Source organism: Cervus elaphus, chromosome 12 (assembly GCF_910594005.1).
Source record: "Cervus elaphus chromosome 12, mCerEla1.1, whole genome shotgun sequence".
Taxonomy (NCBI): domain Eukaryota; kingdom Metazoa; phylum Chordata; class Mammalia; order Artiodactyla; family Cervidae; genus Cervus; species Cervus elaphus.
This window is the reverse complement of record NC_057826.1, coordinates 846,386-1,110,000: the sequence shown is the minus strand read 5'-3', so window position 1 is coordinate 1,110,000 and position 263,615 is coordinate 846,386. Positions and strand designations below refer to the sequence as shown.

At 44.6% G+C, this 263,615-nt stretch overlaps 1 protein-coding gene, 1 long non-coding RNA gene and 1 other non-coding gene across 5 annotated transcripts; 2 read left to right on the top strand and 1 right to left on the bottom strand.

Moving 5' to 3' along the window:
- Positions 1–20,152: 20,152 nt before the first annotated feature.
- RPS6KA5 (ribosomal protein S6 kinase A5) lies at positions 20,153–206,810 on the bottom strand. 3 transcript variants are annotated; one of them, XM_043919775.1, is made up of 17 exons: positions 206,511–206,810; positions 146,942–147,013; positions 128,236–128,454; positions 102,496–102,611; positions 99,584–99,691; positions 67,982–68,065; positions 65,638–65,741; positions 50,540–50,690; positions 46,446–46,607; positions 40,462–40,587; positions 39,948–40,081; positions 39,200–39,293; positions 35,572–35,742; positions 31,936–32,127; positions 25,930–26,089; positions 24,234–24,397; positions 20,153–21,953 (listed from the first exon to the last, which is right to left on the bottom strand). In XM_043919775.1, exons 1-17 carry the CDS (start codon positions 206,584–206,586, stop codon positions 21,714–21,716), a joined length of 2,373 nt encoding a protein of 790 aa, XP_043775710.1. In that variant the 5' UTR covers positions 206,587–206,810; the 3' UTR covers positions 20,153–21,713. The 3 variants fall into 3 exon arrangements, with proteins under 3 accessions (XP_043775710.1, XP_043775711.1, XP_043775712.1); XM_043919776.1 differs by lacking the exons at positions 146,942–147,013; positions 206,511–206,810 and adding an exon at positions 134,424–134,542; XM_043919777.1 differs by lacking the exons at positions 99,584–99,691; positions 102,496–102,611; positions 128,236–128,454; positions 146,942–147,013; positions 206,511–206,810 and adding an exon at positions 85,788–85,806.
- Positions 88,483–88,589, top strand: LOC122705930. Its single transcript, XR_006344201.1, has one exon. It is a non-coding gene; the product is annotated as a U6 spliceosomal RNA (small nuclear RNA).
- Positions 206,811–244,253: 37,443 nt separating the features above from the next.
- Positions 244,254–247,533, top strand: LOC122705330. Its single transcript, XR_006344080.1, has 3 exons — positions 244,254–244,391; positions 244,658–245,063; positions 247,131–247,533. It is a non-coding gene; the product is annotated as an uncharacterized LOC122705330 (long non-coding RNA).
- Positions 247,534–263,615: the final 16,082 nt, after the last annotated feature.

The window sequence follows — 263,615 nt, the reverse complement described above, 5'->3', positions numbered from 1 at the left end:
ACACAGAGACTCACACATAGACACAGACACACAGACACACACAGACACACAGACACACACAGACACACACACACAGACAGACACACAGACAGACACACACACACACACACACTCACAGACACACACACACAGACACACATAGACACAGACACACACACAGACACACAGACACAGACACACACACACACAGACACTCACAGACACACTCACAGACACACACACAGACACACACAGACACACACACATATACACAGACACACTCACAGACACACACACACAGAAACACACACACACAGACACACAGGCACACACACACAGACAGACACACACACACAGAATGTGAAGCGCAGTCTAGTTGTGAGAGTGTGGCTGGATTTGAGAACTGATCAAAGCGGGAAGTGTGCTAAGACCGACCCTCACCATGTGATCCTGTTCACACGTGTGCGCGTGTGCTCAGTCGTGTCTGGCTCTTTGCGACCCCGTGGACTGTAGTCTGCCAGGCTCCTCTGTCCATGAAATTCTCCCGGCAAGAATACTGGAGTGGGTTGCCATTTCCTTGTCCTGGAGGCCTTCCTGACACACGGAATCCTGTTTATACTATCCCGTATCATATAAAGCTATTTTCATTACCCCTCCCGCAGTGGAAGCCTTCACCACTCTCTGCTCTCTAGGAATTCTTTGTGATAAAAGGAAACTGCTTCCATTTGGTGAGGGGGGTTTCAGTGCCCAGATAAAGGGAGCAGAAGGAGATAGGAAGGCGAACAGGGCTCAGAGCAGGAGGGTGGGCTGCGATTTATTTCCAAAAAATAGAAAAGGATTAAGTTATGGAAAGAGCCGTGCCCCCAAGTCGGGAACACTGATGAGAACCTTCCTTCTCTATGACTCTTTATTATTTTTTCTGCGTCCAGTTTAAAACAAAACCTTAGGAAAAAGTTTCTGCAGTTTTCAGCTTGATGCAAATTATAAACAAATACTGTACTGGACACAGCCCAGTTTCAGGGAATCCAAAAGTCAACTGTAAACAAATGAAGCTTTACTCTTGGGCCTAATAAGAACCCAGGCTTCTAAGCCGAGGACACCTTTGTTTCACCTGTAAATTTTGGTTTTAGCTGGTTGAGCTCCAGAGCGGAAGGTCCTAGAAAAGCCTCCAGGGCCTTGTCCCGAGCCGAGCCCTCCCAGGAGGCTGGCGGGAAGGGAGAGCGTGCTGCCTGCTTTGCCCGCGGCTTTTAAAGGAGCTTCCTGTGTGCCGTGTTCATTCGGTGTAAAGGAAAGCGTGTCTCACCCAAGGTAAGGGCAAAGACACCCCTCCAAGATGCTGGGCATCACCCAGGAGACAGAAGGCAGATGCTGGGAGAGCGCGCGCTCAGCGGGGAGACGGAGCAGCGAGGTCAGGCCGAGAGCAGGAGCTCCACGTGCAGCTGGAGGGGCCTTTCCTGCTGCTGGGACGGCCGCACGGACACAGCGGCTCAAGGTAACACACGCTTAATTTTCGCTGGTTCTTTTTAAAGACAGATTTATTGAGATACAATTCACAGATCATACAATTCACCCAGTGAAGGCATACAACTCAGGCTTTCAGTATATTCACAGGTATGGACAACCATCACCACAGCCAATTACAGAACATTTTCATCGACTCAAAAAGAAGCCCTGTGCCCTTTTCTCTCAGCCCCTTACATCCCTAAACCCGCTCGCCCAAGGCGAGCGTGAACCTAGCTTCTGTCTGGGGTCGGGGACGCGGTGGGCCTCTTTGGAGAGAGGCCCCACTCTGGGGCTCAGCGGGGTGCGGTGGGCGGGGGCGCCGGCCCCCGAGCCCCTGCAGCAGGGAACTCAGCCCAGGCGGCCGGCAAGACCAGGCAAGACCAGGCCTGAAGCTCTCGGTGCCCCAGGACCACGGCGGAGCACCCACCCCCAAGGAGGGGGCGGAAGGAGGAACAGGCCCCGGCTCACATCTGCACGGGCCCAGAACGCGGCCTCAGCAATGGGGAGCTGGCGCGGGTGGAGAAAGGCTGCCTCCCTGCTTTTCCTGGGAAGACAGCCTCCAGAGCCGGGAGAGAGGAGCCCTATGCTCCGGGCGGCCGCGCTCTGGAGGGGGCCTCCACCCTGCTGAGTGGGAGTCCTGAAGTCCAAAGTCAGTCTCGTTGGTCTAAGTCAGTGTCATCAAAGCTGGCTCTTCTTGGAGACTCTGGGGAGAATCCATTTCCTTGTCCTTCTGGGGACCACCCATGTCCTTAGGCCCATGGGCCCTTTCCCCAACTTCAGAGCCAGCAGCATAGCCTCTTCTCTGCTCTCTGACCTCCTGCCTCTCCCATGGGGACCCATGTGATGACATCAGGCCCACCTGGATCATCCAGGTTGCTCTCCATTTTGAGACCTGGAAGCTTCCTTTTGCCGCATAAGGCACCATATTCTGAAAGTGAAAGTCGCTCAGTCATGTCTGACTCTCTGTGACCCCAGGGACTGTAGCCCGCCAGGCTCCTCTGTCCATGGGATTCTCCAGGCAAGAATACTGGGTGGGTAACTGTTCCCTTCTCCAGGGGAATCTTCCAAAATCAGGGATCAAACTCAGGTCTCCAGCGTTGCAGGCAGAGTCTTTACCATCTGAGCCCCCAGGGAAGCCCTATTCTGAGACCGGCCGTGGCAGGTCCTATAGCAGGGTGAGCAGCGGGAGGAGGACGAAGCGGGCTCCGCTCAGAAGCTGCTCTGGCATCCTGGGCCCAGCGTGGCTGCTGCGCTGACCAGTGGGGGCAGCCCCTTGCTCTGTGGGACTCCCCGGGGACACCTTTCCCGAGCACTCGCTTTCCACCCCGGTGGGGGCCCACCCGACCTGGACTCTCTCAGTGGAGACTGGCCCTGGTAACAGTGACTGCCACTCATGGACCTCCTGCAGGGCCTCAGCTGTGGTTTGAATCTGTATGACGACCCTTTGAGGAGATGGTTTTGTTCTCATTTTAAAGATGAAGAAACTAAGGCTTGAGGATGTAACTCATCCAACATCACTCAGTGAAAGGGGAGATTTAAAAGTATGTCCACCAATTCTTTAGTACTTCCTTTCAAAAGGGGAGTCTAATCCTCCTCCCCTTAAGAGCGGCTGCACTTGGCCGCAGGCTTCTAGGGAATGTGATGTGTGACATCCGACACCAAGACCCCAAAGCAGTCACGACTCCCTCCCTGCTTTCTCATCGGCACTGGGCTTAGGGAAGCCAGTGGGCACAGTGTGGGGACACTCGAGGGGCCCTGATGAGAGCCCAAGCGGGCCATCCTGGGAAAGACCAGCCAGCCCAGCTTAATTAACGATCAGAGGATGGCAGCCCAGACACCATCCTCCAGCCCGAAGGAGGGGCTCTGCTGTGAGTCACCCAGCTGAGCTGCTGAATTCCTGACCCATAGGGAGTGGGAAAGGATCAACGGTGGTTGTTTTTAGGCCACTGGGTTTTGGGGTTATTTGTTATGCAGCCACGCTAGCTGACACAGCAGCTGAACTTAACGCTCATTCCATCATATGCTGCTGCCTAGATAGTCTAGATAAGGAACTACTGGTATTTCTTTGGAAGACTATGAGAAGCTGGCCTTGAGGGGTGGCAGGCGGGTGCGTTTCAGAGGATAAGGGGGAGGGGTCGGGGCCGAGGGAGCAGGGAGGAGATGCGCAGAAGGGTGGGCCGGAGGGGCCAAGGAGGCAGGGACCCGCCGCCAATGGCTGTGGTAAGGAAGCCCCAGGCGTCCTCTCCCCGAGATCTATCAGGGGCTGGTCTCTCCTGGAGTCTCTGGGTCCTGACGGGTTCTTTCAAGAAGGGCAATGAACGGGTAACTAGCGGATCAGACCTGTAGAGAGCTCCGTGCAGCGGCAGCGCCCTCCGCCGTCAAGGGCGCCACGCGGCGCAGCGAAGCGCTCCAGGACGAGAACCTTACCTGCACACCTCTGCGAGCGGCAGGTTCACCCGAGCCCCTCCCCCGAGGCCTGAATTACTGTTAGCTACTGCGGCTTACTTTAACAGTCCCAGTTCTCAACACACTATATATAAACCACGCGCTCTGCCCCAAACCGCCCCACACATCCAAACCCGGTATCCGGTGTTCACACACTCACAGGTTTGTTTTTTGCTTAAAGTTGAACAAATACATCTTTACACACACACAAGTTGACAGAAAGTAAGCCCTCACTGCTCTGTTAAGAATAAAACCCACACATAAAAACGTCCAGGCCAAACCCCCAAGGCAAGACGATGCCGTATTTCCACCCCATGCTCACTTTTGGACTCCTGTGTGTCTTCTAGCGACAACTCATTCAGACCCACCTGAACAAAGGGGAGATGAACTTACAGACCAGGAGGGTTAAAAAGCACATGCCTCTTATACAAGTTTTAAAGACAAGCAGTATGGGATTCTGAGAATCCTCAGTAAATGGCTCTTAGTATACAAATTCTTAACTCCTTATATTTTACCTTTAATCAATGGCAATACCAGTTATCACTGTTATAAAGCATTCAAATAACATTCATGACTATGAATATTTATAGCAACAAAAGAAACATGTAATGCTTAGTTCTTCTAATAATCCTAGAAGAGGGCAAGTTCATTATAAATTAATACTTGAAGATTCTAGCCCAGCTATAATTAATTTTTAAAAATCCTACCATGAAGTATTATAAATATGGGATTCAGGAAAACAGCTATAGAAAAGCTTCTATGTACTTAATGTGGGAGACATCCAACCACTTCCTTTGGGGAGGACTAATACTAGATTAATACTAATAAAAACATTGGAAAATGGCATAAAGGCAGATATAAGAGAGAAATTGATTCTTGATCTGAGGATAATTTTATTTCTTGCATTGTCAGAATGTCTTACATTCTTCTAGAGTCTTAGGAAAAAAATCATGCAAATATAATTGTAATTGCATGCCAGTTAAGTAACTCTGTCAAAGGTTTGCCCCGGAAGGGCTTTTTCCAAGAGCTTAAAAACCCATTCTAATTGCCACCCAAATTGAGGTTTACAACCCAAAGAAGAAATTATCTAGTCCCAAAGCAAACCCTATTTATAGATTTCACATAAAAGGACTTTCTGCTGCTTTCTAGCGTAAAATAGGAACTTTCAATATTGGAAAATTGGGATGAGGGTGAGAGAGAGAGAAAAAAAGAGACAGATATGCAGGTAAAGAGCCTCATTAAGGCAAGCAGACCATGACAAACATCAAGCAAAGAAAAATGCAAGCAGACATCTGCAAATAGAGCAGCTCCCCTCTTCGATGATAAATGAGTCGCTGGTCCCAGCTGGAGAGGCTTCGGGCTGCCTGGGGCCTGAACGTAACAGCTGCTCCTCTGCGTTCAGGGGACGGTGACTCAGCCGCTGCTTATCAGGCAGCGAACAGAGCCTGCGACAACGAGTTGCAAAGACACCTTCAGAAACAACCCTTTTGAAATTGCAAACAAAGTTTTGACCAGGGATGAACATGCCCTGTATGTCTGAAAAGAGAAGTTTTTTTGAAGGAGGTCATTAACTACAGGTCTTTTATTTTAGAAGCATACCCACTCTGGCTGGCGAGTCTTCTGCCTGCAAGGCCACCTTAGGCTGCTGCATAGCTGATGTGACCTGACGACAAACAGTTGTTTAAGAGTGTCTAAAAGAGGTAACTTGGTGGCTACCCACTCTTAAGCTCTGCAGAGGGTTTGGAGCCCAAGGCTGGCGAGGTGGTGACCTGGATGCCAGCAAGAACAAGCACAGCTTCCTTTAGAGAGGTGGGAGAAAGCAGAAGGGACTCCGTGGGGAGAGAGAGAAGGAGGGCGTGAAAGGAGAGAGAGGAACAGAGAAGTGAAACCAAACGAAAAGATACGATTAAAGTGATTTACTTTATTGATGCATTTTTGGGCCAGAGAGCAAAACCAAAGTACTATCATTTCCCAAAGATGGAACAAACGGGAGGATTTAAATATCAAAGCTAGATATGCCCTAAACCTGACCCGCTAAAGCAAAACGGACACGCCGTTTCAGGCTGTCCTGCACTGGAATGCCACGGCCCTGCCGCGCCTCTCCCGTGCAAGGAGACACGGCTCCGGGCGCTGGGACACCGCTACCCTGAGGGCCGCTCAGCTCCCTCCCAGGCACTGCCCTGAAAGGACCTTTTAAAATAAGAGGTGCTTATCAACTCAACTGCCACAGGAAGACAAGGATGGAAGTCAAGGTTTTAGCCCATTTAAGAACCAGACGTCCCTTCCCTCCGTGCTCACTATAAACGCCAAGTGTAAGAAGATACAAATAAAAAGGGAAGAACATATGGTCCAACTATTAAGAAAATGGAGAAAACCACCCAATCAACGATGAAAACCAGGTCAAAAACAATGGGGGAAACCATGGTGAAAACAAAAATGAAACAAAACCCAGAAAATGATGCCAACCCGGGCCTTTTAAGTAAGGATGGTGTCCAATACAGAACTGTAAATGCTTGCATTGCACTGTAACACATGAGTAGCTCCAAAGTCAGGAAATTCTTGAACAAAAGGGGAACGTCGAAGCAGGGAGGAGGCAGCACACCCCTCCTGCCCTAAACCATTTTCAGGAAGAGGCTGCCTCAGCATGCATCAGTGAGGTCACCAGGAAGGAGCTTGGCTTCCAGCAGGAAATTGCACTGGATGAGCGCCAAGGTCCCTAGATTCTAAGGTTCTGGGATATGCTAAAAATACTGCTATGATGATGGTTTGACCTGATCTACTGTGCAGGCCTATGAAATAACCAAGCCAACTCAAATAGCAAGGCAGTCTACAAATTAGCTGGGTGTAGTTTTATGTTCTAAACCCACACTCGGATCTATAGCATACACTCGAAATTTCCCCCCAATACTATTTGATGACATTAAGTATTAAAAATCTACATAATTAAAAAAACTCTCTATTATCAAGTTCCACTTCAAAATGCTGATATTCGCTATACAGAATCAAGTAAAGACACAACTAAATTGTTATGTAACAAAGTCATCATTATTAAACAACAGCTACATCTATATTCTGTCCATCTCTGGGATCAATGCACCTTAGAGATTTTTTCCTCTACTTTAGTTGATCTTTCGCTGTGCTGCTGAGGTAGGGCAGGACAAGTAGTTATTCTTATTTTACAGAAGAAGGAGGCAGAGAGGCTGAGAGTCTGGCCGTCTGGAAATCCAGTACCAAACTGCCTTCCCACCCGTATTTTGCAAAATCACCAGCAATACTCATGGAGAGTCACACATAATACATTTTGCTCTTCAGTTAAAGCCAACGGTTCAGGAAAGAGAGAAGGAATAAGGTGAGCTCTTTCCTGGTAACCCTGTTTCCCTTTAAAGGACAAATGTGCTTTTCTTAAGATGCTGACAAGTGTAATTATTAAAAACTGAACACTGACAAGCAAAGCTGGGGCCCTGACTAAGCTACACATGAATGACGGGCGTTATGCTTAATTACTCACAGCTTCCTGAGACGACGGTTCTCCCGAGAGGCTCAGTGTACAACCGTCAACTTTGCATCCAACTTCAACACAGTGTTCCCAATCGCCTCAGAGCTCGTTTGAACAAAAAGAGCTAATTTAATAACAGGTTGGTCAATATTAAGAAATTATTATTATTTGGCAAGAGTCCTAGAATATAGAAACATAGTATTATACCCAAGCAATTCATCTACAAAAAATGAAAAAAAAAAAAAAATGAATGAAAATTTCATCTACAATGGTTCCTTAAATCTATGGCTCATAAGCAAACCATTAATTTCCAATGTCTAAATACCTTAAAAGGAATAAATGTTTATGTATTACTGCCATCATATGAAATCTGCCCAAATAAGATTTGAAAATGCTCAATGTAAAGTGCTAAGTTTAATGAAAAACTATGTATTTGCAAGTTGTTAGAATGGTTGGTGATGGAGCAATGATAATTTAGAGTTGCATATGAGAGGCATATGTGAAGCTTTTATTTTTTCCATATTAAAAATATTTCTTTAAATACAAGTAAATTCCAGCCAGCTTCTTATCAGAAAGGAACATTATTAAGTTTGCAAAACAGTGACAATGAAAAGAATCCCAGAATATTAGCAAAAACTGCCAAATGCGCTTGTCTTTCTATACATAAGATGTATTCATTGTGAAAAAAAAAGAATTCACTATGATGCTCTGCTTAATTTGCCTACCTCCCAACATAGGCTTTGAAAAACTCCTCTAAACGCCACAACTTTATAAGGGACATGTAAAATTTCATGATATTTCTGCTGCAGAAACTCCTTAGGTTATCACCTCACCCACAGGAAACCCCCCAAACCAACCAACCAAACAAAAGAAATTCAAACACCCAAAATTCAGTGGAAAGAGTTGACTAATCAAACTAAAATTTCGCATGAAGGCACAAACAATGAAGTAGCAAAAAAAAAAAAAAAAAAAAAAAATAACATTTATAAAGTCTAGATAAAAATCAACCAAATAAACAAAATGCATTCTTTATTTTACCTAATCTTCAAAAAAAAATACCTACCTCTGGGTGTTTTAAACACCGAAGTTTAGGACTCTGAAGGTGTACTAAGTCCAAATTCTAGCCATCTTTAAAGCTATGTTAAAATAATCCTGGAACTCGAGAATGTTATTACCTGTTATAGTTCTATTAGTTCTTTTTTTAATATTTATTTTTATTTATTTATTTGGCTGTATCGGGTCTTGGTTGTAGCGTGCAGGCTGTTTATTTGCAGGGCATGGACTTAATCACCCCACGTGGGATCTTAGTTCCCCAACCAGGGCTCAAACCCATGTCCTCTGCATCACAAGGCAGACTCTTAAACCACTGGACCACAATGGAAGTCCATATGTTAGTTCTGTAGGAAACCAAGCTGGTGTTACTAGTCTTAACTATCGTAGACTTATCCTTCATTTACTACAGATATCTCATACTCTACTGTTGATATGATCATTCATATCAGAGAACACTTCAGCATAGGTTAGGGTCACAGCAGAGCAGAGAGTCCATTTAAGGAATAAGTCTTATTAATTAGGTGTTACAAGCCCCAAATATATTTCACTGAACTATTAAGTAACTAGGGACAAGTGAATTGTTAAGTAACTAGACAACAGAATAGTATTTTTCCCCTCCAGACTAAGGTATCTATTTAGACTATTAATACAGACTAATTTTAAGTAATTATAATGCAAGTATGAAGATTTGACATTATAATTTGTAATTTAATGATCCCTAAGTATGCTACCAGATTTAAAACAACACCCTTTACTGTAGCCACCATGATCTGCTAATGTTTGAAAAACCCAACATAAACGCACTACAGAAACTAACTTAACGACTATGGAAGGTTATGCCGTCCACGGGGTCGCGAGAGTTGGACACGACTGAGCAACTGAACTGAACTGAACTGAATGAAGATTATACATTAAGGAGAATGGTCACAAATAGTTACCTTTTTAGCTTTCATACATACATGTGGCTCACATGAGTCAATTTAAACACTAATTAGAGTTTTGAAAGACTTGAGTTTTTCACTGTATGTATTTACCATCAGAAACACTTTCCTGAATTGTTAGGTGAGTAGTAGGGTTTTCCTGACATTAGAAAGCCAATAGGAGTCTCAAAAGCAAGGGTACCAAAAATTTTAAAGAATCTGGACTACCTTGTCAACGGACTTTACTCAAATATCTAAAAGACAGAATCACTCAGTAAAATAAGTGTACTTATTGCAAATAATTAATTTTTATCTTCCCAGCCCATTTTTGTTTTACAACATATATACAATTAGATTAAGGATACAACAAAATACTTATATTATACATGCTACGTTATAGGTGTGCTTTATTCTAATATATTAAAAAATATTTTAAGAAAAACATTTTAATAGTACTATTTAAAAATACTTTCAAAACATTCACCACTCAAAGTTTATAAAAACTACTGATTTTATTGTGCTGCAATATATATTCTTCCCATGAAGATTATATGTAAAACAATTTGTGGTTTGAAACACCTTCATTTGCATTTGCTATAAAAGCATTTTGACACATTTAAAGTCAAATTAATTTTCTTCAAAATAGTTCATATCTTTGCTCAGACAAAAGAACAGTCTCTTGTACTATCTCAATTGGTGATTTAAAAGGTTCACTCTCATGTTGATAAAATCTTTGCATTTTCTGAGTATAAATAAATTATTAAGGTTAAATATACTTTAAATATATACAGTGGAGTTGAGACAGTATAACCTCTGACCACAGTAGACCTTCGAACAACAGGGGGTTTAAGGGTGCCAACGCTCAATGCAGACAAAAACCTGCGTGTAACTGCTGGCCGGCCCTCCTTCATACGAAGATCTCTTGTATCCTGATTTAAGCAACTGGTACAGTGCAGTACGGTAATGTGTGAAAGTGAAGTGAAAGTCACTCAGTCGTGTCCGACTCTTTGCGACCCCATCCAGGCCAGAACACTGGAGTGGGTAGCCGTTCCCTCCTCCAGGGGATCTTCCCAACCCAGTGATCGAACCCAGGTCTCCTGCATTGCTGGCAGATTCTTTACCAGCTGAGCCACAAGGGAAGCCCAAGAATACTGGAGTGAGGGTTTACTATTGGAAAAAACCCACACATTAGTGAACCCGTGCAGTTCAAACCAGTGTTATCCAAGGGTCAACTGTACTTTCAGTAAAAAGGCACAGTCATGAGGAGCATAATTTTCTGGTGCTTCAACTGAATTGTGTTTGAGGAAAAAAATAACTGCTCCAAATGACTTCAAGAAAATACTTGGCTGCACAAATGAATCTGCTTCTGAGAGAAAGCTAACATAGGTAGATTAGATATTTGAGAAAAGCATTCACCAAAGACAAATGTATGTACAACACGGGGCTGGTGGTCCCCTTATGATAACGAGGCCAAAAGTGAGGGAGTCACCCTCCGAGCAGATAAAAGTACAGGAGGGAGAAGCTGTGTGAGCCGGCAAAACGCAGGGCAGATAAAAGTACAGGAGGGAGAAGCTGTGTGAGCCGGCAAAACGCAGGGCAGATAAAAGTACAGGAGGGAGAAGCTGTGTGAGCTGGCAAAACGCAGGGCGCGTCAGTGTCCATCCAACACCACCCAGCGCTGGGAACACAGGGAAGGAGGTGCCCGCTGTGAGGCTGGGTTTTTGAGGTTTTTGGCAGGAAGCATGTTCATTTTGAACCCAAGAAATTAAGCCTCTGTAAGAGGCTTTCCAAACATAGTATCAATTGTGTTTCAAATAGAGTTGCTACTGAAATAAGGAGGCCTGAAGGGAATTCTCTGGACAGCAGGTGACAGAGCTGCTCCCTCAGAATAACTACTTCCTCTCCAGCCGGCAGTTCTTTTAGGTGTATGTGATTTTGAAAAAATTAAGATAACATTCATAGAACATAAAATTCACCATTTAAACACATTATTGACTGAGGGATTTCTGCAGAAACCAATGCCTGTGGTCATCATACATCTCCGGTCAATAATGTGCTAAGCGGACAATCCGGGGGTCTTCAGTACAGTCACAATGGTGTGCAACCATTCAGTTCAGTTCAGTTCAGTCATGTCTGACTCTTTGCGACCCCACGAACCGCAGCACGCCAGGCCTCCCTGTCCATCACCAACTCCTGGAGTCCACCCAAACTCATGTCCATTGAGTCGGTGACGCCATCCAACCATCTCATCCTCTGTCACCCCCTTCTCCTCCTGCCCTCAATCCCTCCCAGCATCAGGGTCTTTTCCAATGAGTCAGCTCTTCACATGAGGTGGCCAAAGTATTGGAGTTTCAGCTTCAGCACCAGTCCTTCCAATGAACACCCAGGACTGATCTCCTTGCAGTCCAAGGGACTCTCAAGAGTCATCTTCAACACCACAGTTTAAAAGCATCAATTCTTCGGTGCTCAGCTTTCTTCACAATCCAACTCTCACATCCATACATGACCACTGGAAAAACCATAGCCTTGACTAGACGGACCTTTGCTGGCAAAGTAATGTCTCTGCTTTTTAATATGTTGTCTAGGTTGGTCATAACTTTCCTTCCAAGGAGTAAGCGTCTTTTAATTTCATGGCTGCAATCACCATCTGCAGTGATTTTGGGGCCCCCCAAAATAAAGTCTGACACTGTTTCCACTGTTTCCCCATCTATTTGACATGACCACTATCTAATTCCAAAATGTTTTCACCATCCCCAGACCTTATCACCCATTCGCAAGCAGTCACTCCCCATTTCCTGCCCCACCATCCCCTGGAAACCACTGATCTACTTCTGTTTCTATGGATATGCCTATTTGGAACATGTCATATAATTGGAATTATACAATATGTGACCTTTAGTGTCTGGCTTCTACTTTTTTAAAAACCTTTTTATTTTATAATGGGGTACTGGGGCTTCCCAGGTGGCGCTAGTGGTAAAGAACCCGCCTGCCAGTGTGGGAGACATAAGAGACGAGGGTTCGATCCCTGGGTCAGGAAGATCCCCTGGAGGAGGGCATGGCCACCCACTGCAGTCTTCTTGCCTGGAGAGTCCCATGGACAGAGGAGTCTGGTGGGCGACAGTCCACGGGGTCGGAAACAGTTGGACACGACTGAAGTGACTAACACACACAGCGGATTAACAGTGCTGTGGTTTCAGGTGAACAGCAAAGGGGCTCGGGCTTCCGCTCCTTTTAGCTGGTGGTTCTTAGACCATTCTAAAAGGGCTGTAATTCCAAGGACACTCAGCCAAGGTGCTGAAGATTCTTGGTCTGTCCCGAGTGCACTTTAGTTTCTAGAGCTTCTCTGTGTGATGATGGTCTAGTTCTTCCACTGCCTCTGATCACATGAAAATGGACTGTAGTTGGAGGTACAAAGGGTCATCTCTGGAATGTGTCTTTGGGATAGAAAATAATCCATTAGATAAAATTTCTGAAGTGGGAGAGAATAGCAAAGGACAGAGAAGTAAACTTTTTTATGTGACCATTACCTCCTAACAGTGCTGTGTGCCCAGCGACATTTAAGCTGTTCGGGAAGACTGGGAACACCACGCCGTCCTTCAGTCTCTCGGAGAATGTAGCGAGCACGCTGCGGCCTGTGAAAACAAGCGAGGCACGACAGGCTGTTCTTTATCAGACTCACGGGGACACTCAGGAAGACTCAGTCTGAAGTTAAATTTGTTCTCCATAAGTCAGTTCCTGGAGCTTCAGCTCAAACTGTCATATAATTATGTTTCAAATTGAGTTTTTTACATGTTTATCTTGTCTGTCTGATGTGAAAACTCACAGGTAGAGAATTAAGCATGATGTCTTAGCTTCGCAGAGGCGGAACAAACACTGGTGTATTGCGTGTGCACCGTGAACTGCATTAATCTCGGCAGGACTTTTCAAAGGGCTAAAAACATGTGTATAAAATAGGAAGGTGCTGTCACCCAAAAGGTCTTAGTCTATCTTTCTCTCACCTGCGTGTAAGCAAAGTCTGTAATTAGTACAAGCAGGACACAGAAGCCATTAAGTAGCCTTTATTTAAAACAAGAGGCAGAGATCTTATCTAATTTACTCTAATATTACCTGTTTCTAAAATAGTACCTGGCCTGAAGGAGGAGTTCAAAAAATGTCTAGTGCATGAAGGAAAAAACGAACACATGTGAGCCTGTGACGACAGAGTTCTCTCTGCCAGGAGCCACTGTGGGAAAGCGGCAACAGCGACTTGATCTCTGCTTTGGCCACAGTGGAGTAGCTAGTGACTGGGACTAACTCTCCCAGTGAAAACAGCTATGAAAGCTTGATAAAACACATAAAATCTGCTTACGGACATCAAGGAGCAAACCAGTGCCGGCAGACCCTGAGGCGCTGTGGTCCCTAAAAGAAGGAAAGCACACGGGGGTGAGCTCCAATTCGTCCTGCCTTCTCTGGAGAAACTGAGAATTCACAAAGGCAGCAACGCCAAGCAGAGAGCAGCCCGCCTGCCCGTGCAGGGGGCGCAGGTCTGACCCCGGCGGGGAACGGTCCCCTGGAGGAGGGCCACCCACCCTAGTATCTCGTCATGGATATATGCAACATACCTTCTGTAAATAATAGATATGGTGGTATATATGCATGAAAAGACACAAAAAAATCTGCAGAATTATACAGTGAATTTAGTAAGGCTGCTGAATGCAAAGACAATACAAAAATTAATTTTATTTCTATATGCTAACAAAAAAGAATTAGATAATAAAATATAAACATCAAAATCTAGAAATTAAAAAAAAACTAGAAATAAATCTAACTTCTACATGTAAATCTTAAAACATTGCTGAGACAAATTCAAGACTAAGTAAGTAGAAGGATATGCCATGTTTATGGATTGTCAAACTCGAAATTGAGAAGATATAAATTCTCCTGAAATTGATCTATATTTTTAATGCAGTACCAATTAAACCCTAATGTATATCTACAAGGTCCCTTAGGGAAACTGAGAAGCTGTTACTAAAATGTGTATGAAAATTCAAAGGGTCAAGAATAGCTAAGACTATCTGGAAGAAGATCAAAGGTATCAGAATTCTTACGTGATCATTTATGAAGACTTAAAAATTCCAACTGCAATGCACCGAGCTTTTCAATATATAGGGCTGGGTCAAGTGAATACTCTTACAGAAATAAATGAACTTTGGCTATTACCTCACACCACATACAAATACCAGCACTAGGTTAACTGTACGCCTAATGTGAGTGATAAAACAAGCTTTTTAAAAAATTTAAAAATATTTTCATAAGATTGGTGTAATGCTTTATTAAAGAGGACACAAAAATCATTAACCATAAAAGAAAAGATTGGTATATTGGGCCTCATAAAAATTAGTGTTTTCTGATCATCAAAGGTCACCATTTGGAAAGTGGAAAAACAAACCAAAGACAAGATATTTATAATAATATATCAGACCAAAATGTCATTATCATTAAAATATGAAGAACCCCAGCAAATCACTAGGAAAAAGACAGACAACCCAATAAATATGAACAAGTAACTTGAACAGGCACTTAACAGGAGAAAATTTCCAAATGGCTAATAAAGATATTAAAAGGTATTCCATGACACTACATTAAAAGACTTTAAAAATATGATCACTACTTATGTAGAGTTAGCACTCTGTTTTGACCAATCTTTTTGGCCACAGAATGTCAGGGGTCTGAGCAAAAGGCAATACAAAAAGTCTGGAAGCACGGAGGTAGGGGACCAGAGGAAAACGTTATCAACGGGCCCCCTAAAGGAAAACAGCCACCTTACAAAGCCTGTATATAACATGTTAAATAAGTTTATCCACACAGTAGACAAAATTATTAAAAGGTTTTATCCATATGGTCATTGAAACGTCGAGAGCACTGCTGTCCTCTCCACGTTCATACCAAACGTCCGTGTCTCAGAGCTGTGCGGCTGCTCACTTCCTCACGTAGCATCATCATTCCCTTACTCCTTTACAATTTCCATCCCCAAATTTACTTCTCTGCCCCAATCAAGTCTTTATGTCTTTGATCTTAATTATAACCTATAAATGTTAGTCAAAACATATTAAGAAATAGTGAGTGAAACACCAGTGTTCAGTTCAGTTCAGTTGCTCAGTCGTGTCCGACTCTTTGCGACCCCAGGGACTGCAGCACGCCAGGCCTCCCTGTCCATCACCAACTCCCAGAGCTTGCTCAGACTGATGTCCATCCAGTCGGTGGTGCCATCCAAACATCTCATCCTCTGCCGTCCCCTTCACCTTCCTGACTTCAGTCTTTCCCAGCATCAGGGTCTTTTCCAATGAGTCAGTTCTTCACATCAGGTGGCCAAAGTATCGGAGCTTCAGCTTTAGCACCAGTCCTTCTAATGAATATTCAGGACTGATTTCCTTTAGGATGGACTGGCTTGATCTCCGTGCAGTCCAAGGGACTCTCAAGAGTTTTCTCCAACACCACAGTTCAAAAGCATCAATTCTTCAGGGCTCATGTTTCTTTATGGTCCAACTCTCACATCCGTACATGACCACTGGAAAAACCACAGCTTTGACTAGATGGACCTTTGTCGTCAAAGTAATGTCTCTACTCCTTAATATGCTGTCTAGGTTGGTCACAGCTTTTCTTCCAAGGAGCAAGGGTCTTTTAATTTCATGGCTGCAGTGACTTTGGAGCCTGAGAACATAAACGCCAGTGCAGGGGCACACTGATGCACGTCCACAGTCATGGAACTGGAGAACAGAACAGTGTGGGAGAAGCACCAGCGCTGCAGGGCGTGGAGACAGTCCGGCCGCAGCGGATGCGGGCGGCATCCTGTGAGCTGTGGCTTGGTAATACTTTCACTCTAAGGTGTCCACACAGAACTGACGAAGAAAAGTGTTCTTCATCTTTTTCTTCCATCTACTTTCTAGGGAGAAAAATTCTTATCTTTATGTAAAGTTGTGGAAGAATCCACATAGTTACATAGATTACTGCAGCTGAGAATATTCTCAGCAAGTGTTCAGTTCCACACCTAAGGACGCATTACCATTTTAGGCAGAAGTGTACAAGTTATAAATTAAAATGCCAGCCTTTAAAAAATTCTTTTATGTATGAGTAAATGTGGTTTCCTCTTCTTTTTTAAAGTTCATGCAGTAAAGTTTTTAAGGGTATTTTTCAAAATTTTAGTACTAAACCCTTAACTTCATATGTGACGTAGCACCTTTATATCCCCTTCTTATCCATCAGAAGTATGAGAATTGTTACGCATTTAATCTTTCCTTTTACCAATATTTGGGGCTTCCATTGTATCTCAGCTGGTAAAGAATCCGCCTGTAATGCAGGAGACCCCAGTTCGATTCCTGGGTCGGGAAGATCCACTGGAGAAGGGATAGACTACCCACTCCAGTATTCTCGGGCTTCCCTTGTGGCTCAGCTGGGAAAGAAGCCACCTGCAATGCGGATTCAATCCCTGGGTTGGGGAGATACCTTGGAGACGGGAAGACCTACCCACTCCAGTATCCTGGCCTGGAGAATTCCAAGGACTGTATATCCATGGGGTCGCAAAGAGTCGGATACGACTGAGCGACTTTCACTTTCACAGTATTTATAATCTGAGCTAACAGGGTAGCACTATAGGACCTAAAATAAACTGTCATGGATAATGAACTGTCTACCACGGCAGTGGGTCTTCAATGGGGATTATCATCACACATCCATTCCAACCCAGCAGCGCGCATTTACACGATCAGCCTCTTACAAAGTTAAAAATAAAACCGCAGTTAAGAATGCCAAGTTCCTCAACCATACTGAATTTTAAAACAAACAAAACATGAGCAACAACGATTTTCCAAAGTATCTACAAGCAGAAACGCCAGGAAATAAACCTGTAGCATTCTGTGCATACAACTTAAATTTCCTTTTCTGAGTCACGACATTTTGGAGGGTTATTCATTTTATTCTTCTTTTTCTACACAGGAGGACTTCAAAACCTAAAAGATCAAAACTGTTCTTGTTTGTAGGGAAAGGAACAAGAATGAAAATGGAATTTTAATTTTTTAAGTGAAGAGACAAATTTTATAAAACTGTCTAAATTAACAATGTCATGCAACGTTAAAGGCTAATGGAAGCCACATAATGCTAGGAATTATCCCAGCTTCCTGTGTTCTCGGGAAAAAATGCTGCATTAAATACCACCTGACCGACCTGAAGTATTCAACTCCTGACGACAGCCTACGCACTGTTCTATTAATAAGCAGACAACATCACACAATGTCCTTCTACCCATTCTGGCAGAAATACACCAGGAAAATTAAGCCTGATGAATAAATACCAAGATTCCTGTCTTTTAATTCAAGTCTCCTTCTAGATACAAAATAGCAAGGTTTTCACCACGTGCTCAGAAGGAATAATGGAAAGGAAATGGCTGACAGTGAGCAGTACCTACTTTGCACTAATAGAAGAAGCCAAGACAGACAGACTGGGGAACCGCTTCAACTTTGGTCTAATAGGAGGTAAATGTAAAATACAGACACCTGCTTAATTCACACATCCATGAACTAAAAAGGGGACAAATGCCTTGGGGAATGAAAGCATCAATTACCTAATTACAGAACAGGGAGCTGGCACACACAGACAGGGGCTCAGAAGAAACATCTTGAAAGCTCAAAGGCAAGAAAGGAGACTAAGCAAGTGTTCTTAAGATGAAAATGTTGCCTCCTTGAAAATACACTTTTCCCCCATATAAAAAAAATTTAAATAACTACCCTTTAGGAAAACATTCTCTCTAAGAAATATCACAATTTGGAGTTACTTAACATGATAGCAAATAAAACCTTTATGTCGCCGAAGCAGCTATTTTCTTTGGACAGATCATACTTAAAAACTTTGATGTATCTGCTATTTTATGACTACTTTTACTTTCTTTGAGTTTGACAATAACTTGAATTTAAATTCTGAATTTCATTAAAGCCTGCTACAAACATTTTCATGTCAGATAAAGGTATCAAATAAAGGTTGACTCTTGCATGGTGTAAATAAATTAAAGGCCAGAAATTGGGATGTTCTAGGGTAAGATACTTGAGGGTCCAAAACTCAAACAATTTAGAGATATTTCACTATATTACAGTAATTCATCTATAATTATACTGCTGTGGTGTAAGCAGCATATCTGAATTTAACTTATTTACTTAGACCTTAATATTAAAAGTGTGATCACACAATCACCAAACTGTGTTCCTATTACTGGTCATTAGGAGAACACACAAATATAAGGTCTCACACACATATGAGGTCAGTAATGTGGAAATTTTCACCATTTTGGTGCCCTGTTCTTATCAAATATGACAGTAACAGGTGTTTGGAATGAGGGTAAGGTAAGTAAGTAGACAATAAATTGTATACTTGTATAAAGTATTTGAGAACATACTTGAAAAAACTGAGATACAAAATGAATTCTCTTATTAAAAAAAAGTCACAGCTACCCTAGTAGGTTTTTTTTTTTTTTTTTTAAAATAACCTGCTTATACAAAGCCATCTACACAGTTAAGTTCTCAGCATATCACAGTTATTTAAGAAATCAGTAGTAGTACAAAAAAGGAAATAGAAGGCAGTCTTTCATGGGTAAGTGAATCTGCAATTTCAAGACAGACCCGAATATTGAAATTAACTCTGGAGACTTGATTTTCTGTTCCAGCGGTTCAATGGTTTATTATTTTATAAAGGGTTGGAAGAATTAATGAATTTTAAAACAGCTAATTTAACTCATTCAGCACAGGATCTGGCACAACAGTTAGAAGAGACTGGCTTTTCAACATGTCTTTCCTCTACCGCTTCCTTTTCTTATTCCCACCTCTCAGTTAGGCATGGACAGTTACAGAATACATGAGTCAGCACGTGTAATGACATGAAAACCACACACTGGCCAGGAAGGAGGAGGGGAAGGGGTGACTTGGTTCTATCTCCAAAACTATCACACAGAGAATTTAATTCATATCTGTTCGTCTTAAACCTACTTGTATTCTTCTCCTAATACCAAAGATGAGTCCTTTCGCTTAACGTTTTCATGTGAAGTATTTTTTAGGTTTTTTGTGGCTACATGAAAGCTTCGTGGATTTTAAAGGGCACTCAGCGACACCGCAGGTGGGTTTACACAGAGCGTGAGGGTGGACGTTCCCCGTGGGCCCCGCTCCGAGCTCCCCTCAAGGCCATTGTGAAGGAAGCCCAGCAGTTGATAAACCAGCTTTCTCTTTCCTTCCTCGTGTTCTGCCCGCCGTTTCACCATTTCATTTTGTCAAGTCCTCCAGAAGTGGCAAAGGTAATAAATGTACATGAAACTCATGAATTTCCAATACTCACAATGTATCACTTATGCCATCAATCATTAGGGTATACCAACTATCTTTCTGGATCATTGTCCCTTTGCAACAAATAGTTAACACTTTATTAGTATTTTCTCCTAGAATGCACAGTTTTAAAAATGTTTGGAGCTAACTCACACATTTCTAGATATAGTCGACCTTACTATAGATATAAATGGACATTTTCTTGGTTGTTTTAACTCTGCCTGATGGAATCGCAGTCTGTGAATTAGCCTCAGAGTTCGGTAATAATGTACCTCAGATTTCCCACCATTACTAAGAAGGACCAAAAGCTAGAAGCACAAAATTCTCACTAACTCGAGAATTGTGCAGCCATTTGGGCCACTGAAAAGTATAAAAGTTATGTCCGATAATCATTGTGAACAAAAATGTGGACAGGATAATACATTTTGAAAATAGTTTAATATTTGCCATTTTTGTTGCTTGTGCTATTAATATATACATTGGTTCAGTAATAAATATGCTACTATTACATAGAGTGCACTATTTTTAGTATTCATAACTGGTTGAAATTAATGCTGCTATTATCTCAAGAAAGGAATAAATAAATATCATGCCCAATTCCAAACTAATGCTCAAGAGGTTATTGTTAACAAAACTGACAAAATAAACATATTGGGCATTACCTTTTTAAACATGATTCCTGTAAACATAGCAAAAAATCACTTTTCTCAGTCCTGACATTTCGTGTGATGGCTTAAAAAAAAATACAACACACAAATCCTACCACTTCTTCTTTTGCATAGGGAATGAATCAATCGCATTTTAAAAAGCAGCGATCATTCAGTAAAATGTCCTCAGCACACAGCACTTGTTTTCCGTTATGAACTCGGAACTTTTGAGCAATACAAGTGCTCTGCATAAAATATGCTTTCTGGATTTAAAATTGAACAGAAATACTTCCAAACAAGTCATAGATACGGTTCTAAAGTATTATGTACATAATCTGACCACAGGAGGAGCGCCTCGCTGCGGACGGCACAGTGTTCAAATGAGCACAGTGTTCAGGAGGATTCCCACTCAGGTCTCCTCACGGCGGCGCCGCGGCGGCTGACGCTTCCGCCACACACCACAGCCCCTTCCACACTGCACCCTGAGCAGAAGGGACGGGAGGGCAAACCTAAAGTAGATAATGGGGGGAAAGGCAAAAATACAGTACATATGCTTTAAAGAGTGCACTTTATAAAACAGCTTGCTTTATTCATATTTTTTATAAAGTGCAATATTACTTAAAACAGAGACATGTACCTTAATATTTCGCAGTAACCATGAAAACAAATTGCCAGGAAAGAGCAGTGCAAAATTAAAAACATACGTAGCTTAGCATGCATCTCAGCGAGGTCCCCAATACAAAGCATGGGACCTCCTTATGCCTTTCTTTTTACTTTTTAGAAAAAGATTAATAATAGTAGGGTATCGTCATAGGTAACCATAAAATAAAAATAAGTTAAAATCCTCTCTCAAGAAAAAAGTTTACACCACACATAAAATTCATGACAGAATCTTTTGGAAAACAGTTAGACCTTTTTTTTTTTTTTCTGATCAATCACTGTTCAAAGGATGCATATCTCTTAAAAACCCACAATGCCCACAAGGCGAAGCACAGGTATCATCACAGTCCTAGGAACTCTTGCTGGCGGACCTCTGAGGACCCTGTGACTTACTGTCAGCGGCTCAAACCTCACCGGCCCCACTCAGACGGACAGACGTCTCTGCCCTCTCAGGACAGTCCTGCGGGCGTCATCCCGGTCACTAACCGCATGCCGTGCGCTCCACTCACAGTCCCGTTCTCCGCCGGTGCTTCTGGACGAGGATAACCAACGGGGTTTTCCTGGGAAAATTCCCTACGGGGCGGATGCCAGCGGGCCCAACGGGGTGTGCTTCTCAGAGCACAGGCCTGGCCCCCGGGCGCGCCGCGGGGCTGCAGGGACGCTGCCCAGGCGCTCAGTCGGAGAACTGGAAGAGGCTCTCGGGCGCGCCGCCCTCGGCGGGGTGGCCGGGCTGCAGCGCCCTGGTGGGCGTGCTCTTGCCCTGCGAGTGGGAGGACGAGGAGTGCGAGCTCTCGCTGGAGCTGCTGCGCGTCTCCGTGCTGGTGCTGGTCTTCTTCATCCTCCGCCTCTTGGCCAGAGGGGCCTTATCCACGTTCTGGAGGCAGAACCCCTCTCTCTTGTATTTGTTGAAGGCCTAGGGAAGAACAGCAAGATCAAACCAGTCCATCCTGAGGGAAATCAACCCTGAACACCCACTGGAGGGACTGATGCTGAAGCTTTGGCCACCTGATGCCAAGAGCCGACTCCCTGGAAAAGACCCTGATGCTGGGAAAGACCGAAGGCGGGAGGAGAAGGGGACGACAGAGGATGAGATGGTTTCATGGCATCACTGACTCAGTGGACGTGCTGCTGCTAAGTCGCATCAGTCATGTCCGACTCTGTGTGACCCCACAGACGGCAGCCCACCAGGCTCCCCCGGTCCCTGGGATTCCCCAGGCAAGAACATTGGAGTGGGTTGCCACTTCCTTCTCCACAATGGACATGAGTTTGAGCAAACTCTGGAAGACAGTGGAGGACAGGGAGGCCTGGCGTGGTGCAGTTCATATGGTCGCAAAGAGGTAGACACGACTGAGAGACTGAATAACAAGGGAAGAAAAAAATAAGGAGGAACCGCCACGCAAGTGAAAGGACTGAAGTCTTCCTCGCAGTTATGACTTACAGACAATGCGTGGTTGGCAACCACAGCTCCAGCTTGTCCTAGGAAAGTGAAAGTCAAAGCGCTCAGTTGTGTGCGGCTCTTTGCAACCCCATGGACTATACAGCCCATGGGATTCTCCAGGCCAGAATACTGGAGTGGGTAGCCTTTCCCTTCTCCAGGGGATCTTCCCCACCCAGGGATCAAACCAGGTCTCCCGCATTGTGAGCAGATTCCTTACTGAGTATGAGGTGAGCCAGCAGGGAAGCCCTAGGAACCACTTTATCTAAACCTTAAACTGCTGCATCTAAAACTCCAGGAGGGTACAAAAGTCGATGGGGAGGGTTTCTGAGGGCCCTCCCGAAACCCACCAGCGAGGCTGTCCCGGAGTCCCAATTCTAATCAATCTTTTGAAGAGGGGAGTGCTACCTCTCAATTAAAGGAACCACTGACTGACTAGAAATTCCTGGAGAATGTCAGCAATCTCACTCCCTTCCACCCATTACTCTGACTCATCCTGAGCTTTAAGATTCCAACCACAAAGTCCCAGCACAGAGCCCCTGACTTCCACGCCCACATCAGTACAGTCAGTGCAGTCCTGGACACGATAACATGCAGAGATGAGCTCCAGACCTCAGCCTGGCTTCCTCCTCACAGCAGCTCCTCACACTTTTCTCAGATTCAGGCGTAGGCATTGCTGAGGTGACAACCTTGCCTCACATGCCACTGAGAAGATCTGGATCATCTGCAAACCCTGCCGTTAATCTCTTCACGCCTCACCAGATCCCAGTTCATTAGTTTTTTAATCCATTTCTGCAGCCAAGAGGAAATGCTATCCTGTCTCCTTCCTCAAGATAATCCTCTCAGAAGTAATGTTATTTCTCTCTAACTCCTCTGCTCCTTAGACAATTATCTTAATGTACTTGCATCTGTTTGACACGAGTGTGCCAGAATCTACGTTTATTGCTATGTAGTCTCAGCCTTTCAAGAACACAATATTTACTTAATACCAATTAATTAACTTCTTATCCCTCAGTTTCTAGAACAATAAAATTATGCACAAAATGACTGTTGAAGGGATGGACTTTCACAGGGGCCTTAACTTCCAGTGCTTATTTATGGTTTCTACAGACAGTGATTTGGCTTATTTGAGAGAGAACAGAAGTGCTAGTACAGACTTCTGGTTGCCAAGAGGGAAGGACAGCTGGGTAGGGATGGACTGGAGGTTTGGTTTCAGAAGCAAACCATTATATGTATAGAATTCAATAAACAGCAAGCGCCTACGTACAGCACAGGAAGCTATGTTCAGTATCCTGTGATAAACCATGATAGAACAGAAGGTAAAAACGAATATACAGCAGTGTTTATACATATGTGTAACTGAACCAAGTCTGCTGCACGGCAGAAATTAATACAACATTGTAAAACCAACTAAACTTCAACAAAAGAACATTTTTGAAAAAGTTCTAATAATATGCATATTGCTTTCCTTAGTGACTGAAAAACTTCAACTATTCAAATATCAGACAACTGCCTCATCTCAAATGTCAAATAAATATTGTGTGGGTTTGCGGTGACTCTGGTCCCCATGCACTTTCTGTTCAGAAATGTGTTTATGTCATGAAGGGATTTATAAAAGCATATCTAAAATTAAAAGAACCCATTTTAAAAACTGTCCGCCCAAGAGTGTGCCTCTGAGGTTACAGAGTAAGGACATCAGTCCCTTCTCCAACCGCCCAGGAGAGCAGAGCCCCCGGGAGCGCAGAGCCGGAGCCTTACGTGGAAGGTGGCTTTCACACACGTGTGCACCGCGGCTCCTGAAGAGCCCAGAATGTCTGGAGTCATCAGAGGATTTGAGGACAGCTGACTGCCGTCTTGAAGCCATTCATTGTATCTCAAGTCAGGCATTTTAAGCCTTTTGTTTGGATCGACTGTGAGGAGTCCTGTGGGAATAAATAAGATATTTTTATTTCATGAGCTGTTATTTCAAACATAGTTTAAAATCAACCTCAGAGATCTCAATTATGTTCACAAGACATGGTGGTTTCTATACAGCGTCAACCTCCTACAAGGACAGTTACCTCCATTCTCATCTACACTGAGATCCCTGGTGAGCGCTGGCTGCTCACAGTGATGCCCACAGCAGCCTGTCTTCAGGAGGCTGCAGGCTAGCAGGGCTTTCCAATCCGGGGAAATAACCACGTGAAACAAGGACTCCCACCAGGGGCCAGGCAAACCCCCTCCAAACAGAGCGCTGAGGTCTACTTGACGCACAGACAAACACCTTCCGCAGGTTAGGGAACGTGCAGATGGAGGCTCCGGGAGGAGCTATGTGTGAGGTCGTATCCCATCCGAGGACACGTGCGCAGCAGACTCTGGGGAAGGGCTCACCCCTGGGGGGTGGGCACCCTGGGGGCTTCCAGGAGATGAGTCCTGAGGGATGAGCAGGGTCGATGACAAAGTGAGCCCCAGGATTAGGACGAGCACGAGTAAGGGTGAACAGAGCGTGAAAACTCAGCACATCTGAAGAATTCAGGTGTTCCACAGTGTCAGTCCATCCTAAAGGAAATCAACCCTGAGTGTTCACTGGAAGGACTGATGCTGAAGCTGAAGCTCCACTACTCTGGCCACCTGATTCGAAGAAATGACTCACTGGAAAAGACCCTGATGCTGGGAGGGATTGGGGGCAGGAGGAGAAGGGGACGACAGAGGATGAGATGGCTGGATGGCATGACCAACTCAATGGACATGAGTTTGAGTAAACTCCGGGAGTTGGTGATGGACAGGGAGGCCTGGCGTGCTGCCGTCCATGGGGTCGCAAAGAGTTGGACACAACTGAGCGACTGAACAACAGCTGTTGGCGTGAGGGTGACAGCAAACAGAGGGAGGCAGAACCAGGCCGTGATGGCTCCACTAGGGAGTCTGACCTAAAGCTCACTGGCATTCTCTGAAGAACTTTTAACAGAAAAAAGGTATGACTGCATCTGGATATTAGGAAGGTCCCTGAGCCGATGGACGACAGACACATAAAGCCAGAGCAAGTAGGTAAGTTGAAAGCATGTTGTGGATGTTAGGAGACAGCTGTGACCAGACCTCAGATGAGAGCCCTGAGAATGGGGTGGGGGGGCAGCTGGCAGCGATGCTGAACCCCAGCGCCCAGGGCCTGGCTGCGAGGAAGGTGGTGGGGGTCGAGGGTCTTGGCCATGAAAACAAGAGGGAGAGGAGGACGCATGTGCCTGGGGGAAAGGAGAGGAAAGAGGAAGCAGTTCCCTTTGAAGGTGTGAGACTGCGGCTGTGAATGTGGACGAGGTTGCTGACGGAGGGTGTCCTCATACGAAGCTGAGGCTGAACAGAATAGCCTGAATCCTTAAACACACAGGGATTCTTCAATAATTCACAAACAAATATATGTATCACGGGTATGGTTCCACTTCAATCGCTATACATCATATAAACTTTTTCATTAGATTCTTACCTTGGATCAAATCTTTAGCCTCTTGGGATACATTCTTCCAGGCTTCTCCTTCAAAGGAGAAATCTCCCTTTTTAATTTTCTTCATGATTTCCACTGCACTGGTGCATGTCAGACTTTTATCATGAGACTGAAATGGAACTTGCCCTGACAACATTGTATACTATCAAGAAAAAAAGAGCAAAACAGAATGTCTGCCAAAATCACCATCAAAGCCACTCTGGTCATTTCATTACTAACTTCATCAGCATAATTTCCCAAATATTACAATTAGCATTAGTAAGTTTAAAAGATTACATGACTTTGATCACTGAAACAACCAATACATTTCAGACTTGTAGATAAAAAGAAATGGCTTACTATGATATCAAGATTTAAAACCATTTTTATAGCTATATTCAGGACAAGAAGAATAAAAAAGGGATAATCTAATCATTTCAAAGGACAACATTAACAGCGGAATGTGCATATACCAGAGGAACTGCGGGCCCCGGCTAAAACGGCCGAGGAGGGGTCAGGGGACACAGAAGAGAACGGATTCTGAAGATGCTGAACTAGGGTGGGCCGATGGGACAAGAGACCTGATGGAGAAATTATTGCCACGGAAACACTCATCTGAGACTCAAGACTCAACACCCTGGCAAGGATGCCTGGAGCCAGTGAGAGCAGTCAGCTGAAACGCTTCCTGAAGCTCGGACAAAGCTGTGAGCTGGGATGAGCAGACGCCCTGACTCATAAAGCCAGTGCTGTAAGCTGTGCCGTGCACACGGCACGCTCAGAGTTGACCTGCGGAGGCCAGAGGCGCTGCAAGGCAATGCACGGACGCACGCCACCCCTCTCTGGTACACCAAGGCCTCTTCCCTAACTCACACCCACGACCTCACTGAGGAGGGATCCCAGTGATCAGCTGATGAAAGAAGACAGGAAACTGGGCCTACTTGTCGGACAGACTGGCATTCTTTCTCTGGGGCAGTGCCAAGCACATGGAACGCTCGGTGACGATGCCAGCTCAGGGTGGGGCTGGAGTTCTGTCCTTGAGGACTGTGCTGAATCATCGGCGATCCGTCGGTGCTGGGTCCCCCATACCTAGGTTCTGTGGGTGCAGGGCTCACAGAATTCACGTTTCCTGTCCCTGCAGCATTACAGTCTGCTATTAAGAGGTCTCTGTTCTGCGAGTGCACCTGCTCAGCTCCACTTGGTGACAGTAGGTGGCAACTCACGGTGCACCCTCTGTTCGCCTCTTCCCTGCCTCCCTCCTGCCTCCCTGGCATTCTGGTTCTTAGTGAAAGTGAAAGTCGCTCAGTCGTGTCTGACTCTTTGTGACCCCATGGACTATCCATGGGATTCTCCAGGCCAGAATACTGGAGTGGGTAGCCTTTCCCTTCTCCAGGGGATCTTCCCAACCCAGGGATCAAACCCAGGTCTCCCACATCGCTGGCGGGTTCTTCATCAGCTGAGCCTCCAGGTCTGGTCCTTAGAAACATGACAAAACGTAAGCTTTTACTTCAGGTTCTGCTTTCCAGGGGAACCCAGACTAAAATAGCTTCTCTTGTTGATAAACATTTGACTTATTTCCAATCTGCGGCACCCTGAAGCCTGCGGCTCTGTATCTCTGTGCACATCTCTTCTGGTCCACAGAAACAGGCATTTCTGTTGGCTACATCCCTGAGATGGAGACTGCTGGGTCACTTGGTCTGTGTGCTCAGCAGATACTGCCAAACGATTCTCAAAAAATCTGCTCCCCTTCTTAATCTTACCCCACTTCCTAACACATACATGGATGACTAAACATAAAGAAGTATCCTTTATAGTAGAGTTTTCTTGCTCTGCTGTGTAAATAATTCAACAAGCTGTTGGGTGGAAAGATGAATTCACCATCTTTGGAAGAGCTAGAATTAGACAACTTTAGGCTCCTCTCAACTCCAAGATCTTAGAATTTAGTTGATTATCCAGGAATCAACTTCTGTTAAGAATAATTCTCTGTCTGCAAACTGTTGGCAAAGGTTGTGATAAGAAATTATCTATATACATAAAGATACATATGTGTGTGTGTGTATGTATAAACACACAAGAGGGAATTGGGGAGAAAGCAAAAGTAAATGTGGTAACATGCTAAATGTTCACTGTGTTGTTCTCCCAAATTTTCTCTAGGTCTGAAATTTTCAAAATACAATTTTGAGAAGAAAGTGGAAAAATACGAAATCCTGAATAAAGTGAAAAAATATGAAATCCCGAATAAAACACTTGGAAGAAATATGTTTTAACCGTTATTATATTCCATCCCATGGGTATGCTATATATACCTATGGAATAGCATATAATCCTATGCTACATTTTCTAAACACTGTCTGTTAAGCTTTGAATTATTGTGTGCCTTAAAAATTCATGTGCTGAAAAGTCACACTATCCCCAACGTGGCTGAATTGAGGACAGGACCTTTACGGAGGTGAAGGTGATGGGGACGCAGGACCTTCATCCACGAGGGTGTCCTTGCAGAGACCAGGGAGTTGGCTTCCTCTCTCTCCAAGCTCACGCGAGGAGAGGCCACGTGAGGCCCCCATGAACAGGTGGCTGTCTGCAACCAGCGGGGAGAGCCCTCACCAGATACCAGCCTGCTGGCTCCCTGGAACTGGACCTTCCAGCCTCCAGAACTGTGAAATAAATCTCTGCTGTTCAAGTTGCCCCATCTGCACTATTTCATTACGGCGGCCCTGAGCAGACTAAGACACCGTGTAAGCTCTATTTTAATCAGAGTCCTGAATGCTTCCAATGAACTGCTCATCCATGAGGTAGACTGAGTTGTAACCAAAGCCACATGTGTGACATGATGCATCTTTCTCAAGTATTTGCTTTACCCAGTGACGATAACGTAAGTTATCTTCATATTAAAGTATCCATATTCGTGTTCATCACATGCAACATGGCAAAGGGTCACAGACTTTTAAGGCAAACAACTCCAAATAAATTTTGTGCCTACTATGGGATAGCTCAAATCTAGATCCTCTGGAGAGAAGCACTCACTTATATGGAAAAGTTTACAAGGTATTCTTTTTTTTCCATGGACAGTTTAATGCAGGTGCTAACTTAGCTTTTCTTATGTAAGTAGTGGAGTGGCCAAAAACTTTGTTTGGGTTTTCCATGGGCTGTAACAGAACTTGAATGAAATTTTTGGCCAACCCAGTATTTCATTTTGTATCTCTAAAAGGCAAGGATTTTTAAAATCCCACAACCACAACCTATGATTGCACTGAAAAACAATTAGCAGTAATGCCTTTGTATCATCCAATATCCAGTCAATAATCAAATTCCCTCAATTGTGTTATACACACTGTATAATAATATAATCACATTTGTATGACAGTTTGAATTTAACAAATAGAATTAAAATTAGAATTTGTTTGAAGTAAAATGAATTCAAGTAAAATGCAAACATCGTTTCTTAAGTGTCTTTTAATCTACAGGTTCCCAGTCTACTTTTTCTTATAACTTATTTGCTAGAGTAACCAGGTTGTTTATCCTGCAGAATTCCAGCAGTCTGGACATTGTGATTATAAACTGGTGGTATCGTTTAATCTGATGTTTCCTGCTCCTGTTTAAGAGTTGACAATTACATCTAGAGAGAAGCCTGGCTTTTCTCCACGCCATTATATGAGGTTATTTCCATAGATAAGGCATTTGGAGGCTCTAAAATACCTGTCTGCATGTCTAAGAGTGTCTTTTAAAACCTTAAAAAGCATGATAATTACATTTGGCTTGTATTTAAGTAAAGGCTCTTTTACAAGGGGGTAGTCTTGTATTATTGCTAAAAAAGAAAGGCTCTTTTTTATTTAGATGAATTTTTTTAGGAGAGTGCTACTGTAATCAGCTTAAGTCGAACAAAACTCAAATCCACAGACGTTAGCTGTTTAAATCATACTCATAAATATGTAGTTTAATTTGCAAATTATAAATGATGACTTAAAACTGCTGAAATAAAAACCTATAGCTTAAAAATAAAAGAACCATCTTGCAAGGACAACTGGCTGCCACTGGGGGAAGACAAACTGACATCCAAATAAACCCAGATGGAGGGATGAGCACAGAAAGGGAAATTAGGAGGGCTGCGGGGGGAGCGCCAATCTGACATCAAAGCCAGATACCACAAAGGAAAAGGCTGACGCATCTCGCGTGAAGTCTCTTCAGTCGTGTCCAACTCTGTGACCCTATGGATTGTAGCCGGCTAGGCTCCTCTGTCCACGGGATCCTCCTGGCAGGAACACTGGAGAGGGTTGCCATGCCCTCTTCCCCATGGGATCTTCCCCACCCAGGGATCAAACCCGTGTCTCTTGTGTCTTCTGCACTGGCAGGCAGGTTCTTTACCACTAGTGCCACCTGGGAAGCCCAACATATTTGAATTTTGCTTTTAGAGGGGTTTAAATAGATATGTTTTTTTCATTTTTAAAATTTTTTACATAAAATTTTTTAAATTTCTCCATTAAAACATAGAAATTAAAAAATCTTCTCTATTTAAACCTCTCTAAAAACAAAATTAAAACCTCATATAACTGTGAACAAAGTTTTCAAAGAAATGACAAACCAGAGAAAACATTTCCAACATTAATGTCTGACAAAGGATTAAAATCCTTAATAGAGCTTTAAGTTTCAATGTGAAAAATTTCCCCATGGGACAGTAGGCAGAGCTCATCAACAGCAAATTCATAAAAGAGAAAATTAAAATGTTCAAATACATGAAAAGATGCACACACTAAACACTCATCAAAGAAAATGCATGCAACTTATAATAACCACAGGAAGTAATTTAGATTGAAATTGATAGTATCCCATGTATTCACATACAGCTGATGAGAACATGATCTGGAAACCTTCTAGAAGGAAATACAGCCATATATGTCAAAATAAGGATGTATATACCCTTCTCCTAGGAGTCTAGTCTAAGGAAATAGATCAATGCAAGTATATATATCAAAAATATTCATTTGTGTGGCTTATAATTAGTGAGAGGCTAGAAAATGCTAACTGCTCATTAGTAAAGAAATGTCAAACTCTGGAGACCCAAACTACATATCACATAATCTCATTTGTTAAAAAAGCCTAAATATATATACAAACATACAGAAAAACGTGTAGAAAGATATGCAGCATACACAATATGGGGGAGGGCTGGGCAGAGGGGAAGAGCTTATACAACATCATCTCTATATGATGAGGTTACGTGTGGTTTCACCTTGCTCCTTGTATCTTTCTCTATGTCTGAAAACTTCTCCCTATGATTAAGCACTACAAATTGTATGCAGAAAAAATAAAGCTATTTTGAGGAAAAAAAAAAACATGCTGAGATTTTTCTAGCTCATGTTGTTTCTGATCATGGCTGCCAAGGAGGTTTTGTGAAAAGCATGCTTACCATGATTACTATAAGTTATTATGAATATTTTAAATTTTATTTATTAATTTGTTAATTTATCCTAAGTGATATTCCTCAACTGCTTTTTGGGCTGAAAATCTCAGAGAATATACTTTTAAATATTTTTCCATTAATGAGTCACTTTGCTAGTTCCATATTATATCTAATATGCATAGCTTATGAAAATAGACTATTGCTTCTTTAAAAATACATATATATAACTGTACTTCACACAAAACACAGTTGCCTTAAATATTCTAAATAAACCAAAATAAAAATTCCTACATTTTCTCCAATATAAATTTTAAGAAAGGGAAATAGTCTTCAGTCAGGCCTTTTACTGTTTGTGCAGAAAAGAAATCAATTTGCCAATTTTTTTTAATGAATTTAAGAAAAACCTAGAGGGGTGGGATGGGGGTGTGAGAGGATAGGGTGATGTATGTACACATGTAACTTATTCACCTCATTGTATAGCAGAAACTAGCATGACATTGTAAAGCAATTATATCCCAGTGGGGGAAAAAAAAAAGACAGACAGACAGCAAAAGGAGAGATGCAGGGGACACAGAGAACCGAAAGGGTTGATGGCGTGGCCGATACGAACTCACCAAAATGACGCCCAAGCTCCAGAGGTCACAGGACTCATCATAGCCGTTGTGATTCAAGAGCTCTGGGGCAGCGTAGTGAAGAGTGAAACACGGCGTCTTCAGAGGCTGATTATCAGGTGGCTTCAAGCGTGCAAACCCAAAATCAATGACTTTAATTTCCAAATTGTCATTTTCATCAGTAAACAATAAATTCTGCAAGATAAGAAGTTTCTCATTAAAGTGTCAGGGGCCTTGGAGAGGCATTTTGCAACATTATCTATTAATATTTACATTGGACTCAGACACAGAGATCTGACTCCGTGGGTTGGGAGTGGGATCCCAGCATCCGCTGTTCTCTGCCTTAGCTTTCTGGACCACCTCGAGTTTACAAGGTCACGAGGGACACTCCCAATGGCGTCATGCCCCTTCTTCGTCTTTTGCTTGTGGTCTGTCTTCTACTTCTTCCACCAACCTCCCTCCCACCTGGCTCTCAGGCATCTAATCCTCCTTTAGAGATGTCACCAAACTGAAGCTGAAAACTATTGTATTTCCTTCTAGCATTTACTGTTCTTTTCTGGCATTTATCAGCTCTGCATTATTAGCTCAATGTCTTCACCCACATTAGACCATAATTCCATGAGGCCAACAACTGTGTCTATCTTACTCATGACTTTGTCATGTAGCAGGTGGTTTGGTAAATATTTGTCTGCTGAATGAAGTCAAATAAAATAGTTATATAATATCTAGCAAAACAGTTAACAATATTTAGTAAAACCTATTAAAGAATACATTGTGGAGCCATGCATTTCAGAAATATTTTTTCCAAAACAGTTAATACTTGAACATTTTTTGATGCTTATGGAGATTATCCCTCTATTATTCAGAAAATGTATTTTCCAAGCCTTCTCAATCACTAAGGTTTTACTGATTACTTCTGTTTTGTTTTTTTTATCTACACCATGCAGCATGCAAGATCTTAGTTCCTCAACCAGGGATCGAACCCATGCTCCCTGCACTGGGAGTTTCCCTCTTAACCACTGGACTGCCAGAAAGTCAGTGGACTGCCAGAGAAGTCCCTGATTACTTTTGTATTTACCACTTGTTTAAACAATCTAACTATACTGGTGTGCAAATCATCATTTTTATTAGTACATCAAGCTAGTACCCACAGTAAGTGAATCTGATAATATTGTCTTTAGCCATCCTAACAAAATCTAGTATGAGCATTAAATTATTGCCCCAGCTCTGCAACATCATTTGCTTTTTAATATTATTCAAAGTGAAAAAAAAAATATCATAGAAGGCTTCATTGATACAAAGAAGAAAAATCTTCTAGGCCCCCTTTCAAAAGTTAAAAATGAAGTGGGAGGAAAGAAACAAAAAAAATTAGCTGAAAGGTTTTCTTAAATTTTCTATCATACTAAATGCTTAATCCTGAATTTTTGATGGAACTTAAATGCGAATATAATTCAATGGAAGGCCTGGCCACCGCTGCAGTCACACTGGCGTTCAGGCAGGAGAACCTGGAGAGCGCCCAGCAGGTGGCCCCCGGCTCTCCTGCAGCAGAAGGTGCTGGGCTGCGGCACAGAGCAGCGGGTGAGGTGCCCGGCCTGTCCCCACAGCCCGCGAGTCTCTGGCAAGGACTTCAGAGTCTCCTATACCAAGACTGGCTAAGGACTCCCTTGTTCACAGATCTTGAAACGGAGGAGACGTGGCATTCCCCTCTTCACTCCTCTCCCACTTCTCAAAGTGGAGCTGGGCGTACATGGTCAGGAGTGGCAGGAAGTCACCACTCAAACCACTTAAGTCCTTGTCTCAAGCTGTGCCAGGAACTAATTCGATAAAATTTCTCAATCTTTCAAGAATATGGGGATCAGTTTGAAACATACAAAGCAGCCTACTAAGAATGTCAGCCAGCTTCTAAATTTACTTGATTCTCACCACCTAGAAGTTATCTTGCCTGTGTAGAATATGAATACCACATAAATAGCTACCAAAAGAGACATAAACAGATCTTAAAATGCTATCAATGTGAAAGGCATTAAACTTTTGGCTTGAAAATAATATAATCAGCCACTTAAAAGTCAACGTGAAAGCCATTTTATTATGACAATGTTAGTACAAAGGTACATTTTCATGTCTCCAAATCACGTGTTGGTTTAGGACTATCAGAGTAGCAGGATGTCCTATATAATGAGACGGTGCTACTTTTTAAATGCCTACTTGAGACAAAATCTTTTTAACAGATAAGAACAAAGCTATGTGAGTGTTTTTTTAATCAGTAAAATCGGAAGGCGAATTTAAGTTCTGTTGGAGAGGACAGTTGCGTCGTTTGAGGCTCATGAGGGGACAGATGGCCAGTTATCAAAGAATAAAACATGTGAAAATGAATTCTAGACAGTCATGGAACAGATCTTTTCAATTAAAAAAATTACATGCTTGTTCCTTGTCTATCAAAAAAAGCATTTAAGTGGTATGTGTTCACATTTAAAAATAGACAGTTAATCTCCAATGTACGGAGTGCCATATTTCCAGTGGGCGTTGTGTGGGAGAGTGAGAACTGGGATGCAGGAAGCAAAGGGGCAGCGAGCAGAGCTGCCAGCTCATAAAACACAACTCGCTTTTGATTAATCACGAGTAATAGGAATAACAATAATGGAAAGTACACAGAAGTTTAAATACTTTAGGAATCAGTCAGTTATATCCAAAGACAGAGAATTCCATTTCCAAAACATCCTCTTCCTACCAGTTACCTAAGGTACTTAACCAAGAGGCGTAAATGGTGCTTTTTGAGAGAGATTGTTTCATAGTCTAACACAAAAATAAACACCAAATTATTATTTTAAATATACTTGAAAATTCATTACAGTCTCAGAGCAATTAAAACTGAAATTCTATTTTAGAGAGTAAGTATATATAATTTTGCCTATGGTAAAGGATGATTCACTGTTTTCCTTTCATAAAGGAGTGGGTTTTGTTTTTCAACTTGCATTATTGTTTTGATGATTTTCTAAAAGGGAGGAATTTTCACATTTCTGATACTAAAAAGGGACTATTCTAGAGTTAGAACCTTCTTTCTTAACCTTTTGAAAGAAAAAATATATGGAAAGCCGCTACTTCCGCACTGCTACACAGTTCTATAAATTCTGCAGCAGGTGAGCAAAGAAAAGCACATGTAAAGATCACATAACTAATTACACCAAGACAACGCTTAAATATCCAAAACAGGATTATATACGTCCCTATTAATGAGCTCATCAATTTGATTATGAAAGTGAAAGATAAGCTTTCAAAATGAAACCATTTAAAAAAAAAACTCTCTAAAATGGTATACATATAGGAGGGATATTATTTTCTGCTACAAAAATTTCCATTGCTATTTTTAGTCCACAACTGTTGCATAAAGTATTTCTTCCATAAAAGGCTCTCACACTTACAAATATAACCTCGAGATGATCAGCTGGCAAAAAAAAGAAAAGACAGATTTATTTTAGACTGAAATAGAATAGGAAAAAAATCCAAGAAACATGGTATTTGCAAGTATCTATTTAGAAAAAATCCCTGAAAATAACCCCCCCCCCCCCCCCGCAAAAAAAGCCCACACATGTCTAGGGGATATTTAATAATGATGCTAGATTGCATTATATGATTTTATACCTCGGGTTTCAGATCTCTGTGTACCACTCCGACGTCATGCATGTGGCTAACAGCTGAAACCAGCTTCCGCATGATGTAGCTGGCTTCCGTCTCACTAAAATGCTTCTTTCTCTTAATGCGTTCAAACAGCTCTCCCCCGTTCAGAAGTTCCATCACTAGAAATGTGTGAAGCTAGAAAAGAAAGAACAATGTGGAGGGCCTTATTGAAGAGGAGGAGAGGCTGATCAACGCACAAAACATTTACTGACTATGAATTGTAACTGATAAATTTAAATAGTCTCTTGTTAAAATAATCAACGGTGATCCTTGCATTTTAGAGGAAAGAGTTGAAGGATAATGTGTCTTTTTTAGAGTTCTATTTCGGTAATGGAAAATTTCAAGCACTGCAGTGAAATCCTTATGTCTTCTTTCCTCCACGAATTCTTTCAGCTGAATTGCATTCCAAATCTCTCTATCGAGTTTACATATGTTTCTTTTTAAAGTGTGACCTCGTACTGATAATAATGTGAAATTGGCTGCTTTAAATAATATAGAAGATTACTGATGGAACACGCTGCCCACGAGAGGCCTCACACACACATTTAATGGCAAATTTACTTTTAAAAAAAGGCATTATTGGATGATGTCACTTTAAATCTTCTCTTAGGGCTCCACAGATTAGTTTCAGGGTTCCTGTTAATTCTCACGGCAAACACCCATAACTCACTATGGGCTTTTTAAAGACAAAATTGCTTTTGATCCCAAAGGCATTATCTTAATTAAACAGTATCAAAAGTTACATACTTATTATATTTTGCATATATTTCCATAAAGAAAATAACATAGGAGCTATTGAAAAGCAAAGGAATTTTACCCGCTCTCCAATGAACACAAATGGTTTAAAAAAGTTATCAATAATCAGATTCAAATGCTATGCCTTATCACACCAATGTCACTCAACAAACAAAACAAAGCATGCTTCCTTTTGAATTAGCAAAGTCCAGAAAAACTGCATCATAAAAAAGATGGCTATAAATACATTATCCTGCACACAATGGGCATATTCTAGAAGGTGAATAACCCTTTTTTTCTTTTTTTTATTTTTAAAGAGAATTGCTCCCAGGCTACTAGAGACTATGCTAACTTGAATTTCTACATCAGCCAAATTAGGTCAAAGCTAAAGGTCTGCTACAAGTGTATGCCAGCAAGCTTTCAACAAATGAGAGGCAACACCTAGAGTGATTTAAGAGATAGGCTTTAGAGTCAAGCCTGCATCTGAACGCCATTTCTGCAACTTACTTATGACCCAGTGGATGTTACTTTACCTCCATGAACTTTAGTGCCCTTACCAATAAAAATGTAGATAATGGGGGAAAATGTGTATATGGTAGCTTGAATAATAGCCCTTTGAAGATGTCTACATCCTAACCCCCAGAACTGAGGGGTACTACCTTGTATGATGAGGGGATTTCTCAGATGTGATTAAGGATCTTGAGATGAAAAGCAGACTGTGTTGGATGTGGCATGATGTAGGCAACTGTGTCACCATTATGGGGGGAAAAAACAACCCAAGTAATCAACAACCGTATATGAGAACAACAGCGTATCTCTACTGGTGCATCCAGGATTCCGTCATGAGAAGGTGCTCTGGCCGTGCAGGGTCTCCGTGTGGGTGTGGGGGCCTCCCTCGCTGCAGCACGCGGGCTCAGCTGCTCTGAGCAGGTGGGATCTCAGTGCCCCAGCCAGAGACCAAGCCTCGTCCCCCACACTGGAAGATGGGGTCTCAACCACTGTACACCAGGGGAGTTCCCCATGAGATGGTGTCTATTCGAGTAACTCTTGAACATAACAGCAGCAGATGATAAAGTTAATTTGTCACATAAATACAATATTAGGGGTGTAATTGCCGAGATCTGATGGTGGCCCGAAGGTCACGGATCCAAAGTCTTGTGGGGGGAGGAGTAGCTCAGAGCACAGGTGCAACCACGGAGGGGCATCCGTGGTTGTTGCTGTGTGCCTAAGGTCATCCACCAAGCTCTTGATGGATGTGCAAATCGTCTTCCACAGGAAGCCATGCCGTCTCCTCCTAAGCAGCCCCAGGGGACAGGGACTCACCTCCTGCACTGCGGTTGGGGACCCCGAAGAGGCAGAGGCTGTGAAGGAGCAGGGAGACCAGTCCCCCCAATCCTTGATTCAGAGGTCTTCCTTTTCTGATATAAGCACCAAGGAGCAAGCGGACAATGTCATTTTTGGGGTGTTCACTCACCTGATATGAAAACCAGACAGTGCATCTGCCTTCCCTAAGGCAGGAGGACACAGTGATCAAAAGCCTGCTTTGAAGCTGGACTGTGTAGGTTCAGATCCCAGAAGGACCACTCAGAGATGGGGAGACCCAATTACTTCATTTCTGTGAGTTTTGCTTTTCCCACTTCACAGAGTCATGGTAAGGACTGAGTAAGACGATGCATGTAGAATGAGAGCTGCGATGCCTGGACCACGTTAGGTACACGCTAAGGAACAGCAGCGATCGCAGTCTCGCTCCTCCTCCGCCGCGGGTCTCCCTGCCGGGTCCTGCGAGCCCCCGGCGCTCCGGGGAGTTCAGTGCGGCAGAGAGCTGGGCCGCAGCTTCCCTACCACGTGCACGTCAGGGCAGCACGTTGGAGGGAGCCCAAACCGGAGACCAGCTCTCCGGCGGGATTTTCACTGACTTGCTATGTGACTGTGGTTGGATAAGTCTCATGATTCTTTTTTTTTCCCCACTGTGGGAAAACACTCATGGCCCTTCTGAACCTGTTTCTTCACTGGTAAAGCCGGGGCCAACCACACCCAGGCCTGGGTTCGGCTCTGCTGCCTCGCATGTTGTCTTCTGTGCAAATGTGCCTCCCCGCCCAGTCGGGAGGAGAGATGACTGGCGGAGAGATGTCTGCAGAGGACGAGGCATGGACCTGGCCCAAGAGCATCCCTCCCGTGTCCACAGTGACATGCGCTGAGTGAGGGTCCTGACGGAAAGCGGGACTGGCGAGGGGGCAGCGCGGGGGAGTGTGAGCCCCTGGAATGAGAAGAGGGAAGGGAGCCTCTTTGCTCTTCTGCTTCCTATTTGCTCTTTACCTTGCACTAAGGAGGCTTCCCTGGTGGCTGAGCGGTAAAGAATCACCTGCCGATGCAGGAGACCCGGGTTCGACCCCTGGGTCAGGAAGATCCCCTGGAGAAGGGCATGGCAACCCACTCCAGTGTTCGCGCCTGGAGAATGCCATGGACAGAGAGGCTACGGTCCACGGGGTCACAAAAGAGTCAGACACAACTTAGCAACTAAATAAAAAGGAGAGCAATGAGGCTTCAGGCTGAGTTCCACTCTCAAAGTCACAGCGTCAGGCTGAAGGCGAAGGGAACAGCTGAGAGGCGCGGCGGCCGGACCGCAGTGAGCGCAGCCCTCCCACACCCTCCGCCCAGGCCCTGCACGACCTCGACAGAGCGAGAGAAGCCGGGGGGCGGCGCTGATGGGTGCGTGAGAGTTTGCGGGTTTTCACCTCTGGAATGGCTGCGTCACGCCCCATATCCCTGACTCTGCGCCAGAAGCAACGACAACACTGCTGAAAAGTAGAACCTTGCATATGAATTAGTATGTACAGTAAAAAAAAAAGCCGAATACCTGATCATGAAAAACTTCATGTAATTTCACAATATTGGGGTGTCCTTCGCAGAGTCTCAGAGCTGTTACCTCTTTCTGAGTGCTGGCTTCCATCCTGAAAGATGAAGCAGTCAGTGTCTACACTCCTCTTCATCAGGCTGTTGGAAGTACAGCCCCAGCCCTAATTTTGTTTTCGCTTACAGCATATTCAGAATGTGAGTGTCAAAGTATCAGAAGGAGGCTTTCATAAAGCAGTGAGTCATACACCCACCAGAGCAAGTACAGCATTATTCTTGAGAAAAATGATTATTTCCGAGTCAGGAAAGTGCTTAATCATATGAAGAAATGGATGCCCTATGTGCTCGACAATTTGGTAATAAGAATAAACCATCATGGAGGTAACAGTCAGTTACCAAAACAACTAGTTCTCAAAGCTACCTGTGGACTGCTAAATATTAATAATTTCAGACAAAATATTTCAAATAGAACACCTAATAGGAATGGCAACAGCTGCTGAACTCACTAAGCAAGTCTGTTTAAATAACACTGCCACAAGAAAGTCTTCTCGTAATAACCTCAAAAGCGTATCACACTATGATTTATGTCTAAAGTGGATTACTGTCTCAGAGCTAGAAGTATAATGGATCAACTGATGAGCTGAATGGCTAAAACCTTGGTTAAAAACCTTACAACATACTGTTACTTTCCTTTTCAATAAAGATCTTAGAGAACCCATCCACTAGAACGAATATATGAGAAAAGGGCGTACCTTTTGCTGATTATTTTGACTGCGAATGCTTGGTTACTTTTTTTGTGAACACACTTTCGGCAGATTGAAAAACTTCCTTCTCCCAGTGGTGTGTCCTTCAGATCTAGGTCATAGTGTTGGTAGAATGGAGACTCCTGATAAGAAACCAGCACCATTTAACAAGAAAATGTCAGGCACACACAGGGACAGATAGAATTGCTGAGTAACAGAACATTATGAACGTTCATAAGCAGGACTGGAACACATTTATAATCTTTAAAAATTCATCATTAGCTCACTTCTAACATTTCTATCACTTATGTAAATGCACCATTTTCTACTGCTGTAAAAAAGGCGCTCCTTCAAATGGACGCTGGGAATTTTCTAGGGCAAATATCGCTATTTCCATTTATTCCCTTTTTAAAATTAGGTTTGAGTCAAATGGAAAGTCTACTACATTTGCAGGACTTGAGAAACACGACTAGCGCGGGCCTTTAAACCGCGAACAGGTCACTTAACCACCGCGCGGTTGTACCTTCAGCATCGCGCTCCTTGCAACGTGCGTCTCTCCGGGGCGGTCAACTCCCATGTGAAACTGAAGGGGGTCCATGACAGCTGCATTACGCTTGAAGAGGATGGAAGGGGCAACAAAGGAATAGCCCTTAAGAAAAAAGAAAAGTAAACAAAGTAAGTAACCATTTTCTCTCCTCTGACTCGATGCTTTCACTGCCGAGGCTGTGGGTTCTGTCCCTGGCTGAGGAACTAAGATCCCACATGCCACGTGGCATGGCCAAAAAAAAAAAAAAAGAATGAAAAATATTCAGATTTGTGTTAGGACAAATCTAGTTTTAACTTTATTTGCAATCCAAAACCCAAGGTCATTTCAAATCAATAGGATGATGCTTCTCAGAAGGCGGTAATGCCATCTTCTGGTAGAACTCACCGACTCGCCGATTCAGAATGAAAGGCAGAGAAACACTTCTTCCCTACAGCTACATTTCTTTTGCACTGCTGATAAAAATTTGCTTATAAACACAACTAACTTCTCAAAAAAGGTATAGTTAAGGAACTAAAATGTGATTGAAATGCTACTGGTTTTCAAACTAGCAAAATAGCAAGTTTCATTCCAGTTAGCTTCTAAGTCAGCAATTGGCTCCTCTGTCCATGGGATTCTCCAGGCAAGAATACTGGAGTGGGTTGCCATTCCTTCTGCAGGGGACCCTCCTGACCCAGGGATCAAACCCAGATCTCCTGTATCTCCTGGACTGCAGGTGGATCCTTTACCTGCTGAGCCACCGGGGAAGCAATTTGAAATTGAAAAGCAATAAAATCAAACAGCAGAATGATGTGCCGAACCAAAAATGGTACAGCTCTTCTATGACTTACACTGGGGTTCTGTCCTGATAAATTCACCATAAATTGAAAATATTACAAGTTGAAAATGCATTTGACACACCTAACCTGCCTAACATCATAGCTTAGGCTGGCCTACTTTAACCGTGCTCAGAACACTCACATAAACTAGTTGGGTAAAATCATCTAACACAAAGTCTGCTTTACAGGAAGTGTTGACTGTCTCATGTCAGTTACTGACGGCCGCGCTGAGTGTGAAACGCAACGCTGTGTGTCCAGAGCAACTGCACGGGCTGCTCACAGTCACGGTGTCTCTGGACGCTGGCTGCACGGGCTGCTCACAGTCACGGTGTCTCTGGACGCTGGCTGCACTGCCTGCTCACAGTCACCGTGTCTCTGGACGCTGGCTGCATGGGCTGCTCACAGTCACGGTGTCTCTGGACGCTGACTGCACTGCCTGCTCAGTCACGGTGTCTCTGGACGCTGACTGCACTGCCTGCTCAGTCACGGTGTCTCTGGACGCTGACTGCACTGCCTGCTCACAGTCACGGTGTCTCTGGACGCTGACTGCACTGCCTGCTCACAGTCACGGTGTCTCTGGACGCTGGCTGCACTGCCTGCTCACAGTCACGGTGTCTCTGGACGCTGACTGCACTGCCTGCTCAGTCACGGTGTCTCTGGACGCTGACTGCACTGCCTGCTCAGTCACGGTGTCTCTGGACGCTGGCTGCATGGGCTGCTCACAGTCACAGTGTCTCTGGATGCTGACTGCACTGCCTGCTCAGTCACGGTGTCTCTGGACGCTGACTGCACTGCCTGCTCACAGTCACGGTGTCTCTGGACGCTGGCTGCACTGCCTGCTCAGTCACGGTGTCTCTGGACGCTGACTGCACTGCCTGCTCAGTCATGGTGTCTCTGGATGCTGGCTGCACTGCCTGCTCACAGTCACGGTGTCTCTGGACGCTGGCTGCAGTGCCTGCTCACAGTCACGGTGTCTCTGGACGCTGGCTGCATGGGCTGTGTCTCTGGACGCTGACTGCACAGGCTGCTCACAGTCACGGTGTCTCTGGACGCTGGCTGCATGGGCTGCTCACAGTCACGGTGTCTCTGGACGCTGGCTGCACTGCCTGCTCACAGTCACGGTGTCTCTGGACGCTGGCTGCACAGGCTGCTCACAGTCACGGTGTCTCTGGACGCTGACTGCACTGCCTGCTCACAGTCACGGTGTCTCTGGACGCTGACTGCACTGCCTGCTCACAGTCACGGTGTCTCTGGACGCTGACTGCACTGCCTGCGCACAGTCACGGTGTCTCTGGACGCTGACTGCACTGCCTGCTCACAGTCACGGTGTCTCTGGACGCTGACTGCACTGCCTGCTCAGTCACGGTGTCTCTGGACGCTGACTGCACTGCCTGCTCACAGTCACGGTGTCTCTGGACGCTGACTGCACTGCCTGCTCAGTCACGGTGTCTCTGGACGCTGACTGCACTGCCTGCTCAGTCACGGTGTCTCTGGACGCTGGCTGCACGGCCTGCTCACAGTCACGGTGTCTCTGGACGCTGACTGCACTGCCTGCTCACAGTCACGGTGTCTCTGGACGCTGACTGCACTGCCTGCTCACAGTCACGGTGTCTCTGGACGCTGACTGCACTGCCTGCTCACAGTCACGGTGTCTCTGGACGCTGGCTGCATGGGCTGCTCACAGTCACAGTGTCTCTGGATGCTGACTGCACTGCCTGCTCAGTCACGGTGTCTCTGGACGCTGACTGCACTGCCTGCTCAGTCACGGTGTCTCTGGACGCTGACTGCACTGCCTGCTCACAGTCACGGTGTCTCTGGACGCTGGCTGCATGGGCTGCTCACAGTCACGGTGTCTCTGGACGCTGGCTGCACTGCCTGCTCACAGTCACGGTGTCTCTGGACGCTGACTGCACTGCCTGCTCACAGTCACAGTGTCTCTGGACGCTGACTGCACTGCCTGCTCACAGTCACGGTGTCTCTGGACGCTGACTGCACTGCCTGCTCACAGTCACGGTGTCTCTGGACGCTGACTGCACTGCCTGCTCACAGTCACGGTGTCTCTGGACGCTGACTGCACTGCCTGCTCAGTCACGGTGTCTCTGGACGCTGACTGCACTGCCTGCTCACAGTCACGGTGTCTCTGGACGCTGACTGCACTGCCTGCTCAGTCACGGTGTCTCTGGACGCTGACTGCACTGCCTGCTCAGTCATGGTGTCTCTGGACGCTGGCTGCACGGCCTGCTCACAGTCACGGTGTCTCTGGACGCTGGCTGCACAGGCTGCTCACAGTCACGGTGTCTCTGGACGCTGACTGCACTGCCTGCTCACAGTCACGGTGTCTCTGGACGCTGACTGCACTGCCTGCTCACAGTCACGGTGTCTCTGGACACTGACTGCACTGCCTGCTCAGTCACGGTGTCTCTGGACGCTGGCTGCATGGGCTGCTCACAGTCACAGTGTCTCTGGATGCTGACTGCACTGCCTGCTCAGTCACGGTGTCTCTGGACGCTGACTGCACTGCCTGCTCAGTCACGGTGTCTCTGGACGCTGACTGCACTGCCTGCTCAGTCACGGTGTCTCTGGACGCTGACTGCACTGCCTGCTCAGTCACGGTGTCTCTGGACGCTGACTGCACTGCCTGCTCACAGTCACGGTGTCTCTGGACGCTGGCTGCACTGCCTGCTCAGTCACGGTGTCTCTGGACGCTGACTGCACTGCCTGCTCAGTCACGGTGTCTCTGGATGCTGACTGCACTGCCTGCTCAGTCACGGTGTCTCTGGACGCTGACTGCACTGCCTGCTCAGTCACGGTGTCTCTGGACGCTGGCTGCATGGGCTGCTCACAGTCACGGTGTCTCTGGACGCTGACTGCACTGCCTGCTCACAGTCACGGTGTCTCTGGACACTGACTGCACTGCCTGCTCACAGTCACGGTGTCTCTGGACGCTGGCTGCATGGGCTGCTCACAGTCACAGTGTCTCTGGATGCTGACTGCACTGCCTGCTCAGTCACGGTGTCTCTGGACGCTGACTGCACTGCCTGCTCAGTCACGGTGTCTCTGGACGCTGACTGCACTGCCTGCTCAGTCACGGTGTCTCTGGACGCTGACTGCACTGCCTGCTCAGTCACGGTGTCTCTGGACGCTGACTGCACTGCCTGCTCACAGTCACGGTGTCTCTGGACACTGACTGCACTGCCTGCTCAGTCACGGTGTCTCTGGACGCTGACTGCACTGCCTGCTCACAGTCACGGTGTCTCTGGACGCTGACTGCACTGCCTGCTCACAGTCACGGTGTCTCTGGACGCTGACTGCACTGCCTGCTCAGTCACGGTGTCTCTGGACGCTGACTGCACTGCCTGCTCACAGTCACGGTGTCTCTGGATGCTGGCTGCATGGTCTGCTCACAGTCATGGTGTCTCTGGACGCTGACTGCACTGCCTGCTCACAGTCACCGTGTCTCTGGACGCTGGCTGCACAGGCTGCTCACAGTCACGGTGTCTCTGGACGCTGGCTGCACTGCCTGCTCAGTCACGGTGTCTCTGGACGCTGACTGCACTGCCTGCTCAGTCACGGTGTCTCTGGACGCTGACTGCACGGTCTGCTCACAGTCACGGTGTCTCTGGACGCTGGCTGCACTGCCTGCTCACAGTCACGGTGTCTCTGGACGCTGACTGCACGGGCTGCTCACAGTCACGGTGTCTCTGGACGCTGACTGCACTGCCTGCTCACAGTCACGGTGTCTCTGGACGCTGACTGCACTGCCTGCTCACAGTCACCGTGTCTCTGGACGCTGGCTGCACAGGCTGCTCACAGTCACGGTGTCTCTGGACGCTGACTGCACTGCCTGCTCAGTCACGGTGTCTCTGGACGCTGACTGCACTGCCTGCTCACAGTCACGGTGTCTCTGGACGCTGACTGCACTGCCTGCTCACAGTCACGGTGTCTCTGGACGCTGACTGCACTGCCTGCTCAGTCACGGTGTCTCTGGACGCTGACTGCACTGCCTGCTCACAGTCACTGTGTCTCTGGACGCTGACTGCACTGCCTGCTCACAGTCACGCTGTCTCTGGACGCTGGCTGCATGGGCTGCTCACAGTCACGGTGTCTCTGGACGCTGACTGCACTGCCTGCTCACAGTCACGGTGTCTCTGGACGCTGGCTGCATGGGCTGCTCACAGTCACGGTGTCTCTGGACGCTGACTGCACTGCCTGCTCACAGTCACGGTGTCTCTGGATGCTGGCTGCACGGGCTGGTCACCACAGGACCATGGGGCTGCCTGGGAACAGGGGCTCACGGCAGCCCCCATTACTGAGAATGGATCCTACTTCGCACCCTCATTCCAGGAAACAGCAAACTTCAAAGTGTAGTTTGTATCAAACGTGGATCACTTTTGTACCACCATAAAGTCAAAAAACCCTAAGCTGAACCACTGTAAACTGGGGACCATCTGTACAATGATGGATGATAATTAGCTCAAGCGAGAACACTCAAGAAACATTTCTCCCATCTGCACTGTGCCCAGCCAAGGGCAAGCCTGTGTCCAGAGACAGGTAATATTGGGATGCTTCTGGGAATCAAAGAAATGAAGCTACAATGTCATTAATAGTAGGAATATTTTATCTGAAGTCTGAGAAAAGATACTTTCCTAAGTATAAAATCCTTTCTAAATCTTTTTTAAGAGTTGGGAAATAGTTCAGATTATTCACAGAAGATAAAAAATCAGACAACACTGTTTATACAATATTAAGAATACTGTGTTTAAATAGAGGTAAAGTACTGCACTTTCTACAAAAGAGCCTGAACAGAAATAAAACTTCAGGTGTTAGGTCTAACAGTTATTCACATAAAAAATAAACACATAGAGATTTCCTCAGGGGTCCAGTGCAGGGGGTGTAGAAACTAAGATCACACGTGCTGTGCAGTGCAGCCAGAAGTAATTAAATATATAAAGAGAACTCAAAAAATAAAACACATAAATAATGTCTGCTATTTAACAAACTACAAGCTTCAGTTAACGATTTGTCATATCTCTGTATGTAATCATTTTAAAGAGATTAGAGAGTCCTATTTTTCAAGATGTCAAAAAGATTTCATATGAGAAAATTAATCTTTTCTTTGAAAGCACGGGTGCCCTTCGCAATTACCTGGAACAGCCTCTCGGAGCTCTGGGGCAGAGCTGCGGGAGAGTAGGTGGGGTCCATTTCTGTGAATTCTTCTGCAAAGTTACTCACATCTAATTCATCTCGGATGACTGGCTTGAAGGGTGCGGGCACTTTTTTGGCAGCTAAATCATCCCAGTTTATTTTCTAAAACAGAAAGAAAATTGGTACAAGGTAGAAATCAACAAAGTTGAAATACATTTTTGAAAAATAACAAAGGTAGGTAATTTTCATGGAGCAAGAGAGAGAAAAGCACATATTTCCAACCAACAATTAAAAACAATTTCTTCTTTACAAACAGGAGCATGTTTTGGGGGGGGCATTTCATACGTGTGATAAGTTTGTGGAAATTATTATATTATCGTTATAAAACATTTGGATGTCTCAAGGCTGACTGACTCAGATGTGGCACTGACTAGCTCAGCTGTTTTTTGACCGCAGTTCACAGCTCCAGCCGACGCCGGGACTGAAAGGTGGGACCGCTGTCCATCCCACTGCCATGGGGTCTCATCCTGGCCACTAGGGGGCACCAGGACACCCCAGTTCACCCTGGGGATATCAAGAATTACTCTGTCATGTGCCCCGAGAAAGGCATTTAAGCCAAACCTAGATTGTAATAAAGGGCTTTAAAATGGATGTGACTATTAACTCTAAAGGAACAGCCCTATTTTCAAGAGGCAGTGCTAACTAGCTTTCCTCCTGGCCATCTAGACAGATTAGAAAATAAACTCTAATTCATGTCTGTAAGTCTAAACCATACTGTGACCGTAGGAAATTGTGTAACCATTCTTTTCTCATTCAACTGTATTTAAGGGTTTCAACACTGCCTATTCTCTCCCCCATGGGATAATCCAGGCCTCCTTCACACCCATGCACTTCACTAACTGATAAACTGCACTCTTATATGATTCAAATTCAACCCTCTGTTCTTTTTTGTGGTTGTTCTCCTTCTGTCACTTAAAAAAATCTCTGATAATACTTATTGAACTGAATCCCAGTTTTATATATATATACACACACACACACATATAGTATCAATGTATTCCATATTAAAAATATATAATATCAATATATTTCTCCTATAATCCAAGATGTCATCCTTGATAGTAAGATACATCCTTACTTTACGTACCATTAAGAAAGAAAAAGCATGACCAATTAGAATAGCAAAATTCTGCCCATTGTAAGCTGCATACTGATTTCGGAGACGGTAGAGCATGAAACTTGCAGTTTGTTGATGACATTCAGTAAGTATAATCAACATAAAATGTTTTTATTGTGCCCTCTTGTGGAGGCGATGGAGGTACAATCACTAAATTACAGATCTTCAAACTTTTCAGCAGGAACAGGTTTTAAAGATCATTCAGCTCATCCTCTTTATTTGACCCAGATGGAAACTGACTTTTCAGCAGGAACAGGTTTTAAAGGTCTTTCAGCTCATCCTCTTTATTTGACCCAGATGGAGACTGAAGCCTGGGAATCAGACGACCCTTTCACTGAAACGTCCGCGAGTGGCAGGGCCAGTCTCTTGACTTTCTTGTTTGTGTTCCTTCCTCTGCAGCTGTACTGTTTTCCATCACGAGCTATGATCTGTGCTTGGCTACTGTACATGTATTAAGAGGAACTTCTCGAGTAAAGGGGTAGTTTAAAGACATCTGTTGTTAGCAGGAGAGCATTTAATATGTAGAAAGTTGAATGCTATTACAACCCTCTCCACCTCCACTCCATCTGGGCCTTTGCAAGTAGAATTTTGGTCTTTCCTGAAGTGTTCCTGTCATTTACAAAGTCAAGGCAATTGAATAACCTAAAATTAATATTCTAAGCTACAGAAAATTGCTTGAATATGAAAGCTCTATTGCAATATTCCTAAGTACAGGGAACCCTGGAGAAAAAGATTTTCAGGAAAACATGATTTGGGCCATTTTGCCTGAGTCGTCGTTCAGTGGCTCAGTTGTGTCTGACTCTTCGCGACCCGAGGGACAGCAGCTCACCAGGCCTCCCTGTCCTTCACGACCTCCTGGAGTTTGCTCAAATTCAGGTCCATCGAGTCGGTGATGCCATCCAACCATCTCATCCTCTGTCGTCCCCTTCTCCTGCCTTCAATCTTTCCCAGCATCAGGGTCTTTTCCAATGAGTCAGTTCTTCGCATCAGGTGGCCAAAGTACAGGAGCTTCAGTATCAGTCCTTCCAATGAATATTCAGGGTTTATTTCCTTTAGGATGGACTGGTTGGATCTCTTTGCTGTCCAAGGGACTCTCAAAAGTCTTCTCCAACACCACAGTTCAGAGGCACCAATTCTGCAGCACTCAGCCTTCTTTATGGTCCAACTCTCACATCCATACATGACCACTGGAAAAACTATAGCTTTGACTAGACAGACCTTTGCTGGCAAAGTGATATCTCTGCTTCTTAATATGCTGTTTAGGTTGGTCATAGCTTTTCTTCCAAGGAGCAAGCATCTTTTAATTTCATGGCTGCAGTCACCGTCTGCAGTGATTTTGGAGCCCAAGAAAATACTGTTTCCATTTTTTCCCCATTTTTTGCCATGAAGTGATGGGACTGGATGCCATGATCTTAGTTTTTTGAATGCTGAGTTTTAAGCCAGTTTTTTCACTCTCCTCTTTCACCTTCATCTTTAGTTCCTCTTTGCTTTCTGCCATAAGGTTGTATCATCTGCATATCTGAGGTTATTGATATTCCGCCCGGCAATCTCGATTCCAGCTTGAGCTTTACCCAGCCCAGCACTTTGCATGATGTACTCTGCATAGAAGTTAAATAAGCAGGGTGACAATATACAGTCTTGACATACTCCTTTCGCAATTTTGAACTGGTCTATTGTTCTATGTCTGGTTCTAACTGTGCTTCTTGACCTGCATACACATTTCTTAGGAGACAGGTAAAGTGGTCTGGTATTTCCATCTCTCTAAGAATTTTCCAGTTTGTTGTTAATTTTTGAGCCAAACTCCTGAACAAGATATCTGAAATAGTTTGTTCAAATGTTAACCTTTTAATCTAAGAAATGTACATACTGAGAATTTTATTCTAAATGTATTTCTCACTATGCTACCGAACCTCTATAAGAAGTACAGTAATACTTTTTAAAACAGCTAAGACTGAAATGTATCCTTTTTTGAGCATTTAAGAACAAAGAGATAATTCTTATTCTCAATTACTATTTGTTTTTCTCTATTAAGCATGAAAGCTTACTCTATAGTAGTTTTTTCTTTGTTTTGGCATGATATTTTCATTCATTTTTGTGATAATGTGAAAAGCTCAGTTTGCAAAATAAAACTCTGATGGTCCCTCTGGACATAAACATTTAGGTCATGTTTCTTGATACTATGAAATTATTTAAAAGTCATAAGCTCAGAGTTTTAGAAATCAAGGTCATTATATTTCAGGTTGAGTATTTAGATGGAAATAACTAGCCAACCCAGTCTATTTTTCCCCAGTTACTGAAAACTATGGTTGTTTTTTTTTTTTACTACACTGAGCAAATTAGGGTGAGCAGACATGTTGGTGCTCTGTAGAATGAATGGTCTCATTAGGCTTTTGCAGAATAAGAAAAGCATCATCTCAAGTACAATGAAAATTAATGAATAATTCTTCACATATTATAGATATTCAACTGAGAAGGAGGCCGATTTTGAATTGTCTAAGATTTCTCCTGGGAAAGAGGAGATGAAATCACTATCTAAAAAGCATAACACAGTGGCAGTAACAGCTCATGAACTGAGACTAAAAAATCCAGTAAAAGTCTCCTCAGTCTATATGCCTAAACTTCCAAATCACACATGGAATCCAATACTTAGAGACTCTAACCAATTAATATGTAGAAAACCAATTGTTATTAGGATCCTCCCCATTCTCACTTCATTTAAAGAGAAAAAGACTTTTTAGGTCCTTACAAGTAGAATTCTAATCCTTCTTAAAGGGTTCTATCATTTTAAAAAGGGATAACACACATGGAAGCAGAGAGAAAACGACGCTGAAACACCCATGTTCACTCATTTCACCAAGAACGCCAAGTACTCTGAAAACAGCAGGGCACAGAAAACCATCTGCTCAGCGTGTTTCACCTGAAAGAAGGGATGTTCTTTGATTTCATCTGCGTCGCGTGGACCGCAGCCCAGTCTCTTCTTGGGATCTTTCATCAGGAGACGCTGGATCAGGTCTCTGGCTACAGCACTCATTTCCTGGGGATACGGAGGCTCGCTCTTTAATATTCTCCTGTAGGCAGATAAAACAACCAGAGGGTGAAGTTATAGTGACCATATTCTTTGCAGAAACAATTATGGTGCAACACACTCTGAAATTTAACTATATGTGAAAAATGGAGATAAAAATATTTAAATTGAGATACTATGAAATAAAATTTCTGAAACTTAAAGAAGCAGAAACAAAAAGGACTGGATTATTTTCCAGTATGTCAATCCTAATGGGAAGTGTTAGTCACTCAGTCATGTCCAACTCTTTGTGACCCCATGGACTGCAGCCCACCAGGCTCCTCTGTCCATGGAGTTCTTCAGGCAAGAAGACTGGAGTGGGTAGCCAATCTGTTCTCCAGGGGATCTTCCCAACCCAGGGACCGAATCTGGGTCTCCTGCACTATAGGCAGATTCTTTACCATCTGAATTGGGTTAGATCTCCTATCTATGGACTAGACTCTATGATGAAAGCTTTCACAATGGAAGCAACTTTAATAAATTTCAGAGAAGAGAAAATCAGCACTCAGGTTTGCGAGGAGAAGCGAAACCCCAACCACCCCCGCCTCGCTTCCCCTGCCCCGCATGTCAGCGAACAGAAGGTGCCAGCAGGACGCGGAGGGCGGGAGCCCCAGACAGGGAGCAAAGCCAGCCGGACGAGGCTTGACTCTGAAAAGGGGCATCAGAGCCGGGGGTTCTTCACGGACCGGAGCATCCTCCTCGTTACTGGCAACAACGGAACAGACCGGGGAGCCCTGGAAGGCGAGAGCCGCTCCAGGAAGGAGCGGGCTCTGCTGTTACCGACGGTACGGCCATGTAAAAAAATTAACATAGTCAGGTTTCTTGATGAAATATTTTAAATTCTTCTAAGGTCACGGAAGAAACCAATCCAATCCTAATGTACCTCTGTCCCTCTTAAGAGCTGGAGCAACAGTTAAATGAGGAAAATATAATGGAAGTGGTTGCTGGAAATTAGGAAGCTTAACATAGTACATGTGGAGATAAACAGTTTCTTAATTATTTGGGTTGGAAAAAGATCCCTGTTGTGCATCTGAAGAGTAACAATGTTTTGGAACAAAAAGAGACAGTTACAGTGCGATAGGAGCAGGAATTCTAGAGCCCTTCTGGATCAGGTTCAAGCACTGGCTGCGTGACCTTGGAGCAGTTCATCAGCGTCCTCCTACCAGAGCTTCCACAACTGCTTTCCCAACAGCAGGACCTGCCTAAAACGGGCATCACTCTGACATGAGTGCGGACCTGGTGCGTGGTGCCTGGCACAGCCCCGGAACGGAGCAAGCGCCAGGCAGACGCGAGCTCCTCCCTGCCCCCTCCCTCCCCTAAGGAACCCCCGAGAAACAGACGGCCTGCAGCAAGCAGCAGTGAGCTTGGGGAGTGACGGGGAGACGGTCACGGGTGACGAGGCATCCCAGCAGCACTGTTCATTTCAAAGCTCATTCTGCATCTAACACTCCATCCTGGGAACCTAGAACACTGCTGAAAGAACAAGCAGAACGCAGCAGAGGGATTCCCTGGGGGTCCAGTGGTTAAGGGTCCTCTCCCAACGCAGGGGTGCAGGTCTCATCTCTGGTCGGGGAAGCAAGATCCCACGTGCTGCGGAGCAACGACCCAGCCCGCTGGCCGCAACAAAGAGAGCCTGCAAGCTGCCACCGAGCTCCTTTCCCTTCTGATTCTTTCCTGCTCTCCCATGGCCCCCCGTCTGTCAGGGCTGCAGCATGAGAGAGGGTCCTCTCTAAGGACATACAGCGTGGGCACCCCGTCCCTCAGGGAAGACAAACCTAGCCTGCCCGTTTCTCCACCCTTCTCCTTTCTGCAGCCACAAGTTTCTTGTGTGAAAGGACGAGGCTCCAGATTCCCTGCTGCTGAGTGAACCAGGTGTAGCAGAAGCACCTTGGTGACTCCTTCTGAGGGTCCTGACTCTGCACCAGTACTTCTTGTACCAAAGTCACCCACGTTTACGGGAAGTCTGCTCCATACCAGGCGCTGGGGGAAGGAATGGTCAGTCTTGTTGACCGTGCTGGGTTCACAGGGAAAGAGGGTTGGTGAGAGGGGAGTGAGCCCTGAAAACAGGCACGGCCCCAGTGAGATGCCCAGTCTGGAAGGAGGAGCAGGAGACGCATGCACACTTCAGGGCCGCCGTCTGGACACACAAACAGTACCGTGTACACGCGAGACGGGCGGGGAGGGGCCCCACGCAGGGGAGGAGAGGGCTAGATGTGGGTGAGAAGGGCATCAGATCAGGAGGAGACGGAGTAGAAATCTGCAGGAATCCCTGCTGGAGACAGAGCTGATGAGGGAGCAGGCAGAACAAACAGCGATCGCTCCAAACCCTCCCTTTTCCCGAGTGAGGACAGCAGGTCCGGAAGCAGCAGGAGCAGACCCGCCCCACGAGAAGCGGGACAGGCGGCGGCCTCCCTGGAGACCATGGGAGGACCACTGCTGGAAGCGCAGTGGGACAGGCTCCCCAGCAAGGCGGGGACGCCGTGAGGTCCAGGAGAGGGTCAGAAATGGGTGCGGGGAGGGCAGGAGACGGCAGGCTCAACCCTCCTGTGGGAGGATGACCTCGGATTTACCTTCCTCTGACCCAGTCTCCTTGGAACGCTCGGGTCAAGATGGACGTGAAGCATCCGGTGTGCGGTTACATCAGGTGTGAAGTTACCCCTGAGACGGGAACTGCGCCCCGGGTGAGGGCACGCGGTCCTGGGGCGTCTCAACTGGTTAATAACCCAGGACTGTTTTCCCTTGCTTCTAAATGAATCTTAGAGCCCTCTGGAAAATCAGAACTGGCTCTGAATCAGCACAGCACCTCAAAACGCTTCACATGTCGTGTACTGCCATTTCATCCATGCGACAATCCTGTCAAAAGGTTACTATCCCTGGTTTTCAAATGAAGAAAGAATATACCTATGAATTAAAATTTCAATCAGATATTTTAGAATCTGGATAATATTAATATTTATTTGCAAGAATAAGTGATAACACAGCTAAGAAAATTTTGAAAAATAGTGCGAGAATTTGCCTAACTACATGTTAAAATGTATTATGAAACTGTGAAAGTGAAATGGTGGTAAAATAAATTAACAGTTATATCGAGTGAACAGAAGACACCATTTGAAAAACAGGCATATACAAAAAGTTACAGTTTTTTTTTTCTTACACTGTTTTTTAAAAACGACCAAACAACATAGGAAAGGCCAGCATGATTTAACACATGTCCCAGGGAACCAGCTCTTAGGGAAGGAGACGAACAAGGACCTCACCTTGTACCCTGACCCAGATAAACTCCGAACGGAGTGAGGAATTGCATGTAAACACCAAACGAAGTAACATTAAAATCTATAATAACATATAAATGAATATAAAAGTTGTTTTGATTCCTGTATGTTTAAGTTTCTGAAAACCCCTATGGTAAAAGAAATCCGCAACCAATTAGCTGAAGAATTAACAGAGTAAAGGGTGAGGACATCAAGATTAAAATCAAACCTGTGATGGAGGAAGAGGTGGGTAGATATGTCATAAGCAAGGATGGTAAAATATTCATGGTAGAATCATGGCCGTGAGTGTGTGGGTGTCCACCGTAGCAAATATTTGAAACTCCCCATAATAGAATATGGTGGAAGCAGTAAAACCATGAAGCTTACATATGTGTTTGTGTGTTCACTAAGACATGACAACAGAGAACTCCCCCAGTTAAGTTTTCAGTGACCTTATGCTCAGCCCATCACCCCATCACCCACATCCATAAGACTGCTCCTTTCCCCACACTCTTTAACTTTCCTCATGGAATTTACAGACTATCACGTTTATCTCTTAGTTATCTCTCCTCAATAACATGTAAGTTCAATGGGAGTATGCACTGTCTTTTTTCTTTTTTAAAAAAGCAGTCTTGTTCACTGCTTTATTTCGTGGAGCCAAGAACACTGCTTTGGCCCACAGCAAGTCCTCCACAAATGTTTACTGCATCAATAGATGTCTAATTGTTCTCCATTTACTAAACCAGGATCTTTCTTTCTCAGTCTCAATCAATGTGCATGTGCATAGTCATGTCCGACTCTTTGCGACCCCGTGGACTGTAGCCCACCAGGCTCCTCTGTCCATGGGATTTCCCAGGCAAGAATACTGGAGTGGGTTGCCATTTCCTCTTCCAGGGGAATCTTCCCAAACCAGGATCAAACCTGATTCTTTACCACTTGAGCCATGCTTGCAGGTAACTTTTTCACTTTTTTGCAGAAGGCAAAAGATGGCTTGATTATTTCTATTTGCTGTCTGTAAGTTCACAGTCTTCCCCACTTCATCCTTGACTCTCTCTTTCTGGTTCCCCAGTGGTCCCAAAATGACAGAATCACTTATGTGCCTACCTGAGTTAGAAAGACTTTCCGCTACACTTCACTTACTCTGAATTTTTGTTCAACATGAGCAGACAGTAAAGCATATGATGGAGTATCTACTCAATGGTATGATACATAGCCAGTACAAAATCATGTTTATGAAGAGCCTGTTGTTAGAGAATGCTTATAAACTTACACAAAAACTGCAAAATGGGAGTCATACTTCTGGTATGAGCACATTATTCAGGTGAAGAAGATGAACAGGAAATATTTTAGCCGTGTTCATCTCTGGGTATTCTTATCACTGTTTTCTCTTTATGCATGCTTTAAACTGCAGTCAACACTCCTTTTAAATTAGGAATAATAAAATGAACTTCATTTACAAAACCACAGGCTCACAGACAGCCGTCCACAGGCCGGCGAGGACTCCGCGGAGCCTTCGGGCCCTGGCTTGTCCCCTCGTCCATGCTCCGGGCCATCCTGTGGCTCTATCAGAAGGGCGTCCCTGGCGCTCCCAAACCCAAGGCCCTGTACCCCCTGGATTCCTACAGCACTCATCTTACCACTCGTCCATCAGTCAACACCCTCTCTCATGAACTGTCATCTAATTATTCCCTATCTTCCCCAATAACATGCAAGTTTTCTTAGGGCAAGAGCTTTGTCCTTCTATCTCTTTTCCTCTCAGGAGTTAAAAATCACTCGCTGAACACTCTAGAGATGACTGAAATCAATCCCGCTGCTGTCTACAGGCCAGCCCTTCCAAATCCTTTACCTGTAATAAGCATCTGCCTCACCAGGAAAGAACACAGCCTCGTGGAACCAAGTGTTACCCTGGAGAGAGCACAAAGCCACTTCTGGTCACTCCGCACTCAGCCCCAGTTCACCTCCCTGCAGCTCCTCATTTGTAGGACAGCACATGCTGAGATCTAACTTTCAGGGTTGTAAGGATTCAAAGACATGACTCGGGTGACTGGGCACAGAGGCTGGCATCGGGGGCCCTCAGTCTGCTACTCCCCAGGAGCACACCTTTACTGAGCCCGGAGCTGGCTGCCCGGGGGGACGGTCCCACACCATCACTTCCTTCTGCCTGTTCCAAAGTTCTTTCTTGACCCACCTACCCTGTATCTCCTGAGACCACGTCTGCTGGATAATTAAGAATAATGATGTGCAGGATTTCCCTGGTGATCTCAATGCAGGGGCCCGGGTTCTGTCCCTGGTCAGGGAACTAGACTGCACATGCCGCAACTAAGAGTCCACATGCCACAGCTGAAAAGAAAAAAAGATCCCACCGGCTGCAACCACAGACCCCGTATTCCACGATAAAGACCGAAGACCCACGTGCAGCAACCAAGACTCAGTGCAGCCAAATAAATAAATGAACAAGTATTAAAAAAAAAAAAAAGAATAACAAGATGAGATTCTTGGGCTGGTACCCTTGCCCAGGCTCCAACACTCACTGGAAGGACAAAAAATTTTTTATCTAAACCAGGGATCCTCAAACTTTTTTGTAAAAGGCACATGGTGGGAAGACTCCCAAGATCCCCAACGATCACTGTCCATGTATTCACAGCCTTCTGTGGGCTGGACCTAGTGACTTTATTATAACCACAAATATACAGTAACGATGAGAAGATGCTGCATTCATAATCAGGTAACAGAACATTCCACCTTCCCACCCTCCCAGCAGACTCTCTCTGTTGCCTTCTCAGGCCGCATGCTTCGCTGACAACGCTGCCATGCTGCAGGGGCCCCCACCACAAGGAACTGAGGCTCGCAGTCCTACAACCCAGAGGAACTGAATCCGGCAACCACCACCAGCACTTGGAAGCAGACCCTTTCCCGGGTGAGCCCTGAGATACTGAGAGCCCAGCCAACACTCTGACTTCAGGACTCAGCTAAGTTGTGCCCAGATCCCTGATCCACAGAAACCCTGAGGTTATAAACGTTTGCTGTCTTAAGCCCCTAAGTTTTGAGGTCATTTGTTACTGAGCAATGGATAATAGATAAGTAATAACAAGGCCAGACAGCACATTCTTCAGGCTCCGGAAGCTGCATGGCTTCTGGGGCAACTACTCAGTGCTGCTCCAGCAAAAAGGCAGCCAGACAGGACACGTAAATGGACGCCCATGCCGTGTTCTAATAAACCTTTATTGATGGAGACCAAACTCAGACTTCACATCATTTTCACATGTCACAAAATATTGTTCACCTTTTCATTTTTTCTTAGTTCACAGGTCACACAAAAGCAGGGAGCTGAATGGATTTGACCTGCAGGCTATAGTTTGCCAACCCCTGACCTAAACAACACAGCTAGAGTCTGTTTAAACTATGATTTTGATAACTCTTAGACATGAATTTATATAACAATATGCTTATAACAGCACAATGAAACATGAATAAAACATACTTTACTGACAGATAATAAAATACCACATAAACATCTCGTGGCATATATTTTGTAAATGTCCAAGTCAGAGAAAGTGAGATAGAATCAACCCTGCCGGAGATGGCGGAAGAGCTGCCAGCAGAACCTCTCCGTCCTGACACCCAGGTGAGAGGCAAGCCTCGTTAGCCTGGTTTACGCAGCTCCAGGCAAGTGAGAGGCTCCTTCTTGGAGGGGAGGCAGAAAAGCTGCCAAGAGACTGGTGGCTGAGGGGATACCCGTGGGGCAACAACTCACACCCTGAAAGAGGAAGCTCTATGCAGAGGCAGTGAAAGTTGGTGGGAAACATACTCGTAAGAAAAGCACACGCTACATATGTGAAATAAAAATAAGAAACGACTCACAGAAAAGCTAAGGAGCACTCATTCAGATCTGGATGCTGAAAACTTAATGTTTATTCAAAACAGCACCAAAGGACGAAGAATCTAGAAGTGATTTCACATAAACAGCTAAGAGAACGACAAGACCTACCCTTGATGAAACTACTGTCCAGTGCCCAACGCCAGGCCTGGAAGAGACAACAGAATGACTTTGTTCTTTAGTGGACGGGGCCTAGGACTAGGATTTACGTGCAGAGGTTAGAGGAAGCTAATTTCGACTTCTTTTTAAGGGGGGCGGAATTCTACCTGTTAAAGTTCAAACATGAAACTATCCTACACAACAGTGCTATCTGTTCACTGACGGCTCAAAGAGCCGGAGAAGAGACGGCCATCTGGGCGACCGGTGAAGGGGTTCTGACACCAAGGAGAAAGTTCTCCTCTCATTCTAAATCCTTATAGTTTGAAATCTGATAACCAGAAAAACACATTTGTCCTGACTTCAGGCTACCTGTAGATAACAACAGGCAAATAGATAATGTGGATAATACATTATTTTGAAGCATCTCAAATAAAAACTAAAGGAAGTATGCAGCATTCGGGGAAGAGTGCAATAGTTAAGAAGTGGAGGAATTCAACAATCAGAAAAAGCACTGGCTAATTAGGACATCCCGGGACAAGATAATGATACATTTATCTGAATGGTGCATATTTTGTAAAGAACAGACTATTTATGAAAGATTTTACACCAGGAAAGACAATCAGAGTGATTATCTTGGGAGGAAAAAGTAATGTAAGATGATTCAGCTATTGCACTGTTTGTAAATGTATCGTAATGAAACAAAACAAACCCCCATGAATCACAGGTTAACATCAAACTTTAAATAAAATTATTAATAAGACAGTGAATAATTAATGGATTAAAGGGAAGGAATCCTATTTAAATTCTTGAGAAATCTACTCTAGTTTTAAGATTTTAGATAATCTGATTCAGACCCTTTCTCTTGCTAAAATCAGAATGCCAATTAACTGATCTAACGGCAATAAAAACAATTTAAATTTGAACATAATCTGGTTCAGAATACTCCTGCTATCGAGACCAGCAACATACTGTCTCTCTAGAGGCAGAGCTGTGGTGGAAAGGAAAACTGTGAAAGAAGACTGATTGTGTATGTGGAATCAAAAAGAGGCAATCAGTCAGAGCAGCCACTATTGAATGTTGTCAGGTTAGGCGCACCCTTTCATTGGTCACCACGACAGGCATGACCTTGCACGGGACCCAAATTCTCAAGGCTGCGGTCCAGGTTTCCTATACTTCGGAGGCATTTTCAAACTGTCCAAAAGCACATTTAAAATAAGCAAAGTCATGTTGAGAATTTTAATAATAGGCACGATTTAAATTTGATTTTAACAAGAAATATTTCTCATCACTTAGTTCTGATATTAAATAAGCCAGAACAGTGAGAAATCATTTACTTCTTAATCTATCCTGTAAAAGGCACATTCTAAAAAATTTAGCAGTTTTGTTGAAGTAAAATTGAGGTACAATAAACAACATATAAAGTGGACAATTTGATAAATGCTGTCTCTCTCTCTCTCTCTCTCACACACACACAGCTGTGAACCCACGCGCACCGTCCAGAGCAGGGCTGTCCCCATCACCTCCGAGGTTCCGGTGTCCCTGTCACCGTTCCTGCCCGCCCCCCAGTCCAGCCCCTCCATCAATTCCCACACTTGAGCCAGTTTACACCGCACAGCCTCTTGAATGGGGGGGGGGGATCCCCGTGAGGAAGGACCCTGAGAGCTGACTGTGCATCTTCCTCCCAGCCCTCCCCAGAGCGACCTCCAGCCTTTGAGCAGAGTAACCACCACACCCAGGGAAAAGGGAACGTCGGACCTTCGGGGGCCTCTGGCCTCTGGTTCTGAATCGACACGAATTCCAGGAGACCCATTGGCCAGAGAGGGGCTTGAGGAGGCCCGGTTCTAGCGCAGGTTCGTCTCCACTGGGGATGCAGCTGTCCCTGACCCCGCCCTGGGATTCCCGCCCCAGGACCTGACGTGTAGTTGGGACAGACACTCGGCAGCTGGCGGGAGCCCCCCCGACCTGAAGAGTAAGTGCGGCTCAGGCGGGAAGGGCCAAGCGGAGGCCATGGGAACCGCCTCCGCCAGGGAAACCGTGAGTCAGAGAGTCAAAAGGCAGTGCGGGATCTCGGGGCGTCTCTGAGGCTCGCGCCACCAGCGAGGACGAGAAAGCGGCAGGAGCGCAGTTTCCCACCGCAGCGCCCTTGGGCTCGCCTGCCCGGCCGGAGCAGAAGACAGCAGATCATTATAGATTTAACCAGGTGGGGGCTCCAGGTGCAGCTGCTGGACCAGACGTGGTTTCAATGCTTGAGTAAATGAATACAAGCTCTGGTTTTTCTCCACCCTGTCCATCACTCCCACCATAAGGAGTTCCTCTCAGTCAGCAAAGCCAGCCATGTACCCTCACTGTCCTACCTCCAGAGTTATCCATTCTCCAACCCTATGCACAATTCAGTTCACAAAGCTCTTGATCGCCTTTCTTCCACAGACAACCACACTGGCCCATTACCTTGGTGGCTTTAGGCTGACTGGACCTGGTGAGCAAGAAGTAGCGATGACTCAACTTACTGGTGAGACCCCGTGTGTCCCAGGGTGGGGACGGATCTGACTGAAATCCAGGGGCCTCTACCCTGGTGGGTTTCTAGCAGTACAGTGGTGCAGGGTACCTCGAGACATCTCTCCCAAGGTAAAGGGTATGTTGCTGCAGCTGGCCTCTCCCACCACCAAAATAGGAGGCACGATGCCCAGTGGGCCTTAGGACGTGGGAGGCGACATAGTCATCACTGAGTGTGTTACTCCGGCCAATTTACCAAGCGACTTGAAAAGCTGCTGTTGAGTGGAGTCCAGAACAGAAGATGGGCCCAGGCCACTGGGAAGCTGCTCTCTCACTTGGCTCCTCTGACTCAGCAGACCCAGGGGCGCTGGAAGTGGCAGACACTTCCAAGTGTTTGGAGCCTTTGGCAGCCCTGAGTGGTGAACTAGAGCACTCAGGATTTTGGAGCAAATCTCTGCCATCTTCTGAGGATAACTATTCCCCTTTTGAGAAAGAGCTCTTGGTCTGCTACTTGGCCTGAACATTTAACTTTGGGCCCCCAAGTTACACGCCACCCAAGATGCCCATTTATCTGGTCCATCAAACTGTGGAGTTGGGAGTGCACAGCAATACTCCACCATCAAATGGAAACAGCAAACACAAGACTGGGCTGAGCAGGCGCTGAAGATACCATATGCTAAGTGAAGAAGTGGCCTAAATGCTCATGGTCCCCTCGCCTGCTACGCTGCCTTCTCTCCACCAGCCTGCATTTATGGATGGCCACACCGGGAGACCCTACCGTGGCTGAAAGAGGGACAGAAGACTCAGGCTTGGTTCACAACAGCTCTGCACGATGTGCAAAGGTGAGCGCAAACCCTCCTGGCGGGCAGAACGCTGAGCAGTGCGCCTAGTCGTTCACTGCACTTGGAAGGACAAAAGGCCAGACATGTAATTTTATATTCATAAATGGGTTGTGGCCAACGGTTTGGCTGGTCAGGGACTTGGAAGGAGTATGAGTGGAAAGTGGGTGACAAGGAAATCTACTTGACAAAGGTATCTGGGGAAAAGCTTTGTTGACAGACCTGTCTGGGCAAAACTGTGAAGGTTCTTGTGTCCTGTGTGAGTGCTCACTGCAGGATGACCCGAGCAGAGCGGAGTTTTAACAGTCAAATGGGAGGGCTGGTCTGTCAGCCTCTCTCCAGCAAACCCTGTCATCAGCCAGTGGGCTCGTGGGCAAGGTAGCCACGGAGGCAGGGCTGGAGCTGCGGTACAGACTCAGTGGCAGGATTTCCACTCACCAAGGCTCATCTGGCTTCAGGACACTGTGTGGAGACCAACACAGAGTACCTTATGCGGCACCAACTCCCAGGGTGATCAGCCAGCTTCTGGGGCAGGTTGATTACACCGGATTGTCGTCATCGTAGAGGGGACAGATTTTCACTGTAACTAGAGTAGACACTATGGATGTGGACTGCTTTTCCTACAAGCAATATTTCTGCCAAAACTGCAATTCGCAGGCTTAAAAAAATTCCCTATGCACCATCATGGTATCTGCACAGCAGTTTCTGATCCAGGAACTCGCTTCATAGCAAAAGAAGTACAGCAAGAGACCACGCTCTTGGGATTCACTGGCCTTAACCATGTTCTCCACCCTTCTGAGGCAGCTGGCTTGATAATCATGGTGGAATGATCATTTGAAGATTCAGTTACCACACAAGCTAGGGTGGCAAGTTTCTCCAGAAGGCTAAAACCCTCAGAATCTACATCCAGCATACGGTGCTGTTTCTCTCATAGCCAGGATTCACGAGTCCAGAAATCAAGCAGTAGATATGGGAGTGGGACCACTTACTCTTACTTGTAGTGATTCACTAGCAAAATGTTTGCTTTCTATTCCCGTAACTTTATGTTCTGCTGGCATAAAGGTCTTAGTTCCAGGGGAAGTAATGCTTCCTCCAAGAGATTTAACAGTGACTCCACTGACCTGGAAATTAAGACGGCCACCGAGCCACTTCCTCATGCCTCTGAAGCAACAGGCAGCAGGAGCTGTGATAGCGGCAGAGATGAACGGTCCTTACTACCATGGGACGCTGGACTACTGTTCCACAAGGGAGGCAAGGAAGAGCATGCCTGGGATACAGGAGACACATTAGGGTGTCTGTTACTACCACCACACCCTGTGATGGTCACCTGAAAACAACAACTCAATGTAGGCAGGACTACTAATGGCCCAGACTCTGTGGGAATGAGGGCTGGGGTCACCCCACAATCTGAGGTACCTGCTGAAGGCAAAGTGGGTGCTGGAAGAAGGCAGTTACAGATACAAACTAAGACCCCAGGTTACACAGACTCTACAGACTGGTGACATAGACTCCGTTTCTACATAACCAGTTACAGAAATGAGGACTTGACTGACAGGAGTATTTCTTCCCTGTTTTGTTATGAACATGTGTGTGTATAAATAGATGTTTGTTTTTTCCCTGCCTTATTCTTTATATATATGATAAGATGCACTGACTTCATACCATGGTATTTAAGTATTTTAAATTTATACTATAGTATTTAAGTTATGGGATTTCAAAGGGAAGAGCGCACATCACTATACCACTCAAGGACTTTACGACCTCTTCTGGGGAAGGGGTTAATAGGTTGGCGGTAGAGCCGTATTATGTTAGGTGGACTTACAATCTTGTTATTATCTTTATTTGGAGATCAAGTATAGTTTAAGGAGATGCAAGTGGCGGTCAAGGTGATGGGGATGGGCTTGTGATGGTTAACTTCAAGTGTCACTTGACTGGGTCACTGGTGGAAAGTAAACATTATTTCTGGGTGTGTCTGAGAAGGTATTTCTTGATGAGACTGGTATTTGAATCCCCTTCCCAATGTGGTGGCACCAGCCAATTCCATAGGCGCCTGAACAGAAAGAAAAGCAGAGAAGAGAGGGTCTGGCCCCTTCCAGCCTGCCTGCTCAACCTGGGACACCGGTCCTCTGCGATTCACACCACTGGCTCCTCTCGTTCTAAGGCCATCGGGCTTGGACTAGACTTGCTGCAGCTCCCACAGAGTTCCAGCTTTCAGAGGCAGGTTCTGGGCCTCTCAGCTGACATAACCGGAGTTAGCTGAGCTAACTCCTTATGATAAATCTCCTTTTATTTATGTCTATGTATATCTCATTGGTCCTCTTTCCCTGGAGAGCCCTAAAATGGTCAGTCACGTTATTTTTAGTCATTCCAGGGAGCATACAGAGCTATCTCACTGTGGTTGGATTTGCATTTCCCTAAAGACTAATGATGCTGGTCACTTTTGTATGTGCTCATCTGCCACTCATATTATCTTCTTTGGTGAACTGTTCAAATCTTTTGCCCTTTTAAAAAAAATTGAAGGTTTTTTTCCCTTGAGTTTTGAGAGCTCTTTACATAATATGCATACCAGTTCTTTATCAATAGACATAATTTATAATTTTATCACAATCTGTGGTTTGTCTTTCCACCCTCTTGAAAGTTTCTTTTGAAGAGCAGAAGGTCTTAATTTTGATAAAATCTAATTTATCCATGTTTGCTTTTACAGATTGCACATTTTGTGCCTTTGCCTAATCCCAGGCCACAAAGATTTTTCCTTCAGAAATTTTTGTAATTTGGGGATTTTTAGGCCTGTGATTCATTTAAAAGTTTTCTATAGCAAGAAGTATTTATTGGAGTTCATTTTTTCCCCCATACAATAGCCAAAGGTTCCAGCATCATTTGTTGAAAACCTATCTTTTCTTCACCAAACTGACACTGAACTTTGTAAAAGAAAAAAAATCAGTTACCTAAACTCCTGTGGTTCTATTTCTGGACTCTCTATTCTACTTCATCAGTGATTTGTCTACTTGATACAAACACCACAGTGTCTTAGTTGCTGTAGCTTGTAAGTCTTCAAATCAAATGTGGTCTACTTTTTCAAAGGTGATTTGGCCCTTATAGGTCCTATGCATTTAGACCCAAGTTGTCAATTTCAACTGGAAAAAAAAAGCCAGCTGGGATTCTAATTGTGTTGAATCTGTTAGATCAATTTGGAGAGAAATAACATCTTAAGTAAGTAAATTGAGTAGTTTCCTCCTACATGTACTTATCAGCGCTTAACTAACCCTTGAAGGATTCCTTCCACAGAGCTCCGGGCTGCTCCTTCTGCAGCCGTCCCCCTCCAGCCCTCCGCTCTGCGGACTCCAGCCTCGTTGGCCTTGCTGAGTCGTCACTTCCGCCTTGCTGAGTCGTCACTTCCGCCTTGCTGAGTCGTCATTTCCGTCTCAGCTCCACGGCGCTTCCCACCCTGAACTGCATCCTCTCTTGAGGCCTAAGCCTGGCAGTCACAGGGGCTTACCTCCTTTACTTCCCGTCAGTGTTCACTGGGCTTCACTGCTGGGATGTTCAAAGTCTTCAATACTGTTGTTTCATCTCTTTTTGCCCATTTAAAAAACTGTTTCAGGAAGGGAAGTAACTCCAGTCCCTGTTAGTCCATCTTGGCAATAGGTGTAAGTCTCAATGTTTAATGTCAAATCTGCTCTCAAAGTTACAAAATTCAAGTAAAAACTGGACAAAAACATAACGAGTAATCACTATACAGCTTTATCATGCTTCGTTTATTTGTTCATTAACTCATTTCATTCCGAAAACGTTTACTGAATTCTGCATGGTGAGCCCTGTGCCGGCCTCCAAGCGCACCATGGTGAGGACCAAAGCCAGACTCGCCCCGGCTCTCAGAGCTCACAATTCAGTGGGAGAGACACACTCGTCAAATAATACAAACAAAAATGCAGCGCTGCACTTGTGCTAACCGCTCTGAAGGAAAGGAGCAGAATAAGGCTATGATAACCTAGAAGAGGGTGATTTCATGGTATTTGTTTCTACTGAGCTTATATCCATGATCTGAAAAATAACTACTGTTTCTTTATGTTGAAGTCACAAAGAAATTACATGATGTGTACACTGGGGTAAAAGTACCCAGCAAATAAACGCTAGGTTAAAACAACATGGTAAATGCTTTGGAGCACACAAAGTTACAACACTATGAGAAGTAAGATCTGACTGGGCATGTAAAGTATAAAGAGATATAAAGGTTATAAAGCTAAATCCTATGGAAACATAATTGGAAATGTACTGCTTACCCCATTTTTGTCTGCTTCATTAAAAAATTATTTTTTCTATCAGCCAAATTGCAGAAATTTGATCAGGTCCTTTGAGAAAACAACACATTTATTTTATTTTGTCAGGTCTTACCTAGATATCTCAGCTTGGGAGTTCTTCTCGCCATCAACAGTGAACGGAGATGCTCCAGTTAGCAATTCATACATTAGAACACCTAAACTCCACCAGTCAACTGCCTATAAAACAACAGACATTTCATTTTCTAGAATATTAACTAATTATATCTTATAAAAAAAGAAAAATGAACAAAATAAAGCTATATAAAGTGATTCCGTTATATATATGTGTGTGTGTATATATATACACACATTCTTTTTAAGATTCTTTTCCATCACCGTCTGTCACAGGGTATTGAATGCAGTTTCCTCTGCTGTGCAGTAGGACCTTGTTGTTATCCAGTCTATATGTGACAGTTTGCATCTGCTAACCCCAAGCTCCCAATCTATCCTCTCTGTCTCCCTCAAAAATTTTCTTAAAAGTGAAATTTAAAAATTTTAAGTTAGCAAAATCTTTACACTTATGATAATAGGGCAAAAAAGTATTAATCAGCATATTTGTTGATTATTCAGTTCCAATAAATATGAAATTTCTTCAAGTCAAAGAATGAAAATGAAAAATAACCCATCAAAAGGAGTTACTTTTTCATAATCACCTTAATCAATTCCTCTTAGGGGACCCATCACATAAATCTAACAGTCTTTAGTTTGTGGGAGGAATGGAAAGGCTGAAAATAATATAAGATGTGGTCTGCTTTAGAAAACAATTTATAAAACCAGTTAACTGACAGCATAGCAAATTATATATTTAATTTACATATAGCAATTTATATTTACTAAATTTAAAGAATTTTGATATATTGAAAATTAGTTCTTTGACAATTAGGCAAATCAAGTTCAATAACTGCTGAATATATGAGCTGACACCAATGAGAAATTAACTGAAGCTAAAATTTTAAACTCTCTGCTTCAAATTCCAGGGCCAAGGTTTCAGAGAGATGATGTAAAGTTGGTGAACCCAGAGTTATTTTAAAGAAAATATGTAACAATAACATAGAAACCAAATCAGTAATTCAGTTCTCTTATTTAGACAAGCAGTTTTACTGTCATTTGAGTCAGGATCCATAGTACACTGGATATGAACCACACTCGTAAACTGATACAGATCTATCATCAGATTCCGAGCCATGGACTAAAGCCAATACCACACAAACTTAAAGAACCCCTACGGGCTCTTAAATACATGACTGGTCATTAGCAAGGTGACACTGATTCTCCACCCTTAAGATATTCCCACCGTATATGTGAGATTTTGAAAGGGGATGAGGAAGACGGGGAGGTGAGTAAAAAAAACGGAGTTCTTTATTTCAAGAATGTTATTAATAAAGTAAAAGTGTTAAGAAGGAACTGAATAAACCTAACAAATCTGAACCCTTTAATCCAGTGTTTTGTGCTGATTCGTCTCCAACTCTTTGTGACCCTTTGGACTGCAGCCCATCAGGCTCCTCTGTCCATGAGACTTTTCAGGCAAAATGCTGGAGTGGGTTGCCATTACAGGAAGAAAAAATATCTGACCTAGATTTTAAAACTACTTAGTTTTAAAATGCCTCATCCACAGTTTTCACTCTGCACATACAAAGGGAAGCGAGGAGGGTAAAAAAAAAAGACTGAGCTTTTTCTTGGAGGGCTTAGGAAAACAAACCTAGACTATCCTGAATGCAGAGCTTCATGGACTGTCCGGGTGCTCATGACCCCTCCGCACTGCACTGAGGCTCAGCTGTGTCTTAAAAGGCCGGATCACATGCAACCAAAGTGATTTTTGTTTTAAGCAGGGTTACAACCGATGCTTTGCTCAAGACAAGACACTTAATGGAAATAAAAGAAAAATTATTATTTCAAGAATTAGTCGATTTTGTGGTTTCCTGTAACAAGAGTTTTACTCTCTAAAACAAAAAATTATCCTCAACAAAACTTGGAAAAAAGGGGAAATCTAGAATGTCTTAAACTTTCCATTATATTTTTCCTCCAAAATACTAGATATCATAATATGCTTGTGTATGCAAAGGAAAGGGAAAAAAAAAAAAGGACCACCACCAGAAGAGCCTAAGTTACTAAGTAGGATTCTTTTTGTATGTGTGTGTGTAGCAGAGTTTTACTGAAGTATAACAAGGACAGAGAAAGCCTCTGACACAGACATCAGAAGGGAGAGCGCCCCCAGCACTAGCCTTGTCAAGGTCTTATGTACTTGTTATCTTAAGACTATATTGTGGGCGTGGGTCTGGTAAGAGCTTTCTATTGTCAGTCCTAATCTTGTCAGCTGAAGATGTCTGCTGTGGGGTGGGTCTGGTAAAGTATGCTAAGTGGGCTCTTATTACACATTTTATGGAGACACATCAGGAAGCGTCAAAAACAGAGCATACCTTGTCATGTCCCGAGTCTCCCCCTCTGACAATATCCGGTGCCATGTATTCAATGGTTCCACAAAAGGAATATGCTCTTTCAGCCTTAAAACAATCAAACAAACAAAAAGAGATTTAGTTTTAAGCTAGTATGAAAATTGACAAAAAGAGTTAACACTACATGGCAATGTCAAACGTGCCACAGCAGCAAAGTAGTGGCAGAATCTACCTGACAGACTCTTCTCACCAGGACAAACCAGGGTATACACACCTATATACTACGTTGGCCAGAAACCTCATTCAGGTTTTTGGGTTACTCTTTACAGAAAAATCCAAACAAACGTTTTGGCCACCCCAACAGTATGGGGTCAATGGGTAAACCTTTTCAACCCTGAAACCCTACTATCACTCATTAATCCATCCACCCATGAAGCCATTCATTCACTCTTCTTTTCTGTACGTGTATATATTCCAATCACTGAGTTTTTACAACTGTTCTTGTAAGAAGACAAATAGCCCTAGAAGGGAACAGTATGGACGTAGCTATATGCTCAGATGCTGTCGTGTCCGACTCTTTGCGACCCCATGGACTACAGCCCGCCAGGCCCCTCTGTTCATGGGATTTTCCAGTCAAGGATACTGGAATGGGTTGCCATTTCCTCCTCCAGGGGATCTTCCTGACCCAGGGATTGAACACACGTATCTTACATCTCCTACATTGGAATGCCGATTCTTTACCACTAACACCAAAACTTTTAGGGTGAATGACTTTATTTCCAGATCAGCAAGACTAGAAAAACACTGGGAACCTTAAGGCAAAAGGAAGATGAAATGCTAAGAAGGGAAAAAGGGAACCCGAAGATGAAAAAGAGTGTAAAGAAGTTTTCTGATCTTATCATCATGTTTAAGTCTGGCACTGCCAATGGTGAGTTTAGTGTTGATGAGCAGAAATGTCCTAAAAGAATACTGTCTCTTAAAGACAAATTGTTTCTCTTTTGCAGTATTTTAAAAAGGGCTAATTTATAATATATCAACTTGAAAATAAATTTTAAAAAATCAAGTAATTAAAAAAAATGACCAACTGCATCATCTCAGTGTAATAAAGGAGAAAAATATCTGAATTCGTATGCAGAAATATTAAGTAGGGGAAAAATAATTCTTCTTTAATAATATACATTCATATGGCTACATCTGAAATTTTAAAGGCACTTCAGTTCAGTTCAGTTCAGTCGCTCAGTCATGTCCGACTCTTTTACCACCCCAGGTAAGGACTGCAGCAGGCCAGGCCTCCCTGTCCATCACCAACTCCCAGAGTTTACTCAAACTCATGTCGATTGAGTCGGTGATGCCATCCAATCATCTCATCCTCTGTCATCCCCTTCTCCTCCCACCTTCAATCTTTCCCAGCATCAGGGTCTTTTCTAATGAGTCGGCTCTCCACATCAGGTGGCCAAAGTATTGGAGTTTCAGCTTCAGCATCAGTCCTTCCAATGAATATTCAGGACTGATTTCCTTTAGGATGGACTGGTTGGATCTCCTTGCAGTCCAAGGGACTCTCAAGAGTCTTCTCCAACACCTCAGTTCAAAAGCATCAATTCTTCGGCACTCAGCTTTCTTTATGGTCCAACTCTCACATCCATACATGACCACTGGAAAAACCATAGCTTTCACTAGACAGACCTTTGTTGGCAAAATAATGTCTCTGCTTTTTAAAATGCTGTCTAGGTTGGTCAAAACTTTCCTGCCAAGGAGCAAGCGTCTTTTAATTTCATGGCTGCAGTCACCATCTACAGTGATTTTGAAGCCCAGAAAATAAAGTCTGTCACTGTTTCCCCATCTATTTGCCATGAAGTGATGGGACCAGATGCCATGATCTTAGTTTTCTGAACGTTGAGTTTTAAGCCAACTTTTGCACTCTCCTCTTTCACTTTCATCAAGAAGCTCTTTAGTTCTTCACTTTTTGCCATAAGGGTGGTGTCATCTGCATACCTGAGGTTATTGATATTTCTCCCGGCAATTTTGATTCCAGCTTGTGCTTCATCCAGCCCAGCGTTTCTCATGATGCACTCTGCATGTAAGTTAAATAAGCAGGGTGACAATATACAGCCTTGGTGTACTCCTTCTCTGATTTGGAACCAGTCTGTTGTTCCTCGTCCAGTTGTAACTGTTGCTTCCTGGGTTGCACTTGGGTGTCATTAAAATACATTACAAAACTATTTTAGAGACAGTTTTTCAATTTACACTCTATTTTTCTACCACCAATAATTCTTCTTACTTACCAATTTTAAATGTAAAGAACACTATGCTAGTAATGTTATAGAAGTGGCTCTTGTTGTTTAGTTGCTTACTCATGTCCAACTCTTTGCAAGCCCATGGATTGTAGCCCATCAGGCTTCTCTAACCATGGGATTTCCCAGACAAGAATACGAGTGGGTTGCCATTTACTTCTCCTGGAGATTTTCCTGACCCAGGGGTTGAAACTGCATCTCCTGCATTGCAGGCAGACTGTTTACTACTGAGCCATCTGGGAAGCTCCATTATAGAAGGGACAGAAATTCCCAATTTTATTGGCTGAACATTAAGAATCAGTCCTTCCAATGAATATTCAGGACTGATTTTCTTTAGGATGGACTGATTGGATCTCCTTGCTGTCCAAGGGACTCTCAAGAGTCTTCTCCAACACCACAGTTCAAAATTATCAATTCTTCGGTGCTCAGCTTTCTTTATAGTCCAACTCTCACATCTGTACATGACTACTGGGAAAACCATAGCTTTAACTATATGGACCTTTGTCAGCAAAGTGACGTCTTTACTTTTTAATATGCTTTCTAGATTTGTCATAGCTTTCCTTCCAAGAAGCAAGCATCTTCTAATTTCATGACTGCAATCACTATCTGCAGTGATGTAGGAGCCCAAGAAGCAAAAATCTGTCACTACTTCCACTATCTCCCCTTCTGTTTGCCATGAGGTGATGGGACCAGATGCTATGATCTTAGTTTTTTGAATGTTGAGTTTTAAGTTGGGCTTTTCACGCTCCTCTTTCACCCTCATCAAGAAGCTCTTTAGTTCCTTTCCACTTCTGGCCATTAGAGTGGTATCATTCATAGATATGAGGTTGTTGATATTCATATAATATATATAAATGTATATTTATACAATAATATATTATTAAATAGGTAATATATTATTATGCAATAGCCCTTTCTGGAATATTAAGCAAAAATCATTATATAGCTGACAAAAATAAACAAGTAAAAATTACTAAGTCACAGCATTTATCATTTAATCTCATCTCTCGTTTTGCAAATTCCAGTAAATTGTTTAATTAATTATTTTTTGAATTGAAGTTAGCTGATTTGCAGTGTCTCAGGCGTATGGCAAAGTGACTCATACATATATGGCTTCTCTGGTGGCTCCCTGGCAAAGAATCCGCCTGCCAATGCAGGCACTGTGGGTTCAATCCTTGGGTTGGGCAGATCCCCTGGACAAGGAAATGGCAACCCATTCCAGTATTCTTGCCTGGGAAATCCCATGGACAGAGGAGCTTGTGAGCTACAGTCCATGGGGTCGCAAGAGCTGGACACAGCTTAGTGACTAGATAACAAAAACGATCATGTTGTAAACCATTCTGGAACTATGTATATCTTAAGTATGCGACAATGTTTACATTTTACAACTTGAAAGTCATAAAAATCTGCACTCTTCTACAAAATTCTAGATATTCATCAGTTTCACATAAAATGAGTGTGAGACCTGGACCTTATGATCACTGTGGGAAAGATCTGATAGTCGCCACCACTTCCCATGTCTGTTTTTTTCTTCTTTACCTGGCAGTGAGAACTATGCAATAATGCAGCTCAGCTCCCCACTGTCCTGACGTACAGGAACCTCAGAACCACACTAAACACCCAAAGGTATTTCTTCTACCTTCTTCATTAGATTTGTGAGCTCTCTTTAAATTCACTTTAAAAAAAAAAAATAAATAAATTCACTTTAGCTATTTTTGAAGTTGGGGGAGGAGGTAGGTAGTGTCTACACTAATAAATAATTAAGAGATAATTACTTATTTTATAAAAATTCTCAGAGAAAAATTAAGCTTAAGTGATGAGAACTTCCAGTCCCTGAGGAATAACAGTAAACAAAGATAAAATATTTCTTAAGTCTCTCCATTACTTTGAAACATCGCCGTTTCAGCCCTTGCAATTCTGTATCTGCTTTCTCTTTCTCTGTTCCAAATGGAAGCCTTACTCCCTCCAGGTTCAAACTTCTCATGTGTCAGTCTCAATTTCCTAAGACTTTATCTTTCATTGTAAAAAAATAAAAAGCCCCAATTTTAAGTTTAGAATTTGTGTTTATCTGCCTAGGAAGATGCTTACTATCCAGAGTGTATGCTGCATGCCTTTCAAATAACTGTTCCCAGAAATTAAACTGATGAAGTATGACAGGAGAAGATGTCTGGTAGGGGCAAAAAAGATTTCAAGGTAATATGTTGTGAGCTATTTTACAAAAAGGCTAGGATAGTATAGCTAAACTGTATTAAGATTATTATTTGTTTATTTAAAAATTAACATTTTTCTCACAGAGACAGGCAATCAGCCTATCTAGCATTTAAGTTCATAGTATTTTATAAGCAACAATAGTTATGAAAGCTACTGCAGGGTTAAGATTGTGAAGGAGAATTTAACTGATGTGCAAATAGTAAGCAGTGTGTGCACCACCCTGGCACATAGCACGAACCGTTGTTGGGTTCAAGTAACAGCTGATCAAGGAGGCTTCATTATGCTGTAGAGAAGGGTCAGATGACACTGGCAAAGGACTGGTTTCTTTCTAAGGAAGAATCCAATAGGAACTCAACTGCCAGGTTCTCAGGTATTTCTCAGTAAACACTAGATGAAATCCTGCCTAGTCTTTATTTGCCAATGTTTCATCTTGATCTTATCTGCTTATAATAGATAAACTTGTGAGTTAAATATACAGTTACCAGAATAAATCTTATTCCCCATCCTCTGTTTCTTTCCATCTGAATTTCAATACATCTCTTCACAACGAGTATCTAGAAATGTTGCACTTCTAAGAAGAAACATGGCATTGCTAACCGTCCAAGTCTCTGCTCACAAGACAGACAGGGCAAGCCCCGGTGCCAGCCACGGAGAGGGTGAGAAGCAAGGGCCGCGCCGGAGGCAGCAGCAGCAGCACAGGGAGGCAGGGGAGCGGTGTCAGACCTCCACAAGCAGCAGCCTGAATTTCAGGACTTCAGAACAGAAGAGGAGGCCCTCAGCTCAGATAAGCTGGACTGGAATTACCACTCCTGTGTAAACCTTGGAGTCTAAGAAAGCTGAATCCTCAGTGAAGGCAAAGTCTAGAAAAAATAAATTCATCCAGAAGCACAGGTTTGTTTCTATCTGAGCCTTAGGTTTAAAAACAAACAAATAAGTGTTCTTCTGCTGAAATCCTGAGGCATGTGTTTCTTATAGATTTGGGGCCCAAATTGATTCTTTCCCCCTAGAACGGGATATAGATTCAAGGGATTAGATGTGACAGACTGCCTGAAGAACTATGGACGGAGGTTCGTGACACTGTACAGGAGGCAGGAATCAAGACCATCCCCAAGAAAAAGAAATGCAAAAAGGCAAAGTGGTTGCCTGAGCAGGCCTTACAAATAGCTGTGAAAAGAAGAGAGGAGAAAAACAAAGATACATCCATTTGAATGCAGAGTTCCAAACAATAGCAAGGAAAGACAAGAAAGCCTTCCTCTGTGACCAGTGCAAAGAAATAGAGGGAAACAATAGAATGGGGAAGACTAGAGATCTCTTCAAGACAATCAGAGATACCAGGGAACATTTCATGCAAAAATGGGCTCAATAAAGGACAGAAACAGTATGGACTTAACAGAAGCAGAAGATACTAAAAAGAGGTAGCAAGAATACACAGAAGAACTATACAAAAAAGATCTTCATGATCCAGATAACCACAATGGTGTGATCACTCACCTAGAGCCAGACATTCTGGAATGCGAAGTCAAGTGAGCCTTAGGAAGCATCACTATGAACAAAGCTAATGGAGGTGATGGAATTCCAGTTGAGCTATTTCAAATCCTAAAAGATGATGCTGTGAAAGTGCTGCACTCAATATGCCAGCAAATTTGAAAAACTCAGCAGTGGCCACAGGACTGGAAAAGGTTCGTTTTCATTCCAATCCCAGAGAAAGGCAATCCCAAACAATGTTCAAACTACCGCAAAATTGCACTCATTCACACGCTAGCAAAGTAATGCTCAAAATTCTCCAAGCCAGGTTTCAATAGTACGTGAACCGAGAACTTCTAGATCTTCAAGCTGGATTTAGAAATACAGAAGAACCAGAGATCAAATTGCCAACATCTGTTGGATCATTGAAAAAGCAAGAAGAGTTCCAAAAAAACATCTACTTCTGCTCAATTGCTTATGCCAAAGCCTTTGACTGTGTGGATCACAACAAACTGTGGAAAACTCTTAAAGAGATGGGAATACCAGACCACCTGACCTGCCTCCTGTATGCAGGTCAGGAAGCAACAATTAGAATTGGACATGCACCAACAGACTGGTTCCAAATAGGAAAAGGAGTACGTCAAGGCTGTATATTGTCACCCTGCTTACTTAACTTATATGCAGAGTACATCATGAGAAACACTGGGCTGGAGGAAGCAAAGCTGTAATCAAGATTGCCGGGAGAAATATCAATAACCTCAGATATGCATATGACACCACTCTTAAGGCAGAAAGCGAAAAACTAAAGAGCCTCTTGAAAGTGAAAGAGGAGAGTGAAAAAGTTAGCTTAAAACTCAGTATTCAGAAAACTAAGATAATGACATCTGGTCCCATCACTCTATGGCAAATAGATGGGGAAACAGTGGAAACAGGGAGACTTTATTTATTTGGGCTCCAAAATCACTGCAGATGGTGATTGCAGCCATGAAATTAAAAGACCCTTGCTCCTTGGAAGAAAAGTTATGACCAACCCAGATAGCATATTAAAAAGCAGAGACATTACTTTGCCAATAAAGGTCCATCTAGTCAAAGCCATGGTTTTTCCAGTAGTCATGTATGGATGTGAGAGTTGGACCATAAAGAATGCTGAGTGCCGAAGAATTGATGCTTTTGAACTGAGGTGTTGGAGAAGACTCTTGAGAGTCCCTTGGACTGCAAGGAGATCCAACCAGTCCATCCTAAAGGAAATCAGTCCCAAATATTCATTGAAAGGACTGATGCTGAAGCTGAAACTCCAATACTTTGGCCACCTGATGTGGAGAGCCGACTCATTAGAAAAGACCCTGATGCTGGGAAAGATTGAAGGTGGGAGGAGAAGGGGATGACAGAGGATGAGATGACTGGATGGCATCACCGACTCAATGGACATGAGTTTAAGTAAACTCTGGGAGTTGGTGATGGATGGGGAGGCCTGGTGTGCTGCAGTCCATGGGGTCGCAAAGAGTTGGACACGACTGAGCAACTGAACTGAACTAAGAATGGAAAAGTGAGGAAATCTGGTCCTGTGTGATGATGCTCTGGATCACACGACAGAACCAGAGGAATCCCCACAACTTAGCTGGCTCGGGAGTCACACAAATAAAGCCCTGGAACATCTCAAAATTAGTGAATTACTATATTGTGTAAACAAAACAGAAGGATTACTTGAACCACTAGAATAATAATCTAGAAAACACCAGTAATGTTGTAAAAGATGAAAGACATAAGGAAAGGAAAATATTCATTAAAAAATACAGTAGCATAGAAAAAACTAGAAACATATGGAAAACTAATACAGTAGAACTGCATAATTGAAAAAAAGAACAAAAACAGATTAAACAGAGTAGACAAAATGAAAGAGAATCTGTAAAGTACACACATATTTGAGAAAATTATCCTGAATGTTGCAAGAGTCTCAAGCAGACTAAATAAAAATATATACATGGGTGGCAAATTTCTATTTCTTGAGTGGTGGTTATAAGAGGGTTTGCCTTATAATAATAATAATTCACTAAGCTATACTTTTGGTTTTTTTGGTATGTATTTTATTTTACAATAAAAAGATACCAAAAACAAAAACCTAGTCTATTCTTAGGTATGTTTACATCCAGCTAAATTATCACTCAATATGCAGGGCAAAATAAAGGCATTTTAAGACAAAGACAGAGTTCATTATTTAGTCATGCTTGTTAGAAAGACCTTTAAGGATGGGCTTCAGAAATAAACTGAACTCACAAGAAAATAGTAAAACGTAAAAAGCAACAGTGAGCAGAAACAATGGGTAAAAATGTGAGAGAATCTCAACAAGTTCTGAATTTATAGAATGAAACTAATAATCATACAACAGTAATTGTTAACCTAGGGAGATACCCGCACAGGGAAACGTAACAGGAGAGACTGGAGTGATGACACCAGGTAAGACGGCGTGGGTGCTGAAGCTGCAGCGTCTAGTGCTCTCGCAGTGCTGTGACCATCACAGACACCGTGGCTCGTTTCAGACTCTGTGAAGTCGGCACACAAGCGCTCCGCTTTCCCGTGCCTCAGAGGCACTGGGCTCCTTACAGACTGAAATCTGTGCTGCCCTGGGCCGAGCCAGGCCACTGGCCTCGTGTTTCCAACAGCAACTGGCTCACTTCTCGTCTCTGCGTCACAGTTTGGTAATTCTTGCGATACTTCCAACTTTTTCATTATTATTACGTTTCTTATGCTAATCTGTGATCAGCGATCTTTGATGTTACTATTGTAATTGTTTTGGGGTGCCAAGAACTGGGCCCATATAAAACAGCAACTTAATCCATCTGACACGAGCTGGCTGTTCCCCCATTGCTCACCTTTATCTCAGACGCCTCATTCCCTGAGACAGAACAATAATGAAATTAGGCCAGTTAGTAATTGTGCAGTGTCCTCTAAGGGTTCAAGTGAAAGGAAAAGTCATGAGGCTCTCACTTTAAATCAAAAGCTAGAAATAATTAAGCTCAGCGAGCAAGGCATGTCAAAAGCCAAGAAGGTCAAAAGATAGGCCTCTTGCATGAAATAGTTAGCCAAGTTGTGAATGCAAAGGAGAAGTTCTTGAAGGAAATTAAGACTGCTGCTCCAGGGAACACACAAATGATAAGAAAATGAGATAGTCTTATTGATGATACAGAGAAAGGTTCAGAGGTCGGGAGAGACAAGACCAGTTACACAGAACACTCTCTCAAGCCAAAGTCTAATCCAGAGCCAAGCCCTAGCTCTCCTCAATTCTACGACGCCCTGAGAGAGGCGAGGAAGCTGCAGGAGAAAAGTGGGGCTAGCAAAGGCTGGCTCAGGGGGTTTAAGGAAAGAAGCTGTAACAGCAAGTGCTTATGCAAAAGTTGCAGCAGGTTATCCAGAAGATCTAGCTAAGATAATTAATGAAGGTGTCTACAAAAACAACAGCTTTTCAATATAGACATAACAGTCTTTTTTTGGGAAGAAGATGTGACTAAACTGCTGCAATTTTATAGTATTTTAACAGATGGTGAGTTGTTTCTTACAGACAAGCAAAGAAAGTTGTTTCTTGAAAGCTACTCCTGGTGAAGATCTGTGAATATTGTTGAAATAACAATAAAGGATTTAGAATGCTACATAAACAGTTTATAAAGCAGCAGCAGGATTTGAGAGGTATTCAGTTTTGAAAGTAGTTTTATTCTGGGTAAAACGCTACTAAACAGTATTGCATACTACAAAGAAATCATCTGTGAAAGGAAGGGTCAACTGATACGACCAACTTCACTGCTATCTTGTTAAGGAACTCAGTGAGCCCAGCCCCAGCAACCACCACGCCGATCAGTGAGCAGCATCAACACCGAGGCAACATCCCCTACTAGCGACGAGATTACTATTCACTGGAGGCGTAGGCAGTGGTTGGCGTTTTCAACAATAAAGTATTTTTAAGTAAAGATAGGTACTTTTTTTAGACATAATGGTATTTATAGCACCCTTACTAGACTGCAGTTTAATGTAGACACAACCTTCATGTGCACTAGGAAACCAAAACGTTCATGTGGTTGACTTTGTTGTGGTAGTCTGGAATGAACCCAAGATATCTCCAAGGCACTCCTGTGTAAGTTAAAAATTTCTGGGTAATAACCACTCAAAGAATAGATATAAAATATATATAACTCTTAGACCACAGGAAAAATGAAATAAAGAAATCTAAATCATTTAAATAGAAGACAGGAAAGAAGGGGGAAAAGTAAAGAGAAGTTATGACAGAAATACACAGCAAGAAGAGAGAAGTAAAACTGTATCAGCGCTCATAATATGCAGATTTAAGTCACCATTTAACAGACAGAAACTCTGGATCAAAACCAAAATTCAGTTACATATTATTTTAAAAAGACACACTTGAAACATAATGACAAAATATTGAAAGTAAAGAGATGGAAAAAGATATACCGGACCAGCACTAACCAATAGAAAGCTGGAGTATCCTTATCGATAGCAGCAAAATTAACTTCAAGGCTAAAAAAATTATTAAAATTAGGCAGAGTCACTACAAAATAATGGGCTTCCCTGGTGGCACTAGGGGTAAAGAACATGCCTATCAATGCAGGAGACAAAAGAGATGTGGGTTTGATGCCTGGGTCAGGAAGCTTCCCTGGAGAAGGGAATGGCAACCCACTCCAGGATTCCTGCCTGGAGAATCCCATGGACAGAGGAGCCTGGCGGGGTACAGTCCATGGGGTCACAAAGAGTCGGACACAACTGAAGTGACTTAGCACACATGCATGTACTACATAATAATAAAAGGAATATTTCACTAGGAAATAACACTAGTCCAAGACTAATATACTCTACTCAAAAATTTTTGAAGTGACTTAAATTACATAAAATGAAAATGGTGAGAGTTCCAAGAAGAAATGGACAAATTTGCAATCATGTTGGGCACTTTAATCTATCTCTTTTATAGGTGACTGATCAAGCCAGAAAATAACTGGTGAAGCTATGGAAAATAAGCATGATGTTCATAGAAATAGGTAAAATCTGACATCTAACACTTAAGAGAATGACTACGTAGTCTTTACAGGTATATGAGGTAAATTTACAGAAATTAACCAAATGATAGGTCACAAAACAAATCTCAAAAACCACAGAAATAAAGCCATGTATGTTTTCTTGTCCTAACAGAAAGCAATAAAACTAAAACTCATTTACAAAAAGAAAACTCAAAAATCCTATACACATGAAAACTTAAGAATCCATTTCTAAATAATTCATGGCCCAAGGAAAAAAACCACAATGAATAGTAAAAATGCTATCTGTTGTAACTTACAAGATACATCTAAAGCTGTTCTTCAAAATTCCATTTTACTTCCCTAAAATGGGGAAGGAAATAGCCACCCAAGTCCAAGAAACCCAGAGAGTCCCAAACAGGATAAACCCAAGGTGAAACACCCCAAGACACATTAATCAAATTAACGAAGATCAAACACAAAGAACAAATATTAAAAACAGCAAGGGAAAAACAACAAATAACACACAAGGGAATTCCCATAAGGATAACAGCTGATCTGTTAACAGAAACTCTTCAGGCCAGAAGGGGATGGCAGGACATACTTAAAGTGATGAAGGAGAAAAACCTACAGCCCAGATTACTGTACCCAGCAAGGATCTCATTCAGATAGGAAGGAGAAATCAAAAGCTTTACAGACAAGCAAAAGCTGAGAGAATTCAGCACCACCAAACCAGCTCTCCAACAAATGCTAAAGGATCTTCTCTAGACCAGAAACACAGAAAAGGTTTATAAACTCAAACCCAAAACAACAAAGTAAATGGCAACAGGATCATACTTATCAGGAATTACCTTAAACGTAAATGGGTTGAATGCCCCAACCAACAGACAAAAACTGGCTGAATGGATACAAAAAAAAAGACCCCTATATATGCTGTCTACAAGAGACCCACCTCAAAACAAGGGACACATACAGACTGAAAGTGAAGGGCTGGAAAAAGATATTTCACACAAATGGAGACCAAAAGAAAGCAGGAGTAGCAATACTCTTATCAGATAAAATAGACTTTAAAACAAAGGCTGTGAGAAGAGACAAAGATGGACACTACATAATGATCAAAGGATCAATCCAAGAGGAAAATATTACAATTATAAATATATATGCACCCAACACAGGAGCACCGCAATATGTAAGACAAATGCTAAGAAGTATGAAAGGGGAAATTAACAGTAACACAGTAATAGTGGGAGACTTTAATACCCCACTCACACCTATGGATAGATCAACTAAGCAGAAAATTAGCAAGGAAACACAAACTTTAAATGATACAATGGACCAGTCAGATGTAATTGATATCTATAAGACATTTCACCCTAAAACAATGAAATTCACCTTTTCCTCAAGTGTGCATGGAACCTTCTCCAGGATAGATCACATCCTGGGCCATAAATCTAGCCTTGGTAAACTCAAAAAAACTGAAATAATTCCAAGCATCTTTTCTGGTCACAAGATTATGATCGGTAAGATTAGATGTCAACTACAGGAAAAAACTATTAAAAATATAAACATATGAAGGCTAAACAGCATGCTTCTGAATAACCAACAAATCACAGAAGAAATCAAACAAGAAATCAAAATTTGCATAGAAACGAATGAAAATGAAAACATAACAACCCAAAACCAATGGGATTCAGTAAAAGCAGTGCTAAGGGGAAGATTCATATCAATACAAGCTTACCTCAAGAAACGAGAAAAGTCAAATAAATCACCTAACTCTACACCTAAAGCAACTAAAAAAGGAAAAAATGAAGAACCCCAGTGTTAGTAGAAGGAAAGAAATCATAAAAATTAGGGCACAAATAAATGAAAAAGAAACAAAGGAGACCATAGCAAAAATCAACAAAGCTAAAAGCTGGTTTGTTGAGAAGATAAATAAAATTGACAAACCGTTAGCCAGACTCATCAAGAAAAAAAGGGACAAGAATCAAATCAACAAAATTAAAAATGAAAATGGAGAAATCACAACAGAGAACATAGAAATACAAAGGATCATAAGAGACTATTATCAGCAACTATATGCCAATAAAATGGACAACTTGGAAGAAAAATGGACAAATTCTTAGAAAAGTATAACTTTCCAAAACTGAACCAGGAAGAAACAGAAAATATTAACAGATCCATAACAAGCACAGAAATTGAAACTGTAATCAGAAATCTTCCAACAAACAAAAGCCCAGGACCAGACAGCGTCACAGATGAATTCTCCCCAAAATTTAAAGAGCTAACACCTATCCTACTCAAATTCTTCCAGAAAATTGCAGAAGAAGGTAAACTGCCAAACTCATTCTATGAGGCCACCATCACCCTAATTCCAAAACCAGACAAAGATGCCACAAAAAAAGAAAACTACAGGCCAATATCACTGATGAACATAGATGCAAAAATCCTTAACAAAGTTCTAGCAAACAGAATCCAACAACGTATTAAAAAGATCACACATCATGACCAAGTGGGCTTTATCCCAGGAATGCAAGGATTCTTTAATATCCGCAAATCAATCAATGTGATACACCACATTAACAAATTGAAAGATAAAAATCATATGGTTACCTCAATAGATGCAAAGAAGCCTTTGACAAAAATTCAACATCCGTTTATGATTCCTCCAGAAAGCAGGAATAGAAGGAATATATGTCAACATAATAAGTTATATATGATAAACCCACAGCAAACATTATCCTCAATGGTGAAAAATTGAAAGCATTTCCCTTAAAGTCAGGAGCAAGACAAGGGTGCCCACTCTCACCACTACTATTCAACATAGTTTTGGAAGTTTTAGCCACAGCAATCGGAGAAGAAAAAGAAAGAAAATGAATCCAGATCGGAAAAGAAGAAGTAAAACTCTGTTTGCAGATGACATGATCCTCTGCACAGAAAACCCTAAAGACTCCACCAGAAAATTACTAAAGCTAATCAATGAATACAGTAAAGTTGCAGGACATAAAATTAACACACAGAAATTCCTTGCATTCTTATACACTAACAATGAGAAAACAGAAAGAGAAATTAAGGAAACAATTCCATTTACATTGCAACGAAAAGAAGAAAATACTTAGGAATATATCTACCTAAAGAAACAAAAGACCTATATATAGAAAACTATAAAACACTGATGAAGGAAATCAAAGATGACACAAATAGATGGAGAAATATACCATGTTCATAGACTGGAAGAGTCAATATAGTGAAAATGAGTATACTACCCAAAGCAATCTATAGATTCAATGCAATCCCTATCAAGCTACCAATGAATTCTTCAGAGAACTAGAACAAATAATTTCACAATTTGTATGGAAATACAAAAAACCTCAAATAGCCAAAGCAATCTTGAGAAAGAAGAATGGAACTGGAGGAATCAACCTGCCTGACTTCAGTTTCTACTACAAAGCCACAGTCATCAAGACAGTATGGTACTGGCACAAAGACAGAAATATAGATCAATGGAACAGAATAGAAAGCCCAGAGATGAATCCACACACCTATGGACACCTTATCTTCGACAAAGGAGGCAAGAACATACAATGAAGAAAAGACAATCTCTTTAACAATGGTGCTGGGAAAACTGCTCAACCACCTGTAAAAGAATGAAACTAGAACACTTTCTAACACCATACACAAAAATAAACTCAAAATGGATTAAAGATCTAAACTTAAGACCAGAAACTATGAAACTCCTACAGGAAAATATAGGCAAAACACTGACATATATCACAGCAGGATCCTCTATGACCCACCTCCCAGAGTAATGGAAATAAAACCAAAAGAAAAGACACCTTCAGAATGGAAGAAAATAACAGCAAATGAAGCAACTGACAAAGAATTAATCTCAAAAATATACAAGCAACTTCTGCAGCTCAATTCCAGAAAAATAAATGACCCAATCAAAAAATGGACCAAAGAACTAAACAGACATTTCTCCAAAGAAGACATACAGATGGCTAACAAACACATGAAAAGATGCTCAACATCACTCATTATCAGAGAAATGCAAATCAAAACCACAATGAGGTACCATTACATGCCAGTCAGGATGGCTGCTATCCAAAAGTCTACAAGCAATAAATGCTGGAGAGGGTGTGGAGAAAAAGGTGGTTCCCACTGTTGGTGGGAACGCAAACTAGCACAGCCGCTATGGAGAACAGTGTGGCGATTCCTTAAAAAAACTGGAAATATAATTGCCATATGACCCAGCAATCCCACTGCTGGGCATACACACCAAGGAAACCAGAATTGAAAGAGACACATGTACCCCAATGTTCATCGCAGCACTGTTTACAATATCCAGGACATGGAAGCAACCTAGATGATCATCGGCAGACGAATGGACAAGAAAGCTGTGGTACATATACACAATGGAATATTACTCAGCTATTAAAAAGAATGCATTTGTACTAACACATATATATGGAATTTAGAAAGATGGTAACAATAACCCTATACGCAAAACAGAAAAAGAGACACAGAAATACAGAACAGACTTTTGAACTCTGTGGGAGAATGTGAGGGTGGGATATTTCAAAAGAACAGCATGTATACTATCTATGGTGAAACAGATCACCAGCCCAGGTGGGATGCATGAGACAAGTGCTCGGGCCTGGTTCACTGGGAAGACCCAGAGGAATCGGGTGGAAAGGGAGGTGGGTGGGGGGATCAGGATGGGGAATATGTGTAAATCTATGGCTGATTCATATCAATGTATGACAAAACCCACTGAAATGTTGTGAAGTAATTAGCCTCCAACTAAAAAAAAAAAAAAAAAAAAGAATGCATTTGAATCAGTTCTAATGAGGTGGATGAAACTGGAGCCTATTATACAGACTGAAGTAAGCCAGAAAGTAAAACACCAATACAGTATACTAACACATACATATGGAATTTAGAAAGATGGTAACGATGACCCTATATGCGAGACAGCAAAAGAGATACAGATGTAAAGAACAGTCTTTTGGACTCTGTGGGAGAAGGCGAGGGTGGGATGATTTGAGAGGGTAGCGTTGAACGTGTATATTATCATACGTGAAATGGATCTCTGGTCCAGGTTCAATGCATGAGACAGGGTGCTCAAGGCTGGTGCACTGGGATGACCCAGAGGGATCGGATCAGGGGGAGGTGGCGGGGGGGGGGGGGCGGTTCTGGATGGGGAATACATGTGCGCCTGTGGCTGATTCATGTGCGCCTGTGGCTGATTCATGTTGATGTTTGTCAAAAACCACTACAATATTGTAAAGTAATCAGCCTCCAATTAAACTAAATTAATTTAAAAAAATAGAAAATCTAATACCTGTAGAAACTTATTATAAAATCAGAAAATATTATTGAAAGAAAAATAATGAAATAAATGGGAAAAGACAAATATTTATGCAAATTCATATTGGAAGATCTGATAGCCAAAGATCACAGTTTTCTTCAAATTAATTTATAAGTTTAATTCACATGGAGGAACAAAAGACCAAGAATGGAGAAGACCGTGGTGAGGGAGGAGGGAAGTCAGGAAAAAGAAACAGAGAAACACAGGATAAGCGTAAGAGAAAAAAGATCTCACCGTCCCAGATTAAAGATGGACCATAAAGCTATGGTCCTTCAGGTTTTTTGGTTTTGACTCAGGGAGAGGCAAGCAGACAAATGGAATTTTAATCAGCCTAGAAACAGACTCACAAGCATGCACAGGATTTTGGCATATGACAAAAAGTTGCATTTCAAATCAGTAGGAAAGGGATTAACTGACTATTAAATGAATAGTTTAGTCAACTGGGTTATCTATCTAAAAAGAGATAAAAATAAGATTCCCACCTCACAAATATATATAAATTAATACCTAATAAATTATATATTTCAATTTGCTAATTTTTAAAAGAAAACAAAAGACAATATCTTAGTGCACTGAGACAGGAATAGGTTTCATTTTAAAAGATTTAAAGAAATCAGCAGCCTAATTTTAAACCTAAAGGAACTAGAAAAAGAACAAACTGAACCAAAAGTTAGCAGAAGGAAAAAATAGTAACAACGATTGAAGCAAAATAAATGAAACAGAAGAACAACAAAAAATTAACAGAACTTATTTAGAGTTGGTTTTCTGAAAAGATCAACAAAACTGACAAACTCAGAAATGAGAGAAGATTCAGCTAAAGTCAGAAATTAAAGAGAAGGCCTCATAAGAAACTAAATCATACACCAACAAATTGAATAATTTAGAATGGATAAATTCCTAGAAACATACAATCTATCAGGACTGAATTATGAAGAAATAGAAAATCTGAACAGACCCATAATCAGTAAGGACACTGAATAAAAAATCTCCCAACAAAGAAAAGCCCAGCCACCCACCAGATGGCCTAACTGGGCAATTCTTACAAAACCTTTAGAAGAGTATTCCTCCTCACACTTTCCCTAAAAAAACTGAAAAGAACACTTTCAAACTAATTTTATGAGATAAGCATTACCTTGATGCCGAAGCCAGAGAAAGATACTATCAAATAAAAGAAAATTATAGTCCAATATTTCTGATGGAAACTGATATCAACTCAACAAAATGCCAGCAAACTGAATTCAGCAGCACGTAAAAAGGATTATACACCACTATCAAGTAAGATCTTAGAATGCAAGAGTGGTTCAAGATTCAAAAATCAATCCATGTAAGACACCACATTAACAGAAGGAAGGACAAAATACACATGATCATCTCAACTGATACAGAAAAAGTATTTGACAAAATTCAATAACCTTTCATGATTAAACACAAACAAACAAAAAAACCCCACTAACAACAAGCTAGGAATAGAAGGAAGCTACCTCGACAAAACAAAGCCACGTAAGAAGAGCCCACAGCAAACATCACGCTCAACGGTGCAAACCCGAACGCCTTCCCCTCGAATCAGAAACAAGGCAAGGCTGCTTTCTCTCAGCACTTCTATTCAACAAAGCACCGAAAGTCTGACCCAGAGCAGTCAGTAAGAAAAAGAAATAAAAGACACCTAAACTGGAAAGGAAGAAGCAGAACTGTATCTGCTTCCGGATAATATGATCTTATATGGAAAAAACCCTAAAGACTGCACACACAAAAACCCCATTAGAATAAGAGAAGCCAGCAATGTTACAGTGTACCAAACCAACATACAAAAATCAGTAATGTTTCTATGTACTAATAATGAAATTTTCCAAAAGGAAATTGGGGAGGGGGGGAAATCTCATTAAAATGAGCATCTAAAATAATAAAATACTTAGAAACTAACTTAACCAAGGGGTCAAATGACTTGGATCATTAAAGTTACAAAATATTATGAAAGAAATGTAAAAAGACACAAATAAATGGAAAGGCACTTCATGCTGACAGACTGGAAGACAATATTGTTAAAATATCCACAGTACCCAGATTATAGAGTCAACATAATACCCATCAAAATCCCAATAACATTTTTGAAGAAACAGAAAAGAAAATCTTAAAATTCATATGGAATCTCGAAGGACCCTTAATAGCCAAAACAATCTTGAAAAAGAAGGAACAAAGTTGGAGGTCTCACACTTCTTGATTTCAAAACACATTACAAAACTCCAGCAATCAAAACATTTTTGACTTAAATAAAGACAAACATACAGACCAATGGAACAGAAGAGAGAGCCCAGAAATAAATCTTTAGGCACATGGTCAAATGATCTTTGCAAGGATGCCTATGGGAAAAGGACAGTCTCTTCAACAAATGATGCTGGGCAAACTGGGTGTTCATAAACACAGAAAAATGAAGTTGGATCCTCCCTCAATCCAGATGCAAAAACTAACTCAAAATGAATTCAAGATCAAAATGTAAAACCTAAAATTATAAAGCTCCCAGAAGGAAACAGAGGCAAGGCCTCATGATGCTGGATGTGGCAGTGGTTTCCTGGATCTGACACCAAAAGCACAAGCAGCAAAGGCAAAAACAGACAAACGGGTTTTGTAAAACAGAAAACCTCCTTGCATCAAAGGAAACAAGCAAAGCAAAAAAGACAACCTACAGAATAGGAGAAAAAGTTTGCAAATCATGTATCTGACAGGGTGTTACTATCCAGAATATATAAAGAACTCCTATAACTCAACAACAAAAAGTAAATAAATCTGATTAAAAAGTAGGCAAAGGACTTCAATGGACATTCATTCAATGATGATATACAAATGGCTAAGAGCATATGTAAAGATGCTCAACATCACTAATCATTACAGAAATGCAAATTAAATCTACAATGAGATATCTCTTCATATTCATGAGGAGGGCCAGGATCAGAAAGCAGAAATAACAAGTATAGGTGAGAACCCTTGTGCTCTGCGGATAGGAATGCAAAATGGTGCAGCTACAACGGAAAACAGTATGCAGGTTCCTCAAAAAACTGAAAATAGAATTGTTGCAAGATCCAGCAACTGCACTTCTGGGCATATATGCAGAAGAACTGAAAGCATGATCTCAGTGAGATATCTGTACACCATGTACACTGCAGTTATTCACAACAGCCAGTAAGTGGAAGCGACTTGTGTCCATCAGAGGATGAAAGGATAAACATATGGTACATACACAGAATGACATTTTCTTCAGTCTTAACAAGGAAGGAAATTCTGTCACACGCCACAACATGGATGAACACTAAGGACATTACCCTAACTGAAATAAGTTAGTCCCAAAAGATAAATACCCTGTGGTCCCACTTTTATCAGGCGTCTAAAACAGTCAAACTCATGGAAAGAGAAAGACAAACGGTGGCTGTCGGGAGCTAGGAGGAGGGGAAAACGGGAGTTGCTCAACAGGTACAGAACTCAGTTTTGCAAGCTGAAAAAGTTCTAGGGATCTGTTGCATAAAATGTGAACAGTTAACACACTGACCTGTACACTTCAAAGTGGTTAAGATGGCAATCTTTTTTAAATTTTTTAATTGAAGGATAATTGCTTTACAGAACTCTGTGGGGTTCTGCCAGACACCAACAAGAATCAGCCACAGGCACACCCATGCCCCTCCCTCCCGGACCCCCTCCCGCCTCCCTCCCACCCCGCCTGCAGCCCGTCACAGAGCCTGTCTGAGCTCCCGGAGTGGTACATCCCGTCCACATTCTGTCTGTTTCACACGGTGCTGTACATTTCCATGTCACTCTCTCCATTCATCTCCCGTCCTCCCATGTCCATAGGTCTGTTCTCTAAGTCTGTTTCTCCACTGCTGCCCTGAAAATAAATTCATCAGTGCCACCTTTTTAGATTCCATATATATGTGTCAGTATATGATATTTATATTTCTCTTTCTGTAAGATGGTAATTTTTATGTTATGTGTATTTTGCTACAATTTAATATTTTTTTAAAGATTCAAAGCATGTAAATCTTAAGAGATGGGTAAATTTGATTATATTAAAATGTCAAATATGATAATGGCAAAAACATCATTAACCACAGTTGACGACAAGTAAAAAATTTGAAAGAAATTCACAAAATACATAATTATCAAGGATGGGCAGTTAGAATAGTTAAAGAAGTGCTTGCTTCGGCAGCACATTTACTAAAATTGGAATAATACAGAGAAGATTAGCATGGCCCCTGCACAAGGATGACATGCAAATTCGTGAAGCATTCCATATTTTTATGCTGGAGAGGGTGTGGAGAAGAGGGAACCCTCTTACACTGCTGGTGGGAATGCAAACTAGTACAGCCATTATGGAGAACAGTGTGGAGATTTCTTAAAAAACTGGAAATAGAACTGTCATATGACCCAGCAATCCCACTTCTGGGCATACACACAGAGGAAACCAGATCTGAAAGAGACACGTGCACCCCAGTGTTCATCACAGCACTGTTTATAATAGCCAGGACATGGAAGCAACCTAGATGCCCATCAGTAGACGAATGGATAAGGAAGCTGTGGTACATACACACCATGGAATATTACTCAGCCATTAAAAAGAATTCATTTGAATCAGTTCTAATGAGATGGATGAAACTGGAGCCCATTATACAGAGTGAAGTAAGCCAGAAAGATAAAGACCAATACAGGATACTAATGCATATATATGGAATTTAGAAAGATGGTAACAATAACCCTATATGCAAAACAGAAAAAGAGACACAGATGTACAGAACAGACTCTTGGACTCTGTGGGAGAAGACGAGGGTGGGATGTTTTGAGATAACAGCATTGACACAGGTATATTATCAAGGGTGAAACAGGTAATATTATCAAGGGTGAAACAGATCACCAGCCCAAGTTGGATGCATGAGACAAGTACTCAGGGCTGGTGCACTGGGAAGACCCAGAGGGATCGGGTGGAGAGGGAGGTGGGAGGGGGGATCAGGATGGGGAACACATGTAAATCCATGGCTGATTCATGTCAATGTATGGCAAAAACCACTACAATATTGTAATGTAATTAGCCTCCAACTAATAAAAATAAATGGAAAAAAAAAATGAATAGTTAAAGAACTCCAACAAACCAGGAACATTAGAAAATCACTGCAACACTGTGCTAGAGAACACACAGAAACCTAAATGAGTCTCAGAGGCAGAGTGGGTAAATAACTAGATAATTCATACACAGCAGCTAAAATATATGAAACAGAGTCTTATTTATCAACTTGTATAAATTTCAAAAACAAGTCAAATAAAAACAATTCACAATACGATATGACTTTTACGTACACCTTAGAAACACAAGCTAATGGTATATACTGTTTATAGGTATAGTACATTATACAAAGCAAGGGTACTAAACAAGATTAAATTCAATCCACCATCCACTCTTTGCCTGCACCTGTGCTGCTAAACGTAGTTTTTAAAAAACTTTTTTTTCCTGTATTTGTGGCTGACAATATGTCTACTCCCAGCCTCTCTCCCCTTAGGTTTAAACTGAGCCAGTGTTCGATCTTGAGTTCTGTCTCACTTGATCTAACAACAGGATTTGATCTGGCCGGTCATTTTCATCCCTAGAACACTCTTTCACTCAGCTTCTGAGACCACACACATGCCTGCTTTCTTCCCAAACTCCTCGAACCTCCTTCTCCATCTCCTTTGCTCGTTGCTCTTGCTCTTCTGACTCTCTCAACGTGTTCACTCAGCTTCTGAGACAACACGCATACCTGTTTTCTCCCCAAACTCCTCAAACCTTCTTCTCCATCTTCTCTGCTCACTGCTCTTGCTCTTCTTACTCTCTCAACGTCACAACAGCTCAGAGTTTAAACCTTTATTGTTTTTGTCTCTTCTATCTATACTGAAACTATACATATTCTCATTCTTTTTATGATTTTAAATACTACTTATATATTGCCAAATCCCAAATTCATATCTCTAGATGAGACTTCTCTCCCAAATTCCAGATTCATATGCCCTGGTGGTAGTGATGGTTTAGTCGCTAAGTCGTGTCTAACTCTTGCGACCCCAGGGACTGTAGTCCACCAGGCTCCTCTGTCCATGGGATTCTCCAGGCAATACTGGAGTGGGATGCCATTTCCTTCTCCATCATATGCCCTTCTGCCTATTAAACATCTCTGTAGGTCTAACAGACATCTCAAACTCAGCTGGTTCAACTGCACTCCACCCACCCAACACCTCCCCATCGGTATATTAAAAGTGAAAGTCGCTCAGTTATGTCCAACTCTTTGTGACCCCATGGACTATACAATCCATGGGATTCTCCAGGCCAGGATACTGGAGTGGATAGCCTTTCCCTTCTCTAGGGGATCTTCCCAATCCAGGGATTGAACCCAGGTCTCCTGCATTGCAGGTGGACTCTTTACCAGCTGAGCTACCAGGGAAGTCAGTCCTCATCGGTGTACCAGTTGATGGCAACTGCACCCTTCCAGCGATTCTGGCCAACAACCCTGGCACTACCTTGGATTCCTCCTGTTCTCACACCCCCTACTTCCAGGCCATCAGGAAATCTCAGCACTAATATAAGACCAGATTCTAAAATCTGATTACATCATACAACCTACTCTGCTACCCTATGGTCTAAATCAAAGCCATCTCTTGCTGGGGTTAATGCAACAGCTTCTTAACTGATCTCCATGTTTCTAGGGACTTGTCCCACCACAGGACTATCGAGTTTGGCAAACAGAATCACCTTTCTTAGAGAACTCAGGCCATGTCATCTTCCACTCAAAGCTCCCCATGACACATGCTTCACTGGGAGGAGCTACAGTCCTTACAACAGGCCCCCGTGCCCAGCAGGACCTGCACAGTCTCATCCTCCAGATGACCGTGCCCATGTCCTCCTTTCCCACGACTCTTTCCTCCCTCACTCGACACACCCACGCACACCTCCTTCTGTTCACAAACAACCCAGGCGTATACCCACCCAGGCTCTCACCACTGGCTGATCCCCCTACCTGGAGATCTCTTTCCTCGATATTGATATAGCTCATGTTCTCATGTTCTCACTTCCTTCCCCTCTGGACTCACCTGCCACCTTCTCAGCGAGGCCTCTCCCGATCACCTGATTTAAAAGTCCACGCTCCTCGCACCCTGCTACTTCCTATTTCTCCTGCTGTACTTGTCTTCCTGAAACTTACCACGATTTAACATATCCACGCACATTTCACTGTTTACTTGTTGTCATCTGCCTCCCTAAGGGAGGAATTTTTGCCTGTTTTGTTAATTTGCTGGATTCCAACACCTAGATGGAACAGTGCCTGGATCTCAGAAGATCTTCAATCACTCTTGCTGAGTGAGTGGGAAAAATAAATATATATATATATATAAATGTCCATAACTGCATATGTGAGTAGTGGGTACACAGATTCTGCTGTATCATCCTCTGCATTTTTATTAATTTGAAATATTGTACAGTATAAAAAATTTTAAATGAAATTTGGAAAATACAAATATTTATTAATCACATTTATGCAATGTTAATATTCCAGGGTGTCTTTTGCTAAATTCCCCTTAGGGGTTTGAAAGTCCCTGACATTCAGAAAATAGATGAAAATAATTTATTTATATGTATATATATATATATATATGTTATATATATAGATTAATATATCCTATACTAATGCAGAAATAATAAATATGGTTCATGGGGTTGCAAAGAGTTGGACATGACTGAGTGACTGAACTGAACTGAATACAGGATAATAATTTGACTAAACAGTTCTCAAGTAAATAAAGAGTAGGAATCGGACCCAGGTCTCCTGCACTGCAGGCAGACCGTACCATTTGTGTCACCAGGGAAGCATGTTTCAACACAGTTTGAACAAATAGAACATATAATAGAAGTTTCTCTGAAAAGAATCTCAACTCAAAAGTTGTCCCCATTAGCGCTGTGATGTAATTTTACATAAAACCTGTCTACTCAAGCTGTGCACTGAGCCTGCCTTAAGATGAGAAACAGTATTGTGAATAAATCTTACCTGAGCCAATAAATTTCCACCATAAGAAAAGTTATTAAGGGACGTGTGAGGCAGACGCCTGAGGAAAAAGCCGTCTCTGTCTCCCTCCCCCTTCTTCCGTTGGAGGGCAGGGGACCTGCTCTGACATCTGATGGAAAAAACCTTTACAAAGGTTTGCTTTACAAACCTGTAAAAACCCTCACAGAGCTAAAGCTTACATTTTCATATCTGAACACTGTGTACTATTGTTTGAGTACAGCAAACACGGGGGCCACAAGAACACTCTGGTTTCCAGGCTCCTATTTTCCCAGCACATCCATCTCAGTATTTACCTTAAAATAACCAAAATTATCCAAGGGTCACAGAGGCTGGCAAATGACGGCCAGGACTCGCTGACGGGGACTGAGCAGGCTCCTCGGGGGCACACGCAATGGGGAGGAGTCACGACTGGACGCCGCTACAGACCCGTCAGGAGGGGACGCTGAAGCTGCCCGGGGAGCTACCTGTCTGAGCCCTCACGCAGAGCGGCTCCTCGTGAGCCCTGAGCCTCACCCGGGCATCCTGAGATCTGCACGCTGTAACAGCAGAATTCCGCGAGTGACATAATTGACTAGGTGTTTTTCAGAGAAAGAGTTCATCTAGAACTTTCCTACAAATAAGGAAATTAAGGGAGAATAATGTACGATCCTCATTTGTATGTTGTGATTTTGCTCACAGTAATCTGAAATCTGAATAGGTACGTGCCTCTTTAAGTGGAAACTGGTATTTATATTGTGATTTATACTTTAAAAAGTACTTTCACAAGCATCACCTCACTGTGTCCAGATGAAAACCGTATAAATTACATATGACAAATACTATCTTATAGCCGATGAAACGAAGACTGAGAGGGGCTACCGACCGACCGACATGACCAAGCCAGCAAGCGGAGCCCAGGCAGGGTCCTCCAACCTCAGTGCGTGCTTGCTCCACCACACCAAGGACGCCTCTTCTTGTTCAAAGAATTGATTAATGAATAACATTGCCTGAACTGGGCAAAGATTACATTTTTCTATTTTCTGGAAAGAAAAAAATCTATAGAACTTTTTAATAGCTACCATGGTAGTGAGTTATAATTAACTTAGCTACCTCTGTTTTAAATGTCTGAATATCATTTTTTTTCCAGTTTTATTTATCTTCCTGAGGATTCATGTTAATAATCTGTTGTGAATCTTTCAAATGCTCAATGTTAAATTATGAAAACATAGAATGCATATAAAATATTTAAGAATAGGGCAATTAGTAACACATGAATGTATTGCCTTGACATTATTATAAACAGGTAAGAACAGATGCCGTTTTTAGAAAAATGCCTTTAAAATCTTCAATGTTAAAAACCATATATTCACCCTAGCAGACTGACTCATTGTAAGAACCGGAAAATGTGTGCTGAACTGCGTCCTTAAAAAATCCTATGATAAGCATATATTATGATGCAGATATTTAGAAATATCTTTTTTTTCTTTTCAGAATTTCAAGGGATTTATCAAATTCTATTGAGAAAACATGTCAGTAAAAGAACCAAACGTGTAAACTGTTAGCATATGAAATATTGTTACAGCTTCTAAAACAAATCAATTTTATCCACTATACAATTTAGCTAGCCACTTGCAATCTAGAAATAACTACATGACATAGTGATGAACACCTCCAAAATCTAGGCTCATGAGGGCGGGACTTTGTTATGCTCACTACTGTCCTTCTGGAGTCTAGCACAATACGTGGCACATGGCAGGCACTCACCACATATTTGCTGAATATTAGATTAATAAACACACAAGGATTCCCTGGCAGTGCATCGTTTGAGGCTCAGCGCGACCACTGCAGAGGCGCGGGCTCACTCCCTGGTCAGGGAGCTAAGATCCCCCACGCCACGCGGTGCAGCCAGCAACCAACAGAAAACAGCTACACAGACAGGCAAGCAGCACGCCACGGAGAAACTTCAAACATGTCTAAAGAGTACATTCCTGGGTGGGAGGCGGGAGCGAGGTTCCAGAGGGAGGGACATGAGAATACCCACAGCAGCCTCGTGTTGATGTATGGCAAAACCAGTACAATTTTGTAAAGCAATCATCTTCCAATCAAAAATAAATAAAATTAAAAAATAAAAAGACTTGTCAAACAAACAAAGTAAACTCTTGAAACTTAAATAGAAAAATACATTTCCCAGGTCCAGTGAAAGCAGACTTTGTAATACACGAGACTGTGATAAACTAAGAGAAGTGGGATTGGGTGGGAGAATGGTGATTCAGTTTTAGAAACGCTGAGCTTACACGATCCAGGAGACAGTCAAGCGGAGACACACTGGTGGCAGGTCCAGGGCTGGAGCCCAGGAGAGAGCTCAGGGCTGGCCGTGGACTCTGAGGGGCCCGGGAGAGGGGTCGGGGCTGGCCGTGGACTCTGAGGGGCCCGGGAGAGGGGTCGGGGCTGGCCGTGGACTCTGAGGGGCCCGGGAGAGGGGTCGGGGCTGGCCGTGGACTCTGAGGGGCCCGGGAGAGGGGTCGGGGCTGGCCGTGGACTCTGAGGGGCCCGGGAGAGGGGTCGGGGCTGGCCGTGGACTCTGAGGGGCCCGGGAGAGGGGTCAGGGCTGGCCGTGGACTCTGAGGGGCCCGGGAGAGGGGTCGGGGCTGGCCGTGGACTCTGAGGGGCCCAGAAGGGAGCTCGAGGCTGGCCGTGGGCTCTGAGGAAGCCCCAGCATACAGGGAGCGAGCGCAGCGTAAAGACAGAACACCTAGGACTGAACGTGAGGAGCCCTGCAGGTATCAGAGAGAAAGCCTGCAGAAGCGTGAGAGAGAGGAGGCAAGGCGGGGAGCACGGAGTCGCAGAGGCCAGGCTGAGGCCATCTCCAGCGCCACACCACTAGGCAGTCTAGTGAGATGAGGACTCGACAATACCCAAAACGGAGGTCGCGCTGGCCGTGGCGCGGACAGGTTCAGTCAGCCGGTGGGGGGCGCGAGCCAAGCTGGAGTCGCCTAAGGGGTGAGTGCCAGGCAGGCCTCTTACAGACCCTGGAAAGGAAAACGCAAGGCAGGCGCCGAAAGGGGGTACGGGCTTCTGAGCCCGCTTGCTGTTTGCCACCCAGTCCATCCACCCAGTCACCTCTCCCTTTTAAAAAGTGTAAGACACGAGAGACTAGGCTTAAATGGTGACAGGACGCGTCCGAGTGGAAGAAGAAGGTAGAAAAGGAGAAGGGTCACTAGAGACAAAGATGCACAACCTCCCTCTGTAAACTGGCAGCCAAGGCGGAAACCCTTCAAAGGGAAGCTGCCGCTGCAAACCAGGGAGGGAGCAGAGGGACGCACAAAAGCAGCTCATTCCAAGAAAGGTGATCCTTCGACATGTCAGGCTGACACATGACACCAAAAAGGAAGGCTAGCTAACAAAGAGAAATCACTGGATGGGAATGTTGTGGAGGTGTAGAAGGTCCAGGCAGGGAAACCGCTGAGCAGACGCAGGTGGAATCAGGAGAACACAGGACGTTAGGCCTAGTTTTAGTAGGCTCATTCGACTGAGGTTTAGGGGACTCAGAAAAAGAAGGTTCCTCCTTGAGCCCTGAGAATTAAATCTAAAGCCTAGCAGAGTGGTATCGTCCTCTTCAGCAAGACCAAGAGTAAGCTGGTCGTCTGAGGGGAAAGACAGATGCAACTGTAAGGGTTAGTAACATGACAATAACACACAACTGCACAAAATGCAGCTGGCTGTGTTTGGTGAATAAGCAAGAATCCATAAATTACTTCTCCACTGCAGACTGAATCCCATTATTTCATTTTTGGTCCTAAACAACCAAATGTTCAAACACTGACATCCGGTAAGAATTCCCTTCATTTCCTTGAGGAGAAGCTGTTGACATGTCCAGCAAAAACCACAGCCTCCCTTGTAAAAAGTGACACAGCTGATTTAGTTACTCAGCAGCTCTGACTCACTTTTATTAAAGCCTAGTAACTCTGATCATGCTTGATTTTTATTTGCTTTTGCTTTGGTTTCTACCAAAAAGGGCCAAAGTCTGTTTCTGCCATCTGCCAAATGACCAGAAACACAGAAGCACATGTCCAGAAACACAGGATTCACTCAGTGATTCTTTCATCGTTTTATCACCAGAACCTAGCCTGAAGACTAGCAGACAGAAGGCTCTCAACAAATACTGATGGAGTGAATGAGTAAATATACGAATGGTTCCACGGAGAGAGGAAAGGGTGATCACCAGATCTCTCTATGGGGGAGAGGGGGGTCCTCCAGCTTCACATGCCAGGACATCTGATGGTCTACTGGAGTCAACAGGTCCCTTCTCAGGGTGTTTCTGAATACATGACAGGACACAGCAAACCAAGACAAGCACCGAAACCAGAACACAAGGAGACAGTGCGGTGCCGTCGCGAACGCGCCTCTGTGGCCGAGGCTGCGGGCAAGCCTCAGTGCCACTCGGGAGGCCTGGCCAGACCACGCCACGGCAGGACCCAGGCCCCAGCACCTGCAGACCGCTGCTCTCAGAGGAGCGCTGCCCGCTCTGGTCTCAGCGCGGGGCGGCGGAGGCCACAGCAGTCCCACGGTGAGCGTCGTCTTCCAGCCGCCTCCTGGTGTCGACGGTGTCCTCGCCCTCCCCCGTGGCCCTCGTCCCGCGTCCACAGCCTGCCTGTTTAGCCTTCGCAGTTCTCCACGGGGGTCAGGAGGGCAAGGCTTCCTTGTGTAATAGTGCAGACACGGGACCTTGGAGGGGAGGTATCTGTTTCTTACACAGACTTTCAATAGATCCTCTTGTGTCCTGCACGCCTATGATGAGGACTAATCCCTGAGCCTTTCTGGGGTGAGAGGTGCAGATCAGCCTGCTCTTGGGCTTCTGCTTGTCGAGGGCTTAGGACTCAGCTGCCTCAGGGGCGCTAAACTGACGACGACTAGTGTTTCTGCTGTCCACTTCCCAGAAGCTGGTTGCTGTTTTCCTCCCGCCTCCTCCCAGCTTTTTTTCTTCTTCTACAAAGCAGGGTTTATTGGAAATCAACAAAGAATTGCAATTTGGGATCCATACCTATCGTGAGCCACAAGAAAATCCTCAGGGAGAGTGTAGAACAGACCGTGTTCATTGGGAGAATAGGCAGTTTTGAGGGCTACAGCGAACCCAATGTCCACAGCTTTTCACTGGCTGGGTCACGAGTCTCTCACTGGCTGAGTGCTTGCTAAGAAAACAGAAGCATCTCCTCCTTCCTCTTGGTCTTTGTTTAAAACTCCCGCTTCTGGCCTCCTAACAGAACTTAATTCAGGTTCTTGGTTTGTTTTTCTTTTTTTCCAAGATTTCCCCCTTTTGAGTTGGACCTTTCTCTGAAAGCACCGCTGATCATCAGGTTCTCCAGTTGCAGAGATCCTCTCTCCCTTCTGCGTGCATGCCTATTCACTCCTTTATTTTTACTTGTAGCAGGGTTTAGTGAGGAAACAACCATGAACATATTTCATCCGTCACATTTTTTAAGTTGCTACTAAAATTTTAAACAAAGAAGAAAAGTTTGAAAAACCAAACTTGGAAGTAAATTCCTCAAAAGTTCATCTGCTTTATAACTATGATTTTCCTATAAAAGATAACTAATATATTGTTATGTCCTCAGGCTCATGAAGGTGGAGACCATTTCCCTTAATCTGTCACTGTATTATCCAATATCTAGCATAGTAGAGATCAAGAAAAAAATGACTGAACGAGATAGATATGATTTAAAAAAACAACTAGGATCCTTTGTTTTCATACTTTTCGTACTTATCTAATTCACCTAAGACTGTTTTGGAAATATTCTAAAAAGTAAACGATCAGAAATGGATACACCTAATCTAGAATCCAAGAATGTGTTTCACAACAACAAAGTCCTTCACTACAAAAATTTTACTATAGTGGTGTATATTATAACAAAATTTCTTGGACAGAAAAGAACTGGCATTCAAATTTACTTAGTTCTCTTGAAAAACCAGTAGTATAAAACATACTTTTAAGTTATAACTGTTACGTAAATAGTATTTAATTACAACTAAAAATGTATAATTTTAAATGTTATTAAATAAATCTGTTTAGGTTAAACAAGTTTTAATCAATACTGAAAATGCAGAGTCCTCCATATTTAAAATCTGTACATCAGTTATTACATTTTAATTTGTATAAGCAAAAAACCCCAGCAAGTTTATTAAAAAGTCAGGTCTAGTAAGTAGATTCTTGCTGTTTTTGCCAAATGAGCTTAAAGGGCCAGAATGACATGCCCTACTCTGTAGGTGCAATAAAAACTGTGTGCTTTGTTTTGTAATTCTTTTGTTCTGGCCACACTGCGGGCATGGGGGTCTCAGTTCCCAAAACAGGGATCAAACTGCATCCCCTGCATTGGAAGCAGGGAGTCTTAACAACTGGACCACCAGGAAAGTCCTCGTTTTGTAATTATTCATTGGCTGTTATCTAAGCTATGATTCTCCTAAAGGGCCCAAAGGGCTATTTAAAAATTTCAGTCATATTTTATAGAGAAAGTTAAATGTGTAATTTGGTTTTATAATTCTGATACACCCATGACAGGGTTACCGTAATTCTAACAGGAAGCGTCCATGGTAATTTCAGTAAAAACCTTACAGTCATTCATACTGTTAGGTAGTCAGAATAGGGAAAAGGAGTCCAAAATGGCGGCGGCTAAAAGGAAGGGAAAAGCCTGTGAAAACAGAACAGAGGAAGGAGTGAGGACTTCAGGTAGAACAGCGCTCCTGGCTGAGCCCAATTTGCACAGGGCAGGCCCAGGGGGAGGAAAACACACAAAAGGAGGAGCCAAGCGTGCTCTCCCTCTCTCTCCCTCGGGGCGCTCTTCTCTTCGCGTCTTTGGATCGATGTGCCCTCACGCCTCCAAGATGGATTGGCCTGCTATCTTCTAAATAAAATAGAGCTGTAACATTGAGCTGTAACACTGATTTGTCCAAGAGCTATAACACGGTCCGTTCGAGACCTGAGAGCTATAACACGGTCTGTCCAAGACCTGAGAGCTGTGACCCGCCGAGGGGGCTTTAATGTCCGTCACTCCAAATCCTCGGTGTGACGAGACAGAACCGAGGAGCATACACTCGCCTGACAATATCAAAATGTTCCTCTGCGCAACCTTGTACAAAAGTCCATAATTTGTTTGTACTATCCCATTAAATGCTCCTTCTATAGCTAATTTTCATCACTGTTTACATTCTGCTTTACTAACTTCAAATTAAAATATAATACTCACTTCGTCAGCCACAAACTCCTTACTCAGACCAAAATCTGTCAGCATCACGTGGCCGTTAGAATCAAGCAGAATATTCTCAAGCTTAATGTCGCGGTATATAATCCCCAGCTGTAAAAACAAACAGAGATGCATTTTAAAATAACAATTTTCAAAAAATAAATTAGGAAAGTCTTTATAATGAATCTTGAAAACAAAACCAAAACCGGCATTCCCCTGCTCAGGGTGCTGTGACGACTCTTGTCACAGGCAGACCAGATCTGAGTCCTCAGTCTCAGGGCTTATCTGCTGGGCTCCTCGGGCCTCTGGAACCACGTTCCCCGCAATGAGGGAACATTTCCGTCAGACGAGCTTCTCTGGGGTCTACTTTGACGACTGCTCCTTCCTGGGTTACTCTTTGTGATGGATTTCATCCTCCTTCCAGAGGATCTTCAGGGGCTTTCTTAGCCAATTCACATCCATCATTTCTCAACAGCTTCAGAAGGCCTTCCTGGCTAACCAGTTCCTGCACTGGCCTTCCCTTTTTCCCATAGAGCACCTATAATTACACTGTACTTTTCTACCTATCCCTCCATTTTGTTTTGTATGTAAGTTTTATAGTGAAACGTGTTAGCTATATGACATAAATAAATCTACTCAAGTTATACAAGCAGGACCTGACAAATATGAATTCCACGTTTCATGATATGTCAACCTGGATTAAATGTTTTTAAACTTTTTATACCGAGCATGAGCAAACTTAAGACTGTGTGCTTTCATCAACACTAAGTATATGAAAAAGAAGATTCTTGACACTTTCTTAAAATTAAAATAAAAGATTATACAAGGAAAAACACTAGGCATTTTCTTTCAAGAACCCTTTTCCCCCCATATTGTAAAACATGACTATTTATTGTGAATGCACTATCTGCTGAAGAGATGTCTGACTGGAAGCCTACAAGCACCTAACAACCAGTACGACTTTTTTTTTCAAACAATCTTTGGAAAAGACTTTAGGAATAAGTCATTTACCACCTGCTTTACCACATCAGTTCCAAGTAAACGCCCCGTTTTTGTCTCTCCTGAGAAATTCAGTGTTAGTAGACATAGCAAGATTAACATTTCTGGCTTTGTGCTATATTTCTTTGTATTTCTCTTTTTACAAGGTAAGATTAAGAGAAACTGAATGAAAATCTAATCTGTGTATACTTTCCATATCAATTACATTTATATCTGGTATCATCATATTCTCCACCTCTCTGTTCTGATTACCCTGTTTTAATAATAATGAAAGTTCATCGATTTTCCCTTTAATAAACAGAGTTAACAGTTTTCATACAAATTAAAAACTGAATTTACTAGCTTATCTGTTGGAGCTTTGCATTTTGTGTTTATACTTAGATTTATGGTGATTTCCACCATCATTTTTATGTTATAAAAATTACATCGGATTCCTCTAAGCATAAAACAAAGCTTTTCAGCCTATTCCTAGGCCCAATCTGATGCATGTCTTTTATATATATATATATATATAAATAAATATATGCATATATATATATATATATAAAACATGTGTGTGTGTATACATATCCCACAAAAATAACTAAGGCATAAAGCTCACCTCCACACCATGGATTCTATCAGAAGGAACACAGATGCCTCTTCCCACACTTCAGTTAAGCACTTAAGCTCCCACCTGAGGCTCCCCTTGTTTATGGCCCTGCAGCCCGGTGCCCCAGAGCCACTTTCACTTCTCTCCCTTCATAACACTTTCCTTCACCCCCCCTTAGGCCTCCTGTTCCGAACCCTGTCTCCCCCTCCCTGCCTGGGTATGTTTCTGTCTGGCCTAGATCCACCCATTTCTTCATCCTGTCCTTCCTGCATCTTCTCATCTTTCCTCACAGCCTTTCCCATCCATGGCTTCCATCTGCAATTCCAATCTCCCTGCCCCTTAAAAATTTCATCTTTTCCCCTCATTTCTCTCCACCCTTTTTTGTGCTGCATAATCAGCTCTTTCATCTCTATGTGTAATCTAGTTTAGAACATGAACATTTAACAAAGAAAAACAGTGACTTTATGATGTACTCATATCACCCAAATGTAGTGATTCAGGTCATGCTCCTTGTGGTCTCACACAGTTATGATAAAAAAAATACTCTAGTATTTTCTATTTCTTAGGCAACACACAAACCTAATCCACATAATGACTGTTTGCTTCTACAATAATGTGTCCTTAGTAAAAAAAAGTTTTTAGTCAAAATATCTCAGATCAAGATTAGCAGTATCTGAAATAATGGTTTTTAAAAGTTGAAGCTGATTTTACAGAATTCAAACAGCATCACATACATACATGAATACCACTTAAAGTGTTTAGTAACTGAGCTCACGGAGCGGATCGGTGGGAGCGGATGGGGCGGGGGGAGCAAGAGAGGACCTGGGGCAAAACAAATGGAAAAGAGAGCCAGAGTCGGCAGTGGGATGGCTGGGTCTGTAGGGAAGTGCTTCTTTCAATTATCTCAAGCTAACAGGGAAACATACCCTGAAGAAATACAGGCAGAGTCTGCAGTGGAGTAAGTCACAATTAAGGAAGTACATATTATGACTTGTGGTTTCATCTTAAAGGTTACTTTAAGAATAATTTTTTTTTTTTAATTCTAATGATCCTGTGTAATAAGCATTAGGATTTTTCATGAACAAAACCAAAAAAAAAGTGCTCAGGTTCTACTTTCTTAATCTGCATCCTGGGAACTACAAAAGGAAAGAAGGACTTTTAAAGAGGGAAGGATGAAGCTGAATATTTGCTTGCTGTCTGTAAAGTGTGCCTCCACCATCCCCACTAACACAGTGATCTGTCAACACACTCGCTCTCTTCATTCCATCATCACCTCAGGGAACAGATTTCTCAAAAGACAAACCCCGGAAGTGAAGGGTCTTACCTTGTGCAGGTGTTCCAGGGCAAGCACGATCTCTCCGACATAGATCTGCACCTCGTGCTCTGTGAAACGCTCTCTCTGAGAAAGATGAGTAAAAAGCTCTCCACCATTTATATAATCTAAAAACGAAATACATTTTTTCTGTCTTTGACTTATATTCATAAACTAAAGGAAATAAATCCTTCTAACCACTTTGGATTAACCATAAGGCACTAATTTTAATATATTATTTTGGCAGAATTCTTAGTATATAGTTTCATATAGAAAATATTACTAAATTCATATAAATACAGTTTTATAAGTTAATGACTACCCTAAAATGCAATCAAATGAATTAGCATAGAATATTGCTTTTAAAACTATTATGTGAAATCTGCATATATTTAAATAACTTTCCCAGATGCAGCATATCAGAAACCTATGCCATCATCATACAATTCCTAACTTGCTGTCGAGTACCAAATCACCAACCACTACAGTAACTGAAATACAAGGAGCAGAGAGAGTGAGACAAGGCAAACAGAAACCCCAGCTGCTTTGCAGTAACGGCCACTCACTTTTTTTTAAGCAGATTCCCTATTTTTCAGAATTGACTATGGTGAGTCCTTCCAAAAGTGTGTATCAAGTAGCAGGTAACCTTCTTAAGAATTGATGCTTTTGAACTGTGGTGTTGGAGAAGACTCTTGTGGTGTTGGAGTAGTCCCTTGGACTGCAAGGAGATCCAACCAGTCCATCCTAAAGGAAATCAGTCCTGGGTGTTCATTGGAAGGACTGATGCTGAAGCTGAAGCCCCAATACTTTGGACACCTCATGCGTAGAGCTGACTCACTGGAAAAGACCCTGATGCTGGGAGGGATTGGGGGCAGGAGGAGAAGGAGACGACAGAGGATGAGATGGCTGGATGGCATCACAGACTCGATGGACATGAGTTTGGGTAGGCTCCGGGAGTTGGTGATGGACAGGGAGGCCTGGCATGCTGCGGTTCACGGGGTCACAGAGGGTCGGACACGACTGAGTGACTGAACTGAACTGAACTGAACCTTCTTATTGCACCATGTAACTCAAAAGCAAAAGCAAAAGCAGGAGAACACAGCTAATCAAAATGCCTGAAATGAAACAATGCCCATTTCCCTTTCAACTTGCCCTTTTTATCCCATGAGGAATAATGAAATAAGAGACAAAAAAGCTACAGTGAAAAATAAATAAGGAGCTGAATAATAATAAGTCACAACAGAGTTCATAATCGGCTCTAAGAAGACACTGATATAAACTGCTAATAGTTTGATCAGAAACTAACGGTTACTCCCTGAGATACCACTTGTGTGTGAGAAACAGGCTCCCCTAGAACAGCCGCAGGCGTGGATTACAGACGCCGAAGAGACATGGCTGAGAAAGCACACAGCCCAGGGGTGCTCATCTGTCAAGTTTACCTCAATTTGACAAAAGACCAAAGGAAAATCTTCACAAACACAAATTTTTACCTTGCCCATTTAACTTTAAATTCCAAACAGCAGATTCCACAGAATGAAAGAGTTCTAAAAGCTAGTTGCTTTGCAATGTATTTTACAAAGCACAAGAGAGCAAAAAGCACCGCCCTTCTAAGACTTCTGTATTTTGCCAGATACTTCTGGACTTCTGTACTTGATTATAACCTAACACAAAACTATTTATTAAAAAGGTGTAAAGGAACACAGCTTTCCTGCAAACTAACAGTGAATATTTTCTACCTTTAAGTAGTTACTTATTTAAACCTAATACTGATGTTTGTGCACATATGGTTTCCACAGTTTGTCATGGCCCAGAAATAGGCATTCATAGGTCAGCTGACCAAATGACAAACTCCTACACATCTGTGAATGTCCCATTCGATTATTTCTTCAATCACCACTCAAGCAGAGTTGATTAGTTACTCCTATGCTACCCACTGTACTCATTAAGACTTACACCACCTCAATTATCTTGCTGCACTGAAAATATCTGCATACTTTCTTTCTCTGCCAAATTCTGAGCCTTTTAAAGTCATGATCAATGTATTCATCTTAAAAATCCAACAAGTGCTTGCATGCAGTATGCACTCAACACATGCTGAGTGCTTTATTAACTGAACACAAATCCTTTATACTGGAGTCTGAAAACATCACTCTGAAACTCAAAGGCAAGTGGGTTGTAAAAAAAAAAAGAATCCAATGTACTCCTGTCTTTGAGGCAACTTGATATAATCCAAAGAACTTAGGCTTTATAATCAAGAGACTTGAACTAGGTCGCAGAGTCAGACACAAGCGAGTGACTAACACGACAGACAATGGCTCCTCTGTGTCCTGACCCGAGCAAATAAGTCTGCCTCGGTGCCAGTTCTTTATAAAATGGGAATCAGAACTACTACAGATTACTGTTGCTCAGAGCACACAAAAAGTGTTCAACTTTCCTTTACTGGGGAGACTAAGAAAAATTAACTACAGATCTAAGACGACAAACCTAAAGCAACATTAAGTAGCTTTCCTACTTGCAGAACAGGCCAATAGCCCAAGGAGCAGACCTGACATTCATAAAATATGCTTATTTGTAGGTACAGGGCTGCACACTTTTGTGACCCACCAACTCTATCCGGTGGTCCAGGCTTCACCACTGGGAAGGCAGACAGAGAGGCAGCCAAAGGGCTGTAACAGCAGGAGTGGTGACATCTGGACTCTCGCTGCGGGACAGACGCCCTCATCTACAGGCGCTGTGAGGGATGTGAGGCTAGCCACAGCAGCAGGAGCTACGATGTCTGGACTCTCGCTGCGGGACAGACGCCCTCATCTACGGCAGGGCTGTGCGGTTAGCGGGAGTCTCCGTAACATAAGCATCTGGCGCCCTCAGTCTTTATACTTCTAGTAGGTCTGTTTGGGGGGTAGTGGTGTGTCATTATGGTTTTAATTTGCATTTTCCTGAATGACAACATTATTTAGTATCTCTCCATGGCTTACTGGACATTTCTATATCTTCTTTTGTGAAGCATCTATTACAGGTTTTTTACTTGCCCCTTTTGGTTTTTTCTATTTTGACTGAAGTATAATTCATATACTGTGAAATCCACCAATTTGAAGTGTAAGATTCAATGGTTTTTCACATGTGAAGACTTGTGCAACCATCACTATAGATTCAAATTTAAAATATTTTTACACACTCCCTCCCAGAAATCCCAATTTACCTGTTTTTCCTTTAGCTGCTTTTGCTTTTGATGTCACATTTAAGAAATCACTGCCAAAACCAATGCCAAAAAATTTACCCCTATGTTTTCCTCTAAGAGAATTACAGGTTTAGTTCTTTTCACCTTTGACCCATTTTGAGTTATGTTTTGTATATGCTGTGAGTTATGGTAGGTCTGTTTGGTGTGTCATGGTGTGTCACTATGCTTTTAATTTGCATTTTCCTGAATAAAAACATTATTTAGTATCTTTCCATGGCTTACCGCAAACGTATGAAATACATTTGCATATGGTTATCCAGCTGTCCCAGCACCATTAGCTTAAAAGACCATTCTTTCCTCACTGGCATCCTTGTCAAAAAATTGATGTGAGGATTTATTTCTAGACTCTCAATTCAATTCTATTATCTCTATCTTTATTCCAGTGCCACACTTTCTTGATTATTGTAGCTTTGTAGCAAGTTTTAAAAGTGTTAAGTCTTGCAATTTAATTCTTCCTTTTCAAAACTGTTTTAGCTATTCTAAGGCTCCTTGATTTTTCCATGTAAATTTTAGAATGACTTTGTCAATTTTCATAAGAAAATAAACTGGCATTTTGAGAGAGGTTTGTTAAATCTACAGATCAATTTGGGGAGCACTGCCATCTTAATAATATAAAGGCTTTCAATTCATAAACATAGGACCTTCTACCACTGTGAAGTGGCCCTTTTTTATTTTTACTAACACTTTTTTGTTAAGTATATTTTGTCTGTTATTAGCATAGCCACTCCTGCTTTCTTGTGGTTGCTGTTTGCATGATTTATCTCTTCCCATCCTTTTTTCCTTTTAACCAATTTATACCTCTGAATCAGAAGTGCCACATGTGGAGCTATGGGGGAGACTGAAGGCAGGAGGAGAAGGGGACGACAGAGGATGAGATGGTTAGATGGCATCACCGACTCAATGGACCAGAGTTTGAATAAACTCCAGGAGATGGTGAAGGACAGGGAAGCCAGGCGTGCTGCAGTCCATGGAGTCTCAAAGAGTTGGACGCGACTGAGCCACTGAACAACAACATGCCTCTGGATCTACTGTGTATCTACTACAGACAGTGTATAGTTGAGTCTTTCCCCTCATCTGACAACCTCTTGTCTTTTTACTGTACCTATTAATCCATTCACATTTAATGTTATTACTGATACAATTGGATCTGTTGTTATTGTTCACTCGCTCGGTTGGTCTGACTCTTTGCGACCCCATGGACTGCAGCATGCCAGGCTTCCCTGTCCATCACCAGCTCAAACTCATGTCCATCGAGTCGGTGATGCCATCCAACCATCTCATCCTCGGCCGTCCCCTTCTCCTCCTGCCTTCAATCTTGCCCACCATCAGGGTCTTTTCTAATGAGTTGGCTCTTTGCATCAAGAGGCCAAAGTACTGGGGCTTCAGCTTCATCATCAATTCTTCCAATGAATATTCAGGATTGATTAACTTTAGGACTAACTGGTTTGATCTCCTTGCAGTCCAAGGGGCTTCCCTTGTGGCTCAGCTCATGGCTCAATAGGTAAAGAATCTGACCACAATTCGGGAGACCTGGGTTCAATCCCTGGGTTGGGAAGATCCCCTGGAGAAGGGAATGGCTACCCACTCCAGTACTCTGGCCTGGAGAAGTCTAAGGACTGTATAGTCCATGGGGTCACAAAGAGTCGGACATGACTGAGCAACTTTGACTTCACTTTCACTGGAAGAACCATAGCTTTGACTATATAGACCTTTGTTGGCAAAGTAATGTATCTGCTTTTTAACATGCTATCTAGGTTTGTCATAGCTTTTCTTCCAGGGATCAAGCTTCTTTTAATTTCATGGCTGCCGTCACCATCTGCAGTGATTTTGAAGCCCAAGAAAATAAAGTATCTCACCATTGCCATTGTTTCCCCATCTATTTGCCATGAAATGATGGGACCAGATGCCATGATCTTAGTTTTTTGAATGCTGAGTTTTAAGTCCAGCTTTTTCACTCTTTCACCTTCATCAAGAGGCTTAGTTCCTCTTTGCTTTCTGCCATAAGGGTGGTGTTATCTACATATCTGAGGTTATTAATATTTCTCCTGGAAATCATGATTTCAGCTTCTACTTCATCCAGCCCAGCATTTCGCATGATGTACTCTGCATGTAATTTAAAAAAGCAGGGTGACAATATACAGCCTTGACGTACTCCTTTCCCAATTTGGAACCAGTCTGTTATTCCATATCCAATTCTAACTGTTGCTTCTTGACCTGCATACAGGTTTCTCAGGAGGCAGGTAAGGTGGTCTGGTATTTCCATCTCTTTCAGAATTTTCCAGTTTGTTGTGATCCACAGAGTCAAAGGCGTTAGCGTAGTCAATGAAGCAGAAATAAATGTTTTTCTGGAACTCTCTTGCCTTTTCAGTGATCCAGAGGATGTTGGCAATTTGATCTCTGGTTCCTCTGCCTTTTGTAAATCCAGCTTGAACATTTGGAAGTTCACGGTTCACGTACTGTTGAAGCCTGGCTTGGAGAATTTTGAGCATTACTTTGCTAGCCTGTGAAATGAGTGCAACTGTGTGGTAGTTTGAGCATTCTTTGGCATTGCCTTTCTTTGGGATTGGAATGAAAACTGACCTTTTCCAGTCCTGTGGCCACTGCTGAGTTTTCCAAATCTGCTGGCATGTTGAGTGCAGCACTTTCACAGCATCGTCTTTCAGGATTTGAAATAGCTCAGCTGGAATTCCATCACCTCCATTAAGCTTTGTTCATAGTGATGCTTCCTGTTCATAGTGATGCTTCCTAAGGCCCACTTGACTTCACACTCCAGGATGTCTGCCTCTAGGTGAGTGATCACACCATCATGGTTATCTGGGTCATGAACATCTTTTTTGTATTGTTCTTCTCATGTATGCTATTTTACTTTTTTGTTTTCTATATATTGTATATCTTTGCTCCTTTATTCCTCCTTACTTCTTTTTCATTAAGTAAACATTTTTAAAAGTTACTTTCTTAGTGGTTACTCTATAGCTTACCATATATTATCACAAACAGTGTGAGATTCATACCGACTTAATTCCAGTTATATATACAAACATTACTCCCACATAGGTCTGCTCTCTCTTCCTCCTGTTTGAGACATTATTGTTATATATAGGACAACTATATGTGTTACAAACTCAACAATACATTATAATTATTACCTTACATAGTTTTATGCTTCTCAAAGAGGCTGAAAGAAAAGAGAGTAAGTACATATCTACAGTCTGCCATTTTAGCTTTCCTATTTATCATTTTTCAGTTCTCTTTACTTTTTCCTATGGCCTTCCTTTGGAACTGGACAGCACAGAGGTTCTGGTCAATTTAAGGGTTTCATCTTTTACTCTGAATGATGTAAGAAGCCTTGGGAAGATTCTGAGTACAACAGTGTGTGACAAGGTTTCCGTTTTGACAGATCAGTGACTCTGGCTCTTTGTTGAGAACAGTAGGAGTGGAAGCAGGGAGGTCACCTGCAATAAACAAGGAGAGATGACGGAGCCTGGGAGAAGGCGGCCAGCACTGGGGTCAGGGTCCAGCCCGCCCTGAGCAGGTGAAAGGAGGGGCGGCCTGTCAGCTGCGTGCGCAAGCCTGCGGCAAGGACAGACACGACAGGGACGATGCGGCGTTCACCTCTGGAAATGGGGACACGCGGGCGTCTAACCAACAGCGAAAGCTCAACAAATGGGGCTTATCATCATCACCATCTTGAATCACATGTTTTCAGGTTGTTAAAATGGACAAGACAGCCCTTCTGCAATCCTCTCAGGAAGGTGGTGGCTCAGTCGCTCCGTCGTGTCCGACTCTTGCAACCCCATGGAGTGTATGTAGCCTGCCAGGTTCCTCTGTCCAATGGTATTCTCCAGGCAAGAATACTGGAGTGGGTTGCCGAAGAGAAATGTAAATTTCAGGTCATTAAGAGAAGGCTCCGTGTAAATTCCTTGAAATTATGCACAACATTTTCAAGTATATGTAAGCATATGTGCATTCTCCTGAGAAGGGAGGGGCCGCAGATTGTATCAGATTCCACAAGGAGTTACAAGCCAAAACCGTTTGTTCTCAGAACATCACTCTTAAGACACCATTATAAATCTGAATGGAAACACGCCAGTCAAGTTTGTTTATAAACAAACCAAAATGTGGACTGCCGGCACAAGGGCCACATCTGAGAGGAGTGTCCTCCAGCTCGCCAGCAACAAACACGTCATCATTACAGTGCAGACGCCCAGCACCACTGCTTCTGAGCATTCAGGTCGCTTACCCCTGACTTGTAGCCCTGCCTGGCATTAGCTGTCCTGGAGCTCACTGTACTTGGAACTGGACTGATGAGGTTCAGAGCTTACAGAAGTGAAATGGAGCATGGGTTTTCATTGTCAACAAGACCTCTGACTTCTGAGGGTGTGCTGGGACCGCACTCTGGTGTCTTTACGCCTCTGCGTTTATCCAGAGAGCAGCAACTCTGGAGAGGGGAATGCTGACGCTTGCCCTTGAGACTCAAAACAACTTAGCCAGGCAGTGAGACAACATATCAAACAAACTTTAGAAAAGACTACAAGGATTATTATTAAGTTGAATTACAAAGTTTTTATTCTCTTAGAACAGTGGAATCAGGAATGCAGGCAGATTCTGGGAGAGTTAGCTGTGGTGGGGATATGGTCAGAGATATCATGAAAACCAGATTGTTACTGACATCTGAGAGGAAGATTCTTAGCTTTATAACTCAAGGAGCCCCCTCCATTCCTCTCCTCCACTCCCACCCCTTGCCAACTGAGCATAAATTACATTCCTCCATTAAAAAAAAAAAAACAAAAAAAAAGAACTTACTGAAAAGCTTAGATGGAATAAAGCACCTGAGTGGAAACTGTCTACTACCAGAATTATTTAAGATCTACTCTGCCTGGTGGGCCTTGGTCCATGCCAACTTATCTACCTTGAATAACTTTGCTTTCAAAATTATGCATTCATTAGAATTCTAGAAATTAGATTCTCAAGTGTCTGCCAATTTCTTCCACAACGAACTGCAAGCATGACGGTTGGTTTTTTGTTAAGCAAATGCCGACAGTTTTTATTCTCTTTATGGGAACAAATAGCACGAGAATGTTCAGTTTTTACTGATATTCCTGAGGCTTTTTGCCTCTGTGGACAGACCATGAAAATGGCCTAAGTGGTGCTGGCTGGATCTACACTGCTGGCCACTGCTGTTTGTGTAGAAGCAGCATCTTAGTAACCCCGGTTCGTCACGGTAAGTGGGAAAGGGCTCCTGGCAGATAAGAACTAAAGTGATGTAAAACAGGGCTTTGGCTGCCTTCCTTTAAAATCTGTATCTTAACACAGCTCACTGCTTTTAAGACTAGACAACAACATAGTAACAACCAGAGATACTGGGCACTTTCAATGTGCCTGTTCTATTTAGATATGATAACAATTCTGATACTCAAAAACAATGCTATGAAGCTGGTGCTATTGAAATACTAATATAATCCCCAGAGAAAGTAAGTTAATCTCTAGAAAACAGTGAAACTCAGAGAGGTTTAAAAAATTACCCAGAGTTGCATAATCTTTTAAGTGAAAGAATAAGCATTATGAACATGGGCAGTCTGACTCTAAAAACAGGATTTTTTTAAAATTTATTTATTTTTTAATTGAAGGATAATTGCTTCACAGAATTTTGCTGTTTTCTGTCAACCCTCAACATGACTCCGCCATGGGTGCACATGTGTCCCCTCCCGCTCGAACCCCCTCCCATCCCCCTCCCCGCCCACCCCTCTAGGGAGGCGCAGAGCCCGAGTGAGCTCCCCGAGCCGTGCGGCACATTCCCGCTGCCTGTCTATCTCACACACGGCCGTGTGAGTCTCCCTGTCACTCTCTGCATGCGTCTCGCCCTCCCCTCCCTCTCCCCGGGTCTATTCTCTGTGTCTAAACACAGGAACCGTTTTAAATGCCACGCAGAGCCGCCCAAAAAGGGTTAGGGTTTCACTGTCCTTTGTTTGGGAGAGCCCCATCGGGCAACTGGTATTGCTAATCATTGTAGAAAAACGGTTTTAAATCACCTATTCTGAAAAAAAAAAAAAAAAAAAAAAAAAAATCACCTATTCTGTCCTTCAGATACCTAAAAGGCTCGGGGTCCATAATTCTATATATTTGGTCATAAAATTTCTCCATTTTACATGGTTTTCATGGTTAAATTTTGGAGGGCTCATGAGAATGTCACAGTACTCAAAAGGAGACATTCCAAGGGGTCTGTAGAAAGACTGCTTTTCAATGGCTACAGTAAACAAGGGTTTCACCCTTTTTTGAGAATGTGCCAAGCTAAGATTGTCACTGACATACTTGTGACACAGAACTTAAGAAAGTCAATTTCTATCTTGCAGGACTGGACCCAGGCCTGTTTTCTCCAAAAAAGTACTTGGCCTTCCTTGCCTGCAGTTACCATCTCAACTCATTTGCCAGTTAAAGCAGATGGATCTGAATTTGGCAACAAAGAGCTACACTCTAGGTTCTTGCCAGAGGGTAAAACCTGCCACTGTCTGCAGTCCACATCTCATCATATGTTCAATTGTGAGAAGTAATACACACAGGACAATAAATGTAATCTATGTCTTTCTCATTACACTATAATGATCTGAGACAAAGAGCAAACTTTGCAGCAAACAAAGGTATAAACTTGGATAACGCTGTTTTGGAAAAATTATTCTCTAATCTTGTTCCACAGGCTTACATCATAAAGAAGAGTGGCATGAAACTTCGAATTATACTCTTGGTCAAGGAAGCCTGGTAAAGATTGTCCATTATATCTGGGTCTGATTTATAAAGCTTTTCCTAGACCATAATGCCTTCCCTGTGGGTTTTATATTTTAAATATTTTGATACGATTCCAAACGTACAAAAAATACTTGCAAGAACAGCAAAAGGAATTCCTATATATCCATTATGCAAATTCATCAATTGTTTACATTTTGCTTATTTGCTTTAGTATTCTCTGAGTGTTTTTATACATGCATATCATGTCCCTGAACCAACTGAGAATAAGTTGGAGACATCAAGCTCCTAAATCCTTCAATCTGCAAATACTAAAAAAAAAAAAAAAAGAACGCTCCTTCATATAGCCATAGGACAATTATCAATATCAGAAACTTAATGATAAAAACACTATTATCTAATCTATACTCTCTATTCAAAATTTGTCACTTGCCCCACTAATGCTCTTTGTAACTTACTCTTCCTCAGCCCAGGATCTGGCTTCTGATCACATATACCTTAGATATCAGAGCACATTAGTCTCTGACCCTAAGTCAAAATATACACACCTATTAATTTTAGTAATAGCTGCCAAATGTTATAGGTACTTTCCTCAGAAAGGTTATTTATATTCCCCACCAACATTGAATGGATGCCTTAGAAAACAAAGTTCTCGTCAATTCTTTTTGTTAAAACTGATCTTTTTTTTTTTTTTTTAATTTAAACACTATTATTATGATGACTTTTGGCTGCGTGGCATGTGGAATCTCAGTTCCCTGAACAGGATCGAGCCCACGTCCCCTGCATTTGGAAGCGTAGCATCTTAACCACTGGACCACCAGGGAAGTCCCTCACCAACTCTTAATATTACCGTTATTTTTAATTCCTACCAATTTGACAGGTACACTCCAAGATACAGAAGTCCTAAAGGCGCAGAAGAAAGCAGAGGGAAGAAGACTCCAGCGTCTACAGCAGGCAGCCCCGATCCCTGTCGGCGTCGGTCAGACGGGGGGGCGCGGCGGACGCGGGGACGGCAGGGGCTGCGGGGCTGGGGAGCGGGAGAGGCGAGGAAACGCACAGGAGAGGCGCGCGGCCCTGGCTGACCCCGGGAGAGTCTGTTGAGACTCCAGCATGAAGTTCAGCCAGGTCCTGCTGACACATTTTGGAGACACATGAGGAAAGCTTAGAAAGCTGGTACTGGGAAAAAATTTGCAGAGTAATAAAAGCAACTTCCACATCAGGCGAGGAGGAAGGTTCACACAGCACGTGATGCTCCTGTGTCAGACCAGGCAGACCTCAGGCCAGTAAGGACGCACCCACCACCCACAGGCGGCGCCAGGGAACGGGCAGGAAAGACTCCAGGGAAGGCAGAGTCAAGGAGAACTGGAGAACAGACTCAGGGAGTGTGAGAAAAGAGGAATGGAAGATGACGGTCAAGGAAGACACCGGACTATGAGGTCTTAGAAGTGTGACTGGTTTGAGTAATACGGCCCAACGTGTGGTTAGGCTTCCGGTGCTTAAGAATCCGCCTTGCAACGCGAGGGACATGGTTCAATCCCTGGTCAAGAAAGATCCCACATGCCGTGGGGCAACTAAGCCCACGAGCCGCAACTCGAGAGTAGCCCCCGATTGCTGCAACTGGAGAAAGTGTGCGTCAAGCACAGCCAGAAACAAGTATGTTTGTTAAAAAGAGCTTTGGCATGGTGTGGAACTGGTTATCAACACAGTCACTGAAACTGCGGAGAAGATGGAAGGAGACTGGAGGAAAGGAAAGCTAACCCTGATGATACATCACTGGAAAAGGCGAGCACGCGACCAGGAGTCTGACTATCATCACTCTGCTGAGTGCTAAGGACGAGAACGGGGAAGTGGCTGGTCTTCGGTGAAAGGGTCTGCTGGAGAAGCACCGTCCTCCAAGGACAGGAGGTTTGACTTCAGATAAACAAGGCGCACTTAGTTACGATGCAGGGAGCTTGTGCACACGGGATTATTCACACAGCACAACGGAGGGGTTAGCAGAGGAAGATAAGGGAAAGAATGAGGCTGAAGTAGGGGAAGAAGAATTCTAAAATCCTAAAGATATTTAAAAAAAAAAAACAAAACCCAAAGCCTCTAAAATACTAGACTCATACAAGCTTAAGCTTTATAGAGAGCACGGTCCCCAACAGATTGATACTTCTCTAATGACATGTCTTACCTTTCATTCTAGAAGCTAATTTCAATGTATCCTGACAGAAACCAAAGTTGCAGCCTAGTACCAATGAGACAGGTCAAAGTCCCAGGGCAATTTTCCAGCTGCCAGGCACAGGGTTGGACACCAGCAAATATCAAGCACTCATTAACACTGGTTGCATGAACTGAATAAACATGCAATTCTCTGCTAACAGGCTGCTGGACCCACACAGGAGAATGAGGGTAGATTTTTCACCTTGAGTTTATTAACAGGAAAAGTAGAAAGAAAGAGTTACATATTGTAATAGCTAAAAACTGCAATTTAGATGGACCAGTGGACAGTAGAAAAGAAGTGGAAAAGGAAAAGGGAACCGGTAACAACATTATAGGGTTTCCCTGGTGGCTCAGGGGCAAAGAATCCACCTGCCAACGCAGGAGACACCAGAGACTCAGGTTCCGTCCCTGGTCGGGAAGACCCCCTGGAGAAGGAGATGGCAGCCCACTCCAGCATTCTTGCCTGGGGAAGCCCATGGACAGAGGAGCCTGGCGGTCTTACAGTCCAGGGGGTCCCAAAAGAGACATGACTTAGCAACTAAACAACAATAATCATATGGGAAATACCTTTCCTGATGACTCTCTCTCTCCAATTCTGATCTCTCCCTCCTAGAAATGTTCAGAGTAAGTCTCAAAATACATTCTGTTCTCAACAGAAGAAGAGAAGGGGACCATCAACAGCATGTCTTCGTGACAATAATTATAAATAAACCAGTGAATAAGTATGATATGTTCTCTGGAGCAGTGAGGCACACTTCATCAAGGTGACTTTTATAAAACATCTACCAACTTAAAATTACACTGATATTTATTTACAGCCCATACAATGGAATACCTTATATGATGCTTGTACAGACTACTGGTTCCTTGATTAAACTAAAAGGAACTTCCTATATGAAAATGATTATATTTCAATTCATTTGTAGTTGCTAAGTGACGATCTTTATATGTAGAATAGCTCATACTCTGTATCTATAAAATATGAATACAAATAATTCCATCACACATAGGACTATCATGGGGATTAAATGAGCTATTTAGAGTTAAACTTGGGCCAAACATACAGTGAGCATTTTTTTTAAAAAGACTATTAACTACTGTTATTATTTACAGATATGTTACAATTTATAGAGCTGAAAAACAATGACATATCTAATTATAATAATTTAAAAATAAAATTCAAATATATGGTCTCCTGAAATTTGTCGGTTCTCTCAATGTAAGCATAATTTCAAAGCTTATAAATGTTTAACATGTATCTCTACAAAGTACCACAGGGTCTAATTAGTTTTAGTAGTATTAAGCAAAAGAGAAGTTTTCTTAAATAACTGATATTTTAGTGAAATACTCAAGTTTTAAAATTGCAGAGATAGCTTGCTTTGATTCAAATGCAAATAAATTGCCTTTAAGGATTTCTATGTGACAGTAGCTGGAGTGTGTTTCTAAGAAGCACAGAAGTAACACAGAAATCACACAAATAATGTGAAAGTTCAAAGTCACAAAATCTCACCCACTTTAAAACACGACCATCCTCCCTAAATCCCGCATATCCCATGTTCTCTTTCTTCTTCCTCTCCTGGCAAAAGTTCTTTAAAGAACTTTAAAGAGTCAGACACGGGCCACATGTCTGATTCACTCCCTGCTTACTCTCTGTTCTCTTTCCACTGCAGCTATAACAAATTACTAGTCTTGGTGGCCTAAAATAAGACACATTTATTATTTTATGTTGTAGATTAGAAGTCTGGTGTGGGTATCACTGGACTAAAATCAAGGTGCCCGCAGAGCTGCATTCACTCTGGGAGTTCAGGGGAAAGTCTGCCTCCTTGCCTTTTCCAGCACTGAAGAGGCAGCCCGCATGCCCTGACTCACGGCCCCTTCCCTCCATCGCCCAGCCAGCGAGGCGGCTGAACCAGGACTCACCCGCGTCACCGTCGCAGTCACCCTCCTGCAGGCACATCTCCACCTGCCTCCTCTCCTCCCTTCCTCTCCACTCCTATGGGCCCTGTGCTTACACTGGGCCCACCCAGATGATCCAGGATAATCTCCCTATTCTAAGGTCAGCAGCCTCATAACTTTAATTCCATCTGCAACCTCACTTCTCTTAATTTGTCTGTCATGTAACCCAACATGCTCACAAGTTCTGAAGAAATCTCGGCGTCTTGGGATGGCTGTTACTGCCTACCAGAGCCTGCACTCACTTCTGAACGGAGCAGTGCAACTCCTACCCCCATACACACAGTCTAGGGTTTAAACAACCTCACATCACTAAAGTACACGGGCATTTTTCAGTTTGCAAACCACGAGAAAGGATATTGCAAGAAGAGCAAAGTGAGAGACTAGCACAGTAAACGCCTCAGTGGTCCAGCCCAGAGTGAGTCCCCACAATGACTACATGAAAGCCATTTAATTTGGGGTAGTCTGGTATGCGGAAAAGGCCAATTAGATACATCAGTAATTTGTAGATCATGCTTGTAACCAAGTGACTTGCTCAAGATCTCACAGTTATTAATAGGAGAAGCTGAAATTTAAATCCAAGCCCATGTGGGCCTGGTATCTAAAGACCCTGCATGACCCGCCTTGTGTGCATGCGTGCATGGTTGCTGAGTTGTATCTGACTCTACGTGACCCTTTGGACTGGGGCCCGCCAGGCTCCTCTGTCCCTGGGATTCTCCAGGCAAGAATACTGGAGTGGGTTGCTATGCTCTCCTCCAGGGGATCTTCCCGACCCAGGTATTAAACCCACGTCTCTGATGTCTTCTGCATTGGCAAGCGGGTTCTGTACCACTAGCCCCACCTGGGAAGCCCTATAAACATATACCAAATTGGGTACCTTAAACTAACATAACATGTCAAATATCAGTTCAGTTCAGTCTCTCAGTCGCAACTGTTTGAGACCCCATGGACTGCAGCATACCAGGCTTCCCTGTTTTTTACCAACTCCCAGAGCTTGCTCAAACTCATGTCCATCGAGTCAGTGATACCACTGAACCATCTCATCCTCTGTCGCCCCCTTCTCCTTCTACCTTCAATCTTTCCAGCATCAGGGTCTTCTCCAATGAGTCAGTTCTTTGCATCAGAGGCCAAAGTACTAGAGCTTCAGCTTCAGCATCAGTCCTTCCAATGAATATTCAGGACTGATTTCCTTTAGGATGGACTGGTTGGATCTCCTTCCAGCCCAAGGGACTAAGGCAAATATATCTTATGGAACTAACATTAGGACAAATAACATTTGTTTTCAAGCAAAATTATTGATTTTAAAGTACATATTATTTACATTTCAAAACAAAAAAAAATCAGGTGTTCAAAGTCACCTCTAAGTATTTGCAACAACTTTTTCTAATCACACTATTAACATCGCTGTATTAGGGCATTAAGAACATGGAAAAATTCACTTTGTCAAGAAGAAACATCTACTGTTAGCTGAGGCTAGTTTCAGCTACTTAAGACCTCTGCGTATCTAACTTGACTTCATGTTGAACCTCCCTACTGGTCGTGGTTCATTTTTTTAATGTATTTATTTTTGGCTGCTCTGGGTCTCAGCTGTGCTGAATGGTGGCTCCTCCCGCTGCGGCCATGGGCCCCAGACTCAGGCCTCAGTGGTCGTGGCACGTGGGGTCAGTGGATACAGGACAGGGCTCATGTGGCCGCGGTGTGCGGAATCTTCCTGGACCAGGATGCACCCACGTCCCCTGCACGGGCAGGCTGGCTCTTAACCCCCAGACCCTCCTGCCAGAGCTGCAGATGCTTCTGTAACAGACGGCGAAACCGGAGTCCACTGGAGACCACGGAGCCGCGGAGCGTCACTGAAAACTGCAGACGTGACCTGAGGGGGCCACTTCCCACTGAGGATGCAGGGTAACCGTGGAAGGACCCGGCCCGCTTTCCAAGGCTCCACCTTGTTCACACGATCACACGGAAATCTGCTGGCAGGACAGGAAGCGGCCGGGAAACCAACAGAAAGAAGGGCTAAATCCCGGGTCCCCTGCATCCAAAGAAAGAGTCTCTGCTTCACTTTCACCCTCCAAACACCTACTTAAATCTAGTAACGCTATGACCCATCTCCAGTCATCTAGCCTTTGTATCTCAAATTCTCTTTAGAACTTCTCTGGTTCATATTTCTTATGGGAGCAACTTCCAAAGAGCTACCTGCCATTATTCCGCATCCCCATCATTCAGGACCTCCTCCTCCCCAGCCAGGCCCTGCCCTCCATCTTATTCTTTCTTCCTACAGAGTCTCCTCCTCCTCACCGCGCGTCCAGTCCGTACTCCCCCTGCGCTTCCTTGCCCCGAACGGTGCCTGATTGCTCCTTTCACTCCTTCTGAATCTCAGAAGCAGGCGTCACGCCGCGTATCACACACACCTGAAGGCAATTTTTTTTAATGTCATGCCGGAGTCATCTCACTTTTTCTTCTGGTTTTAGCTCAACATTCTAATGGTACCTCTTGCAAATGCATTCCAAGGCATCAAAATCATTATAAAGTTCTGACTAAGGCATAGCTATTTATCACTGCTGTGGGTTAGTCATATCTAGTGAGGAAGCTCCTTCAGTTACTGTCTGTCTTGCTTACGTTGTAGATGGCAATGGATCATGAACCATTCTGTCACTGTCTCAGCAAGTATCCTCACCCCTGCAATTTTGAGATGAAATTAATACTCGAAAGTGAAACTTTAATGTCTTAAATCCCTTTGAGCTCTTGTTGAAAGGGTGACTCACGACGACGGAACTGTCTGGAAGGTCGTGGGGTGGGATGGGGGGGGTTCATTACTGAGAGTGCTCCTTGGCATCACCTTTATAAGGACCTTCGTGATTTGCTTCTTTAGTGTCTTGTGAATTCTACTGATTAATCTGACAGTTTACACAGTCACAGATCAGCTGGTGTTTTGACAAAATTATAACTAACCGACAAAGAAAAATTGTTTTCCCAGGTTATTTTCTACATAGAAACCCCTCCCACTGACAGCTGAAATGAATATGAGTTTTAAGAGAGAGAAAGAGAACAGATGAAAATATGTTTATATTTCTTGCTGTAAGCAGGCAGAAAGAGATAAAGAAAAAGTTATAAAAAGAGGAATGGGCTCCATGTTATAAGACTTGGAGAGGCTAAAAAAATATAATGAAAAAAATCCATCAAATCTATATGATGCCATTAGATATAAATTTAAAAAAAGCCTCACTGATATTAATGATGTAGAATTTAAAGACAAAAACATAGATGTGATTTATAACAGATGAGTTTACTGCAGGGGTCAACAAATTACAGTCCAGAGACCAAACGGAGCCCACGGCCGCTGACCCCTGATTTAGAGGACAGCACATGCAATAGGAATGGAGGGAAGGCAATTACAAGTGAAAGACGCGCTGTGGGCACCACCGCACAGCGCAGTTCTGAGAGAAATGCTACGCACCACATCTGGCAAGTGTCAGAGATGGCATCTGCCAAGATAATACTAACATTCAATAGTCTTATCATTTGGAGAAGCCTGTGCCAAGCAGACAAATTTTATCCCAAAGGAACAAGCCTGGTAATCTCCAGTGAGCCATGAATCCCAGTAGAAGCATGATGGCAACCTGGACCTGAATTTCCACGTCTGCTCCCCAAACATCTTAAAGAACAGAAAGAACGACTGCAAATCTCCACGACCTACTCCCTCAGTAAAACTTCAAGCCTAGGAAAGCCCATACACACCAAACAGCAGGCTGCAGGCAGGCTGAGAAACAGCACAGGCACAAGCACAAATACAGTGAAAAACCAAGAGAGTAATGAACGTACGAAATCAACAGCTAGAAGATTTAGTGGGAAGGAAGCCACTACTGACAAGAGCAACAGACGACTGACTGACGGACGGGACATGCGGGGAGGAGGAAAACAACAGAACACTCCTGAAGGCGTCAGATGGAGACTTCAACACATGAGAAGACAAACCATGTTCCTGAACAGGAATGGCCAGTATCATACAAATACCAATTCTCCCGAAACTACTTTTTTAAAATTTAAGACAACTGCAATTAAAAACCCCCTCCAAAACTAGACAATTTGATTCTAAAGTTCACATCAAAAGTAAACAAACATGATGGAACACCCCAGAAACTCTGAAGAATAACAGAAATGAAAGACAAAGGGGGTCTAGCCTTTCTGAGTGTTAAAACTTATTGTAAAACTTTGATGAACTAAAACAGTATGGTAATGGCATATGATTCAACAAAACAGGACAGTCAGTCAGGAAAGACATGAATATGTACGAGAATTTAAGATAAGTAAAAGGCAGCACCTCAAGTCAGTAGACACCTGGGCTTTTTAGTATATGGTGTCGGGATGTTCGCCACGCAAAAAATAAAAGCATACAAGCACTGGAAGGAATACTGGTAAATCCCTTATAACCTCAGGAGTGTGAGATCTTCCTAACTATGACTTAAACTCCATAATCCATAAAGATGTTTTTAAACAAATTCTACTCCATATAAATTTAATTAAGTTTACATGGTAAAACGTCATAAAGTCAAAAGAAAAGTGGAAAATAGGGGAGGATTTACTATGAATATTACAAACGATTAATCTAAAAGCTCCTAGAAAACCGAGATGAGAGCAAACGGGCCAAGGGCACAGACAGACAATCTGCAGGAAAAGACAAACAACCATTTAAACATATGAAAACATTCAACCTCACTAAAAAAATTCAGATCAACTCTACACTGAGACACCACCTATCTACAAGACAGACAAACATCCAGAAGTTTGAGAATATGCTTTGTGGAGAAATAGGCACTCTAACACAATTCTAGTGGGAGTGTAAACGGCACAACCCCTGTGGAAAGGTATACATGAAATTACAGACGGCAAAAAAATAGATCAAGCAACCTTTTCCCATGAATTAAGGCTACAGTTTTTTTCCTATCCGAGTGGGAAATGACATGTACAAGTTGTGTACTCTGGATCATCAAAAGATAAAACTGGAAACAACCCAAGGATCCAACCCTAGAGAACTAGTTAGGTGTGCTATGTAATGGAATGGAATACTATGCAGGGATAAAAAAAGAATGGGGAAGATCTTAACAAATTAATAAAGAATAAACTGCAGGATACATTGTTAAGTGAAAACAAGAAAGGTCAGAAAAATACATACAGCAGGCTACCTCTGGTTATGACTGAAGACAACTGATTATCAGGGATCTTAAAACACAGTACCACTTGAATTCTTTAACTTCTTTCTTCAAATACTGGCAATTAAAGGGACTGCATCTGGCCTTTCCATTAGAAACTGTACCTCAGGATCTCAGGGTAAACAAAAAATTACACTGGTTGAGACAGCCACACTTTTTCAGAAGAATTCCAACTAATAGATGTGGAAGAAATGACAGATCTAGAAAAATCACCCTTTAGTCAAAATGTTCAAAACTCCAATCATAAAATAAATCAGTAATGGGGATATAATGTACAGCAGGGTGACTATACTTAATAACACTGGATTGCATATTTGAAAGTTCCTGAGAGAGTATGCCTTTAACATTCTCACCACCACAACAGCAAACAATTCTGTAACTCATGATGAAACAGTTGATTTAAGCAATGACGGTGATTGCAGCCATGAAATTAAAAGACGCTTACTCCTTGGAAGGAAAGTTATGACCAACCTAGATAGCATACTAAAAAGAAGAGACATTACTTTGCCAACAAAGGTCCATCTAGTCAAGGCTATGGTTTTTGCAGTGGTCATGTATGGATGTGAGAGTTGGACTGTGAAGAAAGCTGAGCGCTGAAAAATTGATGCTTTTGAACTGTGGTGTTGGAGAAGACTCTTGAGAGTCCCTTGGACCGCAAGGAGATCCCACCAGTCCGTCCTAAAGATCAGTCCTGGGTGTTCATTGGAAGGACTGATGCTGAAGCTGAAACTCCAATACTTTGGCCACCTCATGCGAAGAGTTGGCTCATTGGAAAAGACCCTGATGCTGGGAGGGATTGGGGGCAGGAGGAGAAGGGGATGACAGAGGATGAGATGGTTGGATGGCATCACCGACTCAATGGGCATGAGTTTGAGTAAACTCTGGGAGTTGGTGATGGACAGGGAGGCCTGGTGTGCTGCGATTCATGGGATCACAAAGAGTCGGACACGACTGAACTGAACTGAAATGTTAAAACCGTAAATTATCAAAATATCACAGATTATTTTCACTTCTAAGGGAAAAAACATAACTCTATTATAAACAGATCAGATTATCACTTCTGTAACTTAGTCTTAGCATCACTAACAACCAGATCATAGGTTTCTCCACTGTGATATGGTATGTTCCGCAAAAATATCTAATGGCCATTTATCAAGACTTGAGCTCCGATTTCCCACATACTGGAATTCAGCAGAGGAATAAGCTAAAGACACTGTATGTTTTCAGATCAATAAACCAAGGATATGAAAAAGGGAGCGTTCCAGATTAAGAGACTTCAAGCACGTAACCGAGTGAGTGCTCCTGGTTTGAACACACCAGCTGCAAAGGAATTTACGGGACAAGGAGTGAAATGTGAACACAAACTTGTGTGGTAGATGGCCACAAATTCTTTGTAGTCACCACATTAAGAAGCGAAGTCTATTGAGGATGTGGAGAGAAGGGAACCCTTGAGCACAGTTGGTGGAAATGTAAATTGGTGCAGCCACAATGCAAAACAGTATGGAGGTTCTTCACAAAATTAAAGAGAGAGCCACCATATGATCCTGCAACCCCGCTTCTGAGTGTTCATCTGAAGAAAACAGAAGCACTAACTTGAAAAGACATGTGCACCCTCATGCTCACCGCAGCGTTATTTGTAACGGGAGATACAGACACACCCTAAGTGCCCATTAATGACTGAATGACCGAGCAGAGAGAATGCGGTCTGTGTGTGTGTGCATGTCTGTGTGTATTTCTACACATATGTAAAACGGAATATCATATGCCCATAAAGATGAAATCTTGCCATTTGCAACATCATGGATGAATCTTGAGGGCATTACACTAAGTGAAATAAGGCAAACAGAAAGACAAATACCACATGATCTCACTTATATGAGGAATCTAAAATGAAGAAATAAAGAAAGAGCAGACTGACAGCTACCAGCGGTGGGAGCTTGGAACATGGGTGAAACGGGTGAGGGCGGCCACAGGCGCAAAGCTCCGTCCTAAAGTAAATCAGTTATGGGAGTGTAAAGTGCAGCACCAGTGGCTGTAGTTAATAACACTGGATTGCATACTTGAAAGTTCCTAAAAGAGTAAACCTTCAAAGTTCTCATCACAACAACAACAAATAATTCTATAACTATGGGTGGTAATGGGCGTTAACCAGACTTACTGCAGTGACTGTTCTGCAACACATACAAATATCAAATCATTATGTTGTGCACCTGAAGTTAATTTACAGTAATATTGTATGCCAATTATAATATATAATGCTGTATGTCAATTATATATATGTGTGTAAGAAAATATTATTTAAAAAAAGACACGACAAGAAGTCGAGTCTGCTTCCCCACTCATTAGACCCGGGCTGGTTCTGTGCTGGAAGTAAGGCTGTGTGAGCTCCGGGGCCCAGCCTCAGAGCGCCTCGGAGTCCTCCCTCCGCCCTCCTGGCTGTCTGCACGAGCTGCCCCGAGGCGGCCACGATGGGAAGAAGCTGATCTACCACGTTGGCGGGTGAGAGCCACGTGGAGAGGAAGAGAGGGTCTCAGCAGCACCAACGGGAATGGCACCAGCTCAGCCCTCAAGCCCAGCCAGCCCTCCACTCTCTACCACATGAGCAAGTCCAGCCAACCCACAGCATCACGAGAGAACACGTTATTGTTTAAGCAACAAAATTTTAGAGTTATGCGGCAATAAACAATGAGTATTACTGGATATTAAGTGAAATGAAAATTTATTAACCAGGAAAGATAGACATCATTAATATATCCATAAAAAAAAAAGCTGGTTATCAATCCTTTGTACAGGACTGCTGCTGCTGCTGCTAAGTCACTTCAGTCGTGTCTAACTCTGTGCGACCCCATAGACGGCAGCCCACCAGGCTCCCCCGTCCCTGGGGTTCTCCAGGCAAGAACACTGGAGTGGGTTGCCATTTCCTTCTCCAATGCAGGAAAGTGGAAAGTGAAAGTAAAGTCACTCTGTCGTGTCCGACTCTTAGCGACCCCATGGACTGCAGCCCACCAGGCTCCTCCATCCATGGGATTTTCCAGGACAACTTCATCTTAATAAAATATACATGCATGCAGACACACAGACAAAAAGATCTAGAAGAATATACTAAGGTAATAACAGAGAGAGGTATGTATAATGAAGTAAACTCTGGGTCCTAAAAATGTTTTCTTGTTTTTGTTTTGCTACAGTTTCTACGTGCATATATCTGCTTCTGTAGTAACAATGAAGTTTTTTAAATGGTCTACAATGTTTGTTTATTCATCAGAACAAAGGTCAGCCAGCTGGATCCCTGAAAAGCTTGCTTGACATGTGAAATCTTGCTATTAATCTCTAACAGTACACAAAAGCTAGATAAAGTTAATCAATACACCTTTAAAGACAGTTAAGGGCTGAAACTGTCTCCCCCAAATTCGCATATTGAAGTCTTAGCCCCAGTACCTCAGAGTGTGACTGTATTGGTAGTCAGGGCCTTTAAGGAGGTAACTAAGTTATTGAAATGAACCCATTAGGGTAAGCGCTAATCCAATCTGATTCGTGTCCTTAGAGGAAGAGAAAATTTGAACACAAAAAGCAACACTAGAGGTGTGACTGCAGAGGGTCAGCCATGTGCAGAGGCGGTAAGGGGGCCTCGGTGAGCTGGGCTGAGGCTGGGCCAGACCCTTCCTCACGGCCCGCACAGCAAACCACTCCCACTGGCGCCCTGGTGCTGGACGTCCAGGCACCCGAACTGAGAAAGAAGAAATCTCTGCTTAGTGAGCCACCCAGTCTTACATTTTGTCATGACGGCCCTGGCCGAATGCGACAGTATTTGGAGGACTGACCTAGCATGCGTTCCAAGCACTCCAAACAAGTAACAGAACCAGAAAAACAAACCGAAAAAAAAAAAAAGTTTAAAAAGGTCCCGTTCAAGATTTCTGAAAAGTGTTGTCTTTCAAGTCAAATAGCAACTACAAGCATGCACAAAGAGGACGAGAGTAAAGGCATCTGCCAGGAGAGGAGGCAGAGGGCAGGCTTCCTAAACGCATTGCCTGCCTCACCTAAGAGGGAGCAAGTCCACCGTCCAGTCTACGTTCTACTCTTGAGCTGCCAGAAGAGATGGGCTTTCTCATTTTGGGTTGTATTTATTTATTTGTGGGCCACTGACAAAGAGCAAAAGTAACAAAGAAGCAACAACAAAAAGAGCAATGTCATCAAGGACTGTTTTTAATCAAAATGCAAATATTCCACTCATCTACTTTGAGGTTAAAAGTATTATTTATAAAAACTGCACTATTTACAATAAACAACTTAGACAGAAGGAGCATAGTACGGTCAGGGACAGAGGAAAGGGACAGGGGGAGCAGCGGGCCCAAAGCCCAGGAGTCCGGCTCTCCCGCTCCAGGCTCGCGCTGGTCTACAAGCTCAGGCGTCAGATTTAACTGTCATGAGCCGGTTTATTATAAAATCTGGTTTGCTGAACAAGACAATCATTTATAGCGAGTCTTTCTAGACTCCCTGAGGTTCCATGGCAATTGTGATTGGGGGAGGACCAGAAACAAACTGTAGGGTTTGGTGCCCTGAAACTCAGATTCAAGCACCGCTCCTCATTTCTATCTGTTTTCCAATTGAAGGTTTGTGTTTGCATTTGAGGGAAGGGTTCCACTGCTAAAAATGTTGAAACCATTGTATTACAATGCCCTGTCCACTACACGCTACTGGAGAAAAGTACAGAAGGAACTGTATTTAGAAATCAGTAAACAGCAAAGCTGAACAGATACACACAGGAGGAGAAGGAAGGCCTGAGACACCAGGCAGATGGTCATTTGAGTCAGGACCCTGACCAGACAGGGAGACTGTGGCCTATCTGTATGGAAGATCTGGGATGGTTAGAGGATGCTAAGCACCGCAAACTGGGCCTCAAAAAGTGAATGCAATTTTAGGCAGCATTAATAAAAGTATAACTTTCAAAATGAGAGCATTTGATAAAGTTGCCAAATATATATTAAAAAGTCTGTTTGTACCACTAATAATCGGAGAAAACAAGGGGCACTGTTGGACAGACTTCCAACGATTCAGATCTGAGTTCTGATCTTTATTCTCAAGCTTATACAAGATATGTGACTGCAGGAAATGAAGCTTCCAGAACCTCACCACCTCTGATGAGAGGCCTCTGGCAGAGCTGCGTGGGAGTTAGTGATAACTAGGACAACACGGAGCAGAGGGCCAGCACACCGAAGGAACGAGAGAACCAGCTAATGCTTACAGGGCACCGTGTCTGCAAGTCCACCTCATCTAATCCTCACAAGAGATCAATACCAGGGCACCATAATACATAAGTGCAAGTCCTCACAAGGATGGGACTAAAACTGTAGGAGAAGATACATTCTATGATGGAGGAGAGTCACACTAGAAGTACTGCCATTTACTTCCAGCAGGAAGAGAGAACCATACAACTTTTCTGAAAAGAAATCTGGCCAGATTTCAAATCTGCACAGGGGACATTTCTGAAGTCCACATACTCACAGCAGTCCAACTCTATCTGATAGGGCTTCCCTGGCGGCTCAGGTGGCAAAGAATCTGCCTGCAACGCAGGAGACCAGGGTTTGGTCGCTGGTCAGGAAGATCCCCTGGAGAAGGGAATGGCAACCCACTCCAATATTCTTGCCTGGAAAGTTCTATGGACAGAGGAGCCTGGTGGGCTGCAGTCCATGAAGGAAAGGATTCAGACAGTGTCTGTGGGTGGGAACGGGAGTGAGCAGAGTACTGACTGACTCTTGGGGACCTCCCTTAAAACCAGGCTCTTCACTAGAAAAGCAAACCATCTCTGAGAAAAATCTTTTCTTTTCCCTAATTACTGATTTCCATAAATATACCCTTGTTGGCCCAAACCTGTATGTTCCTGAGAACTGCGGCCTACTTTCCCATCCAGCTCCGACATTTGAATGGAATCTGCCACCCAGGGAAGCAGCTCCCTAACGACTCCCGTGCTCAAGACTAAAGAGGAGTGTGAGGGCGGAGCGCACAAACCCCTTCAGGCCAGGAGGTTCCAGATCCAGAGCAACTCCAGTGCTCAAGGAAGCGCCACCACGGAGAGAAGAATGGAGGTTAAAAGATTGCACGTCTTCTTTTGTTTTTTTGAAGATTTTTTGGTTTTGATGTGGACCATTCTTAAAGTTTTTGTTGAACGTGTCAATATATCGCCTCTGTTGCTCACGTTCTTGTTTTTTGGCTGTGAGGCATGTGGGGTCTTAGTTCCCTGACTAGGGGTCACACCCTCACCCCCTGTTTGGAAGGCAAAGTCTTAACCGCTGGACCACCAGGAAGTCCCAAGACTCCACTTCTTCTAAGTCTGAAGTGTGCCGCCCTCTAGGGAGGTCACAGCTCAAAGCCCAGAGTGTGCGTGGCGAGCCGGCGGCGGCCGGGAAGCGCACTCACCTAGGATGAGGTGGAGCTTGGCCTCCGTCTGGAAGGCGTAGTGCAGCGTCACCAGGAAGGGCGACTGCCGCACCTGCTCCAGGACCTGCCGCTCCGCCCGCGCGTGCTCCGTGCTCTTGGCCTTCTGGACGATGGCGGCCTTCTTCAGGACCTTCATGGCGTACAGCTTTCCAGCATCGTGGCCACTCACTTTACGCACGAGAAACACCTTTCCGTAAGCTGAAAATGAAAAGAAAAACATCAGAAGAGTGATTACAAGGCTGCCCAGGCAGAGCGGTAACTGATGCAGACGAAGGTTAACGGTGCACAAAAACTCTCTCTGAACGAAAAAGCACCCTAGCACTGTTTCCAACAGTTCTTTCATATATTTCTTCACGTTTATGCCAGACATCTCTCTAGGTCTCACCCTCAGATGCAGGTATCTCACCACTGCTGACGAAGGGAGGCTTTCACCCTTTTACTGTTATTCCCGCCTCAGTATGTTTAGCTATAGGAAACTACTGTTATTACGGTCAATTAACCACAGTCCAATTCTGAACAACCAGGACGTTTTAGACATCACATAAAACCTCTAGGTTTTGCTACTGCTGTAAATAAATAAAAACAGTTCTTAACGAGAATCTAAAAAAAAAAAAATCTCATACATACATATGAATCAAGTATCTCAAGTACTCCTCTAATACTTATTTTAAAAATTCTAAAGCGACATAAGCTGACCTTGTACAAACAAAAGAGATCTTCAGATTCCTGACCCAGGGATTGAACCTGGGTCCCTCTTCTCCTGCATTGCAGGCAGATTCTTTACCGCCTGAGCCACCAGGGAAGCCTGTAAAAGACTCTGAATAGCAAGCAATACCAACAGAACCCCCTTCACAGCTCGGGACAGCAGTTCACAAGGCAGTAGGTGAACCCTGTCACATGTTCCTAACTATGGGCTCAGCTGGGAGAATCCTGTGGACAGGGCCACTCCGCTCTATGTGGAGGCACTGGGGCCACACTGGACACTGTGCCCAGAGCAGACACCTGCGCTTATTTACCTAGAGAAGCAGGGAAGGCCAGGAAGAGGCAGGGGGAAGGAGGAGGGGGAAGGCAGACAAAAAACTGATAAGGGGAAGGAGTAGGTCCCCAGTTCACCCCTACAAGGCATAAAGCCTCTCCCCTTCTCAAAATGCAAACACCTCCTGGGATGGTTGAGACCAGTCCCACTTCTGACGTGCTTTCATCAAGACCATTCTGGAGATGGTCTGAGGTCTGATCCAGACCCATGCTTCCTCAGACTCTGCCCACACTTCAACAGTGTTTCGCATATAATCCTGTTCTAACCTACTCACAAATAAGGCAGTTTTAAGGGAAAGGCCTAAATATTCATTGGAAGGAGTGATGGTGAAGTTGAGGCTCCAATGCTTTGGCCACCTGATGCTTAGAGCCAATTCATTGAAAAAGACCCTGATGCTGGGAAAGACAGAAAGCAGGAGAAGAAGGGGACAGCAGAGGACGAGATGGTTGGATGGCATCACTGACTCAATGGACATGAGTTTGACCAAGCTCTGGGAGTTGGTGATGGACAGGGAGGCCTGGCGTGCTGCTGTCCATGGGGTCGAAAAGAGTCGGACATGACTGAGCAACTGAACAGCAACAGCAAAGGGATGGGCTCCTACGCTGTGGACGTTATTCGGTTCAGGACTCGAGGAAGTAAATGAGTGCAGACTCATGATATACAGTGGACAGAGAATGGTGGCACATTCCTGAGAAGGAAGGGAAACTCACTAAGCACTAGGCGTGCAGGCTCTGTGCTAAACACATTCCACACAGTGACTCGCTCGCTTCTCAAACAGCCAGTGAGGTTGGCACTTGTAGTAATCCCATTCTGCAGATGGAAGTGCAAAATGGAATTACCGAAAGGAAGTGGCCAGAATATGTGGGTAAAAAGTGGCAGAACTGATTCAGATGAAAGCAGTGTGACTCCAAGGACTACACAATTAACCTCACCCTAACCCAATTAACCATTTGTTTTTAAAAACATACATTCTTCATGAGTACTAGAAATGGGATGGTGTGGATTTTAATAAAACCTCTACCATAAACATACTGAACATACTCTGGACTGTAGAAAAAGTTAACAAACAGGTTGTGTCTTGTATTGAAAATAAAATGATTACAGATTGAGAGTTTAGTAAGGCAGAAGTGAACCAAAAAAAAATGTCAAAGGATTGTTAGAACCCAACAATCTATTCAGCAGCAGTGAAATGAAGGTGGAAAATATTCTAATGAAGAGTTCTTACTGTACCTTCCATGGAATAAGGTTCTACAGAAATCCGGAAGAAAGTCAAGTCCTCTACAAGTACAAGGTTTTTGTTCCCCTACACACACAAGGCACCTGCCCTAAATTTCTGTTCTGAGATTCCTGTCTCCAGACTGTTATGGTCCTTAGAAATTGCTACCTGTCTGTCTTCTCCAACAAAGAAAATCTTTCTACAACATCACGGGAAGATGGCCATGAACTCCCTCCCAGCGCTCACGTGTGTCCTTCAGACCAGGTGCTGCCAGCACGGCAGACAGACCGCAGGGGGTGAGCACCTACCTGCTGAGGACTTGCACTTCAGAGACAAACTCTGGGACCCCTGCAGCACCCCCACGACGGGGTGAGGGGGTGACCCCCACTTTAGAGGATCTGCACTTCAGAGACAAACTCTGGGACCCCTGCAGCACCCCCACGATGGGGTGAGGGGGTGACCCCCACTTTAGAGGATCTGCACTTCAGAGACAAACTCTGGGACCCCTGCAGCACCCCCACGATGGGGTGAGGAGGTGACCCCCACTTTAGAGGATCTGCACTTCAGAGACAAACTCTGGGACCCCTGCAGCACCCCCACGACAGGGTGAGGGGGTGACCCCCACTTCAGAGGATCTGCACTTCAGAGACAAACTCTGGGACCCCTGCAGCACCCCCACGATGGGGTGAGGGGGTGACCCCCACTTTAGAGGATCTGCACTTCAGAGACAAACTCTGGGACCCCTGCAGCACCCCCACGACGGGGTGAGGGGGTGACCCCCACTTTAGAGGATCTGCACTTCAGAGACAAACTCTGGGACCCCTGCAGCACCCCCACGTCAGGGTGAGGGGGTGACCCCCACTCTACAGGTGAGGAAACGGAGCATGGAGAACTGGGCCCTGGCTCGAGGTCACAGCCGCCCCCTGCCCCAGCTCCTGAGACCCCACTCCGAGCAGCACCGCAGCCCCTCCTGAACTGAATGACCTCACAGCCAAAGAAAGGAGGAACCAGGCGTTAGAGAGAAGTCACAGTACAGGTCAGCTGTTCGCATGGTGGCAAAGACACAGTACTAATACTTCCAAGCGGGGGAAGTTTTGTAAAGTAGCCCATTTTGTGGATGAGGGGATCTAAATATTCAAAAACGTGCCTTACCTTGAGTGGAAACAGACCTTTCTACAATATTCATCAGTTAGTTCTTATACCTTCTGGGCTTACAAAACAGAGTATTACTCATCTTCTCTAAAATAATCTTTTAAATATTTAAAAATACAGTCACACCATCTCATCTAAGCAAAATGTCCCTGTTCGCTAAGCCAATCTGAAAGTAAATGGTGTTAAGATTTTGTACCACTAGGAGGTTCCCTTGAGGTGCACTGTGAATTTGCAAATAATTTTTCTCTGATTTTTTTTTCTGCTCCTTTAAACAATGTCATATTCCACTTCAAATAAAAGTGAGATAGCATCGGATGCTAATGTAGGTGGGCAAATAATAGAAAATCATCCTTAAGGCCACGTTATACACGGCATGGTCAAACAACAGACAGTCATCCTGCTTGCCATGTGATGATATCCAGAAGTTTTCCAGTGAGTTAAAGACATATCCTGCCATTAGCATTATTTTTAATCTATCAGGAAACTGTCAGGGGAAAAAAGTATGCTGATGCTCACAAGTCTTCAGTTTTCACTTTTATAACTGCCATGATTGACTAAAGCTATGGTACTTCTATCACACGGTATGTGCCAATAGATGCTCACAACAATAAAATTCAAGAAGAGCCTTACAATGTTTCAAACAACAAATATTTCAGGCAAACAAGACCTTATTTTTGAGCAGGCTGCTGATCACGCTGCAAAGGAGGAAGAGAATGTTCACTGCTGGAGGGACCCTGCAAAAGCCCGCTGCCCTGACCGAGCCAGGAAGGCAGGGGAGGAGTCCTCCCGCAGGAGTGCCATCCAGGCCAGGACCGCCTGCGTGTCTCCCAGGGTTTTAAGAGGGGCCACTGCAACTGAACTTGGTGGTAACGTCACCTCCTTTTAGTCTTCGGTGAGATGAGCAACTGCCCTGTGGTGAAGCCAACTCCCGGCCTTCGCTCACTGGGTGCTAATGCTGGTAAAGCCTATTTTGAAAGCATCTTCTGGAAACCTGTAAAAAGCAACCAGCCAACGGCAAAAACCCTTCTGGCCAAAACAGGTGAACAACAGTGCTTCCTGCTCAGATGGAGCCACTAAGACAGATGCTTGGCAACACAGCCGGGATCTGCAGCTTGGGTCAAGAGACAAAGCTTCAGGCTTCAGCATAACTCTAATCTCTGCATCAACACGGAATGGCTTCAGATGCACTGCCAGCAATCTTCACAGAAGCCTGTGCGGTGCTCTGATCTTATCAGTTTCTCCACAGAAAGGGCCTTTCCAAGATACTCTGTCAACAAATGTCAGCACAAGAAGACATGGAGTTCACTGGTTTTCCAGAGATCAAGTCTAGCAGCGCTTGATGAGACGACATAGAAGTTCTACTTGTTAGATTGAGGGAAAGCAAACTCTAAAAGGCCTTCCCTGGTGGCTCAGTTGGTAAAAAATCTGTCTGCAACGTGGGAGAGCTGGGTTCGACCCCTGGGTTAGGAAGATCCCCTGGAGAAGGTAATGGCTACCCACTCCAGCATTCTTGCCTGGAGAATCCCATGGGCAGAGGAGCCTGGTGGGCCACAGTCCATGGGTCACAAGGAGGCTCACGACTGAGCGACTAACACTAACTAACTAACTACATTCAAAAAACAAACAACAACTAGGAATGAGAACTCCCTGGTGGTCTAAGGGTTAGGACTTTGAGATTTCACTGCCGAGGCCCTGGGTTCAGTCTGAGACTGAGTCTGAGTCTTGAGACTGGGTTCAGTCTCAAGCTGCATGGTCAAAAAAAAAAAAAAAAAAACCAATGACAAGGATTAATTCCTGTCTTTGCTTGACAGATACCTATGACCATGTGAATGAGGCGTATCTTTCATTTCAAGGCTCGACAGACATTGCAGTGTGCTCCCATACCAACAGGTTATAGTAGTTGTTTCCAGAAGACTGGATCAAGACAACCACATGAGCTTTCTCCAAGCTGGAGAAGGAATTCCGTAGGTTGGGGGCAAACTACAGATACATTATGAAGGTCATTTCTGCTCAAACTGGAATCTGGATTCAGCATCCTACCCCACCAGACACAGACAGTACAATGCTGCAGACCTTGTTGACAGCGGTGTCAATGGCTTGATGATAAAGGAAACCACGTAAGATGAACTACGTGCAGCGTCAAGGGGAGTCGCCTAGTTCCTCAGACCAGTTTCAGTCTGCTTTTCCACAGGTGTGACTCTGATGCCATCGGCCACAGTGATCACTCTGAATCAGGCTTTTAGCATGAGTCACGACAAATAGCAGTTAAAGCAGGCTGATGGTTCTAAAACAAGATGGCATGCATGCTGTCACATCAAAAGCCGCTGCACAAATTCAACTACTTTTTCAAGCTAAACAAAAGCAGCTTTCTTGCTGAAATTTATCTAGAGCACAATTAAACAGATCTCTTCACTTTATTTGTAAAATCTGAATTCATTAAAATTTTTCAGGAAGTATTGGCATTAAAATGTGATCAATTTGTTAAAAAAAAAAAAGCATTTTTATGGTTCGTCTGTGGATGCAGTTTACAATGCCGTATGACTGAACGCAAGGAGAATCTGTCTATGTTTACATGAGTTGTTCTGGAGAAAACGGTTAGGAACTAGACGGCCTCTGGATTACGTCCTTCAGCCGCGTGCTCACCCAGAACACACTGTTCCCACCGGGATCTGAATGCTTACACTCTGTGAGGTCACTGTTCTCTGCCGCTCAAACTTGTATTAACGCTGCTTAAAACCCTATACATTGTACACTCTGGCTTACCAGTGATGCCACACTTTGGGTTTATTCCAATCTTGTAACTTCTGTACTGGAACTACTGCTTTAAAAAAATACATGGCAGAAGTGCTCCTGGTGACTCCCACTTAACCAGCTCCCAACACTGGTGGCACGCGCCTCTCCACCCGTAAGACAGCCCTGCAGCCCGCTGCCCATGACCAGCTCTCCGAGCGCCGCCATCTCCGGGGCTGCTTTGCTTCCCACGAGCCACTGACACTCACTGCCTCACTGGCGTGTGCCTGCGGCGTATACTGTTCTTACATAATTTAACTATGTATTACATAAGCCATGGAAATGAAAGAAAAAGAAAAGAGAAAGAAAAGAAAAAATGAGGTTAAAAGCTTTGAAAGAACTACATAAAAGCAAGACACTTGGGGGAAAAAAAAACTCAAAAAAGTAGGCATGGGTGAAACAACTATAAAAGGCTAAGGGAAAAATTTTGTACCCAGATTACTTCAAATGTATCTGGTTCTCACTTTACTTTAAAGAACTGGAAACTTGATTTTAGATGATGCATTACGAGTGTGGTTTATGCAAACCATTGTTTAAGAACTTACTTTCAAAGATTCTTGTGCCTGCACGCAAAATGAATATGTATTTATATGTTTTAAGTGAAAAGTAGTATGTTCAAAGTACATATTTATATATCCTTTTAAAATGATTTTCCACTTGAACCAGCTTTTTCTGATTAACCACAAGTACCAATGATGTAATCGCAGAGATTCCACTAACTCAACCATCACAGTCAGTGTTCCTGGAGTTCACCCCTCTCCCCTGCTTCCAGAACACTGGAACCTTGTTTAACGGTGACTTCACCATCAACCACACTAACTCCTCCCCTAAGTCTGCATTCATCCTCAACTAGTAAGCATACCTTTGGTGCTGCCATCTAAACTGTTGATAAAGGAAATAACCCTTCTGGCTCAAAACACTTGATTTCCCACGACTCCTAAGACAACGAGAATCCTTAATGTAGCCTAAACCACCCGCCCCCTCTCTGCCTCTTTCCACTTCTCACCACCACTGACACACTCCTTCAGACATAACAGCCTCTCCTGACTGCCCAGACTGGCACAGCCCCTCGCATTTTACACTCTCCTCACTCTGTCACAGAAATGGTCAGAAGCATGGGTTTTCATTTATTCGTGTGATTGCCTCACTGTGTAGCTTTCACTGGACTGCAAATTCCACAGATCCATGGGCTATGTCTGGTTTTACTCACGTTGTATCATTAGCAGCTTCTGGAGCTGGTACACTGGAGAAACTCAGTGCTGAATGTGTGAGAAAGAAACATAGAGGACAGACAGAGCAAAGCTTCTGCAGCACACAGCCAGAGACCCTCTCTGCTGGCAATCCTGACCGAGAGGTGAAGGAAGGCGTTAGGAAGAGAAACGAACACAGAGGACAGACAGAGCAAAGCTTCTGCGGCACACAGCCAGAGACCCTCTCTGCTGGCAATCCTGACCGAGAGGTGAAGGAAGGCTTTAGGAAGAGAAACGAATGCCAATCCCCTGCAAGGCAAGAGCGCGTCAACCCTTTCCCCTTGAGAGGGGACAGCGGGCTTTCATGCAGAAATCACTTTCAGGAAAGAAAGCAGTGTTGGTCACTCAGTCAAATCTGACTCTCCGCAACCCTGCAGACTGCAGCCTGCCAGGCTCCTCCATGGAATTCTCCAGGCAAGCACATTGGAGTGGGCTGCTGTGCCCTCCTCGCGGGGGTCTTCCCGACTCAAGGATAGAACGTGGGTCTCCTCAATTGCAGGCAGATTCTTTACCATCTGTGGCTCAGCTGGTAAAGAATCTGCCTGTGATGCGGGGGACCTGGGTTCAATCCCTAGGTGGGGAAGACCCCCTGGAGAAGGGAAAGGCTACCCACTCCAGTGTTCTGGCTTGGAGAATCCTATGGACTACTGTCCATGGGGTCGCAAAGAGCCGGACACAACTGAGCGACTTTTACTTCACTTTCACTTTCTTTACCGTCTGAGCCAGCAGGGAAATCCCCAATCCTTTTACTGTGGGAATTCCACATGACTCCTGACAACACTCCCTAGGGAAGCTAGCTCAGGAAACTCAGCTGCCACCACTGTGGAAAAAGAAGGATCTTAACATGGTGTCGTCTCTCTCTGGCCACTGCTTGGTAACCTGCCTCAACTACACAAGAACTGATTACAATGCCTGGCCACATCCCTTCCTCATATACGATTTAACTTAAGAAAAGATTTCTACCTTTCCACATGTGACATGTCCCAGACACTGACAATCAATCCACCTGCCCTCCCCACTCCAGTCTCTCTAGACCAGTTGTTTTCAACTGTGGGCTATGACCTGTTAGTTGATAATGATACCAATTTATTGTGTTCAATGGCATTTTGAAACTAAAGTACTAAAAAAAGAACTGAATATACTAAAAAGTGTTTCATGAACATGTGGAGGTATCAGTTCAGTTCAGTTGCTCAGTCATGTCCGACTCTTTGCAACCCCATGGACTGCAGCACACCAGGCCTCCCTGTCCATCACCAATTCCTGGAGTTTACTCAAACTCAGGTCCATTGAGTTGGTGATGGCATACAACCATCTCATCTTCTGTCATCCCCTTCTCCTCCTGCCTTCAGTCTTTCCCAGCATCAGGGTCTTTTCCAATGAGTCAGTTTTTCAAATCAGGTGGCCAAAGTATTAGAGCTTCAGTCTCCGCATCAGTCCCTCCAATAAATATTCAGGACTGATTTCCTTTAGGATTGACCAGTTTGATCTCCTTGCAGTCCAGGGACTCTCAAGAGTCTTCTCCAACACCACAGTTCAAAAGCATCAATTCTTCAGTGCTCAGCTTTCTTTATAGTCCAACTCTCACATCCATACATGACTAGTGGAAAAACCAAAGCTTTGACTAGACGGACCTTTGTCAGTAAAGTAATGTCTCTGCTTTTTAATATGCTGTCTAGGTTGGTCATAGCTTTTCTTCCAAGGAGCAAGCGTCTTAATTTTAAGGCGGAGGTCACCATCTGCAGTGATTTTGGAGCCCCAAGAAAATAAAGTCTCTCAGTGTTTCTATTGTTTCCCCATCTATTTGCCATGAAATGATGGGACCAGATGCTATGATCTTAGTTTTCTGAATGATGAGTTTTAAGCCAACTTTTTCACTCTCCTCTTTCACTTTCATCAAGAGGTATTTAGTTCTTCGCTTTCTGCCATAAGGGTGGCGTCATCTGCATGTCTGAGGTTCCTGTGTTAGGTGTTCATGCGCAGGTATACGTGAATGTAAACAAGTCTAAGCACATGAGAGAGGAGAAGCAGGGCCGTGCAGAACATGGTTAAGGACCTAAGACTCTGATGCCAGACTGCCCAGCTCTGGTTCCTAGATATTCTGTTCAATAACTGTGCGAAAGAAAGGGAGAGTTTATTCGCTAAGTCACATCCGACTCTTTACAACCCCATGGTCTATAGCCTGCCAGGCTCCTCTGTCCATGGAATTTTCCAGGAAAGAATACTGGAGTGGGTAGTCATGCCCTTCTCCAGGGGATCTTCCCAATCCAGGGAGTGAACTCAGGTCTCCTGCACTGCCGGCAGATTCTTTACCGTCTGAGCCACCACGAAGTTCAAACTGTGTATCCCCAGGCAAAACACGGAACACAACTGTGCCTCAATTTCGTCATTAGGGACTGTAACAGTTCTTACCTCATGTGGTCTGGGGATTAAGGAAATTAACATAAGGATTCAAAGGAAGGCCTGGCAGATAACAAACACTACACAAATGTTAGTGGGAAAAGGATGTGTGTCTGTGTATACTGTCTCTGTGTCTATATACATACACAAACACACATACTGAACTGCCATTCAAAAATGTACCTGTTTTGTCCTATGCATAACAGTCCAAAACGTTTGAAAGCTACAGTTCTAGATGAACTTATATGCTTTTCCTTAAAAAAAAAAAAAAAAAAGAACAAATTATGTAGGCCAAAGAATTTTCCCTATCTCTTAGTAACCTCAGGGTTAAATTTAAGACACAATTACAATGACTATCTCAGCCCAGATTTCTACATCATCTATTTCACTTTCCCATATCTGACTTTTGCTCTATTTTCATCTTTTTTTTCATCTTTTTTTTTTAAGTTCCTTATTTTTTTATTCTATCTTTGAAAATGCCCCTAAATCTCTATTTGAAAACTGGTACATTTTAAGATACATTTAAAATAAAATGCACTTGATTTTACATATTTATCAAACAGAAGCACTGATTTCTAAATTTCTTTGTAGAACAGATATCTTATTTGCACACTAAATTCCAAATATTAAAAGATACATAACTAACTATATAAAACTTAATATTGCAATTATAAAACTTAGTATTTCAACATAATTTTAAAATAGAAACAGAGAATTTGAGCCATTTAATTCAATCATTTTTAAATTCAATCATTTTTAATGTTAGTCACTGTTGCCAGGATTTTTAAAATAAAAACAAAATGTCTAAGACTAATAGACTGATTAAAATAGATTCTTCTTCTAACATACAAAGAGCTATAAACCCAAAACATGCCTGCATACCAGAACAGACACTATAGGCAAACATGAGACATGGTAAAAGCACATGAAATCATAGGCAGTAATTTTTTATGCAAGAGACTGAGATAGACTATTTGTTTTGGGTATAAAGCTGTATATCCTCCTAGAAGATAAATAACACCGACGACCTGGAAGACAACAGAAGCACCAGCTTTCTACACACGATCCAATTAATTTTTTAAACTAACCAGGGTCAAATGTGGCTCAATTACTTTAAATGGTCAAAAACAGCTGCTCAGCTGAAATCGAGACCACAAAACCAATGCATTTTCTCATGGATGGTGTTAGCTTCTTTAAAAAAAGACTTAATGTGTGAGAAAGTTGACAATAAAAAATAGTTTCAAGAATGACTATCTATGGATTCCACTTATGCATACTGGATTAGCTTGAATAATTAAAGACTGAGTGCATGATATCTGCTAGATCAGCACTTTTCAATTTCAGAGGAAGCCCTCGGCACCACAGGCATTAACCCCGCTGATAAGTGCGTGTGTGCATGTGGTGTGCCCACCTTCCGCCCATCTCCTACAGATGGCCCATGGAAACCACGTGGCATTTCTTATCCCTGGTCCCAGACAACTTGAAAACCAAAGATCCATCAGGAAAGGAGAAAAAGCTGCAAAGGAAGGCATGCTCCACTACAAGACCTAGACTAGAATTGATTACCCATGGAATGTGATTACCAAAGGACCCACTAAAAGGAAAATACAGGAAATCTCAACAAATGAGCTGTTTGGGTTTAAAACACTTGCCCCCTCTCCCTTGCTCCAAGACTTCCCAGGTTCAGGCTGAACCCAGACCCGAGCCTCGGCCACACGCTGCTGAGGCTCCTCCTCGGCCCCTACCGCCCCTCACTCTTCTCTGAGCACTCCTGCAGGAAGCCAAGTGCACTCCATTCTAGCAAACGTGACCCAGGACAGCATCAGTAATGAGTCAAACTGTATTTACACTAGGCAGATAATGTCAACCAAGATCCTTAAGTGGAATCATCTTTTGATTTTAGAATAAAACATCACAAATATTTAACCTCTAAGATTTCCTTAAGCACTGCAGGCTTACACTGAAACATAAGGAACAGTGGGCACACACAGATGCAAAACTGTTAACTTTTTTAAACAACAATTTTGACAATTTAACGAATACAGGCTTTTAAAAACACCATTTGATAGGAATACTTTGCAAACACCTAAAGGGAATTAAACGACAAACGATGACTAAGTCATCATTTTTGAAACAGTCTGTACATGACTCAATCAAGTATTTTTCCCTTGCATCATGTGGCCAAAAAGTAGCTGTGTCTTCAAGCTATCTGGTGCAATTCCTAGCACCATCTAGTGGCAAATTACCCAGAAGAAAAAGAAATGTAGTCTGATTTAATAAATGAGATGTGTTTCTGAAAAGTCTGCAGTAAAAGAATGTAAGTACCTATATATTTAACAAGGCTCTCCTGTCAGGGATGACCTTCAGAGAGTCTGAGTTTTGTTTGTTGTTTTAGTTGCTTAGTCGTCTCTGACTCTTTTGCAACACCAATGACTGTAGCCTGCCAGGCTCCTCTGTCCATGGGATCTCCAAGGCAAGAGCACTGGACTGGGCTGTCATTTCCTTCTCCAGGGGATCTTCCCCACCCAGGGATCGCCACGTCTGCACTGGGAAGCAGATCCTTTGCCGCTGAGCCGCCTGGGAAGCCCACAGTTTGACACCAAAGAGCAAAGAACTATCAGCGTGAACATCCTGAGGACGCACTGAAGGCTGCGGTAAGCAACCCAGTCGTCTCTCCACTAGACGGTTCCCAAGACCTGCTGATCACATGACCACCCTCCCCTCCCCTCCAGCAAAGAAAAAAGCAACCTTCTTACCAGGGCACCAGGGACTGAGGAAGACAGAAGTGGTGGCTGCTCATTAGGTATTACTGGAGGTAAGGCATTTTGAATCTCTACACTCAATCAGCACTCATTTGAAGATCTTACAAACCCAGAAACAAACATTAAATGAAGATCACATTATTCAACCTGCAAGTCTGTATGTAATATATCTTTTTTAAAAAATGCTCACTAGGGAGGCTTAAGAGGGAGGGGATATATGTATACATATAGCTGATTCACTGTTATACAGCAGAAACTGACAACATTATAAAGCAATTACACTCCAATTTAAAAAATGCTCACTACTCTTTTCCCGGTACCCAAAACAGTACCTGTCTCTTAACAAATGCATGTGAATGAATGAACCCCAAGAGCAAAGGGAATGAAGTGCAAGGTTTTGAATATAAAAGTGACATGATCAAACTTACACTTAGGAAAAAAGACTCCCGGCTGTAGTCAGAGAAAGACTAGGAAGGCACAGCCTGAAACTTGAAGATCTTTGATGGTTACGTGTCCCTATTTATTGCTGGACATATTTTGGGTTTCACAATAACGTATTTGTTAAGAGATGACAATCACTTATGTATCAGGGTAATCTGAGACATTGATAACGCACTATACTAGCTCTTTTAGAATCTAGGCTTCTGTCCCTTTCAGATACATATATAGTTTATATAGCATTTACTATGTGTCAGGCAATCTAGATGTTTTATTACTCATTTTATGCATATTTTATGCATATTTTGGGGCTTCCCAGGTAGTACAGTGGCAAAGAATCTGCCTGCCAATCCAGGAGACAAAAGAGACTCAGGTTCGATCCCTGGGTCTGGAAGATCCCCTGGAGTATGAATTGGCAACCACTCCAGTATTCTTGCCTGGAAAATTCCTTAGACAGAGAAGCCTGGTTGGCTACAGCTGATGGGGTCGCAAGGAGTCGGACATGACTGAGCAACTGAACACAGGTGCATCTTTTAGCGTAAGACTGTTAACCTAACGTATAGAAGGTTGTTCATAACCTAGAATGTTTGAAAAGTTAAAGAAAACAAAGAAACACAATCTTCATTTGGCATGTTATTTTTGAGGAAACACAAGAAACGTGGGTCCAATCCCTGGGTTGAGAAGATCCCCTGGAGTGGGAAACGGCACTCCACTTCAGTATTTTTGCTGGAAAATTCTATGAGCAGAGGAGCCTGGCGAGCTATAGTCCATGGGCTCCAAGAGTCGGACACGACCAAGCACCTAAGCGCATGTACACACAATACACAAATCAGCTCTTCAGAAATGGTAATAAGATTCAGCTGCCAATAACATTTATGAGATATTTGTTAGATTTTTAGTATTAGAAATATAACTTTAGTTGGAATTATTCCCAGACATGCTAACAAAGTGACTACAAGAAAGAACTAGTAATCTGTCCTTGAGAAGAAGTCCTAAATAATTGTTTTTCTAATTTAGGGTACAGCTTTACAGTAGAATCCCCTGTTGAATAAATAATCATAACTGGCGGTTATCTAGCAATTGGCGATTCATACTGATTATTTCACTGATGTTGTAACAGCATCGTGGGATAGGTACCATTAACTTTGGCCAATAGGGACTTGGGCTCACAGAGTTCATGTGATTTACCCAAGGAACACAAGTAGGCAACGGTTAGCTCAAGATTCAAACCTGAGTCTTCCAAGTCATCACTGATGGCCAAGTACCTCACAGCTATGAATGCACCACAATTAGAAATCAACTCAAATGCACCCTTTATAGTTACATGACAAAATTTATCCTTTTTTTTTGCCACAATGACAAAAAATCTCTGAAATACAGATCAACCATGATGAATAAAGAAAATTCAAAAAGAATACATGCTCCACTTCATTAAACACCAGAATGACTAACAATGCACAGTGAGTCCATTTAAAGGCTTTCTTCTGTACTTGGATGGAGCAAAATGGTCAAAAGGAAGGCAGCAGAAAAGGTAAAAAGGAAAACCAGAATCACTACTCCCACAGTCCAAAATTTCATCATGAGACAATGTAATTCTAAAAGAGAAACAAAGATACTTCCAGAACAACACTAGAGACAAACACAAGTGAACTGAACTGCCAGTTATTAGACTATTGCTAAACTCCACACAGTGAACAGACCACAGGGAGGGAGCAGCAACAGGGCTGGAAACACATACGACGATGACCTTAAGAGTCCACAATCCAGAAGAAAAAGAGCAGCTCGGGGCCGTGCTCCCTACCGAGGACTTCCAGGGCCACAGTTCAGAGAAGGAAGCACCTGCGCAGGATCTGGACAGGCGGGAAAGAGGAAAAGTATGAAGCTGGGGAGGGCGATAAGGCGGGGCCTCAGGGGATGGGAAAGACACGGAACTGCAGGGGAGCAAAGGACCAGCCAGACTTGTAAGTCGGCGGAATATCAGGGTAACTGGAGAGAAAGACAGGAGGAAACAGCTAAGCCTGAAAGCAAGAAAAGAATTTGGACATGAATAATTAACTAGAAGAAAAGGCACTAAAAGTTCTGAAACAGAAGAATAGCACAATAATGATGAATTTTAATGAGGGTGCATATTATTTATAACAAGATATGTATAAAATGCATAAAATGGGAGAGAGAACTTGCAGAAAGTCCAGTGTAAAAAAAAAACCTTCTCAACAATCCATGAACGAGGTAATATAAGTTAGGGCACTGAGAACACAAAAGGTAAATCCAAGGGTCATGTTGAAAGAAAAATTACAGGATTTTTGTGAGAAATAAATAAAAAAGTCAAAATAGAGAAGGGTCAAGTATTATTTGCAAGTTTCCAGCTTAGGAAACTGATCAGCAGATTAGCAATAGATCAAAAGAAATAAGATAGCTGAAAACAGAAATCAATACTCTTGAGTAAAAGTTTGGTTTTTTTTTTTTTTTCATAAATATCAAATGTATTTAAATATGAGGTCAAAAAGTAAATCTTTCATTTTCCAATATTCCACGAAGTCTTGAAGATACTGGATGAATAGAATTTTTTCTGGTTCAAAGTACATAAAAATTAAATCATCAGAAGAGTTCTCAGTTCCACTTCGAAAGAAAGCCTGACAGGACACATTAAAAGCATCTGATGAGGCTTTTCTATTATCCTAAGTAGTTCTGGGGAAAAATTATCTTTAAAAGGCAATGAAACTGAAAGCTCAGTGGTAAAATTTCTGAATAAAAATTGAGATTTTATCATAATCATAATAAAAGTTTCCACCTACTCCATTTAGTCATCAAAACTGTGATTTTAAATACAGAAATACCTACAATGACACTTAGCAGTGATTCCATCTTCTCCCAAGAGCAGGGTACGGCCAGCTGACAAAAAGGAAAGGCAGAAGCCATGGCTAACACAGCCCAGTAACAGGCAGAAGCATCAGGTGGAAACACAGTGAAGCGTTACACTAAACTCTTCTCTCACCTTTGCTGAATTATCTTAAAGACCTGTCTACGGCCAAGTTGCTCCAAAAAACTGAGGTAAATAATGAGACAAAGTGCTAAATATGTTGAAAGAAAATCCATCCAAAGTTGGTTTTGAAATCTGGCCTATAATTTTTCTTCATACTCTGTGTGTTTTTGGAATCAAGGTAATGCTAGCCTTATACAATGAGTTGGAAGAAATAATTCCATTGTTTCTGTTCTCTGAATTTGTGAAAGGTCAGCATTATCTATGCCTTGAAGGTTTGGCAGAACTCACTTTAGAAACTACCATGTGACTCCCCTGATAGTCCAGTGGTTAAGGATCTGCCAGCGGTGTGGGGAACAGGGGTCCACTCCTGGTCTGGGAGGATTCCCACGTGCCATGGGGCAACCTGGCCTGTGCACCCCACCACTGAGTCTCAGCACCAGAGCCTGCGCTCGGCAACAGAAGGCCAACAGCCTGCAGCCAGAGAGGAGCCCGCCTGCTGCACCTGGAGAGGAGCACTCCCCCCCCCCCCCCCCCCCCCCGCTGCACCTGGAGAGAGCAGCTAAGACCTGGAGCAGTCACACAGAAGTGAATAAACAAATAAAGACTGTACCAAACATTTTCCCAGCAGGAAGATTTTTACTCACTGACCAGTTTCTTTAAGGATTAAAGGACTATTCAGGCTTTCTATTCTTTTTTCAATCAATTTGGTGTTTTACACATTTCAAGATTCATGTGCATGTAAAAATTGGAGAAACACTACCTCAGACCACTAAATTCCTATCACTTCCCAAATTATGTGCCATTTTTGTCCAATGTTTTGGTTTTCTGGTTGTTAACCCCACAAATTAAGACATTTTGACTATGGTTTTAAACAATCAACATTGTTTAGGTCTTTATTCACCAACAGTTTTTGCATCTCAGAATCTCTCCTGAGATCACTTTCCTTCTCCCTAAAATTGTATCTTTTAGTGAGGATGCATTGGTGGAAAACACGCTCAGCTTTCTTAAGTCTGAAAATGTCTATTTTGCCCTTACTTCTGCAAAATAGCTTTGCTGGGAATCCAATTCTAAGTTGACAGTTGTTTCTCTGGGGATTGTTTGGACATTCTTCCACACGGCGATGGTGTTCATGTGGTTGCTGCTGAAGAGCCATTTGTCCATCTATTCGTTGTTTCTCCAAAAGTCAGTCTTCTCTCCCTGGCAGTTTTTAGGGTGTTTCTCTGTCTCTGGTGTTCATCAGTTTCTCTCAGGGATCTATGTAAGAATTCCTTTATGGTAATACTTGTCTGAGATTTTCCGTTTCCTAAATTTACAAATTCATATATTTAATCAATCCTAGAAAATGCTCAGCTATTTTCTCTTTGGATATTTACCTCTCCCCACTCTATTTGCTCCTTCTGGGATTCTGATTAGATAAATTTACATGCTGACAAGACTAGCCATGTAATTAGCAGGTTCAGTGCAAAATGAAAATGTGGGGCATCTTGTTCACAAACTATTTAGAATTTCAGAAGGGTGAAAGTAGAGCATGAAATCAAACATGAGGCTCTTCTAGTGTTGGGATCTCTGCACCTGCACAAGTCATATGCCCGTGAGGCCCTAACTTCAGATAAGCAAGGATAGTGATAGTAAAAATCCTGAAGGCAGAAAGAAGTAGAAATCAGAAAACCAAGAAACATCTCCCACCCAGGGACAGCCACACTCTTATCATTTTAATGCACAGATCAGAAATTTTTCTATATATTTACATGTAGATATTTAGCCACACAATTTTTATATTATGGAAATGGTATATTATACATTCTCTTCTATAGTCTTTTTTCAACTTTACTATATTATGGAGAGCTTTCAAAAACTTTAGTAAATACAGATCACTTCAATCCTATTGTACAGATAATAGAACATACAGGTACATGGTCATTTAAGCAAATTCATATTGTTAGGTTTCTGAAGAGCTTTGAGTTTTTCATTTTTAAAAGTGATGAGCATGGGCTATCAATAAAGTTGAGTGTGGACTGAGTAAATCAATCAGTATAAACCACATCCCACAGAGCACTTGGCCAGTAACAAACTCTCCATAAATGTTAGTGGCTTTATGAAATATTATGTCTTGTATAAAAACTGAATTCATGTACACTCCCAACAGCAGCGTAAGAGAGATTTGTTTTTTATCCTTACCAATTCTTTTAAATTTGCCTTTTGTATCTCTTCTCTTTTTCACTTTAGTTTCTACTATAAAGTGACTCAGGCACACGTATACACATGTCCCCTCTTCCTGGAGTCCTTCCCCTTTAGGTCACCGCGGAGCACCGAGCAGGCGCCCCCAGCTACACAGCAGGTCCTCAGGAGTCACCTGTTTCACACTCAGCGCCAGTGGGACACACCTGTCCACGCATCTCACCACGCCCTCTTCCCCGCCGTGGCGTCCATACATTTGTTCTCTACATCTCAGTCTCTATTTCTGTTTTGCAAATAAGATCATTGATACCATGTATTTCTTCTATGAAAGCTCTGCTCACATTCTCTGACAGTTCTCCTAACGGATTCCTTATTGTTTTAAAATTTTAATGATTTCTGTGTTGGGGATTTCAATCCTTTGTCATAGGGATATCAAGTGCTTTATTTTTCCTCTTAAAAAAAAAGAATTAACTTGAGACTTACCTCCAGTTCCTAAGACCTTTAAGAGCTCAAAATTTTCAATCCCCACCTTCTCTGCATGTCCGGTTAAATTAGCTAAAAAAAGAAAGAGAAAAAATAAACAATTAAGGGGATGAGTAACAGGAGACAGTCCACGGGGCTTCTGATGTACCGCAGGGCTTTATTTCCTGGAACGTTAAATAAGGCTTCGCTTGATCACTATTTATTAAACAGTGCAGCTATGCTTCACGTAATTTTCTGTATCTCACATATTACAATGTTTTTTTAGAATTTTGTTACTATATATCATTTGTATTGAAGGTCAACCATAAAAATAAAGTGCTATAGGACTCTCTACTGACCAAATAAACTGAAAATGAACACAAATTCTAATATGTAGATAGACATGCAGGAAGAAAACTGGACAGATTCAGAAGATGTATTCATTTATTCAACAAACATTTACCAACTATAAGCGCCACGCCCAGGCCCCAGGCTGTACGCCCCACCCACTTCTGCCACCAAGCCCACGACCAGCCAGCACTGGCACCTGACCACGCTGAGTCCTAGCGCCCTCGTCCCTGACGTGAAAGCGCTGATCTCAGTGAATTCTGAGAGCTCTACCAGTCTAAAATTCTAGAACTATGCCTAAAAACATAAACTCTTCAAAAACACATTCTGGAATAAACAAAATGAGGATATCTTATAATATTATGAGTATTTTCCAGTGTACCCCACTGAATTCTGGTCCCACTCTACGAGATGTTGAGAAGTGTGATGTTGGGGGAAGGTGGGGAGGAGTGCTCAGGCTGAATGAATCTGGAAAGAGTTAGCTTAAAGTTTCACAAGTTTCCTTCATGCCGAACCTCACAGATACTACACCATGAAAATATGCATGTGGATCTTCAAAACTGAGATACTTACATCTGTCAAATTTACTGGACCACAAGTTACTTTTTATGGTAATACCTATCCATACTGTGTGAACCAGCAGATTAGAAAGACATGATTTAAAAAGACTTAGTTCAAATCCTAGTTTTACTGCTTAAAAGCTCTGTAATCTTAAATTACTTAACTTTTCTGTTCTCCATAGTGGCTGTACTAGTTTGCATTCCCACCAACAGTGTAAGAGGTTCCCTTTTCTCCACACCCTCTCCAGCATTTATTGCTTGTAGACTTTTGGATAGCAGCCATCCTGACTGGCGTGTAATGGTACAGTGTGGAGATTTCTTAAAAAACTGGAAATAGAACTGCCATATGACCCAGCAATCCCACTCGTGGGCATACACACTGAGGAAACCAGATCTGAAAGAGACACGTGCACCCCAATGTTCATCGCAGCACTGTTTATAATAGCCAGGACATGGAAGCAACCTAGATGCCCATCAGCAGATGAATGGATAAGGAAGCTGTGGTACATATACACCATGGAATATTACTCAGCCGTTAAAAAGAATTCATTTGAATCAGTTCTAATGAGATGGATGAAACTGGAGCCCATTATATAGAGTAAAGTAAGCCAGAAAGATAAAGAACATTACAGCATACTAACACATATATATGGAATTTAGAAAGATGGTAACGACAACCCTATATGCAAAACAGAAAAAGAGACACAGAAGTACAGAACAGACTTTTGAACTCTGTGGGAGAAGGTGAGGCTAGGATGTTTCGAAAGAACAGCATATATATTATCTATGGTGAAACAGATCACCAGCCCAGGTGGGATGCATGAGACAAGTGCTCGGGCCTGGTGCACTGGGAAGACCCAGAGGAATCGGGTGGAGAGGGAGGCGGGAGGGGGGATCGGGATGGGGAATACGTGTAACTCTACGGCTGATTCATATCAATGTATGACAAAACCCACTGAAATGTTGTGAAGTAATTAGCCTCCAACTAATAAAAAAAATAAAAATTAAAAAAAAATTACTTTTCTGTTTCAGATCCCTCTAGTGTAAAATGGGGATAATAAAAAATGCCTGCCCTCAAAACATATTGGGGCCCGCAATTTACACTGAAATGTATTTTTAAAAAGATGGATTGATGGGAGAATACAGGTATGATAAGATATGTGATAAAGAAGAGCTTCCCAGTGGCTCAGTGGCAAAGAATTCACCTGCAATGCAGGAGATGCAGGTTTGATTCCCACTCCAGCATTCTTGCCTGGGGAATCCCATGGACCGAGGAGCCTGGTGGGATACAGTCCATGGGGCCGCAAAGAATCAGACGTGACTGAGCGCACACACACGTGATAAAGAGGGTACAACAAAGAGTGAACTGCAGAACCTGGTGAGTAACAGGGTTTCAGCATAGAATGCTTTCAGATTCTCTGCATTATACTTGGAAATGTTCATAATAAAATGGCAGATGAAAACCTAGTGCCTTGTGATGATTATGTGAGCATAATTCACACATAGCTGTGTTCAACTAAGACGATTACTGTTTGCAAATAAATTTATGCCTTGGGACTGCTGGACTTGCCTGGTGGCTCAGCTGATAAAGAATCCGCCTGCAACATGGGAGACCTGGGTTCTGTCCCTGGGTTGAAGGTTCAGTCCCCTGAAGAAGGGAAAGGCTACCCACGCCAGTATTCTGGCCTGGAGAATTCATGGACTATGCAGTCCATGGGGTCGCAAAGAGTTGGACACGACTGAACAACTTTCACTTTCACTTTGGGGACTATAATTTTTTAAAAAATTAGACTAAGAACTTTTAACTGGAATTAAAAGTTTCAGAGGGAAAAACAATGTCAGCATCTTTCCAAAATTTAACTAAATGCATTAACTTAAAGAAAACATTTTAAATTGTGGTCACAATTAACCACAGAACAAAATTTACCATCTTAACCATTTTTAAGCATACAACATAGTACTACAGTGTTAACTCTAGGTACATGGTTCACAACAGAGCTCTAGAATTTTTTCACTGTGCAAAACAAATTTAACAATGACTCTTCTCCCTCTCTTCCAAACTTGCAGAAACCACCATCCCATTTCAGTTCCTAAGAGTTTGACTAGTAACACATACGTTCATAGTGAGACCAAATCAGTGTACATGGCCCGTGCCTCAAGTTCACACGGGCTTCAGCATACATGTGAAATGAACACCCAAAATACAGGTAGTATCTTAAAATCAACACAATAGCATACCCTCCTGTAGTCTGTCACGCAGACTACAGAAAAAGCAAGCTCACAGGAAACCATCACTTCTGAAATAATGACTTGGCTCTAAATGAACATTAAAAGTTCTGCTATTTAGTGCTGTAATTGAATGTTAAGTTCTGTTATTTTATTCAAAAACTTCTCAAGTTTAAGACATTATTAAAGAGTCACATGTTAAAAGTTATTACTCCTGATTCTATTAGGTGTCATCTTTTATTTACAAGGAGACGTGTAACGGCCCAGCTTTCCAAAAGCACTGTCCAAATGTTAGGGGGAGCACACCGACTGAAATCACCCACCCTGCCAGGCACCAAAGTAATCATCTGCATCCTGGTAAGGAACAAGGAACTGATAAGCCACCACCAACCGGAAGAGTGCGGGAAAGGTCAAAAGAGACACCACATGGCTGACCACCTCCCAGAATCCTTCTCACTGGCCTCCATCTTGGCTGAACAAGGCATGCACCACCAGGAAGGACTCTGAGTCAGTGATTGGCTAAAGGCTACCCGGAAACAAATCCATCACCAAAAAACCTGCGAGCCACGTGGCAGAGCGGTCCTCTTGGGTACCCTCCCCCTGCTGCTCTCCGCCCAGGTGCCCCTTCCCAATAAAATCTGTTGCATGGTCAGCACATGTGTCTCCTCAGACAATTCATTTCCGAGTGTTAGACAAAAGCCCAGTTTTGGGCCCTGGAAGGGGTCCCCTTTCCTGCAAAACATATACTATTTCTCCCATATCTATATTTGCAGCTGGACTAAGGGAGATAAGGAACTACCCTTTGGTACACAGTCACTTCAGCCTTTTTTTAACTAACCACAGAATTTTTCTCATAGGAAATTAGAAGAGGCCATCGATTAATGACACTTGGTTCTACAAAGCATACCATCCAGGAAAGCCTGATCTTTCACAGAGATGGTTCAGATGATCCGTGAAGGCCTGTTTTCATTCTAATCTACTCTCTCTGTTGTTTGGTTTCTGACACAGATGAAACCTGCAGAGAGGGCTCAAGGCTGCCCCAACCTGCAATCCTGGGGACAAGGAACTGACAGCGCTCAGGATGGACGGCTGCACGGACGCCTCTGCGCCTGGGGAGCAGCGGTCACTGTGGTAAAGGCCCCCACAAGGAGGCGGTCAGCCCTGCTTTCCTCAGGGTGTGCTCTCTGGAGAACCTCCTCTCCCGGCCTCAGTTGCTGCCGAGTTTATTTACTCTGTGTGCCTGGTGAGCTGAGGTGGAAGGGGAGAGGGTATTCCCTCCCTCACACTTCAAGCCCCAGGACCTAGAGAAACCCAACAATGCTGGCCTTGAAAAGCATTTAGCCCTAGGCTTATAATAACACGCTTTATCCACCTTAAGTTTCTCTGGGAATTTATCTTTCCTGGCCTTTCCTTAATTAAGAATGGTCAGATTCCAGTCAACAAGCTCAGAGGTAGTACCTGCTTGAGAGAAGAGTCCCCGTGGCCCCATGCAGCTCAGCCAGGTCAAGGATCCACTGTAAGTGACCAGAGAGCAAGCTCGTCAGAACGCTTCACGCCGTCCTGTCTTAGCCTCCGCTGGGGCCCAAGCAGATGTAACTGTGACAGGGTTTCTTACCCAACGTCCACAGCTTACATTAGGGTTCACTCTTGGTGTATGTTCATTCTATGGCTTTGGACAAATGTATCCACCACTGTAGTATGTGGTATCATTCACAGTAGTTACTGTCCTAAAATTCCTCTGTGCAGGTTTCTGTGTAGACATCAGACTTCAACTCCTTTGGGTAAATATCAAAGAGTCCAACTGCTGGGTCATGCTGTAAGTGTACCTTCAAGTTTTCCTTTTTTTTAAATTCATCTGAATTTGACTTTTTAAGCAGAATGTGACTTCCATTCACAATACTTGCTCTGAGTTACTTTTTCAAGGGCTTTACAACATGTCTGGACAGGCTTATCATTCTGCTACTCTAAACACTTTTCTTTGAAAGACAAGCCCTATGTACACACAACCCTGGTCGTTCAGATGGTAAAGAATCTGCCTGCAATGCAGGAGACCTGGATTCGATCCCTGGGTCAGGAAGATCCCCTGGAGAAGAGAACAGCAAACCCCCACCCCCCCCCCCCCCCCGCCAATATTCTTGCCTGGAGAATCCCGTGGACAGAGGAGCCTGGCAGACTACACCCCATGGGGTCACAAAGAGTCAGACACGACTGAGTGACTAACACTTTCACTTTGACGTGTGGACAGTGATGCCCATCAGGTTGGTTCAGTTTAACACACTTCAACTTTAGAGCCCTGGCACATGCAGTCAGTAACTACAGGGGAGGAAAGGTTTAAAGAGTAGATCGCAGAAGATGAAAAGCTGCTTTAACAAGTGTTTTTTTTGAACACCAAGGTATACACTTCAGAACACTTCAGTGACAAAAGACTTGGTTTATTAAAGAATCTGTTTTACAGCTAAACACTTCAGACCATGAGGCTAACACAGGTGACACATACCCTACGACACTGTAGGTACTTCCGTCTGTTAAAATGAGCCAACGTGAAACTAGATAAGAACAAGCAGCTCCGTCAGCAATGCCACGGTCACCCAAGAAACACCACCCTTGGCAGGAGACGACATGCCCCATGTGGAAGAAGTACATTTCGTATTAAAAGGAATTACCAAACCGTCTTCCAAAGTTGCTGTATCAACTCTGCATGTACACCAACAGCAAATGAGAGTTCTTGTTGCTTTACATCTTCACTAACATTTGGTTTTCTTGGTGTTCTGAGGTTTGGTCATTCTAATAGTTGTGCAATGATTATCTCACTGTTGTTTTAATTGGCATTTCCTTGATGACACATGATGTAGAATAACTTTTCATATGCTTATTTGCCATGGGTGTATTTTCATCAGTGAGATGTCTGTCAAGGTTACTGGCCCATTTTTAAAAATCATGTTGTTTATTTTCTTATTGTTGAGTTGTGAGAGGTTTCTGTATATTTTAGATAAGTCACTTATCAGATATCTTTTCTATATATTTTCTTCCAGTATGTGACTTGTCTTCTCAATCTCTTGACACTTTTTGCAGAACAGAATTTTTGAATTTTAACAATTTTAATAAAGTCCAGCTTATCAATTCTTTCTTTCACAGATCATGCCTTTGGTGTTGTACCTTAAAAGTCATCACCACACCCAAGGTCATCTAGGCTGTCTCTCTGTTATCTTCTAGGACTAAAAAGTTTTATGTTTTACATTGAGGTCCATAAAGCACTTTAATTTTTGTGAAGGATGTAAGGTATCTCACTAGATTCAGTTTTTACATGTGGATGTCCAGTTGTTTCAGCATCATTTGTTGCAGACTACTACTGCTTCACTGTATTATCTTTATTCCACTGTCAAAGATCACCTGACTATATTTATATAGGTCCATTTCTGGGCTCTCCAGCCTGTTCCATTGCTATATCTGCCTATTCCATCCTCAATAACACACTGTCTTGGTTACTGCAAGTGTGATGGTAAGTCTTAAAGTAGTGTGTGTGTCAGTCTCTTAACTGTCCTTCTCCTTTGACATTGTGTTGGCTATTCTGGGTCTCTTACCTAACCACGGAAACTTTAGAATCAGTCTGTTGATCTACACAAAATAATGTATACTTGGATTTTGATAGCAGCTGCACTGAATCTATAGACCATATCTGCAGACCAAGTTGGGAAGAACTGATATCTCAACAAATTGAGTCTTACTATCCATGAACATAGACTATCTCTCCATTTATTTAGTTCTCCTTTGGTATCCTTCAACAGAGTTTTACAGTTGTCCTAACATGGATCTCCTACATATTTTCTTAGATTTATACCTAACTATTTCATTTTGGGGGGTGTGTGTGCAAATTTTAATGGTATTGTTTTAAATTTCAAATCCGACGTGTTTATTGCTGGTAGGAAGCAGATGACTTTTGTATATGAATCCTGTGTCCTAAAACTGTAATAAAACTGTAATTGCTTATTAGTTTCAGGAGGGTTTTTGTTGTTGCTATTAACATTGATTTTTTTTTTTCAAATTTTCCACATTCTCAAGATGCTTTTAATTTGCATTTTCTTCATGACATGTTGAATATCTTTCCATGGATATACTGGTCATTTGTATTTTTTGTGTTTGTGAACTGTCCAAATCTTTTGCCCATTTTTTGTAGCACTATTTGTCTAACTGTTGAGTTGTAAGAGTTCTTTACATATTTTATGTAAAAGTACTTTGACAGACACATGTTTTGCAAAGGTATTCTCCATTCTATAGTTTGGTTTTTTATCTGTGTAACTGTGTCTTTTTAAGAGTGAATTTTAAGAATTTTGATGAAGTCGTAAATTTTTTCTTTTATAGTCTATGCTTTCTGGATTCTAAAACATCTCTGCCTACTCAGTGTCACAAAGATGTTCTTTAAAATGTTCTTCTGGAAATTTAATAGTTTTAGCTCTTATATTTAAGTCTATGATCCAATTTGAGTTAACTTTCTTGTATAGTGTGAGGTAAAGTTCAAGATTCATTTTTTCTCATATAGATATCTAGTTGTTCTGGTACCATTTAAAAACAACAACAAAAAAACCTTTTTTTTTTTTTTTTTACTGTCAATTTATGTTGGTTGTCAAAAATCAATTTGCCATGTAAATGTGGATTTAATTCACGACCCTCTATTCTGTTCCAACGCTCTATGTGCCGTCTTATGCTAGTAGCTCACTGCCTCGCTTATCGTAAGACTTGAATCAGGCAATATAAATCCTCCAATCTAGACAATTTTCAAGATTGTCCTGTGTTTTCTTATAAATTTTAGAATTAGGTTTTCAATTTCTACCCCAAAAAGCCTGCTAGGATTTTAACTAGAGTGTTCAATCTATAACACTTATTTTCATCTAAACTACTAGGTTAATAGTTTAATCTATTAACAGTCTAATATAATTACTGATATGGTTGAGTTTGGGTCTATCATTTTATTATTAATTTTTAACTTGTCACTTCTGTTGTATGGTTCCATTTTTCTATTTTCCTGACTTTTGAAAAAATTATCTGAATGTTTTTTAGAATTTCATTTCAATCTTCAATCAAATTTTAGCTTTACTTCTCTGCATTATTTGTGTAGTTATTGCTCTAAGGAGTACAATATATATCTCTAACTATTCACACTTCTCTGACAATTGAAAAAAAGTGCCATTTCACATGAAATACAAAAACTTTTCAACATCCTTCCTGGTATTGCCACTACACATTATATGGGATTTATAATATCTTCCATGTATGTTATAAACTTCACACTGTTACGAGTTTTGCTTGGAATACGTGTAACTCTATGGCTGATTCATATCAATGTATGACAAAACCCACTGAAATGTTGTGAAGTAATTAGCCTCCAACTAATTTAAAAAAAAAAAAAAAGACAAAAATAAATAAATAAAATAAAATAACTTAGAATTAAAAAAAAAAAAAAAGAAATAATAACGAGAGAGACTTCTACAGTTCTCCAGCTACTTATAGTTTCTGATGACCTTTGTTTTTCAAGGATTCAAAATTCTATCTGGTACCACTTTTCTTCAGCCTTGAAGAACATCCTTTGACATTTCTTGTAGGGCCAGTGATGAATTCTCTGAGTTTGTTTTATCTGAATGAGACATTCTTTTACCTTGATTTAAATTTTTATTGAGACATAATTAACATACCATAAATCCATCCTTTTAAAGGATATAATTCAGTGGTTGTTAGTGTCTTCAAAAGGTTGTGCCATCATCACCACCAGAATCATCTTCATTCTTGAAGGATATGTTCCTTTGATAGAGAATACTGCACTGCAGGCTTTTTTTCCCTTTGCTTCCAGCACTTTAAACATGTCCTTCTGCTCTTTTGGTTTATAAAGTAAAAGTTAGTCATTACGTGGATATTGCTTCTCTGTCTGAAACATGTGATTTTTCTCTTACTGCTTTCGACATTGCTTTTTATCTTTGGCTTTCAACAGTTTTGCCATGATGTGTCCTTTTTTTGTTATTTTAATTTTTATTGGAGTACAGTTGATTTGCAATGTTGTGCTACTTTCTGCTATACCTGAAAGTGAGTCAGATACACAAATACATATATTCACTCTTTTCTACCTCCTGAGAAATCTGTATGCAGGTCAAGAAGCAACAGTTAGACCTGGACATGGAACAACGGACTGGTTCCAAATTGGGAAAGGAGTATGTCAAGGCTGCATACTGTCACCCTGCTTATTTAACTTATATGCAGAGTACATCATGCAAAATGCCAGGCTGGATGAAGCAAAAGCTGGAATCAAGATTGCCAGGAGAAATATCAATAACCTCAGATACACAGATGACACCACCCTTATGACAGAAAGCAAAGAAGAACTAAAGAGCCTCTTCATGAAAGTGAAAGAGGCCAGTGAAAAAGTTGGCTTAAAACGTAACATAAAAACTAAGATCATGGCATCTGGTCCCATCACTTCATGGCAAATAGATGGGGAAACAATGGAAACACTGAGAGACTTTATTTTGGGGGGCTCCAAAATCACTGCAGATGGTGACTGCAGCCATGAAATTAAAAGACGCTTGCTCCTTGGAAGAAAAGCTAAGACCAACCTAGACAGCATATTAAAAAGCAGAGACATTACATTACCAACAAAGGTCCATCTAGTCAAAGCTTTGGTTTTTCCAGTAGTCATGTATGGATGTAAGAGCTGGACTGTAAAGAAAGCTGAGAGCCGAAGAAATGATGCTTTTGAACTGTGGTGTTGGAGAAGACTCATGAGAGTCCCTTGGATTGCAAGAAGATCAAATCAGTCCATCCTAAAGGAAATTGGTCCTGAATATTTACTGGAAGGACTGATGCTGAAGCTGAAACTCCAATACTTTGGCCACCTGATGAAAAGAACTGACTCACTGGAAAAGACCCTGATGCTGGGAAAGATTGAAGGTGGTAGGAGACAGAGGATGAGATGGTTGGATGGCATCACCGACGCGATGGACATGAGACTGAGCAAGCTCCAGGAGTTGGTGATGGACAGGGAGGCCTGGTGCGCTGCAGTCCACAGGGTCACAAAGAGTCGGACACGACTGAGCAACTGAAGTGAGCTGAACTCTTTTCTAAGATTCCTTCCCCATGACAGTCATTATGGAGGACTGAGTTGATCTCCCTGTGCTATACACCAGGTCCTCTTTAGTCTTCTATTTTATATACAGCAGTCTGCGTATGTCAATCCCAACCTCCCAGTTTACCCCTCCCCCTCTCTTGCCCCTAGTAACCATAAGAATTTTTTCTACACCTATAACTCTGTTTCTGTTTTATAAATAAGTTTATTTGTACCATTTTCTTAGATTCCACATACAAGTGATATCATATAATATTTGTACTTCTCTGCCTGAAAAAATCTCTAGGTCCATCATGTTGCTGCAAATGGCATTATTTCATTCTTTTTTTGACCGAGTAATACTCCATTATAGATATGCACGAAATCTTCTTTATCCACTCTTCTGTTGATGGACATTTAGGTTGCTTCCAGACATGATATGACCTTCTTTGGGTTCATTTGGCCTGGCATTTACCGAGTATCTTATATCTGTGAGTTTCTGTTTTTCATCCAATTTGAGAAGTTTTTGCCTTAATTTTTCAAATGTTTGTTCTATCCCATTCCCACTCTCCTCACTTTCTTAAGATTGCAGTTGCACGTATGTTTGATTGATTGATACTAAGAGGTCTCTGTGGAGAAGGCAATGGCATCCCACTCCAGTACTCTTGCCTGGAAAATCCCATGGACGGAGGAGCCTGGTGGGCTACAGTTCATGGGGTCGCTAAGAGTCGGACATGACTGAGCGACTACACTTTCACTTTTTACTTTCATGCACTGGAGAAGAAAATGGCAACCCACCCCAGTGTTCTTGCCTGGAGAATCCCAGGGACGGGGGAGCCTGGTGGGCTGCCGTCTATGGGGTTGCACAGAGTTGGACACGAATGAAGCGACTTAGCAGCAGCAAGAAGTCCCTGAGACTCTATTCATGTTTTTCTAATGTTTTCTCTGTTCTTCACATTAATTCCCATTGTTCTATCTTCAAGTCCACTTACATTTCCTTCCAACATCTCTATTCAACTGTTAAATTCATCCATTAGATTTTTACATTTCAAACATTGTATTTATCATTTCTAGAAATTCCATGTGGTTCTTTCTCATTGTTTCTATTTATCGGATAAGATTTTTTATTTTTTCATTCACTGAGAACATGTTGCTTTATTTCATTGAGGATATTTTAAGAGCTGCTTTAAAATTCTTGTCTGCTACTGCCAGTATCTCATGCATATCAGGCTGGGATTCAGTTGTTTTTATTTCCTCTTGGGATATGTTCCATTTTCTTGATCCCTCCTATGTAGGATAATTTTTTATTGTACTCTCAACATTAACCCTTAAATGCTAACTTGTGAAAACTCTAAGATTGTTATTTTTCTCCAGCAAGAGTTTCTTTTGTTTTAGCCGGCAAATATCCTGGTTTTGCCTGGCCTGACTTGAATTACAAATCAGTTTCTTAGAAGGCAGCTCTAGGCCACTTCAGATTCATTTTTTAAGTCAAGCTGTTCTGAGACTGTTGTATTCATGCATGGTTCAGAAGTAAACGCACAAATTTCCGTACACAAAATTTGAGGACTCTCCCTACTCTGAGGCTCCTCTCTCTCAGGGATTCCTCTACTATCTTCAGTGGCCAAGGTTCTCTGACTTTAGTTTCCTAGTTTCTCTGACCAGAGAGACTATTATTTTTTCATCAGAGTCCAAAGAATACGACCTATACTCACCCTGAAGCTAAAAATAGTGAAAAGACAATGCTACCTTCCCCACCTCCTTCAACTGTGTCCTCTCCCTAAGAGCCTGTTTCTGTCCACTCTCAAGTGCCTTAAACACTGCTTTTTCTATTAAGTCCAGTTTTCATAGTTACTTTCTGCAAGGTAATTCTCTAGTAGGTGGTCTTATTCTGACATTACAAGAAGTAATGCTCTTCCTAAGTCAACATCCAAATAAACTAGCACTTTCTGCTTTTCACTTCAACTACTACCTGTGAAAATTAACTTCAAAGAGCAAATAAAATCTTAAAGATGATACAATATAGGCCCATCTCAGGGATCATGAACTTAATATCTATATGATTCTTTCTTTTACATCATATCTGTTAGACATGGTAAGTAAGCACACATATGGAAGTAAATCTACAGGAGGCTCTATCATATTTACACAGTGGGGAATACTGTTAATTAAAAAGATTTTTTTCATTGTGTTAATGACAAAACACATAAAAGCAAACAAAAATATGATGTTATATGGAATCCAAGCAATAACAAACATATAGTCAAGCATGTGAGCCTAACAGCCTAAATGGTTCTCATTTCTGTTATTATTTTTCATTGTAGTTAGAAGTCTTTGAGCATGAAAGTAAAAATAAACTATATTTCTCTTAATTAAATTGTTAACCTGAGAGCAAGAGCTCAACCTTCCCAGCAATGCTACTGACATTCATTAGAACAAGACTTAAAATATTTACACATTTCACTTTATCCCAGAGGCACAATGAACACCAGCCACTTAAAGGAACTTGTATTTCTGAGTCATCTACCTGCCTCGGTAAAGTCCAGAATGATATGTCATGTGAACTGTAGCCACCTGGATGTCTGGGACCAGACTACCAGAAACAGATCTGTACCCGAGAGAGGCAGAACTGCCCGTTGCCGTCCTCATGTGCGGAAGGAGATGGTTCTCATCGTGGCTGCAGGAGCTCCTTCACCTGCGTCAGGCATGTTTCTGCGCGACTCTCTGTCTAGTCCTTCTCGAAGATAAACAGAAGTCACTCATTATTCAAGAGTTCATAACTCTGACTGGGGACACTCAGTAGTAATCGGAGTCTCTGTGTTCAGAACAGTCTCCATCCAAGGCCTGTTCTTTTTTCCTTTTTTGCCTCAAGCTTCTGGCCTGGCCTGATCTCTTGAGAAGACCATTCTCTTGCATGCCTCCTTTCACTATATAATGGTTACTAAGTGGGGGTGGAGGTTCTCTTGGGACCTGGTGTTCACTCATTGTGTGTTCTCCTCTCTAAACCTTCGGACTCACACAGCTCAACATGCTGGTCCCGAGATTATGATTAGGCGGGTTTGGGAGGGAAGCAGGAGCTCTCACGGAGGTAAGCTACATGCACCAATGCCGCTTTTAAGGAGAGTTCAGTACTGGCCTGTTGGAAGCTTGCTCAGCTTTTACAGACAATGTGGTACTGAGTCCCACCAGCTACTCTTTCTTGCAGACAGTTTCCTCCTGACTCCTGAGGGATAAGAATAATATGACTGAGCAGACTTTGGGTATTTCTGGATTTCCAGCTATAATAGCTAATTGCACCAAAATCTCATCCTCAGCTCCTAAATTCTATATAAAAGAATTAACTTCCCACAGAAACATTGCCTATAGAAACTCTTCACAAATACATAACAAACAATATCAACAAACTTTAATAAAGTAGTCTAGAGCTACTTAGTTGGCACAGAGTATGATCATATCATTGCTTATTCAGCTCAGTTCAGTCGCTCAGTCGTGTCCGACTCTTCGCGACCCCACAGACTGCAGCACGCCAGGCTTCCCTGTCCATCACCAACTCCTGGAGCTTACTCAAACTCATGTCCATTGAGTCAGTGATGCCATCCAACCATCTCATTCTCTGTTGTCCCCGTCTCCTCCTGCCCTTCAATCTTTGCCAACATCAGGGTTTTTTCCAATGAGTCAGTTCTTCACATCAGGTGGCCAATGTATTGGAGTTTCAGCTTCAGCATTAGTCCTTCCAGTGAATATTCAGGACTGGTTTCCTTTAGGATTGACTGGTTTGATCTCCTTGCAGTCCATTTTGATGCCCACATCATATGAGTTATTAAATATTAGCAAACGTCAACTAAAACAATAAACATTTCTGAACTTTTCAAGGTCTACTTTAGGCCTATCTCTTTAGGTAGTCTCCTCTCATCAAAAGAATTTGAAGATTTTTTACATTAGTACAATATTAATCATTTAGAAAGGACAGGTGTGAATAATTTCAATGTTTCACAAAGCAATTTTAACTAATTTTTTTCTTACTAAAATATTAGGGACTCTCCCACTGAAAATCCTTCCCTTCCAGGGACTTCCCTGGTGGCCCAGGGGTTAAGAATCTGCCTCACAATGCAGGGGACACAGGTTCAGTCCCTGGTGGGGGAACTAAGATCCCACATGCCTCCTGCCACAACTAAGGAATCGGCACCACAATGAAACGTCCTGCATGACAGAGTGAAGATAAACCAAATAAACTTATAAAGAGAAAATCCTTCCCTTCTTGATTAGTGTTATTATCCTATAATGTATCCTCCTATAATGAATTCTTATTGGTTAGGAAATAATTTTTAAGATTAAATTTAACTAAACCCTTTACAAGAAGTCAATGGATTTTTCAAAAATATGTTTGCCGCAACTCTAATAAATTTCAGTTAATTCAAAAACTCTCTTTAGAAAAGCTTGATGAACACTTCTCAAAGGAAAAATCTGATATTATCCAACGGCTATAAAATACGTGACTCTTTACCCTGTAAGTGGACTCCTCCAGCCTCTCCTACAATATTCATGCAGATATGTGCACTGTGGGAAAACACGACTGATCTAACTTTAAAACAATAAATTTACACTAAAAAGATCATTGTCTTTTCTCCCAAATTCAAATTAGCATTTTTGTTTGCTTTTTACTATAAAATAACCCACATTCAAACTTTGAGTAGACAAACAGTATAAATAGGCCTAAAGAGACCCTGAAAATCTCCCACAGTCCCACCACTCAAAGATAATTATCGTTAATCTTTGGCATGTTTTTCTAGGATTTTAGCCACAAACAAACGATTGATAAATGCTTCTTAACTTTCCAGGCAATTCTATTATCAAATGTAATTTGTAAAGCACATAATCTATAATTCTTTTTTTTAGGTTGTGAGATATTTAACTTGGAACATCCCACTCTCACGGAGGAAAAGAATCAGTAACAACACATTTTTTTATTCTGTTGCCATAGTTTCTGCTAAGCTGCACACATGTAATTGCACAGAGCATGTGCTGAAATCATTTTATTAGATCCAATGATTCACTTATGCTAAAGCGAAAGGCTTAATTTAAAAGCACCTTTACAATTAAAGTAGAAATAAAGAGAATAATGCTTCTGAAGCCATTTCAAGTAGGTTTCTTGGTATAGGACTGAGGCACTCATATACTAGATTTTATTCAGTGAATTAGTAACTTATTAAATTTGCAATAAGCTGTGAAAATGGAATTTAATAGAAAAGACTATGGAGTCTGTGGATATTAAAGGAAATATCAGCATCATGTGAAGCTACCAGACAGCCTTATTGAGAACACTGGTCCTCATTCACTCATTTAAGAAACACTTACCAGGTGCCTCCTCACACTTGAACCAAGGGCTAGGTCTGCAGCCAACAAGTACAGGATTTAAACTAGCCAAGACGAGAGAATGGCTGGGAGTTTCTGGACCAGAAGAAGGGTTGGAACAAAAGCATAAGTAGGAATACATATTTTCCTACCAGAGAATATTAGCTATAATAAACATGTGGGAAAACAGTAAAAACATGACATAAAACAGATACAAGAAATGAGCTGATTCCAAACCTAGAATGCCAGACTAGTTTTAACTGAATCAAAAATATTGAATCCATAAGTAACAGAAGCTCTTGACAAGACCACAGTAAGGCTTCAGGAAGGCTACTCCAGCAGCAGCGTGCTGGTCATGGGGACAGAGTGAGGGAAGACGGGAACGAGAAGCTGGGAGGTTACTGCAACAAACTGGATGTGTGCTCATGAGGATCGAGTCCAAGTAACGACAGAAACTAAAAGGAAGAGGGAATAACGACCCTAAGAGTCACTGACACAGGGCTTCTCTGGTGGCGCAGTGGTAAAAAATCCACGTGCCAGCGCAGGAGGCATGGGTTCAATTCCGGGGGTCCAGGAGGATCCCCCTGCCGCAGAGCAACTGACCCCGGGAGCCACTGCTCCTCAAGGCCCTGGGCCCGGGTGCTTGTGGTCCACAACCAGACAGACCACGGCAACGAGACACTCACGCACCCCAACTAGAGAAAAGCCCGCAGCAAGGAAGGCCCAGCACAGTCAACAACAAGTAAGTAAAATAGTGTGTGTGTGTGAAGAATCGCTGAGATGCTCACTTCAAGGAGCATCTGCCAAACACCTGACTTGGGAGCTGAGACTACAAAAGCAGACAGGACAGGGCTCCCCACTTTCAGAGACAAACTACCTGAACTTCTGCTCCATTTCCCCCAAGAAACCGTGGTGAGTGGCAGTTACTGACAGAACCTCGCTGAAAGGGGAAGTTGAAGGGAAGTTGGAAGGGGAAGTCCGGGGTTTCCACGTCGGTTTTGAAGTTATGGCATGCCATCCCAAGGGCTCTCGTGTGGGCAGTTCTAGACAAGAAACTGCAGACACAGACAGCACGTGGATGGGGTTCAGGACACACTACCCCGAAGCACAGGACCTTGGCAGAGTGGATATTTTAGGCTGGAGGAATCTGAGAAACAGCGCAGGCAAGGACTCTCTGACCTTCTCCTGAAGTCACCCCCAGACCCTCCTGTGCAAGGGCACCCTCCCCCCACACCCAGAGGAAAGGAGTACCCTTACCTCTCAAGCCAGGGACACAGAGACGAATCGGAACAAACAGGACCCGCTAAGCTTCCCCCAGTTCACTACCCACACCCTTTTCCCATGAGGCTCCGTTTTTCATTAAACCTAATATTAAAAACCTCAGGTTTAACCCTTTCTCTAAGTCTTTATTTCCTCATGAAGGTCGCCAAGTAACATAAAACTTACATGAAATCAATTTATATACTTCTCTGTTGTTAACTGTCTTCTGTTACAGGAATCCAAATTGAGAATTCAGAAGAGTGAAGAAAAGAGTTTTTTTCTTTCCTCCCCTACAATGCCCAGAGTTTTTAAAAGGGGACAAGGGCTAAAGTTTTAAGAGGAAAACTCTTCAGGAGATCACAAAAAGAGGGCAAATCTTGATGATGACCAAGAGTTAGGACGCAAGGAGAAAAAGGGCCAGAGAAAGGACTAGAAATCGAACAATGTATAGAATCCAAGGAAAGACAAATGTCAATTGAAAACTGACCATCAGTGAAGTCACGCTGTGATACAATGATAAATATATATATTTGGTCTTAGTCCTAAAAGCTTAAGAATCTCCTGAGAGTGATAAGAGTCTCCTGTAAGTTACCGAGGGGCTTGTTGCTGAGGACCCCTGACAGCTGCAGGATGGGGCTGGTGGCGGACACCAGGGACTCTCCGCCCCACCCTCTGCCCGCCTTCCCACCCCAGGGGAAGAAAGAGGGGCTGGACAGTGAGTTAATCCCCAGCGGCCATTATTCAATCCATCAAGCCTGTAAAGAAACATCCATGAAAACCCCTAAACAATAGGGCCTGGGGGTCAGAGAGGTTCCGGGTTGGTGCACACACAGAGCGGCAGGCACAGCGGTCTTCCCTGTGAATTCCAGAAAGTTCCACACTTCCCAGCACCTCCCCCATCCCAAATACCCAGCCCAACGAATCTCTTCCCTGTGGGTGATCCTGAGTTGCTGCTGTATGAATAAATGAAAGTTGTATGAGTAAAATAAATAAATCGAGCCTCCAATCCACACAGGGAGGTCAAGGTACAAAGGTGGGGATGGAAAAACAAAATAATATCCTGAAAAGTAATGGATACAGATAGTTTTATTCACGAAATGGAGCTATAAAGGGAAGGAGTTAAGGAAATGGGAAAGAATCCTATGAAACTTTTCCAGCTTGGAAGGCAGATGAATGAGAACACCCACGGACAAAGGGAATACGGCAAAGGCTGGGGGGTGTTTTAGGGAGCGGATCCCTCAGAAAGTGATAAACAATGGGATGCTGGTCAGAAAGGGTCAGAGAGAAGGACTACAGGACAGAGTGAAGACAAGGACATGTTAAGGCTTCATGGTCAGGAGAAAAGATCATGTGCAGCCTTCCTAATGGATACAAACAGCTTCTGCCAGAGAAGCTGGGCCCTGACACAAGAGTCAGATGCCTCAGAAATCAGCTCGGCTAAAGTGTACAACAGACAATGAAGTGAGGTCTATGAAAAATAACTGTGAGCAGGGTAGAAGGATTTGAAGGCTCCTCCATTGGCTCAGAGGGAAAGAAGCCACCTGCAATGCAGGAGATGTGAGAGAGGCAGGTCAGGAAGACCCCCTGAAGGAGGAAACGGCAACCCACTCCAGTATTCTTGCTGGGAAAATCGCACGGGCAGAGACTGGCGAGCTGCAGTCCATAGAGCGGCAAAACAGTTGGGCACGACTGAACACAGCACACAACAAGCAAAAGGACTAAAATAGTTAAAGAGTATTAAATATTTAAGAACAAAGACAGACCGGACAAAAGGAGAACTAGGAAACGGTGCCCAGCTGGGCCGTGGTTTCTAGCACTTTCCTGTGAACAACCTAACCAACAGCTTCGAACACCAGGCTCCCAAGGAAGGAACACCCCATCCTGGAGACGGCTGTACTGTGCTCTTGACCTTTTCTGTCTTTAGCTATTAGAACGTACAACCATTCCCCTTTTTTCCTAATTCCATGCTCCCCCAAGCAAACCACTTTTCAGTTGATACCTTTACCCAAAAAGAAAAATGCGCTAATTAAGGACACATGATACTTCATGCACTTGTTGATTTGTATTGCCCACTGTAAGATGGTAAAACGCCACCAGGGTTTATTACATCAGTCTGCTGTGATTAAAACTACAACTAGATGCATGAAATCGAAAAATGAGGAGAACACACAAACAGTGTAATGATCCAACACTGAATCCTATCTGCTGCCAACAAGGAACACTTAGCTAACAGCCATACATGCAAGACACAGCAGTTGTATACCACGCCCCTGTCAATGGTTTTCTGACTTTTTCATTTCAAAAGAAAAGGAGAACAATTATAAAAAGCAACATTTAGTTGAGATTTAGTTGTCAATGCAAAAGGAAGCAGAGAAAATTCTAGTCTATTGCCAATGAAACAAATAATGAAGCTATAATTTATTATAAATCTATGATCTGCAGAATACTTCAACTTCTACAACTTAAACATGGTCAACACAAAACTTTGCCAATTTTCAGATACTTAACTGATTTTTTTTTTCATGAGACATTAACTCATCAATTTAAAAAAAAAAAAGAGGGAAACAAAAACTAACAAGTTAATGAAAAAGTTCCCATTTTTGGTAAAGAAAAAAGTTTCGAACCTGGCCCAAATTCCCTATTCCTCAATAATTAGTTTCACCTTCCCCTTTCCAGCACCTTCAGTGGTAAAGACATTAACATTAATCTCTAATTTCCAAGTGCCGGTGTGAGCAAGATCACATCACGGCATTGTGGGCACCTTCCTCTTTTTAAAACTTTTCTTTTATATGACCTGTGACAGAGAAAGCCTCAGGGACGGGACGACTGTAATCCCACCATCCTGATACTAGCGACCCACATTTTGTGTTCATTTCTGCTCTTTTGCTGATATGGCCGTATCCCCGTCACCAGCAGGGGCCTGCCAGCTCCCGAGAATTTAGACTGACGGGCTTGAGTCCTGCAGACCCTCAGCCTGTGCAAGTCAGACGCCCCCAGCCCAGGGCTCCATGAGGTGCTCAACAGACACCCTCAGCTCCCTCCTAGGCCTGAAGGTCATCGTGGTTCTGTACTGCAAGCAACCAAGCGAGGCTTGGGTCGTTCTCTGCGTTTTATGAAAGACAAAAGTGAAAGTGAAGTCGCTCAGTCATGTCCGATTCTGTGCGACCCCATGAACTGTAGCCTACCAGGCTCCTCCATCCATGGGATTCTCCAGGCAAGAATACGGGAGTGGGTTGCCATTTCCATCTCCAGAAGATCTTCCCAGCCCAGGGACTGAACCCTGGTCTCCCACATTGCAGGCAGACGCTTTACCATCTGAGCCACCAGGGAATGAAAGACAAAAGCAAAACCCAAACACACGCAAAAAGCCTTCCTGAGCACAAAAGACTTGAGCGAAGACTTCGGGGAAGGCAGAGGGCAGCAGGCACGGCAACAACGGAAAGGACGCTGGAAGCGGGAACATCCCTCACCCCTCCCCACCCTCCACCCCCGGGAGGTGGTTCTCTCACCCACCCCTGGTCTCACATCAGGTGTCTGACTTTTCTCCTTTTCTCGCGCCCTCCTCATTAGAACAAACCAGCAAATCTGGTCCCTTGTTTCTCATCAAGCGGTTCCTCCACTCTGAACCCCTCAGTCCCGGCTGACACCCGGACTCACAGCCCTGGAGAGCCCGACCAGAAGGCGACCTCAGGGCACTTACTGCCATACCAGGGATGCTGGGGCCCACTGCTGCCATAAGACATTCCTCTTCCCCTTGCTCATTTCATAGGCTTTTAGGCAGGGTCACACGTGAGTGGATTGTGCGTGTGTGCGTCCTAACTCGCTTCAGTTGTGTCCGGCACTTTGTGACCCCATGCTAGGCTCCTCTGTCCGCGGGATTCTCCAGGCAAGAACACTGGAGTGGGTCGCCATGCCCTCCCCCAGGGGATCTACAGTCTGCTCACTGAAGAAACATTCCGAATGCTTACTTGAGGCCAATACAGTACAAAGCCCTGGTGAGCAGACACGCTCTGAAGTCAAGGAGCACAGGGTCCAGTGCGGGCACTCGGGCAGGTGGAGCAGCCCAGGGTGCCAGCAACAGCAGAGGAATAAGAGCCAGGGAGAGGAGCAGAGGAGCATGAGGGAGCATCTCCCCCAGTGCAATGTCTGCGAAGGCCAGGCACTGATGGACAGCACACAGCTTATCCAGAACATGGAGAACGTGGCCTGTCTGGGAATCTGCAAAGAGGTCAGTTCAGTTCAGTCGCTCAGTCGTGTCTGCACTGGACTGCAGCACGCCAGGCCTCCCTGTCCATCACCAACTCCCAGAGTTTACTCAAACTCATGCCCATTGAGTTGGTGAGGCCATCCAACCATCTCATCCTCTGTCGTCCCCTTCTCCTCCCACCTTCAATCTTTCCCAGCATCAGGGTCTTTTCAAACGAGTCAGCTTTCCACATCAGGTGGCCAAAGTACTGGAGTTTCAGCTTCATCATCAGTCCTTCCAATGAACACTCAGGACTGATTTCCTTTGGCATGGACTGGCTGGATCTCCTTGCTGTCCAAGGGACTCTCAAGAGTCTGCTCCAACACCACAGTTCAAAAGCATCAATTCTTCAGCACTCAGCTTTCTTTATAGGCCAACTCACATCCATACATGACCACTGGAAAAACCATAGCCTTCACTAGACAGATCTTTGTTGACAAAGTAACATCTCTGCTTTTTAATACACTGCCTAGGTTGGTCATAACTTTACTTCCAAGGAGTAAGTGTCTTTTAATTTCATGGCTACAGTCACCATCTGCAGTGATTTTGGAACCCCCAAAAAATAGTCTGCCACTGTTTCCCCATCTACTTCCCATGAAGTGATGGGACCGGATGCCATGATCTTAGTTTTCTGAATGTTGAGCTTTAAGCCAACTTTTTCACTCTCCTCTTTCACTTTCATCAAGAGGCTCTGTAGTTCCTCTTCACTCTCTGTCATAAGGGTGGTGTCATCTGCATATCTGAGGTTATTGATATTTCTCCCAGCAATCTTGATTCCAGCTTGTGCTTCACCCAGTCCAGCGTTTCTCATGATGTACTCTGCATGTAAGTTAAATAAGTAGGGTAACAATATACAGCCTTAACATACTCCTTTCCCAATTTGGAACCAGTCTGTTGTCCCATGTCCAGTTCTAACTGTTGCTTCCTGACCTGCATACAGGTTTCTCAGGAGGCAGGTCAGGTGGTCTGGTGTTCCCATCACTTTAAGAATTTTCCACAGCTTGTTGTGATCCACACAGTCAAAGGCTTTGGCGCAGTCAATAAAGCAGAAACAGATGTTTTTCTGGAATTCTCTTGCTTATCCTATGATCCAATAGATGTTGGCAATTTGATCTCTGGTCCCTCTGCCTTTTCTAAATCCAGCTTGAACATCTGGAAGTTCACGGTTTACGTATTGTTGAAGCCTGGCTTGGAGAATTTTGAGCATTACTTTGCTAGCGTGTGAATGAGTGCAATTGTGCGGTAGTTTGAACATTCTTTGACATTGCCTTTCTTTGGGATTGGAACGAAAACAGACCTTTTCCAGTCCTGTGGACATTGCTGAGTTTTCCAAATTTGCTGGCATACTGAGTGCAGCACTTTCACAGCATCATCTTTTAGGATTTGAAATAGCTCAACTGGAATTCCATCACCTCCACTAGCTTTGTTTGTAGTGATGTTTCCTAAGGCCCACTTGACTTCACATTCCAGGATGTCTGGCTCTAGGTGAGTGATCACATGATCGTGATTATCTGGGTCATGAAGATCTTTTTTGTATAGTTTTTCTGTGTATTCTTGCCACCTCTTCTTAATATCTTCTGCTTCTGTTAGGTCCATACCATTTTTGTCCTTTATTGTGCCCCTCTTGCATGAAATATTCCCTTGGTATCTCTAATTTTCTTGAAGAGATCTCTAGTCTTTCCCATTCTGTTGTTTTCCTCTATTTCTTTGCACTGATCACTAAGGAAGGCTTTCTTATCTCTCCTTGCTATTCTCTGGAACTCTGCATTCAAATGGGTATATCTTTCCTTTTCTCCTTTGCCTTTAGTTTCCCTTCTTTTCACAGCTATTTGTAAGGTCTGCTCAGACAGCCATTTTCCCTTTTTGCATTTTTTTTTTCCTTGGGGATGGTCTTGATCACTGCCTCTGGTACAATGTCATGAACCTCTGTCAATAGTTCATCAGGCACTCTGTCTATCAGATCTAATCCCCTCAATCTATTCTCACTTCCACTGTATAATCGTAAGGGATTTGATTTAGTTCATACCTGAATGGTCTAGTGGTTTTCCCTACTTTCTTCAATTTAAGTCTGAATTTGGCAATAAGGAGTTCATGATCTGAGTCACAGTCATTTCCCGGTCTTGTTTCTGCTAACTGTATAGAGCTTCTCCATCTTTGGCGAAGTCTACAGTCACCTCTGCATTTAATTCTATTGTGAGAAAGGACTTTATCAACACCCTTTCCTTCTTCTATTTTCCAGACTACATGCTGCTAAGCGTGCCAGTCTGGTTTCCATTAGCACTTAAAATGCGGCAGCCTTGGATCAGGCATCAGACTGCAGGAATCAGTGCTTACAGCTGTGAACTTTCACAGGCTGCGGCCAACTCATTTTTCAAGCTCAATCCCACCTACTAAAAATGTTAATTTTAATTCATGATGAACTATCTAATTTAATGCCATGAACGCTGCAGATCAAAGAAACCAAAGTCATCCTGCCTTGGCCCATCCTCCCTCCACTTCAGCGTTCACTGTGTTTTCTTCAACGCAGCCACACTCCGACCCCTCGTCTGTGGTTTGGAAGAAAGGTCCCAGAGGGATCTCGATAGCAGGTGCGCCCCTATGTCCCCTCTTTTTGAATCAAAGATGAAGTGTGTATCCCATTTTCCTGATGCCAAGTTGAGCAATTATGACAAGGGCATGAGCAGAATTATGTTGCCATGAAAAAGGTACAGGCTGTTTGTGCCTCTTAATAATGTACCCTATCATTTAAATTTTTCTTTTATTTTAAAGTTGTTTCAAAATCCAAAGCTGCAAGAACAGACAATTCCCATATTCATAATCACTAATTTTTAACGTTCTGCCACATTTGTCTTCTGTTTTACTCATACATTCATATTCACAGACACAATTACTTATTTTTATGATCTGCTTCAGAGTAGTTTGCACACATCATGCACCCTACACTTGAGTAGTTCAGAGTGAAAAGTAGAAGTGTTAGTCACTCACTCGTGTCCGACTCTTTGTGGCCCCCATGGGATGTGGCCCTCTGTCCACGGCACTCTCCAGGCAAGAGTAGTGGAGCGGGTCGCCATGCCCTCCTCCAAGGGATCTTCCAAACCCAAGAACAAAACCCAGGTCTCCCACACTATAGGCAGATTCTTTACTGTCTGAGCCACCAGGAAAACCCTAGTAGTTCAGAGTGCTTTTCCTAAAAACTCTCTTAAGTAATCTCAATACAGTTATCAAATTCAGAAAGTTTGGTATTGATAAAATAATCTACGGTCCCTTTGGGCTTCCCAGATGACTTAGGGGTAAAGAACACCTACCAATGCCGGAGACGTGGGTTCGATCCCTGGGTTGGGAAGGAATGAGGAGGAAATCGCTCCTCATTCCAGTATTCTTGCCTGGAGAATTCCACGAACAGGGGAGCCTGACGGGCTGCAGTCCATGGGGTCGTAAAAGAGTCAGACATGACGAAGTGACTGAGCATGCATGCCCTTTTCTGATGTGTCAACTGTCTGATGTCCTTTGTGATGGCTAATTTTACATGTCAACCTGCCTGGACCACAGAGTGCCCAGATATTAAGTCAAACACTATGTCTTTCTGGATGGCGCTGTGGGATAAGGTTACTATTTAAATCGGTGAACTCTGGGTAAAGCAGTTTGCTCTCCATAAAGTTAGGAGTGCACAGCGGCACTCCATCATCAAAAGGAAGTGACCAGCGGGAGCCCGGGGCTGAGCAGGTGCTGAAGGCACAACTACGCACTGTGAAGAGGCGGCTCGCGCGCCGGTGGGCCCACTCCTGCTCCACCGCCCTCTCAGCCTGCAGCGCTGGCCCAGGGGAGCCCCTGAGGGCAGCAGACAGAAGAGACAAGACTCAGGCCTGGGTCACAGATGGTTCTGTGCCACACGGACGGTCGCAAAAACACTGGCTCCATTCTGGGGCGCTACTGAAGGCAGTGCTGATGAGACCATGTGACCAGCTGTAGACATGAAGACTGTAGTGGTCAGTCTTGTTTTGTTCTGTGATTAGTAATGTGTTGTTTCTTCCTTGTTTTGTTACCCTACTAATAATATGTTTGTGGGGAAGTGTGTGCGTATAAAACAAGTATCTTTATTCTCTTCCCTCTCTTAACCCCTTATGTAACATGATGTATTAAATTTATTTCACAGTATTTAAGTTACAGGATGTCAAGGAGTAGAATAAACATCACTCAAGGACTTTGAATCCTCTTCTGAGGAAAGGTTTATTGTGTTTTTCACTTTACACAGGATAGTTGTAAAACAGTAGCTGCAAGTGTCACCTTGCTATTGTTTTTATTTGGGGATTAAGTATGGTTTAAAGAGATGCATACTGATGTCCAGATATTTGGCCACTCAGACATTATTCTGGGTGTCTCTATTATGATGTTTTTGATTAACATTTAAATCTATGGGCTTTGAGTAAACCAGACTGCCCTCCATAATGTGGATGGGTCTTTTCAATCAACTGAAAGCCCAAATAGAACAAAAAGACCAGCCTCCGGAAAGGAAGAGAGAATTCTCCGATCAGAACAGTGCCTCTTCTGGATTTTAGGCCTCCTGGCCTACCCTGTAGACTTTAGATTTGCCTCCACATCAGATGAGCCAATTCCTTATAATAAATCTCTTTCTCTGTGTATACATATTCTATTGGCTCACTTTTTTGGAGAACCCTGACTAACACATCATTTAATAGCATTTTTTTCCTGCATACAAAGTCCAATATATAATCACATATTGTATTTATCTCTTTAATCTCATTTAATCTTGAAGATGTCCTCAACCTTTGTCTTTTATAACTGACATTTTTTGAAGAACAGAGGTGTTTGTTTAAATAGAACCTTCTGTTTGACTGACATTTCCTGATGATTCAGGTTCTGTGTGACAACTAGAACACTACTCAAATCACCTGTGCTTCTCAGGTATCACAACCAGAAGCACATGAGGGCAGCCTATTTCTCACTGGCGACATTATCTTCGTTCACTTAGTCAAGGAGCTCTCCTGTTTCTCCATCATACAGGTACCAGTTGGGGCCATTAAGGTACCCTCAGTTCAGTTCATTTCAGTCGCTCAGTCGTGTCTGCTCTTTGCAACCCCTCTTTGCAGCACACCAAGCCTCCCCGTCCATCACCAACTCCCGGAGCTTGCTCAAACTCATGTCCATTGAGTCAGTGATGCCATCCAACCACCTCATCCTCTCGTCCCCTTCTCCTCCCGCCTTCAATCTTTCCCAGCATCAGGGTCTTTTCCAATGAGTCAGCTCTTTGCATCAGGTGGCCAAAGTATTGGAGCTTCAGCTTAAGATACCCTATTCCTCATCAAACTCACACCTAAATTTAGCATCCACTGATGAGTCTTGCTAATCTTTACTACCATCATTACAAAATAATAATTTTTCACCCTTCCACTCCTTCCACACTTATCAGTCAGGACCAGACTCAGAAGAATCCTCTCTTCTTCCTATCTGTCACCAGAGTCTTCATGGATTACTATTTTTTTAATGACTTAAAATTCATTCTTGCCCTGTTGACCCATATTTGGTCAGTGGAAACAGCTTCAAGCTAGCTCTCTACCCTTCAGACACAACTCCTTCATTTTCTTTCCTTCCTTTTGAAGTGCTTCCTTGCTTTCTCTTAAGTAGCCTTGATTCCTTTTAATGGGAAATGGTATTAGAAACCAAGATCTGGGTGTCAGTTGTGCTCATTGCTACTGGAATATCTTGCCTTCTAGGCTCTTTCATGAACAGAACTAGGAAATAAATGCTTATATCATTTTATATATATAGATATACACACACATATTTAAATATGCTATGCAAATACATACATTGTATAAGAACTTATACTGTACAAAGATTTATGTTTTACACACTTATGACATGTGTGTTTCAAAATATTGTCAGGGATTCCTCATTCAACTGGTGTATGACCATTTCCTTACCATCTCTGACTAAAAGAATTATTTGTATGTGAAATTATTTGAGCTTATTTCTTATTTACTAGTTTCGGTCAGTTCAGTCGCTTAGTCGCGTCTGACTCTTTGTGACCCCATGAACCACAGCACGCCAGGCCTCCCTGTCCATCACCAACTCCCAGAGTTTACTCAAACTCATGTCCATTGAGTCAGTGATGCCATCCAACCATCTTATCCTCTGTCGTCCCCTTCTCCTCCTGCCTTCAATCTTTCCCATCATCAGGGTCTTTTCCAATGAGTCTGTTCTTCACATCAGGTGGCCAAAGTATTGAAGCTTCAGCTTCAGCATCAGTCCTTCCAATGAATATTCAGGACTAATTTCCTTTAGGATGGACTGGTTTGATCTCCTTGCAGTCCAAGGGACTCGCATGAGTCTTCTCCAACACCACAGTTCAAAACCTAGTTTAAGTCACCACAAATGAACCAAAAAGCATACAGTAATTTACAGGAAGTACAAGAGTAGCGATCTAACTCTGAATGATGAAACCCAAATGCTATTGTTGAATGGATGGGATGTGAAGCACGCCAATAATGCCCATGCCCCCAGATGATTGACATGCCATCAATAAGCCACTCGTCCTCAAACACCCGTGAACTCACCTCCCTGTGTCCTCCAACAAACACCAGGATGTCAGCACCTACAGGATACTTGGCGGCAGCTGAAGCAGAAGAGAGGCTAAGAAATTTGAGGAATCAGGTCCCATACCACTCTCCTACCACCTTTTACGGCTGGAAGTAAAGGCTGGGGTTGGCAAACATGTCCGTGGTGTGAGGGCTTCTGAGCTCCGCTTCCGTGTGCTACAGCTCATTGGCGAACGTTTCCGTGGTGTGAGGGGTTCTGAGTTCTGCTACAGCTCAAAGAACTATATTTTTACTGTGACCTCAAGTAAAATTGAAATTGAATCTAAAATTGGGAACAAACATGTATACATACTTATGGTCTAAGCCTACTTATGCAATATAAATTACAAGTAGTTACATAAACAATATGTTTTAAGGCTTACAAACCATTCTATCTGTGGCTCCCATCTTTGATTCAGTCTCAGCTCCATAACTAAATATTAAGTGCTCATTATTTAGAGCTTTTTCCACCTCTTCAGATGAAACTCACTGTCCAGCATATTCCTCAGGAAGACTCCCTATGTAAGGTATTTTTCTGAGTTCTTGAATACTCAAAACTTTTCTATAGTTTTAATCTTAAAGCTGAATATAACTCTTGATTCACATCTCCTTTCCTTAAGCTCCTTTAAAAGTAAAAAAAGTTGCTCCAGTGTTGCCTTGATGCCACTTTTGAGAAGTCTGACATCAGCTAATATTCCTACCATTGTACGATTTAGTTCACCTTTTGGAATGAAGCTCTGAGCATGTATCTTTAGTGTAATAGTATTACTAGGACATGTCTCAGAGCTGATCAGTTTTTCCAAGTACCCAGTGGTCATTTCAATGTGTAGACTCAAGTCTTCTTTTATTTTTGGAATCATATTTCTTAGATGGTTTAGTTTTAAGAACGCCACTTGTACATGTTACAACTTTGTCTTTCACTTCAACTACTTTTTCTCAGGCCTCTTTTTCTTTCTGTATCTAACTTTAAAAAAACTGCTTCCTTGCTTTTCTTTAACACTTATTAAATTTTCATTTTGATCTATTCTCCCTTCGGGACTTGGTTACTTAGTCTTCATTTCTGACATGACTCTGTCTTTTTCTTCATTTTCCCCCTGAGTTCAGTCAACTCTCACTGCACTTCCTTCTGTTTTCTGGTCCATTTCTTTCTTAATTTTTGAATATTTGATTCAAGGTATTTTTTCAACATTACCAAGGCTTTTTTTTTTTTTTTGGCTGTGCTATGCGGCATGTGGGATCTTAGTTCCCCCAGCTGGGGGCTGAAGCTGGCTCCCTGCAGTGGAAGCAGGAATGTTAACCACTGGTGCTTTTCTAAAGATATTTCCTCAGTTGGGAGTACTCATTCCCGCTTTTCTTCTGCATAATGTGGATTAGGGGAGACTGCACCACCTGGAACATTTAATTTGCATTTTGTTTTATTTTCACAGAAGCTTTATATTTCTTTTTTCTATTCCTATGTATTTGAGGTACAGGTTTTCTCAATCAGTTTAGTGAGGATCACTGTTTCATGGATGATGGGGAGGGACTGTGGGCAACTTTTGCTTCTGCAAGATCTGTAATTTTCTCCGTTTCTTTTTTCTCTTCACTGGCCACATTCCCAAGGTGACTAACCTTTCCATATTTATTCTCCTCTAGAAGCAAAGCTTCTTAACACTGCCCTTCTGATCCTGCTCCCTTTCAAGCCCTTTTCCTAAGCCAGAGCCAGGGCCTACCAAGTCACAGCGTGGGAAGCAGCATTTCTGCACATGCTGTTGACAACTTCTCTTTCTGAGGGTTACCTTTTGCCTGTGTTTTGTCTGTTTTCTGTGCCTCTGTCTTTCTCTTTCAAGAGTCTCTCAAGACAACCTTCCCCACTCCATGCCCCACGGGACCGAGGCAACAGGAGCTCCACCGGGACTCACTGCTGTTTTCCCACCCGACTGTGACGAACCCTGAAGATGATGGCTTCTCCATCTCCCAGCAGAGCTAGAGGTGCAGTCACAGGTGGTTTTATTTGAGCTTCTTACTGATATGGGGGTTGGCAGGGGTGGGGGTGGGGGGTATATGGAGATTTGGAATCAGGCAACTGTCATTACCAGACAGAGAATGTCTATTCTTGTTCACTGTTAAAGTATCATTTCTGGAGTTTCAAAACAACAACAACAACAACAAAAAATCCTCAAGGCAAACAAAGTTTCCAGCTTGGTCTGCAAGTCTCTCAGAGGATGTTACATTAAGTTTAAAACCCTTCAACCCCATCTCCACCTGACCCACAATGGAAAGTTAAATGCCACTACCCTTTTTATCTTAAAAAGTGATGGATTATTTGCTGCTTCACAGTCTTAAAAATTTCTGAGGTCTCATATGAGACTGGGACTTCCCAGTGGCTCAGACAGTAAAGTGTCTGCCTACAATGTGGGAGACCCGGGTTCAATCCCTGGGTCGGGAAGATCATCTGGAGAAGGAAATGGCAACCCACTCCAGTACTCTTGCCTGGAAAATCCCGTGGACGGAGGAGCCAGGTAGTCTACAATCCATGGGGTCACAAAGAGTCAGACACAACTGATCAATTAAACTTTCAAACTTTCATATAAGACTTTCCCTAAAGTAAATTTTATCACTCAATCATCTAAATTATATTACAGCCACCTATTACCCTAGTGGCTTAAAACAACCATTTCTCCCTTATCCTACATGGCCATCGTGGGTTGCCTAGGGTTCTGTTCCAAGTCTTGTTTACTGTGGTACCCAGGATCACAGAGAAACCACTATCTAAAGTACCAAGAGCTGAGGAAACAGTGGGAATAAAGTGTTTGAAGGGCGTCACACTGGCAGTTAAATGCACAAGCCCTGGAAGCCTTACACATAACCGCTGATCAATTTTGTTGGCCAAAACTAGTCAAATGATTCTACCCAAGCACAAATGGACCTACCTTGTGCCAGGGGAGAGCCAGAAATCTGTATAACAGAAGCTTCATCTTAAACCTGAAATACTCCTAAATATTTCTGCTAACTGCAATAAGCAAATGTACTTCTTAGCATGTGAAAACTAGATTGACTCAATATTAAAATCAAAGAAATCACATTCTAATGAAATTCAAATGACATGTGGTAAATCCAAATAAGACCTGTCAAATATATGCAATATTTTAGTTGGCTAAATGACAGCAACTAAAATGCCTTAATTAGAGCTCTCATCAAACAAATTCAGCTGTGGCCAAAGCAAGTTATTGCCAACTTTAAATTATGGAAGATGACTGTGTCCATAATACCCTTATGAACAGAATCTGCCCAGATTTTAGTGAGTGAAAGTGTTAGTCACTCAATCATGTTTGACTCTTTGCGACCCCATGGACTGTAGCCCATCAGGTTCCTCTGTCCATGGAATTCTTCAGGCAAAAATACTGGGGTGGGTAGCCTTTCCTTTTTCCAAGGGTCTTCCCAACCCAGGGATCGAATATGGTCTCGCACACTGCAGGCAGATTACCGTCTGAGCCACCAAGAAAGCCTGGATTTTAATAAAAGGAACAACAAATATGTGCACACTTCGGCTTATGTTTATTTACTCAGATGTTTCTATAAATCAGGTCTCCCGCACTGCAGGTGGATTCTTCACAAGCCTGAGCCCTCAGGGAAGTCCAAATATATATTTAGATGTTAATTTACCTTCTTACTTAGCACAAACACATCAGCACAGCTGATGGGGTGGTAAATACAAAGTAGGATATTTATTTAATTTGTACTTATCATAGTTCTCTAACTTGGCTTATACGCCTGGAAGATAAAAAGGCAAGTTCTAAAATAGCTATAGTATCTGAACAATAGTACACTGGTAAGCATAATCATTTTTAAAAAATTCAAGGACATCCATAGTAAAAGATTAACCATAGAAAAGACTTACTTGTTCTTTGTTGTATGCCTATAAGAGGACCTTTTAAAGGAATATTACAAGAATAAAAAATGGAACATCCATATGTTCCTCATGGGAAATGACATAAAAAATTCAATTCTGCTTTCCCATTATTTGCTTTATTATTGCCTTCCATTTTCTATAACCATTAAAATGTGGATGAAAACATACTAGCTTTTAAAAAGTAGGTTTCCACTTTATGATGCTGTCCTAATTTATTATATTGAAATTGACTCTGAAAATAATGGGAAAATTAAAAATATTAAAATTTCACAAAGAAAAGAAGTAGTCAACAGCTAACCAAGAAAGTATATCTTTAAAAATACATTTTAATTAAAAAAATGAAAACCAAGAGTGTACTTTAAAATGTTTATTCTACAAATATCTAACCAGTTCTAATTACACGTAGGCACTGCATAGAGCTATCTAGAACAGCGGTGGCCTAGAATTTCACTGTGTAGATTAGAATTCAGGCACCATCTTCAGCTGTGCATTCTCAGACAAGCTGCCTAACTTCTCTCCCTGTACCCCTGTACCTACATCTGTAATAGTACCGGCCTTACAGGATCTGCTCTGGGGATAAAAAGAGTTAAAAAATTCAAAATCCTTAGGAAACGCAGTGTTTGGTCCAAACAAGATATTGTACAGATTAAACAAGACAATGAATGTGTACCACGTAGACGGACGCCACACAGGGCTTCCCTGGTAGCTCAGGGGTAAAGAATCCACCTGCAACGCAGGAGATGCAGGTTCCTTCTCCTGGGTCAGAAAGATCCCCTGGAGAAGGAAGTGGCAGCCCACTCCAGTATTCCTGCCTGGAGAATTCCATGGACAGAGGAGCCTGGCTGGCTACAGTCCATGGAGTCTCAAAACAGTCAGACACAACTTAGCAACTAAACAACACAGACAGTAAGGGCACGATGCACACCAACTACTGCTAAAGTCACTGGAGAGAAATCATCTACTGATTTACAAATTCAAGATAGTAAAAATGTTCCTACATCTTAGTCTTCCAAGATAAAAATATGCTCCCAAACAGTAAGGTAAACAAGTAATGTTATCACACATGTAAGAACATAATCAAGACATTTGAAGATCAAAAAAATCTTTAAGGAAAAGCCACAAGATCTAGAAAAAGAAAGGATTAAGCACATCATTCTCGAGATGACAGTGAAATGAAAATGAAGTCCCACAACAAGAAGCACACAGTAGCTGAGAGTAACTAGTCCACGTGGAAGAGGACAGAGGGCTCAGAAGCAAAGTCTCCAGGAAAAGGGGTTGTCTCATCTACAGAAAATCACACGGAAAGGAATCCACAGAGCTGCTGAAACAGTGGGGGCACCCAGAGACTCAAACAACAGTAAGTGAATGGAAAGACGGGTAATTGAACGCTGGGAAAACATTTACACAAAGAAAGAAACAAAAACAAAAAACAAATACTTGGCTCAGCTATGAATATTTACATAGCAATTAAAGACTGAATATGAATTCAACCAGAACTGTAACTTCATTAAGTGAAAGTGAAAGTGTTGGTCCCTCAGTCGGGTCCAACTCTTTGCTAACCCATGGACTGCAGCCCACCAGGCTCCTCTGTCCATGGGATTATTTAGGTAAGAATACTGGAGTGGGTTGTCATTTCCTTCTCCAGGGGATCTTCCTGACCCAGGAATAGAATGCGGGTCTCCTGCCTTGCAGGCAGATTCTTTACCACCTGAGCCACCAGGGAAGCCTGTTAAACAGATGAACAAATAAATAAAGGAGGTCTAAAATTGCTGACTGAAGAACTGTACAGTGTCATTTTTCAATTGGTGGACCATGTTATAATAGAAGAAAGCAGAAATCAAAGATGGAATGGCGGACAAGGGTCAGGGGCTGCGGATCTTACTTTATAGTGTTACCTAAGTACATACATGGATTATTTTTGATAAAATGTTTGCATTGTCAGGCAGATTCTTTACCACTGAGCCACCAGAGAAACCACTTGATAAAATTTTTTAAATTAAATAAAGAGTATTCAAGTCCGCTTTATGACAGATACTATATACAGGTCCACTCACCACCATTCTCAATCATCATTTTCCTTGTCTTGAGAGGCTGAGAATACATATTCAGCTTCACAGCCGCCCTTGCAAAGTATGGCCACTGGACACTGTATAGTCAAAGCCAAAAACATACAAAAATGTCTCCTGAGGAGGATTTCAAATCCTACACAGGAAGCAAACACCTTGCAGACAGAAAGTATTTTCCTCTTGCCCCACATTCCTGTCTGAGTCTGGATGGTCAACATCAGCTGTCAGCATTGAGGACAGAAGTCACACACTGAGCCCAACAGAGCAGAAAGCAGGAGGCTGGATCCGCAGGGGCAGGGGCGCGGGCTGCCTGGCCCCAGAGTCCTTGTTACATAGGTGTCTTCTTTTTAATCTTACTTACTTAAACCACCGACGCTGAGTTTTCTCTTACCAGTTATTGTAAAAGGACTTCATGTCAATGTGTGGCAAAAACCACTACAATATTATAAAGTAATTAGCCTCCAACTAATAAAAATAAATGAAAAAAAAAAAAGAGGACTTGGGAACCAGTCTTCTCATGCTAATTATGATAGGCACTAGGAAACCAAGATGAAGAAAACAGCTCTCCCAAAGCTCATTATCTAACAGAGTAAACTTTGCCAATGAAGAACCACAACACCCAGTAAAACATACTGCCATCAAAATGTGGGGATGTCAGAGGAAGGAGAGATTACATCTAGCCGAAACACGCGGGAAGGCTTCTGCTGTCTGTCATGCGCCCTGCAGAACTGAGCGATTTTTAACAAAAATGTCTCTTCCACATTAGAGAACTACCACACAAAACAGAAACAGACTCTACAGATGAGGAAAACAAACTCGTCATCACTGAAGGAGAGAGGGAAGGAAGGAGGGACAAATTAAGGGTATGGGATTAACTGATACGGGCTTCCCTGGTGGCTCAGCAGCAAAAAATCCGCCTGCCAATGAGGGAGACCCAGACTTGACCCCTGGGTCAGGAAGATGCCTGGGGAAGGACATGGTAACCCCTCCAGCATCCATGCCTGGGAAATCCCGTGGTCAGAGGAACCTGGTGAGCTCCAGTCTGTGAGGTCTCAGAGTCCAGACATGACTTAGTGAATAAACAATACCAACACTAACAGATACAAACTACTGTGTATAAAACAGATAAGCAATAAGGATATACCTTAGAGCATAGGGAATTCTAACCTAGTATCTCGCAGTCACCTACGAAGGAATATAAACTGTAAAGATGACTGAATCACTATGCTGTACAGCTGAATCTAACACGATGGTGTGAATCAACTATGAGTGAGTGAAGTTGCTCAGTCATGTCCCACTCTTTGCGACCCCGTGGACTGTAGCCCACCAGGCTCCTCCATCCATGGGATTCTTCAGGCAAGAATACTGGAGTGGGTTGCCATTTCCTTCTCCAGGGGATCTTCCCGACCCAGGGATCGAACCCAGGTCTCCTGCATTGCAGGCAGATGCTTTAACCTCTGAGCCACCAGGGAAATCAATTATACTTCAATTTAAAAAAATAGAAACAGTACAAGCAAATATGAAGGGAAAGTACAGAGAATTTTCAAGTAAAGCAAGTGCCCCTGAGCTAAAAAGACCTATTTTCTAATCTCAACCACATAAACTACCAGATTTGTGACCTTGGGGAAGATACTGTATTGAGTTGGCCAAAATGTTCCTTCAGGTTTTTCTGCAACATCTTATGAAAACCCAAACAGACTTTCTGGCCAACCCAATATCTGTGATAGAAAGACAGACAGAGATTCTCAGATGATTGTTGTAGCATTATTCCTGATACTTTACATACACTTATTAATTTTTTAGTCTATTCCATAGTTTAAATAATTTTTTTTAACCACACAGGGTACACTCTGGATTAGATTCATCCTTAAACACAGTACAAAAAAAAAAGAAAAGACAGAAAAACAGGCAGGTTATTTGAGACAAAAAGAAAGTAACTGAAACAAATATAAAATAATCTTATTAATCTTTTTAAGTCAACTAACTGGGCTTGTTACTAAAAAAATAAGGATAGTGGAATTCACTCCACTGTGCATTCCCTCAAATATCCAAGTATCTATCAAGTTCCAGACTATTCTAGGTGATCAGATACAATTGTGAAGAACAGACAGAATCTCTGTCCTCATAGAATTTTAATGCCAAAGCAACAAGGGAATAAAAAAATGTCTCAGATTAGCCAGTGGGAACATTAAAAACTTAACAAGCAATGTTAAGCACAGTGGAGGCCCGACCAAACACATAAACATCTGAAAGATTTCAATACTGTTCTAGCAACACTGAGAAACCCAAAAGAGGAAAAAAAATTTGACTCTGGAAAGTTGTAATCTAGAATTTTAAAAGATAATTTTCATGTGGATTTACAGTAATACATGCCAGTCTCAAAAGCTTATCATTTCTGCTAGGATGGAGCCATGCTCACACTAACCCAGAGGTCACTGTTGAGCAAATGCAATCACCCGGAGTCCAAATCCAAGCCCACACACAACTGGGACTAACCTCAGGGACCTCCCCAGATATGAGGAAAGGAGCTCATCACAGCACATTCACTTCCCAAAAGACAACACAATTCTCAGAGCCTCACCCAGATGATTTTATCTAAAACCAGACAGCAGAGAAGCAACGAAATGCATTGGAAGCATCAAGAAGGGAAACAAGAGAAGAAAAGCGAGGGAAGAAAAAGAAAGTACTTACAGAAGTAAACAATAATTCTAAAAGGGACAGCAGTCTAGGCCCTGAGGACCAGATCACCAACAGTCTCACACACCTTCCGCACTGCTATCTAAACAGCACAGTAATGCTGTTCACAGTCATTTCTGAAAGGGTTAAACTATATCCAAAACACTGTCTAAGAAGTTAGGGACGCAGGGCATGTAGTCACAGGAAGCACAGCATTAAGGGCTCCTTTCAAACAAAGAAAAGCAATCCAATTTTTTAAAAAAAATTTAAGTAAGTGGGCAAATGACAGGGCAGTTTCACAAAAGAGGGAAACCAAATGGTCAACAAATCTTATATTTTTTTTGTTTTGCCTCATTATTATTTATATTTTTCAAGAATTCTATTAAGTCTATCAGTATTCAGGGAAATGACACTGAAAAAAGAGACTACTTTACCCCCATCAAATCCATTTAAAAATGTAAAACCAAGAGGCGAAAAATAAAATGAACTCTCGCGTCCTGCTGGTGGGAATATGAGCCAGTACAATCAATCTGGAAAGCAGTTTGGCAACACTGAATAAAATCAAAGCTGTGCATACCCACAGAGCAGTGATTCTATCCCTAGGTATACACTATAGAAAAATTCTTGCACATATGTAAGTGGATACATAAACAATGCCACAGACAACAGCAGTGCATGACAGAAAAAATTAAAACCTTGAATATCCATTAACAGGACAATGAATAAAGAAATTATGATATAATCATACAATGGAACATCATAGAGTAATGAAAATAAATTGAGAAAAGTTATAAATGGCCATGCAAACAACTCTCACTTTTAATGTAGCAATGAAGGATACACGTCTAACAGGCCTGCATATGTTTCGTAAGGATGTGTATATTACGTGATATCGTATTTATGTAAAGAGATCCCTGGAAGAGGAAATGGCAACCCACTCCAGTATTCTTGCTGGGAAAACCCCACAGACAGAGGGGCCTGGTGGGCTGTAGCCCATGGGATCACAAAGAGCTGGACACGATGCAGACTGCGCGCACACACGTGAAGAGAAAGACATGCAGAACATCATTACGTGCTGTAATGGATTTGTATGCTTATGTCGTGAAAGTGCAAAAACACAACTGGGATGACAAAAACTACATTCAGGATAATGGTTACGTAAGGTTTCAACTGAATTAGCAACAACTTCTTCAAAAACAGACATGGGGACTTCCTAGTGGTCGAGAGGCCAAGACCCCACATTCCCAGTGCAGGAAGCCTGGGTGCGATCCCAGTGGAGGAAGGAGAGTCGACACGCCGCATCTCAGAGTGTGCACGGCTCAGCTAAAGCCCCGCATGCTACCACTGAAGACCCTTCACGCCACAAGGAAGAAGATCCCTCGTGCCTCAACTAAGACCTGGCACAGCTAAGCAGGTAAATAAACAAATAATACATACATTTTAAAAAAAGAAAAACAGATATAAATGCAATATCACAAAATAATAAGATCAGATAGCACTAGCGGGTAGGTTCATGGGTGTCTGCTCTCCACACACACCAGAAAAAGACCCATGCTTTTAAAACTGGCCTCTTTTGCAACTAAAGAATCTGACAATTCCTGAAAACAACAAAGCGTTCACTTCTCTTCCTCGGCTGCCACCCTCACGGTCATTGCTCTTGTCCTTACACCCCCCCAGTGGGAAATAAAGAAACGACTACATCAAGGCACATTCTTCTCAGGCAGGGTGAAAAATCAGTCATAAAGAAACAAAGATTTAGGCAGGGCAGTTTCTGGAGTGCAAATATCTAGGTTCACCCCCAGTTTTGCCACTGGCAAGACGTGTGAACTAGCGCAGAGCCTCTAGTCTTGGTCTCCCCTGAATCTGCGGCACACAGAACAGCAGCGCCGCCACGCAGGCCGCCGGCGGTTCGCAGGACGCGCGGGTGAGCGCCCGCCTGAGCTCACACCACCGCTGGCAGGGTCACAGCTGAGCCAAGCACAGGGATCCTCAGGGCCGCCCTCAGGATCACAGTGGTCTGCTCACAAGTCTTTAAAAAGATTTTTTAATGAGATGGATATTTATTTACATGTTTTAATTAAGGCATAATTGATTTAATTTTGAGTGCACAACACAGTCATTCAAAAATTTTCTAGATTATACTCCATGTACAGTTACTACAAAATACTATCAATATTTTCCCTGTGCTGTACAATACATCCTTGCAGTTTATTTATTTTATACACAGCAGTTTGTACCTCTTAAGCCCATACCCATCTCCTGTCCCTCCCCGTCCCTCTTTCCACTGGGAACCACTGGTTTGTTCTCCGTATCTCTGCTCACAATCTTTTGAATGGCTTACAGGGAACATTGCTAAGAATAGTAGGGTCAAATGTCTTCTTGTAATGTCCACCTGAAACCAAAATGTTGCCAAAGAAATTACTCCACAGTTCTAGTGCCATGTAGCTTGCATAGCATTTCTTTTGAAAAGAGCAAATACATAGTCAAAACACAGACTACACAATTCAAAAATTATCACACAATTAGAAAAACTAAAGTAAATGATCTTGCGATTATAACACTGAAAAGGATACTATTCCTCATAGCACACAAATATCAGATGACTATCCATTATGTTCCCTTTGTCTTTTTTCCTTTTTCGCTTCAGAATATAAAAAACAAATCCATTTTCTGAACAAACTCATTTACAGAGGCAAATTTCCCTTCTGACCTGTACATGAGTGAACTAACGCAGTACTATGTTGACTAATGCCTGTTTACAACAATACCTCTCTATACAGAATTCTGAATGAGATAGGGGTTGTTTGGAATTCCTACAATGCAGTCCTACAGATCTCTTTTTTAATCTTCAAAATCTTACTTGATTTTTGTATCTAATAATCATGGCCCATAATACCAAATGCAGAACAAATGGGTTAAGTGGGTCTCTTGGTCTCAGAAGAAATAGCCCTCATTATAAAAATGTTTACAGTTGGGCAGGAAAAAAGAACAAATTTGTATCAACAGAATACTTACTAAATATTAGGTAAACAGTCTTCTTTTTCACATACCTAGTTTTCTTAAGGATGTACACCCAGATTGTCAAATTCTTTATTTCAAAACCAATTCAAAAAAAGCACAGAGAAATTATCCCTCAATTAAAAATAAATAATTTTTTTTTAAAAAAAGCAAAAGCAAGATCTTTACATGGTGCTAAAAACCAGCAAAAACTGAGCAGAAGATGAATTTTGACACTCCTATTTCCAAACTCAATCAGGTAACTCAGCACTGTGCCCTTAAGAATCCAATTTTGTCTTCTCCACTGGTATGTGGAATTTCAGCCACATGGCACCTAAACACATCTTGTATAGCAAAAAGGTAGAAAGTCACTTGAACATTAAAATGATCCATTAAAAACTGTAATTCTGGGTCAACTATATTCTTCTACTTCTTTGTATATTCATTCAACTAATTTTTGAGAGTTTGATATTGAAACTCCAACTAAAAATCTTAATTTATATACTTAAAGAAATAATTGTAATATATAGTTGAACTATATGGAATCTTGTTCTGTATTTTCCAAGTCTCCTGTAAATGTATTATCATAGTTTCATAATTTAAAAAAAATTAAAAAATTTTAAAACCCAGTAATTTTGCAGGATCTTGTCACAGACAGATTCTTTTTTAAAAAAAGAAACCATCAATCATTTCAGATTCCAGACTTTTAACTACTCAGCAATATTAGAAAAAGTATTTATTAAAGATATTTCTATTTTCAAAAGTCAATCAATTAACATTCTAAGCTCTGTGGGAAAAAGTGGTAATCTTATTATCTTAAACATTAGTATTATGACGACAGAGGATGAGAAGGTAGGATGGTATCACTGACTCCATGGACATGAGTTTGAGCAAGCTCTGGAAGTTGGTGATGGACGGGGAGGCCTGGCATTCTGTAGTCCATGGGGTCACAAAGAGTCGGACACGACTGGGCGACTGAACTGATTATAATATAAACCTGATCATTATTCATATTTTTTTACTTATCTTCTTTTAAAAGTGAAGTTCACCATGATCCAAAAATATTCACATTATTCACAGTGGATAGAGCTGACTTTCATCCACTGAGTGTGCTTCTATTCTGTTTTAAGTAAATTAATCCAATTAGTGGGTGCCACTATGTATCACAAAAAAGAAATACAAGGTTTGCTGTGAAGAGACGGTCACAATCTGATGGTGGAGGGGAGACAAGTATATAATTACAATGCAATAAAACGCATGCAATTAGAGAGGTAAAAGGCTAGGCACACAAGGAAGTAGCAAATACAGAACATGGAAGATGGGAAACTTCAAACAGGAGAGGTGGTAAAGCCTGAGCTGAGTCTGTAAAGAACAGAAAAACTTCTGGGTTAAGGGGACAATGAAGGCACCAGATTTCAAATTTTCTCATTCACCCCCAAAGATAAACAAACAAAAAAGACAAAACAGGGCGCTCCCTCGCGGTGCAGCGGCTAAGATGTGGCCTTCCAGTGCAAGCAGTGTGGGTTTGATCCTCGGCTGTGGAGCTAGGAGCCTGCAGGTCTGGCGGTCAGAACCCCAAAACACAAAACAAATTCAATAAGGACTTTAAAAACAGGTCCACAATAAAAAATAAACAAACAAATACACAACACCATAAAATCAACAAAGACGAAGTAAAACCACACATGACCCACGCCTGGAGCAGTACCAGGAGACAGAATTCTACAGGCTTCCAATGACCTGTGACCGAAAAACAGGCGAAATCCAACAGAGTTCCCATCAACCCCACAGAAAGTCTGCAGGTTGAGATAGGGAGGGACACTTGAGAGCCACTGGAAAAGAGCAGGGGGTAGACAAAGCAAAATCATCCCCAGAAAAGGTCCACGGATAAGGTCAGGACTTGGCACTTTAAAGGGCCGGCTCGGAAAGAGGCTTGAGAGCCAGTGGATCCGACAGAAATCAGGCGCGCACAGCTCCTGAGGGCAAACCAGCTGGAGAAGGGGAGGCCCCTCGGACACGGGCAGTCTAGGGAAACAGGCGAGGGGAGGGAAGGCGAAGGTCCCACCAGAGAACAGGACGCACCCTCCCCGCCCCCAGCACCTCCCAACAAGCACAGAGGAGGGCACTATGGAATCCTCTAAGAAGGGATGAACAGATATGCAAAATCGCAAAAAGCAAGTCTTGGACACTGAACACTACTGTTTAAAAAAAATCAGAAACTGCTAATAAAAGCATTGCCACTGACGAACCCGTCCCCCTCCAAAAGAAAAGCCACAAAGCTAAAGAAAACAGTAACACAACACTCCGAACTGAATTTAAAATCTTCACACAAGTATTTGAGATATGAGGATTAAAAAAAAAGTCCTAAAGCAGAAATACAAAAAGAACAGAAATGAGCAAACAACCAAAAAAGGACCAAAGGCAACAAGAGGTGACTGAACTCAGAGAAGCAAAAACGAAACACTTTCCATAACAGACCGTGAGGGGAGCGCCCCCAGATTGAGGCACAGGGAAAAGAGGGACTCACTGCAGAGGGGGGACCGCTCCCGGCACGCTGTAGACGGGGGTCGCTCACAGGGCCGGGCGCGCTCCCGGCACGCTGTAAGTGGGGGTCGCTCACAGGGCCGGGCGCGCTCCCGGCACGCTGTAGACGGGGGTCGCTCACAGGGCCGGGCGCGCTCCCGGCACGCTGTAGACGGGGGTCGCTCACAGGGCCGGGCGCGCTCCCGGCACGCTGTAGACGGGGGTCGCTCACAGGGCCGGGCGCGCTCCCGGCACGCTGTAGACGGGGGTCGCTCACAGGGCCGGGCGCGCCCCCGGCACGCTGTAGACGGGGGTCGCTCACAGGGCCGGGCGCGCCCCCGGCACGCTGTAGACGGGGGTCTCTCACAGGGCCGGGCGCGCTCCCGGCACGCTGTAGACGGGGGTCGCTCACAGGGCCGGGCGCGCTCCCGGCACGCTGTAGACGGGGGTCGCTCACAGGGCCGGGCGCGCTCCCGGCACGCTGTAGACGGGGGTCGCTCACAGGGCCGGGCGCGCTCCCGGCACGCTGTAGACGGGGGTCGCTCACAGGGCCGGGCGCGCTCCCGGCACGCTGTAGACGGGGGTCGCTCACAGGGCCGGGCGCGCCCCCGGCACGCTGTAGACGGGGGTCGCTCACAGGGCCGGGCGCGCCCCCGGCACGCTGTAGACGGGGGTCTCTCACAGGGCCGGGCGCGCTCCCGGCACGCTGTAGACGGGGGTCTCTCAACCACGCTCACCACCGCCAGGAGACTAAGCTCCATGGCGCCAAGACCGGGAAGACGGGAAAGCTCTGAGTCCCGTGCGTGCAAAGCCGGGAGAAGCCTTTCTCCGCGGGGTCCTGCCCTCTTAGGTCAGGGCCGCCCTCGGGGAGCACTAACTTCCGGCTGAACCAGCCTTGGGGCCCTCCTACTTGTATCTCCCACAGGGTGGACCCTGGAGAAGCCCTGGAGCCAAAAGGAAGCGATGCATACTAGAGGAAAAGGGAGCGCGCTGAGGCAGACCCTGTCCAGTGAAGGCAGTCAAGGCCGGAACAGAAGAGCTGGAAGACGGTATGCAGTGATGCTTCAGGGGCCGCTGACAGAGGGACGCTCAGATGCCTCCTGTTGCGTTAAATCGGTCACTGAATGAAGACACACAGATGGAGTCGTCACTGTGCACCTGAAACTTACACCGTGTTGTGCGTCAATTATATCCCAGTGAAGCTGGAGAATAAATAAATGGGTCATGGAGTCTTCGAGAAGGAGCTAACACAGCTACTACCTAACGGTGGCAGGGGAGAGTTTAGTCTGAACTCGAGGGCTTTACTGGGATGGTTCTTGCTGCTTCCCACCCAGTGAACAAAACTAAAGAGGCGTCTGCAGCAGTCACTGTCCAACAGGGCAAGGCAACCGAAGGTGAAAGCTCCCTCAGAGACGACGGTCTAAATCATACAAGGCCAATAACGTCCTGGCGGGCGGTCCATCACTCCGCCCCATCACCTGTACGCCAGCACCCAGGGCTGGGTGAGCCAGGGCACCCTGAATGCCCACTCTGGCCCCCAGTGGTAATTACACCCACCTCGCCCTGTGAACTGACTGTGACTCCGCGTGGCCCGTGTTCTTCCGGAGCCCCCCATTTCCATGGATACAAGGAAACCGGTCCGAGGAGGCCACTCCTATCACGCTCAGGCAGTCTCCTTTCACCTGGGCATTCTGAATTACCTGAGAGAATGAGACGCTTTGTTTGGACCCTTCTAAGGATCCAAAAGTCAAAAAGTGTGTTCTCCAGCCTCATAGAATAAATCCACTCCAACACTCTCTTCCCTGAGACTTCTGATCTCACACTGCCAAGGCAGTTCCTGCTTATTTACCTCCTTCTTGTAGGTCACAGTCACGTCCAAACTTCTAGAACCATCCCAGCAGTATGTTAGGAAGAGGCTGCCAGGATAAGTCCTGAGTTGTGACCGGAGCGCCCACGGCAGTGAATTCTCCCCTCTAGCCTTACTCCTCTGCCACAGCCGCTCCAACCCCTCACGGCCCCCGGGGCCCCCGGCCCAGCCCCCAGGGCCCCTGGCCCTGCCCCCGCGGCCGCACACTAGCCAGGTCCCGGGCTACCTGCCTGAGAGTCCTCTCCCTGATGAGACCACACTGCGAGTGTGTCTAGCTTCTGTTCCAGGGACAGTCTGAGGAGGACGGGAACCAGTCTGAGAGGGACCACCGCGTGAGCTCCGGCCGCACAGGCTGCTCTCCTCCCGCCTGTCCCAAGGACTCGGGGGCTCCAGGGCCGCGACACTCTCAGGCTCCTGCACTCGGGGTCCCGTTTGAGTCTCTCTACTCACTGGGGCCTTGACTTGGATTCTGAACACCTACCGAGGGTGTGCAAGAGAGGCTGAACCTGAACCATAAAGAAAGAGTAAGGAACTCATACCGGGGGCTGATCTCACCCAGCTTTGAGAAGCAAAGACTGCTGCGTCTGCATGTGGAGCTGAGCCTGAGCACAGCAGGGCAGGCAGCTGGAAAGGGAAAATGGACAGGAGACGGGAAGAAGCAGAGAAGTCTGAGTCCCAGAGACACGCTGGACTCCCGACCTTGCAGAGCTGCCTATGAGATTGGCTCCGCCCACTCTGGCGAGGGCTGCTCTGCCTCTCACCTCTGGGGTCTGCAAGCTCACTGAGCCAGCTCCCACCAGGCTGCTGAAACATGAGGCAGGAGTCAGAAGCCTGGGTCAGAAAGTGAAAATGCACAGCACCCGTGCCTGAAATTAGACGCCACCAACTTGAAGGGCGTTGAGGCCCACAAGAACTGTCAGCGCCACACCGGACTCCAGCGAGGGGCAGACAATGGGAGCGAGAGGCCCAGAGGTCAGACACGATCCCAACCACACACAGGGTGTGAGAACCAAGTGAGACATGCAAGACGCTCAGCAAAGGACCCAACAGAGAAAGCTCGGTAAACGACAGCCACCGTCATGCGGTCAGACACTGAACTAAGATCCCAGCAGTGGCAACAGTGAGCCAGAAAGGAAGGCGCTCTTTTAGAGATGGAGCTGACACACTGAGGGAAGGAACTGGTGGGAGGGAGGCCCCCAGCAGAGGACGACCAGGATGCTTCTAGCTGGGGTCCGGGCAGGTGGGAAACGTCCCTAATAAACCATGGACAGCTGGAGGACGACGCAGCCTTCGAGCTGAGCATGAGTGGGCCCCGAGGGCTGCCCAGCTGTCTCCTGCTCGGCGGGCAGTTGGGAGTAACTGGTAAGGAACCCCAGAAAGAGATCCAAGCAGGAGAGACTTGAATGGTAGTTTAAGCTGTGATACTTGATTTCCCAGAAAGACTGTGCAGAGTTAGAGGAAAGAGGGCTGACAGCAGATTACCAATATTTAAGGGACAAGCAGAGGCGTGGAGGCCAGGGGGAGAGGGCGGTGAGGCGGTCAGGGACGGGCGGGACCGGGGAGAGCAAGGCCACACGGAGCCCACGCTCGCGCGCCGACAGCCCTAACAGGGCCAAGGAGGATTAAATGGAGGCTTTCCCCAGATTAGGAAACCGGGGGGACATGAGTAACTGCAGAGAGCACGCTTCTGGGGGGCATCAAAGACTGAACAGGAGATAAAGCCACAGCAACAGCTGGTATAAACTGCTCTTTCAACATCTGGTGGGAAAGGGAAAGATAGCAAAAACTAGAGGGCCACAGAGGAATTTTTTCCCCCAATGAGACGGTTCAACTATGTTTGTGGGAAGAGGAGCCTGCGGACCAGGGAAAGAGGGGAAAATGGGGCAAGTTCTCAGAGGAAGTGGAAGATCTCAAACAGAGGTGTGAGAGCTCCACAGGACTCAGTCATCCTTATTTAATACGCCTGGATCTGTTCTTGATCTACCAACTGAGAAGTACAGATTTAGCAACTATTTTACTGCAACCAGACCAACAAAGTTGTAAAATAACTTTTCTTGTAAAACCTTGCCTTCTCTTACTCAACGCTGCAAAAACATAAGCTTCTTGGACTAATTTAGCTTCAGTCAAAAGGTGACAATTGTATGCAGTGAGAAAAAACTCGTTCTCTGCTATTTCAGTTCTTTTTTTTTTCTTTTTGTCAAGGGGAAATAAATTATTTATACAACAGTTTACCAGATAAACTCTAATTCTGGGGGTGTCTGACATGTACATAACTCTGAAACCTAAACATCTTGACCCCGCGTCTGCAGTCAAGTAGTCTGATTCTGGGGACGACGTGAGAGCTGGCGACTAAGCCGAACGGCCAGCACACCAGGTTCCTTTCAGCTGCCAGGTGGTGAGGTGTTCTGAAGCTGTTTAGGTTTGTGGTTGGGCCTCAAACCATCTCTCTGGACAACATTCTGCTGGAAGCAGAACAAAGTTATATTTAATATCTGTGTACTTTAAAACAATGCTGCCCACTTTTCTCTTATTGCCGGGGTCACTTACCCTTAAGACTCACTGTGCTTCCAGTGTCTAAAACAGCAGTGTTTACTTATCCAACTGATTCTGGAATTACATGATGGAGCCAATGTGAAAACTGAGTCAATAAGAAAACAAATGCTTATAAAGCAGTAACAAACAGCCTTTTCCCCCCAATACATGTACCAAATAAATTTAACTTAGAAGAACGGAACTAAATATAACACTTCAAAAAGAAGAAAAAGAACATTATGCCTACGAAGAATTTTGGCATGATCCAGAAAACACGTTCAGGGAATGACCTCTGTGGAAAGTACAGAAGCACTGCAGTGGCTGTATCCAAAAACCTCTTTCTGTATGTCCTTCTACAACATTCTCCTATAAACTTTCGTCTTAGAGCATGTGAACTCTGTCTACTTTTTTGCATGTTTTTTCATATATAAGAATTTTTAAAGACCAGAAAAACAGTTTTTAAAACTGTAAAACTATTTTTCTCTTCTTGAATAAAGAACTGCCTTTCTTCACAATTCATAAAAGGAAAAAAAAAAAAAAAAAGTATGGAGTGGAAACTCCTATATCTTCCTGCCACCAAATCTATAAAAGAATCTGTATCCATTCCCACTACTCATCATGACAGAAGCAGTGACGGGGCTTCCTGGCAGTTCAGTGGCTAAGACTCTGTGCTCCCAGTGCAGGGAGCCCAGGGTCGATCCCCGGTCAGGGAACTAGAGCCCACATAGGGAAACGAAAGGCCCCGTGTGCTGCGACTGAGACCCAGCACCGCCAAAGAAAGAAAAATTTTTTTCCAGAAAAAAAGAAGCGATGGGCCTTCTCTTATCATGCCTTCAGTTACCCTCTCTTTTTGTGTATTTTCAATAGTTCTCTCTCTTTCTCCCCCTCTGTCCCCATAATGGATTCACACTAAACGTATTCTAGCATCACTCCTCTTAAAATAAAAAATGGCTGCTCCTGCCCTGTGGAACCCCACGTTCCCCTCTGGCTAAGTCTCTCTGGATAAGTCTCTCTCTTTAATCCCCTGGCGGCACAGTGGATAAGAACCCGCCTGCCAATGCAAGGAACACAGGTGTGGTCCTGGCCCGGGCAGAGCCCACGTGCGGCGGAGAAATGAAGCCTGTGCCTCACAGCTGAGCCCGTGCCCTAGGGGCCACAGCTGGGGAAAGCCCGACCAGCACTGCCAAATACAAATTAAATCAATAAATAAAGCAGTGTTGTACATGTAAAAAAAAAAAAAAAACTTTTTTTGGAAGTATTCACTTGCATCCACTCCTCAGCCCATTGCAATCTGGCCTCCCCCTCAAATCTCCACTAAAACTGCTCCTGATAAGGTCATCAGCTGCTCAGCCAGCTCCAACACGCCCCTTGAAGCACTTTGTCTCCTTGCCTTCCCCAGTACCACAGCTCTCTGAGGTCTCTCCCACCCCCACCCGCTCCGGGCTGGTCCTCCTTTGCACTCCTTAGCTACTCCTTTCTTACCTGTCGTCTAAAGTCTAGAGTTCTTCGAGGCTCAGTTCTGAGTTCCCGTCTTCTCTCCATTCTACAAGCTTTCCTGAGATGATCTCATCCACAACTGGGCTTCCAAAGCCATCTACATGCCAATGACGCTAGAATTTTCACCTGCTGCCCAGACACCTTCGCTGAGCTCCAGGCCCACATCCCACTGATGAATGAAAGCATGACAGTTTAGGTGAGCCTGGGGGGCCAGACCACTCAGGTTTCAAAACTAATTCTTCTATTTACTTCCTGGGTAATCCTGAGCAAGTCGGTGACCTAAGACTCAGTTTCCCCATCTGTAAAACTGGAATAATAGAAATGGTACTGACTTCATAAGGTTACTGCGTGAACTAAATGAGTTGATAAAAGCACCAGTTCAGCAGCACACTGCAAGCTTTCATTACCCACGGCTGCTATCACCACATGTGTCTGTTAGAGTATGTCAGAGGCAGCTCAGACTTTCATCTGTACACCTCTGGGTTCTACCCTTTCTGCCCACCCCACGGGCATCACCCCTGGTTCACCTTCTGTGAGCTCTAAGGAAGAATTCTAACATCTAACGTGGCCTCTGTCTAACGCAGCCTCTGGGGCCCTTTGTGCGGTCCCTCCCCTTGAGTGACTGAGCATGAGGAGACGCCACTCTAGGGACACAGGGGTTTTGTTCCTCACGTAATTAAGGTCCCAAATCATTGATCTCACAATGGGAAGACTGTTCAAGTAGGTCTGACCTAATTCCACGAAGCCTAGAGATGACAGAAGATCTGGACGTCAGAGCGCCGAAGCCAGGAAGCACATCACCAGCTCTGAGGCCTGAAGGTGGGGGGCCGGGTGAGCAGGTGCAGACGGCCCCTGCAGCTGACAGAGGCCCCACTGACGCCGCTGAGGACACTGCGACGGCAGACTGAAGACCTCGGGAGGAAAGTCTGCTGACCACGGCAACCAGCTTCAAAGTGGATTTCTTCCCACAGCCTCCAGACAAGAATGCTGGCTGGCTACCATCTTTTTCTTTTATGATTTCTGATGTGGACCATTTCTGAAGTCTTTACTGAGTGAACTCGTTACACTGTTGCTTCTGTTCTGTTTTGGTATTTTTGGCAGCGAGGCATGCAGGATCTCAGCCCCTGAACCAGGGACTGGAGCTGCGCCCCCTGCATGAGAAGGCGGAGCTTTAACCCCTGCACCACCGGGAAGTCCCACCTGCCTACCAACTTGACGTTAGCCATGCCGTGGAGAATTCTAACCTACCAAACTGTAAGCTAATCAACGAGTGCTATTACAAGCCACTAAGTTTGTGGTGATTTGTCATGCAGCAACTGAAAATTAACACACCATCTGAACAAACGGTACCTTCAAACATATGTTTGTTCCAGCCCCAAAATCTCATATCGCTACCACACCAAGTTCCGCTGATATATTCCACTAAATATATCTCAAATATATTCACAATTCTTAATTTCTAACTGTTACCCAATCCCAACTTATATTTGCATCTGAACTTCTGCAAGAGCCTCCAAACCAGTCTCCCCTCAGACACTCTTTCCTACCATGCACCTCACACGAGGAAGCCATTTTTTAAACAGTGCAAAACTAACCTCTAAAAAATCCTCCAGCAGCTTCACCCTGCACTCAGGGTGATGTCTGAATGCCTTATCACAACCCACACAGCCCACCCATGGGCCCGGCTACCTTCTCAGCCCATTTCCTGCGGCTCTCTTGCTTGGACACAAGATCGGGCCACAAAGGCCTTCCGTCCGGCACCTGGACTGCGAGCCCTCCCGCTCCAGGACCATCTGCCACTTCCTTTGGCAGGAACGCCTCACCGCCCGCCCCCTGCGTGGCACCCCACGACAGCAGGGCTGGCCGGACACTCCCGCCACACAGACGCTCCCCTCTCCTTGGAGGCCAGCCACCCTCAGGCTCTCTCACAGCGTCTGCATGACTTCATGACTTATCACAACTGCAATCCTATGGTCAACTGTATGGTTATAAAGGGAAGGTCTTTCTCTTAGATGTGGCTCAACGAGGGGAGGAGCCGTGTCTAATTTGTTCCCTGCAAAAATCCAGCATCTGTTATGGTGCCAGACACACAGGAATCAACAAGTCCTTAATGGATGAATAAAACTGTGGCTGTTTTGCCCAATTTGTACATGACAAAATTACATCAAAGTTATGTGTTTGTGTGTACCCATTAGATCTGTCCTACTCTAGCCCTGATTATGATGTTTCCTTACAAACGAAGGACACTGATATCAAGGAAAAACAGGGGCACATTCACGGGGAAAGGGTTAATGCAAATCAACTGCTAAGATTCAGTGTTCACATCCTTTCAGTGCAACATCATTCATTTAAATATGAAGTACAACATTTTCTTATTACAGGTTTTAAATAGTTTTTTCTGTAGGAAAAACATGTCATTCCAATCCAGTATTGATGTGGTTAGAGGACAAACTGCTTCAGTGGCCTGAATTTTCCCATTACTGATGGTATATTCCACTAATGTAGAAAAGAGAGCCCTGTGTATGACCTCCATCATTTTGCCAATAAAATTTGCTTTTTAAAGTATGCCTCAATTTTACTGATTTCTCACTACATACTTTTTAAAAACTCTAAAATGCCATTAATTAATCAGAGACCTAATTTTTCCTTCTTAGGAGAAAGATAAAAATAGCATTAACACCACATGACAAAGATTTAAGAAACAAAATACTGGAGAGAAAGTCAAACGTCTTTCCACACTGTCCATATTTCTCATGGTTTGTATATACATGCATTTATTTAATTAGATATTTACCTAATTCCTGCTTTGGTCCAGAAAAGACTTAGAACAAATTATTGAAATTAACTAAAGCGTAAGGAAGGAAGATTGAGGGCAGATGACGCCAGGAAGAGGCCTCAAGATGCACGCCAGGTCACAGTTGTATGTGGTATGGCCCTGAGATGTGAAGCTTTCTAGCCACCAACTGATCATAGAGGCCTGCCCCGGGGGTCCACTTCACAGCGTTCCTATGAGAACCAGAAGTGCTGGTCACAGCAGCTCAGCCAGGCCCAGTACTAAGATCAGAAAGGAATGTCTTCTTGGGGATTCCCTAGAGGGGACACCATCCTATTTCTTCTAAGAAGTAGACATTTGTTACCAGTTTCTACTGAATGGTTGTTTAAATGACTGACTGCTTCACACTGTCATCCTGTTCAGTTACCCAAGCCTGGGGCAAAATTCTCTCTTGGTTCATCCGGTCTTAAGCAAGATGTGTTGGTTTCCTATTGCTGATGTAAAAGATTACATAAACTTCATGGCTTATGAACAACATAAATGTGTCTTATTACAGTTCTAGAGCTCAGAAGTCTCAAGCTGGGTTCCACAAAGCAGTCAAGTGACAGAGAGCTGCACCCCGGCGGACTCGCCGGGGGCCTGTCTGTCCTCTACAGTCGAGGGCCCGCTGCGTTCCCCAGCTCGCGGCCTCTCTCCAGCAGTGGCTTCGCTCCAATTTCTGCTGCCACTGTTGCACCTCCTTCTCCCCGTCTGTTTCCACTCTCGTAACACCTTCTCTCAGATCCACCTACTTCCCTCTCACAAGGACCTATGATTACACTGCGCCCATGTGATAATTCCCCATCCTTAAGTCGGCAAGGTCTCTTTGTCATGTGAGGAACATATTCACAGGTTAGACATGGACATCTTAGGGGGAGGAGGTGTATTCATTCAGTCTACCACACAAGACTCCATCAATTTTACTTGCTTGCAGCTACTGGAAATTTACACATCGTAGTGATGGTGTCAGAAAAATAACATCGTAAGACCAAATTTACATGGAACAGTAAAGCCACAAATGGAAAACTCAAAAGTTTCTTCTTTAATTTCAAGAGTTAATCAGAATTATTTTAAGTACTAAGTTCACCTATCTTCCAAAGAATTTGATATATAAAAATAAAAATATTATTTCCACAATTTTTTTGTCAGGAACACACTAATTATATAAAAAGAGGCACACCTACACCAAAACCTGAGTGTCAAATTTAAAAATTGCAATACCGAGTCCTGGGCTAAAATCTGGAAACTTTACCTCCCTATTCTCCTGCTGCCACAGGGCAGGATGCCTACTGAGTATTTAGAAAAAAAAAATAGTGAGACAGCCAGCTCACTCACAACTTTAGGAAGCATAACGTCCAGAGAACTTCCTTGATTTTCGGAAGAACAGCTACAGCTGAACCCAGAGGGGCGCTGCAACAGACAAACATAATGAGGGCAAGGTTCTATTTTAGACTCAATTCATCTTCCCTGAAAAACAAGAGCAATGTAGGAGTGCTCCTACCTTTGAGGTGCACCAAGGTCTGAAAATCATTCCAGGAGATCAAAGGAGAAAGCCGTGACAACCCCTCCCTCCCACTCCATTTTGGGATTGACATCTCTCAAATGCATGTTTAATTGTGAAGCTTCAGTAAACACATGATGTTACTATGCCAGATCTCCCCCAGAGGAATTTTGGCCAAGCATCAGCTTCTTTTTCAGGGGAGGAATTCAATCCTGCCCACCAGATCACCTGTGTCTCCAGGAATCTGAGGTTTCAAGATTCTTTCTTGTTTTGCAGTATAGAGGTTAATGGTAGGTCTTATACAACAGCTGACTTGCCACCTAAGAAGGTTTTCCCTGACTATGGACCGCAAATACAAAATACACTGGAATCCCCCCAGACTTAAGGGCTGAGATTCCACTTCCTTTGCCCAAATAGATCATTTTCTTAATCTCTAAAACTCGTGATAGAAACTTAAGAACAGATTTTCTTTTAAGGTCTAGGCTCCAGGGAATTAAGTTAGGGTACTATCAATATCCTATTTACACTTTTGACCTTCCCATTGTATCCCTATAAAGCTAAAGATAGAGCACAAGTTATGCCTACCCTTCTTAAGGTGAGGAAACTAAAAAAAAAAAACGAAGGGAAAAGTACTATAAAAAACATACGGACACACAAACACAATACATATCTACACACAGATAACTCAGAAAGAGGAGCCGCACTGTTCTCACAGATAACCAAGACTGTCAAATTTTTTAAAGTATCTTGTTGTAGATAATCACTATGTTCCTAAAAAGCTAAGTATAAATTAAATCATTATAAATGGAATCATATTTAAAGAGCATCAGAGAATTATTTTTCAATGGGATTCAATCATAAGTCCTCTGGCAAAACAGAACTATCTTTTAAAGTAAATCACCACTCCTGACTTTTGTCTAGACCAAGATTTCCACAGAAATTCCACAGAACACCTTTCCTCGACCTCTCTTAGCCTTTACTTAGAAGGCTCTAAGTATGAGTGACAGCAACCAAATAGGTAAAAATCTTTAACTGGTGGCAGAAATCGATCAGACACATTCTGGGGAAACCAGAAAGAGATATCGCACGCTCGCTCGCTCTCTCTCACGCACGCATACACAGACAAATACCTCTTGTGAATATAGACACAAAAATCCTCTACAAAACACTAGCAAACTGAATCCAGTGTGGTATATAAAAAGAATTATACACATTACCCAAGTGAGATTTATCCCAGGAATACAAGGTTGGCTTAACACCCCAAAATTAATATAATACATCTTATCAATAAAACAAAATAAAAACACATGATTATCTCCATGAATGCAAAAAAGGATGCCTTTTCATGATTAAAAATACCCAAACACACAACGCTGCAAAGCAACTATACTCCAATAAAAATTCATTAAAAAAATTTTTTTTTCAAATTACCTTGGGAAAGAGGAAAAACACACCCAAACTAGGAAAAGAAGAGAATTTCCTCAATCTGACAAAAAGTATCTATGAAAATCCCACAGCTAACTTCATACTTAATGGTGAAAGACTAAAGCTAATATACTAGTTTACCAAGGTTGCAGAATACAAGATGAATAAAAGTAAGGTGTATCTCTGTATGTTTTCAGTGAACAATCCAAAAATTAAACTAAGAAAATAATTTTTACAGTAGCACCAAAAAGAATAAAGTATGAGGGAATAAATTTAACAAAAGAAGTGTAAATATACACTCTGAAAACTACAAAATGTTGTTTTAAAAAAAATGAAAGAAGATCTAAATGAATGGAAAAACATTTCATGTTCATGGATCACAAGATTTAACATGCTAAGGTGGCAATACTCCCAAAATTGATCTACAGATTCCAGGCAATCCCTACCAGAATTACTGTTGGCTTCTTTATGGAAACTGACAAGCTAATTCTAAAATTCATATGGAAACTCAAGGGACCCAAAATAGCTGAAATAATTCTGAAAAAGAACAAGGTTGGAAAACTGACCATTTTCGATTTCAAAACTTAGCAAAAAGTTATAGCAGTCAAGACAGCGTGGTAATGGCATAAGAACAGACACAAAAAATCATCGGAACTGAATGGAGAGTCTAAAAAGAAATCCATACATCGACAGTTGATTAATTTTTGACAACAGTGCCGAGAAAATAAAATGGAAAAGAACAGCCTTTCAAGAAATAGATCAAAAATCTAAATGTAATAACTAAAATCATATAACCCTCTGTAACCTTGAATTAGTCAATGATTTCTTAGATACAACACCAAAAGCATAAGAAACAAAGTAAAAAAGTTGGATTTCACCAAAATTAAGAGACTGTACTACTTCTAAGGTTATCACCAAAAAAAAAAAGATAATTTTCTCCTATAAACTGGGAGAAAATATTTCAAACTATACTAATAAGGGATCTATATCTACAAAACATAAAGAATTCGTATCTCAATAATAAATTAACCAATTTAAAGATGGGCAAAGGATCTGGACAGACATCTCTCCAAACATATACAAAACACTCATAAGCATATGAAACAATGCCCAAAATCATTAGTCATTAGGAAACACAAATCAAAACTACAGGGAGATACTACTTCATACTCACGAGAATGGCTGTAAGCAAACAGACAAACAAGCGATGGCGAGGATGTGGAGAAACTGGAACCTTTGTACATTGCTAGTGGGGCAAGAGAGCAATGCAGCCACATTGAAAAACTTAAAAGTTTAACACAGACTTACCACATGATCCAGTAAGTTTACTCCTAATATCTACCCAAGAAAAATGAAAACACAGGTCCCACACAAAAATTTGTTCGTAAATGTACATAGCAGCATTATTCACAATGGCCAACAGGTCGGAACAACACAAATGTCAATCAAGTGATGGATGGACAAACAAAACACAGTATATCCATACAATGGAATATCACCTGTCAATTTAAAAAATGAAGTGCTGACACATGCTAGAAACTGATGAATCTTGAAAGCATCACGTTTAGTGAAAGAAACCAGTCATAAAAGATCACACACTGGGCTTCCCTGGTGGTCCAGTGGTTAAGACTCCGCCTGCCAACGCAGAGGACATGGCTCAATCCCTGGTCCAGGAAGATCCCATATGCCACGAGGCAACAAGCCCATTCGCCACAACTCCTGAGCCTGTGCTTTAGAGCCCGCGCGCCTGCCTGCCCCAGAAGCAGAGCTCTGCAACAAGAGAAGGCACTGCAAGAGAAGCCCATGCTCTCCGCAACCAGAGGAAAGACAGAGCAGCCACGAAGATCCAACACAGCCAAATATAAGCAGACACACATTTTTTTAAAAGAGATCCCACTTTATGAAGTTCCATAATATAAAATGTCCCTAGGCAAATACACAGACAAAAAAGCAGAATTAGCAGATGCCCAGGACTGAGGAATGGGTGGTGAGAATGTGGAGTGACCGATAAAAATGGGTAAGAAGTTTCTTTTTAGAGTGATGGAAAGTTCTAAAATTAGATTGTGGTGATGGTTGTATAACTATAAATATACTTTAAAAGATTGAATTGTACACTAAAAACAAATGGACTTCATAGTATGTAAATTGTATCTCAAAAAAAGCTGTTTAACAAAAACAACAACAAAAAAGACCCTGAAGCTTCCACGCTGCTCTTTCCCTTCGATCCCCTGCCCCAGGGGAGCCGGCTGGCACGTCAGCAGGACACTCAGGCAGCCGCGCCGAGAGGGCCACAGAGCACGGACCTGAAGCGTCCTGCCCACAACACACAGGTGAGCTGGCTTGAAAGGGCATCTCCTGCCCCAGACAAGTCTTCAGGTGAACGCGGTCCTGGCCAAAACCTTGACTACAACATCAAGAGAGACCCTGAGTCAACACCACCAGGCTAAGCAACTCCTGAATTCCTGAGCCACGGGAGTCATGGTGCTTTAAGTCACTAAGTTTGGGATCATTTACTGCACAGCAACAGATAACTAATGCCCCTTTCCCGACTCTCTCCTCAGCGTTAGGCTCTCTCTCCCAGTGATGGACATCTAAGGAAATGTGTACCCCCATCCTTCCTCTTGTAAGAGTTTAGTCTCACCCCCATCCATATGTTCACCCGAGTAGCTGTCAAGCTAGCAGAACAGGACGCCATTCCCTCGCCTTAGCTGAACAATCCAAAAGTAGGCAGCTGACCAAAGCCAGGCTAATAAAGTCCTTCCCTAAGATTTGTATACCTGAAGCTGATAAAAAAAAAAAGGCAGTGTCTCTCCAGTACCTAGAGCTGTAAGACCTAAAACTTAGGGTCTGTCAACAGCTGTGTTCCTTTCCATGTGGAAATAGGTGAACGGCACTGAAGGAGGCCATTATATAGAGACAAGCAAAGATTCTAGATGGAGACAACAGAGACAACATCAGTCCCCGCTTCCAGTGATGTCTGACGCAACCCTGTCATTTCAGGGGGAAGACCACACGTGTCCTGTAACCCCAGTATATAATGTGAAACTCAGTACATAGAGGTAATGAAATATGGAATAAATGAGATAACCCAATATCCTTCCAATAATAATTCCTCTATTTTGCTGCTGTTGTTCGGCAGTTAGATTTGATTATTTAAACCCAAAAGCCCTAAACTTCTTCTTTGCTCTCTTTATACTATGTACAACCTTCTCTTATTGTAGCATGGCAATATATCCTAATGACCGGTTTACACTTCCTCCTCCCCGACCAGCAGAGGGCAAGATATTTTCTCATTTTTTGTGTGTCATTAGTACCATTTAGCCTAGAAAACAGTGTCAAGAAATGTGCATTTAACTCATCTAATCAATCCCTTTCTCTTCATTTTTAGCTTTCATGGTCACTGGCATCCATTAATCAACCACCTGACATCTACAAGACACTGGGACTACAATAAACTTCGATTTTGTCCTGGATTTTCATGCATTCAGTGAATTCACCCAACATTTGAGTACTTACTACATGCCAGGGGCTGAAAATGGATAAAGGACGTGGTAGCACCTCACAGTCCAGCACAGACAAATAAATTGTTACAGCTGTGTGTTAAATGTTGCTGAAGAGACACACACAGACTGCTAAGCGGTGGGGGTCGCGGGGGTTTACACAGGCAAGACACTCGCAGAAAGAGATGCCAGCCGAGCAGCACAGCACGGGGCAAGCTCCAAACAGGACTCTGACTCGGGGGTGACCTGCACTCTCTAAGAGAAGACGCTGCTATTGGCTGACCTCTGGACCGACAGGAACCAACTGCTCCTGAGAGCCTATTATGCGCCAAGCAAACTGCTTAGCACTTTTCCAACAGAGTCTCCTTCAATTTTCATACTCTGTAGGTGAGAGAAGTGAGTTTAAAAGAGTGAAGTGACCTGCCCAAGTCTACACAGCCAGCAACTGGCAGAGCTCAGATTTAGAACAAAGTCTAGAATCTGCCTGCAATGCAGGAGTCCCTGGAGACTTGAGTTTGATCCCTGGGTCAGGAAGATCCCCTGGAGGAGGAAATGGCAACCTACTCTCAGTATTCTTGCGTGGAAAAACCCATGGACAGAGAGGAGCCTGGTGGGCTACAGTCCATGGGGTCCCAAAGAGTCGGCACGACTGAGTGCACAGATTTTCCCTTCCAACTGCACATCCAGGTATGCTATGCTACTCGGTCTACACCACTGGAACACTTTCCATGTAACTTGTATTGCCTTTTTGTTCATCCTACAGAAGACAGTACAGTGTTGAGTACAATCGAGGAATCACTAACTGCTGACCTGTTAAGACTCTATGCTTGTCCACATCTTGAGAAGCAAGGGACCACCTCAGATCAAGTTACTGCGACACCTTTCACAGCAGCACATGCTGACAGGGGCCCAGCTGGCTGAAGATGACTGAATCTCTCAAGTTGTATTTTAAGGGTTTTTGACCAGTGTATCCGGTCAGTTGTTTCAATGTTGAGCAATAAATCAAAGTGACTCTTCCATTCCTTTGACAGTTAACAGTACTAATGAATTCAGTATAATCTCACCATCCATCAAAAAAAAATTCTAAAAATGCAAACTTGAAGCTGATGATTCACACAGTTAGTAGAGAAGGGAAAATAAAGCAGTACTCATTGTTTTCTACAAAACTAGCACTGTTTGCAAAACCCAGAAACTGAGCAGTTGGTTGACTACTAATCAAGTAGGTTGCTCCTTGGTCATTCAGCAAAAAGCTGCTTATTGCACCACAGTCAGTGGCTGAGGACACAGGACTTCAAGCAGCTTTTGCAGGACGGCACGAGTCTACATGTGTGAATCAGTGAATCGTTACATAAGAAAAGAAAAAGAAATTCAAAATCTCCACACCAGAAAGCACCTGACACCGAGCCTGGCACAAATCAGACACTAATACAAAAGAAATGTTTATGGAATAAATTATTGAATAGCCCTTTGAAAACATCAGTTGTCTATTAAACTGAGAGAAGAAAAACAAACCAAACAAGCCCACACAAGTTACATTAGGAACTCCAAAAAATTATGGAGTAACTGGTTCAAGATACATAACAAACTCATAATGACCCCCCCCAAAAAAACTGTTTTAAGCTAATGTTAATGTAGAAATAAGTAAGCATGTATTTGACATCCCTCTTAAGTCACCACACTGGAGCTCAATGGAATGCTAACCAGCAATAACAAAAACTTAAAGAACAAGTGACAGATATAACTTTGCAATCTGTTCAAAATTATAACAAGGTGTGCTAGGCATACACCTGAAACCTGCTACATAAGCTTTGTCCCTACACAATAAAAGAATATCCCAAGATGCCAAAGAAGCTGCATCGAAATTCTTAACAAACATTCACAGAAATATTTAATAGTAAATAATGAACAACTTGTTAAAATGTATTATCTGTTCAGAAATGATAAAGGATCTCTAACAGGGGACAGGACTCCACAAATATAAACCCAATCTATATTGGTGAGTCGGAAGAAGCATTTCCCATAAAGAACCACCCGGACCCACAAGAAATAAAGTAACAAGTATAAAGCCTGAGTCGACTGGAAAGACCCCAAAATCAGCGCGTGAGCGCCGTAAGGGGGCTAGTTAGTCGCTTTTACCCGGAGCTTTGAATTTACTGAGCCTCCTCAAAAGACCTCTGAAAGAGATTCAAGGCCAAGTACAGCAGTTCACCGTGATAGCACGTAAAGCCCTCAGCGCCTGCAGCTCCGCGGCTGGACTCCACACGGCCGGGGGACAGCCGCCCCTTCCCCGTGCCCAGGACGCCGGCACCTCGGGGCCCCTCCAGGGATGCGAGAGCGGGGGAGCAGGGCTCCGAGCTAAGCGTCGCTCCCCCCACAGCGAGGAACGCGCGCCTCACAGAAGGGTGAGGGGCAGGTGCGTCCCCGGGCGGGACGGGGCGCGAACACACCTGGGTCTGTCAGTGCGGCGGCCCCAGCCCGGCCCGCCGCTCACTCCCGGAAAACTTCAGGCCAGCCGCCGGGGACCCCCGGGACCCCCGCCCTCCGGGCTCCCCGCGCCCGGGACCCCCGCCCCGCGCACCCCAGCGCCGGGCCCCGCGCCGAGCCCGGCCGGCAGGGGGCGGGCCGCTCACCCGTCCGCAGCTCGTGCTTGACGACGCGGAGCTGCTCTCCGCCGGCGTCCCCGCCGCTGCCACCCTTCTCCTCCATCTTCCGCTCGCCCGAGCCCGCGGGCTGCTCCAGGGCGCCCGGCCCCTCAGCTCCGCCGCGGCCACTGGAGCCGGGGCGCGGCCGCTCGGCAGCCCGGACGCCGGGGCGAGCCGCTTTCCCGCTCCCGCCGCCTTCCTCGGCGGGCGCCGCTAGTACCGCGCAGCCACTCCGCCCCGCTCCCCGCCTCCCCCGGAGCCGCCCCGCCCACAGCCAGCAGGGTCGGCGGCCTTGCGAGTCGCCGTCGCCGATTGGGCGCGGGGCGCGCGCCGCCGCCAGCGCCAGGCCTAGTTGGGCAGCGCTTTCTGACGCGGGGCGAAGCGCCCCGCCCCGCTGCTCGAACTGTTGTTGCTCGGCGGGCGGCAGGCGAGGGAGGAGCACGAGCGATCCGATTGGTGAGGCCGGCTTTTGCTCCGCCCACCCCCGCCGCTGCGCACGCGCGGTCAGAACCTTCCCGTCCCCGACATTCCCAGGACGGCCACGCCCCTTATTCCCCAGCTCCGATCTGTTAGTAAACAGTCTAGTAGTCGGGAGGCTCCCGGGGCCTGTGATTGGCTGTTGCTGAAAGAGGCGGGGAAGGTTGATTGGACGGTTTGGTCCGCCAATCACCACGGACAGAGGAGGAGCCTGGAAGAAAGCGCCTCTCACGCACGTGTTTGCAGGTTTTCGAACCTGAAGGCCCCGAGCATTCCCAGGTGTATGCCCGCTGGACGACGGTGTGTCTCTAAAAGATATTGCTCGTCCTAGTGAGTTCTGAACATAGTTAAGTGGAGTTCCTGCTTGAGTACAGGTAGTTCTTAGACATTTCAGAAATTCACAATCCCAGCTTTCCTTGAGGACTTTTGCAGTGGATAAACATTTTCATTTTGTGCTGGTTCAGATGGTAAAGAATTTGTCTGCAATGCAGGAGACCTGGGTTCATTCCCTGGATCAGGAAGATCCCCCTGGAGAAGGGCATGGCAACCCACTCCAGTATTCTTGCCTGGGGAGTGTCATGGACAGAGGAGCCTGGCGGGCCACAGCCGTGGGGTTGCACAGAGTCCCCATTACGACTGAGCGACTTACACTTTTTCTTTTCAGGCACCAAAAGACTACAGAAATTAATGAAATAGAATACAAGTCCTGCCCCTTAGCAGCTTTCAGTAGAACATGAGAAACAATCTGTGTGTATACACAGGAAACTCTGAAGCAGGCTTTTAAATAAAACAGTTGTACAAACCTAGAGAATTGCACAGATGCCAATAATTCTTCTCAGAGAGGAGCTGAGGGGCTTTTAGGTCACTGAGGCACTTTAGATAACCGATGTAAAGGATGGATGAAATAGAAGTACCAGGTGCAGGTATTTCGTACAGAGATAGTAACTGTGAGCTAGGCTTGGAAGTAGAGAAGACAAGGGTGGGTTATGATTGCTAATGCTGAGTGAAGATATGATGTTAGGAACATAGCTGAAAAGATAAGCCTTGGAAAGATAATGGAGAATCTTGACTACAATACTAAGCAGTGCAGATTTTGTTTAGGACAGGATGAGGAGCCTCAAAGAGTATTTCTGATGTCAAAGCTCTTCTCTTGGACGTTAGCTATGGTCATAGTAAGATGGCCTGAGGGAAGAGGAGAAATGTGGCAGAGTAAGAATACTGTCGCAAGGTTAGAACTTACAGGGATTTCTGGCCGTGGGTGTGAGAATGGGCAAAGGAGGGAATTAAAGATGGACACTTAGATATGATTCACATAGAAGTGAACTTTTAAACCAAGAAGGAATTAGATTAGGAGGTCAGCAAACTTTTTCTATAAAGAGTCAAATAGTAAATAGTTATTTTTAGCCTTTGCAGGCCACAGTCTCTTTCACAGCTATTCACCTCTGCGATTTCAGTGTGAAAGCAGCCATAAACAAGCACACTAATGGATGTGACTGTGTTCCAATAAAACTTTATGGACACTGTAATTAACATAATTTTCACATGATTATGTATTCTTTTAATTCTTTTCAAACATCTAAAAATATAAAAACAGTTCTTGGCTCTTGGGCCATTAAAAAAAAAAACAGATAGGAAATCAGATTTGACCTGCAGGGCATAGTTTGCAGACTCCTGGCTTAGAGTGCCATCGAAAAGAAACCAAGACGCCTCCACAGCTCGTTTGGGAGAGCCTCAGTTCCTGGGCTTACCTACATGGAGCATTCCTCCCACTAAACCAGGACTGTCTACTTACTTGTCTTTCGCTTCCACAAGTAGTATGCTGTTTGGAGCCAGGAAATGACTGTGTGCTATTGTTCATTTGTTCACTCAGCAACTTTCATGCCAGTTATGAACCAAGTTCTGTGATGAATGCTAGAGACACAGGGGGAGCCAAACAGATGCAATCTTTGCTCTTATAGAGCATATAGTCTCAAAATTGAAAGGAGTATTAAATAATCACATAAAGGAATGTAAACTTTCCAATTCTCTCATGCTATAAAAGATAATTATAGAGTGCTACAATAGAGTATATTAGGGGGGGGACCTATTTAGGTTAGAGGAGCTTGGAGGCCTGTATAAGGAAGTATCTTTTAAACTGATTCTTTAAAGATGAGTAGATTTTAACCAGGATGTGGCAGAAACTGGCCTGATGCTCAGCAACCTCGTTTCCTCTTCCTGGACAGACAGGGAAAGTATATTTTTTCCCTTTGCAGTTAGGCTAGGGTCATGTGACTATGATCTGGCCAATGGGATGTGGGCAGATATGATGTGTGCCATTCCAGTGTTGGCCCCATATATAGACATCCATTCTCCTCAGCTACTAAATTGTGGGCATTCCACAATTTAGACCAGCCCTGAACCCCTGGAGAAAAGGCAGTGGCAACCCACTCCAGTACCCTTGCCTGGAAAATCCCATGGACGGAGGAGCCCGGTAGGCTGCAGTCCATGGGAACGCTAGGAGTTGGACACAACTGAGCGACTTCACTTTCACTTTTAACTTTCATGCATTGAAGAAGGAAATGGCAACCCACTCCAGTATTCTTGTCTGGAGAATCCCAGGGATGGGGGAGCCTGGTGGGCTGCCGTCTATGGGGTTACATAGAGTCGGACACGACTGAAGCGACTTAGCAGCAGCAGCAGCAGAGCCCCTGAGTCTCCACTTGAAGAAGAGCCATCCTGACCTCCATCAGACTGAGCTGTGAGCAATAAGGAAATCTTTTTAGGCATCACCTATTGAGATGTTGGGGTTGTTTGCTACCAAAGCAGAAGCCAGCCTACCCTGACAATTTCACAAGGGAATTGCTGCAGGGAGAGAATTCTAGGAAGATGCAAAGGCAAAGTCCTGAGACTGACAAAGAGCCAGTTGTACTCTAGAGCTTGAGAGAAAGCAAATGGGGCTTACTTAACACAGTAAGCAAGAGATGAGGTGAGGGAGGTAGAAAGAGACTTGATGGTAAAGTTTGTGGCAAGCCTATTGATAATTTGGGAGTTTTTCCTATGTGAAGTCAAAAGGGGGAATGATAGAGTTGGGGAAGTATTTCTACAAGGTATTGTGCAGTTAGTATTTGGAGAATGGGCTGGAGGGAGCAGGGGGGATACAGGGAGACCAGTTAGGAAGTTATCACAGTAGTTGGGGTAAAAGATGATAGCAGGTGCTGTAGGTAGGGAAAAGAAAGGGAAGGTGTACAGATACATATCTTAGACTTCATGACAGATTGATTTCATGGACGAAGATAGAAAGGTTGTCTGAAATGACATCAAAGTTTCTAGCAGGTACAGCTGCATGGATGGGAGAGGAAGGTGGTACTGTGTAATGAGGGGGTGAATTAAAGGAAGGGCACATATCAGAGAAAATATTGAGTTTAATTTTGAAAGCAACCATCCTGAAAATAAAAATTAGTAAAGAAAAGGGAAATACTGATAGACGCTACGTTTAATTTTGAGACATTCAGTGCCTGTAGTACGTTGTTATGTGGCTGTATGAGTCTGGATCTCCGCAGAGAGGTCTAGGGTAGAGGTAGAAATTTAGGAATCACTGGCCTGTAGATGGTATTTGAGGCCAGAGGCGTCAATAAGATTAAGTAGGGAGAGACTGTGAAGGGAAGAGAAGAGGAGCCCAGGACTGAAGTCTAGGAATGTCAACACTGACATTGAAAAGCATGAGTCAGAAGTGCAGAAGGAAAACCCAGAAAGTTTTCTGTCTTGGAAGCCAAGGTGTTTCAAGAAGGAAGGAGTGGTCAGGTGGGTTCCATGCCCTGAGCGATCACACAAGATGAAATCTGGGAAAGATTTCATAAATTTGCCGGCTTGAGTACCACTGGTGACAATTTCCTAAGCAGTTTTGGTAAAGCAAATGGGAGGCGAAGGAGTGGAAACTATGCATGAACATGTTTTTCAAGGAATTTGCTTCTGAAGGGAAATAAAGAAGGAAGACCCTACCTGGGGGTATCCAGGGAGTTTATTCGTTTTTTTTAACTTTTTATTTTTAAATAATTTTTAAATTGCAAGTCACTTGTTGGGAAGATCCACTGGAGAAGGGATTGGCAACCCACTCCAATTATTCTTGGGGGCCTGCAGTGCAGGAGACCTGGGTTTGATCCCTGGGTTTGGAAGATCCCCTGGAAAAGGGAACAGCACTCCAGTATTCTGGCCTGGAGAATTCCATGGAGTGACTTTCACTTTCATTTCTTTGCAAAAAAAAAAAAAATATGTATATATATATATATAGATATATGACAGTTTCCACATACCCTCCACCTAGCTTTCCCTGAGGTTAATACATTACGTACTATAATTCAGTCATCAAAACTGAGAAATTAACATTGGTACCATATTGTTAAATACACTATAGACTCTACAGATTTCACTTTTTTCATAAAAATGGTTTCCATATTTTTTAATGATTGAAAAAGAATTAAAATAAGAAGGGACTGCCATGACATAGGAAGATTATGTGATATTTAAATTTCAATGTGCCAGAATCCAACCCATTACATTTAGTGGTCCTGGCTCTTCAGTCTTCTCCAATCTGTTCAGTTCAGTTCAGTCGCTCGGTCGTGTCCGACTCTTAGCGACCCCATGGACTGCAGCACGCCAGGCCTCCCTGTCCATCACCAACGCACAGAGCTTACTCAGACTCATGTCCATTGAGTCATCCAACCATCTCATTCTCTGTCGTCCCCTTCTCCTCCCGCCTTCAATCTTTCCCAGCATCAGGGTCTTTTCAAATGAGTCAGTTCTTCCCATCAGGTGGCCAAAGTATTGGAGTTTCAGCTTCAGCATCAGTCCTTCCAATGAACATTCAGGACTGATTTCCTTTAGGACGGACTGGTTGGATCTCCTTGGTGTCCAAGGGACTCTCTAGTCTTTTCTTGCCTTTCATGACCGTGACTCTTTTGAAAAGTACTGGTTACATATTTTTGTAGTATGTCCTTCCATTTGGGTTTATCTGATATTTTGTTTATAGTTGAATTGAGGTTGCACATTTTTGGCAAGAATACCACAGAGGTGGACATGCTGTGTCAATTCATCATATCAGGGGTACCCAGGGATCAAACTTGAGTTTCCTGCATTGCTGCCAGATTCTTTACCATCTGAAACACCAAGGAAGACCAATCAGGGGTACAAGAACTTTATATTCTTATTACTTGGGATTTCACCCTTGAACACTTGGTTAAGGGTGATGTTTGCAAGATTTCTCTAAAGTTATTCTTTTCCCATTGTAATTAATAAATATTGGGAGGGTGAGTGAGATACTTTTAGACTATGCAAATATCCAATTTCTCTTTAAACCTCTGCCCACTGATTTTAGCATCTTTTGATAGACGTTGCTTACAGCAGTTATGACTATGATATTCTATAGTTAATTTTCTATTCAGTTGTATTGTAAGATGAAAAGTACTGGAACATGTTTGGATGGTGGTAGGATGGTCATGGAGGAGAGGCTGGAGAACCAATAAAGAAAAACTCTCTGGAAGTGGACGGGGTTTGGAGCCTGAGCTCTCTGAGGTTCTCCTTTGATGGGAGGCGGTGTCACGTCCTTCACTGTGGCAGGCAGAGGGAAGCAGGGCTAGAGGCAGGCCTGGACCAGCTTGTGGACTTGAGGGCGCCTCGGTGCTCTCATCTCAGCGTCCCTGGCGTCTCACATTGGCTGAGGCCCAACAGAGGATTTCTGTGAATGTTTGCTAAGTGAGTGAATGAGAGAAAGCAGGAAACCCGCCTCCAAAGAGTAGGAACACTGTGGCTGATTCGTGTTGATGTTTGGCAGAAAACAGCAAAATTCTATAAAGCAGTTATCTTTCAATTAAAAATAAATAAAATTTTAAAAATAAAAAGTAGGTATAAAAAGGCTAGCTAATTGTGGATATAATCGCAGTAAAGCAGGAAGAGGCTCTATGAGCTGATCCCACCTGTAAACAGCTAAAAACTATACAAATGTGCACACATGTAGCAACAATTTCAGACAGACAATTCAGACAGTCCAGTGCTGTGCTGAGGGGTAGGGGAGATGGGATGAGATGGATTAGGGATTTAAGGGTCGTGGAAACAGTTTGGAACAGTCTCTGTAGAAAACAGATACTGTGGGACCGCTTGGGTGATTGCTGACTAGCCCAGGGGCTCAGGCAGGATTTGGAGATGAGCAGCTGGGCAATGACCTGGTTGAGAAGAGTGACCCTGGGATCACTCACAAGCTGGTGAGAGGGCAGTGAAGCCAGCCCTGAACTGCTCACCTGGGAGCATGGCGTGGAGTCCAGGAGCCGGAGCAGAGATGAGTGAGACAGCACTTGCCAACCTTGGCTGCACACTGGAGTCAGCTGGGATACTTAAAACATATATATGTATTTCCATCCCTGAAAAGTATGAATTCGTTGGTCTGAAGCAGAGCCTGGACTTTACTATTAGTTTTTTATAAGCTCCCAAGTGATTATAACGTAGAACCAATTTTGCAATGTGCAACTCTAACGTAGAGGATGATAAGTAAGAACAAGTTGAAGTTTGGAAACAATGGCAAGTTTTCAGAGGTAGTGATGATGCTACATAGAGTAGGAGGGAAAATTAAAAATCAGTGGTTGAAAATGCCAAATAAAGTGGGTGGGCAGGGTTTAACTGATGAGGCAGTGATGAGAGAGGCTTCACAGGTGGCTCAGTGGGAAGGAATCCTCCACCTGCCAGAGCAGGAGACACAGGAGACTTGGTTTCAGTCCCTGGGTCGGGAAGATGCCCTAGAGGAGGAAATGGCAGCCCACTCCAGTATTCTTGCCTGGAAATATCCCATAGACAGAGGAGCCTGGCGGGCTACAATCCATAGGGTCGCAAAGAGTTGAACACAACTGAGTGACTAAGCATGCACACATACGTGAGCGGATGGTTGGAGTCAGAGGAGGAAGCATGTTGAAGAGGTATGAGAGAGTGGATGTAGCTGGATGTAGCTCTCCCTCCTGCCCTGAGAGATGGACAAATAGGGAAAGCAGGTCTGTCCATGACAGGGCGGGGAAGGACAGGGTATCCAGGAGAAAGTCAAGTTTCTGCCAAGGCTGGGAAGAGTGATAGAGGAATAAGCTTGAAAATAGGATTGTTCCCCCTAGGAATGGCCTTCTACCAGGCTTGCTGGTACTCGGTGCTGGAATGGGTCTCCCCGCTCAGCCCATTGTCTCGTGGGCCTGTGTCCATGGCATCCTGCCGTGTGGCCCTCTTACCCTTAGACAGGGCTCTGGGGAGGACTGAAGCGCAGCGGCAGTGAAGGGCCTGGCTTGTGTCAGCCCTCAAGACCTAGTGAGCCCGTTGTTCACACAGAATAAGCTGCAAGCTCGTCATCTTTGACTTTGTAAGACCTGGGAATCTCCAATCTCACCACCTCACACCCTTTGTGACCCCATGGGCTGTAGCCCGCCAGGCTCCTCTGTCCATGGACGTTTCCAGGCAAGAACACTAGAGTGGGTTGCAATTTCCTTCTCCAGGGAATCTTCCCAACCCAGGGATCAAACCCACATCTCTTGGACCTCCTGCATGGGCCACTGCACCACCTGGGAAGAACCTCTTTACAAAAACAAAAAATGACGTTGTCATCATCCTGATTCTGTTTTGGCTCCGTCAGAACCTCCCTGTGTGATGTGGACTCAGAACATTTAAGGGGCTCTCTGTAGGTGCAGAGGCGGACAGAGTCAGGTGGTGTGACGTGCACACTCTCAGAAGTCAGCAGCCCACCGCTGGAATGGATGTGTTGCCGCTGTTCTCAGCAAGGAGGTTGGGAAGCCACACACACCTGGAGTTCACAGCTAGGAAGGAAATCCTGTGATGGGGGAAGGCGTTTAGACAGTTTCTCGTTCTACTTCCGGGTGTCCCATACTGAACCTACAAAGCTTAGGAACCCTCCAAATGAGGCCACTATGGAGCCCTTGACTGAACCTGAGGATCGGGTCTGAGATCTGACTGTGTGGACCTGTGCCAACCTGTGCGCTGCTGGGAGAGGCCGTAGAGACATGCAGGTCACAAACAGATCCAGTTAAAGTTAGCCAAGACCTTTCACTCCCTTCCTGCTCACCCACCCCCCCAAAATCCGGAAGCAACGAACAGCAAAGCAAAGCAAAAACACAGAAAAAGCCCCACTTTTAATGAAACGAGGAAACTCTCAAAACCTCAAACCACAAACCGTGAAGTGTGCCTGCCAAACACTGTAAAATTCTGCACTGAAATTGGTGAAGTGTGGAGCACCAACGTACCCTGCCTCCAGCCTTGAGCCGGAAACACATTTTCTTAGATGTTGGTGTCATACTCCCAAGGGACCAAATCATTGATCTTTGAATTGGAGTGGGATTTCCTGAAGGCGAGGGGGATCTTCTGGGGTAACAGGAGGTAAGTTTAGGTGATACATGAGAGTCATTTAATTATATCAAATAGCGTAATGAAAAGTGATTCATTTAGAGCTAGGTTTCATTTGTGATTACATCAAGAAGACAGTCTTGGTTTGGTGCCCAATGGCCTTTAACTTATTTCTCATTTATATTAGTCTCTCTTCCTAACTGAAAAATACAGACCTCAGACAAGTGTATCTAGCTAGAACTTACTGTCTTTGTTGTGTTTTCATTGCCTTATAATAGTTACTTCCTATTTACAGCCAGTGATACTGGCTTTTCATTCATGATAATGATATGTTTCCATTTTAAATAAGTAAGAATTGGGAATTGGTTCAAAGAAGAACGTTTATTGTAACAGAGGTGATATGCAGATGAGGCAAAAATTGAGAAGTGGTACCCAAATGACTGAAATTTAGATTTGAGTAACAAGATCCAGTGGACGGAGGAACCTGGTAGGCTATAGTCCATGGGGTCGCAAAGAGTCAGACACAACTGAGCAACTTCACTTTCTTTCTTTTCTTTCAACAAGATCCATGGGCCCCAGAATAAACAGGTAGTGTTCTTATAGAAACAAAAACAGGATGATAGCCTAGAAGGTCAACATTAAGGAGAAACCAGGGTGACATTTGCTTATTTCTATTATATGTGACCTGGCCCTCAAGCCAAAGAAATCTCCTGGAGGCCAGAAGGTGAAGGCGATGGAGAGGAACTTGCTAGATCGTTGCCAAGAGTCTAGACGGGGAGGGCCCTGCTGAGGGGAACCTCTACAGCACCCAAACCTGAGAACCAAAGAGACATTCTTCATGGACAGGAAATGAACAGACTTGGAATCACACCAAAGTAAAGCTACCAAGTGTCTCTGTGGCCTTCTTCCACCTCTTCCCATGCTATTGAGAAGTGTTAGTCACTCGGTTAGGCTTCCCTCATAGCTCAGTTGGTAAATCATCTGCCTGCAATGCAGGAGACCCGGGTTCGATTCCTGGGTCGGGAAGATCCCCTGGAGAAGGAAATGGCAACCCACTCCAGTATTCTTGCCTGGAGAATCCCGTGGACAGAGGAGCCTGACAGTCTACAGTCCATGGGATTGCAAGAGTCGGACACGACTTAGAGACTAAACCAGTCACTCGGTCATGTCCAACTCTTTGTGACCCCATGGACTGTAGCCCACCAGGCTACTCCATCCACACAATTTCCCAGGCAAGAATACTGGAATGGGTAACCATTTCCTTCTCTGGGAATCTTCCCAACACAGGGATCAAACCTGCGTCTCCCACATTGCAGGCAGATTCTTTACCGTCCCATGCTATTCTTTAGCAAGTAATTCTCCATCTCATTGGAGAAATTATAGAATTTTTTAGAAGTCCCAAAGAGGAGGTTCTGAGGTACAAATAAGAAATTATATAGCAACAAAAGAGGATAAAACCAAGTGTCAGAACTCAAGACAGAAAAGAGTGGAGAGCTACTTTAGAATCAACCAAAAATAAAATGAACAAGTAAAAGCACAGTAGAACAATATGAAAAAGGACAGAGAAATGTTTTACATTATTCAGAAACTTGATAGTTACAGAAAATAAACTATGGAGACCCAATCTATGACTAATTGGCTTGCCTGGAGAAGCACTCAGAATAAATGGAGCAATAGAAGAAACCTAACTGGAAGGAAGAATTGAATCAGCATGTAGACAGCTCACATTGTGTCACCAAGTGATCAGTGATTGCACATATCAGATAAAAAATCAAAAGCAACACCTATTAAATGACAACAAAGCAAGTCTGCAAAAGTCAAGAGCGTAAAGATGTGACTCATGAATTTTATGTTCTGCCAAGTCGTCCTTTAAGTATAAAGGCTATTGGCAGTCATTCTTGCACATGTAAAACTCAGGGTTTGCACATTCTTGAAAGTTCTTTATACTTAAACCCAGTTAACTGAAAAATGAATCAAAACAAATCAAGAACTGAGGATAGAGAAAAACTGCTCAAGATGAGTTTTGAATGGTTTTAAATGTGGAGTTGTTTCAACAGCTATGGGGTTGAAGGTTAAGAGAAAAATGTAAATTTTCCAAACTCTTACAGTGTAAAAATAACTATATATCTAACAAAAATGTGGATTTGGGGACAAAAGGCAGTAGGAGAACTTATAAGTATGTAAGTTCACTCATCTGTAATGGCAAGGAAATAGTCACTCTAAAAAATGGAATGCATGAACTGCAGACTTTTAAGCAAACATGATTCCAACTTCTTGGTGATTTTTATATTAGTGTTTCTTATCTTTCAAGGGGATACTTCAAGAATGTTTGTGGTACAGAAACTGTACCACAATTTAGCTGAAGTTCAGCAATTCTTTCAATTTTATTTCAGTTTCTTTTTCTAGAAAATTAACTTTCATCATTTTACTTAAAAGTAATTTGCAGAATAAAATCCTGCTGTTGTCTGTTGTTCTTTCTCCTCCATTTCTGAGCACACTGACCCGTTGAGATAATTTATTCCAAATGTTGATGGCTGTTTCTAGGAAGTGAGATTTGGGGCATGTTTTTTTTTTAAAACTTCCTCTTTGTACTTTTGTGTTATTTTTATCAGAGAACACATGACATATAGAAGTAGTAGCCACTCTCTGAGTAGTGAGGTGAAATTGCCCCCTGTCCTCAGGTGTGACTCCTGTGGTTATGGTATGTCACGTGGCAAGAAAGGGTTTCACAGATGCAGTTACGGTTACTAATCAGTTGACTTTAACTTGGGAGAGGGGGCAGGGTGGGCCTAACCTAGTCGTGTGAGCACGGAAGTGCTGGGAGTGTTCTCTGGCTGGTAGCAGAAGAGACAAGATTCAAAGCATGGGAAGGCGTCAGTGCCAATAGATACCCCGATGCTGGCTTCAGGATGGAGACGGGCACCGAAAAGGCCCTGCCTTGAGCCTGCCTCCCAGAGCTGATAGCGGCCCTTGCCAACCACGACCAAGAAAAGCAGGCCCTCAGCCCTAGGACTGCAAGGACCTGAGCTCTGCCCATGGCGTGAATGAACTCCGAAGGAGGTGTTTTGCTGGAGCCCCCGAGCAGAAGCCCAGCTTGGCCTGCACCTTGATTTCAGCCTTGTGAGACCCTAAGCCATGTGACCTGGCAAGTGCTGACCTGCAGAACCATGAGAGAATAACTGCTGCTGCTTTGTGTTCATCTGTTACACAGTAATAAAGAAACTAGTGTGCACTGCCTTATGTAAAACATCGCTCATGGGAGCCTACAGGGCTCTCAGCCTGGCACTCAGCGGTGACCTGGATGGGTGGAATTGGGGGTGGGGGGTGGAAGGGAGGTCCAAGAGGAAGGGGATACACGTGTATATACTTAACAGCTGGTTCAGTTCACTGTACAGCCGAAACAGCACGACATTGTAAACCCACTGTGCGTGTGTATGTGTGCATGCTCAGTCCAATCTGACTCTTTGTGACCACATGGACTGCAGCCCGCCAGGCTCCCCTGTCCATGGAATTTTCCACACAAGAATACTGGAGCGGGTTGCCGTTTCCTCCTCCAGGGGATCTTCCCAATGCAGGGATCAAACCTGCATGTCCTGCACTGGCAGAGGGATTCCTTACCACTGAGCCACCCGGGGAACCCAAAGCAGCTATACTTCCTATTAAAAAAGGAAAGCAAAGCAAATAAAGGTAGTGCACGTTTTCCTCCATGCCAGACGTCCAGAGTCGGAGTCCCCATCCTCAGCCCCACCCGTCCCCATGCCATCCTCACTCTGTTGCACGGCCTTCCTTTCCTTCTGCCGAGCTCAGAAGATCTCTGGAAGCCCCACGTGAGCTGTGAAAAATGGACCGTTTGGTGTGATGGCTGGAAGACTCCAGTTTGGGATTAGCTGTTTGTGGCGGCATTGGATCAGATTAGGCCTTTTGCACCAGTTGACTTGTAAAACAACAAACAAAAATTTGGTTTTACGTGGATAAATAGACAAGTCTGAGTCAGGAAGCTGGAGGTGAGAGGGAGGGGTTGGGAACACGCAGCGTGGTGAGTGGGAAAGCAACGTGGAGGGAGGCCGGGTAGACAAGAACAAGAAAATACCTTGCCCCACCCAATCTCTTTCTCCCAGTTCCATCCCTTGGAAACAACCATCTTAGCTCTTTTAGATATTTCTTCTGGAGTTATCTCTATATCTGTAAATGATATGCTTGTGTCACTATGATTGGTTTCATATATTATTTTTTTCCTTACGATAAATAGAGATTTAGGTAATTTTCAGCAGGATCCCCCTTCTCTTTATACAGTTGTGTGACTCCTTTGTTTTTTTATAGGTTACCTGTGTTAGTGTTAGGCCTTTATTTCCTGTTCCACTGGGGACAGGAAATACCAGTGGGGCACGCCTGGTGGCTCAGATGATAAAGCGTCTGCCTACAATGCGGGAGACCTGGGTTCGATCCCTGGGTCGGGAAGATTCCCTAGAGAAGACAACTCTTTCCTGGAAAATCCCATGGACTGAAGAGCCTGGTAGGCTACAGTTCATGGGGTCTCAAAGAGTCGGACACGACTGAGCGACCTCACGTCACTTCACTTCACTTCCCGGTCCATTAACAAGGGTTAACAGTTAACAAGACTGTTAACAGTCTCCTGACTACTCACTTTCCAAGAAGACGGTTGCAGCATCTCTACACTTTGCTTCTACATTTGCCTCCCAACTTTCTACCATTTGCAATTTTAAGGATAAGAACACATACGTTCTACTCTTAATTATAACTAACTCTCCCACAAACTGATCCTAAAAAATTAAAATCACTTAATAGCATTTACATTGTGACTCAGTACATATTGTTCTCTGAAGAAGCAAAATGTTTATGAAGCTCGCTCTTGCTTTTAAGATGCAGTTTTTTCCCTTGATTTTTCTATTTGCCTCTCTTTTATCTCGTTACATTTGTCTTTACCATGGCTCATTTTCCCCCAGTGATTTCATCCAAGCAGGTATCCTGTTGAGCTTTTAAGCCCTCCCCTCTGAGGCCGGATCTCCTCCTGCAGCAGACAGCATGGCTGATGGGATGGGATTTTCCTCCATGGTTGCCTCCATGGGTTTCCAGGCTTTCCAAGATCCACATTCCCCCTTTTCTTAGATGATACCTTTCTTTTCCTGCAGCACATTTTCCTGTAACTTCCTAAGAAATGGTGTACGAGGGGTCAATTTTCTGGGCCCTGTTTGTCCCAAAAGATCGTTATTCTACACTCACACTTGGATGCCAGTTTGGCTGAGGACAACACTGTAGGTTGAAAATCATTTTCTTCCAAGTTACTGAAGGCATCACACTCTTGCCTCTTTTTCCTTTTTGCCCTCAGCTGTGTGGCTTATGGAACCCTAGTTCCCCAACCAGGGACTGAACCCAGACCCTCGATGTGGAAGCGTGGAGTCACACCCCTGGACCAGCAGGGATCCCCCACGCTCTCACCTTCTAACCGTCAGTGCCGCTGATGAGAAGTCTAGTTTATTTCCATTATTATTTTCACTCCTCTATCAATGACCTTTTTTTAAAATTGCAAGTTTTTTTAATTGCTCTCTTTATCTTTGGTATTTAAAATCAGATTATGTGACTGGGTGGGTCTTTTTTTCAAACTCTGCATTTACCCCTCAATGGACGCAAGGTCTGGAGCTGTGTGACCTTCAATGCTGCAAAACTCTCATGGCATTTCTCTGATACTGTCCTCTTCCTTTGTACTCTTTGCTCTCTCTTTCTATGTCTACTATTAATTGGATGCTAGAACCTCTCTATTTTCTACACCTTATTTTCTACTTTTTAAAAATTTCTTTGCTTTTTGGTTCTACTTTCAGACAGAGTGCTGTAATTTTTTTATCTTCCAAATTTTTTGTTGATCCTTTTATAACTCTGTCTTGTTTTTAACTTAGAAGAGCTTATCTTGTGTCCTTTGTCAGAGCATCCTATTCTTCTTTTATGGACAAAATCGCTTCTTGAGTCTTTCTGAATATATTAATTGGACCATTTTCATTTAGTTTGCTTTTACTTTGGGTTCTCTTCCTCAAAATAACTATTTCCTCCAGGCCTGGGGTTTTTTCCCCTGTTTACTTTAGTCTCTCTCTTTTATTGTAAGTCTTCTCTTGAAATGCCCAGAGACTCTTCATTGTCCATCTTTAATTAAAATTAGAAATGAAGCCCAGGAACATGACCAGGAGTTCTGTGCGTTCGGGCTGGCTGACTGGAGGGAAGGCTCAGTGCCCGGGAGTCCTGAGTGCTAGGTTGTGCTGACTCCCCACTCTGTAGACACTCTTTCTGTTAATGTCTGTCACGTACTGACTTACGGCAGCGCTGGTCTCTGTTGCTGTGTGTGGACCTTCTCCAGTTGCCGCGAGCGCGGGCTGAGCACTGGCTCCGGAGCGTAGACTCGGTGGCTGTGCTGCAGTTTGTTGCCCTCAGGCCTGCGGGATCTTCCCGGACCGGGGATCGAACCTGTGTCTCCTGCGTGAGCAGGCAGATTCCCAACCACTGAACCACCAGGGAGGTCCTTGTTTTTTGAGAGTGGAGTCTGACTCCTTTCCTGGGTGCTAGAGACCTCGCCTGAGGGATGGGGTGAGATGGGCAAGACCTGGTGTTCCACAGGCAGGCTCAGTTAACCGCCCTGTTCTCACACCCTCTGGCGCTGTGGGGTCGCCTCCGAGCTTCTCTGAGATTCAGCCTCCCTACCCGCGCCCCCTGTGTGCACTCCAGACGGCGGGCCGAGCCTCCTGTGGTTCTGTGGTTTGTTGCATACATCTAGACCCTGACTTTTTCTTCCCTGGTGTCACAGAGCCAATGAATGCAGAGCCTGGACTCAAACCCTCTCTTGAATCCCAAAGCTGAGGTCCCTGCCCTCACGACAGCATCCTAGCAACTGCATGGTTAGGGTCTGATCGGGAGGGAAGAGAGGAGCTTCCCTGGCGGTCCAGTGGCTAAGACTCCAAGCTCCCCACGTGGGGGACCAGGTTCCATCCCTGGTCAGGGAACTAGATCCCACAGGCCGCAACCAAGGTCCTGTGCAGCTAGATAAATATTTAAAGGGAAGAAAGAGGATGAGAAACCTGGGCCTGTTTTTCAACAGACATGATAGATTTGTTCGCTTTTAAGTGCTTATGGTATCTGAGGATCATATTCGTTTCTTCAAAGGTTCCCAACACAAATGCTTAACATAAGCTAGAGAGATAAAGTTGGGGTGGGGGGGACCGGAGGGAGGACCCACACCTCGTTCAAGGTGACGGTCACTCCTCAGCCGCGGCCAGTTGCTGCCACACAAGCATGCTCGCCAGCCTCAGCTTCACCTTCCAATTTTCCAAGAAACATCAAAATTCAGATTATTGAGTAATATGTATTATTGGGTAATGAGGTAAAATGTCGGCAAATAACTCAGCTGTGACTGTAGACCAACTGCAGTGGCTGACATTGCCCTTGGAGAGAAAACATGAAACAACGTCGTGGAAGGAGCAGAAAGCAAAACCCGGCACAGGACCCCAGCAGTCACAGAGGCCTGCTTCAGACCACGCCGGGCGGTGGGCCTTCTCTGAGCTCCGGGGGCTCCGGGAGGCTGGCCCAGGCGCAGTTTCCACTCCTCTTAACGCTCACAGCCCCACGGCCTCTCTTTGGTCCCAAGCCAGCTAGTTTCTCTCCTTTTCTTCTCTCCAGTCATTTTGCTCAAAGGAATCTTCCTCCTTTTGGATGACAGAGCCCACGGCACAGGAAGAAGATTCCTGAGCACTCAACATGGGCATTGGTGAGGGCGGGGAGGGAGGCTGAGATCCCAGACCCCAAGGACTAGTGACAAGGGGCAGACTTAGCCAGAGGCCTCCCTGGAGCCTGGGACGTGGCCCAGAAACCATTTAACATCCTTGAGCCTGAGCTTCTGCCTCTGTAAAACTGAAATAATAAAAATAGTTGTTTGTACTTCATAGTATTGTTCCAAGAACCAAGTGAAGTAATGTGCAAGGGGGTGACATTGTGATTGCAAATAAACTATCTCCTCTGGAGAAATTAAGGATGCATTTGAATGGTACAAGGTGGGGACCAGAAATAAGCCTTAGAAATATCCCAAGGTTACTCTGTGATGAAATTGCCTGCCAGTCATTTTGGGGTTGATGTCATTCCATCTGATGCAATGGATTGAAGTTTATTTTGTTTCATTAAACATATCTAAATAACAAGACACCTAAAATATCAAGGAATATTAAGAAAGGAAGTGAGCCTGGGTATGTGATGACTCCTCTATCCTGACTCCGTCATCCTCCCAGGATGACCTGAGGAATCAATTCCAGAAGACATGGCTCCTCCTTAGTTTTCAGGCACTCCATTTAGATGCTGGTCAGAAAAATTCCCTTTAGGCCATACAATGTTTTGGGAAACTGATGGAGGGCTGTGGCATCGAGGTCACACCAAGTTCTAATCCAACTCAGCTGTCAGAAGCGCAGGAACCTCTAAGCTTCCTTCGGTTGAGGATTATGGCCTCCTACCCAGGCAGGGTCACCTTTGTCACTGTTTCCTGATTCCTGTGTACATTTCATATTGAATGGTTCAGAGATTCCCGTGCAAATATGATAGATGCAATTTTTATAAGAGCAAATCCTTTGAAAATGACGTATTTGCTTAACAATAGAATAGTTAAATAAATCGTATTTTTATGATGTGGGATTGTGCAGCTATTATGACTGTATTTGCATAGTGATTCACGCCGGGGAATGGTAACAGCAAGATGTGGTAGTACTAAACTGGACTAAGGGTGTACCCCCTTCTCCCAGGACAAGCCAGGTGAAACCAGACGGGAGCATGACTTTGAGTCCCGCGGCCCAGCTGTGCGGAGCTGGCAAACGGCCGCAACCTGTGGGCAGGCGAGCCCTGCGCTATTCACAGCGGCCGACACGGCTGCCGCCTTCGAGGGGAAGTGGATGCCACAGACACTGCCTGACCCTCACACACCTGCACTTGGGAAAATCCCAGAAGCCACTGGTGTATATTTTCTGAGAAGGCTACATGTGGGGATATTGCCCCCGTTCGTGATTGTCGTCTCGAGTGAGAAGAACCAGGTCAACGTGGAATGAAATCCAGGAGGAACTCAGCTCTATGTGTCAGTGGAAGCCGAGTTCTATGAGCTGAACATGTTCTTCAGTGCAAAAGAAAGTTGAGTTGAGTCATTGGTTTTATTCTTGACCCTGGGACTTGTCATGGGGCCAGGGGAGGGGGGACGGTCTCACCCAAATCAAAGTTAATGGGCTGTATCGTCTCATCAGAGGACTGTTTTCAGGGCCAGCTAAAGAGCCTTTGGGAGTGCAGATCCCAGGAGAAGCAGCAGCCCAGCCAGGCACAAAGAGATTTCCCTGACAAGAACATCAAGGTCATCTGAGAAGCTGAGCAGTTCTGACACTGGTCTGGCTGGAGCCTTGAGGCGTTCTCTGGCTCAGCCCCCAGTGATGTCCTCCTTGAACCCTACAGGGTGGAGGCTGACGCGAGAGGATTCATTTTACCAGAAACACTTTCCCGTTTTGGGCCAGAAGTGGACGGCTTTGGCACTCCTCTAATGGTGAACTGTGGACGGGACAAGGCGATTTCCCTCCCAAGTCATCCAGACGACTGACCAAACCGCTCTGGCCACAGGTGGGATCCAGACCCAGGGCATCAGCAAGAGGCCATGGTGCCTGGCTAGACGATGGGGGTGCCCAGCATGACCCCAGAAGCCGCTGAGGGACGTTTTGATAGGAAATACGTTGGTCCCCTGATGCAAAGAGCCAACTCACTGGAAAAGACCCTGATGCTGGGAAAGATTGAGGGCGGGAGGAGAAGGGGACGACAGAGGATGACATGGTTGGATGGCATCACCAACTCTATGGACGTGAGTTTGAGTAAGCTCTGGGAGATAGTGATGGACAGGGGAGCCTAGCATGCTGCAGTCCATGGGGTCGCAAAGAGTCGGACACGACTGAGCGACTGAACAGCAGCAACAGCAAGGGCCCTGTTTGAGAAGGTGCGACGAACCCTAGGGAAACTGGGGACTCCGTCTCTGCCCATAGCACGTTGAGACTTGAAAGCCAGTTTACAGCCAGCTGGGGAAATAGAGGCAGAGAGATTAAATCAGTTGCCCAAAAGCATACAACCGTAAAGTGAAGGAATCCACATTTGAACCCAGATCTTCTTGATTCCTGCTTGTTCTACTTTTCATAAGACCTTTCAGGAGAAACCAGAAAATGTCCAAGGAATACTGGTAATCCAGTCGGAAGAAAATAAACGTGACTGCTGTGCTGTGCTTGGTCGCTGGGTCGTGTCCGACTCTTTGCGACCCATGGACTGCAGCACGCCAGGCCTCCCTGTCCATCCCCAACTCCCAGAGTCCACCCAAAGTCACGTCCATTGAGTCGATGATGCCACCCAACCATTTCATCCTCTGTCGTCCCCTTCTCTCCCTGCCTTCAGTATTTCCCAGCATCAGAGTCTTTTCCAATGAGTCAGTTCTTCCGGTGCCAAAGTACTGGAGCTTCAGCATCAGTCCTTCCAAGGTTGATTTCCTTTAATATGGATTGGTTTGATCTCCTTGCTGTCCAAGGCAGTCTCAAGAGTCTTCTCCAGCACACAGTTTGAAAGCATCAATTCTTCAGCAGTCAGCCTTTTTAGGTTTAGAACCTGATGCAGGCGAAACCAGGCAATTGTTCAAACCTACTGGGAGGGGTAAGAGGTCTGACACTTGGGTTAACACTGAAAGATGAGGAGGCAAGGGATGGAGGAGGCATTCCAGGGAAAGGCAACATTGAGGCAAAAACAAAGAGAGACAACAAGGCAGCCTGAGGCTTTTGCAAATGCCCGGAGCCAAGGCTGCAGGCAGGGAGGAAGTCACGTGCTAGGTGAGGGACCAGGGCAACCCCCCCAGGAGCTGGGAAATCATGGATGGCAGAGTAAAATAAATTTCTTTTTCATAACATCCTGCCAAACGGAGCCTGTTTCTAGTGTCTTTCTGGTTACAGTAAACATTGGCAAGCCTTGAAACAGTAAGCTATTTTGTTTTAATTAATTTTAAAGGTAATATCAATGTCAATAAAAGCTACTTTGAAGGATATGCTAATGAGCAATTAAATTCAGTTCCCCTTGAAAACTGAATTTAATAACGTTGACCTACATTTACTTTCAAGGGACTTGGTTGTCTGCTTTTATCCTGAACATGAAAACAAGTGTTTTAGAACCTAATTTTTTATGGCGAGGCCGCAGTAGGGAGAATGAAACAGCTTGCCCTGTCTCCCACCTCCCACCCAGCCCTCCCCGGCCAGCCCCGTGGGTCTCTTCCTCTGAGTCCTTTTCTCTGACAATCCTTTTCATCCATTCATTCCCTGAACTGGTCAGTCTGCCTTTCTGCCACAAACAGACGCCTCTTTTTGAAAACACTAGACTGACCTCGACAGCTAGGATTTGTGTAGCAGTTGTTAGGAAAGGAGGTCGCCTACACCCTGGAGGGTGTGACAGCCCCAAATAAGCAAGAACTGGGCCACGCTGAAGTTCTGGGGTTTTCGACATTTGGGGGTTTTGGTGTTTGGTCTTCAAAGTAAAGCATGTTCTGTGAAGAACACTGGGGAGTACAGAGAAGTGATAAAGAAATGGGGGGAAATAACCTTGTATCCAGCCATCCAAGGGTAGCCTCCGCTACTATTTTGGAATGTCTTCTCCTAGTGTTCTTCGCCTATGTTTTTTATTTCTAACATACTTGGGGGAACTCAGGGAAGTCCGTGTTCAGTAGAGGTGTCTTTGTCCCCAGCACAGGCCTTCAGTGGGTCGGTTAGAAGGACGGGTTGTGCTTATTGGAAAAGAGCTGCAGGCCTTGCACGCCCATCCCCGCTTTCGACCAAACCTCCATGTTAGGAGCAGAACAGGGGAGAGAGCCTTCTTTGTGGGCCACTCTGAGCACATTCACACCTTCACCACACGCAGGCTTGTGGTCTGCCTCACACGTACAGAGCAAAGTGTGAAAGACCGGGGAACAGTGAGCGTCCAGGCCCCACCCAGATACCCTACTGTGCGCAAGCAAGCGTGGAAGGAGCGGTACTACATACCACACGTTCCTGGACGTTCCGTCCCGAGGAGCGGAAATGCCTCCTTGCTTTTATGTCGTCTTAAGAATGGGGATGCCAGCCATGTTTGTCTGTGCGTGTGTTCCGTTTGAATGTGTGAGGAATATGTGTTCCTACCTGTCTCCAGGTCTCCCCTGACTGGCTCCCATTCAGGGTGCAGCTCAGCTGTCACTCCTTAAATCACTTCCACGACCCCCGCGGCTTCCTCCACCCCACCCCACCGCCTCACTCTGCATCTCCTCACCCTCTCTGTGGTCTCCCTCGCGTGAGCCCCTGTCTAACGTGATCGTGTTCATACACTTGCTTGTTTGCGGCCCGTCTCCCCCCTGGAGCGCACACTCCACGGAGGCCGGGAGCGCCCCTCTGCTGTCTGTGTGTGTCCCCGCGGCTCAGCGCGGTCTGCGGGCGCACAGTGAGCTGATGACACGTGCTGGGTGAGCCCACCGACCCCCGCGCTCCTCACCCCTCAGGGCCGAGCCCAGCGCCCGCCCTTCGTCCCTCACCGCAGCCCCAGCGTTCAGCTCCTGAGACAGCTGCAGGACCCCGGCTGCTGTCTGCTCCAGTCTGTCCTACCTGCCGCCAAGGGCTCCTCCCGCACCGCGCCCTGCTGCTCCCCCGTTTAAACCCGCCTTCATCCCCCTCCCTGCAAATCCACGGGCCGATTTCCAGTGCGGTGGAAGAGAAGGGCATTGCTGGAGTTACCTTGGAATTGGGGGTGAGAGTGGGGAAGCTCAGATTGGAAGCCAAGCAATGCTTTCCAACCAGCTTTGCTCTGTTCTGTACTCAAAATATTTCATTTTTTCTATCAAGTATTATGTAGGGAGGGCCTGAGATTCTGTGTCTGTTGGGGAGGTGAGGGCGTGGTTTTTAAAAGTTGAGAGAGGTATGAGTTGACCTTTCTCCTGGGCAGGTCACAAGGTCTCACTCCTCTGTGTCTCCCCACACCGACGTGCCTTCTTGACCTCCCCGTCCTCTCCGCGGGCCAGGTCAAAGGCCGCTCCTGTGACACCTGCCCACCTTTCTCCTCTTCCCCACAGAGCGAACTGCCTATCCCTGAAGCCCCATAGAGCGTGTCCACAGCTCTGATGGGTCATTACTTTGTAATGGTTCAGATTCCCATCAGACTGTGGGGCCCATGAGGGCAAGGCACTCAGAATCTCAGTCAGCCCAGGCTGTCGTAGCAGAGCACCGCTCTAGATGGCTTAAACAATAGGCATTTCTCTTCTGGGGCCCCCCTGGCAGTCCAGGGGGTGGCTCAGCCCATGCTTCCTTCCAGCGCAGGGGCCACTGGCTCAGTCCTTGGTTGGGGAACTGAGAGCCAGCTGCCATGCGGTACGGCCAAAAAACCCAGGCGTTTGTTTTCTCGCCATCCTGAAGCTGGAAGTCTGAGATCAGGGTGCCAGCAGGTCTGGGTTTGGATGAGGGCTCTCCTCCCGGCTTGTACTGGCCGCTTTCTGCTGTGTCCCACGTGCTGGAGAGAGGGAAAGCTCTCTTCTCGTGAGGACACTAATCCCATCAGACCAGGGGCCCACCCTCTTGATTATTTCCCCACAGCACTGTCTCCAACTTATGAATCCGGAGGTGAGGTAGGGCACAAACACTCAGTTCATAAAACTCAGTAAACGTTGTTAAGCATCTACTTGTCGGCGCTGGGAGTTAGCTGCCGCGCAGGGTCTGCAGGGTGCGTGGGGACCGCTCCCGGGGCCGTGGGGACCCCCCAGATGTGCAGTGCAGGTTCAGAAGCTGCAGCTCTCGGGCTTAGTTCTCCGTGGCCTGTGAGAGCTTCGTTCCCCAACCAGGGATTGAGCCCATGTCCCCTGCGTTGCAAAGTGGTTTTTTAACCACTGGATCACCAGGGAAATCCTCCTCAGTAAACATTTTTTAAACAAGTCAAAAACCTAGGCTTCCTTCAATTCCCCATGACCAGGGCAGGATTGGTCCCAGGGTCCAGCGCAGGGCTGTACCAAGAGGGGGCTGCCATTTCTGGGACCCACCTTTGAAAGTCAGAGGCGCTGAGGGGCTCTAGCAATTTTCGACAGTGTTAATGCAAGTCGGTCTTGTTACCTGATTCCCTGTCACGGGTCAAGAAGGTTAAGCCCCAAAGAAGTTCAAGGGACTTGGTCAGTGTCTCATTCATCTGATCTGTGCCTAGAACATTGCTTACAAAATCATCTTCGTCCATTCAGAAAGTGTTTATTGATCTGCGCTGGCCTGCAGATGCCCCCTGCCCAGTGTGGGGAGACATGTACCATCAGTCACGGCGGGACATTGAGGGCCATGCCTCCCGACAGCTCTGACCCAGCCCAGTGGTCCGAGGGGGCGACCTGGGGAGAAGGGGCCGCCGAGTGGCTTCCAAGGATGAGGAGGAGCTGGGCAAATGAGGGGCCTGGGAGGCCAGGCCCGTGGGGAGCTGCTAGTAACAACTGGGAGTTGTGCCTGTGTGCCGAGTGCTGCTCCTAGCGCCAGGGCTCCAGCGAAACGGAAAACAGGGACCCTGCCCACGAGGAATTCAGAGTGAAAGATCTGGGGAAAGTGCAGGAACACAATCTGAGGGTTGTGTTCCAACTGACTTGGGTGGGGTTCGGTTCAGTTCAGTCGCTCAGTCGTGTCCGACTCTTGGCAACCCCGTGGGGGGGGCAGGCACTTCATAAAATGACAGTCTGGTCTCCTTCTGAGCCCCAGCCCACTGCTTTTGGGGTGCATTTCTTCCCTTTTGGGGGCGTCTCCTTCCACAACAAGCCCACAACCCCAGCACCCTTGCGGGTCCCTAGGAGCCGCGGTGACCCTGCTGCTCGCAGAGAAAACCAGCCGGGCTGGAGCCCCAGGGGCTTGTGTCCCCGCTGTGACCGCAGGCAGCGCCTCGGGGCACGCGGGGGCCTGGGGCAGGGCCCCTCCGAGGCAGGCCGCGCCTCCAGCGCGCAGGAGGGGGCCGCGGGGTGGGGGAGGCCGACAGGCCCGCTCTGCAGGGTCACCCCCAGCGGGGATGCCGTGGTCACAGCGGACCTCAGGCCCCAGAGCCCAGCCCTGTGAATACAGACACGCGCATGCGGGCGCACACCCAGGCGGGGGCTCCTCATCCAAGGCCAGGTGCACTCTGGGACCCCCGCCCTCCGAACCCCTCCTCTCCAGGGCCGCCCCCGCTCCCGGGTGAATGACACCCCATCGCGGGGCGACAGGCGTAACCCGGGGACTCTGCTCGCCTGCTCATGCCCACTGATCAGTGATGCCGGAAGTCCCCGTGGGGGTGCAGGGGGCCGTGGAGACGGGGCCCCCAGGGGCTCTTCCTCCCTCCCCGCTGCGGCCCGCACTCGCTGCGTGGAGAGGGAAGCTCTAAGTCCAGCGCCTTCTGAACTCACTTGGGGTAGGGAACCTCGCACATCGGGAACTAGACTGGTTTCTTCCGAGCCGTGGGTCCCGGGAAAGACCTCTCCCTCTCTCTGGACCCCGGTTCCCGTGGCTGCAGATGCCGAGGGGCGGGAGCCGGCGGGGGACTGCGCCATCCTCCCCAAGCCTCGGCCCTCCGCTCAGATGCTGCCTGTCTCCTGAGCCACCACCTGCCTTGACTTTCTGAAACCTTGCCTCCCAGGTTCCTTGGACCATCAGCTCTGACTGCTTGTCTGTCCCGAGGGTGACGAGGAGGTCCTGAAGGTCGGGCGGTGGCTCTGACTGGGCTCGGGGAGGTCTGTCCTAATCAGGAGACAGGGAGCCGCTGGCAGGGCTGTTGATTGCAGAGTCCGCGGGTGGTGGGGCGCGTGACTCAGCCCCGAGACCACGTCTGCTGTCGCTGGGGAATCGCCCAGGTCAGCCCTCGGGGACAGCAGGCATGAGGGAGATCCTGGGAGAGGTGCCCGTGCCCTCCTGCCGGAGCCAGGCTGCTCTCACAGAATCCCAGGAAGTGTACGCGCTGGGGCTGTGCACCCATCCTCCCGGGTCACGGAGGGCGAGCTGGCAGGGACTGGTCCAGGCGAGCGCTGGTGGCTCCATCCTCTGGTGTAATTCCACAATGACTTTGGCTTCGCTAAGCAACCCAGCATCTTGGTCTTCTACCCTTTGCCCTCAACAAGCCTGGGAGGAAGGTGGGGCCAATGTGGACTTTATGACACAAAGTTCAGTTCAGTCGCTTACTCATGTCCAACTCTTTGCAACCCCATGAAGCACAGCACACCAGGCCTCCCTGTCCATCCCCAACTCCCAGAGTTTACCCAAACCCATGTCCATCGAGTCGGTGATGCCATCCAACCATCTCATCCTCTGTCGTCCCCTTCCCCTCCTGCCCCCAATCCCTCCCAGCATCAGGGTCTTTTCAAATGAGTCAACTCTTCACATCAGGTGGCCAAAGTATTGGAGTTTCCGCCTCAACATCAGTCCTTCCAATGAACACCCAGGGCTGATTTCCTTTAGGATGGACTGGTTGGATCTTCTTGCAGTCCAAGGGACTCTCAAGAGTCTTCTCCAACACCACAGTTCAAAAGCATCAATTCTTTGGCACTCAGCTTTCCTTATAGTCCAATTCTCACATCCATACATGACCACTGGAAAAACCATAGCCTTGACTAGATGGACCTTTGTTGGCAAAGTAATGTCTCTGCTTTTTAATATGCTGTCTAGGTTGGTGATAACTTTCCTTCCAAGGAGCAAGCGTCTTTTAATCTCATGGCTGCAATCACCATCCACAGTGATTCTGAAGCCCAGAAAAATAAAGTCACCCACTGTTTCCCCATCTATTTGCCGTGAAGTGATGGGGCCAGATGCCATGATCTTAGTTTTCTGAATGTTGGGCTTTTGCTTTAAGGAGTACTGAGCGTGGGAAGACATCTGTTAAACCGGCTTGGTAAATTTCCAGTCCACTTGTCCATTTCCAGAGGGCAGAGGCCTTTTCCTGAACCTGGAAATCGTGAAAAAAGTTCTGTCAACTTGGCAAAGGTCCACAGCCTGCCTGGACAATTCAGATTTGCATGTCCAGGGCAGCAGATAAAGACACCCAGCTTCTGTCGTGAGAGACCACTCTCAGTTTAGACCTCTGTTCCGTCCTTGGTGGGGTCCCTGCAGCGGCTGCAGTATGGAATAAATGCCCTCGGGTCCCCAGACTCCAGGCTCTCTGGCCTGAGCCAGGCTGTTTCCTTGGACACAGCTTTCATTCAGCCCTCTTCTGCGCTGAAGCTCGAGTGGCTTTGGCCCCCTCAGGCACCCTTGCAACGCCAGTGCTCTGTCCTCTGACCGACTACCGTGTCTCCCGAAGTAAGGGCTTCCCTTGTGGCTCAGCTGGAAAGGAATCCGCCTGCAATGCGGGAGACCTACACTCTGGCCTCCAAGCAAGTTGATAGCCATCATCCTGCGGCCCTCATTCATTCCTGCCTCTACCTGCCTGGAGTCCCCCGCCTCAAGTTCCCTGCCCTTTTCTAACTTGCTATCCTTCAAGATAGACTCTTCCTTGAAGCTTTCCTGAGGACTTCTGTCCATTGATTTCATTTATTATCCATATGACTAATTTAATGATCACTTTCATGTGGACACATTTTTAAAAATAATTTTATTTAATTATTTAGCTAACTTTGGCTGCAGTGGGGTCTTGCTGCTGCCCGAGGACTTTCTCTAGCTGTGGCCAGTGGGAGCTACTCCAGGTGCAGTTCGGGGTCTTCTCACTGCGGCAGCTCCTCTTGCTGCAGCAGCCAGGCTCAGGAGTTCTGGCACACATGCTTAGTTGCTCCATTGCGTGTAGAATCTTCCAGCACCAGGGATCGAACCAATGTCCCCTACATTGCGAAGCAGGCTCAACCACTGGACCACTAGGGAAGTCCTGGTGTGGACACACTCTACGATTACACTGGCCCATGGGTCTAATCTCTCCGGATCCAGTAATTTCTCAGCTACAGAAACCGCCTTCTGTGAATTCACATCCCTACTCCCTCGTCGTGGTGCTTAGGATAGTACCAAACTCACTGCACGTGTTCAATAAACTCTTCTAATGCTTCGATTTCCATACTGAGATGAAACAGTTTGGCTTCTTTTTTAGTTTTGCTGTCTGTTAGTGGTTTCTAATCTTCTCCACTACGAACACTACCACATGAAGTGAGTGGTGTGCTAAATATTGCTAGGTCAGAACACAGGATGAGAAAAGGCTTTTGCATGACTTACCTTTTGTTCAGCCTCTTGATGAAAGTGAAAGAGGAGAGTGAAAAAGCTGGCTTAAAACTCAACATTCAGAAAACTAAGATCAAGGCATCCAGTCCCATCACTTCATGGAAAATAGATGGGGAAACAATGGAAACAGTGGCTGACTTTATTTTGGGGGGCTCCAAAATCACTGGAGATGGTTATTGCAGACATGAAATTAAAAGACGCTTGCTCCTTGGAAGAAAAGTTATGACCAACCTAGACAGCATATTAAAAAGCAGAGACATTACTTTCCCAACAAATGTCTGTCTAGTCAAGGCTATGGTTTTTCCAGTGGTCATGTATGGATATGAGAGTTGGACTATAAAGAAAGCTGAGCGCCAAAGAATTGATGCCTTTGAGCTGTGGTGTTGAAGAAGACTCTTGAGAATCCCCTGGACTGCAACGAGATCCAACCAGCCCATCCTAAAGGAAATCAGTCCTGAATATTCATTGGAAAGACTGATGCTGAAGCCAAAACTCCAATATTTTGGCCACCTGATGCAAAGAACTGACTCATTTGAAAAGACTCTGATGCTGGGAAAGATTGAAGGCAGGAGGGGAAGGGGATGACAGAGGATGAGGTGGTTGGATGGCATCACCAACTCAATGGACATGAGTTTGAGTAAACTCTGGGAGTCGGTGATGGACAGGGAGGCCTGGCGTGCTGCAGTCCATGTGGTCGCAAAGAATCAAACACAACTGAGTGACTGAACTGAACTGAACTGAACCTTTTGTTCATTCCAACAACTACACACATTTGAGAAACAGCCAGGCCTACATGTTCGGGAGAGTGAGTGGTCACTGAGTGCTGGAGAATGCTTGCAGCAGGTACAGCTCAGGAACTCCTGGCTGAAACTCTACAGCAGAGACCCCCTGGCTTCATGGCACTCAGGTTGGGCACCACTAGGGCATGCATTCTACGCAGTCCTTGCAAGTACCTAACCCAGGCATCTTCGCTGTGATGCTGTGAAGCCCTGATTGCATTTAAGGTATTTTGTAAAACAAATGGATGGATGCAACAGAAAAGAAGTTAGAGGAATTCACACGGTCATGATGATCATATTAATAACATGTTATTGAGCCCTAATTCCTGGGTGCCTTTGGTCACTTTATGTACTGTGCATGACTTAACCCTTGCAGAACACTGTGAACCGGCATTAGTCCCACGAGGAGACTGTGAGTGGGGTTGTTTGGAAATGCAGAAAGAGGCCAAGCTTTGCATTTGGGTAGATGAAATTTAAAGCAGCAACTGCCCGTAAACAAAATGTGCTCTCTCTGTGCAATGGACTATTACTCAGCCACAAAAAGGAATGAAGGACATGCTACAACAGGAGCGACCTTGCCGTAGGATGCCGCGTGAAAGAAGCCAGACACGCAAGGCCACAGTGTGTGTTTCCATTTCTGTGAAGTAGCCAGAAGAGGCTCATCGGTAGAGACAGAAAGCAGATTAGTGTTGGCCAGGTGCTATGAGGAGGGGAATGGAAGTGCTTTTGCTGTTGCTAGTGACGTGTAGCTGATTTACAACGCTGTGTTAGTTTCAAGTGTAGAGCAAAGTGATTTGGTTATACACACATATCTATTCTTGCTCAGGTTCTTTCCAGGATAGATTATTACAAGACGTTGAGCAGAGTTCCCTACACTATACATTAGGTCCTTGTTGTTTACTTTTTTATATTTAGCAGTGTGTATGTGGAGTGCTCCTTAATAACTACAAAGTTTTCATCTGGAGTGATGACGAGTTCTGGAAGTAGACAGGTTGTACAACACTGCATATACTTAATGCCACTGAAATTATAAACGTTAAGAATGGTAAAGTTTGTGTTATGAATATTTTGTTGTTGTTGTTTAGTCACTGACTCTTTTGCGACCCTAGGGACTGTAGCCAGGCTCCTCTGTCCATGGAATTTCCCAGGCCTGAATCCTGGAGTGGGTTGCCATTTCCTTCTCCAGGGGATCTTCCCGACCCAGGGATCGAACCCACTTCTCCTGGGGCAGGTGGATTCTTTACTGCTGAGCCCCCTTTACTACAATCAAAAAAAATAGCAACAACAGCCCATGACCAGGATCCCAAAGATGTGGGCTACCATTTGGAAAGAGCCATTTGGAAGCTTACAGACACAGTTGACAGTGCTTTGGAATTTCTTCAGGCTGGTAGTGAGAGCTCAAGCCGTGATCTCACGAGACTGGGCTGTCATCAGGGCATGATATAAAGGATGTTTAATGATGTAAAAGCGTCCCCCACAAGTTGTAGTGAATGAAACCCACTCACTCTGAGCCTCCGTCTCTGGTCACCTCTCCTCGCACAAAACTCAAGCCACCTTCCCCGCCTCCTCCCCCTCCTCCCTCCCCCCTCCCCCCTTCCCCCTCCCCCTCTCCTCCCCGATGGCCCCACGAGACCCCCCCAGTCCTGTCCGGGTGGCCTTGGCCCTGAAAGCACACAGTACATGTTCTCACTCTTCTCGGCAGCCACAGCAGATGTCATTCCTTGGTGGTCCTGCCTTCCTAAGCAATCCATGCCCGAGGAGCCTCCAAGAAACCCTGGTGGGAAATGCTGGTCCCTGCAGGGGGCGGGGAGAGGAGGAGGTGGGGCTGCTTCTCAGGTCCTGGGGCTGAGCTCACCAGAGCACACCTAACCTCCCCTCCCCAGGACAAGGCAAGGCTCGTGGCTCCTCTCTCCACATGAAGGAAATGGACTGTTAGATGCGCTCCACGCTCTCTTTCTCCAGGGAGTATCTTTTTGGTTCCTAATGAAATCAAGCCTCTCATCAAAAATACACACGGTTCAATCAGTTTCTTTCGTGGATTTCAAAAGGAGGCTTTATTCAGTTCAGAAATATGGCAACAGCTGGAGAACAAAGGCAAAGAACAAAGCCTGGCAATTATTCGTAGAGTGGGGAGGGCAGGTGTGGAGATGGGAGAAAATGAGGGCTGAAGGGACGGGGCCGGTGGGGAGGGGAGCAAATGCGCCCCGATATTTCCTCACATGCTGGGCCATTTCCTTTCTGGATCTCATCAGTGGGACCCCCCCCCCCCGCCCACTGATTCACTCTGCCCTCCCCAGCTTCTCATTTGGGCCCACGTTTCCCCCAGGCACATCCCCTTCTCTTTTTCTCTTAATATTCACCTATTCATTTTCTATTCGGCTGCACTAGTTCTTCAGTCTGTCCTGCAGGATCCAGTTCCCTGACCAGGGATTGAACCTGGGCCCTGCAGTTGGGAGCGCAGAGTCTTAGCCACTTGACCACCAAGCAAGTCCCACACCCTCTTATCTTCACAACCTATAACTGTCACTGCCTCTGCAACCCAAACCTCATGTCCCAGTGGCCCACAGATGCAGGATCCAGCTCTGCCTCCCAAACTAACATCTTGCTGGCCTGACACCCTGACCTGAGCCACTGTATCCACAGGCATGGCTGTCCTTCCGCTCCACTCAGGCCGTCCCCACAAGAGTCTCACCGGTACCACCGGAGATAATGTCTTAACTCAGAGAAATGACAGGGATTTCAGATGCTTGATAAGCTGGTGCGTGCTACGCTGCTTCAGTCATGTCCAACTCTTTGCGACCCCATGGACTGTAGCCCGCCAGGCTCCTCTGTCCATGGGATTCTCCAGGGAAGAACACTGGAGTGGGTTGCCACACTCTCCTCCAGGGGATCTTCCTGATCCAGGGATCGAACCTACATCTCTTACGTCTCCTGTATCGGTTCACTCGCTCGCTCAGTTGCTCAGTCACGTCCAACTCTTTGCGACCCAGTGGACTGTAGCCTACTACGCTCCTCCGTCCATGGGATTTTCCAGGCAAGAGTACTGGAGTGGGTTGACATTTCCTTCTCCAGAGGATCTTCCCGACCCAGGGGTCGAGCCTGGGTCTCCCGCACTGCAGGCAGACGCTTTCCCGTCTGAGCCACCGGGGAAGTAGGTGGGTTCTTCACCACTAGTGCTGCCTGGGAGGCCTGTGTTCTTTCTACGCACCTGTGAATATAATCCATTACAGGTTGATGGTAGGCGGGTGGTGAGCACATTTTGAGATAGTGAGGTCTTCATCATGCTTTCTAGTTAAACTGCACAAGGAGCCCGCTGAAGCAGTGGACAGCACATTGTTGGAAACTGAAGATTGAGCCCTCGCTCCATTCCTCCTGGGACCGCCAGTCGGCGGCACAGGCTGTGCTTCATCAGGGCTCTGGGCTTTCTCAGAAGTGCCTGGAGACTCATCACAGCTCCCCTGAGGTCCTTGTCTGCTCTGGGTCTCCACCCTGAGGGCTCTGCCGGGGTGGGCACTCCCTCTGGCTCATGTCTGAATTCTTCAGCCACCAGGATCACGGCTTACAGCTTCAGCCTGGGGACGGGTCTGAGGACAGCTCTGCTTACCCGGCAGACTCCCTCCTTGCTCCTTCCGGGAAACCAGCTGGCCCACTGGGAAGGGAAGGTCAAGTGACTGCTTTATTGAGCTCATCCTCCAAAATCCGGACACATTTCTGGACTGGCAGAGAGCATGCTACTCATGAAACACTCTCCAAGGTTAACTCACACAATTTCTGGTTTCATGTGCTAACCTAAAAAAAAAAAGCCTTACACCTGTAGATGTTTTCATCATAAAACGATTAGGAAGTGATGAATTTTGACTGTGTATCACCTTTGTCTTTGATATAATTTGTTTAATTTTAAGTTTCTGTAGTTTATCTTTTAAAGATTATAACTGTATAATATTGAGGCGTATAGAACAAAATGCAATTACTGCAGGACAACTGTCTACCGTGGTGTGTCAGCCTCTGCTGCACACCAACACAAATCAGCCACAGGTATACACGTCCCCTCCCTCCTGGATCCCCTCCCAGTGTTCACTGCAGCAGTCCTTACAATAGCTAGGACACGGAAGCAACCTAGATGTCCACCGACAGATGAATGGATGCAGAAATGAAACTGAAAACTGAAGTCGCTCAGTCGTGTCTGACTCTTTGCGACCCCATGGACTGTAGCCTACCAGGATCCTCAGTCCATGGGATTTTCCAGGCAAGAATACTGGAGTGGGTTGCCATTTCCTTCTCCAGGGGGGATACAGAAATAGTGGTAGATATATATAATTTAATTTTAATAACGGCTGTGTTTAACCACTGGCACACAAGACCCCTGAAAACTGATCAATCAGTTCCTGTAAGCTTGAAAGAGCCAACTCCAGCCTGTCTTACCCTGACTCTGCCTGTCCTCTTGCTGAAAAGACGTAATTACTCAGAAGGCAGCGTGGACATTCTACAGGGCAGGGACGCTCCCAGCCTGCGGCGGCCCCGGGTGCCAGGTGTCCTCGGCACGAGCCCGCTGACGGCCGGCACAGAGCCGTCTCCGTAACCACAGCAGCCATTCAGGAATGCTTGGCAAATAACAGGTTTCTGAAAAGACTGGCTGTTTGGGATCAGAGAAAATGGAATAAGACAAGATTTAATGCAAACAGGTTTTTGGCTTATTCATCTTTATAAGTTTAATAAAAGTAAAAGCCGTCTGCTCTGTCGTGGGCCCAACACAAGTGCCTTCTGCACGTGGGGTGTAATGTGAGAGGAGAATGAAAGCAAATGGGGAGTCGGGGGCTTCCCTAGCGGTCCAGTGGCTAAGAACCCACCTTCCGATGCAGGGGACATGGGTTCGATCCCTGGTTGGGGAACTAACAGCTCACATGCCACAGAGAACCACATCTAGAGAGCCCGCACAGCAACAAAGATCAACACAGCCCCAAGCATGGAATTAAGGCAAAGGAACAGATCTACCTTCTGACCTACAGAAGAGAAAAAAATGAACTGAGAAGGGAGGTGGCGGGGTGTGGCGTCAGCGTTTCCAAATTTACTTTAACACACATCCTTCCCTGACAAGAGTAAGACTCTCCCTTCTTCCTTAGAGATTCTGATCTGTCCCCCGTGGCTGGTGTAACCACTGCCGTAGGACGAGCATCATCCAGACACAGAAGGTCTGGGTCACCCCCCACCCCCACCCCGAGGGACTTGCAGTTTTGTTCATGAAAGCACGGCGTTTGGGCGGTGGGGTGGGGTGGCCGGCTCAGGCCGCGGAGACGAGCCCAGGCCACCGGCTCCCGTCCGCACCCGCAGAGTTGCACTCCTCTTGAAGGGGCTCGGTTCCTCACCTTCACCTGGAAAGGAGACGGCCTAGAGGTCTCTTTTCAGCTCTAGCATTCTATCAGCCTGAGTTCATTTCCCACCTGACCTAGATTTTAAAGATAATGTACTTAAAATATTACAGAATGTGAAAGTGATCAGTTATCTCCTCCACTTGGAAATGTCATGCCTGGGAGTGCATTGGTGGGTGTTTGGGGTTATTTTGGTGCCTGGATGTTCAGAAGAGGAGGAAGAGAGGGTGGAGAGATTACAGATTCAGTCACCTTCTCACGACTCCTGAGGCCATCTCTGCTTGTCTTGGGTGTCTGATGTGTTGTGGAGGTGTGTCAGAATGCTGATTTTAAAAAAAGCTGCCGCTTGCGTTTCCCAAGGGCCGACTTGGAGCCTTGGCCTTGACATGACTTCTCTCTGGTTTTCAAAACAAGCTCTCAGTGTATGTAGCACGGTTCCCATTTGATAAGTGAGCAGTGACGTAACCTGCCCAGGCTTCCATAGCTGGATGGGGCCAGGATTCAAATGCAAAGATTTAACACCAATGCCTGTCTTCTTCCACTAGTATGTGTGTGTGCGTGCTCAGTTGTGTCTGACTCTTTGCAACCCTCGGGACTGTAGGCTCCTTGGGATTCTCCAGGCAAGAACACTGGAGTGGACTGCCATTTCCTTCTCCAGGGGAATCTTTACAACACAGGGGTTGAGCCCGCATCTCCTGCCTTGGCAGGTGGCTTCCTGGCCGCTGAGCCACAGGGAAGTCCAGTGGGTACAAAGTGTGGTGCTAGCACCAGCAGCATCCACATGCGCTGGAAGCTCAGAAATGCATGCTCCCTGGGCCTACGGAATCAGGAACTCTGGAGGTGGGCCCAGGAACCTGTGGGTTTTTTAATATCTATTTAACTGTTTATTTGGCTACCCCAGTCTTAGTTGTGGGACACAGGATCTTCGATTGCAGCATGTGGGATCTGGTTCCCTGACCAGGGATTGAACCTGGGTCCCCTGCACAGGGAACGTGGAGTCTTAACCTCTGGACCACCAGGGAAGTCCCCAGCCATCTAATTTAAAGCCCTCGCAGAGATTCCAACGCACACGCACATTTGAGAACCTCGTTAGAGGTTAGGCTGCCTCTTGGCAGTAGCTTGGTCAGCTGTCACCCTGGGATCCCCTGAAAGTCAATATTTCTGATGTTCATATCACATGTCACAATGATACGACATTTCCACCAGGATGTTGAAAACCACCCACCCTCTGGCAAGGCAGTAACATCCTAACATCTTAGGGAGATTCCAAATGCCACGTGAATCGTAAAGTTGGCTCATTGACGCATTCAAGTCAAAATAAACCACTTATCTGTGGCTGGGCAGAGAAGCCGCTGCGTGCCCGCGCTCTGGTCTGAAGGTGCACAGACACCCGCAGCCTTCCCTGCGGTGGAGGGAGAACCACCCCACTCCCGTGCTCGCCCGCTCTGTGCTGTCCCCCACGGACGACTTCTGCAGAAAATCCTGACACCACGCAGCCTGGCTTCATCTCAGATTCCTGGCCTCAGACTGCAGACAGGCTCACACTGCGCCCAGCACGCTCCCCGCCTTCCTGTAGCTGCTTCCCCTCATCCTCTGTCCGCCCCAGCGGATGGGGCCCCTCCTCCTGCCCTCCCAAATGCACACACCTTCCTACGCTGCTTGGGCAGCAGGCCCCGTCTGCTCTGAACGCTGGAGCACCTCTGCTCCTCTCCAAGGCAAACCCTGCAACTTGTGATGTGGATCCTATTCCTTTTATGCTTGTCCCAGAAAATCACATCTACTATTTCTCTCTGTGTCTCTCCTTCATCCACAAGAATTTTTACTCTCCTGGATCCATGCCATCAGCCTATATATATATATATATATGCATATGTATATACAGAAATATATATACATACATACACACATGGCGAGTTCAAACTTTCTTATATATGTATATATGTGTGTGTGTGTGTATGAGTGTATATTTATACATCCATTAATATGGGACTTCCCAGGTGGCACTAGTGGTAAGGAATCCACCTGCCCATGCAGGAGACTTAAGAGATGCGAGTTCGATCTCTGGGTTGGGAAGATCCCTGGAGGAGGGCATGGCAGCCCACTCTAGTATTCTTGCCTTAAGAATCCCATGGACAGAGGAACCTGGCGGTCTATGGTCCATAGGGTCACACAGAGTCGGACATGACTGAAGTGACTTAGCGTTCACGAATGCATACGTTGATATAGACACAGCTATATCCCATACATGTGTAGATAGAGTTTTAAAGCAGCAAGTGTCTCCCTGGCCCTGCCCACCACCTGCAGCCCCCACCCCCTCCCATTCTCTCCTCTACTTACTGCAATGCCTTCTGCCCCCACCAGCCTCAAAGCAGGCGTTCTCAGCCAGGAGCCCTTGTTTCCCCAGGAGACACGTGTCAATGTCTGGAAACATTTTTGGTTGTCACTACCTGGGGCGGGGGGAGTCTAGCGCGCGGGGGCCATGGCTGCTACAGAACGTCCTGCAGGGCCCGGGACAGCCGCCTGCGACACAGAATTGTGTAGCCGCGTTGCCAGTGGTGCCGCAGCTGAGAAACCTGCTTGAGCCTCTTGTCAGAGTCACCAGGCGCTCCCGTGATGCCCCGTGTGAGAGTGTCTCACCGGCGGGGCACACGGGTCCTCTGGGCTCCCCGACTCCTCTCTCGCTTGCTCTGCACCTGTGCTGTGGGCCACTCACGCCCCGTCGTGTGCCACCTGACTCAGTCCTGGCCTTTCTTCACCCAGCGGCTCAGATCACGGCCAAGCTGACTCTGGAGTCTGTCTAACGGGAGTGCCAGCTCTCAGCACACACAGTAACAATTCTTTTCTGTTCCTTGGCAGCCTCAGTTTCTTCTTCAGTCAAATGGGGCTGATAAAAATATCACTTTCCTGCTCAGAGTTGTAATAGCTGAATGAGGAAATCCAAATACATGCACAACAGAGAGTTTAATTCATGTTAGCTATTATTATTTTTACTTATGACTCTAAGTCATAAAAATTGCATTTTTTAAAACTTTTTATCAGAGAGCTTAAAAACGGATACTGAAGACTTACCAAATCAAATTGAGACCAGTGTTCAGTCAGTCAAATTAAAGCAAAACAAACAAAAAAAACACGGCCTGAGGATGAATTGTGTGCCAGGCACCGTACTAAGACTGGGAATTTATGGTGCAAGACAGGATTCTTTTTTTTTTAATTTAGATATAACTGACATATAATATTATGTTAGTTTTGAGTGTACAGTGTAATGTTTCAATATTCAAATTTCTATTTTGAAGTGTATTTTAAGTTATAATTAAAATTTTTTAATGATAATATCAATATGTAAAGCTTTCATTCAGGTTGATAGATTTTTTGTCCAGGTTGTGATGAAGCGTCTCCTTCTATTTCTTTTAACAAAGCTCCATTTATCTAAATAAGACTTGCAAGAAGAACTATTTTGTTTCGGTTTGTTTAACAGCTTATTGGACATATAATTCACCCATTTAGTGGTTGGGTGTCTTTTTTAAATAGTTACAGATAGCTACTGCTCATCTTAATGAATCTAGATTCTCCTGAGTTTGTATAATCACAGAAAATGCAAATATAAAGTGAAATAAAGATACTGCAAGGTGCTATCTGATGCCCACAAGTATCCATAATACCAGTTTTCAAATTTTTATGTTCAAGCAAACTAAATATTTCCTCTGACTGCCTTTCTCAGTAATTATATAAATTTGAATGTATATCATTGTTTCATCCTAAATAAAAACTTCATTTACCTGCTTTATGTAGTGAGGATGTACATGAGAGTTAGACTGAAGTGATTCAATTGTACCAATGTGAGTTTGGTCTGTGCCACATACCAGGCTCGGGAACTCAGCCATGAACAAACAAATATCAGGCCCTGCTCTTAGGAAGCTTAGATTCTGGTGCAATAACTGGAGAGAAATAAACTGAATGGAACATCAGATGGTGATCAAAGTGAACGCGTTACTGGTGCCTGGAATAGCGGCCAGGGTGGGCAATGTCCACTTGTCCGGCTTGCTTGGGCCCAGCAGCAGCAGAGGGCCACTGTTGGCCCGGCAGGTGTGCTAAGTCACGTCCGGCTCTTGGTGACCCCATGGACTGTAGCCGCCAGGTTCCTCTGTCCATGGGATTCTCCAGGCAAGAATACTGGAGTGGGTTGCCATTTCCTCCTTCAGGGGATCTTCCTGACCCAGGGATCAAACCCAGGTCTCCCGCATTGCAGGCAGACTCTTTATCATCTGAACCACCTGCTGCGAAAAAGCCAAGCAGACTGAGAGGAGCTGGAGGAGCGGAGCGGAGGGAGACCAGGAGGAGGGAAACCAGGAGCCGGCAGTGAGGTGAGCGGGAAAGTGCAGGTGAAATTTTAACATTTGCATCTTCATGTGAAGTTTTCGTATTTTGCTCATCGTGGATTTTTTGCATCATTTTTTTATTTTTGAAAAAATCAGTACTTAGTTCCTGAGTCATCTGGTGCCCTTTTACACCTTGCGTTAGTTCCACCCTGGTTTCAGCCCCAGAAGCGGAGTCTGTGTAAATGGGGTCACGGTCACTGAGGAGGGCTCTGGCTGCGGGCCAGGGCTTCAGAATGTCCTCCGTGGTCTGTGGAGCGGCCACTGAAGCGTCTGGAGCAAACAGGTGATGTGACCGAACTACCACCCGGGGACTGTGGGCTGGACGCTGTGCAGAGCGCGGGGAAAGAGCGGAGCCCCAGGACCCGCCGGGGGTGTGCAGTGAGGCTCGGGGTGGAGGGCAGCGGGGAGAAGGGGGGCCCGGGGCCCTTCATGGCCTCTGCCGGCCTGAGACCACCCCCGGGGCCAGCGTTTCCCAAACAACAGCAGGCACCATGGGTGCCAGCCTCTTGCCTCTTTCTGGTTTTAATACGGGTGATTTGTGCAAAACAGGAAGCGCTCCCGTGACAATGGCATTACTTGCGGCTGAGAAATGTGCTTCTGAACGCTCGGAAAGCCACTGGCCCCTCGCGCTGTAGCTCAGTGGAGCCGGCGGAGGCCCGGCCGGCCGGTTCCCACAGCGCCGTGATTTCCGCGGCTCTGCGGCAGCGAGGCCTCAAGAGCCGCTCTGCTCCCGAGACGGGGGCAAGGGTGCTTCCCGAGCCTTCCAGGAGCTTCCAGCGGCGCGGGCCCGGGCACGGCGGAGGGCGAGGCTGGCCGAGCGCCTGCCGAGCCCCGGGAAGGCGGGGAGACCCGGGACAGGGAGGCCACAGGAAACCCTCCCCCGCCCCAGGCTTCGGTCCTGCACACACATCTCAGTCGGAGGTGGCGGCTGCAGGACGGGGAACTCCGAGGAGAGGTAATTTCCTGAGACAGAGGCAGGCGGGAATGTGCGGCGGACGCCGAGCTGGAGTGGGGCGCCCGCCCTTTCAGCAGGAAGTCCTAGCTTCTGTTCGGTGGAATCGGATTTCTCATTTTGATTCACCCTGCTGGCTCAGTCACCTGAACTTCATTTAATCACTTTCCAAAAATCAAATTGTCATTGAGCCTTGAAGAGAGCAGTCTTTTGGAATCAGAGCCTGATTTGGAGCCTGACCGTGACTTCCTGGCTGTGAAAATTCATGCGGGTTTTTTAACCTCTCTGAGCCTCAGTTCCCCCCGGGAGTTTCCATGAGGCTGAAATGCAGTTTTATACATAAAGGACCCAGCAACAGTCAAATCCCTGCTCTAGCACTTGCTGTCTGTATGGCCACAGGCAAGACACTTGGCCAACCCCTCAGAGCTTCCGTTTTCTCCTCCTTGGTATGGGAATAATAATAGTGTTCACTTCAGGCACAGCTGTCTGCATCACATGAGACAAACCCCTGAATTACATAAACCGTGTACATGGCATACAGCAGGAACTCAGTAAATGGTTACTATAATTACTGGTATGGTTGGAAATGGTATCTATTATTAACATAACTGTGGGATAACATGGAGTAAACACTGAGCAAGTTTAATTCTCAGGACCTCAAGGAAATATTTCAGAAGTCCCTTCCCATCACCTCTGGTTCCCTCGATTCATTCATTCAACAAGTATTTCCTGAGCATCTGCTATGAGATGTGCCAGTCGCTTTGTTAGGTATGGGGACATGGGTAAGCAAAATGGGCACATTTACTGCTCTCATGCAGCCTAATGTCTGGTGGAAGAGTTAGTCGATCAAATAATTTTGTGGATTTAGAATTCACTAAAATAATGTGTGCTTTGAAGGAAAAGCTTGGCAGCTTTGAGAATTTATAACAGGGGTGCTGGCTTGGTCTGGGGGGCTCAGGGTGACATCTGGAGCAAACGAAGCTTGATTTGAGGTCTGAAGATGGGGGAAAGATGAAAGCTGTAGCTCGGTGCCCCCCGGGACTCTCGGGGGCTCTAAGGCCTGGCTGCCTTCATGCAGCTGCCGCGCTGTGGACGCTTCTCCCCTCCGTGTCGGGTCAGGTTGTAATGCTCAATAATCTGCCTCCCTCACTTCCCTTGGAGAGACGGGAGCAGACTGGAGAAGGTCAGCGGTGCAAGCGCACTTTGCCGAACGGGGAAGGTGTGTGACCCCTGGAAAGGCGGAGGCCTGGATGGACACCCCGTCTGAACAGGAAACCAGAATCCAGGTCCTTCCCAGCTACCTTTATGGACCCAGCACACAAACCCCTGCATTTTTCCTGCCCTGACTTAAACTTTCTTGTGTTGGTGTGAAAACAAGCAAAATGATGCTGAGGATGAAAGTGAAAGTGAAAGTTGCTTGGTAGTATTCTGCTCTTTGTGATTCTCCATGCCAGAATACTGAAGTGGGTACCCTATCTCTTCTCCAGGGGATCTTCCCAACCCAGGGATCGAACCCAGGTCTCTTGCAGTGCGGGCAGATTCTTTACCAGCTGAGCCACCAGGGAAGCCCTTGGTGCTGAGGATGCTGGCTGCTAATTTCTCCTTCCAGGCAGGGCCTGGAGACTCCAGCTTGATGGAACTAAAGAAGAAAATGGCTTTGATCTCTCTTCAATGATTTGCAGAAATCTTGCTTCCAACCAGAGGCCTAATCCCTCAGCCTTGCCTCTCTCAAAGGCAACCGTTTCTGGAAGCTTCACATCTCATTCAGGTTGAAGTGTCTCTTTTGGAAAAGCATCTTAAATTCCAATTTTGATCCCCCACTGAATCCCTTCAGTTGCCTTCCCTTTTCTTAACTTTTTTTTTTTTTTTTGCCATTAACTTTTAAATAGCTACAATTACCTGGCATACAATAGTCACCTAGGTTTAAATTTTTTTTTTTTTTTTTGAGAGGGCCTCTTTTAGCTAAGCAGTTGCAAACAATAGCTGATTATACTTCTAAATTCTTTTGACACAAGCAATTGCTTCTTTTCCAAAGCATGCTCTGAATACTGTAATATTTCTCTCCTTTAGCAGTTTTGCCTGGATCTCACCCACTGAAAAGCGAGCTGCAGATATCTGGCATTCCTCGCCCCTCTGGTCGTCCACACAGTTTAACCTTCCGGGGCTCTGTATGGCAGCCTGAAGCCACCAGGAATATGGAAAGGCCAGGACGTGTTTCTGGCCCTGAGTCTCTGCTTCTCTGTGAACACCATCCCCTTTGGGGTGCAGGCTAGGCTGTTGCCACAGATAACGTCTCCAGTGGTTTGTGTGTGCCTATGGTAAAAAAGACATAATCTAAAATTTACCTTGTTAGCAGTTCTTCAGTGTAAAATGCATTGGTAATAACCTTATTCATAATGTTGTTCAACCTTCACCGCTTTTGTTGTTGTTCAGTCACTAAGTTGTGTCTGACTCTTTGTGACCCTATGAACTTCAGCACGCCAGGCTTCCCTGTCCTTCCCTATCTCCCAGAATTTGTCCAGACTCATGTCCATTGAGTCAGTGATGCTGTCTAACCATCTCATCCTCCATCGTCCCCTTCTCCTCCTGCCCTCAATCTTTCCCAGCATCAGGGTCTTTTCAAATGAGTCAGTTCTTCGCATCAGGTGACCAAAGTATTGGAGTTTCAGCTTCAGCATCAGTCCTTCCAATGAACACCCAGGACTGATCTTTAGGATGGACTGGTTGGATCTCCTTGCAGTCCAAGAGACTCTCAAGAGTCTTCTCCAACACCACAGTTGAAAAGCATCAATTCTTTGGCACTCAGCTTTCTTTTTAGTCCAACTCTCACATCCAAACACAACTACTGGAAAAACTATTATGGAACTTTGTCACTTCTTCACCACTATCCTTTCCAGAACATTTTTATTTTTGTTAAGTGTTGATTTTATTTGTCTGTGCAGGGTCTTAGTTGTAGCATGTGGAATCTGGTTTCCTGACCGGGAATTGAACCCAGGTGTCCTGCATTGGAAGTGCAGAGTCTTAGCCATTGGACCACCAAGAAAGTCCCCAGAATGTTTTCTTTTTTGTTGTTGTGGATCATTTTTAAAGTCTGTGTTGAATTTGTTTCAATACTGCTTGTTTTATTTTTTGATTTTTCACCATGAGGCATGTGGGATCTTGGCTTCCCAGCCAGGGATCAAACCTGCACCCTCTGCTTCAAAAGCAAAGCCTTAACCACTGGACCATCAGGGATGTCTCCCCAGATGTTCTCATCATCCTGAATACAAGCTCTGTATCCACTGGACAGTATCTCCCTGTTCTTCTCTGCCCCAGCCCCAGGTATCTACTATTCTACTGTCTCTAAGAATTTGCCAATTCTAGGTGTCTCATATAAGCAGAATTAGACAAGAGCAAGTCCTTTTGCGATTGGCTTATTTCATGTAGCACGATGCATTCAAGCTTCGTCCACACTGTGGCCCGTGTCAGAATTTCATTTCTTTTTGTGTCGGAGTAGAATTCTGTTGTACGTTGATGCCACTTGTTCTTCCCCATTCGTCTATTGTTGGACACAGGTTGTTTCCATTGGCTTTTGTCTGATAACCTTTAACATCATAGACGGGATCTCCACTGTGACCTACGGCTGATTGAACAACACCTTTGATTTCCTTTATTGCATTCTCTAGAACTAGGATATCAAACAGGGCAACCTGGACCAGGGCTGAGGTAGGTAAGTTGGGGCTGGATTGGGGGAAGCGTGGATAGCTTGGTTATGTATGCAAAGATCAGCTTTGCAGAGCTGGTCGGAGATCACACCCTGGATGGATGGGGCTGCACGACACAGGGTTTCTGACTCTACAGTAAAAGAGACCTTTCCTTTAAACTCTTCATTCACTCATTCCTTCTCATTCCAATATTATTGAACGCAGCAGTGAGCTCAGCCCTCCCTGAACTTTCAACCACTAGAGGCGAGAGACAAGTATTTAAATCACCACTGGGACTTCTCTGGTGGTCCAGTGGTTAAGACTTCAACTTCCAATGCAGGAGATGTGGGTTTGATTCCTGATCCAGGAACTAAGTACCCACACGCCTCATGGCCAAAAAAACAAAACATAAAACAGAAACGGCATTGTAACAAATTCAAAAAAGTCTTTGAAAATGGTCCACTTGAAAAAAAAAATGATATTTTAAAACTTTTTGCTACTGACAGCACCTAAGGGTGAGGGTTTGGTGAGGAAAAGCATGGTGTCTGGGGGACACAGGGGGGCCCCCACCTGTACTCGGGAGCTGGGGAGGTCTGTGGAGGGCCTCATACCTGTGCCTAGGAGAGGGCGGCAGAGGGGCCAGGCCTGCATCTGGAAGAGAAGCGCTGCAGTGGGCTTGGCTGTGTGACCTGTGGCTGGAGGCCGGGGCGCTGAGACTCCTGAAAGGCAGGGGAAGTGAAGCCACGGGTGTGGGCCAGGGCCACTTGGGGAGGGGCCTTGTGTGGTGTTTGGGCTTCATCCTGGGGCAAAAGAGAAGTCCTGATGGCTTTGAAGTAGGAGAGGGGCAGATCGGAAGAAGGAGATCCAGTCCTTCCCTTGCAGAAGGCCTCTAGTGGAAAACCGCAGGAGCCGACGTCTGCAGCACACTTTCTGAGTGCACGGTGCGGTTCTGTGCTTCAGGCCTACTCTCTCAGTCCTCACAGCAGCTGACCAAGATGAGTGACAGCGAAACGGAGGCCTGGAGAGAAACTCACCAAGGCCTCCAAGTGGGGGTAGCAGCATGCAGACCCAACCGCAGCCTAGGCTATTCCCCGCGGTCCAGGCTATTCCTCGAGGTCCAGGCTATTCCCCGCGGTCCAGGCTATTCCCCGCGGTCCAGGATATTCCCCGCGGTCCAGGATATTCCCCGCGGTCCAGGCTATTCCCCACGGTCCAGGCTATTCCCCACGGTCCAGGATATTCCCCACGGTCCAGGATATTCCCCGCGGTCCAGGCTATTCCCCGCGGTCCAGGCTATTCCCCGTGGTCCAGGATATTCCCCGCGGTCCAGGATATTCCCCGCGGTCCAGGCTATTCCCCGCGGTCCAGGCTATTCCCCGCGGTCCAGGCTATTCCCCGCGGTCCAGGCTATTCCCCGTGGTCCAGGCTATTCCCTGTGGTCCAGGATATTCCCCACGGTCCAGGATATTCCCTGTGGTCCAGGCTATTCCCCGCGGTCCAGGATATTCCCCACGGTCCAGGCTATTCCCTGTGGTCCAGGATATTCCCCACGGTCCAGGCTATTCCCCGCGGTCCAGGCTATTCCCCGTGGTCCAGGCTATTCCTCGAGGTCCAGGCTATTCCGTGTGGTCCAGGATATTCTGTCCAGGCTATTCCAGGATATTCCATGTGGTCCAGGCTATTCCATGAGGTTCATGGACCAGAAGCAATCGCATCTCCTGGGAGCTTGATAGAAATTCGGACCCTCAGCCCCGATCCAGACTCTGGATCAGAGCCTGCATTTTCACAGGGTCTCTGGTGATTCTTGAGCTCACTGACGTCTGGAAAGCACAGATGGTGATTCTCCAAGCCGGCCGCACGTTAGACCTGGTGGTTTTGAAAATCCTTGGTGCCCATCTTGCACTCCCAGATCAATTACATCAGAATTTCTGGGGCCATCAACAGACAATTTGTTTAAGAAGATAGGGCACATATATACAATCGAATGTCACTCAGCCATAAAAGGATTGAAATATTACCGTTTTTCAGCAATGTGGATGGACCTATAGATTATCATACTAAGTGAAGTAAGTCAGACAGTGAAGTAAATAAGACCATGAAGTAAGTGAGGAAGACAAATACTACGATATCACTTGTATGTGGAGTCCAAAAAAATAATACAAATGAATCTATATACAAAACAGAAACAGACTCACAGACACAGAAAACAAAATTTTGGTTACCAAAGGGGAAAGGAGGAGACAGTGAATTAGGAGTATGGGATTAACAGATACAGACTCCCGTACATAAAATAGGTGAGCGATACGGGTTTACGGTATAGCGCAGGGAACTATAGTCAGTATCTTGTAGTAACTGTAATGGAAAATCATCTGAAAAAAAAATAACTGAATCATTCTGCAGTATACTTAAAACTAACACAATATGGTATATCAATTATATTTCATTTAAAGAAACAAGGATTTCTGGGGCATCAGAATTTTTCAAAGCTCCTTGGAGCTCCTGCATTGTGTCTCCCTGTTTCCAGGGAGGGCAGGCTAACTCCTGCGGGGGAACTGGACCCAAGCCTGCAGCACCCACCCAGCAACTGCAGGTTCTGAGACTTTAAGAACCGGGGCTGGCTGCCGGCCTGGGGGGCCACTGGGGGCGCCCAGCCCCGAGCAGAGGCTGCTCATCGGTGGTCTGTGCTGGGGCTGGACTGGGCTTCCGACCCCAGCCCTGCAGAGCAGCCCGGTGGCATGGGCAAGCTGAAGAAAGGGGGCCTTTGTGCCTTTTCTGAGGGAAGCATACAGTTTGCAAGTTGGAGGAAACAAAGAGAGGAACTGTTGGGAGCCCTCGTCCGACTGCGCCAAGCAAACAAGAGGTCAGGAGGGCGCGGGACACAGGACAGCCCCGCTGCCCCAGGCGACGTCCACACGCCCACCGCCCGCCACTGGGGGCCGAGTCTGCAGGGCCTGCCCCAGGCAAAGCCAATTAGCAGGGCAGAGAGTTCCCTGAAAGTCCCCTGGGGAGACCCCAATCTGTTCTCTGAAAAGCTGGGCTCCGCCACTCCCAGCGGGCTGCTCCTGATGCCTGACGGACCTGGGGGTGAGCCTGGCTCCCCCTGTCTTCCCCCCGGCCAGGTCAGGGCCGGGAGGACCCACAGTCAGAAACGGAAGCCTGCAGAGGTCACTGCTGGCCGGGGGCACAGCAGACGGCAGTCAGCAGGCTGGTTTCCTGGGCACCTGCGGGACGCGGGCGGGGACCTTTGGGAAAGCAAACAGCCAGGCGGGAGCCAGGCTGTCCCCTCTGCTCGGCTGGAGCCAGAGCCTTATCCCAGCCGTGCCCCTTGGCGGGGTCTCCTTGGGGGCCAGGACCACATGGCGCAGGTGACCCTGTGCTGGGCTTCGTACCAAACCCCAAAGACAGAGCCTGTGACTGTTGACTGTCCCCCTGTAGCATCACCTGTACCCCCCTTCTCTGGACAATCGAGATCCTGCTGTAGCCCACCTTACTTGGCCGGCAAGAACGGTCACGTGTTGGGGGCAGGTAGGAGGTTGAGATAATGTTGGCAGAAAGAAGAACGTTGGCATTGATTGGCAGGCAGAGGAGGGAAGCTATTTTCAGGATAACTGGGTACAAGTGAAAAGGAAGGGAAGGTGCGCTCCGAGAGCAGAGAGCAGAGGGAAGGCAGGCTTCCCTGAGTGTGGGGTGAATAGGGGCAGAAGGAAGAGGCAGGGGCCCCCGGGGGTGGGGAGGTGTTGGCTGAAGGCCAGACTGAGGCTTGTACAGAGTGAAACATCTCAAGCTGTCAGATGTGACCTCTAGCTGCAGGGCTTGATCCCAGGACATCAGCTGCAGGCCCGTGGCGTGTTTTATTTGTAAATCCGAGCATCTTTAGAAAATGGAAGAATGTCACACGTGACCCTGAGAGTCCTGAGACGCCGGCTCCGCGGCAACAGGGCCGCTGGAGCCGGAGCTGCTGGCTCACCGCGGTCCCCGCTCACACTGCCAGCTTCTGCCTTCCCCACCCCACGCCCCGGCTTCTGTGCCCGCTCCCCATAGACACTGCAGATCGCTGCTGCTCCTGCTCTTGATAACGGCGGTTCTCTTCTATTGAGAGCCTGTGAGTGTGTGTACGTGTGTGTGTTCATGCACGCACATGCCAGGCACACAGGTATGCCAGCTTTCTCTTAATTTCGGTTAATCTCCTCTTTCATCTGAGGATGACAGCTGAACAAAACCAAACGTACCTTTCTCCTGAACAGATTTTGCAGCCTTTCCAGGCAATCTGCCAAATTGCTAGATGGTATTTGCATTAAAAAATTTTTTTCAGTGCATTTTCTTATTTTGGTTTTAAGGATTTCCCAGCCTGCCTTAAGGCGATATTTCCTTCATGCCACAGTTTATAGCTTGCACAGCGTTTCTTGAACCCACGTGAATTCATTTTATTCTTCCAGCAGCTGCGTGAAGTCAGGTAACTGGGGTCTACTTCCTGCGCTCCCTTGGAGAAACAACTAGCCAAGAAGCTAAATGACTTCCCTTGGTCCTGCGGTGATTTTGAAGAAACCTGGGCACAGTTCTCTGGAACCCTAAGCTGAGTCCTTTGTGTGGACTCATGACAAGCATAGCCGTTAGGCTCTGATCTCCATCGAGTACGTGTCTGACTGCTGTTTTGGCCACTCAATAGCCATGAGTCTTTGGACAAAGTGCTCAATCTACCTGTGCTTTCTTTTCTGTACGATGATAATAACCCTTATCCAGGGAGTGTTGTGTGGATTAAATGTGGTAATACATGTAAAGTATTTAGAACAATGCCTGGCACACAGTAAGCTTTCAGTAAGTATTGTGTGTGTGTATGTGCTCAATCATGGCCGACTCTTTGTGACCCCATGAACTGTAGCCCACAAGGCTCCTCTGTCCATGGGGTTCTCCAGGCAAGAATACTGGAGTGGGTTGTATCCCCTTCTCCAGGGGATCTTCCAGGCCCAGGGATCGAACCTGCGTCTCCTGAGGCTCCTGTATTGCAGGCAGATTCTTTACCTGCTAAAGAATTCTTTACCTGTCAGGGAAGCCCCCATAAGTGTCACTATCAGCACAAAATGATCACCCTCTGCTCCTTTGGGAAAAGCTCCATATTATTTGGGGTACAAGTCCTGAACCTCTGTGGTCTGAGAGTTCAACCGTCGTGATGTATGCGTCCCTGAAGTCCAAGTTAAGGAGCAACTCGGCTTGATAAAAGGAAGTGTGAGTCAACATTCCATTCTCATTACTGCAAGTAATTGAGATTGGACAGGTCAAGGAAGCAAAGGCCGGTTGTCTCAGGGGAGCTTACTCCAGGGCCAGAGAAGGTGCTATGATGACTTTTGCCTAAGGGATGAAGAAGGAAATTTGTATCTGTTAAGGGCCTACTGTGTGCCAGGCACCTACGAGAAGCAGAAGTTGGAACAGTAAACAGTAAGGCAGCTACTGGAGTTTACAACCTAACAGAACTATTCAGGGCTTCCCCTGTGGCTCAGCTGGTAAAGAATCCACCCGCGATGCGGGAGACCTGGGTTCGATCCCTGGGTTGGGAAGATCCCCTGGAGAAGGGAAAAGCTACCCACTCCAGTATTCTGGCCTGGAGAATTCCATGGACTGTATAGTCCATGGGGTCACAAACAGATGGACACAGCTGAGCGACTTTCACTAAACATTGTGTTTAGGGTTAGCAAGCTCTGCAAAGGATTAATATAAAGGATTTATACTTCATAGACAAAAAAGTTGAACTCAGAGAGGGAAATAGTAAAGACCCACATCTGTCTGAGTCTAAAAATCCTGCTTTTCCATCATTACTCTGTTTGCCGCCAGGCCCTTTCTTGTTGAAGAGCATCTGGTTTACACGGAAGAGACCTTGACCCCCCTGCTAAACACCTGAGCTGATGACTGTTGTTACTTCAGGGGTCAGCTTGTTTGACTATGGTGGTTATCCGCTGTCTCTAGCCTGCATCACTCTCTAACCACTCGTCCCCTTGCCCCTCCACCCAGCCGAACCCCACTCCTAGGACGTTTCTGCCGTGCTCCTTCACGGGGTGCTGACTGCTGCCTGTGGAATTGCTCAATCATGACTTTCTGGGCCGTCGCCTCCCTGGGGCTCAAGGAAACCCTTCTAGATATCCCTAGGTCCTTCCCTGTCCGTTGCCACTGGCATCTCCTCCTGACTGTTCCTCTTTCATTAACCCTGCTCCTTTTTAGGATTTGTTTATTGTGTATTTATTTGGCTGGTGCCAGGCAGGTCTTAGCCACAGTGCTCGGGATCCTTGGGCTCTTGGGTCATTGCAGTGTGGTGGCTCAGCTGCAGCACGTGGGCTCTAGTTCCCTGGCCAGGGATCAAACCCAGGCCCCCTGCACCGGCAGCTTTGATCCTTAGCCCCTGGACCACCAGGGAAGCCCCCCATCAATGCTTCTTCTTTTTAAAAATAATCTTTTACATTTATTTATTTATTCATTTTTTGGTTGTTCTGGGTCTTTGTTGCTACTCAGGCTTTTCTCTAGTTTCGGAAAGGGGGAGTACTCTCCAGCTGTGGTGTGAGGGCTTTTCATTGAGGCGGCTTCTCTGATTGTGGAGCACAGGCTCTGGGGCGCTCAGGCTTCAGTGGCCACAGCACGTGGCCTGGTAGTCATGGCTCCCGGGCCCCAGGTCACAGGCTCAGTAGTCATGACCCATGGATGGACTCGGCTGCCGCGAGCACGCGGGCGCCTCCCAACCCAGGGGTCGATCCCGAGTCTGCTGCACTGGTAGGCAGATTCTTCACCACTGAGTCACCAGGGCAGCCCCCAACCCTTCTGAACTTCCCTTTCTCTGTCATTGCCATTGACGGAGAACCCATCTTGTCCATTGATAAAACTGAACAGAATTAAGGTCCCAAGAAACTCTCTCAAAGTCCTCCTGCTCAACCACCAGTGCATCTCCTGCTCTTCCTCTCCTCCCCTGGTGCCAAGTGAAGGCCGTACCCTGGCCCACGGCTGCTTCCCCTTGTGCCCTGGAGCCTCCAGTCGTTTCTCTCCCATCCTCAGCCTCTTCTCCACCCAGACTTCTCATCAGTACGTGTTCAGTCCCTCCAACCTGAAAAATACCCCGTTCTTGATGCCAGATTTCTAACCACCCTCTTCAGTCTCCCTTTCTCTCTCCCGTCGTGGCCAACCTTCTTGAAAGAATCATCTGTGCTGCCTGGCTGGCTAGTCAGCCCTCCATCACCCATTGCAATCTGCCTTCTCTTCTCAGGATCGGTGCCCAGACTGAAGTCACTAGAGACAGCCGTACTCCAGGTCCGGACGGCGCTTTTCCTCCCTGCTCTGACGCCCTCTTTTTTGGGAGCAGAGGTGTGTCCGAGGCGGGACTGCAGCACCCCAAGTGGCTGGCACATGGGGAGTGAACGTGGAGAGGAGCTGGGAAGGTAGACAAGACGTGGATTGGGAAGGGTGCTGTGATGAACTGAAGGAGTGTGAGCTTCATCCAAGAGTTTGGGGGGAGGCTCTGAGCAGGGCCCCCTGGGTCATCCTGCCAGGGCCGTCTGCTCAGAGCCTCCCCCTGCTCCTCAGCGCTCCCTAAACGCTGGGACCGAGAGTGGCTGCGGTGCCCCTGCTCCCTCTCGCCTGGGGCTAATCTCCAGCTGCCAAATCTCTGGTCGTAGGCACCTGCAGACCATAGCTGCCTGGTCCTGTCTTCACAGTGTCACGCACCTCTCTCCACACTAGCGGTTCCGAGGCTTAAGGGTGTTGCCAGCACACAGAAGGTGCTCTATAAATGGCCAAAGAAACCCATCTTTTCTGTTGTTGCTGTTAATTAATGAATTCATTTATGGCTGCATCCCGTCGTAGCTGTGGCTCTCCGGATCTTCTGTGGCGGCGAGCAGGCTTCTTTCTCGGCGAGGCCCCTGGACTCAGCCACTGTGACTGGTTACCCCGAGGCATGGCACTCTCACTTCCCCATTCAGGGAGCAAACCCACACCCCTGCACTGGCAGCAGCTTCCCAACTGCTGGACCATCGGGGAAGTCCCAACCCACCATTTTGTCAGAAACTTTTAACTCTTACTCGCAAAGCCCAATGCATTAAGTGAAGGTGCCTTGTAACAACTCTTCCGGGTGTGTCTGATTTGTAAATAGAAGCATCGTTTGGCTTTAATAATCAGACGTTCAGAAACCGCACACCCAGCTGATGCAGGACACGACGGTACCCCTGACTGACACACTCCGGGGGTCAAGCAGAGGGACGCGCCACGGGCCCTCCTCCCAGCTGCTTCCTCTTGACTCCGGGGTCCCGCACTCGCGTGTGATTGCATTTGGCTCTGGGTTCACATACAGCGGGACTCAAGGCCCAGGGTAGGGACTGGGGTCCCCGTGCGGGTAGCTGCGTATTGATTTGAGGTGAATTCGAGTTTCTGCCAACAGCCCTGCTTTCCTCAGCCGGGAGCACCTGAGGCTGGACACAGTGCTGCCGGAAGGCGAGGGAGGTTGGCCAAGGAACCTGCCGTGTCCCAGAAGAGCTGGTTGTAACTCACTGATGCTGTGGTCGAGCAGAAGCAAAGCTTCATGTTTTGCAGAAGATGGCCTTGTTTGTTACGAATACAATGCAATGTTACTTACTGTACTTGAAATGTGCTTGCTTCCAAATACACTCTCTGCAATGCCGAGCCTCTCTGTGGTCTCTGGTCATCCGCTGAGTGTGTCCAGTGAGGCGACTGGCTGTCTGTCCAACTCTGTGGGCCGAGGCAGGTCCAGTGGCCCAGACCCCGAGAGCCAGACCCGGAGAAGCCTTACCCTGTCACCACCAGGACCTCTCCCGCTTCTGCTCCGAGCCTGGTCTCCTCCGTGGCTCAGAACCTCTGTTGGGACCCGATACCTGACAGAGTGTGCGTGTCGGGACCCGGGAGGTTTGCAAGTGACAACTCCAACTCAGACTGACTTCTGCAAAAAAGAGATGAATGTACTAACTCAGAAGTCTGGAGGGAGATCTGTATTTATTTATTTATTTGGATCTGTATTTAAACATGGCTCTTTGTAGGTCCAAAGCAGACATCCTCAAGGCCCGTCTCTCCCTTATATCCCTACGTCTGCTTCCTTCTCTGTTGGCTCTTTTACGAGCCAGCTCTCTCCTGGGACTGTCTTAGTCTGTTGGATCCACTAAAACAAAAATAGCACAGACGAGGTGGCTTAAACAGTAAACATTTACTTCTCACAGTTCTGGAGACGGGGAAGTCCAAGATCAAGGCGCTGGCAGATTTGGTGTCTGATGAGTCTCAGTTTGTAAATGGCTGTCTTATCGCTATGTCCTCACATGATGGAAGGGGAAGGAGAGTTCTCTAGGGTCTTATCAGAGCGCTGACTGATTCATGAGGCCTCCACTCTCATGCCCGAATCACCTCCCTGAGGCCCTGCCTTCTCAGAGCAACATATTAGGGTTAGGATTTCAATATATGAATTTGGGGGACACAGAAACATTCAGTCCATTGCAGTGACCGTCCTCAAACCAAACACTTTGATCATGGCGTTGGGGTGTTTTGGTTGGTCACCTAGGTCTGAGATGGTGATTGACAGCCCCACCAAGCCAGGGACAGTCTCAAACGTGTCTGGGCTCGTGTTAGTCTGTTCCAGCTGCTGTGACAATTCACCACAAGACGGGGTGGCTAAAAACAACAGAAATGTACCCTCTCACAGTCCTGAAGGGCAGAAGCTCCAAATCAAGGCACCAGCAGGGCCACAGTCCTCCTGAAGCTTCAGGGCGTAATTCCTCCCCTCCTCTTCCAGCTCCTTTGCTGTTCTTTACTCCCTAGGTCGTGTCTGACTCTCTTGTGACCCCTGGACTGTAGCCCCCCAGGCTCCTCTGTCCACGGGATTCTCCAGGAAAGAATCCTGGAGTGGGTTGCCCTTCCGTCCTCCAGGGGACCTCCCGACCCAGGGGCAGACTGGCATCTCCTGCCCTGGCGGAGGGTTCTTTACCACTGAGCCGCCTGGGGGGCCCTCCCCTTCGGCTCCAGGCCATCCTTGGCTTCCAGCTGCATCACTCCAGTCCCTGCCTCCATCTCCACATGACCATCCCTTCTGTGATTCTCCTGTTCTGTCTCTTTTGTCTCCTCTTATAAGGACACCTGTCATTGGATTCAGGACCCAGTGGATTAATCCATAATGATCTCATCTTGAGATCCTTTGCTTAATTACATCTGTAAAGATCCTTTTTCCAAATAGGATCACATTTGCAAGTACTGGTTGTTAGGACTTGAACAATCTTTGGAGAGGAGTAGAGGCATAATTCCCTGGAGGAGGGCGTGCAATCCACTCCGGCATTCTTGCCTGGAGGATTCCATGGACAGAGGAGCCTGGCAGGCCACAGTCCTCACAGAGGACTCATAGAGTCACGGGGCCTCACAGAGTCGGGCGTGCCTGAGCGAGTAGGCACACACATGCAGAGGCATAATCCAGCCCGTTACAGGGCAGAAGGAGTAACAGATGTCCACTCGGCTCCGCTCCTTGACTTGCCAGCATCCATCCACACCCTCTTCCCATGCAAGCAATTTCAGAAATGCACCCCACCCGTGCCGGTCGTGGAGCCTAGCCAGCAATCTTCTGGATCAGGTCTGAGTGCTGCTCTTCACAGTCTGTTAACTGACAGCTAAAGGATCATTTTAAACACCCCCGGCATTTAATAGCAGAGGAAAGTAAGATACCTGGAATAAAAACCACCTGCTTTTAGTAAAGGGGAGAAGGGGACCCGGCACCCTGCAGTCAGTCCCCTGACGCCCTGCAGAAGAGAACCGGCAGGGAGCCACAGCGTATCTCCGGAAGGATGAGCTCCTCCGTCCCCCAGGGCCGCCTGGGGCTCCGTCGCCGGGAGACTCCCCCGCGTCCATGGCCCTCCTTGGTGCATCAGAGAGAATGTCCTTTTTGGAAACTGTAGACTCTAGCAGGCCACTCACTGTCTGAGGACGTCAGTCCAGAAGTCTGGGTCTGGCCCCGGCAGTTGAGCAATCCTGTGCCGCAGTTTGCAAGACTGAGATGTCTCTGGCAGTATGACTCTCTAAGCTCTTAGATAATCGCTGGGAAGTTAGTGTCCTAATGATTTCATGAGCTGCCACCCAGAGCCAGAACCCAGACGGGCCGCCCTCTGGAATCGGGACCCTGACCTCACCACGTCCGTCTCCTGACAGCCATCTCTGTGCCCTGCCCCCTCCCAGCTTTCCTTCCAACTTCGTCCGCTCGGCCTCTGCCCTGGACACACTGGGCTGGGCTGGGGAGGCCCCATGCCCTCAGGCTGGGCCGCTGGGGCCCAAGGCGCTTCCCATGGGCAGAGAGTGCCCGCAGGGCTGCTGGAGGGAGAAGCCCCCCAGGGCTCCTCTCCCATCCCCCTCTGCGTTTTCCTTCTCCAGCCTGTGCTTGCACCAGCCTCAGCCTAGGGCAGGAACCTGACTGTTGCAATCCTAAAAGAAATTATTTTCTGACCCTCAGCTCAGTTGAATTACTGGCCCCAAGCAGAAAGAGGCCTTGGTTTCCCTTTCCCCACTTTCAGAAAGGCCCAGCTGAGGCTCAGCGTATCTTTTCTTACAGAACCTCACTAAAGGCTGAAGAAATGGCCAACACACTCCTGTAACCTGACTTTAAGAAAAGGAAGAAAACAGGCCCTCTAAACTTCCAACCTCACCAGATTCACCTGGAGAGAGTTTGTCGATTTTGCTCCACTTTACAGATGCAGCTGACGTCCTGGTCAGGGGGAGGCTTCACACTGCCCTGCCCTCCACTTCAATACAGCCAATTTCCAAAATCCTGCTCCTGGTACAAAATTCTATGCTACTTAGGACCTATTTGATTGTGCTTGGATCTGCAACTGTCTACTTAATGGGAATCAGGAACAGCGGAGATCCAGACTCTCAGTGAGGCCTTTGTCTCTCTCTTCCTCCCCTCTCTTTGCCCTTCTGTGATTCTCTAGTCCCCCTTTTGGGCTTCCCTGGTATCTCAGATGGTGAAGAATCTGCCTGCAAGGCAGGAGACCCCGGTTTGATTCCTGGGACTGGAAGATCCCCTGGAGAAGGGAACGGCAACCCAGTCCAGTGTTCTTGTCTGGAGAATCTCACGGACTGAGGAGCCTGGTGGGCTACAGACCAAGGGGTCACAGAGTCGGACGCTACTGAGCAACTGAGCACTGTCCTCCTTTCTGCTTTGCTCTCTGCAGAGCTCTATTTTCAAGCTGATTTTCACAGGGGCCTAGGCTGACCATGCGTCCATTCACGTGTAGTAGAACCACTTCTTTCTTGGTTGTTCCAACAGAAGGGCAGGAATGGCTCTGATTGGGGCTGGCTTGCGACCTCTGCTAATCCCTGTAATTAGCTGCTGAGGCCAGACAAGTAGAAATACTCTAATTAGCTGGCCTGAGTCCCAGTTAATTGTGTGTGCCTGAGGCCCACAGTTGATGTGACTGGTGATGTCACAGGAATGACAGCCCCTCCAAGATGGGGGAAAGGTAGTTTCTGAAAGGCAGAAAGTTCTGGGGAGACAAAAATCAGTGTTGAGGGGGAGGTCTCTGCACAGGCTCTTGATTTGCACTTTCCTGTTAGGACCTCGCACCCTGCTTCGCCTTTGCCTTCAGCCTCGGGGGATTCAACCCTTGTTCTCATTTTGACCCATTCTTAGCCAGCACGGAGAAGTTTTTATCCTTTCTTTTGATTTTTTAAAAATAGTGAAATAAATCACATAAACTGTATGGTCAGCTTAAGAATAGAAAAAGGAACACCTGCATCCTCACCACGGAAGGTAAGACGTAGAACCCTGTCGGTTTCTTAGAAACCTCTGAACGCTCCTCCCCGGTCACCTGTCCTCTGTCAGAGGGAAGCTACAGAGTTCTGTGTTCATCATCCCAGGCTTTTCTTTAGAGTTTTTCTGCAAACACACACACACTCACATGCACACACACAAACACAATTAAATCTCTAAGCAGTGTAGCGTTTGATTTGGCAGAATACAGATACCTATTTTTAATGCTATGTTTAAGAATATAATATATATTCTTCTGTGGCTTCTTTTATTCAACATTATACTTTTGAGATTCAGTTCTGTTGATGCAAGTAGCTGCAGTTCACTCTTCACTGCTATGTAACCATCCAGTATATTATTAGCCCATGTTGCATGCATTTATTCTGCTCTTCAGAGTACATACCTGAGTGGAATCTATGTTCAAACGTGCTCACATCCTCTGCTCTACTCCAGCTCTACTGGATATTGCTAATTATCTTCCCAAAGTCATTATAACCATCTACATTTCCACTAGCAATTGATGATAGTGTTTTGGTTGATCTCGTTCTTGTCAGCTTTAATTTTTGTCATTCCAATAGGTATGGCCTGCATCTCATTACAGTTATAATTTGCATTTATTTGATAACTGTTGAAGAATCTTCTCATGTTTACGGACCTGTTTTTTTTTTACCTCTACTGTGAAATGCCTGTTTAGGTCTTTCCCTCTATTTTCTAATGAGCTATTGGTATTTTTCTGTTGATATATAAGAACTACTTATATAGTCTGAATTACAACCCTGTATTAGTTTTTTTTTAAATAAGGATCATCTGCTTTTTCAAAAATTGATTTATTTTTATCTGTGCTGGGCCTTCGTTGGTGCACCCAGCCTTTCTCTAGCTGCGGTGAGCAGGCTTCTCACTGCGGGAGCTTCTCTCATCGTGGAGAATGGGCTCCAGGCGTGCGGGCTTCAGAAGCTGCATCTCACGGGCTCAGTAGGTGTGGCCCATGGGCTTCCTTGCTCCTCAGCAGGAGTGATCTTCCCACACCAGCGATCAGACCCATGTCCCTGGCACTGGCTGTGGGATTCTTTCCCTCTGTACCAGGGAAGTCCCACAACGTGGTTTTCAGATACTCAGATGTTTACTTGCAATTTGGGATTGTCTCTGCATTTATGGCGACTTTTCAATGGAAGTTTTTAATTTTCTTGTCAAATGTACCTTGTCAAAGAAAATTTTCCCAACTTGAGGTCATAAAAATAATTCTTTTTTATGTGTTCTAAAAATTTTCTCATTTTGTCCTTTATATTTAATTTATATTGAATTTTTCGTGTTTAAGCATTTAGTCTACCTGGATTTGATTCCTGTGACTGTTGTAGGATGATTGACTTCCATTTTTATTTCTCCCCTCACTTACCTGCAGCATCTTCTGTCAGATAGCAAGCTCTAATACAAGTGTTTCCCCCTGCTGAACTGAACTCCTGTTTCCTTTAATCCATTGCAGATCAGTATTTTTGTAGATATAATAAAAATTAATTACTAAAAGATAAAATTAAAAATATGCATAAAATAAAGGCCTCAGTTATTTATTACTACATTCAATAGGCATGAACTCACTTTGTAAGATTGCTATGAAAGTTTCTAAATGCTTGCTCTCCATCTCTGTGCTGACCGTGGGCCCGTGACAAGGAGTTCCGAGAGGGAGACCAGTGTGCAGACCAGGCCTGAGCGTGCTGTCAGAGGGCTTCCCCCACGGCCCATCGGTGAAGAGTCCAGGAGACACGGGAGGCCTAGGTTCGTTAGGAAGATCCCATGGAGAAGGAAATGGCAACCCGCTCCAGTATTCTTGCCTGGAGACTCTCCATGGACAGAAGAGCCTGGCGGGCTACAGTCCATGTGGTTACAAAAGAGTCAGACATGACTGAGCGTACACACACACAGTCTGTACTACCTTACTGATAAGTTTGTTTATTCCTGCTCTACCATCACTCAATCTTTTTTATTGTGGTCAAATATACATAACATAAAATTTACCATCTTAACTATGTTTAAGAGTACACTTCAGTGGCATTAAGTACATTCACATTGTTGCATAACCATCGCCACCATCCATCTTCAGAACTTTTTCAGCATTCCAAG

Excerpts from the sequence above, each read along its gene's own strand:
- RPS6KA5 (XM_043919775.1), bottom strand. The coding sequence starts at position 206,586 with ATGGAGGAGAAGGGTGGCAGCGGCGGGGACGCCGGCGGAGAGCAGCTC. Across the intron at positions 68,066-99,583 it reads AGGAGTTTGTGGCTGACGAA|GCTGAAAGAGCATATTCCTT; the intron begins GTGAGTATTATA and ends GATTGTTTTAAG. Across the intron at positions 40,082-40,461 it reads CAAGGAGCGCGATGCTGAAG|GAGTCTCCATTCTACCAACA; the intron begins GTACAACCGCGC and ends GTTTCTTATCAG.